At 38.9% G+C, this 261,011-nt stretch overlaps 2 protein-coding genes across 4 annotated transcripts; both read right to left on the bottom strand.

Annotated features, from left to right (window-relative positions):
- Window positions 1-13,197: 13,197 nt before the first annotated feature.
- Window positions 13,198-22,003, bottom strand: ARL14 (ARF like GTPase 14). Of its 3 annotated transcripts, none has more exons than XM_014067949.2 (3): window positions 21,854-22,003; window positions 19,108-19,626; window positions 13,198-14,201 (listed from the first exon to the last, which is right to left on the bottom strand). In XM_014067949.2, exons 2-3 carry the CDS (start codon window positions 19,557-19,559, stop codon window positions 14,123-14,125), a joined length of 531 nt encoding a protein of 176 aa, XP_013923424.2. In that variant the 5' UTR covers window positions 19,560-19,626; window positions 21,854-22,003; the 3' UTR covers window positions 13,198-14,122. The 3 variants fall into 3 exon arrangements, with proteins under 3 accessions (XP_013923424.2, XP_087581431.1, XP_013923422.2); XM_087725305.1 differs by lacking the exon at window positions 13,198-14,201 and adding an exon at window positions 16,801-17,952 and having other exon boundaries at window positions 21,854-22,002; XM_014067947.2 differs by lacking the exon at window positions 13,198-14,201 and having other exon boundaries at window positions 18,733-19,626; window positions 21,854-22,002.
- A 25,965-nt stretch (window positions 22,004-47,968) lies between these two features.
- Window positions 47,969-230,217, bottom strand: PPM1L (protein phosphatase, Mg2+/Mn2+ dependent 1L). Its single transcript, XM_087725315.1, has 5 exons — window positions 230,084-230,217; window positions 228,275-229,018; window positions 97,503-97,673; window positions 57,319-57,480; window positions 47,969-49,910 (listed from the first exon to the last, which is right to left on the bottom strand). The coding sequence occupies exons 2-5, from the start codon at window positions 228,675-228,677 to the stop codon at window positions 49,564-49,566; spliced, it is 1,083 nt and encodes a 360-aa protein (XP_087581441.1). The 5' UTR covers window positions 228,678-229,018; window positions 230,084-230,217; the 3' UTR covers window positions 47,969-49,563.
- Between the last annotated feature and the right edge of the window lie 30,794 nt (window positions 230,218-261,011).

Below are 261,011 nucleotides of genomic sequence, written 5' to 3'. Positions count from 1 at the left end.
GCGCTTCCCTGATGGATTCCTGCCTCCCCTTCATAGGGAAAGCAAATGAAGTGGGCGGAGTCGGGAGTGCCTGCGACTGTTGCCTCTCCTCCCCTGCTTGGGGGAGGGGGGAGAAGGGGGAAAGGCCGTTCAGAAAACTCTAGTGGCGCTTTAGTAAAGGCGGCGGGCTTTCCTCTCACGGACGGAAAGTTGATATTTATTGATACCAGATTTTGCACTTATTTATAAATGCATCGATTTTATTCCGCCTATTTTATTCCCAAAATGACTTCGGTGGCTTGCACTAAAAAGTGCGCCGTCGGATGCAACTCAAGAGGGAGTTAGGACTTCATGTATAAGTCTTCTTAACACATTTTAATTAAAAAAAAAATAGTTTTGAACATTTCCCTCATCTCTTCTACCGTGGTAATTTCTTAAAACAGTTACTCATTTTTGTATTTAGGAAGCCAGAAGATTAGCACAAGTGGCAATTGTACTGGTAATACCGGGGTTTTAATACTATTGTTACAACAGTAGTATTTTCTGGTATTTTGAAAACATTTTAATAGGCCTGTGTGGCTTTAGGTGTAGTATTCTGAAAACTCAAATTTGGGCCCATTGGGATGCTCAGAACCTGTTTCTCTTACTAGAGGTCAGAAATTTAAACTGTTCAGAATAAATGCCTTTTTGTCATCTAAAAGACAAACTCATACTTTTTAACTTGAAGCAAAAACTTTTATCTTTAATATTAATGTTTAGTATATCCATGTAATCTACACTTGTTTTGAGGTGAAATGAACATGTGCCACAGATAACTAGGTTCCTTTGCATTGTCCCAACCAAAGTTTGAGGAACACCCAGAAACAAAGCGTGAAGAATACAACCTGTAATTAAACATTGTCGTTTTGCCATTTGATTGCACAAATGAGACCTTGATTCTCAAGTTTGCTCTTGCCATCTTTTTTCATTGTTAGTTACCTTGGCAGCATAGTTGCTCCTAAAAAAAATTATAAAAATTGATGACAGATAAAAGCCACATTCTTCTTCCCTTTCCCCAATGAGTGTAGATTTCCATTTTCTAGCATCTCTACAGTCTTGTGCAGCCAATAAATGGGATAAGCAGTGTTGAAATGGAAGCAAATGGCTGAATGCCTGCAATAATTTTTACCCTTTAATCTCTTGTGGGATTTATTCAAGTCTTTGTAGAAAAATACCATTCTAGACAATTAAACAAATTTAGCCTGTTTTAGTTCTAGGATAGAAATATATTGGGGCATTTCCAATATAACATTATTAAATAAAGTATATACTTTTTTTCTGTTTGAAAAGTGTGTTTTCTATTAGTTTTCTAAACAAATTCTTAGACTAGTTTTGTGTGTCAGCCATGTATTCGTCACATAGAAATAATGTAATAATATAAATCAGTCCAATCCAATCTATAGGACGTCTTTCTTTGTAAAACGTCCATCCATAGCCTCCTTGGTAGAAAGCTTTTTTCAGAGAGCCAATAGCAAGCATCAGCTAGAAGCCATGCAAGAGAAAAAGTACTTTGACTTCAGCCTACTCAGCCATAACAAACAGAACTTTGTTTTCCTCTACTTAGCCATACATTATTTATAATGTGTCTGAATTAAGGATTATTTTACAACTCACTGTTAATATATACATTCTAATTAAACATGTTTACATCTCTGGAATTAATAATTAATTGCTGTGTTACTATTTGTGTAATTTTATCGTTGACTTAATTTTGGATGTACAGTAACATCTATTAAAATCTGGAAATTCCAATGCAAGGTGGAAGAGACTTCTATGCAAGATTTTTAATCTCACATTTTTCCAGTTTTGAGGGAGGGAGGGAGAAACTTGTATCATTGTATCCAAAGAGAAGCCAATTGAAAAAAACTTGTACTGTTATATTTAGAAACAATCTAGAATTCAGTTTTAGCAACAATAGCAACACTATTTAAATAATAAATATATAAAATATATGTATTTAATAAATAATATGTATTAATATAAATTTAAATGCTAATTAATGTGTGTATGTGTGTATATTTTTTTAATTTTTTTATACATACATACATATATATATATATACACACACATGTATGTATGTGTGTGTGTGTATGTGTGTGTATGTATATATATATATGTATGTATGTGAAAATATATATATATATATATATATATATATATATATATATATATATATATATATATATATATATATATATATATATATATATATATATATATATATATATATATATATATATATATATATGTTGTATTTGTGCTGATAAATAAAGGGACACTAGTATAGATCTATTTCAAGCTATTTAGCTCTCATCAGCTAGCCATACCCTTACTGGGATTTGAACCTGGGCTATATTACATATTAGGCAGACGTCTTTAGCCATTAGGCCACAGGCTCTGATCCGTTATCAGCCAAGCCAGGGTGAAAGGTATCTATTAGATTTTACAACCCCCGGTATGCCCAAATATGGGAGGAAGATCACTACTTCCATTCTCTGTCCTTCGGCTCGTCACAAGAGACCATCCAGGCAGAAACCCAATATTTTTACTGTTGCCTTTTTGTTACATTTGTTGTATTTGTGCTGATAAATAAATAAAGGGACGAGCCGAAGGACAGAGAATGGAAGTAGTGATCTTCCTCCCCTATTTGGGCATACCGGGGGTTGTAAAATCTAATATATATATATTAGATATACACACACACACACACACACACACACACACACACACACACACACACACAATCTTGTATTCTTGTCATTTCAGAACTGTATAATTGGTAAATTGTGATTGCAAAAGAGTTAAAAACAACACCTCAATTCAAACAATGCAGAACAGAGGTAGGATCACATGACAATGCCCACTATCTAGCCTTTTTTATTCCTCTATGGACACTCTTGATGCAGAAAATAATGTAATTGAATTTCACAGTATTAAGCAGAATGTATAATAAATCCGAACTATTTTATTATTTTGTAGCCTGTGCTATTATACCATGAATGCAAAACAACCAAGCATATCACATCTTTACCAGTTCAGTACAAAACATTTACCATTTTAACTGTGTAAATGATTTTTAGAGCCAAGAAGTTTAATAATTTTGGGTAATATTGCAGCTGTCACATACCTAGCTGCCAGTGAAATAGAAAATTTTCCTGTGAAAGAAATTAAAGCTATTGAAATATATTTATGGCCACTTCTTTCTAGTTCTACTGAGAGTTCTTTTGAATTGAGTACTCAAGACAATAAAATTAAAAATCCAAAAATATTTGTCTCACCTGGAAGTCATTTCACCAATAAACAGCAACCACTAAAACCAATGTTCTAAGAAGAAAATAAAAAAGAAATTAAACTTAATACTGAAATTAACAATTAAAAGATATATGACTTTACAAATTTTCTAAACACCAGAAGAGTCAGCCAAAGACGATTCCTGAGGAAATGTATTCATTAGCTCAGCAGCAACACAAAAGAACAGTGTGAGGGGGTGAATCTCTTAACAAAGCGGGATCTTCAAAAGGGGCTCTTGCAAACCAAAATGACCAGGGAGATGTCTAACCAGTTTATTGGGCTTATACTGGTAGTCCTCCAATTACAAACGGAACTAGGGAAAACTTCAATCACTAAGTGATATGGTCTGTATATCCAATCATACCCAATTTTAAGACTGTTTTACCATAGTCATTAAGTAAATCACTGGTTGTTGAACAAATCAGGCAATTAAGTGAATCCAGATTCCCCCACCCCCCTTGATTTTGTGGTTGGAAAGCCTCTGGGAAAATTGCAAATGGTGATCACATGATCACAGAAGGCTGCAATTGTAAATATATGCTAGTTTCCAGGCACCCAAATATCAATCACAGGATTTGTGATGGCAATAATTGTGAAGACCAGTCATAAGTCACATAGAATAACTTTATTGTCACTTTGAATGTACACTAATCAGCATACATTAAAATGAACTTTTGTTGCATACAGCTCTCAAAGGTCATCACCTCCAATATACACTACATAAACATGACAAAAATAAATAAATACATAATTCTTCATATATCCAAATACCATTTTTTTCAGACTATAAGATGCACTGGAATATAAGAAGCATCAAGATTTCGAAGAGGAAAACAAGAAAAAAATGTTTTTTCCCTCCCCGGCTGCCCGGAGCACTCTGCAGATCTCCCAAACCCTCTGTCCATTCTACTTTTGCAAAAAATAGGCCTGTTTTTGGCTTCCCAACACCCCCCCCCCCCACGTATACCATCTTTGTCCTCCCCGGCCCCCAGGAACACTCTGCAGGCCTCTCAAACCCTCTGCGTGCCCCATTTTTGGCAAAAACGGGATGCATGGGGCGGGGTTTTGGGAGGACAAACATGGCTGTATTTGGTATATAAGATGCACTGACATTTCCACCCTCTTTTGGGGGTGGGGGGAAGTGAGTCTTATACTCAGAAAAGTATGCTATGTTATATGATACAGAGGAACAACACAGTCTAGTTTGGATATATACTTGTACATGACGAGAAAAACAAATCTTACGAGTTTACCAGACAGATGGCATAGGGAACAAAGCTGTTACAGAATCTTGTAGTCCTGCTAGAAATACTCTGAAACCTTGTCCCAGAGGGGAGCAACAGCAACAGAAACAGACTGTAAAGTGGGTGGCATCTCTAACAATGCTTTGAGCTCTAAACACATAGTGCTTATAAGCAGTATCCTAAATAACAGGAAGCTATTATCTCGGCTGTCCTTACCACTCTCTGTATGGACTTTCTATCTGAGACTGCTGCCACCAAATCAAACAGTAATGCAGTTTGTTAAAACACTCTCAATTGTGCCTCTAAAAAGTGGCCAGGACACAAGGAAAAAGATGTGCTCTCTTCATCTGACTTAGGAAATGCAGACACTGGTTTGCACGCTTCACTAAAAATAAAGTGTGGAGAGACCAATTCAGATTGGAAGGAAGTTTGTTTAGGGAACTTTTTAGGCATAAAGAAGTATCTGACCCTCCTCTGGTTTATGTGCCATTGGCCCCACTGATCATTTTTGGGAGTTGGTACTAGGCAATAATACCCAGGCTTGATATCAATCAAGAACTTTTTAATTTTTTCCTGCCGGCTTAACAGTTGAACTACAAGGCCAGATTCTGACAACAGCGCTGGGTATATGAATCCTTCAGTATCCAAGAAAGAAAAACCTCAACTCCATTCGAATAGAGATAAAGTACTTTTATTAGATATGAATTGAAAGCAGCAAAAGGGAAAGCAAAATCTGAGCCAGAAAGGCGTGAACACATACATATCAAATGAATGGGAATGGAAATTTCCATTCATTTGATATGTATCTGGGAATGGAAACCAGAGCTACATTTAGCATATATTTTACGCAAATGTTTAATACTTATTTGTATTTTCCTACAGTCTTGAAGAAAAGTTTCCTTAACCGTGGTCTGTTGAATCATTCTGAATCAACAACAAGCAAGCCACATTGTGGTGTAGGACAAAACATTAGCCTACTCTTAGCTTCTTAAGTATGCATTTATTTTAAATAAATTTATTTTATTATTAAAAGAAATTGCCAAATTGCCAAAATGTACTATGTTTGGTAAACATAGCAAGTATGCCATGATGAGTAAAAGAAGTTTTGAAGTGGACTTTCATTTATTTCTCAAGTCATGGGTCACAAGCTATCATGGCACTGATAAAATTATGTTGCTGCAAATGTGAATTGAGACAGAAAAATGATCAGGGAGCAAGTGATGGCTGTGAATTTACTATTCGGCAGCAAGAGCAACTCCAGGCAAATTTCAGGAAAATAATGTCTCCTTTCTGTTTGAATTATTTATAAAGGTTTGAGGAGTGCTTTAGTTATCATGATCATCAGCATCAACAGTTGCTATCACTATACAGGACAGGACAGGACAGGACACAAGGCAATGCAATGCAATGCAATGCAATGCAATACAATACAATACAATACAATACAATACAATACAATACAATACAATACAATACAATACAATACAATACAATACAATACAATACAATACAATACAATACAATACAATCAGGGGTGGTCTGCCCAGGTTTGGGAGAACCCATAGCTAATGTTATGGCCGATTCTGAGAACCTCCAAATCCCACCACTGGCTGACCCCTCCCACCCTGCTCTGCCCCTTTTACCCCTCCACTCCCAGGAGTCTCCACGCGGCCCATTTTGGATGTGAGGTAAGTGTAGGGCCCACACGGAGGCTTGGGGAGGAGGAGAAATGTGTCTCCGGGAAGTTCTGAAAGTCTAGGAATGGGCCTGTTTCCAGCCTCCGAAGGGCCTCCAAAGCCTGAGGGAGGAAGTTTTCGCCCTCCCAGAGGCTAGAGGAAAGCCTCCGGAACCTGGGAAACACCACCACCACCATGGTGCAGGAGGCCAACAGCCAAGCCCACCATGGCCATGCCTACCCAGTAACCAGGCAGAGAACCTGTTGCTGAAATTTTTGAAGCCCACCCCGATTAGAATACAATAGAATACAATATAATTCTTTATTAGTCAAGTGTGATTGGGCACACAAGGAATTTGTCTTTGGTGCATAAGCTTTCGGCGTACATAAAAGATATAGGTGGTAAATATCTTTACACAGAAAAAGCTGTACAGGTTGCTTTGAGTTTTGTTCCTTCCCCTCCCTCCAATATTACAGGAGTGGATTATTCAGCTTGGTGAGTCACATTGGTAAAGACTGTAATGATTATTTGCTACACTTCAGCTTTGATGAGTACTTCTAATATTTATCAATCTCCTTTCATTTTTACATTCTAAATTCTGTGGCATGCTGACTGTAGCCCTACATGAGGCAGTTTCTCAGCCTGATTCTCCCCGTTCTTTCTGCTTACCTTGGTGCTACACTGCAGTTAATTCTTGAAATTCTGTGACTCTTGTTTTCTTAAGAAAAGCATTCTATGCAAAGGTGCTGCAGAGAAAGGGGAAAAAAACTTTTCTTTAGTATTCTGCACTTACAAGTAGATTTCATGTACTTGGAAATTCTTACTGTTTTTGGTACCATTGTTTTTTATTTAATCAATTCATTTGTCTGTCCTGTTGTAGGGTACTACTCTCTCCAGAAAACAATCTGAGCTATCACACTATCATTTCAGCAATATAACCAGCAAGCATGAAAATCCAATAAAATATTTTAAAAGTAAATTAATAAAAAAACCAGTACATTTCTACGTTCTATCATATCTCAAGACCTAAAGTGGACACCTAACATCAAAAACATCATTAAAAAAGCACAACAAAGAATTTCTGGGCCAACTCAAGGATCTCAAATTGCCCAAGGAGCTGCTGATACAGTTCTACAGAGGAATTATTGAGTCTGTCATCTGCACCTCTATAACTGTCTGGTTTGGTTCTGCAACCTACCAAGACAGACACAGGCTTCAGAGGATAATCAGAACTGCAGAAAAAATAGTTACTGCCAACCTGCCTTCCATTGAGGACTGTACACTGCACAAGTCAAAAAGAGGGTTGTGAAAATATTTACAGACCCCTCACATCCTGGAAATAAATTGTTTCAATTCCTACCCTCAAACAACTAGATGTTGGATAGCCATTTGTCTGAAATGGTATAGGGTTTCCTGCCTAGGCAGGGGATTGGACTAGAAGACCTCCAAGGTCCCTTCCAACTCTGGTATTGTATTGTATTGTATTGTATTGTATTGTATTGTATTGTATTGTATTGTATTGTATTGTATTGTATTGTTTTTCAGAAACAGCAGATGGTAATATAGTTAGTCCTTAACTTACGACCACAATTGAGGCCAACATTTCTACTGCTAAGTGAAATAGTTGTTAAGTGAGGTTTGCCCTATTTTACAACCTTTTTGACCCAGTTGTTAAGTGAATCACTGCAGTTGTTAAATTAGTAATCCAATTGTTAAATGAGTTTGACTGCCCACATTGCCTTTGCTTGTCAGAAGGTTGCAAAAGGGGATCACTTAACCCTGGGACACTACAACCGTCATAAATATGAACCAGTTGCTAATATTTGAATTTTGATCACATGACCATGGGTTTGCTGCAAAGGTTGTAAGTGTGAAAACCAGTCATAAGTGACTTTTTTCAGTGCTGTTGTAACTTCAAATGGTTGTAAGTCAAGAACTACCTGCATCTAGCAAAATTTGATCTTGGAAAATAGTGGGGTTGGACATAGAAAGTGGTTGGGGTAAAAAACCACCAGATAGAATAACAGAGTTGGAAGGGACCTTGGAAGTCTTCTAGTCCAACCCTCTGCTCAGAAGGAAGCCCTATATCATTTTAGACAAATGATTGTCCAATCTCTTCTTTAAAATGTCCAGTGTTGAAGCATTTACAACTTCTGGAGGCAAATTGTTCCATTAATTAATTGTTCTAACCATCAGGAAATTTCTCCATAGTTCTAGGTTGCTTCCCTCCTTGGTTAGTTCCCTTCTTATGCTTTGGAGAATAGAATTGACTCCATCTTTATGACAATTCCTTATATATTGGAACACTGGTATCATGTCACTCCTAGTCTTCTTTTCATTAAATTAATATAGTTCTAAAATGTTTCTGGAAGAAGATGGTAACAAAGCACTTTTTCTATTTTTGCCACAAAAACAAGATCATTTGGACATTAGGTTTATGCCTGATCAGAGGAAACCTAAATATACCTATTATTTTTCTAAATAACCACTGAAATTCAAATTAATTTTGAAACAAGCAGCAGACATTTCATTTGTCTGATGTATGCATTAATAGACATAATTTCTCAGTGTATCTTGTAGAGTATATTTTCAGTAATCACTAAAATTATATATATTTTTAAAAAATACTAATTTAAATTCCATCTTTTAAAACCTACTGGGGTTTTTTTGCTTTTCATTTCATTTGTCTGATGTATGAATTAATAGACATAATTTCTCAGTGTATCTTGTAGAGTATATTTTCAGTAATCACTAAAATTATATATATTTTTTAAAAATACTAATTTAAATTCCATCTTTTAAAACCTACTGGGTTTTTTTTGCTTGTTTCTAACAGTTAATTTAATGGACCACCAGATGGTGCACTTTTGAAAGGCTTTGACTGACTTAAATTAACAGTCAAGTATCTTTGTATTCTAAATTGTAATATTGTAGTGAATGTGTTTCCTGGACATAGAACTTTACGTGGACAAAGTAGAATTGATGATGCCCTAGACTAGAGGAAGCCATTGGAAGATATTTGAATGTGTAATTTTGTTATTCTTGTTATTAAAGGGATTTTAAGCACCCCACTGAGGCTATCAAATGATGTTTGAAGAGATGGAATGGTACATGTTAGAAAAAAACACAGTTGGCTGGAACCCAAAACAGGAATGAATATTGTGCTGGAATTGAAGTCTCCCCCAGACTTTCTAAATCCTTTCTCTGTATTCCAAATATCTCTTATGTTCCATCAGAGTCTTCATAATATGCTTTGGTTCCAACTGTATTAATATAATTTTCTTTCAGTTTTGAGCCAGGCTGTAGTTCTCACTTCCCAAGATTGCCACTGGATGCTTTTTAAAATTGAGGTCCAGTTTGGTCTAGTGATTTAAGACTCCCAGGCTTGGTCTAGTGATTAAGACTCCCAGGCTAGAAACTGGGAGTCCAGAAGTTTTAATCTGTCTTCAGACATGAGAGCTAGCTGGATGACTTTGGGCCAATCACTCTCTCAGCCTAACTCATCACACAGAGTTTTTGTCGGGAAAATAGGAGGAAAGTATATTAGTATGTTTGCCATCTTGAGTTACATATCATAATAATAAAGGCATGATAAAAATAAATAAATAAAACCATCTATGCAGTCACAATTGCAAAGTGGTGCGGTGGCCTAGAGGTGGAGCTCTTGCCTCACAATCAGGAGGCTGTGAGTTCGATCCCAGGCAGAGGCAGATATTTCTCTCGCGTGGCACAATGAGAATATATCTGCTGAATAAAACTCCGCATTGGTGACGGGAAGGGCATCCGGCCTGTAAACACTCTGCTAGTTCCATTCAGTTGCCCAGACTCCATCCCGCAAGGGATTATGGGGTTGTTAAAAGAAGAAGAAGATGATGATCTATGCATTCAAAATTGGCTGCTTGATTTAAAACACCAGAGATATGATGACACCAAGCTTCCGCTACTGAGAATGGGAAGAGTCAGAAGCCATGATGAGGTAAGATTTCCTACGGTCAAAAAGCTTCCTTGCTCTCATGTTTTGTAGAGCTCCAACCCTTCTAAGGGAAACTGGATGCAGAGTGCTTCTTGGTAAACCATGGCCAAGTCCCAATGAAATTAACCCAATTAATTGGCAAAGAGAATCAAGACCATGAAACCAGTTCTGGGACTTGCTCTCTTCCTCGCTCAAAGCAGTGACACAAAACGTGGCATTTTATCTTCTAAGTGATAGAACAATTCAGGCTTGCTTCAAATTGAAAACTATTCATATTTGGAAGTTCATAGGTTTTAGTGCAGTATTTTTAATGGTCACTTGAGAGATGGAGATGGTATCACTAAAGAGATGCCTATTTATACAGTCCATGTAGTCTCAATCAGTCCAAAAGCCTTGGTGGTCTCCTAGGTTGGGTATCATGGCCAGAGTGTGACTGGTCCAAAAAACTGGTTTGGTTTCTAATTGTCACTTTCCTGAAGACATTTTCTGCAGGAGCTCCTCTTTATGGAAAATCCCCTCCCAACAGATAGAAGATTTGTGCTCCTGCTCCGTGTGGAAGCTTTTGAAAATGTGGCTTCAGGAACTTAGAAGTGAATAGTCAGAAGATGCCAGGATGTAGCCATAGATTCTGATGCTAAACTTTGCTAGGATGACAAATTGTTATGGCTTACAATTATTATGTTGGATTTTGATTATCTGAGTATTATATTATTAATATACTATTTTATTGCTTGTGAATTGCTAAGAGTTGAAATAATTGAAACAACATAAAAGCATTTATAATAAATAATGAATAACATCTCCCGAGAATATTTTCAAAATCAGTAGATCAACATTTGTCTTAAGCAATAAAGCCGTAAATGTCAAAGCTCTTATTTTAATCATACCGCATATTATAATGTTGACGTTATAAAATGTCTATCAGATGATATCAGACATTTTCTGCAAAAAGCAAAAACCCATTTATTATGGCAAAAAAGCTTTTATGAATTGCAGTCCTCTTCACTGGATACATGGATTCCTATCTGGAGAGTTGATAAAGGCCTAGATGACATACTGTACGTATATGTTAATATGTTGGGTGATTACAGCCACTGTAATTTGAAAACCATGTTTCATGGCTTATATCGTTTAGTAATGGTTTATGTAATAAAGCAGGACTTTAAATGCACGGGCCCAGGGGTGCAAATGTGAGCATATGCACACACACAGAACTTTCGATTTCTGACTATCAGCTATGATGCACAATTTAAATTAGCTAGAAAGCAGGAAATCCGGAATTCTAACTCATATAAATCATGCGTCACAGCTGATCGTTAGAAATAATGGTTCTTCTGAACTGGTAGCATTTTTTACTACTGGTTTGGGCAAACTGGTAGCATTTTTACTGCCGGTTTGGGCAAACTGGTCTGAACCAGTAGCATTTCACCCCTGCACGGGCCTATTCTAGGTTGGCACGAGGTATTATAAGAGAGCAAAATTGAATGTTGGAACCACTGACTGGTATAACTACCTATATAATGGTTAGTCCGACTTGATAAAAAGTGTCCATGAAAGAGACCTAAAACAAGATGGATTGACAACATCAGCAAGTCTTGCATGCCTAATCAGCAAGGACCGTGTAGGTTGGAAACATGCGGAAAAAGCCTTCATCCTGCAATGGATAGACAACTGCTAAAATTATGATGATGGTGGTTAGTCACACAATAAAATCATGGCACAGACATTCTCATATGAACAGCCTAATTAACAAAGCCCATGTGACCACAGTACAGGGCCACATATATGTCAATCATATTTTAATATGCAAGTTGTAAGATTGAAGAATCTTGAGGAAATATAGGAGTGTGGGATTTTTAAAAAAATAACTGAAGAGTGCAGCCATGAAAGCTTGATTAATTCTTGTTCCAGCTTTTGCTCTAAGACTTCTTCCTTTCTGAAACCAGATTTGATTTGGAGACGAAGAGAATTCTGTCTTTGTACAACCAATAGTGGGAATGGTGGGAAATAAAGCGAGAGTTTGGTGTTATGTGTGGGGTTGTTCTTTTGTTATTAAAATACTTTATTCATCTAAAAGGAAGATGATCTTGGATTCATGAAACAAACAGGAGAGAGAAGGGGAGGGAACTGAGGCAAGAGAAGCACAGCAGAAAAAAAAATGCCCAAAGTTACATTGAAAAATGAAGAGACGAGATCAGAGCAATGTCCATTAAATTATTGTTCAATTGTAGAAATGTATTAAACCCAGTGAAGGATGAAATCACAACTGTTTTATGTATTTAAGATTTCTACGGATATACACTTAACATCATACTAGTCTGTAATGGATTTTTATTTATTTATTTTGCAGGTGCTCCTTGGATTTATATATGACATTTTCACCTTTTTGAATTCCTTTTTCTTGCCAGTTCTGATGGGACTTATCTCCACTTAACCAATATTGATTGATCCGTTCAGAACATTTTTTCCCTTTCTTCTTCCAGAATTGTGGAATCACATACAGTTTATTATACAGGATACCCCCAAAATCTCAGTTAGTTTATGTGGTCTAATGTGAGTACACAGATGTATAGAAGGAAACAACACTGAGGTTATATATTTTGAGCTCAGTTTTAATAATATAGCATAGATACATTCATGTCACTTTGAAATTTGGAACCCAAAGCTGGCATGTAAATCAGATGCAGTGAAATCCTTAAGCCATTTTTTATTATACTGTTTTTTTCTATAGATATACCCTGTTTTCCCAAAAATAAGACCTCCCCAGATAATAAGCCCAATTGGACTTCTGAGCACACACACTAAAATAAGCCCTCCCCAAAAATAAGCCCTTCCCAAAAATATTGTAATACAGCAGCAGCCATGAGGTGACCATGCTCACCATCTCCTGCACCTCACAAATAATAAGACCTCCCCGAAAATAAGGCCAAATGCTTATTTTGGGGTCAAAAGAAAATAAGACCCTATTTTCGGGAAAACATGGTATTAATACATTGCTGAATTTTAGTGGATTTTCCAGGACATATGGAGTTTTTATATACAAATATGTATGTATGTGTGTGTGTGTGTATGTATGTATGTGTATGTGTATGTATGTATATTCAACTCTTGCTGGCTGGTCAGTACAATCTTACATCTATGGCACTGGCCAAATTCTGCTTTGTTGCTAAGAACTAAAGTCAAATTTTGATTCAGGAACAGTCCCTGGGTAAAATATTTAATTGCTTCCTATCTTTTCTTTTAAACAATAATGCAAAACCATGTTGTTGTTTCATTTTGTGTCTCTTTCTGTATTTTATTTATTCATTAATTCTTTTATTCATTGATTCAACATATCTCACATGTGTTACTCTGTGGTCTATGTATATAATGTAAAGGTTTTTTTTAAAAATTCAGAAAGATGTTGCTTTGTAATAGACAGTTGTGAAAGGCCCAAGATCTCTGATAATATTATCACACTCAGAGTTGGGGCCGAGAAGGGTGACAGAGTCAGAGAGATTGTTGTGAAGTTCCTTTTAATATATTTTGGGAAAGGAGAAGTGATATTTATTCCCTGGAAGTTGTTAGATGACCTTTCTTAAATCTTGAAAATGGGTCAAAACTAGTTCTGCTTGCCTTTCTTCCAAGATGCTTTGATCTGGGGATCTGAATACGAGAAGGATGAAAAGATGCCTCTTTTAACCTAGTCGGTGGGGCAGAAGGAACTGACTTTCAACTCAGTATGTTAGAAAAGGTTTCAGGTGCCTTTCTCAGGAGATAGGATGAAAACAGTAGTCTCTTTGATTTGATTCTTTTGATCTGTGACCCTCCAAATGTTATATTTCAATGACCAGTGCCACTGGCTGTTTACGGTGGCAACAGCATTTGTAGTGTTATAACATCATGCCATAAGCTTCCCGTGCATGTGACATCACAATGCACTAGAAAAGGATGGGGCTTATGTTGCTGGCCAGTGGTGTTGAAGGTCTACAAGCTTTGGAGATCCATTGTTTTCCACTCCTGGGGTGGGGGAAGAAAAAAAAGATTCATCACCCTTGTCAAAGCTTATACAATGAGTTAAGGCTTCTATCATGAGTACGGATCCACTGACATTTCTCTTTTTAATGTTGCCATAGTATTGCTTCATCACCATAGCAATCGCTTTTTGGGTATCGTACATGTCCTTTAATCATACTTAATTCTTCCCCATCGTAACGTCCTCTGATCTAATTTCCTTGGCTTTAACTATGGTTGAGCATATTGGCATGATGTTTAGCATTGTTAGTCAGAATTTTGAAATCTTTTTCAAAACTGATTTAATATTACACCACAATTATAATACAACACGTTAAAGCTCAGAAAATGTTATTTGTGCAGTAATCTTATGGGGCAGAATAACCTGTAAGTGATATACATGCACCAAACAATTCTTACTCTGCAGAACTTTAAATGCACAGTTACTTTCAGTAATATATGCAGGCCTCAACCTATCACTAGTCCAGCCTACTCATTTCAGCTGTAAGTTGTGTGTTGGTTGAACAGTGGATCATCATACGAACAACCAAAATTTATGTCCTTTTTGCAGTGGTGGTTACGTGAATCACCATTGTCATTAAGTAAATCTGAATTGTTAAGCAAAACTATTGTTTGCTATGGGGAACTCTTGCTGAAACTGAAAAGTAGATACCAGTTTATAGAAAGAATGTCTCAAATTGTAACTACATGACTGTGGGATTCTGTAAATGGTTGTAAATGGGAGCTTGCAGTCGAACACCCAAAATGAGGTCCCACGACCACAGAAGGTGGCAGCGGTCAGAACTTTAGAACCAAACAGGTCATAAGGGGGTCCATTGTAACTTTGAATGGTTGCTAAGCAATCAGTGGTAAGTCAAGAGCTACTTGTATATTATCTGATTTAGTGCATGTTGAAATTGCTATCAAAGACGTCTTTCTCCCAAGTCCTGCTGTTCTCAAGTGTCCAAATCCCCAGGCCTGGCAAACACAGAAGCAAACAGGCTTTGGAACCATTGGATAAAGGTCAGCTGGTTCCCTCCAGTTCGGGCGAACCGGTAGGGAGGGTCTGCCCACCCGCCCCAACATAATGTGCGAGCTATGTGCATATGCAGAAGGTGGTGTGCATGTGCAGACTGGTGCATGTGAGTGAAGCGAGCACGCATGCACAAATGCTCACATTTGCGAACTGGTAGGGAAGGCAAGTGAATTCCACCACTGCGCCTTTGCCTCCCTTGCTGGAGCTTCATGCTGCACCCGGAGTCGACACGTCCCAGCTGGACACCTTGTTGATGCCCGGGCTGCTGCATGGCATGCCACCGCACAACTGTTCCTGCCACTGCACCAGTGGCGTCCACATGGACGTATGCAGTGCACGCATGCATATTAGCGCCTCCGTGAGCCTCCAGCTGCTCAGCAGAGAATCGCACAGGCACTGTATGCGCCACGTGCATGTGCAGAAGTGCCAAAGACTTAAGCACCATACCAGAATGGTATCCAGTGGTCCAGGCAGGCTCCGGTACGCCCGTATCAGGGCGGGTTCCACCACAAAACCGCGGAGGACAAAATCGCGCTCGACGAAAGCGCGCATTTGACGTCATCACAGCGCGACGAAAACATTGCGCTGTGATTGAAAAATGTAAAAATAAAGCGAAAACCTTACCCTAACCCCCCCAAACCTAACCCTAAACCTAACCCTTAACCTAATCCTAAATCTAACCCTAAACCTAACTGTTAACGTAACGCTAAACCTAACGCTAACCCTTAACCTAACGCTAAACGTAAACCTAACGCTCTAAACCTAACCCTAACCCTTAACCTAACCCTAACCCTAACCCTAAACCTAAACCTAACCCTTACCTTTATGTGAATCAGCTTGCTTTAATTTTAATTTTATTTCAATTTTTAATTTTTTTCGTCGATCGCGATTTTGTCCTCCGCGGTTTTGACGGGTCACGTCAGGGCGTACCACCTACAAACCACCACTGCACTGCACTCTTCAATTCCCCCCTCTCTCCAGGAATGGAAAGCCAGTCAGGGTTTGACAGCTGTGTCGTGTCATTATGGCAGGGGGTGTTCCTGGGAAAGATGAATGAAAAACATTGGTATTGTATAGCAAAAGTATATATTCTCAGCAGAGTTACCCAAGATGTGATGGTCATCCAGTTGCCCAGCTAAATAATCAGGCCCTTTAGATACTGGAGATAGAAGATCATTTTAGTGACAATGGCAAAGGCATCTGTTCATGCCATGTGGGAGAAGACCGTGGTAAACCTACTTGCACCATGAAAACCCCATGGATAGAAAATATAATAATATAAAATGATATAGTGTCGGATAATGGGGTTCTTAGTCTGATGACACAACCTACTATTGAAGAAGACCTGAGAATCTTTCAGACTCTAATGGCGCTTATGATATGGCTAGATTAAAGCCTTCAGGATGTCTAGTTGCTGATACTGCCGTTCAGAAAAAGAAAATTTGAAGTTATACAAATTATAGTGGGAACATGGAGTGTAAGAAGCATGAAATGGGCAAGTTCATGACAATAAAATGAAATGACTATGCACTGACATCTTAGGCATCAAAGAATTGAGATAGGCAGATCACACTGTTATTACTCAGGGGTGATAAACAAAGAAGACATGAAGTTGCTTTTATATTTAGGAAAGACATGGCAAGAATATTAATTGGTTACCATGTAATCATTGCAGTCCTTCAACTGGAATGAGAAAAATTCAACCAAGGCAGACTTTTTACATGTGAACACATTAAAAATATGCAGACATAGCAGATGTCTCTATAAGATACCTGTTCGTTTCTCTTTATAGGTGTAAATGCTTTATTACCATGATGTTCTATGACAGTTAGAAACCAAGCGAAAGTGGGAATTTTATATTACTAATGCAAATGATTTATTATAATTATTGTGGCATATCTGAAGCATCATGAAGCATTTTCCAACAAAGCAATGCATCAAACACTCACTGCATTCTTCCAGTATAAAAGATGTTTCAAAATTACCAATGTATTTTCCTGGCTAAGGAAGACCCAGGTTCTGATTCTGTGCATTTTATACACATATGACAAAAAATGAAATAAATGGAATGTATATCTGTGTCCTCTAGTGAAGACTTTAATCTGTTTTAAAAGGCTCCTTTTAACTACTGCTATGGTTTGTGATCTTACTTTGTAGGAGAATTTCTTGTCCATGGGAACAAACAGTTTAGGCAAAATATCTCTGGTATCAATTAGTATTAAATGTTTTATACTAGATGAATTCTTAAAGGGAATTTAGATTCCATTGAAATGAAAATTAAAGAAATAGTATATTAAAGATTTTCTATGAGAAGTCTTTTCTGTTTTGTTTTGGGAGAGGATATAATTATTTTAAAGGTAAAGATTCCCCTCGCACATGCATGCTAGTTGTTTCCAGCTCTAGGGGGCGATGCTCATCTCTGTTTCTAAGCCGAAGAGCCAGCTCTGTCCAAAGACGTCTCCGTGGTCATGTGGGTGGCATGATTAAACACTGAAAGCGCACAGAGCACTGCTACCTTTCCACCAAAGTAGTCCTTAATTTTCTACTTGCATTTTTTACGTGCTTTTGAACTGCTAAGTTGGCAGAAGCTGGTACAAGTAATAGGAGCTCACTCCATTATGTGGCACTAGGGATTCAAACCGCTGAACTGCCGACCTTCTGATCAACAATCTCAGCATCTTAGCCACTGAGCCACCTTATAAAAGCCCTTATAATAGGCAGCTGTAAAACAAATAAGTAAATATAAAAGTAAATAACCTTTTGTGCACTTTACCTTGTTTAATTAAAATAAAATATATTTACCATTTACATATTATATTGAACATTTTATCTTTGTGTGGAAGATATGCTATCATAAACTGGTATTGGACCTGGGTACTTGAGAGACCGCCTCCTGCCGATTACCTCCCAAAGACCCATTAGATCCCACAGACTAGGCCTCCTTCGAATCCCATCTGCCGGCCAATGCCGGCTGTCAACTACCCAGAGGAGGGCCTTCTCTGTGGCTGCTCCGGCCCTCTGGAACGATCTCCCTGTGGAGATTCGGACCCTCACCACCCTTCAGGCTTTCCGTAAAGCCGTTAAGACCTGGCTGTTCCAGCAGGCTTGGGGCTGCTGAGTTTCATCCCCACTCGAACTGGTGTGCTTGTTGAGACCTTTTAAATTGTTTTGTATTGTTGTTTGTTTTTGTTGCCTTCCCTTTTGTATTGTCCCCCCTTCCCTTTAGTTTTGTTAGCCGCCCTGAGTCCCTCGGGAATAGGGCGGCATACAAGTTGAATAAAACCTCAAAAACCTCAAACCTCAACTTTAGGATAGAACTGCAAATCTATATTTTATCTGATTTTATATAAAATAGCGTACTTATGACAAGTCAGGTTTTGTCTAATCATTTCCAATTACTTATTGCAGAAGCTTCAAAACTGTTACATTAATTATTGCACAATTGATGGATACAAAACAGATGACATGTACAGAAACACACACACACACACTCTTCCATAATCATTTATACTGTGGCTGATTTTATTCTTTTTGCAGTTTCATACTTCAGGGTTTAATTATATTTCTTTCCTTAGAGCAACATAATATTATTGAAGGCCAATAGACATGAGAGATTGGCCCAAACTCTGTCACAAATATTTTACTTTCATGAAAAATAAGGAAAACATATTACACAATCTGATGGTTAATGAACAGGCTAATGTTCTTCCTCAGCAATGAATTAATCATCCAGATTATGAAATGATCTTTTAAAGTTGTTTGAAAATTGCAAAGCCCTCTTGTTTAGATCTTATGCTAGATTTTGCAAATTTTGTCACTTTTTGAAATGCTTCTGAGAGTCCGACTCCTGTAAGTGCACAACAAGGCTGTACGTACCAGTTTCGGTTTTGGCATTGCTTCTTCATGTTGAGTTTCTCAGTTACTTCTTCAGCACTCAGAGCTCCAGGAAGATCCTGCTTGTTTGCTAGTACAACCACAGGTACATTTTTAATACTGTCATGTCTTAAAATAAGCTCCAGCTCTTTCTTTGATTCTTCCAAGTGCCGCTTGTCAGAGCTATCAACAACATAGACCAAGCAATCTGTGTCTTCCAAATAGTTGTCCCAAGCAGTCCTCATTTTCTGCTGACCTCCAACATCCCATATTGTTAAGGTCATATCTTTTGATGTTTTAATCATCTCCACATTAAAACCAACCGTTGGCTCCGTTAGGAAGACTTCATTACATTTTAGCTTGTATAGAAGGGTGGATTTCCCAGATGAATCTAGTCCAAGCATTATAATCTGGGCTTCTTTGATTTTCAGTTGTGTAGAATTTATAAGCCCCATTTGTTAAGCTGTTCGTTTTGTTTTCTGTTCTCCTTATGGGTTTGGTGTCTGTCTCAGAGCAGAATGGCTGGTAAAAGAGGAAGCAACAGAATATCAGGTTTCTGTTCTGCAATAAGAATAAGGTTGGGCATGTATTTGTTTTATGACTTTACTTGCAAACAGAACTTTATAAGCTAAAGGTGGACTTATATTGACATAAAAAACAGAAGTTGATTAATGCCAAAGTAAAATGCATACAAAGGTTTTATTGTTTTGCTCTTGTGACATTTCTCTTTAGACATAATACTCTTAATATAAGGGTAAGTATAGTTTTTCACAATATTATAGTACAGGAAGTCCTCAACCTATAACCACAATTAGGACCAAAATTTCTGTTGCTAAGAGAAACAGTTGTTAAGTAAACTTTGTCCTATTTAGCAAAGTTTCTTATCATGGTTGTTAAGCGAATCACTGCAGTTGAAACACAGTCGTTAAGTGAGTCTGGCTTCTCCATTGACTTTACTTACTAGGTTGGATAAGGTGACCCCAGAACATTGCAACCATCATAAATGTGAGTCAGTTGCCAAGCATGTGAATTTTTATCATGTGACCACAAGGATGCCACAACGTTTGTAAGTGTGAAAAATGGCCACTTTTTTCAGTGTCATTGTAACTAACAGTCACTAGCAATAGCAATAGCACTTAGACTTATATACTGCTTCGCAGTGCTTTACAGCCCTCTCTAAGTAGTTTACAGAGTCAGCCTATTGCCCCCAACAATCTAGGTCCTCATTTTACCCACCTCGGAAGGATGGAAGGCTGAGTCAACCTTGAGCCGGTGAGTCCCAAACAGCCAAACTGCTGGCAGCCGGTGATCAGCAGAAGTAGCCTGCAGTACTGCATTCTAACTATTGCATCACATGCTCTGTTATAAGCCAAGGACTATCTGTACAATATTCTTATTAAAGCACCCATTCTGTGACATCCTCTGTCTAGACTCCCATCATTGACAGTTTAAAGGCATGCAAATGCAAGTAGATAAATAGGTACCACTGCTGGGTGACTTTCAGTAGGAAGCTAAAAGCACTCTGCAATGTCATGCTGGCTATATGATCGTGGAAATGTCTTTGGACAACACTGGCCCAATGACCTTGAAACAGAGATGAGCACCGCCCACTATAGTCGGCAACGACTAGCCAGTGTAACAAAATCTACAGGGACTCTTTTACCATTTTTTAAAATTATGTAAAGACAGTGAAGACAGCCTCACCTTAATAGTTCAGAGAGTATATTTTAGATACAGATAGTAGAGTCCTCAATCTGGCAAGATTTTGTCTGGGAGTCATGTGATCGCCATTTGTGAGTTTCCCAGTCAGCTTCTCACAAGCAAAGTCTGGGGGAAGCCAGATTGGCTAACTGGCCACGTGATTCTCTAAACCAGTGGTCTCCAACCTTGGCAACTTTAAGACTTGTGGACTTCAACTCCCAGAGTTCCTCAGCCAGCAAAGCTGGCTGAGGAACTCTGGGAGTTGAAGTCCACAGGTCTTAAAATTGCCAAGGTTGGAGACCACTGCTCTAAACAACTTTCCGTAAGTGATTTGCTAAACAACTATGGCAAAAAATGATTGTAAAATCAGGTGTTACTCACTTAACAACCGTCTTGCTTAGCACAATTTTTCCCAACTGTGATCATAACATGAGGACTACCTGTAATGCTCTTTTCCCAACTAAGATAGGATCCTGCTTTTAAAAAAAATGTTGGGGAGGGCATGGTTAGTAACTGGGAATCATAATACATTGAATTGATTGCTTTTGAATAGAATAACAGAGTTGGAAGGGACCTAGGAAGTCTTCTAGTACAACCCCCTACACCACTTCAGACAAATGTTATCCAATATTTTCTTAAAAACTTCAAGTGTTGGAGCATTTACAACTTCTGGAGGCAAGTTGTTCCACTGATTAATTGTTCTAATTGTCAGGAAATTTCTCCTTAGTTCTAGATTGCTTCTCTTCTTGATTAGTTTCCACCCATTGCTTCTTGTCTTGCCCTCAAGTGCTTTGGAGACTAGCTTGACTCCCTCTTCTTTGTGGCAGGCCCTGAGATATTGGAACACTGCTTTCATTTCATTTCATTTCATTTATTGAATTTCTAGGCCGCCCAATCCCGAAGGACTCCCCAGCTTTCTCCCCAGCTTACCTTGTCTGACCATTTTCACCATTCATGTTTGTTTGAATAGTCAAATAATAGACAGGAATAGTATTAAGAAGATGAATAAGAAAGGTAATTCTAAAAAGGTAGAAGAATTAAAGCTTACGTGGATGAATCAGGTGAAGAGCACCTCACTCTAGTTAAGAAGAAGATAGGGCAAAGGAGGACCAGATTCCAGTGGAGACTTTAGACATCAAGCACCATTGAGACAAAGCTTTAAAACTGACGGAATAGAAAATCAAGGAAAGCAATGCAAACCAGAAGTACAGGCAAAATGGGATAAGTCAACTAATATAGTCCAAAAGGTGTGGGGAGGAAAAGTTGAACAAGTTAATAAACAACTAACAGAATTCTATTCTCAGGTTTCAAGGTTCGAGTTTCGAGTTTTATTTCATTTGTATGCCGCCCTTTTCCCTAAGGTTGCTTTGACTACTGGCATATTTCTGATACTGTGATGCATAATGAGCATGCTTTTGATGATAAAATATGTTGCAGACTTTGGACCTGAGCTGGCTGATGTATAGGATCAGAACAGAAGAAATAATTAGCTGATTAGAGGAATCTGACACAATGTAGAAAAGTCGTCTTCTGTTCGATAGCTTGTCTCAAAACTTAATGACAAGCTGTCTGATTTAAAGCTTTTAGATTGAAGATGTGGAACATGGCCATAGGTTCAATCAGATCTAGGTTTAATCAGATGCAAACATCAAGGGATATAATAAAGAAAATGCTTGGGTAAGAGACAGAATTTTGCAAGATGTTGGTTTCCGCGAACAAATAAGTTAGAAAGGAGATAAAGTAAATTTCCCCCAAAATTTTAGTCTAGCCATGCTTCAAAAAGGAAACGTGTTTAAGCCTTTAAACCAGGGGTGTCAAACTCTATTTTACTGTGGGCCACATCAAAGTTGTGTCTGACTTCAGGGGTCTGGGTTGGCATGGCCAGGCCTGGTGTGGCCAGCTCGACATCACTTGTGTCAGGGGTGCCTGTGGTGGTCAGAGCACTCTGCCAGAGAAAATGGGCTCCTGAGCTCTGTTTTCGGCTGCAACAACCTCCTGCAGCCCTCTGCCAATGAAAATGGAGTTCTGTTTTCGCTAACAGAGGGCTGCAGGAGGCTGTTGCAGCCAAAAAGAGGACCTGGTAGGACTGTGCATGGCCCTCCCGAGCTCTATTTTCATTGGGAGAGGTACAGCTGGCCAGTCCTTTGCTGTTTCCAGGGCAGCCCCACAGACCAAATCTAAACATCCCATTGGGGAAAACCAGCCTGCAGGCCTTGAGTTTGACACCTTTGCTTTAAAGGAAGAATTACTTCAAAGCAAAATATGTTCTGAAATGAGTATTTGTTTTTCAAGCCATATTATTTTCATATGGAAGAGGAACTATTTAATAAGGAAGAGGAACTATTTCTATGTATCAAAACAAGAATATGAACTAACAAAGTACAAAAAAATAGTAGAACATTATACAGAAGTACAAAATGATCTGAGAAGGGAGAAGCCAGAGCTCAAAGAAGCACTTCCTTAAACTAAACCAATTAGAGGATTTTCATTAATCCTCTGTTAATTATGGTTTATTTGTGCTTAAATTGGATCGGGGATATGAATGAAGAGAGAATCTGGTTGCAGAAAGGATATGGGGAAGAAAGATAAGTTTAAAAGGGGGGGGGTAAAGTTTTAATGAGAAGAAAAAAATATCTTTTAAAGAGTTTGCAAATTTGATTTTGACATTTTCCCAATTATTTCTTCTCTGGCCACTTTAGAAATCTCAGCTGCAGAAATGTGCAGATGTGATGAAAGCTTACTGTATAATTCTGTTCAATGCAAGTGAATGGTAAATTTGCCTTTTCTTTTGAAGAAGGACAACTGGAAGTTGAGAGGTTAGGTTAGGTTAGGTTAGGTTTATTGGTTTTGTATGCCGCCCACTCCCGAAGGACTCCGGGCGGCTCACAATAAACAGGGGAGGGAATAAATAAGACAATACAAACAATTTTAAAATCCACAACAGTCACAATTAAGACGTGGCTGGGTGCTTTAACAGCCCCCAGCCTGCTGGAACAGCCAGGACTTAGTAGCTTTACAGAAGGCCGAGAGGATAGTAAGGGTCCGGATCTCCATGGGGAGCTCGTTCCAGAGGGCCGGAGTAGCAACAGAGAAGGCTCTCCCCCGGGGGGTCGCCAGCCGGCATTGGCTGGCAGATGGAACCCGGAGAAGGCCAAGCCTGTGCGATCGAATTGGTCTTTGGGAGGTAATTGGCAGGAGGCGGTCTCTCAGAGGAGAGGAGAGGATTTGGGGAGTAACAGATGAAGTTACCAGATGGCCGAAAGAGATAGCTGGTCTTGTAGTGAAGTGAAGGAATTCAGCCAAGAAGAGTCAAATTTGGTAAGAACTTGGATGTTCAATCACCGGAAAAATCCCAGGGTTTTACCTTAAACTGAGAAATGCTGGAAGAAGACATTGGCAACCCCTCCCCCCTTTTTAAAAAAATTGTTTCTGTGAACATTAAATGTACATGTACTAGAAACTGAGCTCATGTGTGTCTTTAACTTTACTTTTAGAGAGAAGAGAAAGGATTGACAGTTGGCTAGAGGAAAAAATAAAGAAAAAGGAGATTCAAAAAAAGATTCTATTGGACTGCCAAAATTCATGAGACATTAAATTTTCTGTATCTCTATGCTGCTATTTAGTGCTCTCTGTGAGGGCACAGTGGCCTAGCAGTTAAGGCACTGAGCTTGTCAACTAAAAGATTATCAGTTCAAGACCCAAGTACTGTGTGATGGGGTGAGCTCCCGCTACCTGCCTCAGCTCCTGCCAATCTAGCATTTCGAAAGCATGCAAATGCAAGTAGATAAATAGGTACTACTTTGATGGGAAGTTAATAACATTCTGTGCATCTTCTTTGTATAGTCATATTGGCCACATGACCACGGTATCTTCTTCAGACAATGCTGGCTCCTTCAAGTAGGAAATGGAGATAAGGATCATCCCTAGAGTCTGACAAAACTGGACAGGGGAAACCTTTACCCTTTTTTTAGCTATATTTAGCTATATTTTTGAAGCCCAGTTCTTGTAGTCCTCTGCACCTATATAAAGAAAGGTGGGCTGCTACAGGTTTGCCTGGGTTCGGGAGAACCCATAACTAATGTTATGGCCAGTTTAGAGAACCACCAAATCCCACCCCTGGCTGGCCCCACCCACCCCACCCCTCCACTCCTTTCCCCTCCCAGGAGTCTTCACGTGGCCCATTTTGGATGCGAGGTAAGTGCAGGGCCCATGCAGAGGCGCGGGGAGGGGGAAAATGGGCCTCCTGAAAGTTATGGAAGGCGGAAGACCTCCATAGCCCAGGGGAGGAGGTTTTTGCCCTCCCAGAGGCTTGAGGAAAGCCTCTGGAGCCTGGGTAAAGTGAAAACTCCCTCCCCCATGGTGGTGCAGGAAACCAACTAGGCCACGCCCACCCAGCAACTGGACAGAGAACCCACTGGTGAAATTTTTGAAATCTAGCCCATGATGGAGGTTGGCAAACACCAAAAAGAAAAATTTGGCTTCCAGTGTCCCCAAAGGGTTGCAGGCGGTATGCCCCAGTACGGTTCTGGTACGGTGCTCCAGAGGGCCCGCCCGCCCGCCCACTCTCCTTACCTGTATTTGAGCTCTTTGGCGCTTCCATGCACAGAGCGTACGGCACCTGCATGATGCTTCGCCGAGCAGCTGGAGCATCACAGAGTGTCACAGGAAGTAAGGATGCATGCACGCGCTGCGCACATGTGTGCACGCACTGCACGCATTCATGTGGTGGACGCCAGGCCCCATTGCACCATACCAGTTGCATCGGGATCCGGAACCCACCATTGCCCCAAAGGCAGGATCTACCTCTTCCCGTGTGTGATGATGATGATGATGATGATGATGATGATGATGATGATGATGATAATAATAATAATAATAATAATAATAATAATAATAATAATAATAATAATAAAAACTGCTGTCTCTTTCTCTATCAATAGTGTTATACATATAGCTTCCTACTTCCTTTTTCTAATGGACACATTGCCCTGGGTTGTTTTTTTTCCTTGATCATTATGACTGATTTTATTTGGCATCTCTCTTAGATCTCCAGCAGATATTTTAAAGTTCAGTGAATTGAAATTGGGGCATTTGACTGCCTGCAGGTTGAGATTTGTTACATGGATCAATTTGCTTTCCAAAGAACAATTTAATAGTTATTTAAGGGCATATGAGTCATATGTTATACCCAGGTAGTTCTCTTAAGCTGCAAGGTTTGAATATTAAGGCAACAATGAATGGTTAAGGAACAGTGTGCATGTTTAATAATTGTTCTATTTTCATTGCTAAGAGAGTGCCAAAATAACTTGGCCAAGTTTTAGTTCGGTGATTGGATCTCTGCCTCAGGCAGCAAAATGTCTTGGGCACATCTTATTTATATTCTGGCACAGTCTTTCTTTGTTATCAACCACGTTTCTTTTTATATTCTCAGATATTTCAATTAATTTTAATCCTCAATGGAATTAGTTTTATGCTACTTTTCCTTGATGGTTACGCAGACTTGGCAGTTTTATGTAATGTTTTTATTGCCAGCTTCCCTTTCATTCTATTTTCCTTTTAACGTGTGTAACACGACACCACAAAGAATAAGTTATGTATATAGTAACAACACAAATGTTTTTAGAATAAAGTTGTTGCAACAGCACACAAAAAAATTGTCTTTTTCTGTGTTAAATTTGTTCGCCAGTGACTGAGGCTGCATCTGTATTTCTTGCCCAACTGCTGGAATTAGCTGGCAACCATTTCTGGAAGACAGAAATAGATGACATCACCCTCCACTGAGTATGCTTTGATGGTGGGATGAGAATCTGTGGAGGTGACCTCATCCACGCAGTCAATTCTAATAACAAGTCAAGAGCTAAGCATGGATGTAACCCTTTGATTTTTAAAATTTAACTAGATAATTTAGACCTAGCACCAAATTGGCATTATACTCTAAGCCTGGTTTATGTTAAGTCTGATTAGGTTTTAGTGGTTTAGTTTAGCACAAAAACCCATCTCTGGACACTACATTTTGGAATGTAGAATTAGGGAGGGGAGGAGTTAAGTGGGGAATTAGTTTAGAATCTCTATGTAGTCACAAGATGACAAAATTCAGCCCCCCATTGAATGTTGTTGAAATTTATCTAGTTTTACCTAGATGCAAATTGAGAAGTTTCCTATATATATATATATAGACTTCAGCAATAAAACAATAAACAGTACCCTTTATGGATGGACCTGTTGTTTGTGCTTGACATCTATTGTGTTACATAATGTGTATGAATATGACAAAGCCATTAACTCATTTTTATGTGACCATTAAATGCTCAGGTATAGGCTGAGGATTATTGTGAGGACATTTAGCTGTAGCAATTTAAATCTGATCAAATAAATGTAGTATAAAATAAAATCCAATTAAATGAATTTTTAATCATTTATTTCTGTAGATTTTTTTTAACAAAATCCATTTAAAATTCTACTTTGATTTCTCTTCTGAAAGAGACACATACCATCCCCTTCATCCAGGGAATTTTCCATTCAATTTTTTGAATATCACCTTCTGGTTTAATCAAACTGCATTTTGTTCCTTAGTCTTAGTTCTGTTCTTAGTCAAGTTGATCTCTAGAGTTGTATCACTGTGTGTAGTACAGTTTTGGGGCAGCTTTTCAAAGGCTGCCCACATGGACAGTTCACCCTTTTTGGCAAGGATATTTCTGTAGTAGAGGAAAAGAAAGGTGGAAGCTCACTGTGGATTTAGCTCTCTCCATTGCTTTTCAGTGAATTGTCAGAGATATTAAATAGAGATTTACTGTTTCTGACTATACAAAGCAAAACTGCATCCCATGATTTCTGTAGATCAAAGTGCTATTAAAGCCACAGAAGCAAGCATTTATTTAAGCAATTGGCAGTTCTTTTCAGTCCAGCTGGTCAGTTTGCTTCCATCTATTCAGGTGGGAACTGTATGTCCTTTTGCCACTGATCCGCTCGATGCCTGCATGTTACAACTAGAAGCCATGTTCCGGTGGAGTCCCACATCAATGTATATTTGATTCACAATTCGCTGTTAATTGAAGGCGTTCCATTACATCCATACCATTGTGGTTCATAGATTTTGCTCGTTAGTTAATCATGTTTCAGCTCCACGTTTAACACAGAAATCTCGCTGTAGCTGAATGTTCTTGGCATTCAACACAACTGTTGGCGCTTCCTGAAGAATTGAAGAATTGAAATACATTTCAGCTCTGAAAGAGCTAATATAAATTTTGACAGATTTCCATTTCTGAATGCCTGCTGATAATTGCGTTCAATTGTAAAAAAAAAAATCTAATTGAAGGAATATTAAAATTAAAGAGTTCGCTGAATGGGAAAATGTGTGTGTATATATGTGTGCACATGCATGCCTTGAGGGGAAATATGAGAATTTATTAGGTTTCTTTTCGTTCTTTCCCCTCCCTCCCTCTCTATTCACACTGTATGTATGTATGTATGTATGTATGTATGTATGTATGTATGTATGTATGTATAAGATACATTGGAGTATAAGACGCACCAAAGTTTTGAAGAGGCAAATTTTTAAAAAAGTAGGTAGGTAGATAGAGGGATAGAGAGAAAGAGAGAGAAATACAGTAGGTAGGTAGGAAGAGAGAGAGAGTAGTTAGGTAGGTAGAGGAGGGAGAGAGAGAGAAATACAGTAGATAGATAGGGAGAGAGAGAGTAGGTAGGTAGGTAGATAGAGGGAGAGAGTGAGTGAGTGAGAGTGAGAGAGAGAGAGAAAAACACAGTAGGTACGTAGAGAGAGAGAGAGTAGGTAGGTAGGTAGATGTTTCCAGCTGTATTTATCCATGTGCTGGAGAAGGAAATTGTTGACAATCTGCAGCACCTAAGACTTTGTTTCTGCTGGCACAGTACTTGATCAATGTAATTCTCATCAATCAGTTAAAGAGCTTTCCAAAAGAAAAAAAAGTTTAGGCACTCTGCAAACCTCGCAAAAATGGCCTATTTTTCATGAAAACAGGCCTGTTTTTTTTAAAAAGACATAAATAACCTTGGGGGGGGGGGGCTTGCAGAGTGCTCCTGGGGGCGAGGAGTGCCAAAAACGAGCAAAAAATTGCCCGCTTTTCACAAAAACAGGCCCATTTTTTGTCATAAAAATTGCATGCCTAGCCTTATGGAGGCTTATAGAGTGCTGCTGGGGGCTGGGCGGGGGGAAACAGCCTTTTTTTGCTCATTTCTGCCCTCCCCAGCCCCCAGGAGCTCTCTGAAAGCCTTCATAGGGATATGCACGGCCATTTTGGTGTAGGGGCGGGGCTTCAGGAGGCCAAAAATGCTGTATTCGGTGTATAAGACACACACAGATTTTTAGCCTCTTTTTTGAGGAAAAAAGGTGCATCTTATACTCCGAAAAATACGATATGTATGTATGTATATATACATACATACCAGGGGTGGGTTTCTCGTCCCGTTCCAACCGCATGCGTACTAGCGTCTGTGCGATGCTCCAGCTGCTCCTGGAGGATCGCACAGGCGCTGTATGCGTCCTGCGCATGTGTGGAAGCGCAGAACTCGTCAAAACCAGGTAAGGAACGCGGGCGGGTGGGTGGGCCCTTCGCCGTTACTGGAAGTTACTTACTTCTGGGTTCGCCGACCAACCGGTTCACGGGGACGGCCGCGAACCGGTTGAAACCCACCCCTGATACATACCATATTTTGTATAGGTATAAGATGCACCTTAGTTTTTGAGAAGGAAAATAAGAAAAAAAATCTGTCTCTGTCTACCAGCATCCATTGATATTCATCTGGCAAACAACCTGGTCAGCTTCAGCATATTAGTTCACTGGTTGTGAGCGTGTGCGCATGCGGCTGATTGGGGCTGATAGGCAGCTTCAAAAACACAGCTGATCATCGCAGGGCTCTCCAGTGAGTGCAGGCAGCAGCTGTTCCAGGTTGCCATTTTGGCCTCTGCACCTGGCGTTTTCAGCCTCCAAATACTCCGTTTCAGACCGGTTCAAGGCTCCGGGGAAAGCACATAGCCACCGAAACACAAAAACACAACGCAGAAGCAGAGGCCAAAAATGGGGCGTGCAGAGACATAAAACGCGATGCATGGAAATTGAAAACATGATTCGTGGAGCCAGCGATTGCCGGCGATGTGCTCTGGTGAATCTCACAGCCTTGAACGGGTCTCAAACAGAGCACTCAGAGGCTGAAAACGTGAGGCGCAGAGGCCAAAAATGCGAGACACGGAGGTGGTGATGGTCTGTGGCAATCCCTGCAGCCTGGAACAGGTCTAAAATGTGACGCACAGAGGCCAAAGGGTGGGGGCTGGTGGGTTGCCGGGGCTACATTTGGTGTATAAGATGCACCCAAATTTTCACCCTATTTTAGGAGGCAGGGAAGTGTGTCTTATACTCTGAAAAATACAGTACATATCGGTCAATTTTATCTTATCCTGTTCTGTTATGCCTTGCTTTCTAATAGTGAACAGCAGGAGAGGGTGAAATTGTACCAGGCAACATACAACAGCTTCTTCTCACACACGGAAGAGCTTGAATGAAACCAAGTCATTTATCAAAGGAAATGTTCACCTCATGGAAGACCCATATTTTGACTTTCACGAGGCTGATAGTCGCCTGACTGCAGAAGGGTGGCCAATTAGAACCCTGTAATCACTGCCCTCTGAAGGTTGTTCCTCTTCCATATGACTTCTTAGAATGACTTGAAAGGGCGATTTGCTTCCATTTTCTTAAAGAAAGCCTTTCTTTTCAGGTGGTACACCTTCAACCAATTTCAGTTTGTCTTCAGCAGCAGACTAGCAATGAGACAATAGCTGTGGGAAAAGGTAATTGCAGCACTACCAAGCATGTGTGATTCTGGGCAGCTGACCACATAGAGTTGACAGAGAGGAGTTTTTATACCTTCTCTTGGGCTTTGAACTTGAGCTTCCTGTTCCTGTGCAAGAACATGTATTCTATTGGTTGTTATCAGATTCCGATGACGCCATGTAGGGGTCATATTTGTCTGAGTTAAGTTCGGTTGAACTTTGCTGCGGGTGGTGCAACTGAGATGATGCAACGAAGGGGCTTGTGTTCTGAAAAAGGGTGTTGAGCAATTCCTAATATGGCTTAATGGCTTTGTCCGGGTTTGGATCTTGAGGGAGGGCTAGTCCTACCATTCTACCTATTTCTGCCTTTGTTCAAAATATCCTGTCTTGAACGGATTACCAAATCTGAATTTCTAAAAAGCTGGCCTAGCTCAGTATCTGCATGGGGACAGGGAGCTGGGGTCTGAGTTTCTGTCTCCCTGAGATATTTTATTTGTCTTTTAGGGGAAATATTTTATCCTGTTTTAATATTCCTCAAAATATTTCATTCTTCAGGGGGGAGGTTTCCACTCTGCTAAGAAAGCTTTTCTAGTTGCTCTACGTTGTTATTCAGGAATATTGGATCAACATTCCCAGTAGCTCAGTAGCTAAGCCTATTAGCTCAGTAGCCATTGGAATTTGCAATCCAGTGCATCCTGTTGGAAGAAGCCCATTGAAGAATTACTGAGTGACGGAACTATAGATGCATAGATAAGGTGGCTAGCTAGCATTATCATTACAACTCTACTTGCAGAGATAATAGTTATTCCTCCTTTGCTGCAGTCCCTAAATAGTCTCTTCCAGATTGAAGACATATTCTTGCAGAAGCAGGATGTAGTGTAGCCCTAGTCTTGGATTTAGAAAGGGAAAAAAGTGGGATGCAATAAACTATTCTTTCTTAAAGAGACAGAGGCAAAGGCTGTGGGATTGCTTGAGCAAATAGAACAACATACTGCATGCCTCTGTGTGTTTGGATAGAGTAGAGAATCAGCTGGCAAGAACGCTTCCCCAATGCCTCAAAGGACTTTTGCCACCAGGGATTCTTGTTCTTGTAGTGCCAAATCATCTGGGACAGATGTGAAGGAGCTGGAATGTAAACCATCACTTCAACCCCCTTTCTAGCTGAGACTGGGTCATTAAGAAGCAGTAAAATAAGATCCAGAGAAGATCAGGATAAAAAAAGGATTGGCTATTTGCTTCTGAGGAAGTCGTAAGTAAACATTGCTATTTCAATAATTTGCAACAATCTGAAATAAAATACTGCTGTGAATTTAACAGTGTTTATTAATGTATTGCTGATTTCTCTTTAAAATATAACTAGTGTTTTATTGGCCTGGGGTGCCCTCTAGTGGCCATAAAATATTCTTCCTATTTCACAACTCCAAACAAAATTCTCTAGAGTGAAAACTACTTTTAAATTTCAGTGACAATAACGACAAACTCTTCTTGGAAATGATTTATGTTTATCTACCTTCAAATAAACAAATGTATTTTAAATGCTTTCATTTTTTTGAATGCATACATTAGAGTACAAAGTCAATCCCAAAATTGTATTGAGTAAAATGAGCTTATTGGGAACTTTTTGTCTCTGTAAAATTGTCACAGCAGTGCTGGCACTTAGTCAACTTTGGCTGCTCTTGAAAAGTTCAGCAGAGGCAAGCTCAGAGGTGGGTTCCTACCAGTTCACACCTATTTGGTAGAACTGATTCGTCAAATCTACCGAACTGGTTAGAAGAGGTTCCACCAGTGGACCCAGAAAGCAGGCCACACCTACAGAAGAGGTTCCAATTTTTTTTGAAACCCACCACTGGTCCTTGGATATGATTATTCTACACTATCATGCTCATATTTATAAAACTCAGTGCCTCTGTGAAAGGTAAGGATGACTTCTGCGTTTGTGGTGCAATCAGAACATTGCGTGTGTTGAAGCTGTTTTAACGCAAACCAAAGATGCCTTTTAAAAAACAAGTTTACATCATATTCTTATGCATGCCAGTGCTGTGTGTGAGGTAATTTAAGGTGGTTCTGACAAGTGTCGTCGGCATCTTCATATCCGGTCACATGGGGGGGCAAGCCACTCCCATCCAGTCACATGGGTGGCAAGCCACTCCCACAAAAGAGGCCACACCCACAGAGTAGGTTCGAACAATTTTTGAAACCCACCACTGGGCAAGCTGATTAACACTTGGGTAGGAAATATGGTAACTGACAAAAAATATTGTAACCTTGAGCAGCGGTGGACAACTATGACAACTTTAAAACCCGTGGACTTCACCTTCCAGAATTCTTGAGCCAATCAGGAACACGGGGAAGAATTGCAACCGAGGCACAACAGTCAGATAAAAGTAATCGAAGTCTGGACTCGAAATGTAATTTTAAAAACGCATTTCATATTGTGGGAAGTTATCATCCAGTCCTCTTCCAGAAAAATGAAATATCCTAGGAAATATTGAAAAGGCAGAATATTTATCTGGCTATGAAAAGAAAGAAACATATTTTAAAAGACAGAATAGTTGCCTGTAGCTTCCTGCCCATCCCCACTGTTAATGGGCCATTAAGAAGGCCAAGCTAGTCCCTTTTACATAATAAAGACTTCTCCACTGCAGCGCCAGGGGGGATGGGAGTAAAGGCATGATAATATTGGCCCTTTACTCAACTGACCACATGGCATCTGAGAACTCAACTAAACCTGGATTCAAAACACGCCCAGAGAGTTGCTCCGGCATGGCCCTATGGGAGTATGACAACCAATCAGAATACATTTCTTACACAGGAACAGTAAACAGAGAGGTGGGACTGAATAGGTTATAAAAAGCCTAGCAAGCCCCTCCCTCAGCCCCTTCTCTTCTTCTCCACCAACATTGAAGCATGTGATCACCTTTTCTGTTCAGGGCTCAAGCCATGTGGCCCTGTCCAACAATAAACCATCTTTCCAAGCAGCCTCCATGTTTCCAGTGTCTTTTTCCCCACTTGGAGCTGAACCCAGAAGGACATTTCTTTCATCAATATGTGACCTTCCCAGGTTTTCATGAAGATAAAGAAATGAGGGACGCAAAAATGCATTCAGACTTGCAAGATTCTGTCATTATAAATTTATAATAAAAATAGTAGTGCCAGATTTTCAACTTTGTCTACCTTGGTGCCACCCCCAAAATGTTCAGTTTACTTTTGAAATGATTCCCGATCTCCCTTTGAAAGTGCTGAATATAAGTGACGTATGAATTATTAAATAAATGGAACATAGTTTTCTGAGGAAAAAAACAGAGAAAGATGAGTTGGTAGAGCCTTTGAACATCGGATTTCTAGAAGATTGGAAAAAACAATTTAATATAATTTAGAAGTTATTTTTTAAAAGGAAACATGTACACTTTTAAAAGAAGGAAAAAAGAAGCAGTGAAAACCCTTTATTTATTACAGTACAACATTTTTTAAAACATGTGTACAATAAAGTAGAATATGGAATATGAATTTTATTGATTTGCTTTTAATCAATAAAATTTAAAGGAAAATGGCATTTTTTTCTTGAAAGTAGCACATGCCAAGTGGCCTGTTAAAATCAATATCATTCCCATAAAAGAAATTTTACATAATTTATTTTGTTACATAACAAGAATTTCTTATGTTTCTAACCATTGACTGATGGTAAATGGAGACTATTCCAAAAGAGGAGAATATTTGTAGCTTAAAGTTGGACTGTGAAGTCCTTGGTGCTCTCTGAACTTTGATGTTTTCTTGCAGATATTTCATTACCTATCTAGATAACGTGTTCAGTGCTGAGGAAGAAACAGCTGCAAGAAAACAACCAAAGTAACTAAACCCAGGGAGTTCATAGAGGTGGTTCCATTTACATGCTAACTTTTCTTGGTGTAAGGAATCATTCTATCACTTCTTTTATTCATGATTTAACTTTCTATACTACCGTAGAAAGGAATATTGTCCTCAGTTGCATGGGAATTTGAACTGTTTTCCAATTCCCAGAAATTTAGGTTTTATGGATCTCCCTCTTTTCTATAAAAAAGGCTGTATGTATGTATGTTCCAGCATAACTCTGGAGCAATTTCAATCAAACTTGGTACACAGATGACTTACCCTCTAGAAACAAGTATTTTTTTTGGGGGGGGGGGTTTAAGACACCCCTGGTGTGTGTGTGTATATCAGTGATGTGCGGTGAGGGATACCGTTGGTGAGGCAAGAGCGCGGCAGCAGCGAGAAGCAACGTCCCCGCCGCTGTGTCCAACAGGCGTCTCTCGTTTATGATGGACATAAATGCGAGATGCCTGTTGGACACAGCGGCGGGGGTATTGCTTCTTGCCGCTGCCGCGCTCTGCCGCCTCGCCACCCACCTCCTCCGTCCCCGCTGACATTCTTGGGAGCAGGTCGGGTGGCTGGCTGGCTGGGAGGAGAAGAGCGGTTTGTCTTTGTGCCGGCTGGCCAGCCAGGCAGGGAGCAGGTCGGGTGGGGGTGGGTGGGTGGCTGGCTGGCTGGGAGGAGAAGAGCGGTGAGTCTTTGTGCCGGCTGGCTGGCCAAGCAGGGAGCAGGTCGGGTGGGGGTGAGTGGCTGGCTGGCTGGGAGAAGAGCGGTGAGTCCCTCCCCAGCCAGCCACAAGGGCTCACCGCTCTTCTCCTCCTCCTCCTCCTCCCCGCTCGGTGCTGGGCTGGCTACAGAAGAAATGGCGGCTGGTGAAAGAAAAACCTCTCCAGAATCACCCTTGCACTTGCGCAGTCGCTCAAATGCAAGACATGATTCGCTGCTCCCAGATCAGGAGGCAGGAGAATCAGTGCCTCTTTTGCATATTAAATCTTTTGCTTTTTAACTCCACCTTAACTTTTAAAAGGCGAAAAATTCCTTAAGCAAAAGAGGCCCCGAGTTCTCTCACCTCCTCCTAGTTAACACTGAGAGCAGACACCAAGCCACTGTGACTTGAAATCTGGTAGCAACTATCCTGGCTTTAATTCATTAAAAAAATATTTAAAACTCTTTCCTTTCTCTCAGGAGACTGGGGAGGCTCTGCCTCCTTTGCCTCTAGTGACTGCACGTCCCTGGTGTATATGTGTGTTCCAGCATAACTCTGGAGCCCCTGGACCGTTAAGGAGAGTGAGTGTGGCATCCTAGAGTGGCAGTTGTTTGTGATGTCAGTTCCTTCAGTTTCCTCTGGAAAGTCAGCCGTGACATTCACCCTCCAGTGGACCAATGGGGAAGTGCCTGATGGATTTGGAGCAGAGTGCCTGGATTGTAGACAGGTGGGAAAGAGGAGTGCATGGAAGGGGGAAGGGAGGGGGAAGGGATGATGGGCAAGGGAGTAGGAGGAAGAAAGGCCCCTTTCAATGGCTCCCTGTCAGACAAACGCTTTAGGGAAAAGTGCCAGGATTGTAGACAGGGTGGGAAAGAGGAGCACATGGGAGGGGGGAAGGAAGAGGGCAGGGATGATGGGCATGGGAGTAAGGCGAAGAAAACGGAGGTGAGTTGCTCCCGGTTTGGCCTGGATCAGGTGATCTGGTAGTGGCGGTGGCGGGAAGCTCCGCCCACCTGCCCGGATGCTTCTGCACATGCGCTCAAGTGAACCTGTAGTAAAAAAAAATGGAAACCCACCACTGGAAGAAAGGCCCCTCTCAATGGTTCCCTATCAGACAAACACTTCAACATCTATAAATACCCGGGCAACGCCAGGTTATCAGCTAGTGTTATATGTATGAGCAATCGGAAATCTGCTTATTCTGCTCTTTCTACTTTTCTATTAATGCAATTTCCTGTGATAAGGGTGGCTACGTATATTTGACAAAATGTATATATTTAAGCTCTATAATATTGTGACATTTGGTGTAAAACACGTTATATTTAATTGTAAATAGGAAATAGAATTGGAAACCATTATCACTGGAACTGCGTTGGTTGAAAGTTCATTTCCTGTATGTAATTAAAATATTTCATATTTTAGAAATCAACAAGCATCATTCGGAGAGATATTTAAATATGCATCATGGTCCTGAAGGTGGGTAAACTGCTTTACTAATTAGCAAACTGCTTTACTAATGTTTAAGTCAATGTTTCTGCATTTTGAGGGGAAACTGTTCTAAGCTTATTATGTCTTTGAAGTCAACTTGCTATATTGTTTAATATCATTATTTGTCTTGGTCCTTCATGTCAGTGTGGACTCCCAGTGACTGTCTAGATAAGGCCCTCCAGTTTTTTGATAGGATTTCCAAAGTGGCTTGCCATTGTTTTCTTTCTAGGTCTGAGAGTGAGTGAGTGAGGCAGTGATGCAATTCGGGCGAACCAGTAGCGGTGGTGGCAGGAGGCTCCACCCACCCACCCCATCATCACATCCTGTTTTTGACGCTCTGCGCATGTGCGGAAGGTCCTGCGCGTGCACAGAGGCAGCAAGTGCGCTCACATTTGCGAACCGGTAGTAAAGGTAAGTTGATTTCACCCCTGCACACAGATGACTTTCTGCCTAAGGTAGGCCTAGAACTCATGGTCTTTTGGGTTCTAGCCTGGTGCCTTAACTACAATACTAAACTGACACGCACTCACATTAACAATTGGTATTGTAATGTAGTAAATAATACTTTTACTTGAAAGCTACGGTAGTTACATGTGATTTATCAGCTTACTTCTGATTTTACCAAAATGGAAAAATGGCAATGTTGCAATTCAATTTTTTTAACTACCGGTTCTGTTGGCATGACTTGGTGAGGATGGTGTGGCTTGATGGGCGTGGGAGGGGAAGGATACCATTTCCCTGCCATGCAAAATCTCCATTCCCTCCCCACTCCAGGGGAAGGATACTGCAAAATCTCCATTCCCACCCCACTCTGGGGCCAGCCAGAGGTGGAATTTGCCGGTTCTCCGAACTACTCAAAATTTCTGCTATTGGTTCTCCAGAACCTGTCAGAACCCGCTGGATTTCACCCCTAAAAAGTGGGACTCTAGTATCTATTTGAATATGGAATATAAAATGGGACCGTTGCATGAAGACATCTGAGGAAATAAATGCAGGCTTTAAAATAAGAGGAAAAATGTGGGTTCTCAACACTTTGCATTCATTTACTCCAGGTTAGATCCTTTTACATTTAACTTCATCAAGCATTTAATTACACTGATTTCAGATGTTTTGATTGTATTGTGGTTTACAGTTTGTGCTTTGGTTTGAATGCTTGAATATACATGTGGAAGATAAATGTGAATAGTGATATAAATATATGTAACAACGATGATGCTATGATGGAAGAGGAAGAGGGGACTTAAAAATACATTTACTCTTTTTATTTGCCCTAGCATACTCACGGCTCTTGGAAGCCTCAAAGAAATACATAATTTGCTCTCTCCAAATTCTTCCTTATCTTCCTCCAGGCGGTTATTGTTAGAAATTATATACTTCAGCATTATGTAAGGCTGTGTTCATATAATACACTAATCCAAAAAGCTTGATTAATGAACACAAGCACTGAGCCGTCTTATACTTCCCTTTATTGCTGCTGTTTAACCAAGGTTTGCAATGGCATCCTGAAATCTGACTTGGACGACGTCATCCTGGCCTTACGATTTGGGAGCTGAACAAACCAAACCTTTTAAACTTCATTATAAAGTTTGGCTTTGTGTGCCCTAAAATGGCAGCTGCTCAAAGTCTGCCTGGAATCTTTATTAAAACACAGATAGGTTGATAGGATATAAACCCTAATTAAGTGGGCTTTCTATGCTCCATTTCACTTCCAAAATCGACAGAATAATCGAATTTTGCCAACACAAGGAGGAACTGTCTCTTTTTCAACCTGTTCTTCAGCTAAACACAGAATACAAAAAAGGAGGGAAATATTTGATATATGCAAGACAAAACATGTTAATTTTTTTTTGGGGGGGGGGGGAAAGTCAGCTATTATACTGGTTTAAAATGACTCCAACAGACAAAATAAAAATTAGACTTGTTTATTTAAATATGCTTCTTTTGAAGCGTTTATTTTTTATTTTATTTTAACCATACAGTCAAGGCTTTTATTTATTTTTTCCTTTTTTTCTCAGTAGTTTACATTTCCTGTAGACATTAAGACAGAATCTCAATTGCATGAAACATATATTCTTCACACATCTAAAAAAAGGAAAACCTATATTGTCTAATGCACACACCAAAGATACCATAACTGCCTACATCTAGAAGTGACTGTGTATGGTCACCTTTAGGTTACACTAACGGCGAATGTTAACGTATTTACATTTCATTTGACTGTGTTTCAAATTGTCTCTTAGAGACAGATGTAGAATACGTACAAAAGAAACCTTCTACAAATATCAAGAATTTTTGAGGTTTCACAAGCCCCTCCTTTTGTTCTTCATTATGACCAAAACATGGGATTTGGGTAGGTTGAAGTCATTATTTCAAATTAGGGTTTTAGTGAACACTTGGAGATTCCCACTAAACATTAAAATAACATTCTGAATTCCTAGCATACATGTTCATATATTAAGGTTGGTGCAAATGTAACATAATACACCATACGTGCACCAAGCATTGGCTTGTATGGAACACTGATGGGTGGATTAACCATTCTATGCGTTGCATACCCTTTGCAACTCAACTGTGTACACACATTTTAAAAAGTGGATCCTTGAAAGTGATCTAAACAGAAAGCATCTTGAAGTTTTCGCAAACTCACCTCCATGATTAAAAGGCCAAAGGTGTTTCAGATTTGACCTTGAGTTCAATAGCCTTGCTGTCTTTCACTTAGTTCACAAATGGACAAAAAAAAAGTCTTCCAATAAAGACCACTTTATTGGAAGACAACAACTGCTCTGGGCAAACAGACACACTGCAATTCTGAAAACATGACTTTAAATGGAAAGTGCTGTGTATTCAGAAATGAGTACTGAAATAGATCTAGGCAATCACAAACACTGGTAAACTTTCTCCTGCTACACATCTGAGGGTGCTCTTTACTATTTCAACTTACTTTTTACTTTTCTGAGGAAAAGAGGCATACGAATGAATTGGGACTGTGGTTATAATCCCAGAAGCAATAATTAAACAGTATTTGAGTTTTTATTTGAGTATAACAGTATTTGAGTTTTAAAAAAAATGGCAGAGCAAAATGTCTTGTTTAGGCCTGAACTATTAATTGTTCCGACTGTGGAGAAAAGCCAGAATTCCCCTTAGAAATAACCTTCACTTTGCATTAATAGCAATAGCAATAGCAGTTAGACTTATATACCGCTTCATAGGGCTTTCAGCCCTCTCTAAGCGGTTTACAGAGTCAGCATCTCGCCCCCAACAACAATCTGGGTCCTCTGTATTTAAGATTTAAGTTATTCCTATGAAAACAACTGGATAATATGGAATACCAGTGCTTCAGGGAAACCTGGCATGAGCTAAAGTTGCTTTTGAACAATTCTGGTCAGTAGCTTTCCTAACAAGTTACTGCAGACAGATTTATTGGTAGCTGGGAAAATTAAATGGCTGCAAAAAACAGATCTGAGAAATGTAAAACTGGACACTTTTTAATCAAATGTTGGGCTAATGAACATGAGCCTAGTCAGGTCTATCAAGCTTAAATTAAAGTAACAACAGTACTTTTTGGCATGCCAAACCAACCATATTAAAGTAGTCAACTGCAGAAAATCAATTAATTGGATAATTTTGGTTTCATTTTTTTACATTTGCATTAATCCTAAATTCTTTTATATGATGCATACACATCCTATCTGAAAAATGTGGAACTCCACATTTCATTCCACACCCACAGACCCCATTTACTGCACAAATCAATTCCTTTGAAGCGGAAGGTTCTGTGGTTGAAGAATTGATAACTCGCCAAGGTGGAATACATATACAGCTGCATGAAGAATTTTAGGCACTTCTGGTCAGATTTTATGTTTTCATTGAGGCTGAAAAAAGCTTAGAGATTTAATAAGGTAAAGATCCAAACCAGGTCTCAAATCAATATGAGGTTCTTCAAGAAAATAGATGTTGCGGAATGGCTTTTGCCACTCTAAGGTTTGAATATTATCCGACATTTCTGGGCAGATCTGATACAAATAGTGCCTACAAGAGAATCTAGAACGAGATGCCTTCTGCAAAGAACAGAACAGAACAGAATAGCAAGAAGAGAAATATGTCTATTGTCTTAGCAACAGAAAATGTTTGGGAACTGCTGTTTCTGCTAGAGAAGAAACTATAAAGTATATAGAGAAAGGGGGATCCAACTTTTCTCCCTGCCATGCTCATTGTTTTGTTACTGAATCTATACAAGTTGTGTATAAATAGTAGCATGTGTTCAAATCAGTGGTGGGTTGCCAATTTTGTTACTATCAGTTTGGGTGCACTTGTGACGCTTCTGCACATGTGCAGAAGCATCTGGGCGGGTGGGCGGAGCCTCCCGCTGCCACTACTACCGGTTCATCTAATCCAGGCCGAACCGGGAGCAATCCATCTGTGGTTCAAATTTGAAAAGGAAGTGTTGTGCTTAACTTTGCATCGTGGAAAGGTTTTGTCAGCCTCTGTACAGTTCAGGATTCACTGAAATATACAATTTAACCAGAGTTGCCTCAACTTTTGCATGCACTTTTATAGGTTTTTCCCCCCATTTCTTAAAAAAAAATCTTCAAGCTAGCCTTAACGGTTAAGGGTACTGTTTCCTCCAAACATTTTTGGTCTTGGCTTGAACAAGACCAGTCAAGATCTAAGATTGTTTACTGCAAGAAACTACAGGTTGAGTTAACTCTTTCCCTAAAAGAGCTGTGATCCCAGCATCTTTCTGTAAGCTTAAAAACACTGGCCAAGTTAAGAGGTAGTTACTAACCCACTCCATCCCTGCTTCCTGTTCTCTCTAAACTTCAATAGCCTGTAACCTTTTTTGACTCCTTAGCCTCCAGCATAACTGGGAAACTGCAGAGGTCATGGGAGTATTATCTTCTAAAGCTGAGCCAACTTTTAATGTACTTTCAACTCAAGCCAAGACCGCACAAGAGTGGGATGGCTTCCTCTGAACTGACGTGACCTGGGGAATATCCTATTCAGTCCTCTTCAGAGCTGAACTGAACTTCTGACCCTGGGGATCTGACATAAATTGCAAGTAACAACAAATTCAAGACCGATGTTCACAAAAATGCCGCAGGATCATGAATTCTTTGCTAGCTTTTGCGAGAGCAAAACCAAGATACAAAACTCAACTTTCTTTTCAGAATTACAATCCAGATAAGCGGCTTCACAGAGGAAGCTGCAGAACCATGTATTTTTGTCTTAGATTCTATTACGATAACATGGGGCAAAGCAGAAAGTACATGGTAGATACACTGGTATGTGCATCCGTGAACCATCATCAAGGAAGACAAATAAATAATGACAGCCGTATGCATCACTGTATATTCATCTTAAAGTATGCACTTTTTATATGACCTAGCTTGCATGAGACTACAGTAGAATGGTTCTTCAACCACTATGAACATATTTCTATTCTACGCTTATAAATGATTATACACGAAACCTGAATACTTTAATGTTCAATTAATTTTCACCCCATTGTCTTTAAGAGGATGGATTAACATTATGCATGACTCACTTACTGCAATCCTATATTCCTTACTTAGGAGTAAACTCCAGAGATCTGAACTTTAGGAATATGTGCCTAGCAGAGTGATCTACAAGTACTTCACTTTACTTCATGATTGAGTGACAACATGCAGCAATTAAACACTGTGCACTACCCTGTCACCTGAGCTTGAAGACAAGGAAGCTATTCATCTATAACAAAGCAGTTTGGGAGAAGAGCAGAGAATAAACTTTTCTTGCAGGCAAAACTTTTTTAGGCAGGGTGGGTTGATATGGTCAACTCCTCAACCCTGTGTTGGGTGTGTGTGCATGAAGGGAGGCTCAGCCAATCTCATTGTACACATGTTGTACTCAACAATACAGGTTTGAATTTGAATACGAAAAGTAAGAGAGTGAAAGTTGAGGAGAGTTTGGGGGAAGAAGAAAAAAAACGATGATTGGACACTGAAATGGATTTTAGGCAGTTTCCATTGCTGAAGGAATGCTGGTTCCAGAAGAGTTTGGGCTTCATTGGCTTCTGAAGTGTCCTGGGTAGAGCCCCGGGAAGACCACTGAAGAAGAGAAGCAGCCACAAAGAGATGTATCTTCTCAAGGAAGACGGCTTCAGTTAGAATAAATCCTGCCAGTTTGAGAGACCAAGCCAGCCAATGGAATGAGCACTCTCTTATTCCTAACTGGGAAGGAGCTTGCTGTACATCTGAACCAGCCTCAAGATTAAGCCAACTCCCATTACTCTTAGAAAAAAACCAGTTAACCGAGGATACGCTAGCACAAGCAGTAATAAATCACCACCACATTCCTATTCCTTTATTAGCTGAAGCAGAGAAAAGAGGAAGGTGTGAGGGGGAAGAATTCATGCTTGTTTAACTGTCTTAATTGGATTCTGTGCAAATATCTTTATGTGCCTGGAAATGAAGGTAAGAAATCACGTGGAGGTTTTGTGGGGCCTGTGCTGAATCATTTCCCATGGACCCAAAGCTCTTGTGGCAGACTGGATTGTGCCTTTGGAGATCAATTAAACTGAAAATATAGTTGTGCCATAAATCTATAATTAGTTTGTCCACACTGCTTGCAGTGTTGCTGTTCCTAACCTGTTTGGCTTAGAAGCTTTTGAAGTCCCGATAAATATTGATAGTTAATTTCTACAATATAGAGAAGCTTTTGTTCGGAGAATAGCATACATATTATATTCTCTACAAAAATATGCATCTTTGTTAGCACGGATTAAAACATTGAACAATGGCAAACTTTTCCCTAAACCACACATTGTCAAAATAATATATTTCCTGTATGATATTCAAAAATACTGCACAAATCTATTGTTTTAATTTACCACTTTCACAACTAAAAGTTTTCCTTTTTCCTTCCCATCAACTACAAATTGACATTTCCCATTGTCCCGGTAAAAAAATAAAAGCAAAGTTACAGTAAATCAGCCATCTTAAGAGTCTTTCTATTAATTTTCACGTAGGTGCTCTTACATTTTGCAAGATGTAAATTTTTAAGTAAAAACCACTCTGACTTTATTTCACACACTTTATTAGGCTCTATGCAGCCATAAATCTAAAGCAAGAGGGTTTTTCCCCCCTCCTAATTAAGAACTGGTCATAAGTTAGGGTAGAAAAAGTTTAGTGTGCACTGCTTTAAAATAAATGTAGATCTAAGATAAATTTCAATAAATTATAATACTGATTGCCTGCTATGTTATTTTAAGGATAAGCAACATAGTATACATCAGCTGTTCTGGATTATAATTCCTATGTTTTCTTGCTGTAGGCCATAATAAGAGTTGGAATCCAGAACCTAAGAGTGGAAGGACACTAGATAACCAATATTTGCTGTATAGGCTCCTTAAAAGAAGAGGAACGTGTAACTCAGGGGTGTCAAACTCATGTCATCACGGTGGCATCACATGACATATCGCCACCATGACATATCGGGACTTTCCTCCCTTTCACTAAACACGGCCAGCATGTGGCCGGGAGTTTGACAGCCCTGATTTAACACTTTGGATATTGCTGAGGTACAAATCTCAGCTACATTTGGCCACTGGTCAAAGATTCTGGGAGTTAAACTGATAGTCACAGGTTCCCATCCCTTGGACTGCAGGGCAACCATGTTTCATTAAACAATCATTTAGTTGTTTAATGATGTATATTATTTATACATTATAATATTATAATGTTGAATAATCATTTAATGGTATTTAGCAGGTCAAATTCAGTGAATATTCTGCAGTATTAGCCAGTAGAAGCTTCCTGGTTCCTCCTCCTCCAATCCTCTGTACCTACTCTTTCTACAAAAACATTCCTATGGGTCAACATAGCCTTTGGCATTATGCCATGGCACCAATGGGAAATTCAAAGAATTTGCTGATGAACTTTTTTCATTTGTGCAATCAAAATCAATAGCATTAAGCGTATTTCTTTTTTTTTTTTTTTACCATGCCTGATTTAATATTCTGAGTTTGTAAACAAGTGGGGTTTTGAAATATTGTCTACATATGATATAGGTATGACCAATTTGTTTCAACAGAGATACTACATCCTAGGTCAATCTATTAACTCAGCCTGTTTTCTTGTTAAGCAAGACCTTTTTCTCCAAGGGGAAGACTATAAATGTTTATACTGTAAATATTTGAAAGGATGCCACTAATTCTGAGTAGCCTTTTGCACAGCATATATATTTTTGCCCTTCATTGAGTAGGTGACTAGCCAAATGTGGCCTTTTTAAACACTTGAATGAATATAATTTGTACACTGTAATTGTTTACAGCTATTTTCCTGTTAACAATGAATGTTCTCTTCCTCAGACATTAAAAACAGCTTTCAACAGAATGCAAATGAATACATTTGCCGGTTCCATTTACATGTGTTTTTACCATGATTATTTTTCACAGCAATGCTGTATCTCCATAACACAATTAAACCATTTATTCCAGTCTATAAAAAAATTGGAACGCTTCTCATATGCTTCAGTGTTCTGAACAAGAAACAACACTAGAATAGGAAGTATGTTTCAGTCATTCCTCTTTCTAATACTGATATTAGTGTGCTGGCAGTGCAATCCTAAGCGTATGTCCTAAAGGTTAGGTCTACTGAATTCAGTGGGGTTTATTCTCAAGTAAGTAGGCTTCACAGATGAGTGGCAACACTCCATTGTTGCTTGACACTACTCATTTTGACTCAGGTTTCTATAGTTTTGATTCTCAATTACAGCCTTAGACATGACCAATACTCCAAATATTAACAGGTCTAACATATTTCCAAGATGTCTAGTTATGGGCAATGTCCCCCAATCCTTCTAGTCCTACTTCAATTTAACACAGTGGTTCTCAACCTTCCCAATGTCGCGACCCTTTAATATAGTTCTTCATGTTGTGGTGTCCCCATGGGTGGGTTCCTGCCAGTTCTAACCTCTTCTATAGAAGAGGTTCCACAAATCTACCGTGCCGTTTAGAACTGGTTCCAGTTCCCTCCCCCCGCCCGACCACTCATCATCAAGATGAAGAGCGAGAGGAGGAATTCTGGGAGTTGAAGTCCACAAGTCTTAAAGCTATCAAGTTTGAACACCCCTGGGTTTTTTTCTAAAGAGTTAGGGGTGCAAGGGTCTTGTAACGTGACAGCTTTAAAACTTGCATGCTTCAATGTCAGAGTTCCTGAGCCAAAATGACTGGAGGAGGAATTCTGGGAGTTGAAGTCCACACGTCTTAAAGCTGTCAAGTTTGAACACCCCTGAGGATTTTTTTCTAAAGGGTTAGGGGTGCAAGGGTCTTGTAACTTGACAGCTTTAAGACTTGCGTGCTTCAAATGCCAGAGTTTCTGAGCCAACATTTTGGTTGCTAAGCAAGAGCGTTGTCAAGTGAGTTTCACCACATTTTACAAGTTGGCCATGCCCACCCAGTCACATGGCTGGCAAGCCACTTCCACCCAGTCACATGGCCGGCAAGCCACTCTTACAAAGCAGGCTACACCTACAGAAGAGGTTCTAAAATTTTTGAAACCCACCACTGGGTGACCCCCAACCATAAAATTGGTTGGGGGTTGAAAATATGTGTTTTCCGATGGTCTTAGGTGACCCCTGTGAAAGGGTCGTTTGACCCCCAAAGGGATCCCGACCCACAGGTTGAGAACCACTGATTTAATACTTATAAAAAGTGATGGATCTTATGAAGAGTCAACATTGTTTGATAGTTTTCAATAGTGATGGATGGGGGTGTGCAGATAAAGAATATCAATAGGTATTGGGAATAGGGTTATTTATTTCTAAAAGACTTTCAGTTTTAATTGGGTTAATCTCATGCCCAAATCAGCTATTAAATAATGACAACTTGTATGCACAAATGCATCAGCAAGAACTTTCCAAATGGTTGAAACTAATTGATTTTTACATTTTAATGATTCAGAAGAGCTCTGGTTTTATTTTTGAAGTTGCCTCTATTGCAAAATTGCTTCATGTGATATTTGTTCTAGCCCTGGCATATACAACAGAAACTTCAGGATGGCTGACATTGATATTCCTTCAAGAAATTAAAAATAAATCACAAAAAGATGCTATTGCTAATAGTTTAAAAATATTGCGGCTGTGACAGAAAGATTGTTCTGTTATTCCAAAAAATCCTGATGGAAAATCAGAACTTAATCAACAAAAGGAGTGAAAAAATACAATAGGTTTTCAATAATCTCATTTCGGGCTCTAGGGCTCAGTTATAACGGCAAAGAGGTAGGAGAAACTATTTAGTTAAGGTCCTCAAAAGAGCTGCAGCCAATACTATGCTTAAATTAACTGTTCCCAGCTACAGCATATAAGAGTTTGGATATGCATCTCCTACTCACCAGGTAAAACAAATTATTTTTTTATTTTTCAATTCTTATTCCGCATATCTCAAAATTTAAGTACTACCATATACAGAGCATTAGAAAGATAAAAAATTAAAGTGGAAGCTTTTTGATTTAGTATTTCAATTTTGCAGTATAACCATATTTAATGACTCTGGTGCATTCGTTTATAGTTTTGTTTTTGATTTTTTTAAAGATGCCTCTTCATTTTTGTATAAAAATGTAACAAAATAAAGATTGGGGAAGCATCTTATTTTTTTTTTCATCACCCAAGTAATTTGAAGCTAAACCCATCCTGTTTTAGACATTATACAAAGGCCTAGCTCTCTGAAAAGGTTTTAATGCTCGAAAGGGGAAAGGAAAAAGAAGAGGATAAACAGTAACTAGCAATGAGTGCATTGGTAGAAGACCTGAAGGACCAGTTAGGGACAGATATCATGGAGGAAATCTATGTGATCTGCAAGAGTCAATATCAACTTGATGGCAAGTAATCATTCAATCAAAACTAGTAAAACTAGTAATATTTTGAGAATCTAAGTAATATCTCTAAGAAGACATAACAAAGGCAAGAAATAAAGATTTTGGAAGTAACTAATGCACACTTGGTATATCTTAATCCAAAGGTGGACAATTATGGCCCCATTATGACCTGTGGACTTCAACTCCCAGAATTCTTGAAGCAGCCATGTTTACAAGGCGTAAAAGGACCATGGTTGCCCACCTCTGTCTTAATCCATTGTATGAACTTCAAATTACTTAACTACTTCAGGGACGGACTAAGACACCTTCCCTGTTGCCTCTTGAGTTAATTGTTCAGGAGAACCTCTATATACCAATGGAAAATGAAATATGATGATTAAATAGCACTTCACAAATTATTAATCCTGGCAATGTCCAATTAATTAGAGCACCTTAATTAGAACAGAGAAGCTATATTCTAAAATCCAATGGGGCCTTTTGACTCACGTTTCTATAGTTTTGATTCTAAATTACAACCTGTAGACATGAGCTATATTCCACGTATAAACAGGTCTAATTTTGTTTTCTTTTGGGAATAATGCTATTTGAGTTCCTCTGTGATAGCATCCATTGATCCCTCTTCTGCTTGCAGAAAAATTCTACTGGATCCACTGTAAATCAGAATGCCTGATCGTGCCCCCTAATTTGCAGGATAGAAAGAGGTTACAATTAGCATAGCTCAAGGTCAGATACCGTCACTGATTACAACAAAGTCTATCTGGTTACCCAAAGCTTTCTCAACTTTTCACTTGCCCCAGAGGTTGGAATTATGGGAACTCCAGCCCAACACATCTGGAACTATCAATCTGCATAAAATTGGTCATGAGATACGCAGATGATAGGCACACTGGAATTAAGCAGCCAGCTCATAATAAACCCCATAGATTTCAAATAGCAGCTACATGCAGGGAACACTTGCTACTAGGGCTGGCTTTTGATAACTGACATCATTAAATATTTACATCGTAAAACTTCCTTGCTTGTTTTGGAACAAAGCTTCACCACTAATGAAAAAAGAAAAGAAAAATGCTCTACCTGTATCTTCCATGAGTTTGGCACCAAGTTCCTATTTCAGTTTACTTGCTTCATTAATATGCTAGCCTGATCGCCTAAATACAAATTTAGAAATGCTGAAGTCTTATATCAGAATCTTCTAAGCTACAAATACATTTTATACCGTGGTTTTTGATGTCTGAACTACACAGAATTATGGCCCAAAACTAGAAACAAGAATTAATTCAGCTCATCGAGAAACAAGAATTAATAAGGGGGACATTTTTCAGTGAGCATGGAAAAGCTATCTGCTGCTAGTTTTTTTTTTTTAAGAAATAAAGATTATTTTGCAGCATGCACACAAACCTTATAAGCACAGCAATGGAAAAGCTTAATTGTTTAATGCTAATGATATAGTAGGAAGTATACCAATGGAAAGAGACAGTACCTATCTGTTATGGACTCATTGGTACCTCCTTGTTATGAAACTGTTAGCTACCCATTTTTTGTTCTTTCTGCACTTTAACTAAGCAGATGTTGCGGTATGAAGGAGAGGATGCTAGAATGGATAGTCACACTGGTGGCAAACCCCATGTCAGTTTTACCAACTGCTTCCAAGCAATCAGCTGTTCCTATTGTGTCTCAGCTGCCCAAGTCCAAACGCAATTCTAAGCTGTTATGTGAAGACAAAGGGAATTGCAGACCTTTGGAATCTCTGAAGCAGGAGTCACAGGCCTTTATAATTGAAGGATTTTTCATTAGAGATCTAGAGAATAAAGGTACGGGATCCTTTTCATTTAAAAAAATAATAAATTGAATTGTCAATTTTGTTTGCTGTGTTTACCAAAAAGACTGTTGTTTTTTTTCTACTCTCATTTTTGGATGTACAATTTTAATACTAATATACTTGCTACCACTGTCTACTGTGTTGAAGTGTAAAGGTTAAATGAAGAAGTTCGCCAAGTGAGAGGCAGAGCGTGGTATTTCTTTTATTTCTCTTTCTCCCCCCTCCCCCTTTCTTTCTTTTTTTTTTACTGGTCTTCCGCTCTGTTGCTGCTTTTGAACTTAACCACCATGACTGTAATGTTGTCAGGACACCCCCTATAAAAAGATTGGAGCACTATGCTCTTGGCTCCAAAATGTGGCTCATCTAAACGTTCTTTGATGAATCGCACCGCTTCCTCATTACTGAACGCATCCCAGAGCCCATCAGAAGCCAAGATCATGAACTCTGGCTGGAGTTTGTCCAGGTCAAAGGTCAAGATATCTGGATCCGGGATGACAACATTCAGATTCTTCAATGGGTAATCCCCAAGAGAACGAGACATGGCCAGGATCCCCTGAACACGCCAGGAACCATTGAAACTGATGAAGCCACCTGGAGGAGAGAAGGAAACGGGAAAAAAATTATTAAATAGCCTCTATGGGAAATTGTTCTCAGAAGCGTCTACGCCACTAGGTTATTAAATCTCTTAGGAAAACTGAGTAACTTCACAATTTTTTTTTCTTAAGTAAATCCTTTCTTATAATGTACCTGTATATCTGTTGCCAAGACGTAAGAAGGAAATCTTGCTCATCAATCTTTGTCTTTTTCAACACAAGGAAAGGATTCCACGGTTCACTGACAAATGCACGCTTGACAAAAGCGCGCCGAGAAAACAGCGAGGTTGAAATCGCGCCGACGAATGAGTACAGAAGCGCGCCAACAAAAGCGTGCCTTCAACAAACAAGTAATAACAACCTAATAACCCTAACCCTAATCCTAACCCTAATCCTGAACCTAACCTTGAACCTAACCATAAACCTAATCCTGACCCTAACCCTGACCCTAACCCTAACCCTGAACCTAACCCTAACCCTAACCCTTACTTTAACCTAAATCACGCTTTTGTGGGTGCGGTTTTGTCGGCGCATTTATGATGTTGCGGTTTTTGCGCCGGGGTTTCATCGGCGCGCTTTTGTTGTGCGTGCATTTGTCGGGTCACGGGATTCCACTACTTAAGGCAAACATAGCTAGAAAGCTATAACTATATGTCCCCTGCCTATCTGAAAATCACCCAGTATTTTGAACCAAAAGGCACATCTGAAATTTTGAGAGCATACCATGATCACAAAGGACTTTTCTACCATACAATTAGAAGTGGTATTCTGCCAGTTCGCTCCCATTCGGGAGGCTCTACCCACCCGCCCAGACGTCATCACGGATGCTCTGCGTATGAGCAGAAGGTTCTGCACTTGCACCGAAGTGCCGTGTGTGAGCGCTCCCGGTTCCAAACCGGTAGCAGAAATAAGAGAATTTCATGCCTGCATACAATACAGTAACTGCTGTCTGCATGGCAAAACTGTTAGGATCATAAAGAGACCTACCCTATGAGAAATGGAGATTTACCCTATGAGGAATGAAGACCTACCCCATGAGGAATGGTTAAAGGAACTGACCAGGTTTAGGTTACAAAACAGAAGATGGAGAGATGAAAACTGTGTGCGTGTGAGAGTGCATATGTATGTATTAAATTCAGTCAACTTTGACTCTTGGTAACTACATGGATACGTCCCTGGTATTATCTAGGCAACATTTTGATAAATGGCTTGCCATTATTGTCTCGGTAGGGCTAAAATCTAATGATTGGCACAACATCACTATCCAAGGCTGGTCCCTATAAATATATAAAAAAGGAAAAGCAGGAAGAGGAACTTTGTTTTCTGCTTAAAGTAAAGGAAGAACAAGGACCAAGGGTTGAAATTAAAGGAGATGCAGGGTGAATATTATGAGGAATTTTTCCACATTAAGAACTTCATTGCAAAGGAACCGTCCTTCTAAAGTTAAACTCTTTCTCACAGGTGATTTTCAAAAGGGGGTTAAGTTTTGAAACTAAAACTAAGTTGGGATGGTTTAATGGATTTGTGCACTGAGCAGAGGCTTACATCTCACTTCTGAAAAACTCTTACAATAGATATATTTTGCAATTTTAAATTTTAACAAATGGAACACAATAAATGAGGCAGCACAAAAAGCTGACAGATGCTATTGGACTCACTTGTGCTTATGTGACTCAGTTTACAATCCAGTGCTCAAGTATTTGGCTGAAAAGATGGACTCTGTAGTGGGACTTCCACTTTCCATAGCTCTGGATCCTGACTGATATGTTTTCAGGAAGTTTGGAGACCACTCTGGCCTTTGAATTATATTTGGCTCACAATCCCTGGTGCAGGTGTTCCTTCCTATACTAATTTTGTCTCTGGGTTTTACATGCATGCAGAGTAAAAAGAAAATGGCACTATTAGAAAAACAAAAGCATATTCAGTAACATCTGGGACTAATGAGACCAGAGTTAATAGACTGTGAGCATATCCTTTCCTATCAGGGTAGATTTTATGTTATGCATCTTATATCTGATGCAGAAAGTACAGAAAATATCCAAATGTTGCCACAAGGAGTTAAGATTAAATCAATATCCTTGCTGTTGCTATTGAAATGGTAGACACATGGCTTTCCGTAGGCAAGTTCATCCATATATAAGACAAACTGCTGAACAGGTGGAAAATTCAACCTTCATCTCTGTTGTTTGCAACATAAAGGACATTTTCTTGCCTGTGCTCAGGCAATCTCCCCCTCATTTTAATCATGTACTGCATATCCCTCTGGGATAACTCAGGAAGAGGTTCATACTCATTTGCAAAGATTTATAATGGTACTGGGATATCAGACCAGTCTTATAAAAGTCAAAATCCCACTCCAGGGCACACACACACACAAAAGAGAAAAGCACATACAAGCAAACACTTGTCTTTCTCATCAAGAAATTCTGGTTGAACAGGAACAGTAATAATCCAGAAAAAAAAATTCTTGTGAAAATAATCATCCTTCACTTTTGGGTTCATAGGGGAAAACAGAGAAACAGGCAAGGAAGAGCCCCATTTCAAAGCAACGGGACACAGTATTTGGGCTAGGTACAACTGAAATCCTGTAAGAATAGAACCTGAGGTGAGAGGATTGTTAGAAATGCAGTCATCAATAATATTCTCATCATCCTGTCTATGGAGATTCTCAGTCATCCAGATCCTGGTTGTCCCAAAGGTGCTTTTTCAAGAGGCAACTGGATTTTCTTGGTTTTCTTTACAGACATTTTGCTTCTCATCCAAGAAGTGAAATGTCTGCGAAGAAAAACAAGAAAGCTCCGTTGCCTCTTGAAAAAGCTTTAGGGCATCCTGATCAGTGGTGGGTTCCTACCGGTTCAGACCACTGCACATGCATGTGCAGTGCGCATCAAGTGCACGCGTGCAGCACGCACCCGAGTGAATTGGCAGTAGTGCCTGCCAGAACCCACTCCTGATTCTGATCATCAGCTACTCAAGGAAGTTCCATCTAGCTCTACCCACAGCAATAAAAGAGAAAAACTTTAGTCTATAAATTACAGAGAGTCACAAAGAGAAGGTAGAAGAAGAAAACTTAATCCATCCATTTCGAAAGGTTTGCATAGATTCGATCCATGTAAATAACATTTAAAAAGTAAGATAACCACTGTCCAAAATCATTCCAAATTCAATTCCGCCGCTTGATTCTTCTATTCTTTAATTTAAATTGGTTTTTGAGTTTTTATAGGCAGTCTCTTTTTTAAAACAATAAAAATTCCTCACCAGCTGGAAAAACTTTCTCTGTCCATATCCTTCCATTTTGGAGCCGCCCTGACTTTGTCAGCCTTGGCTGGATTTTTTGTCACCGGCCTGAAGAACTTCTCTTGCTTCTTTCTAGGATTTTGCGATATCCCGAGATCAGCAAGACGTATTCTTCCTTTTCACCGTCTCTTCGGGACGGCTTAGATCCGTTTGGACCACCCAGTGGCAAAAGTGTTGGCTGTGGTCTCAGAGCATTGAGACCACACAACCATCTCGTCGCGACATTGGCTCCTCCCTCTCAATTCATTTTACAACTCTGTCTTAATTACAAAAAATCCCAAACTTGTACGAACATTCCTGAAAACTTTCCCGGAAATCCAGTTCAAGTTTTGAATTGGGCCCTGGGAGCTCAATTGGAGCCTCTGAGATTATCTATTAATGCTCACACAGGTAATCCTCATTTTAGCAACTGCCTCGTTCCATGACTGTTCACAGTTATGATGAAACAATAATGGCGAATCTATGTCACGCAGAGCCATTTGTCAGGGCACTCAAGGCTTGCCCTGTCAGCGGGCCAATGCGCATGCACGCACTGGCCAGCTCACTTCGGCCTTCTTTTGAGGCCATTTTTCGCCCTCCGGAGGCTTCAGGATCTTCCCTAAAGCCTCCGGAGCATGAAAAACCAGCCCTAAGGACAAACTGGAAGTTTGGGAACGGACTTCCGGTTTGTTCGTATGGCTGGTTTTAGCCCTCCGGAGTGTTCAGGAACCCTCAGGAGGCTTCCCTGAAGGCTCTTGAGGGCAAAAAATGACATTACAAGCAGACAGGAAGTCACTTCTGGGTTGCTCATAGGGCCGGTTTTAGCCCTCCGGAGCCTTCAGGGAAGCTCCTGAAGCCTCCAGAGGGCCTGTGGGGGGGGGGCTGTTTTTACCTTTCCCAGGCTCCTATAACGCCTCTGAAGCCTGGGGAGGGTGAAAAAAACACGCCAAAAATGGGGGGGGAGTGCTGGTCATGCGCATAGCATTATGAGTGTGGCACACCCGCATACGACCCCCCTGCATTCCCCCCACTTTTGGCATGCGAGCCAAAAAAAGTTCGCCATTACTGACCTATACTTTTGGTCCTGTCCCCTGATTTATATTACCTAAAATAATGTTATATAAGGAGAAAAAAGAAGAAGAAAAAAGAAAGGGACCCCCCCCCTCATTGGCCCAGTATGTGAAAATAAAGATATTTTGGGCAGGTTTTTTTCTTCTTCTATCTCAGCTGGCCATTTCCACATGCCTGCTGCCTTCATTGGAAGATAAAAGAACTGAAGGAAAAAAGCCTTAACAGAGATAGAATCTCTCTTGTTCTATAGTGAGAAAAGGCTTTATTGTTATCCTAAAAAAAAACACCTTTCAATTTTTTATTTCTCTTTTTCTCTTGGACACTCATCCCTCCCTCACATGTTGCTTATTTTCTGGTTTTTTTAGTATCATCTTTTATTACAACAGTCAATCTTTTTTTCCCTTTTCCTATACAGTGTTTCCATGATAATAAGGCAGGGTCTTTTGACCCCTGAAATAAGCGCTTGGCCTTATTTTTGGGGAGGTCTTATTCTTTTTGAGGTGCAGGAGGAGGCGAGTGTGGTCACCTCATGGCTGCTGCTGTTTTGCAATATTTTCAGGAGGGCTTATTTTCGGAGTATAGCTTTTTTTTAAGCACATGTGCTCAAAAGCCCGAATGGGCTTATTATCCGGGGAGGTCTTATTTTCAGGGAAACAAGATAGATTAAAATGCACTTTTTAAAAAAAAAGTGGAAGGATTTACTGTCTCTGAGTAAAGGAAAATTTTCACCTCCTTTATTGCATGGCAACAGAAAGGAACTAATGTTCATTTGTGAAGCGCAAATTAGTCTTCCCCAATTATAACTTCTCAGAATTGTGTTTGACAGTTTCTCCCAGAACTTCTCACCAACACCACCCAAGAAACTCGGAAACTGAAGCAAGAACAAATTAGGAAAATGGAACAAGGTTGTTTCTTATGCCAAACTTTTATTTATTATTTACTCATTTTAAACATGACTACATTGCTTGCCATTAATAGAATTCTCATAGCAATTTACAATTAAACCATTTTTAACTGATAATTGCTTAAAGAAAACTGAATTTACTTTTTTACTTTTGATTTTAATTGCACTAATTTTATTGTCATTTTTATTTTGTATTCTAAAACTGTTAAAAGCTACCATGAATGTTTATAGAAATGGAAAAGGACAAAACCAAGGATAAATAAAAATAAAAATAAACTGAGTGTAATCTGCATTTCTATTTTTACAACTATGTAAGCTCACATTATCCTTACACTCTCAACTACCATCCAAACCCACATAAAATATAAGTTTTATTGAGCTTAGTTTATGCTGTTTTACATTAGTAAAATGCCACAATGCCTACAGCCACAGAGTAAAGAACAATGGATAATGACTGGATGACTTATTCTCAATAATGATAATAAAACCACAGACAAGTGTAAGACGAATGGCATATATTTCCTTGTTCAAATTTTGCAGTTGCAAAAATACATTTGAATACATTTTCAAGCCTCATAGTATAATTTTTATATTCCCCTTTCTCTCCTTGTCTCGTTTTTACATAAAAGAGATGGATGATGGAATCATCTCTAGTATTCTAATCTTTGAGGGCAACAGATATTTCTAAGATGTTTTTCTGAAATCTTATAACTTTTAACAGTGGTTCTCAACCTGTGGTCCGCAGATCCCTGGGAGGCTATGATTACCCGCATCACAGAGGGTCAATGAAGATTTGAAGAAATGTTATGATTTAAATCTTGAGTTAAGTCTTGGTGGTCCATGGCCACAAAAGGTATTTAAAGGGGGTTGAGAACCACTGGCCTAGAAAATTTTGTGCTGCTTAGTATTGGATAAGAATAATTTTCTAAGATTAAAATAAACTTTCACCAACCAGTTTTAGAAAACACCCTACATATCTCAAAAATTTCATTATAAACCCAAATATTGTGTATGTCAAGATGCTGTTGAAGAAGGAATAATTTCTAACTTAGGCACAGCTGCATATTATAAAAGAGCTCAAGCTGAAAGTAACTGAAAGTTCTCCCTGAGTAAACTCAATTTATATAAGGAACAAACATTTTACAGCTTTAGAGCCTAGCAAGTTCTCAGTAAAATTTTCACATGGCCGCAATATACTGTCAGAACTGAATAAAAAACCCCTGTCCTGATTGAGTGTCTAAAAAAGCATCACTAGAATATTGTAATTTTCTCTTTGGAGAAAACCAAAAATAACATGTCCTTCAATGTCCAGTACAACTTAATATTGGCAATATTCCCTCCTGGCTAATGTATTCAATCTAGCATTTCCATCTTATGATTGACTTTCTGGCTGAAACAAGTGGAACAGTTCTGGATTTTCCTACTTTATTCATATCTCATTTTTTGTAACTTTTTGCCTTGATAAAGAGTTATGGAGAATTCAAAAACTTTTACATTTGTGCCATTTTGGGTGACTTCAACCAAAGAATGGATCGATTTTGCAAAAATAAAAAATCATAAACCTATCTTCCTTCCTGGGTGAGAAATTGGTATTGCTTTTTTGGGCCAGGTAACAATTCACACAAGAAGACCTGAATTACCATGCACCAGATGAACTCTTCAGTGTTTTAACATCTTGTTGCCTTCACTTTAAGTCTACTATTCAGATCCTTTGATTGCATTTGTATGACTTGTAAGACTTTATATGACTTGTTAAGGAATCATTAGTAAATACTGATATTAGGGCTACCATGAAAGTGAAGCTGCTGTCTGAAGCTGGAAACAATAAACATCAGGAATAACATACAGTGGGTCTGTTCTGTTTTCTTACAGTTACACCTGAAGGAAACTCATCAACTTGACTTTGGGACATCAAAAGATAAGGGCAGATATTATTTCCACCTTTGTTCACAACAATTTGTCTAATACTTCTATTTCTCCTCTCTTCTTCTATATTGTTCCTCCTTTATTTTGCTACAATTGTCCAGAAAATTCATTACCATCACATTGCAATACATAAAATGGTGAAAGAATGGGAAAAAATAATAAACAAATACGATGTTCTGTCATGATGTAAAACAAAGAAACAAACCAAACACCCGTTTTAGAAACTTACCAGCTCTTTTAATCCTCTTTCTTTCTTTCAGCTGGTAGGGCTTGTGATCATGAGACAAAGGAATAGCATTTCCATCCTTATCGCACAAGACCCCCCTTGAATCGCCAACGTTGGCCACTGTGAGCTCTTTATCGGACAGTAAAGCAATCAAACATGTTGTTCCTGAAAAGAAAAAAGGAAGACCATTAAGACAACAGAGTAAAAAATCAGTACTGTTTCTTTCATATTCTTTTCCTGTCCACCTTATTTGCATTCAGGAGCCGTCAAGAATGGCAGCTGCATTTGTATCTGTACAAAACATCTAGTACTAGGATGACAGACTGTTTCATGGTACTGATCAAACCTGACAGGCAATTTCTTCTTTCCACAATATTTTTTTCTGTATCTGATATTTGGTTGGCATTTCAGGGCTGGTTCTCACCTAGCTTGTCATTCAGGAAACCTACAAGAAAAAAAATGGCGCCGTGCCCCAATGGTGTGTGTATACATACATACATACATACATACATACATACATACATACATACATACGTTGCATTTGTGCTGATAAATAAGGAAGGAAGAGAGCCTGTGGCTTAGGGGCTAATATAACTGCCTGATATGTAATACAGCCCAGATTCGATTCCCAGTAAGGGTATGGCTAGCTGATGAGAGCTAAATAGCTTGAAATAGATCTATACTAGTCTCCCTTTATTTATTTATCAGCACAAATGCAACACAAATGTAACAAAGGCAACAGTAAAAATAATGGCTTTCTGTCGTGATGGTCTCTTGTGATGAGCTGATAGACAGAGAAAGGAAGCAGTATGGTTCCTCCCATATTTGGGCATACCAGGGGTTGTGACACAATACGTACGTACGTACGGACCGACGTACATACATACATACATATATACACACACACACATTCATCCTTATTCCATTTGTTTTCTTCCCAATACAAACTACATGACAAGTGCAAAAACACTTGGTAAAATACATACAAAGGGGAATTCTTATCGTGCACAGTTAATGTCACTGAAAAGTAATTCTACATTGTATGTGATTGACAAAAGCTTTGGCTTTACCAGGTGTAGGAATACTGTTTAGCTGGGACAGCTGTAACCCTCTTGAGCCCTGTTGAAAGGAATGACATAAAAAAAATGATGTTACCTAATAAAGGATCCTAAAGGAAACTTCTGGTCATGAGTCCTAGCTAAACTAGCCCCCCACCTGCCTGCATAGTCACTCTCTTTCAGTAACCATGTCATATCTCTATTGGTTTCCATTCCATACTATACTATTATTTCTTTATTTGCATAATTCAATCATTTGCTCTGAAGCAAACTGCAAATCCAGTTTTTAAAATTCAGATGAAAGTTTTCTATCATTATTATGAGTTGTTAAATTTTCACTGATAATTTTTTTGCATGTGTTATACCCTGTCTTGAAAACTTTCATTTATGGGCAGTTCTCATGTATGATGTATTACAATATTTGTAGACGACTAGCTTTGCAAACAACACCAAGGTAGCAGGAATAGCCAACACTCCGGAAGATAGGCTTAAGATACAGAAGGATCTTAACAGACTTGAACATTGGGTGCTATCTAACAAAATGAAGTTCAATGGTGAAAAGAGTAAGGTTCTACATTTAAGCAAGAAAAACAAAATACACAGGTACAGCATATGTGGCACCTTGCTCAATTGTAGTAACTGTGAGAGGGATCTTAGAGTCCTAGTGGACAGTCATCTAAGTATGAGGGGCAGTGTGCCAAAAAAAGCCAACACAGTTCTAGGCTGCATAAAATCAAGATCACGTGAAGTGTTAATACCACTTCATGATGCCTTGATAAGGCCACACTTGGAATACTGCATTCAGTTTTGGTTGCCATGAAGTATGTCTAGTCTGATGAAAAGAATAACTAGGGGTGAATTGATAACAGTGTTCCAATAGCTCAGGGACTGCCACAAAGAAGAGGGAGTCAAAATATTCTCCAAAGCACCTGAGGGTAGGCAAGAAGCAATGGGTGGAAACTAATCAAGGAGAGAAGCAACTTAAAACTAAGGAATTTTTTTTCTGACAGTTGGACCCAATTAATCAGTGGAACAACTTGCCTCCAGAAGTTGTGAATGCTCCAACACTGGAAGTTTTTAAGAAGAAACTGGATAACCATTTGTCTGAAGTGGCATAGCGTATCCTGCCTAAGGAGGGGGTTGGACTAGAAGACTTCCAAGGTCCCTTCCAACTCTGTTATTCTATTCTATTTTATTCTATTTATTGAACATGAGTAAAGATTTGTGGAGTTTTGACATTTGTTCAACAATGTATACAGATAGATAGATATATACAAACAGGGGAACTGTTAACATGCGTGAAAGACCAAAGAAAACATTACACAGGCTGGAACAACTTTTCTCTGAGTAAACATTTCAAAAAATGATGGCTTTATGATTCTTTGGAACGGTAGATACTGAAGCTGAAGCTCAAATAGTTTGGCCAACAAATGAGAAGAGAGGACTCATTGGAAAAGACTCTGTTGTTGGGAAAGACTGAAGGCAAAAGGAGAAAGGGACAGCAGTGCATGAGATGGTTGCATAGTGTCATCTACACAGAGGATATGAGTTTGGGCATACTCTGGAATAGGAGTCTTCAATCTTGGCAACTTTAAGACTTCAACTCCCAGAAGTTGAAGTCCACAAGACTTAAAGTTGCCAAGGTTGGAGACCCCTGCTCTGGGAGACAGTGGAGGATTTGGGGTTTGTGTGTGTGTGCGTGCTATGGTTGATATTGTTCCTCCAGAGGCCATTATCCAGATGCCCTTAGGTTGTTCACAAGTAGAATATGGAGATAGACCCTTTTCTCACCATTGTTTCCCTGCATCTAATATTTGAAGTCAGGCTAACCCTCAACTTGAGGTATGAATTTATCTGATCCTATTTAAGTCCGTCTTAATTACTGATCATTACTGTACCTTGGGCTAATGAATTTCACAGGCTTATGCCTTGCATTTGAGGGCCCCTGGCTGGCCTTTGAGGGAACTAAAAACAATTAATGGGTCTGCAAGTCTCATCCAGTCTATTATTACTGCAAATGCAAGCATATTCAAACACAAAGTATGTACAGAACAACTCAGTTGTACAGAACCAAAAAGAAGACCTGTACTTCTATCAACTGAGATCTATACTGACAGAAATCATGAAGTCTCCCCCCTCCAAATTGTTTAAGGGTTTCTTTTATGAAGTAGCAACATAATGTTTTAAAAAGATTTTCTAAGGAACAGAGCTGACATTTAACTTAGCCTATATGAGAACTGCTAAAATTAATTTATTTTTACATGACTGCAATTCATGTTCCAGTTTATCATTTAATGGTAAATAAAATTAATTTCATGCTTGCATTCTTTTCATTTTAAGTGAGCCAGAGGAGTGCAAGGTAAATTTTCACCTCAGTTAGTTAATTTACATCTGATTATTCATAAGGTTCAGACATCTGCCTTTGCATATAATGGAGTTCGGGAGGATTATAAGTTAAATTAAAGGGTATTAAAGCCCTTATTAATGTATCATAGTGGAAGAGCTGGTTCTAAAATTCTGATGATGTTCCAGGTTGTAACATGAAAAGGATGCCATTACAAGTTTATTTATTTGTCCAACAAGTTCAAGGTAACAGGTATAAGTATGAACCTAAACAAGAACAAAGGAAGTAGATGCAGATAAATGGTGACAGTAAGACAGGGACGGTAGGCATGCTGGTGCGCTGATGTATGCCCCATTTAAGGACCTCTTAGGAGTGTTGTGAGGTCCCATGGTAGATCTTAATATTGCCAAAACTGAGATACACCTTCAACAACCAGCTTCAAGGCAGAAATTGTCATCCATAAGTTAAAAAAAAAGTAGGACGGCTTCAGTTTACCTCATCTACAGACTGTTGTTTCCCTCAAGAAGGTCTTGAGGGGAAATGTTTGTGTTGTTGGCTAAATTGCTATGGATTCTCCTGAACAATCACACCTTACAGGTGGTTTTTGACTTACACCATTCATTCAATGACCATTTGAAGTTACAACAATCCATAGAAGAAAATGTTTATGACTGGTCCTCACACTTACAATTACTGCAGCGTCCCAAGTTATGTGATCACTATTTGCAACCTTCCAAGGGGGCTTCCAACAAGGGAAGTCAATGAAGAAGCTAGACTAGGAGTGGGTTGTGGCTGGCTTTATTGTTGGTTTGCTTGTGCGTGTGCTTTGCACATGCACTGAATGAGTGCTGTGCAGAATTTAAAAACAAGATGGCGCCGCCGATGGCGCCAACCAGGGAACCGATTCAGGGGCGTGGCAGGCCTGGGTTGCTGCCGGTTCCAGCGACCCAGGCCTTCCTACCACTACCGGTTCAGCCAAACACTGTCCAGCTAAACAGTTATAGTTCAACATGTTTGGCTTACATCTATTGTCCTAGGCCAAGTTAGGTCCTTCTAACTACATCTAAATATTTACATATCTGTCAACATTCTATGAATCTGTTGCAATTGCATTTTTTAGAATTCCTGGCCAGCAAGAAGGTGGCATGCTGGTGAATGTTGACATAGATCATAGTAACATTTTTTTTAAAAAATTAACAAATCTAAAATTTTGCTCCAGATCACAAGGCATTTGAGTGCTGGCAGTTGTATTACTTTACTTTATTGTCACATATTGCCCCAGAGATGGAAGATTTCAATTAGCCTAGCAGCAAAGGAAAAGGTTATATACCCCTTGCCCAGAACTACAATTTTGCCAAAATTAAAGTACTTCCCTTTGCTTCTAGATTGTTCAATCGCAATAGGAAATCTGACCTTAAATGTTGTCTATAACAGTGTTTTTCAACCACTGTGCCGTGGCACACTAGTGTGCCGTGACATACTGTAAGGTGTGCCGTGGGAAAATTACTTTATATATAGTCAATATAGGCACAGAGTTAAAAAATTTTAACATTTTCTAATGGTGGTGTGCCTCGTGATTTTTTTCATGAAAAAAGTGTGCCTTTGCACAAAAAGGTTGAAAAACACTGGTCTATAACAATTGCTTGGCCATGGATATTGGTTTAGCTGATACCAAGTGTATGACTGCACTTTTTCATATTTCAGTCCCTATTAGGGCCACTAAATCTAGCCTGCAAAAATCTGGATGGGTACTAAATATTATTGTTTTCTGATATCTTTTGTTCCATCTATTAGTCATGGACCCACAGCTGAGTCTCGACCATCACTTGTCAGCTGTGACCAGGGGGGCATTTGCCCAGGTTCGCCTGGTGCGCCAGTTGCGGCCCTACCTGAACCGGGAGGCCCTCACAACAGTCACTCGAGCCCTTGTGATCTCTAGGCTGGAATACTGCAATGTGCTCTACATGGGGCTGCCCTTGAAGAGCATCCGGCGACTTCAGCTAGTCCAGAACGCAGCCGCGCGAGTGATTGTGGGCGCACCACGGTTCGCCCACATAACACCGATCCTCCGTGAGCTGCGCTGGCTACCTGTTGATCTCCGGGTGCACTTCAAGGTCCTACTTACCATTCACAAAGCGCTCCATGGTAGTGGATCTGGCTATTTGAGAGACCGCCTTCTGCCAATTACCTCCCTCCGTCCCATCAGATCGCATAGAGTAGGCCTCCTCCGAATTCCATCCGCCAGTCAGTGCCGACTGGCGACTACGCGGAGGAGAGCCTTCTCAGTTGCAGCTCCGACGCTATGGAACAATCTCCCCGTGGAGATCCACACCCTCACCACCGTCCAGGTCTTCCGCACAGCCCTCAAGATCTGGCTATCCCGTCAGGCCTGGGGATAAGACTCTACTCTCGCCCCTCCCGAATGTTGAATGAATGTTGTGTTTTTACCGCTAATTATTTTTACTCACATTTTCTTTTTGTGTTTTGTCCTGCACTCCCCTTCCCTATTATTGTAAGCCGCCCTGAGTCCCCTCAGGGAAAAGGGCGGCCTATAAATGTTTAATAAAAGTATAAAAACTATAAAACTAAAACTAAAAAAACTATCTGGAATTTTGCATCCAAGACCTAAAAACCTTGGTGTTTATTTGAAAAGCTGAGGCGTGTCAAACTTGTTGCACCTAGACAATGGATTACTCAAGTAAGTTTGATGAGATACTCAAATTTTTTTTGGTTAAATATATTTGCCACCTATATCACCATGGGGCTGCTTTAGATGGCTTACAACTATAAAAAGGAAGAAATGAAAAGAGTGTAAACAGAACAGAGGTAAGATATTGAAACAATAAAATAAACAATGAAAAAGAACACAATGAGAGTAAAACAATATGATTATGAAAAAGAAGGATGAATAGGTAAAGTACCCACAAATGGCAATAATGAAAAGTATCATTGCCAAAAAAACAATACAGAGGTGGCTAGGAATCAACCTTGAGTTTTTATATCAGTGTATACAGTCTTGCAGCCTAATGTGATCTTCTTAATCTGCATTCTGTCATTACTTTCAGTTCTTTTTTAAAGTATCCAGAAAAAGCTTATCAAAACATAGAGAAATCCCATCTCAGATGATATTACAGAACAATATGCAGGCTAATTAACTCTGGTATTTATGGGAGCTTTTTTTCTTATTTATCTTAATTGCCTTCCCAAAAATATTTAATTTTGATAGTGGACCCATTTTTTTTCATTTGTGCAATGCCCTATTTCATAAGATATAGGATCTACCTTCTGAACTTGCTAAGGCACAAACCCAACCAACAAAAATCAACACTAACCAAACACACGGTATATCATTTTTTTCATAGCTACAACCTGACCTATTTATGTATAAAGCTCTTTACTTTTTAATGCAAGATAAGTTTATTTTTATTTCTTTTCTCCTATGTACAAAAGGAAAAAAAATACAACACTGGGATAACAATATCCACTTTGATTTATGAAAATGTTGAAGCCACTGACCGCATCCGGCAGCCTGCCAACATGTGAGGAAGCAAACCTATTTCGCTTTGTCTTCACTGCTGTCTACTGTGATTTAATCCACTTAACCTTGTATAGGGGGAAAAAAGGTTACTCTTCTCAGTTGTCTCCACATTTGATGTAAATGTCCAAGAGATAATTCCAAAGATACAATGTGCCGAAATTGAGAATACAACCCCAAATAAGTATATAGCAAATGGCCGTAGAAACTGATGGAAAAGAAGCCATTAGAAATTTCAATCAAATCGCAGGCTAGTTAGCTAGCAAAGGAAAGGAACATTAAAAGAACAGCACTCTAGATCAGTGTTTCTTAACCTTAGCAATTTTAAGTATGGACTTCAACTCCCAGAATTCCTCAGCCAGTCAAACTGGCTGGGGAATTCTGGGAACTGAAATCCATACTTAAAGTTGCCAAGATTGAGAAACACTGCTCTAGATCAAGAAAATGCCATGTAGGTTTAGAATGCACTCCCCCCCCCCCAAACTCACTGTATACATGTGATTGTATATGAATATATGTGAATATATAAATGTGTATATCTATACATCTTTATATTTACATTTACAACGGTTGTAAATGTAACCTTTGGGACCACCATTACATGAAATTACAATTACAGTAGGGTTCAGAATTAGGAACTACAGCCTCTTACATAGAATGAAGTTATAAACAGAAAGATAAAGACAATAGAACTGAGTGGCAGCATCTGTACCCAGGACCAGACACCTGAAATTTTATTAATTTAATTATCAATAAATTAATTGCATTATATTTATTTTTTATTTATTTCAGATTTTTTAAAATCACATCTTCATTATTTTTGGAAATAACTCAAGGTAGCAAGCATGCATAATACTCCTCTCTTCTCCTATTTTACCCAAAAACAACCTTGTGTGGTGGGTTGACCTAAGAGAGAGGGACTGGCCTAAAGTCACCCAGCCAGCCGTCATGCCTTCATGTGGCACTAGAACTCCCAATTTCTCACTTTTGAACCTGGTGCCCTTACCACATCACCAAATTGGTATATCATTATTATTTAAAATATCCATTTGCAGTAATTATATTCTTGTATGTTAATCTATATCCCGCTCTGCCCAAATCCTCAATTTACCTGGTAAAGAAAAATACTGAACTGACTTTCTAAAAGCTGGATGTTTTGTTGTTATGGCAACAAAGACTCCATAAATTACTATGATCAATTGAATGCCAACCGCCTGAAATTACAAAGAGGGCTTTTCCAGTTGAAGTCTTTCTTTTTTGAGCTGTTGCTCAGAAATTGTCTTTTTAATTAGCAAGAATGTACAACGAGGAGGAAGAGATGGGGAAGGAAAATATATCACTCAGGCTTGGGAAGGGGAAGAAAAACAACTAAGCTAAGGGTATTGCCAAGTTGTGCCATGTAAAGAGTGAAGTCACCTGCTACCAAATTAAGGTATTCTCTTTTCAATTTAAATTCAGCATTTTTCTACAGTCAGGTCTCATAAATATAATGGGACTTGGCCCTGATTTTGTGCTAGTCTCCATACTTTACACAGAGACAAAAGGAGCCTAATTAGTTGAGCTTTTGAACTGGTAAATTCCAACTTGAAATTCAAACTAAGCCGTGAATATCACATAAATTTTTTCCCCATCTATATGAATGAGAATGGATCTTTATTTTTCCACTAGTACTTAGAGTTCCTTGTTACATCAAAATCTGAGGGACTCCAATTAAATTAAACCAGATATGGAGAACTTGTGGTCTCTACAAGGTAATGACTTACTTCTTGTGGAAGTACAACTCTGATCAATTCCCATACTTAGTGATACCAGCTAGGACAAAAATACTTCAGCAACACGAGTAGAGGACATTGGTTCTTCATCCTGGGTTGGGATCTTTTAAGTTTATCTTTTAAACTACCATCAACATGTATTCTAAGAAGACAATACTCTCTCTCCTAATAGGCTGGTCTGGCTGACAGATTGCTGGTTCACCAAGGATGCTCTGATCACCATCATTCATGACTTCTTCCTCTTCAGGACAAAGGAAGTACAGGGAAAGAAAGAAAATAATTCTTCATTTTGTAGAACATCTATAGTCCTTTTCTTCAGCCCTAGACACTTCACATCCAGAAAAATCTTTCAAGGGAGGATTTACAGCCACAGACCTTATCTGGCTCGGAGAGCTGACAGGCCGATATCTGCAAAACTTGGCAAGGAGTCTCAGAGAGTCAGAAACCAATTAAGCGAACTAATTGTCTCCTGCAAACTCCACTTCCCTTTCGTTCCTCTTTTATTACCTCTGGGAGGTTATTTCCTCTGGGAGGGGATATTCATCGTGGCCTGTGGCCTTACTCCCAAGTCGACCCCTGTTCTTTAGCTGTTCTCTTCGTCTGGCAACTCTGCGCATGCACACACTGGAAACAGGCTCCAGCTCTTCATCTGCCTTACTGACTCTGAAGGCAGCTGATAACTGGCATATGGCTCTGGCCCCCTCTCTGCCTCCGACACAGAGCCCTCATCAAAGCCTTCCCTAGACTCCAAGACTGATCCATGTTCCTCCCCAATCTCCTCACTGTCCGAATCTGCTGCCAGCTCTGCAGGCCGCTGGCGGGCCACAACAGATTATAGCCTCTGGTCTCCTTACCTTGTGTTGTAGGCAAAGATGGGTTGCTGTTGGTTCATCCCGGATCGGGCAAACCGGTAGTAGCGGTGGTGGGAGGCTCCACCCACTCGCCCAGACGCTTCTGCGCATAAGCTTCTGTGCATGCGTAAAAGTGTCACGCACGTGCGAGCATTCACAAACCAGTAGTAGAAAAATTAGCAACCCACCTCTGGTTGTAGGGAGCCAACTGGCTTTTACTTTTAATGTATATTGTTTCTTGTTGGCTTCAGGTATGAAACATGCTCTATCTCCTGCATGTATGACAAGAGTGTCTTCTGTCTCCATGTTCCTCTGATGAACAGAAGAAACTCTTCCCATGTTTGCTTTCCCTGTTAATCCACATAATTAGCATCTTTTCTGGAGAAAATATGCCTCCTGAAACTAGCTCAAACAAGGTCATCAGCAGGCAGAATTCCAATCATACACACTGAAGAATCAATGGTAATCAGCAATACAATAGGTAATCAGCTGCAACAGAGGAATATCCAGCAACAGAATTTGCAGTTTTCACCTTTGTGTCACTTTTACTCTCTTCTTCTTCCTCCTCCTTCTCCTCAATTGAACCCTGTTGTCAATTTACTCTCCTGTTCACTTGTTTAATGGACTGCAAATGTGGCAGAATGGAAAAACAGAATGCAAGAATTGGGAGGATTTGGAGAACCTGTGACTGGACTAGATAAAACGCAACAGCGCAGAAATAGAAGCATTCTTTATTGTCTCAGACTGTTTCAAGTAATGTAAATGGAAACTCTGCACCTGGATACCATGTGAAGGACAATATCTGAATGAAATAGATTACATAATAGGAAATACAAAACAGAGAAGTGCTATCTTGTCAGACAGGACATCTGCAAGGCTTATGGAACAGAAGGTGAGTTACTAACAAAAAAAGCACAGGTTAAATTTAGAAAATTAAAGAATAAGTGTGCCAGCAAGATTATATTCTGGAAAACGTAATCAGAATATAAAGCCAATGTATGGAACAGGTTTATAGTACACTTAATTTAGGAAAAAGTAAAAAGAAATAAGAAACATCAAGACCCCACACCTGAAAGTATTCCAAAAATTTTAAAGAGGAAAAGATCAAAAGGCTTTCAGAATAAGCTAATGTGATAGCCGGAGAAGCGTAAGTACCAAGAAGAATATATGAATCAATAGAGCATTTCAACATCAGACAAAAAAGGACAAAAGAATATATTTATATAGCCATCAAGAAAAACAACGTGGATAAACATAGCAAGGAAAAGAAAAGGAAAATCAGAAAAAAACAGAGAATGTTATAGATCAGGGGTGTCAAACTTGATTTCATTGAGGGCAGGATCAGGGTTGTTTTTGACCTCAGGAGGGCTGAGGTGGGCGTGGCCAGGGTGGATGTGGCCATCTTGATGTCACTCATGTTGGGGGTACCTGTGGTGGCCCGAACGCTCTGCCAGCAAAAATGTGCTCCTGAGCTCCGTTTTCAGCTGCGACGGCCTCCTGCAACTCTCTGTCAGCCCCTCCCTAACTCTGTTTTTGCTGGCAGAGGCACCATTGGCCGGTCCTTTGCTGTTTACAGGGTGGCCCCATGGGCAAGATCTAAGCACCCCTCTTATAGATAAACTAGGACTAGGACTATAAATGGAATAGTTTTCTTATAAGTACAATAAATGAAAACACTATACCGAAACTCTTTACAAATGGAATTGCATTTATGGAAAAAGAATATATTAAGGAACTGACTCCATTAGAAAGTGTAATATGACAGGCAATAGGACAACTGTCAAAAAGAAAAATATGAGGTGCAAATGAAGTGCTTTGTTGAAAGGTAAAGGAACAGAGCCTGTTAAAGTGCTAACAGTTCAAACTGAAAGAAGACTATGCAACCTAAAGTCAGGAACATTTAAATTTATTTCAGTGACAGCATAACTATGAAAGCTGGGAATGGAGAAAGGGCCAAGAAGATGCCTTTACATGAGATAATTCAATACGACAAATGTTATCCGCCATTGTTTCTTCAATGGAAATAATGTCAAAGAAACATGGATAGATAATATTTATCGCATTGAGTTATCCCATGTAAAATTGTCCCCCAGTGAGTTGCCTATGGTGAGTTGGCCGCAGAAAGATGGCCATGGTGAGATGGCTGCAGTGAGATGTCCCATTCTGTTGAAAGTGCCTAGCATGTACTACTCCATTACAATTTTCATAAGAGATTCTTGCGAATTTTATTTAGTGTCTTACAACTCTTTCACAGTTGGGACACATGGCTTATAGTTCCCATAAGGTAGTCAGTCATTGGCTATGTTGATTGGATTGGGTGACATTTGCAGCTGATAACTTCTGGCTAACAACATGCTGGAGATGTCTATGGAGATTCTCAGTCATCCAGGTCATAGTTGAGAGAGAGTGCATAATAAATAATAAAAGCAGGATATAAATAAATAAATGAAATTATATGTATGTATGAGAAAGTGAGTGCATCTTTCTCCAGCATGTTGTCCCAAAGGTGCTTTTTCAAGAGGCAACTGAAATTTCTGTTTTTTCTTTGAAGACGTTTTGCTTCTCATCCAAGGAGCTTCCTCAGCTCTGACTGGATTCAGACTCTGCTCTCCACTATCTTAGTCAGAGCTGAAGAAGCTTCTTAGATGAGAAGCAAAAGGTCTTCAAAGAAAAAACAGAAAGTCCAGTTGCCTCTTGAAAAAGCACCTTTGTACAAACATGCTGGAGAAAGATATACTCACTCATACATCCATATAATTTCCTTTATTTACTTATATCCTGCTTTTATTATTTTTATAAATATCTCAAGGTGGTGAGCATAGCCAACATACCTTTCTCCTCTTATTTTCTCCACAATAGCAACCCTGTGAGGTGAATTGGGCTGAGGGAAAGAAAGATGGGCCCTAGGTTATCCAGCTGGCCCTCATGGCCAAGGCAGGATTTGAACTTACAGGCTCTTGATTTTTAGCCTGGGGCCTTAACCACTAGGCCAAATTGGCTTTCCCGGAATATATACCAGAAGGTATATATTGGCTCTTCTGGTTGTGGGTACTCTTTCCTTTGCAATCACTCTTTAAAAAAAGATGTAAACGTGATGTCAGCTTTGGAAGCCATATTAACACCGGAAGCTTCCATGCTGCCACATTCTTGTGCTTGGCAAATTAGGACGGGGGGATTTAGTAGAGGGAATATAGTTAGCCATAATAGCATTCTTCTTTTTGATCAAGTTCATGGTATTCCTGCACCTGGAAGAGGATTGGTTGAAGTGTTGTCTCGAGTTGGGATGGATTGTGATTGGACCACGGGATGGACTGATAGGTGCAGGGGATGGGTTTGGGCTTTTGATTTACTGAGGAAAAACCCGGAACACTCAGATTCAGATTTTCCAAGTTGTGCCAGTATAACTACTCTAATAAAAGGGAACTTTGAGAAAATGCCAGTCTCAGAGTTTTTAATCGGAGTTGGGTTTTTCTGGAACGCTGATACGTGATTGTGTAGATGATTTAAAAATCTTGCCAAAAGAGAGAGAGAGATCAATGCACCCAAATCCAAATGTGTTTAAAGGAAGAATACGGTAATCCTCCTTTGGAACTAAAAAAATATCTGAAATCATCCATTCTGAGAACCACATAAAACAAAAACATACATTTGTTTTTCTGCCTACCTGCCTTTTATTGCTTCTTTCACTCTTCAAAGGCTTGCAGACTGGGAAAGATACCATGATAATGATTTTTCTTCCCCCCGGTTGGCAAAAGCTGAATATTAATTACCACTGCTAACTGTGTAAGCAATACTTCCAGCTACATTGCCGTCTTTTGCTATCATTACAGCGTTTCAAAAACGCCTGTGGTGATTCTGCATAATTCATTTCCCTCTTCTGGTCTGACTTCTGAGCACTGCAAATGAGAAGCTAATAAAAAATGAGAGTTAATCTGTACAGCGCTACAAGAGGAAGAACTGCTTGACTTTTTAATTCTGCTTCTTTGAAGATAGCATCATGGACATTGAATATTTGCAATGAAAATCGTGCAAGAAGTTTAATCATGCCTTCATTCTTAGCTCACTGATGATCAAAAGGGACAGGCTGGACGATGCCGGCAGAGCCTTGGATCTGTTGGATCTCCCAGTAAATTCCTCCCCTTCCAGACAAGAAAGTGGGAGTCAAAGTCTATTAAAATGAAAGGGAGGCCAAGGGGTCAGCTTGCATGTTGAACGAAAGAATAAAAGCCCCATGAAATATCAGAAGGATAAGGAAGGAATGTGGATACATGTGGACTTCTAGTTGCCAGATTAGAATGAAAAGCAAAAATGTACTGGGAAGGGGTACTAATTTATGGCCAAGGACACATTCTGAGGGGATTGGGAAGAAATGCCTATCATAGGGCAATAAGAAACACAGAGATATTTCAGCAACAGACAAGAGTTTTCCACAGCGACTGCTGTGACAAACTAACTGAGTATAAAGACAGTAATTCTTCCTTTCCCCATTTCTGGTATTTAGAAGAATAATACACCTGGATTGGAATGTTTTAGCTAGAAATCAGTGCCAGATGCCAGTGACAGGTTTATTTATGAGGGAGGCCTGAGTTCACTTAGACGCAAAGTAAGTTAATATGCATTCTCTGCATTAATATGCGGCAGTTGTCCAAATCTGTGAAATGTTTTTTTTTTGGTTTTAAATCACACACACACACCAAATGCATACACGTTTTCTTTAAAAAAAAAACCACAAATAAATCTTGATGAGATATTTTTATGGGAGAAGAAACAAAATTATCATGGACCGTAAGTCCTTCCAAGATTTAGCATAACAACAAATGAACTAGAAGAGGGCAAATGAACTATTAAGGAGGGGAAGGCCAGTTATTTGTGTACCTTTCTCAGTGTACCAGCCTATTCTCACTTGCACACTTATTTCAAGTGTATACACACTGATGTGTGAAAGGTGGCTTGGAGCAGATGTTGATGCTTCCCTGATACTGTGCTTCTTCTACATCAGAGGTGTCAAACTCGTGGCCGTGGGCTGGATGCGTCATGTGCTGGCCACGCCCACCCCCATTTTAGTGAGTTGGGGAAAAGTCACAATACATCACGTGACGACAATGTGAGGACACGGGTTTGACACCCCTGTTCTACATTATATGGGTGGATGGTGTCTATGGATTAGGCCAGATATCTTGTATTGATATATTTAGGTATTACGTACCTAAAATGGTGCTTGAATTCATATAACACAATAAGTCATAATGTAGTTCTCTGTTCTTGGCTTAGCATATTTTGTGAATTAAGATACTGGAGCGGACTATCTTTTGACAGCCAGGTTCACACTAATGCTTCTAGGAAGTTTGCAATGGTCTGATGACAATTTGTTCTGGTTCTCCAGGTCTGGAGATTCAGGTACTTTTTTTATAAAAAAAACCTCATCTTAATCCATTTTAGGACTCAAATAAGCTTTTTCTAGTGATTCCTGTGGAGAAATAGCTTTTGTATTTTTAGCAACTGGGTTGGAAAGAGTCCAGGAACTGTAAAAAGATTTGAAGACTACACATTACCTTGGGATCTCAAATTGTTCATTTTGTTTTACATTTTACTATGAAAAATTAATCCATGTGTCTTAAACACAAAACTATGATGAATCAAACTGTGGCCAGATATTTATTTATTTACAATATTTGTTGGCCACCCCAATTGGTTTAAAACTCTGTATGGTGAACAAGAAAGCACGTGTGTAAAGTTAATCAGGTCACATTAGTCAAAACATGGCCAAAGATTTCAGATAGGAATGGCTTCAAAGGAAATGGTATATTATTAGACTAAACAATATGTAGAAACTAGTTGAAAAGGCAGTAAAAGAGAAACAAAAACAGATCTTTAGCTGAAATGGATTATTACAAGAAACACAACATCTTCCCAAGCCACAAATTATTAGAGATCAGCTTGCCACAGATGGGCATAATAGGAAGTTATTTGTTCACCTTCTATTATTTCATAATTACACAATCTAATAACTTAAGTTAGCACATTAGCTTATAAACTGATATTATGAAGAGGGAATTAGTACTGGCTCAAGTGATTCATAACTCTGGAAAGAATGTAGTTTGCTTTCCTAGGAACTTGACTGGCCATCTGGTTTTGAAAGAAGGGAAGAAAATAAAACATATACATATTTCCAGAAACTAAATATATGCACATCTCATGATTGCTTCCTGATTATTACATAGCTGCTAAGTAGCAGAAGTGCAAAAATATCCCTCTTCAAACTATTGACCGTATCTCCTCAAAAAATAATGGAGGATTGATTAAACAACAGATGTGCATCCGACTGGACTGTAGATATATATAATTTGGAATAGCATGATACAATATAGGAAATTCTATTCCAACCAGTTAGCCATGCCTTCCATGAAGCTAGTCTATTCCATTTCTCTCACCTGCCTCTTTCCCTCTTACAGATTAAAATACTCCCTTTTCTGGCAAAGGCAAGTACATCTTACAGACATTTCAATTATTGGTACCATTCTGAAGCTACAAGAGAAAAACAGCTTCATCTGCAAATATGAAGTGCAGTTAGAAATGAGTTTTTACTTTTAGATGTGGAGGCAATCAATGGTTTGAAAAAGATATGGGTTTCTCCATTTTGGCAAGCTATAGTTTGTCTGAACTCCAGGAAATTATGAAAAGGCAAAAAGGAACATGTAAACTGGCTTGGATTCCTGAATTTAGGGCCTCGTTATCTGTGGGACCAATTATTTCAATATGAACTTTTGTGGACATTGAGAGCTATCCCATCCCTTGAAATAAGTCATTATTTCTCAAAATCTACTTTCAGGGCACATGGGAGAAGACCTTCTCTTGTTATACTTAAGCAAGGGAGCGTGCTCTCTCCGAGAAGTGTATTCATCACTTCCTCTTTCCATTTTTAGAAAAGAGCCCAAACTCTTCCAACAATGCCAACAGTGACTTTTAAGAGATTCTTGTTAGCTGCTTGGGACAAAGGGGCTATATAAAAAGCATATAAATGACTCACCTGAACTATATTCAGGCATTAGCATCAATATATGAGAGTTTGAACTTGAGTAGAAGACTGAATATTGCATGCTGGTCATGCCCTTGCATCTGTTTATCACAACTGTTGCCTTTGAGCAAAATTGTGAAGTAAAACAGTACTTAACTACTGCTTTCCATAATGTCTGGAGACTGATTTGCCCTGAGCAGTGTTATATTTGGATTTAAGCAAGTATAGCTACAGTCCCCGTTCAGATTTCCCAACAAAATGCAAGAACGTCAGGAAGAGAAAGTTGGAGGACGAGTGGAACAAGAGAAGTACAGTAAAAGATCAACATGTGAAGGGCCATTTCCTATTGAATTCTGAGTCCTCTTGTGTTTAAGAAAACACTCAAAAAGATCAAAAGCGCTTAGCTAAATTGGACCAGAGAACTAGAGTTAGATCACAGTGTCCAAGTTCAGATCTATGCCGTGAACCTTAATGAGAACAAGTGGGTAGTCCAAGCCATTTGACAGATTTGGCTGAAGGAGGAATAGATAAATATTTATATGTTGCCTGAAGTAAGAATAGGGCATGTGATACCCAATTAAAAGAGACCAAGGGAAGAATGTCAATAGTATTACCAAATACATATTTCATTAATATGTAAAATATATCTAATAAAACAGAATATTAGTAGCTTAGGGTTGAACTGTGGAGTTCTTGGTTCCAGACATTTCAGTACCCAAGTAGGTAAAAACAAGAAGCATTGATGATGTTACATAGTTAAGTAATGAAACCTCTGCAAGCAAACAATCAAGATTAGAGAGCACAATATAATATCTAACGAATTCATTCAAGCTAAATGAAAATGTGTAGCTCAGATGTATTTGAATTGTTGTTATACAGACTAATAAATACAAATACCCCTATCTCACTTACGTTTAACTGATTAATAGAGTTGGAAGGGACCTAGTAGGTCATCAAGTCCAACCTCCCGTCCAAGCAGGAGACCATACAGTAAGTAGGAACTAAATTTAACATTACCTCTGATAAAAGGGAATGTGAACTGTGTTTTATATTAAATGTACGAATAAAATAGCTGAAATTAGCAACCTTTTTTGGATGACATTAAGTATTAAAGCAGAGAAAATTAATCATTGATTTTTTACTAATGTTTTCATCTCCTGTATTGTTCAGCATACTGCCTTCTGGTAGAATGCCAAATATATAACAAAAGGCCATTGTACAGTATCAAAGGAGAAGTCAAAAGGAGGATAATTAATTATACTTTAATTTCTTTTTAATAAATATAATTCAAGATGGAGGAACTTAAGTACAATGATATTCCTTTTTGTAGTTTTTCTACTAGCCCAGATCTGCTTAAATTCTATACAAATTTATGTATTTTCTTATATGTATTGGGATTGTAATTCCTAGAATGTGCAGTCAATGTGATATGTATTGGTTGAGAATTCTGGAAACTGGAACTTCAAATCTTTGAAATCTGGCAGGCTGAGGAAAACTAACAAAAAAAATATTGAGGAATAAAGGAGAATATTGTGTTAATATCCCTGTTTCATTCGTAAAGTTCTCCCAAAATGCTCCAAAGGGAAACATTTGCTTAGTTAATTGGTATGGGATTTTTTAAAAGTTTCTTACGGTTACGCAAAATATTATTTCTCCTTCCCTTAACACTTCTGTGGCAATCATCATGTTGTTTGTAATTATTTTAATTATCAGATGTGCGGGTTAGAAGAACGGCTGCAAGCAAGAAGACAAGGTTATGAAGGCTTCATGTGCCATCCATTCCCATATGGAAGTTGATGTATGTGATGATCTGCAGTGCTACCAGCACATCTGACAATTTGAATAATTACCAAATATGCTGATTGTCACAAAAATATTAAGGAAAGGCACAAAATAAAATTTTGCAGAAGCTTAAGCCTGGAGATATCCTTCCACTTAAAAAACAAACACAAACTAAAATAATATTCTATAAATGATGTGGCCGAGCAGACTTTCCAGCAATGGGTGAGGAAGGAAGATTCTCTCTTGAAGGCATAGTTCTTAACATAAATTAATTTAGTTGACTAGAGAACAATTCAACACCTCCTTGCCATTGCAGTTTATTATTATTATTTCATTTTCTTCCTACAAAATTTGGCTTTCTACAGATGTTGGGACAGATTGGAACAAGAATGTAAAATAAATTCCAGCTGGAAAAAAAAACAACAGAAATACAAGGTAAAAATACCATGAAAGTAGCAATAAAGCTTTTCTAATAACAGCTTAGTAGCAAAATGAGGATACTGAAAATAAACACTTAAATGCACAAGGTTTGGTGGGGAAATAGAGGAAAATAGAGTTTGGGGCAGGGGTGGGTTACTGCTGACATTACTGTCATTTCGGTGTGCAAAAAATTTTCAGCTCCGTATGCATGCTCATTTGTACCTAAAAGGTCTGTGCATGTGCACAACGTTAGAAAAGAGAAAAAAAATTACATTTCTGCAAGAAGATTGTTCTGCACATGCGCAGAACTGAAAATCAAGGTGCCGCCGCTGCTGCTAGTACTGGTTCGGGGGCATGGCAGGCCGAGTTACTACCTACTCGTCCGAACTGGTCTGAACTGGTAGGAACCAATCTCTGGTTTGGGGGGCTTTTTCTGCAGGGAGGGGAAGAAGAGAGAAGCTCCTAAAATCATTTTCCCCTCTCAGCCATAATTACATGCCTCAACAAGTTGATAAAACCTTTCTTTTAATAAATCAAACTATAAGTTCATAGTTTAATTTTTTTTAAAGCACATACGAATTATTGCATTCACTTTCCAACAAAGACATCGTCATCCAAACCAGAAAATAGAGATTAGGATCTTATACAGCTTCCTAACATACCTATTTCCCTGTTTCATGTCAGCACCTCCATCTGTTATGGAACATGATGCATTATTATGTCTTTGTCTTTATGCTAAGCCTATTAGACAAGAGGGAGGGGAAAAAAACCTCAACAAAGTTTTAGTAGGCAGGTGTTCCTATTTAATTCCTATTGGGGATAGGTTTTATGAGATTCCATGGGAGTAATTTTTGTATTAGCATTTTCTATTTTGTAAACTCCCCCCACATCCCCAATTATGTCGGTTCCACCACAAAAGCGCGTAGGACAAAAGCGCGCTCGACAAAAGCGCGCTGTGACGTCATCACAGCGCGACGAAAAAGATCGAAAAAATGTAAAAATAAAGCTAAAACCTTCCCCTAACCCCCCCAAACCTAACCCTAAACCTAACCCTAACCCTAACTCTTAACCTAACCCTAAACCTAACCCTAAACCTAACCGTTAAAGTAACGAAAAACGTAACGCTAACCCTTATCCTAACCCTAACGCTAACGCTCTAAAGCTAACCCTAACCCTTACCCTTACCCTAACCCTAACCCTAACCCTAACCCTAACCCTAACCCTTACCTTTATGTGAATCGGCTTGCTTTAATTTAATTTTTATTAATTTTTATTTGAATTTTTCGATCTTTTTCGTCGCGCTGTGATGACGTCAAAGGCGCGATTTTGTCGATCGCGCTTTTGTCGTCCGCGCTTTTGACGGGTCACGATTATGTCAGTATGTTACTATTATACCGATGCTGATTCTTTTTAATCTGACAGCAAATGTTTGATATAATTGATCATCAGGTACAGCTATAATGATAGAAGAGAATATTTGCTGCTCAGAGTTGACTTGTAGGGTCCTTGGTGCTGTCCGAGTTTGATTGTTTTCTCACAGACATTTCATTACCAAACTAGGTTACATCATCAGTGCTTGCTAGATGATGCAATTACCAATTCGGTAATGAAATGTCTGCAAGAAAACCACCATGTTCATAGGGCACCAAGGGCTCTATAGGTACAGCTACCCAAGTTATGCTCTTGGTTATCCCCAAGCACCTGGTTAGTTCAGTTCGTTTTATCTTTCCATACTTTTGCATTATTGCTTGGCAGATTAAAGTCCCAAACATTTCTCTTTATAGAAGTAAAAAAATCAGGAATCTAGTAGCACCTTTTCCAACTAAAACATTTTATTAACAGGAATCAGATCATTGGCTTTTTCTTTTGATCTATACTGCCCCGTGGCAGTGAAAATGATGGTGATTTTTATCTTTTCATCCTGACATACAGTATATAGTTATTTGCCAACCTTAAATGAAATGGCTTGGTGCTATATTTCTAGTCTGACATATGAAAAGTCCTATCAGAAAACTGCTGGGCAACTGTATTTGGGACAGTGGCTTTTCTCAAAGATCTGGGGCTTTTAGAAAGCTAAACCTAAAATACCTTCTGGACAATGCAAAATTTTATATGTTGTTTAACATATAATTTAGCATCATCTAGTGCAGGGGTGAAATTCAGCAGGTTCTGACAGGTTCTGGAGAGCCGGTAGTGGAAATTTTCAGTAGTTCGGAGAACCGGCAAATACCACCTCTGGCTGGCCCCAGAGTGGGATGAGAATGGAGATTTTCCTTCACCCAGGAGTTGGGAGGGAATGTGGATTTTGCAGTATCTTTCCTCTGCCACACCCACCAAGCCACGCCCATAGAACCAGTAGTACATTTTTTTGAATTTCACCACTGATCTAGTGACAATAAAAGATTCAGGTCAAGGACTACTTGTACTTGTTTTAGAGACTTTAGTTGATTTGTGGGCTGCAGTAATGCCATGTATTGTAATAATTGGTTGGCTGTTTCTAATATATTTTTGACTTATGGTCATATTATCCTTTTCATAGCTTATGTTGGTTGTGGTATAGTGGGGTGAGTGATCAGGCACTTTTGATAAAGTTGTATGTGTATCCATTTTACTGTAATAGGTTGTATAGGCAGTCTGTTTCAGATTGTTGATTGTTGTAATGGATAAGTAAACAAATAAATAATATACGTGTTACTACAAAATTTCAGTACTATTTAGGAAGTGATTGCTACTAGTTGTTTCTGTGGAGAAATGAGGAATTCTTCTGTTTGCCCTTTTCAGAGCACTTCTGATCAATATTTAAAGGTCATAGGACAAAGTCTAAAGATTTGTTAAATAAATAATAGCAAATAAATAGCATATAGTCAACATCACAGCAATAAAATTTTTAACAGAACAGTTCTAGATTTGGGATATTCTCAAAAAAAGACTTCAGAGTCTGTTAAGTCCATCCCTCATCCCCCTAAAAATCCAGAGTCAGCCTGTTATGGGGCTTTTCCAAACTACAAAGGGAATATTGCAAACATTATCACTTATCCTAATGTTTGCACACAAATAGAACTTTAACCACAATTGCAAAAATATTCAAAATTTTGGTCTATGCTAATACTTAGCTTTGGATTAATTGCATAAAAATGATGTCCAAGATCCTGAAAGGACTGGTAACACATAATAACATATAGGATTATATTAGTTATTGGGAGTATGGCTATAGAAGGCTATAAATTCTATGACAGAAAATATTAAGGCTACAGATCCTACACTGGGATATTTTAGGGTATGATAGTATATTGTACGTGTGTATCTATATATCATGTCTGCCAGTAAAATTAGAAATCTGTAACTAATACTGCTAAGTCGTAAAGTCCATATTGGGTGAGAAATATATATCTATAATGTTCTTAGTCATATAAACTCATTTACGGAAGAAATATTCTTTCTTTACAGATTTTATAGAGTTGTTTCCAAATTATTTTATTACAAAATAAATTGTTCTCCACTTTTCAATTTCTAGAGGAAACACAATTTTTGTTTTTAGAAAACATACATAAAAATCTTATTACGAAGATATATAAATAACTATAGACTGCCATATGTTGTAATTTCTTGATAGAAGGTGATTTAGTGTTGAGACATGGAGAAGGAAGCAATCAAGATTAAGAAATCACATATCCCTTCTCAATCAACAGATTCCCACTTCTATATGACCCTCACAAATTATTATTTTCTGTATGAAGTTCCATTCACACATTGGAAATCCCTCCATGAGGAGAGAATCTAGAGCAGCATATTTACAAGCTGTAAATGAATTATGGTAACCATCACTTTTTCCTCATTTTAATTGGAATAGTAATTTCCCATACTGAAAAGGAACCAATGTTCCACAATGATCTTTGTGTGTAACACGTAGCCTGTTCCTTAAAAAAAATAAAATAAGGATGATCCTGGGATCTATATGTCTTCAAAAGGTCTTTTTCATGAATAGCTGACCTCCATCAGTCTATGATGTAAAGGGAACCGAGCCCTAGAGTTCAACATTCAAAAATCCCAAAGGATTTGCCAAAGCCTAATAATAGGAGGTCCCTACACACTCAAAGAATGTTAATGTCAGATATACAGAAAAGGAAAACTCAATTAACCCAACAGCCCAGAAAACATTGTTCCAAAGAATGAGTTTTACCCTCTCCATTCTGAAGGTTGTTATAGAATATAGATAGTGTGCAACAATGTGTTATGAAACAATCACAGTGAAATTAATGCCTCCTTGACATGGTTTATGTCAACATCATTTCTGCCACAATTTTATTAATTTTGAAAATTATAGAATACATAACCATCAGTGTATGGCACGATCTGCAGTCATACTAAGTACTTTCCTACTGTCTAAAAATCTGTAATCTAGGCAGCTTAACAAACAAAGTAGAGATTCATTTTGTAATATAAAATGCATAGAACCACAAATCAAAGAATGAAAAGAGAAATACAAACTGTGAAACTCTTACAGCTTAAAACAATGATATTCTGCATTTTATTTTTTTGCTTAGATTTTTTGCTTAGATACATTCTCAACGATTTCAATAAACTGAAGTTGCATCTCTTCCATAATTTCAGATAAAATGCGTCCTATCCAAAGTTTTTGATGTTTGCCCCCAAATTCCTTATTGAATTACAATATACATAAGGCACTTTGGCAAACTATTACACACACACCAGATTAATATGAAATGCATTTAATTAATTTAATTTTAAAGAAATATAAAGTACATAAAATGTTTTTGCCCTATTGCCTTCTTTTTTGCCCCACCCACTTTCCAGAAAACAACTGTACTCCTCTTGTTAACCATTCAAGGGCCAATTTAATTTTTTTAAAAACTGGAATCCTAGATTCAGGACCATAGAAAATGATACAGAAATAAGTTTAGGTTTGTTCAAATCAAGCCTCTGTGGATGGTTGCAAACCTTGGTTTATGATTTAGATGAACTTGTGAACACATTTAATGCAGTGGAGCAATTTCGAGATTGCAGCTCCTAGTAGGTTTTTCTTTGGATTTTAAAACACAGTAGCCATTGGAACTGGACGGTTGAATGTTTTCTAGCCACATAATACAAATGAAAGCACTGAGGACATGAAACAGGGTTATGGTGGGACGAGTAGTGATAATTCTCATCCCGGTTATTTCTCTTTCCCTTGGTATCTCCTTTTCACCCTCCCCCATCCAAATCTTAAATCATGAAAGCCCTATCAACAATCACATAATTTTATTTAAATAGAAATCTTCAGAAAGAAGTTATTACACAAGTATTTGTCTCGCTGGAAAACTTGACTCATTCCCTATGTATATAGAAAGAGAAGGGAACGTGGTGGCTGAGTGGCTAAAGCGCTAAGCTTGTCAATGAGAAAGTTTTGCAGTTCGGCGGTTCAAATCCCTAGCGCCGTGTAACTGAGTGAGCTCCAATTACTTGTCCCAGCTTCTGCCAACCTAGCAGTTTGAAAGCATGCAAAAATGCAAGTAGAAAAATAGAGACCACCTTTGGTGGGAAGGTAACAGCGTTCCTTGTGCCTTCAGAGTTTAGTCATGCCATTTAATCGTGCCTGAAACATCGTGTCGTTATACAATAGGTCTTAAAATAAAAATGAGCTACCTCTCTTTTACATACTTTGTTCTTCCTAAACTGAGTATCAGCCCTGAAAAATATGACTCAGACTGAAACTGTCTTGAAACACAGGGATATAACTATAGAGTGAGGAACAGGTTGGTAGAACAGTGACTGGGGGCTCCAATTTTTTTGCTATGAGAACCAAAATTGCTCTAATATAATTCCCTTAGTCCTCTTTCTGCCTCATAGGTAGCCAACCAGTCATCCCTTCTTTCTTATCTTAAGATAGTTCTAACCGAGTAGAATTCTTTCCTACTACTTTCCTACTCTACTTCTGATTCAGCTTGATTAAAAGAGCATTTTGAAATTCTATGGAATGAATAAAAAGGCAAAGAAAAAAAGGCTGAGATGAAAGTAGAATACATTTGTAGCGCATGAGTGCATATGGTGTGTGTGCATATACGTGCATTTGGTTACCTGGATATATGAAGAAAAAAAATCCCTATATTTTTAGAAATTCCCCTTATTATTATTATTTTTTAATATCACCCTCTCAATCTTGATCCATTTTGTAGAACCAGATATTTAATTTTACCTTGTAGGAAGTTAGCACCCACCCCTCTCCTAGAAGAATGAAATATCCTAGGAAATATTAAAAGGGAAGAATATTTCCCCTAAAAAAAGAAGTAGAAACTCAGAGAGGCAGAAACTCACTCCTCCACCTTTGACAATGGACCATTAAGGCCTGAGCCAGAGAAACATGTTTTTAGGCAGGAAACATACTTACTCTTCATAGCTCTATCCACCTTTGTCAATGGGTGATTAAGGCCTGAACCAGCCTATTCTACATAACCAAGATTTACCCCATCTCATTGCCCTTCATTGCATCACCCACCAAGTTTCAACCAAACTTAGCACACAACCTAAAAAGCTAGCTATGACCTCTGACAGAAACCAATCAGGATATTTTTCCTGTGCTCCAGGAAGTTCAAAGGCCATGAGAGAGCATAAAACCCAGGGACTCTCAGCATCTCTGCCTTTTCTGCTCAGGAACTCAAGCCATGTGATCCTGTTCAGGAACTCAAGCCATGTGATCCTGTCCACCATTAAACCATCTTTCCAATCAGCCTCCATGTTTCCAGTGTCTTTTTCCCCACTTGGAACTGAACTCAGAAAGACATTTTTTCCAACAATTTATATCACTAAATATCACCAAATATCAGTATCATCTGAAATGGAGTTGGGGAAAAAGCTTGGAGGGCCGAGGCTTTGATCCTGCTCCAAATAATTGATATTTTTATCAGAACATTTAGAGTTACGGAAGTTGTAAAACTGAAGACTAACGATGATCGCAATGTTTGAAGAGAAAGTTAAATGTTAAAGTGGTCAAGAGGACTGTGGTGCTGACGCATTTGCTCTCCAGGCTCTCAATAAGCATCTGAAGCACGGTCTCAGCTGGTAAGTCCTTGAGTCAACTCAAGGGATTTAATTAGCAGTTTTATTTCAAACAGTATAAATAAAGCCTCGTTTGTAGTCCTTGCAGACATCTCTTGATTATTCAGTCAGCTACAGGGTGAACAGGACCCATCTGCTGGAAAAATCCCCTTCCGTTTGGGATATCACATCTGACAAATTGTTTCAGCTACGGACATGCTATCCCTGGGCTCTAACTATCAGGCTTTATGAAGGACTAGGAGACATCAAGCAACAAAGCTACCTATCAGATAAGCAGCTAATTTCATCAGGGCAGACATAAATAACTGTCCATTCTCCTACTGGCTTCAGGGCATTTCAATACAAAGGCTGCTTACATTAAGTACTTAACAACTGGAGAAAAGCCGCCTATTAGCGTGTGAAATTGTTATAAAAGTTTCTAAACCAGAGCTCTTTGAAAAGCAGCAGAAAACAATTTGGACTGTGTAATCTAATTCAGAAATGTGACCAAGTGAGTCAAAGTCATAATAAAAGCAACGTTATTGCCATAATTGGCATCTGGGTTTGGGGTAACTAAGGAGCTGCCCAAGGGTGTCTGTATCAAAAGGGCCCATTTGCTCTGAAGCTGCAGAGTGAAATCTGTCTGAAAAGAACTGAGGTTTTTGAAGGAGCCCATCCATTTCATTCCATGCCATATTAAATTACCCAAAGTGTAATATCTGACTTTACGTCATGCTGTTGTCAAATTTGGAATAACATCTGGTATAGCTTGAGAAGACTGAAGCTGAGAAGCTGGAGAAGACTCCTGCGAGTCCGGTCAGTCCTAGAGGAAATCCACCCTGACTGCTCTTTAGAAGGCCAGATCCTGAAGATGAAACTCAAATACTTTGGCCACCTAATGAGAAGGAAGGACTCCCTGGAGAAGAGCCTAATGCTGGGAACGATTGAGGGCAAAAGAAGAAGGGGACGACAGAGGATGAGGTGGCTAGATGGAGCCACTGAAGCAGTCGGCGTGAGCTTAAATGGACTCAAGAGGATGGTAGAGGATAGGAAGGCATGGAGGAACATTGTCCATGGGGTCGCGACACAACTTTGCAACTAACAACAACAAAACAGCTGAAATGAGAGTGTGGCACCACAAAGAGTGGATTAAATGCTGAGTGGGGACATAGTGGTTGTTGTTCACTAATCCAAGGATAAGGGGACATTTGGTGTAAAGGAGACAATTAGGCATGTATGTCAGGCACAAAGAATTATGACCATTCATTAAATTGCAGTACAGAAGATTTAATCAAGTCTATACACCAGAATCTAGTCAACTAAAGTTCAGTATTAAATTGGTGCCAGAGAAGGATCAATGGAATTCAAGAGGGAGTGGACTTGGCTTATTTGTGGCAATGTAAGGACTCTAAGATTATGACATATTTAACTCTGCTATCTCAGCTCTGCCTGCTTTTCTCCCACAATGCCCTAGCAATCCTGGTCACTGTTCCAATATGGTCCCCCAAAATAAGACCTCCCCAGATAATAAGCCCAATCGGAATTTTGAGCGCATATGCTGAAATATTGCAAGCATTGCAACTCATCAGCAGCCATGAGGTGACCATGCTTGCTGCCTCCTGCACCTCAAAAATAATAAGACCTTCCCAAAAATAAGCCAAGTACTTACTTTGGTGGTCAAAAGAAATATTTTCGGGGAAATACAGTACCATGGAAACTTTGCCGAATGGGGCTAAAAGAATATTGTTTGTAAACTTGTCTTATCTGTTCTGCCTATTTGCCCAGCCCATTTGCAAAGGAAATGTAATGATATATCATATTAGGATCATTGTATGATGTCAATTGTGAAGCACTGTTTCATAGCAAAACAGAATTTTTGTGAGGGAGATTTTGCCTAGCTTTAGAAGGAAGGAGATGGTAATCAATATTTCATTATTTTAATTTATCTTCTTCAACCAATTTGACCCCACCTTTTCAACAAACAAGCTAGAATGTTATATAGTTCAATGTTTTATATCTTAAGGAAATGATATTAATAACTATTTTCTAAGACAAGACTCAGGAAAATTATGTTTCTCTGAATTTGTATGCGAAAGAAATAATAAACATAAATATTACATTAATAATAAAGTTAACAATTCCCTTGTTTTATTGAAAAAACCATACTTTTATATTAGGGAGAGAGCAAAATTGTCTCATGCGAACTATTTGTGCTTATGTTTCACAATTTCCTACCCGATCCAAAACAGATAATACCCAGGATATTAATATATTCTACCTCTAACCAACATAACGACTATTGACAGAAGATTAAATAGGAGAAGATATCTGATTTCCTCCCCTCTCCCTCAAACAAGATAGTTGAATCTTTGCCTTCTATTTTTTCTGATCAGGATAAATACTAATTTGCACAAAGATCCAGTGACATCTTGTGTTTGATAGACCTTCAAGAATATCCAATGCTCACTGTCTGTTGGAGTCCCACTATAGAACATCACTATCTAATATTAGATATGTCAAGATGTGCTGACATAACTGGTACTCTGGCAAACAAAATATCATGTAGGTGATTCATATCCTCCCTTGAGTCATTACCAAGCTTTACTAAATGCCAACCTGGGTCACTTCATAACACAACAAAATTCCATAGGTCATTACATTGCAGTTAATAATATTCCTTTGCCAAAGCAGAATCTTTCTAGATTGGGTCACAATCTATAATATCGTATTTTGGACATCAAAATGAACTTTCCTGGAAAAAAAGAAGTGTAATGCCCTCAGCTGTTTTTCTTGCAGCTGCTTTAATCTTGAAGAAAGAAGTAGAATTTTATAATGTGGAAGATGGCTAGATTGTTTATTTATTAGCCACGAAAGTACAAATTGAAGATCTCATTATTTACTGCTTGATCAAAACTGTCATACTCAATAAAAATGTCCCTTTTAATTTTGTTCTGTGTGAAAACCTCTCCTTTGCAATCTTACCTGTAATTATTTATTCAACATCATTTTTGATATCCATCCTAAAATGCATCTAAACTAGTTCTACTTTTTAATTCTAGCATTAATACAAAAGTATATATGTATATATGACTCATTAAGGTTATTTGATAAGTCATAAGTGGAAAAAAACCTACTAGACATATCTAAAAACTTTTCTATCAGTGATTTTCATGTTATACTAGAAAGATTTTAAAATTTAAATTGCATGCAATTCCAGGTAAGGCTGAAGGGTTAGAATGATACAGTAATTTGTGTATATTTTACAAAAGATAGTTTATAATTTGCAGCTATAGGGTCATAGATAGCTTAGATAGCTACTAAGACATTTTTCTCATGGTTTCTGGAGGTTCCTCTGACAATAAATTGGTAGGCATTTTTCTTCTACAGATAGGGAACATACATAAACTGTCTTGTAATATAGTCTAAGAACGTATCTCCCTCTTGAAAAAAAGAGAGAAATTCCAGATGCACATAATGTGACCTCTCTACTTTACAATGTACTTTACTTTGTATGCCCTTGGCATGGTGGCTCTTACTTACCTCCTAATTCTAAATATAATCTTTGGCCACCCACATTTTTTTACTCAAAGAGTTCTCAGTGAGCAAACAGCAGTGGTAACTACACACATAAATAATCTTGGCAAAATATTATGAGAGAAAAAATGAAACCGGAAGAGATAATGACTATTAGAAGGACAATGTCTGAGAATTGATCTAGTCCAGAAAAAAAAGTGTTTCGAATGGATGATCAGGATTCAACTCTCAAGTCACACACATAGTATTCAGCAGAGTTATTAACTAATGGTTCGTGTGGATATGATTTATGTGCAAGTTACAAACACCCAACAGATTTATAAACCACATAAATTAATTTCAAGTGCACGGATTAAAGAATCACTGAATGCTGCAGATATAAATACACATTTAATTATAGTAGGAACAAAAGCATCGTTAAGTGCTGTACAAACAAATCAGAAGACATCCATGTCCAGGCTGACATAAAATAGACCTCACCAAAGGTTATTTTTCAGGTGTGGGCGTACATGCTGTCTTACAAACAGTCTGTAAGATCTAAATAAAGCCCACCCAAGTGTTTTTGGACCGGAGTCTGAAGGAGTCTGAAGGAACAGCTAAATAGAAACCTTTCCCTGTATGTTCCAAAGTTATAGATCTGCAATTCTAAAAAAAGCTTTTAAGAAATTCTGAAGTAGTAGATCCTACTTACCAGAAGTTGATGAGAACTTCACTACTTAAGCTACCTTCTCTAAAAGAAGAACTACAGCTTTCCTTGGTGCTGTCACTCATCATGCATTCTCATCTGCACAGACTTTATTCAGTGTTATGGTAGAATCACCACTATAAGCTACCAATTAAATACCATCAATTTCCCCTATATTTGCTCCAGTAGCTGGTTGGGTAGGAAATCTGTCTGCCAATCTCAGTGTACTCCATGATTCCAGTTCCTATAGGTGCCTGGTGGTATAGTTAGCACTCTGGACAGTCAGGTATTTTAGACATAATAAAACAGATATTATGAGCAACAGATTAGCAGGACTGTAATTGGGAAATGGCAGAGTTGGCCCTCTATCATAGTCTATCACCAGAGGTTTAATCTGCTTGATGAGGGTGGTCTTGTTCTTATTTTAGAATTCTTCCATTTGGGGTTATTTATTTTTGAAGTGATGTCTCATTAAGCTAGCCTGAACAAACTATGTGCAAAAAGAAAAGAAAAGCCAGATGTATCAGCTCCCATGTTTTCTGATTCATTTTCCTCTCCATTTTTAAGTTTGGAGCTTATTTTTGCTGAAAACCGCTAATATCCATTGAGGTAGTGGGAATTGGGAGATGAATTTGCTGATCTACAAGGCTGACATCTGACCTTAACGTGTTTTCCACTCTCATTATTTCAACAGTAATCTTAAAGTGCTTCATAAAGATTGAAAGAAATTGATCTCCTTTGTGTATTTATAAAGCCACTGTAAGGGGTTATGAGCATAATCTTTGCATCAGTCACAAAGGCATAAAAATCATTCTAAATCCTGATTTGAATCTTTCAATGGCTGGAGGTAAAGATAAAAGGCAGAATGAATCTTTTGGAATACAGATTTTAGGTAAACTACTGATATTCGCGGTGGCTCAGTGGCTGAGCTTGTTGATCAGAAAGGCCGTCAGTTTGACGGCTCGAATCCCTAGCGCCGAGTAACGGAGTGAGCTCCCGCCACTTGTCCCAGCTTCTGCCAACCTAGCAGTTCAAAAGCATGTAAAATGCAAGTTAAAAATAGGAACCACCTTTGGTGGGAAGGTAAGAGTGTTCCATGCACCTCCGGTGTTCAGTCTTGCCGGTCTCATGACAATGAAGATGTCTTCGGATAGCGCTGGCTCTTTGGCTTTGAAATGGAGATGGGCACCTCCCCTCAGAGTCGGGAACGACTAGCACGTATGTGCAAAGGGAACCTTTACGTCTACCTTACTGATATTCCTGAGCAGCATTGTTGAATGTGCATCCAAAATGGATTGACTCTACAGTAAATCCATCTTTGTTTACAGAAGGCAGATGCTGAGCAACAAGCCAGATGAAGAATTAGCATTAGGGGAAAAAAAACCCTATATAGTTATTCCTAAAACTGGTAATTGCTAATGACAGATTTGATGCATGCATGTTATTTCTAACTCATAAATAAAAACATACAACCTGAACATATTTTAATACAATAAAAAGGACTGACTAAATTGGGCAACACTTTTTAAAACAAGTTCCTTTTACAGAAACTGTTAACTGGCAGATCCTGTGTTGCAAGAGGCATCCTTGTCCATTCCCACGGAGATTAGACTGAATCTTCCATCATGAGTTTTGCAAAAATATGCATCCAATTGGTTGAAACATTCCAATCCTTGTCGAACTCCACTTCTTCAGAGCAGCAGAAGATGCAGGAATGGTGTTTTATGGAAGAGCATTAAGGAAAGGGAATTTTCTTGTTAGACGGATTTTGTTCCAAAATGCACAACAGCAACTGTGTGAACACATTTTTGGTATAGTTCCATAATCTAAAGATGCTATGTGTATTCAGCTTTCCTCTTATGTTTCTGCATACTGTGGTATGCCTGTGAATTAAGAGACAGGATGGACGTACAGACAGATGGACAAACGGAAGAAAGGGAGGACTCTGCAGATCCTATAGAACTTCTATTAGAGATGAGAAAAATTCAAGCCTGTTGAATTCATGAAAGAAGATATTCCATGTGCAGCCGCCTCATTACCTCTACCTCTAAACTTGCTCATGCGTATCTCCTTTTGGCTATGTGAATTTTGAAAATACCAATGAGACAAAGTTCCCTAATGCAGCCATTGATTTAATGTTTAGCAACATCCAAAAGTTGCAAGCCTCTTTTCTTTCATATGTGACTGTAAATTATAGTTTAGAATTATGCACACAACTTGCGTACACTCATGAACCTTCCAGGGCAACCACAAAGTGGAAGAAAACATCCATTTCCATTTTTTAAGTAGGAATGGAGTGAACAAAAGATTCATTCACATACAATAATAGTATCCTGAGGATGAACTCTATTTTACTGTTTATGCATGAATCCATGGATACTTGACATTGATTGCTTCACTTGATTGCTATTCTTCCCTCCTAGGTCAAATTATCTTGAGAATGCCACTTGCAAATTGACAGGATTTAAGCATTATGTGATGATTTGAATCCATCTGTTATTCTTGGCCTGGAAAGCTTACTTACTTATAAATCTTGTCAACACACATGCCTATTTTTAGTGGAGCTCATTTTGCTGGATGGCTTTGATGTATTTTTTTTTTATTAATGGAAAAGATTTTCAAGGAGAATTGTCAAGAATGTGGAGAGTATTAAAAATACAGCCAAATTAATAAACATAAATGCTTTTTATATAAAATGAAATATAGAAATGCTAGAAGAGCAATCTAACTGAAATAAAATTATTCTATCATGAGCTTGAAATTTTAGTGAGCTAGGACTAACCTATATTATTTATATAATATACTATAGCCGCGCTGTTGTCTACAAAAGTGATCAAAATATCTGAAATTCAACTCTATTGGCATTTCCTTAAAAAAAAGCCTTATCCTTTAGATTATTTGTAATACAACTATGGGTATTAATACAATAATCTTCTACAATTGATGCACCTTTTTCTTATGGACTTAAAACTGTATTTCCAAAAGTAACCAGTCATAAAATGAGTCCAAACCAAAAGTAATCTCTCTCTCTCCCCTCCACCCCTTTCAAAATCAATTAATTCCACTCAAGTAATCTTCTCCTTTTAAAATCATGTATTTCTTACTCAACCAAGGAAAAAGGACACTAGTAGGTGAGCAGATTCTTAAGTGGCTTAGTGGGAACTGCTTGGCAGAATAAACATAAGAGTTTTCTGACTGTGAAAGTTAGGTAAATATTTGGTTGTGTAACTTTCTCTTTTCAGTAAAAAAAGCAGAGGCAAGGACATGCAATGGAGAAAACAGCAAATGAATATGAAGTCTTAAAAGTCAGGACATACTGAAAAAGGTAGCACGGTTCTTAAGATCTCTTTATTGTTGTCATTTGTTTACCTTTATTGTTACCATTTATATTATCACATTCATATTTCAATGAAATAGTGTTCAGTCAATGATTGATTCTAAGGACCTAGATGATTTCTGGCACATATGGAGATGTGCAGGCTGAGACAGTGAACCAACTCCTTGAACACAGGAAGGCTGTGGTGGACCCCGTGACAGAATCCACACTTTAAAGAACCTTGTGGTGGGAAATTAAATTTGTTTTTCTATGAACAGCAAATTCACATGCCTTATCACGCCAGGAAATCCCTTGGGTTCCAAAATACTTTACTTTAAGATACATGCTGGTCAGTGGTGAGATTCAATTTTTTTTATTGCCGGTTCGGTGGTCGTGGCTTGATGGGCATGGCATGGCTTGGTGGGTGCGGCAGGGGAAGGATACTGTAAAATCGCCATTTCCTCCCAATCAGCTGGGACTCGGGAGGCAGAGAATAGATGGGGTCAGGACCAGTCAGAGGTGGTGACCAGTACTGGTCCTCCAAACTACTCAAAATTTCTGCTACTGGTTTTCCAGAACTGGTCAGGACCTGCTGAATACCACCTCTGATGCTGGTGGCTGCAATCATAATTGGGAAAATGATATTTAAAGGCAACGTGATTAAAATGTAATCTATGATTTGGTCTTTATTAAAGTCTGAAATTTACACAATGTGTGAAATGACGCTATTATAAGAAAATTAGAAGATTAAAATGCCACTGAGTAAGTTGTCTAATCCTACTGACTTCTATAACACAGTTACCCCAAAAGTTCAGAGAGCAAAGCAGGGGAAGTTCAGGTTTGTTGGGGAAAATTGTACCCAATGCAACCAGTTGGGGAGAACAAAAAGGAAAGGAACATCCCACAATTTCTCATGGAACACCACCAATTTCTTCCACAATTCTATGATTCCATGGAACACAATCTTAAAAAACCTAGATTAGAAACTCTCTCTGAGTAGTCTATTCTAATATTTAACTATTTTAGGGAGCATATGCTTTGGACAAAAAGTAATGGCTCCTAGTTATTTTCCTCTATAGAAAGCCAAGGTTGTGTTTACTGCTTAGCCTCCTAAATTTGTCAGCTGCATCAAGGACACTAGAAAAGGCCATCCGACCACATACACTGTTAGATTCATGTCCCAGTCCAGTTGGATTTTATATATGGCACAAGTAATATGTAGCAAAATAGTTCGGATTGCCTTGTTTTTCTACTTTCCTCTGGCAAAACAAAACTTGATCTCTGGGAATCAGAGGTGGTATTCAGCAGATTCTGACCAGTTCTGTAGAACCTGTAGTGGAAATTTGAGTACTTCGGAGAACTGGTAAATACCACCTCTGACTGGCCCTGCCCTTATTTATTCTCTGCCTCCCGAGTCCCAGCTGATCAGGAAGAAATGGGGATTTTGCAGCAACCTTCCCCTGGAGTGGGGAAGGAATGGAGATTTTACAGTATCCTTCCCCTGCCACACCCACCATGCCTACCAAGCCATGCCCACAGAACCAGTAGTAAAAAAATTTGAATCCCGCCACTGCTGGGAATCATTTGTTAACCTTGACACTTTATTCTAGAACATGAGAATCAAATCTGCAGTGTCTGCATCTGGAATCAAATCTAACTATTTACCAGCTTGGATTTTTGGTCATATATAGCTATTTCCTACAATATCAATTTTGCATCCATATATTGTCATGGGAAGTACATGGCAACACTGTAAGTTTCTAAAGTTTTTGAAGCAAAAACCCCGACCAGTTTGCAAGACTTTAACGCTATCAGAAGTGAGCTACCATGGCAGACCATGTACATGGTGCTCTGCAAAGCATAACAGAGCCCTCACAGATGATATTTTTGACTGGGACTTAATAGAACTCCAGCTGCTTGTGATTATAAATGTTAAGTATTTCAGAGGCAGCCAAAAGATGTGTGCTTTTACCATCCTGCTGATGCAAATGGAAAGAGTTATGCTGTCACCTGAAAGAGCTATAATTTACTCTATTTTAAAACAATGGCATCTTCTGCCCATCCTCAGTCGTCTATCTATTCACAACCCAGGTAGATCTGAAACCAGTTTTGACCTTCTCATCAAAATGAAAGGTGTTGATAAGCACTGAAATCTATCATGACAGGAGTAAATGTTACCTTTGGAATTGCTGTGAAGCTGAACGATAGGGGGATTTCAAATCACGAACATCTGCTGCAATTATTATTATTATCATTATTATTTTAAAAACACACACTTCTTTGCACAGCAGTCGCAATCAAGCCGTGCTTCAGAACAGGTAGCACCATTAAAGCTAAACAAGAGATTTGATTAGAATGCCAAGTCTGTCACTCAGCCTCATTATAGATATAAATACAGGACTTCCATTCATAGTATATATATCCACCGTTCTAATGATATTTTTTTTTAAGTGTACCGCACAAATATATTTTTGTGTTTATCTTATAGTTCGTCTTCACTCATATTTGATTGCTTTACTTCAGCATTAAAATCTACTTTTGTTGGGGGAAAAAATCTTTGACAAGTTTTCTGTTGCACAAACATTTTTGAGTGAAGGCAAAAACATTCTTTCCCATTTTTAAATGTCATTCTTCATAGTATAACAAATCTATAATTTTCCTTCTTCAGTCTAACATTCAAAACAGAGGAGAAGGCAAATAAAAAAAGGGGAGTTTCTTGTTATTATCCAAATGAATAGACTAGATGGTTTTTTTGTATCAAAACTTGAAAAACCTGTGGATATAGCTGGTCCTAGTTGAATGACCATTTGTTTAGTGACAATTTGAGGTTGCAATGGTGCTGAATGAATAGTAACTATGAATAATCCTCACACCTATGGCTCTAGCGGCATTCCATGATCATCTGATCACCATTTGTGACCTTCACTTCCAGCTTCTGATAAGTAAAGTCAATGGAAAGCTGGCAGTAAGTGTGAGGCCCCTCACTTAATAACCTATGTGATCCCCGCTTAATGATAGCAATTGGCACTGATGTTGCTATGTGGTGCAGTCACATGGTTATAATTGTATCACAAACAATGGAGTTTCCAGTCCCAATTAGAGGTGTTAAATGATCGCTACTGTGTCGCTACTGAGCTGCCATAAGAATTTGAGATTCAAGGATGTTATTGTAAGACATAGCATACTTGAGTGGTACTAAATATTACATAAGGAAAATACGAGATGGAAATTAAGAATGCTAGTTTTCCTTTACATTTTTATCTCCCTCATCATGCCTAGAATGAACTCCTCCCATGGAAGGAATTATATAGAAGATACTGTAGATTATAATGAAGAGAATCCAGTTTCCCCAGATGGAAAAAGCAAAGATGGTTTGCAAGATTAGAAAGGTATAAAGCAGGGGTGAAATTCAGCAGGTTCTGACAGGTCCTGGAGAACCGGTAGCAGAAATTTTGAGTAGTTCAGAGAACTGGCAAATAACACCTCTGGCTGGCCACAGAGTGGGGTGGGAATGGAATTTTGTAATATCCTTCCCCAAGGAGTGGGGTGGGAATGGGGATTTTGCAGTATCCTTCCCCTGCTACGCCCACCAAGAAATGCCCACAGAACCAGTAGTAAAAAAAAATTGAAATTTCACCACTGGTATAAAGAAATGTTGTGAATAATGTGTAAACAAGATTTCCTATTTTATCCCCTTATACTCTGGTTTCTCTTCAGATCAGTGGTTCTCAACCTTCCTAATACCACAACCCTTTAATACAGTTCCTCATGTTGTAGTGACCCCAACCATAAAATGATTTTTGTTGCTACTATGTAACACTGGGAGCCACAAAACCTGGGTGGGTGTGGCCAACTCAACATCACTCCCACCCAGTCACATGACACCCCCCCCCAGATATGCCTACCAAGGTTTCATGGCTCAGTGTTTTCTGTGGGAATAAGGTCTCTCTTTCTCTCTCTGCTCTCCCTCTCCCTCTCATTTATGATTTTCTCTATTTTTCCTCTCCCTTTCTCTTCTCCCTTTCTTTCTTTCTTTGCTTCCCTTTCCTTCTTTCTTTCTTTTTAGAGCCGAGGTGGCGCAGTGGTTAAATGCAGCACTGCAGGCTACTTCAGCTGACTGTAGTTCTGCAGTTCGGCTGTTCAAATCTCACCGGCTCAGGGTTGACTCAGCCTTCCATCCTTCCGAGGTGGGTAAAATGAGAACCCGGATTGTTGTTGGGGGCAATATGCTGACTCTGTAAACCGCTTAGAGAGGGCTGAAAGCTCTATGAAGCTGTATATAAGTCTAACTGCTATTGCTATTGCTATTGCTATTTTTCTTTCTTTCTCATTGAATACGATAGCAAATCCAAAATAAAGTTATTAATTGTAGGAAATTGCTTCTCTGTAATCATTTTATAGTGAACTCTAAGTTGATAGAAACTGGCAAGATTGTACTAACAGCAATAGGAGATATATATGTATGTATGTATGTATGTATGTATGTATGTATGTATGTATGTATGTATATATGTATGTATGTATGATATATATATCTTTTGAGTTGACGATATAATACATTATCCAAAATTATAAATAATCTTATTTTCAGGTGCATTTTTTTTGCCATCTCTGTTATTTTCTTTTTAAAAAATCAGACTTGCTTCCAATTTGTGCATTCTGGAAAACTGCAGTTTTCTTGGCAAGAGATCTTGCTTGCCATTTGTTTCGTCATAGGTCTGAGAAAGTTAGTTAGTTTGTTTGTTTGTTTGTTTGTTTCTTTTCTTTCTTTCTTTTCTCTTCCTTTCTTTCCACCTGATTTGTTTCCCTCTATTTCCCCTCTATCTCATTCTCTCCTTCCAGATCTCTTTCATTTCTCTCTCTCTCCCCTTTTCTCTTTCATCTCTTTCTTGTGCATGCAAGCAAAATACCCTCTTAGGCTGGGATCACGGCGGCAGGAACAGCGACTCCTTCCGCTGCCGCCACTGAGAAGTGAGTAGCTGGCTGTGCTGCGCAGGAGACTCCTCAGCGCCAGACTCAGGTCAGTCCCCTTCGTGTTGACTCGGGAAAGAGCCGGAGCAGCCGTTGCTGGATGCAGAGAGGGAAGAGTTCCAGAACCCTGCGCAAGGAGAGCCCTGTGCAGTGCAGGAGAATTGGAACTCTTCCCACCCTACACCCAACCAGCTGCTGCTGCTGCTCCCCATTCTCCTCCTTCCTGAGCCAACACAAAGGGGACCGCGGCTCGTGCTGACCTGAGTCTAGCGCTGAGGACTCTCCTGCATTGCGTACCCAGTTACTCACCTCATTGCGCAGTGCGACAGCGGGAGGAGAGTCATTGTCCCCTCCGCCTTGATCCTGGCCCAGGAGGGTATTTTGCTTGCACGCACACACACAAGAGATGAGCGCGAGAAAAGGGCTGGAGCTCTTCCCGACATTGAGTTGCCTGCGAAGGACGCGGTGAGAGGCTCGTGCCTTCTCAGGGCGGAGCAGAGTCCATGATGGGGTCAGCAGGGAGCCGCAGGAGAGGGGCCAAAACCTATTAAGACTGTTACCCATGCTAAGCATCCCACGTTCCTTTATTTTATTTTATTTTCCCCGCCTTGTTTTATGCCTCAGATATGGTACCTCTTGGCTTCTGTAGCTCTGCCCATCAACCTCCATCACCTGAAGCGAGCTGCTTTCCCAGCATCCTCTGTGCTGCGCGAGTCTCTTTTCCCCCTCCTCACCTCCATTCCAGCTCCTACTCCCCCCCCACCCCTCTCCCTCTGCCACGCGGGGAACCCGAGCTGCTCCTTCCCTGCGGGCTGGCTTCTTGCCAGCCTCTCCGAGGCTCCTCGGCGACCCCTGTGAAAAGGTTGTTCGACCCCAAAAGGGGTTGCGACCCACAGGTTGAGAATCGCTGCTTCAGATCGTATAAATCTTTCACCTTTTTTAGCCCATTTGTGTTCCCTATACAATTTGCAATCTTTTTTAGGACTGGAAAAAAATGGGATGACGAGCATGTAATTATGTCAGTATACCTGAAATTTTGAAACATGTTATGAGTATTCACACAAAATGTCTGTCACAAATTGTGTGAACAATTACCTCAAATACAAATATTGAGAAGCAAAACAAGGTGGCTGCTTCCTGCCATCCCCTCAAACTTCTCAGAATGTTACCTGCCATCTTACATTATGCTTCTCTTTTTTTCTGGGTGAGGCACAAAATATTTCAGTATGGCATTACCAGGAAAATAGACTATTTTGTGGATGGTACTTTGCGGCATGCAATATTCTCATTTTCTTTTAATTTAAACAAATCCAAAAATTCAAGTGTGCAAATAATCTCACTATCATCCACAGAGAATATTGTTGTGACTAATGAGGCAAAATCTCTTCAGAGTAAACTAATGTGAATTCTGAATATGCAGCACATATTGGACTAAATTAGCATTTCCTTTTCAGTGTTGACTGAAGGAATTGTCATTATAAGAAATGAACAAGATTTGGTTAAATGAAACAAGCAAAAAAAGATTGAAAATTCTACTGAAATCGCTATTTTTCTACAGCATGAAAACAATGATTGTGCTAATAATGTGAAGAGTCAATCACCTTTTTAAAAGGAAGTATACTTTTAGTTTAGCATTTTATCTGCTTGGCTGACTATACCAACCAAAGCTTGCCCTGGAGAATGTCAAAGTAAAATAAAATATAGAGACATTAATGTAATAATGCTTCTGTTATATGAGAGTAATACAGAAAGGAACGTGTCGTGATGCATCATTAAATAGCTGGTTTCAAAGAATACCTAGGTAAAAATATCTGCTATGTGGAATTGAGCCACAAAAAACTGCGGCCACACTTAAGTGATCAACCAACATACCTGCCTCATCATAGGATACAGTCAATTTTTCCAGCATTTCTCGGTCGATTGAGAGAATTTGTTGTTCCAGGATGGTTTGATAGGATAATACACTGTTCTCCTTATCTTTCTCATAATCCTGAAGGTGCTGCTTTAGGACTTCTGGTAAGCGGGACTTCACATATTCTGCTGCTGACTACAGAGGAGAAAGAGGAGAGAAAGAAACCAAAGTTGACTTTTATGTGCAATATTACCTTTTGTGCCGTATATACATATACATAAAATAAGAGGTAGTTTTGGGATTTTAGCAGACATAAAATACAAGAATTTAAAAACTTGCCACAGCCCATATTAGAAGTACTTCTAGGCATTTTCTTTAGGTTATTCTTCATTTCTTTCACTGGTCAGTTTGAGAAACCAGGTCTCCACAAAGTCTAAAACGTACTGAAGCAACTCCCAATATTGAAACTTTTTATCAACACAAAAGAGTTTGAGGTTAAAAAAAAAAGGGCTACAGAAAATGAAAGCCTTTATGGAAGATAAGATATTATTTGAATGTAACAAAAGATGCCACGGTACATCAGGAGTGGTGGACACAAGGAAATTTTTCTCACAGACTTTTCAAATGAAAATGGACACGCAAAAGAGAAAAGCATTCACTAAAACTACATCTCCTCAGTGGAAAAAAGGACTTGCAAATATCACAAAGGAAAACTGTATAAAAAAAATAGGAATAATGTCATGTATCTTTTCCACACAGTTTATTAATTATGCAACCTAATTATTTACAACTTTTAAAAACAGGGAAAGGGAAACATATAATCTGTCATTAGCACTGAGACTTGTATATCGCTTCACAGTGGTTTTACAGCCCTCTCTAAGCGGTTTACAGAGTCAGCATATTGCCCGCAATGATCTGGCTCCACATTTTACCCACTTTGGAAGGATGGAAGGCTGAGTCAACCTTGAGCCGGTGAGATAGAGCCTGTAGTATTGCACTCTAACCATTGCGCGACCTCAGCCATTCCTAGCAGATTCTGACAATTGGCCAACTGAGAGACATCCACAGCACCGAATCACTCCTGCTACTCAAAGGAGTCCTGCCAATTTAAACAAAGGTCTTTGATCTTGGTGACCATGCCATTTAGGAAGAATTTAAATAAAGTTGTCAGAATGAATGACATCTGTAAGGTTTCTTCTTTTCTTCTCTACGGGATAAATACTGAAGAGGATCTAACTGCACTATTCTCAATGTACTGCTGGTGTTTTAGCAATGCTGATTGGTTTTTGAACTAATTAAGCATGTCATATCACTCTGCTTTCTGACCTTTAAAAGCTCAGCTCTGAGGACTAATACTTGCAATGCTGTGCTGCAGCTTGCAAGACCATGGGGTGACAACGTTTAATTTTCAGAAAAAAACTCCGGAAGAGGTAATTCAGGCTCAGGACAACTGTGCTGCTTATACTATTAGTCTAAATTCTCTGAGACGACATGCTGCTATGGCAGATGGAAAGGGAAATAAAACACTGTAGGCCACCAAGGCAACCTTTGCTATATATTTTTATTATATATTTTAGTATTATAATATAAATATTACTATGTTTACTAAATATTTTGCTGAATTATTCCTAGCAATAGAAGACATTAGTTTAGTTAGTTTGCATTATAATTTGTTGGCCCCTGAAACAGCATTATGCCACGTTACTCTATTTTTACATTTATAACAATTTTTACATCTTCTGATCTGTTGTGAAGAATGAAAAATGGGCGTGTGTTTCCTGGTTAAGTCAGGTAAGTTACTTGCCTACTTGTGATGAAGGCAATGAATTGGTACCCTGTTTTCCCCAAAATAAGACCTCCATGGATAATAAGCCCAAATGCGCTTTGGAGCGCATGCGCTAATATAAGCCCTCCTCCAAAAAGAAGACCTTCCCAAAAATATTGCAATACAGCAGCAGCCATGAAGTGACCACACTAGCTGCCTCCTGCACTTCAAAAATAATAAGACTTCCCCAAAAATAAGGTCAAAAACTTATTTTGGGGGGGGTCAAAAGAAAATAAGACCCTGTCTTATTTTCAGGGAAACACAGTATGCTTCTAAAGCATTTACTTGGTAAGACAGTACTCTACCTCATGGCATACATGCTGCTGTCATACCTCTTGGCTGAAGTAATGGACCAGTAGAGACGGTAGCCAGTGAGAAATAATTCAATATAGCATTTAGATTAATTTCTCAATGTACAAAATGAAAAGTTATATATGAGATCTCATAAAAAAAATGTTTCCTGTAATCCAAAGATAGTTAACTGAGTTAGCCCAAGCTATCACTAAAGTGCATTCAATTTGTCTAGAGCCAAGCTAGGTTATACATAACAAAATTGTTTCCAGAAATACAATAGCCTGTAACATAACACAACAAAATTTAATACTAGATTTTTAAAATGTCATTTATTTCTGGCAGTGGAAGAAAGAAGATAGACTACATAGCTCATTTTATACCTACAATTTTCTAAAATACAGAGCCAATTGGGTCTAATGGTTAAGACAGTGAGTTAGAAAGCAAAAGATTGTAAGTTTAGTTCTGCCTTAGCCACTACAGCCAACTGGATGACCTTTGGGTCATTCACTCCCCTCAGCCCAAACCACAACCACAACTACACTGTCATAGGGTTGTGGGGAAAATAGGAGGGGGAAAAGTATTGCATGTGTTTGCTGCCTTGAGTTATTTGTAAAAATAATAAAGGTGGGATACAAATACCGTATTTTTCAGAGTATAGGATGCATCTTCCCCCCCAAAGAGTGTAGAAATGTTGGTACGTCTTATACACCGAATACAACCATTTTTGACTTCCCGAAGCCCCGCCCCCGCATTCCACTTTTGTGAAAAATGAGCAAAAAATGGTCCGTTTTTCACAAAAACTGAGGTACCCCCTCAGTTGAAGCCCGCAGAGTCCTGCTGTGGGCTGAGGGAAGGCAAAAACTTTTTTTCTTACTTATCTCTTCAAAATCTTGGTTCGTCTTATACACTGGTATGTCTTATAGTCCGAAAAATAGTGTTAAGTAAGTAAGTAATAACAATCTTTACCAAACTGGTCTTCTCCATAGGTGTGAACTAAATCCTAAAGCCACATAATTTCCTACATCTTCTAGGAAGCCACAAGATAATTTCTGGGTCTGTAACTTCTAAATTGTGGTCTATAGCCTATAAAATTCAGAGTTATGGAGAAAGCCAGTTTGGTCAGGTGGCTAAGACAGCGCACTAGAAAAGAGAAGTCTATAAGTTCTATTCTCACCTGAGGCATCAGCTGGGTAACTTTGTGCCAGTCACTTTCTCTTAGGGATTTAGGGACCTTAGGGAGCAAAGCAGTGGTGGGTTTCGGATCCCGTTGCAACCGGTATGGTTGCAACGGGGCCCGGTGTCCACTACATGAATGTGGGCAATGCGCGCGCATGCATCCTTACTTCTTGTGATGCCTCCGTGAGCCTGTGCGATGCTCCAGCTGCTCAGTGGAGCGTTACGCAGGTGCTGTGCGCTGCATGCATGGAAGCACCGAAGAGCTCAAATACAGGTAAGGAGCTCGAGTGGGCAGGTGGGAACTCCAGAGAACCATACCAGAATGGTACACGGTGCTCCGGGAAGGCACCAGTATGCAGGGCATATCACCTGCAACCCACCACTGGAGCAGAGTATTAGGTATGTTCACCACCCTGAGTTTTTAGAATAATAATAAATGTGTATAGAAATAAACAAACAAACAAATAACATTTGCAAAATGCTTAAGACTATGATATGTTATTATATGCTAGAGCTGATAACAGAGCGTTACTCAGGTATTTATTTATAGGTGGAAAATGTCCGGACGAAACATAATTTCTAATGTTGGATTTTACCCCCTACTATAGGGAGCCCCTTTGTGGAGTACTGTGAAGCTGTTACCATGGCAACTCTACTGCTCTGTACAGTAGAAGCCAGTATGCCAGTACGACACAACAGGCTGCATCTTTCAGAATAACCACTGAGCAGTGTTAGGGGTGTCTTACCCCCAGAGTATTTTTTTCCAGAGAGTAGGTTATCTGTGTACCAATTTTGGTTGAAATTGCTCAAGGCGTTTCAGAGTTATGTTGGAACACACACACACATGTGTGCGTGTTTGTATGTATGTATGTATATGCATATGTATATATGTATATATATATATAAAGTCTGGATCCAGGAGAGATTCCTTCAATGGAAGAAATGCTGAACGATCTCTAACCTCTATAAAGTTTAAACATTTAAGCAATGAAAAAGGTTATTCTTTAATGGAACTAAGATTGTGCTGGATTGATGAAACATTGTCCCAACAATATATCAAGACCTCAATCTATCAAAATAGAGACATCATCTGTTCAAACCAAAAGTATGTCATTTACATAATTTATGCTATTAGTGTAATTATGTCTAGACTGGTTCGAATATTCTTGATTCTGTCTACTATTTGGAAAAGAGGGATTGGCACAAATCTTGTTCGCTGCATTTGAAGTCCATTTCATTAAGATTTATTGAAGCAAGTCATTACTGTAATAATAATAATATTCTTACTACTACCATATGACTATGTTAGTATAACACAGTATTAAAGAGAGCGTTCTCCCCAAAACCAATCAGCAGAGAATTAATCAGGGCTAGTTTTAACCCTAAACACCTAGGCTAACACCTATTAGTTTAAACTAATCTTCCTCAATCAGTTTAGAAAATTAAAAGTTTATTTCTCTTTCTGCTGCTGGAAATGATGGAGTGTTGTGAACAACTCTGCAAAAACAGAAGAAAAAAAGAGGGAATTATATATTTCCCTGACCTGTTCATTCAAGCCATGACTTGACCATGGTAGCATCTCAGTCACTTTGCTCATGGTTGGATTTTCTAGTAAGATTTCTAGTAGGAGAACCAGTCTGGTCTACTGGTTAAGGTACCAGACTAGAAACCAGGAAACCTGAGTTCTAGTCCTGCATTTGCCATGAAAGCAAGTTGGATGACCTTGGGCCAATCACTCTCAGCCTAACCCCCTCTGAGGATGCTAGTTGTGGGGAAAATTGGATGAAGGAGTATTAGTTATATTTGCCACTTGGAAATTGGAATTTGTATCTTTCTGGAAACATTTAAAAGAGAAACATTGGGAACTTGATGAATAACAATGAAGACATATTGACAGAAAGAAAATAGCACATATACCGTACTCATTTTTAACATAGCAGCATAGCAGCAATAGGTAAAAAGTCAACAGTAGTATTTAAACATTAATACTTGATCATTTTAATGGAAGGAAATCACATAAATTAATTTCAGATAAGATGTGTAAAGTTATCACTAGTTACAAATAAAACTAATTACAATTGAAAATATTTTTTTAGTAAAAAGGGGAATATGGGATTTGTAAGATGTATGTATCAGTTTCTAAATCTAATGGAACTGAGATGGCAACTTTTATTTGAAAAAGAAAACGGAAATGTTTCCAATTCCCTCTCATATATAGTTCTAAGTTGGCAGAGTACATCATAGGGATGAATATCTGTTAACTTAATGGAAAGCTATATAAAGACCCAACAGCCAATGTCTGCAACTCTATAAAGGTTGAAGCAAATCTATACTTAGACAACTTTATATGCTGAAGAAAGTTGTAAATGTATTCTGTATATATTTCTTAGTTCACAATATTTAGAGTTCTCTGGAATTTGCTAATATCCTAAATTAAGCAAAAAAATTCATTTTTTTCTTATTCCTAATAAATGGCTTTTACTATCTCTTGGCACCTCTAAATCACCAGTACCAGGATTACAAGACTTTAAATTCTTGGAGACTGTTTCACATTCCAGAGAAGTTTGGCAAGGAGTTTCTACTGTAAGCAGAATTTGCTAATAATTTATACTGTTTTTTAGAGCAAGTAAAATATTAAGATTCAACTCCCAAATTATTCTTAGAAGTGGAGACACTTGGCTGCAAGGCAAAATGTTCTTGGTAATTTAAATTCATAGTTAAATAGGATTACTATACCATATATTGAATAATTTCTCCTGTTATATTACGGATTAAAATTTGGTAAGCTTTTTGAAAGGGGATTCTATGCAAAGCATATTTTAAACTCCTCTGGTCTAAATTATCATCATTTTATCAGACACCCAGGGTGTTGCGTATGCATGTTTTTATCTCTCTGGCTCTTTTACCAAGTTAATTGTTTTATTGCATAAGAAGGCACAAATAATGTGTAACACAACACTGGTAATAGTTGAGAATAAATCCCATCTAGTATATATCTATTAGGACTGATGTTGATATTCATTGATGAACAATGACCCCATAGGGATTTAATCTAAATTTATTTTTTTCCTAGCCTCCAAGCATTATTCAAGATTTCTACTGAGCCTCCGGCATTGGCCTATTGATGAAATCTCATTTGAAACCTCTAGATCAGGGCTGTCAAACTCCTGGCCCACAGGCTGCATGTGTCACGTGCTGGCCACCGCCACACCCGGTTTACCAAAGGAGAAGAAATACATCACATGATGCTGCAAATTTGACACCCCTGTTCTAGATGGCCTTTCCCTGTGGTTTCATATACACATCAAATAGCAGGCGACAATCCTAAGTCTTAAGGGACTCCACATGGAGAATCCAGGGACTTAAAAACTTTTCCCACCGAAATTGCTTATTGGAACTACCTGTCAGAGTTTGTTGCAGAAATCAAATCCAGAAAGTAGACACAGTTAACTGATGCAGCAAGATTCATGAACTTCTCTTTATATATATAATATAACACGTGAGACATATATACAATACGAAGAGTGGTTCTTCTAACTTGGTAAAGAGTACAAGCAAAACAGGGAGAGGAGAGAACAGTTTCCAATTTCAGTTCAGAGCTCAGACTAATTTTTCAGCTTTAGCACAGACTCAGAGCTCCAGAGCTAAGCCACGCCCAGGCTCCAAAGTGTTTCATCTCCCATTGGCTGACCTTGTTACTAAGCCCTATTCCAGTTCATGAATATACTCTGACATTACTTAGAGTTTAGGTAAACTATAAACTCTTTCGGGGGAAAGTTGTATATCCAATAGCATGTGGCATTTCAGAAGTACACAAGCATTCCCTGTGTCTTTCAATGGTTATCAGGAAGAAATGACAAAAAATACAAGGGAAATGAAATGCAGAATTTAGACGGTGTTAATTATCCGAGTACAGCATACTTAATTTGGCAGGGATAAATTGATTAACAGCTGTAGTGTCCTTATTCAAACGGTAGGAGATAGAGTTGTAATGAATTTCAGTTCATCTTTTTAGCATAAAAATCTAGTTTCTTAAGGTCCCTGTTCACAAATTGCAAACTGAAAGATTGGGCCAAACTTCTATTTATCCAATAAAATTGAATAGAGTTTTTGTAAATATTCTCTTCCAGAAATATTTGACATTCATTCTGGAATTAATTTTCCATTTTTTAAAAAAAAATTACATACTTTCATTTAATAAGACCATATGCTAGATTTGGCCTAATTTTTCATCACTAATTAAATGAGATACTATAATGCTACTAAATGCATACACACAACTGAATTATGTTGGGGATAGTTTCTGTAATCTGATATTTTCAAGGTTTATTAAAATGTATTAATTTATCATTAATTTATTGCAGGCTGCATTTGATTTAAGTCAACTCGATTTAAATCATAATTTTTAAAGAGCAACTGTCATATCTGCTATTCCTCTGACCCTCTGTTGACTTACTGATAGTCCCAATGTTGCAGAATATGCAGCCTTATGCTACATACGTAGCTAAGCTCCATTTCATGCTGAATAAACTAAATTATTTACATATCTTAAATAGAAAACTATCTTTAGATAGATTTTTACTTCAAAGGTATTTTATTAAAATAATTTTGATTTTTAAAAAAATCGAATTTAAATTTTAAAAAATCTGATTTTAAAAAAAATCCACCCTGATTTATTAAGAATAACATTGGCTGGGAAGTTTCGAGCAAACATGAACATCATGAGATATTTTGCATAAACATGAACTCAAATCTATAGACACATAGAAATTCTAATTGTTTTTTTTTAAGAAGCAAACACACATCAAACTGAACAAATAAGAAAGTTTCTAAAAGAGATACTTTTTTTATTATCTGACTTCCACTTGGCTAGGAAAATGTTTTCACTGAAAAGAAACATATCTCCTTAGGAAGTTTCCATTTTCATTGTCGGATTTTGTAAAATGTAACAAGTAAAAGGATTGACAACAGTTGGAAGTGTAGATGGATAAAAGAGGCAACAAATTTACTCAGTGTCATGGAACTGTCTGGCTTGCAAAGAAGTCTTGATTAGAATGACCTTTGGTTTGAGACAGAAATCTTAGGCTCATCTGACAACAATTTTAACATCCCTTTTTTATTATTCACTCCCAACTCCCAATTCATACAGCCGTAGAACTGGGTATGTGCAGGATGCAAGCTATATTTTTGAGATGCAGATTTTGGACATAATCATCTAACTGTATTATTTGACCCAACCATAAAAGGAATGAAAATTTACTCCTTGTAAAAGATTATGCTTCGGAAAAAATGCACATTGTGGCATATTATTTAGGGTGTTCTATTTTTTCAATGCTATTTATAACACAACAAACTATTAAATTTAATTCGGAAACCCCAGATTCTTTTTTAAAAAAAACACCCTGTAAAGAATGATTTTGTTGTTGTTGTTGTTGCCGTCCATTTCAACTCTAATTCTACAAAAACCTATGAGGAGCTCAATATAGTCTGAGATCAAATCTGAGGCTTGGACTGGTGGATTAAATGACATAACCATATTGATTAAATATTTAGAAAGCAAGCACTCAAATATCTCAGAACTGCAGAGGTTCTGTAGAGGATGTGTATGATGATGACAAAGCTTACAATCTGTAATTCAGTTCAGATAAATTTGTTATAAATTTGTTAATTTGTAGTTCAACATATTCAAACCATATACAGTATTGGATGTACCTTGCAAAAGAATTGCTAACAAAATCATTACTAATTTTCAAAAAGCAGTAATTGTTCTTAAGCTCATAAAAGAATCATTTTGGTCATCAAGTCCACATCAGGTTGGAGACTGGCCAATACTTATTTAAAGCCATTAGAACGGATCCAGGATTTGGATCATCAGCTTTCTTCAAGTTTGGGGACAACTCCCTCTCCCACAATGAAGTGTTTACAATTTCCCCAATGCAAGTGGTCACACCTACTCAGGCTGGGACAGGTAGGATTCCAATTTACAGGTAGAGTGCCAATCTACAACCCCCCCTCTCCACATATAATCCTGTCAAAGCTGAAGAAACTTATTGGATGAGAAGTGAAATGTCTTGAAAAAGCACCTTTGGGACAACCATGACCTGGATGGCTAAGAATCTCCATAAACCTATCTACTCCCATGGCAGTGGACAGTCTAGAACCCCCCCTTCTTTGAAGTTCATAGACCAAAGGAAATTCCAGATAAAAGATTCAGGTGGGAGATTTGACTAAAGAAGGCAGCTGGACCATTATAACACAGGACACATAAAAAGAACCTTGCATCCCCAATTGCTATGGAATAAGTCTGAACATAAGCATATAGCCATACTTGGTTGGATTTGTTTTCTGTCTTCTTCTGCTAGGCAATATCTCTGGAGCTTTAGTTTTTGAAATGAACAATGAGCCATGGCACAAATGGGATTAGCCTCCAGAAAAAGACTTCTTGGGGGCAATCACATCCCCAAAGTAGTGGGTTTGTCTCCTGTTGTCAGTGGCTCACCAAGCACCAAGATGAACTGTCCACTATTAAGCTGTGGAAATCCTCAAGTTCTGCCTGGAAACCAATTGCTGAACTATTATTCTACAGCATTGCTATAATCAACTAAGAAAAATCCCCAATTTTAAAAAAAAGATATGATTAGTTTGGGAAGATTCGCTCTTGAAAAATCCAAACTGACTTTTGTTCTGCCAACGCTGTTCAAAGTGGTTAGAAATTCAGATCTATGATTGCGCTAGAATAATTTCGAGTGTGGAAATACTTTGAATTATGATGTAAGAATCTTCCTTTTGTTCCATTTTTGAAGATAGGGACAACACTTGTACTGTTCAGTACCTCAATAGAGCTCTCATATTTCTCCTAGATAATACATAAAGTATCAGTCAGAGCTGTGCCTGAAATAGTCTAGGATACAGTTCATCTGCTTGTTGAAACTGATACTCATCTGAAGTGAATCTCTGAATGTGTTTCTATTATTTTTAGACTTAAGTTCTGACTCTCTCCTGAATAATTTCCTGTTGAAGTGGTGGAACATATACATTTTTGTTGAAGACTGACATTCTGCTATCTCCGCAGAGCTACTGGTTCCCCCTCCCTCAAGCATAATTTAAGAAACTCTTTTCTCTATTCTTAGCACTGCTCACTAAGCTTAATATACTTGGAGCTTTTTCTTTAATTGTACAATTCTGGATGATCTGTCCGTACCCTCCTTTGACCTGGTTCTCAGTCCATTTCTTATAAGTGCCATATTTAGTTAATCGGCTAGAAAATGTAGCAGCTATCCCTACTCCCAGATTTAAGAGCATAATCCCTGCCTAATACACATGTAAATGAAAGAAAGAAATCACAATACAAATGTTTCAGAAGTCTTTTTGTCCACAGTCTATAATTAGACAATGGGCAAGAATGTAATCAATCACTGCAAGGATAAATAACATGAATGCCCATTGGCACCAATGAGCAGTTGCAGTGGAACATCTTCCCATGTGCCTGTTAGCTTTTTCCCCCTTTTGATATGAGGAATATCCATTGCTGTGATATTATGCCACCCAAAGTCATTTGTTGACATTGAGTAGCTATAGAAAATTAAATAACTGAATGAATAAATATTGAACATGTATTTCCTTAGTTAACTTGCACTATATGGCTTCCCACCTGCAGCAACGGAGGCCTGTCTACAAATAACACATGTGTGTGCGTGCACACCCACCCACCCACCCACCCAGCGGTGGGTTTCAACCAGTTTGCGGCGGTCCCTGTGAACCGGTTGGTCGCCGAACCCGGAAGTAAGTAACTTCCGGGAATGGCGAAGGGTGCGCCTGCCCGCCCGCGGTCCTTACCCGGTTTTGATGAGTTCTGCGCTTCCACGCATGTGCAGGATGCATACAGCGCCTGCGTGATCGTCCAGGAGCAGCTGGAGCGTTGCGCAGACACTAGTACGCATGCGTGCACTGCACGCGTGCACGAGGACGCCGCCGGCCCCGTTCCAACCGAACTGGTTGGAACGGGGTGAAAAACCCACCCCTGCACCCACCCAACCACATTTCATTAATCAAAGCAAAACTTCAACTGGTGATTACAAAAAAAACAAAACATTGCAGACCACAAGAACCAGGAGCACTACTCAGTTGACCCTGAGGACACAGATAAACCTTCAAGTGCTTCAACGACCCTCTAAAGGATGCAGATTACCAGCTGTCTGCAAGGAATATAAATCCTTCCATTCCTCACTATCCTGTCAGAGCGGAAGAAGCTTCCTGATAAAGTAAAATGTCTTTAAAAAATCCCAGAAAGTCCAGTTGCTTCTTGAAAAAAGCACCTTTGGGACAATCATGACCTGGATTGTTGAGAATCTTCTATAGACTTTTAGGTGATTATTAACTCACCACAATACCTTGTCCCCGATGAAGATACTTCACATCCAGGACACAGCACTGTGGGAAAGAATCAGATATTTATGACTTTCTAAAGACTAATAGGTCTGGGGCATGGAGGTGAAGGAAAATTGTTTAACAGAGCAGATGCTGCAACAGAAAAGAAACATCTCCTGGGTCCAATCAGGTGGCATTGTTTCAGAGAAGGAAAATTCTTTCATAGAAAGATTAATCTTCTTAGCTTTTATTAAGTTTTTTTTTTTTAAAAAAAAAGAAATTTGCACGTTGGAAAGTTTGTCTCATAGACATCTTTAGAAAATGAAAATGTGGATGACTGGAATCCATTATTTTGTTTGTCCAGAAAGAAACATAATGGGAAGCGAGGGTGTATCGGGCTTTTGTGATTGACATAACCATGGTGGCAACCACTTGCTGACTAGGGAAGTGCTCCAATGGCAATCATTTTGCAAAAAGACCACTATGCAACAATCCTACATATGGAAGTGTCTACAACATGTCTACAAAATTCCCAATACACCAGTGGTTCAATTCAGTCCGTTCTATCTGGTTTAGGCAAACCAGTATAGGTGGCGGCGGGAGGTTCCGCATGCCCACCCAGACTTCATCATATTCCATTTTTGATGCTCCTGCACATCCGTGGAGGTGGCGCCAGTGGTGGGTTCCTACCGGTTGCAGGCCCTCTACTCAGAGAGGGCTCGCAATCTGGGAGTCCTCCTGGATACGTAGCTTAGTTTAGAAGAACACCTGACAGCCATGACAGGGGGGGGGGGCTTTTACCAGGTTTGTCTGGTACGCCAGTTGCGCCCCTTCCTGGATCGGGATGCCTGTGCACAGTCACTTACGCCCTCATCCTTTCTCGCCTGGACTACTGTAATGCTCTCTACATGGGGCTGCCCTTGAAGAGCACCCGGAGGCTTCAGCTGATCCAGAATGCAGCCGCGCGGGTTGTCACAGGGGTACCTAGGTGCTCCCATGTTACACCCCTGCACTGGTTGCTAGTTGTTTTCCGGGTGCGATTCAAGGTGTTATTATGATTTTTAAAGTGCTCCATGGCTTAGGCTCAGGGTACCTGCGAGACCATCTACTGTCACCGGTAGCCTTCCACTGTCCAGTACGATCCCACAGAGTTGGCCTCCTCAGGGTGCCTTTGGCCAGGCAGTGTCGGCTGGCGATGCCCAGGGGGAGCATCTTCCCTTTGGAATGAGTTGCCCCTGGAACTTCGCATAATTCCCGACCTCCGGTCTTTCCGGCACACCCTAAAAAGTTGGCTTTTCCAGCAAGCTGGCCTGGCCTGAATAAAATTAATTATTAATTTTAATTGTTAATTTTAATTTAATTTCTAAATCTCATTGTAAATGTCTATTGTGTTTTTTTGGATATTCTATTTAATCTTCCTTTTAACTTTTGTAATATGTGTTTTTATGTTGTACGCTGCCCTAAGTCCTTTGGGAGAAGGGTGGCATATAAGTCCAATAAACCTGAAACCTGAACCTGAAACCTAACAGTTCAGCTGAACTGGTAGTGGTATGCTGGTATGGGTTGCAGAACTGGCAGCGACCCAGGCTGGCCATGCACCCGAACCAATTCCCTAGTCGCTGCTGCCGCCATCTTTTTTTATATCTGCGCATGCGCAGAACAATTTGCATTGAACTGTGCATGCGCACACAGCGCACATCCAACGCGTGCACAGAGCAAAGTGTATGCACGAGTGAACCGGCAGTAACACTGGCTGAAGCCCACCCCTAGGTGGTGCGTGTGCTCACATTTGCGAACTGATAATGAAGGTAAGTTGATTTCACCCCTGCAATACACCCACTCGATCCAGGAGTCTGAGATAGTCATGCTATATGAACTCTTGAGCTACTTACTTGGGAACATTTTTGAGGAAAGAAGCAGATGCTGATGTTATTCCCAAAGCTTGGCACATAACTTGCATAATGCTTGCAACCAACTGTAACGTGTCAGTTGCTTCTTTGCAGTGCAAAGGAGTTAAAAACAACATTTTGGTTAGAAAATTATGTGTTTCCTTCCATTCATTTCAAATGAACCTATTATAAAAAGCTCAAAGGAGCATTCCATACTAGTTGCACAAGATAATTGCCCCAGCCTGAAAGATAATTAAATGTCCTTCAGCTACAGTCTATTTCCCACATCATACGTTTTTATTTAACAACAAAAAACCTAAAGGAGCTTAAAAATTATTTTGAATCATTGCTGCAGTCTAGTGGGCTTTTGTGCAGCAAATCAACTGTGCAACTAAAAGCACAGTTCCTTTTTTTCTCAATATATTTTTTATTATTTTTACATTTAAAACAATGCAGTACCGCGAAGTCGAAGTGACCATACATTCACATTATATACAGCTAGTCTCAATCATTAACAATTAGCTGTATATATTGTGATTGGACAGAAGGATAGACAATGTATTAAGTAGGCTAATTGTTAAAAGAACAGTTCCTTCATAAATCTATTGAAGGAGAAGAAATAGATAAATTATCTACATAGAGAAGTTGGAAATAGTACATTTTTACTCATAGTAATACCTATTTTGGACTTTTCACCATTGGTAATATGGACTTAAATAGCATCTTTAATATAAATAATAATACAAAGTGCTTTAAGATCTTCTTGGTCACAATTATTTTCAATTTACACTTTGGAAACTGAGATGGAAAGTTCAACTTAGAAAAATATCCAGGACCATTAGAGGGATACATGGAGAATATTCATGATCAAAATTTTGAAGTTATGAAACCCTTGAATGCAGACATTGAAAAACGCTGAAGCCTGACAATTCTAGGGACAATTCTAAATATATATATTCTTTGGGAGGGAGAATACCAGATTTCCAATATTAACATTTGTAATGTGTATTTGCACGTGTATATGTGTGGATGTGTTTCGATGCAAGACTTAGCATAGAAGAGCTGGCACATGATGCTTTAGAAAGTCCTAAAAGTATCAATGCACACACAGGTGGTTTAGTTCATATACAGTATATAGCAGGATTTCACCAAAAGGTTTTAATCATATAAGAAAGGCAATTTAGAGATGTGCTTTCAGGCATTAATTTACAATATATGGAGACAAAGGAAAAACTCCCACCTCTTAGTCATTCTATTCATGCACACTTTTTTGGCTACTGGGCACCAACAACTCAAATGCTCAATCAACATTTAAAATGATTGAAGATCTCATGTAAGTACATAGATATCTTTCAAAAGACTTTTAAAAATATCTAAAGCAGTGTTTATCAACTCCAGTAGATTTAGATGTGTGGACTTCCACTCAGAATTCCCCAGCCAGTGGAAGGAAGGAAGGAAGTGAAGAAAGCTTGTTTGTACTTGCAATCTCATTGTCCCAGTTTTTTGCCTGGCCATTGAGCATGTCTAAGCTGACCTTAAAGAACAACGTATAAAAACGGAGATGAACCTCAGAATCTGTTAGTTTAAAAATAGCTCTGGAACTCCTGATCAAGCGTCAAAGCATTATGCAATGTCATTGCACAAACACCTTCATCCTTTCCATCTCATGAATTGAGATGAAAGGGCTTAGTACATCCTGGAACCCCAACAAATCCTCAAGAAGTTCTAGGAGTCTACAAAACACAGTCTGAAAAATCCTGAAATAGAGACTTATAGTATATTTTATTTACTCCATTTATATTCTGCTTTTGGATCAGCTGCACATGATGTACATGTTATTATCTATTTATTTGTATTTTATTCTCCTTAGGTTTTTTTGATCGGTAGACTAGATCTGAAAATTGCATCAACCAATTAGAAAATAAGTAAGTAAGTAAATGAGTAAATCAGTAAGTATATTTTAATATCATCTATAAAAATATTCTATGCAAGGGTAAGGATGATAAAAATATCACTATGAGGAGAAAAAACATTGTGGTTTCCTGCAGCAATACATGAGAGAAAAACCAAACATGATCTCAAGTTCATACTTGTAAACAGGCCATTGTTCTTAATCACACAAACATACTGAAGTCACCCAGAAATAAACAGATCTACAAAGCCCCGAAATTTTTGTACATTTTTAAGCTTCACATAAAACCTTTAATGTAAGATAAGCAAGTCTTATATAATGCAACTAAAGAAAATAATTAAACAGAGGAAGGGCATTCTTTCAAAAGAAGACTTTTCTGCTCCAAAAATTTATGACATTTGCTGTTATTGGGTTTAGCAACTTGTCCTGCAACACAGGCTTCTACCAAGTGAATTAATTATAGCACACATTGCTAATCCCACTGCTAAAAATAACCCAGGTTTTTCTTAGGTTCTAACCATTTTCCTGAGCCTTACAATACAATTTCTGGCATTCTATTTAATCTATTTCAGAAGGATATAATCAGTCATCTAGCTTGGTAATACAGCACCTCTTACTCATTCTGACCATTACCCAGTTCAATGATCAAATAGCCACTAAGACTGGAATTGCAGCGTACAATGCATCTTATACAATACAATAGCAGAGTTGGAAGGGACCTTGGAGGTCTTCTAGTCCAATCTTCAAGAAGAACTAGAAAAATTTCTTCTTGAAATCCTAGCAAGCCTCTGCAGGTCAGTGTCAACTATACTGGGCTGGGCAGGCCAATGTGTTCACTCAATAAAAGACACTATCACACCTTCCTGTCAGTCATAAGAAGTAAATATTAGACTAGATGGGTCTCTTGCTCTTTGCATTTTCCCACAAGAACCAGGTCATATTTTTTTTCCCTGATCAATCAAGTGTTGATCCATTGGTTGTGACAGGAATCGACTGACCAGCCAGCTTGGCACTCAAGTCTCATGTCATGGGTTGATAGAGGGTAACTGACCCAAGGTCAACCAGTTCATGCCTAAGGTGGGACTGGAACTCACAGTCATCTGGTTTCTAGCCTAGTGCCCTAACACTAGATCAAACTGGCTGTAACTAGTTCAAATTAGACCAAACTGGCCAAACTGTTTGATGGGCTAACAATGTTCTTCTCTGTTTACCTCCGGTAAATCTCCATGGTTATAACTTGAAATTATTTTTGACAACCCATTTTCCCCTTTTGCAGTCCTGAGTTTGCTGCCTTTTAAAGTCATAGGTTTATCAAAACCACTTTGGTAGCAACTAGATTAAATCCAGCATAGTCAGAGAATCATAAATTGCACATATCTATCAGGGTGGATTAGGTTTCCCTTTAAATGCATGAAAGAGGTTGCAATTTTTGCTCAATGGAGCCCGTTCCTTTGCCTTAAAAATTGTCTGGCAATATCATATCGTATAGGAGAGGAACATGCAGTGTTCAAAAGACTCAGCCGGCATGGATTATAATGAGAGATGCAGTAATTTAGCTACTTTTGTATGGTAACAAATCAATGTTAGTAAACCTGTTTTAGTGAACAAAGGTACAGTATCACATTACTTTTTTTGGTCAAATTTCACAATTATAGTAAAAAGACAATGCAAACAGTAGAAAGCAAAGTGATCTTTAGGTTAGCTATATTAGGAAAGATTCAGTAAAATCTAATATTTTTCTGCCATGTTGCAATGTGTTAGGTTTCAGCTCTCATAATCATGTGTTCTACACTTATAATAGCTAGGATAATAGGATAGCTGTAAGTCGTATTTCATAGGGGACAGTCTTTGAATGGAAAAGCTGATAGATAGAAGATGTGTCTCTGAAAAGACTCTCCATTTAAAGACCTTCAAGTTTGGCTTAAAGATAAATCAGAAAAGAGACTTTAGGGAAAGGAAACTCCAAATGAATCAGAAAGAAAGCATGAGGCTAGTAGCTGGCCAAATATCTATTTTAGCTAAGATGCTTTCTTTTTAGCTTATGCTTTCTGCATAAGATGTATGCAGATTTTATACAAACCTCAGTCAATTTGTCGTCCTCTTTAGGAATGCTTAAATGACTACTCTATGATATAATATAAAATCTAGGTAAGAATGAGAGGTACAGGAGAAGATTTCTATATAAAACAGGAGTCCCCACTTCCTGCCCAAGATCCAAATTGGATTTTCTGTGGAACCTAAATATAGGTGGGTCCTGTTTTCAATTCTTAAAGTTTACTTTATATTCCCCTATTAATATTTTATTTTGCTTATTAATTAAAGTTATGTTTATTCTATGGTTTGTGTTTCATGCTACTATTGGTGGGAATTATATTAGCAGGGTTTTTTTTATCCTCACTTCAAAAGAGCAGGCAATTTTAATGCTAATCCCTGTAATATTAAAAAAAAAGTACATAGCTGTTGGAACATTCACAAGGGGAAGTATTGAAGGGCAGAACATTTACTTTTTACTTTTTAAAAATAATTTTGCAGGAAAACCACTCATAATAAAAATGGTCTTGTTATACATCAAGAATTTTTGAGTTTTTTAAATACAAAATTAACTTCTGCAGAAATAAAGTAGGATTTTCACATGGGTATATAAGCTGCCCAGAATTATTTGAAGAGTGAAGATGGGTAGTATATAAATTAAATAAATATATTCTTCAGCTATAGATTTCCCTGGAAATATAATTCACCTGATTATTCCAGGAGTACTAGAATTCCCTGTTCTATTTGGCTGGGAATCCTGCAAGGAATCCTCAGCCAACATAAAACACTAGTTGTGGGACAGAGGTGGCAAACTCAAGGCCCACAGGCTGGATCTGTCCCACAGGGTGCTTATATCTGGCTCATAGGGCCACTCTGGAAACAGGAAGGATCGGGCTGTGGTGCCTCTGCCAGCGAAAAAAGAGCTTGTGAAGGCCCATGCGGCTCTCCCAAACCCCATTTTCCCTGACAAAGAGTTGCAGGATGCCATCACAGCCAAAAACAGAGCTCAGAAGCCTGTTTTTGCTGGCATGGCGCTCGGGCCACTACAGGCACCCCCCAACACGAGTGACATTGAGCTGGCCACGCTCCCCTGGCCCTTCATCCTCGAGGTCAAACACATCCCTGATGCAGCCCTCAATGAAATCGAGTTTGATACCCTGTTCTTGATGAATACTAAACTCCAGCTTTGCCAAAAAAATGCAGTCTAGTAATATCTAGTATTATATTTGCTGATCAAGGTTCCTCCCTTATAGTCTTCAGAGTATTAAAAAGCTCAAGCCCAGGAATCAACAGCTAGCAATTATTTCTTAACGTTTCCTAAAAATGAATGCTAAACACGAACCTGTAACAACTTCTACAGAAGCCAAAATATGGCATTTCTAGCGTTTTTATTCAAATAAAGTATCATACCCTCATGAGAAAATTAATTGGTTTTTTTAGAGATGTGAACTCTGAATTAGTATTCAAATTGAAGTGTCAAGGATATATTAAATCCATAATTACAGTAATCCACAGCTGCTTCAGTTGTACAAAATAATGAGCTGGCCGGTGAGAGCTGGTGTCCATGAAACGGAAAGGAAATGCCATCTGGTCCAAACTATGCTCTAGTTTAATACTCTAAGTACAAGAGGGCTCGATCTTCCTTGACAGGATCCATTTATGGATTTATGGTTATTATTTTTCCAAGATAGGAGCACTACAAATTAAAGGGAAAAAAGGAGTACAGTAAACGCTTATCATACATATATTCGAAATGTATTGTCATTTCTTTCTTCAAGAAGAGTTTGATTCAAATAAAAAAAATGTGATCTATAAATGTTAAAAGTAAAGCTTCCCCTCGCACATATGTACTAGTTGTTCCCGACTCTAGGGGGATGGTGCTCATCTCCGTTTTAAAGTGGAAGAGCCAGAGCTGTCCGAAGACGCCTCCGTGGTCATGTGGCCAGCATGACTAAACACCAAAGGTGCACGAACGCTGTTACCTTCCCACCAAAATGGTCGCCATTTTTCTATTTGCATTTTTACATGCTTTCGAACTGCTAGGTTGGCAGAAGCTGGGACAAGTAACGGGAGCTCACCCTGTTATATGGCGCTAGGAATTTGAACCACCAAACTGTCAACCTTCTGATTGACAAGCTCAGCGTCTTAGCCACTGAGCTCCCGTGTCTTTGTCTATAAATGTTAGCTCGTGTATTTTTTAATGTGCACTAGTAACAGAGAAACCAGTTTAGATCATCAAAGTAAGAACACAGAGTGCACATGTTTATGCACCTGTTCATTTTTTTCAGGAAAATTAACCAGATGTGGCATACCCAATCTAACAAAGAAGTCATGTTTTGAACTACAATGGCATCTTTCATCAAAGATTGTAAGATACTAATCCTACCTGATGTAGTTAATATTATAAAATAACATAAAACTTAACAAAAGGCAAGATGAAAATACAGCTACATGCCAAGGTCCATGCAAATTAGTGGCACAATTAGGCCCCAAAATATTTTGAGTTACATTTTTGTAGAAACATGTATTTGACTTAAGCCAATTTTGTTTTTCAAATTAAAAGTATTTTATTCTGTGTCTTTCTCTTTAACAAAGGTTTAAGATAGCTGTTACTAACTGTATTTAAAAGTATGTTAATTTTAAAAAATAGGAATGAATAAGAAATTATAATAGAAAAGATGGTGCCTTAAAAAGATTTCAGCAGTTAAGAGAATATAAAAAGCAATCAACCATGCTTGTCTCAATCCTTTTAAAAGATTTCTATGAAAGGTTTGAGGTTATAATTGATCCTGGTGTCCAGTCAAAAGCAAATTATATTATTTCGCTGGTTTGAATGAAAGCATGTTTTTCTAATAAGAAAGGGAACATAGAAGTGCAGAAAATCAGCATTATATCAGGGGTGAAATTCAGCAGGTTCTGGAGAACTGGTAGTGAAAATTTTGAGTAGTTTGAGAACTGGAAAATACCACCTCTGGCTGACCCCAGAATGGGGTGGGAATGGAGATTTTGCAATATCCTTCCCCCAGGAGTGGGGAAGGAATGGGGATTTTTGCAACATCCTTTCCCTGGAGTGGGGTGGGAATGGAGATTTTGTAGTATCTTTCCCCTGCCATGCCCACCAAGCCACGCCCACAGAACCAGTAGTAAAAAAAATGAATTTCACCACTGCATTATATACAATGCTGCCTTAATTGTTTGTACAACTTACAACTTTTGAACAAACATTCTGTTTAACAGATACCAGCTCAGAAATTATGAAAACAGCAGAAACTGTATTGGAATATGGCTTCCATAATTTCAATGAAAGCTTTGAAGTCCACAGATATTGACAAAGCTGAATACATCAGTGAATCTTATTTGCACTGCAGACATACATTAATAATGTAATAGCACTAAGGTGAAAGTACCAAGTGTGTAATAAAATGTGACGTTGCTTGAAATGAATCGGTCCCTAATGAAAACAACAGATTTGCTCTTAAAAATTATGCTGAATTATTACAATTACAATAGCTGTGGTTGTAATCTTAATAATGCAAACAGGCTCCACATTTTTCAGCTTAAAATTAACTGAAAGATAGCTGAATACCACTGTCACTGAATAAGGTAAAGTCATATCGCTATTCAAGCGATGAATACATGTGCTTCATTTTTTATTCAATGCATCAACGTGTTTTCCCCCTTCTGTAAACCAATCTAACTGAAATACTTCCATTAATATCTACAGAAACTCACAAAGTTAATGATGCACTTCTTTTTATAACACAATACCTCAGGATATTTTGATGGTTGTCAATAAAGGCACTTCAAAATGGACTATATACATTCATAATAGATAGGCCTATTAGTGCCTATTATCTAGTAACATGGTGATTGCAATGTCCATCTTCATAATGATCAGATGCTGAGGCATACATTAGCAAGGGTAGTTATTATCTTTCTCGGTTTGCTGGGTCATTTGGCTGGACCATGCCTAGCTGGTGAAAGAGATATATTGTGGGTTTCAACCAACTAAGTGATTAGTGCAGTCTCATGACAACAACAAATTTCATAATGGCCGAGTATTTCTTCCTGGACACCTGAGGTCTCTTTTGTGGATGTCCGGGTGTAAGGATACAAAAGGCATCTTTATTTTAATTTTTGTTCAGGACATAAGACAGAAAAAAGGAGAGACTGAAGACTATAAGTGAAAAGAAACCACTTCTAAGATATGATTTTTGTATTTTGTAACCTTTTCAAAAATGCTTTGCAGTAATCTGGTATTTTACTAATACTACAGTATATAACTGCAAGAGTGTTCATCAAGCAGCAGGTGTTGACAGCAATTACGACTCATTAGGAATTACCTAATATATGGAAATTTGTGAATTTCAGACATGGTTGCCTATTGAGTTAAATGAAAGAAAAAAAATAAATTGCTTAGAAGAATAAAATAGAATGAGGATTTTTCATTCTGCTTATTCAGTCGAGTTAGCTCAAATTTAATTTAGTCCTCTTTGAGTGGTTTGTTACACTAATGTAACTTAATTATACATCAAAGTCTTTAAAATGTCTTCAACATTTTTATTAATGACCTGGATTAGGAGCTGCAGGGAATGCATATCAAATTTGCAAAAGGAACAAAATTAGATGGGATAGCTAATATCCTAGAATATTTTGTATCTAAAATTCAAAACTGTATTGGATAAAAAATGAATTGAAAATATCAGAATAAAATAGAGCAAAATTCTTCCTTTAAGGAAGCAAATTGAAAGGATGGGGTATGGTGCTTAGTAATATTATTTGTGAAATAGAAGTTGGCCGAAATATGAATCAACAGCACGATATCGCTGCCAAGAAAGCAAATGAAAATTTAGGTTGCATTCACAAGAAGCATGGTTCCAAGAAACAAAAGGTGGAGAATTTGGGTGTCAATCATAATTCTCGAATTTGATGGAATTTTATTTGTTCTGCACAGGGTCAGGGACCTGCCAATGTTGTCCCTTTCCTTACTATGTTTGATCTGGTTTCTATTATTGTTTCGTATTAGTTACCTCCCAAAGAGTTTACTCTAATGCAGGGCTGTCAAACTCCCAGTCCGCGGGCCGGATACGTCAAGTACTGGCCATGGCCACGCCCAGTTTAGCAAAGAGAAAAAAAGTCCCGATACGTCACGTGACACCACCATGAGTACGTGAGTTTGATGTCAGGCCTGCAGTCATCTTTTCTTTTGGATCTTTGGTCTGCCACACTTTCTATTATTCTACTATGAATTTTCTATTGTGGAAAATGGGAGGGAGGATTATAGGAATGAGATGTGATGTAGTCATAACCAAAAATTTTCTAGAAAGCCAAGGTCATCCTTTGTCTTTGCACTTCTATAGCTGACTGGAACTGGATGGGTGGAACTGCTAGCGTGGCAGTGGAAGATTGGACCATGTGATGGACTTGTGGGTGTGGGGACAAGATCTTGAACTTTCAACTAGGTGGGAAAAACCGGGAAGCTTTTAGATTCAGGTTTTCCCAGATGGGCCAACATGGCTCTCTTAATAAATTGGAACTTTGAGTAATACTTTGCCTTGGAGTCTGATTTACTTTTGGATGGTATTTGGAATTCTGATATTTGATACCCCTGCTCTAATGCAATTTTTGTAGAAACCTTTTCTACAGAATCTACAAAGTTCAAGATGTCCAAGCTGATATGGGCAGGGTTTTTTTAGGGGGGGGTCATCAAGAGCATGAGATAATTGTCCTGGATCAACTGTTATGGCTTCCTCCTGCTTACTGAATCATATTTAAAGTGCTTATTTTAACATATGGCTTGAGCCTTGCTTACCCCATTTTATCACCAAAGGTGATCAAAGCAAAGTCTTGGGCTGGAGCAAGTTCTGAAGTGATTTCAACTTTAGGCATGCAAGAGGAATTTGCAGAGTTACATTGTCTCCAGGCTGTGCTCGATTGTGCCTAGACAAGTCAACAGACGCCTGTCCAGAAAGTGTGGCCGTTCTACCCGGGTGTAGTCTGATGGTTCTATTTCATAGGTGCAGATGCCACATACATTCATTCATTACTTTAATTGTGATCTCAGCACCAGAAATCCCTGTTTTAATTTGGATCCCGTACTGAGTAAGAGACTGGACTCAACCTAAATGATTTTCTTCCCATAATGAATGAATAATGAATAAATGTAGTGTAATTTCCATGATATCTTTTAAATGGATTGTATTTGATCTTATTAATATTGTTGCCTCCTCTGAAGTTATTCAATCTTCAGTCGGTTCTCTAATTCCAGACCCAATAAGAGGAAAGACTTACATATGAATCTGACATGTTATAAAGAAAGACAGACATAAAAGAAAATAGATAAGAAACTTAATAAATATGTCAGAATCTTAACCCATGTGCCATTTAAGACCTGAATACTATAGTCACAGGATAAAAGAAACTATGCAGTATGTTAATTAAATGTATCCATTGCATGCTGTGCAGAAGGAAGGAAGGAAGGAAGGAAGGAAGGAAGGAAGGAAGGAAGGAAGGAAGGAAGATTGTATTGTATAGGTTGTATCACAAAGGCTTTTGATTCGCTATATGCTTTTGATTTGTCTGTATTACAAGTTATTTCATGACACTCATTTCAGACTTACATTTTGAGGGGGGGAAAAATCAAGAAATAAAGTCAAAATCAAGAAATGTACTCTCTGCTTTTCCAGGAAGAGAAATTCTGTTAAGGATTAAGTTAATTGTGCCCACTATCATCCTGACCGGAGGACTGAAAATATCTACTTTGGAAGCTCATCAGAATCTCTCTCCACATCACCTCATCAATTTCAAGTTTAAACTTAAAAATAAACCATCTTGATGTTTTTAAAAATAGGTGGAGGAAAATTGAAGGTGAATTCACCCACCATTAATGACAGTTCGGTAATCAAAGCAGCCAGCATAAGTGTGGCTGGTTAGTAGCATAGCATTCAACTTAATATCTGGTAGTTGTCACAAATGCTTCCACAAAGTGCTAAGGGGAGAATAGATCAGACAACTGTGCTCTGTCTCTATCAAATTTCTCCAAAGGTCCAGAGGCATTTCCTTTTAGTGGTGCACATGTGGATTAAATCTGTATGGGTAATGACATTTCAGATTCAGTGTGTTCTGCATAAATATCATTATAGTTTCTGCTCTGATACTCATTCTTCATTTCAGGGTTTGTTTTTTCTTTTCTTTTTAGAAAATGTAGTTTCTGATTTCTGCTACCAAAGCTGGTACCCTTGTTTTATTCCATTTACCCCAAAGCAGTGGGAAACAGCTTGTGAAGAAAATCTAAGCAAAGCTTTTCATAGTTTTCTACTTCTTTTCATTTATTCATGTAATTACTACTTTTGCAATTCCAAAACAAACCCAGCAGAGGAAGGAATATTTAATTTCAGCTTATACATGAATGACATGTCTCCCCTTTTTATTCCTTTTCCTGCAGCCAATATTAAAGCAGAACAATGCTCAGGACTGAATATATACTTGTTTTAGTGTATCCAGCATCTGAAATGGAAATCTGAGTTTTTCATCAGAAAATCAATCCAACTATTCATATGAATTTTTCTGGTACTGAACTGTAATTACAATAAACGCAGAAGATTTCCATCAAACAAATCCTAACAAATAATTGAAATACCGCACTGAAATTTATATGGGAAGAGCAAGAGAGAATGGGCATTGGTTCTTACCTGATACGCCCAGTCTCCGGGAGGTGGAAGCAGCAGTCAGAATAGGTTGTCTCTGTCCATTGACCAATCAGACTGAGACTACAGTTGTGACATCATTGGTACCACTGGTTTTCCTCCCAGCTTTAACGAAGATAGATCTGTAGACTGCCCCATGGTGTTAGGACAAAAATTGAAAACACACTCAAGTTCTCCTCCAGTAAGCCCTGAGCCAACGATAAGTCCACATCCGATAAAAATAAGTCCCAGAAAAAAAGAGATAAAGGGCGGGGCTAACTGCTGTTTCCACCTTCTGGAGAATGCGTGTATGCCCATTCTCCCCAGTTGGTGGAAACAGCAGTCAGGATGGGACATACCAAAGTTTGTCCCCGGTATTAAGGGTGGGAAGAAGATTGTCCTGAGGACGACTGTTCAGAGCTGACCTGTTGAAGCACGCTCCTGCCGAACGCGGCATCCGCTGACGCATACCGGTCTAGTCTATAATATTGTACAAAAAGAGATGGTGAAGACCACGTAGTTTCCCTGCAGATCTCCTCGATGAAAGCTTTGGTAGACCATGCTGCCAAGGTAGCTGTGCTGCGTGTCGAATGTGCCGTCACCTGTTGAGGAGAGGGAGTCCAAGAGCTCCGTATGCTTTTAAGATGCAGGACCTGATCCAACGTCCGACAGACCTGGAAGAGACTTTGGCACCCATGTTAGTTTGATGAAAGGAGACAAACAAGGCTTCCAAGTGACAGAAGGAAGCAGTCCTAGAGATGTATATGTGGAGTGCGGGGCACACGTTCAACTTGTGCCACTTGAAGTCTATGTGTAGATGGACAAAAGTTAGTGAGGGCGATCTCCTGAGCCCTATGAAAGCGACTGTTGACCTTTGGGATGAAAGCTGGGTCAAGATGGAGCACCACCCTGTCCTCATGGAAAATGCAGAGGTCTTGCCTGGTGGACAGGGCTGCGAGCTGAGAGATGCGTCGAGCAGATGAAATTGCCACCTTGAGAGATAGATACTTCATACACACTGTGCGGAGAAGCTCAAAGGGAGATTAAGTGAGAGCGTCCAGAACCCTGCCCAAGTCCCATGTGGGGAATCTGTGTATGGTAGAGGGCTTACATTGGCCACCCCCCCGAAGAAATCGAGTCAGTAGTGGATGGTGGGAAAGGTTCTTAAGGGCAGGTGATATGAGAGCTGATGCCAGGGCCGCCACTTGCCTCTTTAAAGTGTTGACAGACAATCCAGAATCCAGTCCCTACTGCAAGAAATCCAGGATGGCTGGAACCGGCGCAGATGATGGGACAATATTGTGAGTGACGCACTAAGAGTGGAAAGCTCTCCAGGTGGTATCATAGATGTGATTAGTAGAGTCATGTCTGGGGGCTTGAATGGTCTGGATGACCCTTGGAGAAAGGTGCACTGCAGCTAGGGCAATCCAAACGGTCAATTGTATCCAGAGAGGATCCGGGTGGATGAGCGAGCCCCGGGTCAGGGTGGCCTTGTGCAGAGGGATTCGCCACAGAGGAGCCACTGAGAGGTTGACCAAGTCCGCTAAGTCCAGCGAGGCCAATGAGGAGCTAGCAGGATGAGCTTGGCCCTCTCTTTGAGCATCTTCCTGATGACCTTTTGGATCATTGGGAGGAATGTGTATAACAGGCCCTCCCGGCCACTTGCAATGGAAAGCATCCACCCCTGCCATCTCTGGGCCCATGTACCTGGTGAAGAAGGTGGGCAGTTTGTTGTTGAGGTGAGTCAAGAACAGGTCTATCACAGGAACACCGAACCTGTTGGTCAGTTCGTGGAAGAGTTCTGGTGATATGCTCCATTCCTCATGATCTATTTGAGATCGACTTAGCCAGTCTGCCTGGACATTCTCCAACCCGCCGATGTGCTCCGTTCGGAGAGACAATAGATGATGTTCCGCCCAGGTGCCCAGGCGATTTGACTCATCCATCAGAGTGCAGGATCGTGCCCCCTTGCTGGTTCACATGTGCCTTCGCTGTTATATTGTCCATGAGGACTAGCACAGGAGTGTTTGTCACAAAATCTCGGAACTGCCTGAGGGCCAATTGATATTGTGTCTTTTCTCATGAAGAGACCAGGTGCCCTGCACCATCTCAGATTGAAGGTTTCCCCCCCAACCCTCCAAACTGACATCCGTGGTTACAGTGATTCAGGGAGGATCCCAAAAGGAGGACCCCTGAGCTACCTTGGGAGAGGTTCACCACCCCAGGGACCTGGTTACCTCTGCTGCCAAGGAGACCAGTTTTGTTGAGCAGCTTGTGTTGGTCTTCTGGAACAGTAGCAGGAACCACTGCAACTGCCGACTGTGTAGTCTAGACCAGGGGACAATGTCAAAGCAGAACACCATCTTCCCCAGCAGCTGAGAGAGGCGTAGAAGGGACGTTCTGCGGCTGCGTTTCACTCGTTGAGCCATCTGCTGCAAGCTGGAAAAACGTCTGGAGTGAGAAAGACTGTGCCCTGCACCGTGTCGATTACTGTGCCCAGGTGAAGGATTCTTGTTGTGGGTATGAGATGGCTTTTCTCCATATTTATGAAGAAGCTGTGTTCCCTGAGAACTGACAGAGTGGTGTGGAGGTTCCTGTGTGCCTGGCATGCTGACCTCGATAGGATGACTACATCGTCGAGATAGCAAAGAAGTATGATGGGCCCGGCCCGTAAATAGGCTGCTAATGTTGCCAGTAATTTGTTAAATACCCTCAGTGCAGAAGAAAGACCAAATGGGAGTGCCCTATACTGATAGTCTCGTGAGGCAAAGCAGAACCTTAGGTATTGCCTGTGGGCCAGCAGGATGGGGATATGGAGGTACGCCTCCATCAAGTCCACTGATGTGAGGTAGTCGCCTTCCCTGATCCCTTCCAGAATAGTCTGAAGTGATTGCATTTTGAACCTGTGGTACTTGATATACAGGTTCAGAATTTTTAGGTCGAGGATTGCTCTCCCCCCCCCCCAATGCTTTTGGCACGACAAAGAGTCGGGAATAAAAGCCTTGACCTACCTGATCCGGAGGGGCCAGTTGAATTGCCTGAATCTCTGTCAGGTGATGGATTGCCTGTTCCATCAGGAGCCTGAGAGACGGATCCCAAGGCGCAGGATAAGGGAGAAAAAACATTAGAGGAGGAAGGAAGGAAATTCCAATGACAGGCCGAATTGAATCATGTTTAGAACCCACTGGTCCGATGTTGTGGACGTCCACCAATCGGCAAAGGCTGACAGTCGACCCCCTATCAGGAGGCTGTTCAGTCAGTCACTTCTGACATCTGAACGGTCGGGTGGAAGAACCCTTGAAGGGCTTCTTGGGAGGGAATCGTTGACTGCCTTTCCCAAATCTGTCCTGAGGTTGGTATGACTGCCTGAAGTTGGACTGGCATTGGGGACAAGAGGCACAGAACCCTTGTCCTCCCTCGAAAGGGAGACCCCCGGTACAAATGAGAGGATTTGTTGTCAGCTTTCTTAAAAAGGGAGGGCAGAATCTTGAGATTCCACCAAGAGTGGTTCCAGGGGGACCCCAAAGAGTCCCCCCCCCAAATGGAGCTGAAGCCAGCTTCCAATTGGCTCTTGCATCGGCCTGCCATTGTTTCAACCAGAGCAATCATCTGGTAGACACAGATGAAGCCATGGTATTTGCAGAAAGCCTAACCGAATTAAGGTAAGCATCTGCTGCAAATTCCATGGCAGTTTTAATCTTATTCAAATCCTTATGGGTCCTAGCATCAGAGGGGGGAAGCCATTCCTGGATTTGTTTGATCAAAAGAATAGCCACTCTGCTGAAAAAGGAAGAGGAAGATCTGATGGCCACGCCAAAGCCTGGTGACCCTTGACCAGCGTCTGTTCAAAACGCTTGTCCTCAGGTTTCAATACATCCTCAGGGGACCCTGTCAGAACTGATGGGGAGGTGAGACAAGCCACAGGCAGGTCTAGAGCTGGTGTCTCCAGAAGCTTAACAAGCTCTGGACCCATGTTGTATAGCCTTTTATCTAAGGAATTGGGGAGGGGACCTGAGCCCAGGGAGCCCCACTGTCTTTTTACCAGATCCAGAAACAATTTGGTGGTGGGAATGACCTCCTCTTTCACTGTGTGTTCCAGAAAGAGAGAATCCACTGCTTCCTCCATTCCTGAAGTTGCCACATGGGGAGGAGCTAATCCTAGCTTGGCCACTTTTTTCACTTTGAGAAGAAAGGACTTAAAGACTTCTGGTTTGAATAATCCTACAAAGGAAGGAGGATCTGATACTTCCTCTTCATCTTCAGACAAGTCAGAATCTCTGACTGCCTGATCGTCCTCCACCCCCCACTGGATTCTGGTCTGAAGATGGAATAGACTGGGTGGAGGGACTTTTGCCTTGAGAGATCCTAGGGGATGAAGCAGTAGAGAAAGGCAAGGGGACCTGAGAGGCAGCAGCTTGTTGTTGTTGTTGCTGTTGCTGTAGACCAGCTGCTATTCCCTGCTTGATGGCCTCAGAGATGATAGCGGCCATATGGAGCCCAGTTGCAGGCAAGGGTAATAGAAGAGAAGATTGTACCTCAGGAGAAGGAGCCGGGGATGGATCTGAAGGACCTGAAGCAGCCTGATGAGAAGACTTCTGTGATTCCCCCTCACTGTCTAAGGACACATCAGCAGGCCTTGGACTCTCCAAGGGCAATGGGCTGTTTGAATGGATGAGGGCTGACAGAGCCCTTGGGGGGGGGGCTTCGGATGTTGCTGGGAACCCATGCACTGTGCCTTCTCAAACTCCTTGTCCACCCAGCATTGGCGGCCATCTTCTGCCTTTTGGGCAGCCTTGGAGACCTTGGGGGGCTTGTCTTTAGGCCTGGGCTCTGGGGCTGGTCTCTTCCTGATGGGTATTGCCCCTGAAGGCCCTGCCACCAGGTTATCTTGTGGTGAATTGTCTGGGCTGGACTGGCTTAGATCCCCCTGCTGTGAGGCCATAAGAATTGGTGGTTCAGGGACTCACCCCAGAAGATCGCAGCTGCAGACAAACTGTTCCAATGTCTCTGGTACTCTAGAGGCTCTGTGCTGAGAAGAGGTTTGGTGCCAAATAAATGGACCTCCAAAATGGCCACTGGAACTTTAGAGCTCCTCAAAATGGCCGCCGGAGCTCCGAAAAGAGAAAAAAACCTTTCCGGAGTTTTTTGCGCCAAACTTAAGCTGCAGTAGTGGCCGCACTGTCCAGATGAAGCGATGCCCCCCCAATAGGCAGTGACCCTGGGGTTACCACCCTCAGGCTTGCCTGATGGTACAGATGTTGCAGAGAGCTCCGGAATGACCTTGTGGCCCCTGCGATGGTAAGCAGCAGCATAATGACAAGTAGTAGCAGCAATGGCAAGTAGCAGTAGAGATCGCAATTTGGAGAGAAAAAAACCTAACTTTTAGACTAAGCCAAATAGAGTCAAATCACAAAACGTTTTTTTGGGGGGGGGGGGAAGGCCTAATTAGGAAAATTTTTGGAGGAGAACAAATTTGTGCGCCCAGTCCTGATCGGACTGAGTCTAAAGCTGGGAGGAATACCAGTGGCACCAGTGATGTCACAACTGTAGACTCAGTCCAATTGGTCAATGGACAGAGACAACCCATCCTGACTGCTGTTTCCACCAACTGGGGAGAACAGGTTATACCACAACTGTTGCAGCTTGCCTTATTTTCTCCAATTCTGTTGAAATATCTACACCAATCAGGGGTGGGTTGTTGCTGTTGTAACTGCTGCTACGCAACCCATGTGCAATGTGCGTGTGTGTACTGTTCAGTGTAAATTGTTCTGCGCACATGTGCAAAACAATTTAGAGTGAACTGTGCACGCGCAGTTACTGAAATTCAAAATGGCAGCGCCCAAGCGGCAGCGAGGGGACATGTCAGATCTGGGTTGCTGCCAATTCTGCAACCCAGGCCTGAATTCCACTACTGGTTTGGCCGAACCAGGCCGAACCGGCAGCAACCCACCTCTGGCACCAATAGTGTTTCCTAAGAGCGGAATAAAAATGTTTCTACCACTAAAAATACTGTTCTTTTAGTATACCTTTACCATTGCAGATAAAACTGACACTTTCTAACTTTTTTTTTTTTTTTGGAATCTTGTATTATTCTATTACTTTTTTACTCCTTATTAGCTGATAACCCAGCATTGCCTGGGTATTTATTTATAGGGGGAAACTGTCTGGACCAAACATAATTTCTAAGGTTGGATTTTCCCCCTTACCAGAGGGAGACCCCCTGCGGAGTACTGTGAAGCCGTTACCATGGCAACCCCACTGCACTGTACAGTAGAAGCCATTTTATGGCACAACAGGCTGTATCTTAACAGAACAAAGCACCCCAAGGGGTATTAGGGGTGTCTTACGCCCACAGTATTTTTTTCCAGAGGGTAAGTTATCTGTGTACCAAGTTTGGTTGAAATTGCTCGAGGTGTTCCAGAGTTATGCTGGAACATACACACACACACACACACAGTCGTTTTTAATATAGATTTTAATCTATATACCGTTTCATCTTCTTTCTGTCCTATTTTCTTAGTCAGGTGTAACTGAACTACAGCTCCTTTTCTCAACCCAGTTTCCTTTCAAACTGGTAGCAGAGCCAATTACTATAATAAGTAGAGAAAGAATAGAGTGCTACCTTTCACTCTAGACGAGTTAGATATGTCTTCCTTATACTTGACTAATACTTCAAAAACTACCCCAGATCAATCAATCTTTGGGGACTTTATGACCCCAATCTAATGAAATAATGAACATTGCATTCTCTTTATTAGATGTAATGATACAATGATATGTAGGTCAGTTCATGCAACTCAAGGCATCCAAACGTGTTGGGACTACAACTCCTAAAATTCTGAGCTAAATCAGGAATAAAGGAAGCAGTAGCCTCAAAACATCAGAAATGTACCAGGCTGGAAAAATATGACCTAGATTATCAGCCTCATAGGGACCATTATCTCTATTATCTGGACCTTTTCAAATAAACTATGCCTGAGTGCCCTGAAAAGAATCAATAGCCATCATGTTACTTAGCTTCTAGTTACTTAATTTACATAATTCACCTAAATACCATTGACTCTTGAAATGTAAATAATAGAGTTTTTATATGTTTACAATTCTCATTTACCAACACCCAACAACATCCTTCTAAGAACCATGTTTCTTCTCCATCATCAATGTTGGTTTTCTCTGCTAAATGTTTCCCATATTGGTACTGATGAAAACTCAATCATACCTATACATTGACCTTCTTTTTTCCAGTGGAAAGGAAAGTTAGTGCAAATAATGGAATCAATTAAATTCATAAATAAATCTGTGTTGAATTCTCTGTTCATATAATATTATAATATATAATAATATTGCCAAGCTAAAGCTAAAACCTTATGCATATATTTAGGAATAAGTTGCAATAAATTCAAAATATGCATTGCTGTATTTACATATATACTGAACAGTTCTACAAAATTAACAATTAATGTGAATTGAAATTCAAAGAACATAAGTAGACATTTTTTTAAAAAAATAAATGAAAGGATTTTGCTAGTTTTGGGACAGCAAACACTTTAATGAATAAAAAAGAAACAATTACTGTTTTCTTCCTAACAGAGATTGCAAAATGTTCAGCGTAAGAAATGAAGCTTATGTTTTATTTTCAATTATAATTAACATTACAATTGATTTTAGAAAATAAATATTGCAAATTAAGAAACAATGCTGCAATAAAAAAATAATTTCTGCATTATGCCAATTATGTATAACATAGCTAAGACCCACACTAAAGCTGATTTTCTTATTCCAGGAAACAGATTACTGAATATATATCTTTAGCAAAACAGGGCATGATGGGGGTAAAAACTGAATGTGTGATTAATGAATGTGAATTATAAAAGTGAGTGACCACTATAAAAGAAGATCACTGAGACAATTTAGTCATACTGAAAGAATGAACCAGGACTGAATCAGAAAACAAAGATAAGGAAAGAAAAAGTTGTTAGCTAGAAAAACACTGTTTTACAAAATAATTTCTAGTAATAACCAGATTTTCACAGGAGTTCCAGTTGTTCTTTCTGAATTATAGTTAAACCAAAGACCAACATTGGACTCCATTTTAAAACTATACCGTTGAAGAACTACGTCCAATTCTGGACACTAAAATTCAAATGTTTCTGAGAAATTAGAATTGATTAAAAGAAATTAATGAGAAAGGCTGAGGAACTGTAAGCTAAATTTCATAAGAACTGTTGCCTAAATGAGATAAAATGGTACCTCAGCCTTTGACTGCTTTGAAAACTTGTCAAATTTGGTATACGATGCATTTTGATATGAAAATGTTGTCCTGGTACTTGTTGTTTGTTTGGTACTCGACGTAAGATAGAACTTGTAGGTGTTGGTTGTATTGTGACGAATACATTATTCCTTATGGGAAAATTTTGTTTGGTACTCGTCATTTTTGCTATTCGTTGGACCAATTAATGACAATTACCAAAGTACCACTGTATTTGAGAAAAAGAAGACATTGAGAAAAGATCTTTCAGAGAGGATATGATAGTACCTGAAAAGATGATACAAAAAAGATGGTCAGGATTTGTTATTCCCTGTTGCCGAATATAGAAAATAAAGAAGTACTTTGGCACTTGTCAGTTTATATTAAGAAAAAGTCCCTAACAATAACAAATTAGCATATTTTTCAGAGTATAAGATGCACCGGAGTATAAGACGCACCAAGGTTTTGAAGAGGCAAATTAAAAAAAAAAGTAGGTAGGTAGATAGAGGGATAGAGAGGAAGAGAGAGAGAAATACAGTAGGTAGGTAGGGAGAGAGAGAGAGTAGGTAGATGTTTCCAAGTGTATTTATCCATGTGCTGGAGAAGAAAATCGCTGACAACTTGCAGCACCTAAGACTTGTTTCTGCTGGCACAGCACTTGATCAATGTAATTCTCATTAATCATTCTAACCAAAGAGCTTTCTGAAAGGGGGAAAAAAGTTTTTGCACTCTGCAAACTTCCCCAAAACAGCCCGTTTTTCACAAAAATGGGCCCATTTATTTTTCAAATAAAAGGCATGAATAGCCTTGGGGGGGGGGCTTGTAGAGTGCTCCTGAGGAGGGGGCAAAAACAAGCAAAAAAAAGGCCAGTTTTTCACGAAAATGGGCCCATTTTTTGTCAAGAAAATTGCATGAATAGCCTTATGGAGGCTTACAGAGTGCTGCTGGAAGCTGGGGGGGGGGGGCGAACAGCCCATTTTTTGCTCATTTCTGCCCTCCCCAGCCTCCAGGAGCTCTCTGAAAACCTCCATAACGGTATGCACGGCCATTTTTGTGAAGATTTTCAGCTTCTTTTTTGAGGAAAAAAGGTGCGTCTTATGCTCCAAAAAATACAGTAATTATTGAAAAGGGGGTTGGCTGCTTTCTGTGCTGGAGAAATCTAACAAATGAACTGATAATCTGTTGGGGCTGCTTTAACTGAATTGTTCCAATGAACATAGAATGGAAATTATTGATCTAATGACCCCTTTCAACCTCTATGACTTCAGATTTTCCAAGGACTAACATGATCCTGCTATAACACTGGAATGAAACAAAACTACACACCAAGAGTCTTTACACCCACCATTTTTCCTAATTCAGATGCCATTGTAAATTTTAACACAATATGCTACATACCGTTTTCTTGATTCTCTGTCTGACTAGCAGATATGAAAAAAAAGCTCTGTTTATTTCATACCAGTACCAAAACCAGCTTCTAGAAATTGTGAAAAGTGCTGAAGTATTGCAATAATAATCCTGTTTTGTTTATTTACTTCAATAATTTTTAGCTGTTTCTGGGAGCAATTATTAATGCACATTTAATGCCTGTCATATTGCAGAGAACTTCAAAGATACAACTGGGAGGTTTTTTTTTTTAACCTGCTCCATTAGTAAAGCCTTGAACGAGCTCCTGGCCTGATGAGATAATACCACTTTGATTTTCCTATGTTTGTTCATTTCAAAACTGACACAGCCTGACGTTTTCAAACTGCACAGTACCTTTTGAGATTACAGAACTTCTGTATCTATATTGACAACACATCACAAAGCAACTGCTGACAAACTTAATGGTTTGGAATATTCCCAGAGATAATTTACATTTTCCTCCTATGAAAAATTTAAATCAGATTGAAACAGCATTCATAAACAGGGAATGGATGACAAGAAAACATATGTTTTATGTAAGAAAACATAAAGTTCACTTAGTTAGGTCTTAAGCACCGTAGTTGCTAAACCAGGATGGCTACAACTTTGGAACGTTTTAGGTATATGGAATTCAGGCTTTGCCACTAAAACAATTTAAAAAGTTAAGTTCTAATTATTTTGAGCATTTTATGTACAATGAGAACCTAAATCTTGTTCAGAAGATCAAATTGTTAACATAATGTATACATATATTATGTATTATGACTATATTTTTGACTTACAACAGTTCATTTAGTGTCCGTTCAAAGTTACAACGGCACTGAAAAAAATTACTTATGACCATTTTCCACACTCACAACTGCTGCAGTTTCTCCAGTCATGTGATCAAAATTCAAATGGTTGGCAACTGACTCATATTTATGATAGTGGCAGGGTCTCAGGTCATGTGATCCCACTTTGTGACCTTCTGACAAGCAGAGTCAATGAGGAAGCCAGATTCACTTAACAACCGTGTTGCTAACTTAACAAGTGCAATGATTCACTTAACAACTGTAGCAGGAAAGGTTACAAAATGGGGCAAAACTCCTTTAACAAAGGTCTCACTTAGCAACATAAATTTTGAGCTAAATTATGGTTGTAAGCCAAGGACTACCTGTACTCCAAGGGCCCGGCCCATTCATTTTTTCCAGTGAAAAATGTTTTCAGAACACTTGAATTTAATACCAGATCATCACTTCCACGTGAATAAACATCCATTAGACCAGTGTTTCTCAACCTTGGCAACTTGAAGATGTCCATTCGCTGGCTGGGGAATTCTGGGAGTTGAAGTCCGGACATCTTCAAGTTGCCAAGGTTGAGAAACACTGCATTAGATAGTCAATTAAAAAAAAAAGAACTTGCATAGTAAGTGAAACTGCTTTCTACTGGAATTGCCCAGCTAAACTAGCTAATTTTCTCCCAAGATTTTAAAATGTAACAGTGCATCTTGAAATCCATTTCTTTGCGTTGATAAACTTGCTCTGGGTTGAATCCATGACTTTGCATCTGCAAAACATGAAGGATGGTGAGTCCCCCCCCCCCATCTTTACGAGTCAGATTTACCCTACTGTTTCTGTCTTCTAATTAAAACAATAGCTTGTTAATTCATTAGTCCTACTCCCAGTGGATCCTGTCAGCATGACTGGGACATTTTAAAATATTGCTATTTTTAAAATGGTAAGAAAGACAAATGAAGGATAAATCAAAACAGACCCTTATTTAGAACAGAGTAAACAAAAGCCACATTTCCTTAAGACTGTTGTGGAGAAGGGAAAACACCATTCTCCCTGTGAATACAACCAGCATGGGACTATGATTGCCTGCTCACCAGAAAGCTGCTCTGAAGAAAGGGCAGGTGTGGGGGTTGGAAAAGAAGGCTGGGAGACAGCAGATCCCAAAGAGAGGCCTACAGAGAAAGCATTTGTTGAATAATTATCTCTATCAGGCATATACACACACACAAACTCTCCAGCTTTCTATGTTGCTCATTGGCCAGGGGACATGCTAGCTAGTTCTGCACATTGAAAAGTCTTATTCAGAGGAAAGGAGGAGCAAGAAACTACTCAATAAATAGTTGTTTATGTGGTCACCATTTATACTGCTAGTGCAAAACCAGAAAAAAATCTCAACCTGTTGATTCATTTACTAGTTAGATATTTTATTTTGAGCATTACACCGAGCTCTCTTTCGACTGTTGAGGCTCCAAAGAGTCTGTTTTGGTTTTCAACTCCTATCCCTGAATACTGGGAAGAATATATTTCAGCAGATTCTCTATAACTTGGAGAGTCCAGTGTTTGCTTTCTGTTAAGTGCTATTCAGGTTTCCACTTCTCTGTCTACAAGGGGCGCTAACATAATAGTTATAGTTATAGAGCTAGTTAGAATGCAGTACTGCAGGCTACTTTTGCTGACTGCCGGCTGCCTGCAATTTGGTTGAACCTGATGAGGCTCATCAGGCTCAAGGTTGACTCAACCTTCCATCCTTCTGAGGTTGGTAAAATGAAGGCCCAGATTGTTGTGGGCAATATACTGACTGTAAACTGCATAGAGAAATCTGTAAAGTCTAAGTGCTGTTATTGCTATACACCAATAGCAGTGACCCAAGATGGGAAGACTACCTCAACTGCCCAGCTAAAGCAAGACGCCATCTACATTGGGAGAAGCAATATAATTATGATTATATATAAACAACAAAATAAATATAATACTATATTTATATATAGGAAGATGCTGCAGGCAAACTATCACTCTGGTAATAATGGCAAACATTTCCATTGAAACTGTGTGTGAGAAAACCACTTTTGAATTTTATCAAAAAAAAAAAAATCACATAGATAGAAAATACAACAAAAATATAACATACACAGCCAGATAGATGATGGGCCTCACAATTTAGATGACACTAACAGATATCTGAGAATTTTTTAAAAAGGAACTAATAGTGTTAGTTAAGTCATAAAACTAATAGTGTTTATAATGTGGCTAGATTAAAAATGGCAGTATGCCTGGTTAGCAATGTTGCCTTTTAGAAAAATAATTGCAAAGCTGCAAAGACAGTTCCAAGTTTGAAGATGGATTATAAGAAGCCTGGCCATGGGAGAGCTCAACATAATGAAAGAGGAATGCTCAGCAAATTTATATTGCCTGTAAATGTGACGTTAGGTTGAGAAGACTATTAATTGATTGATTAGATTTATTTTGCTGCCCAATTTGCAAAAGTGTAAAACCTTAAGATCAGCTAGATCCTCATAGCTGGAAGGCCAACAAAGATTGGAGCCCCTTAAATCTCATGGGGGAGATAATTCCAAGAATAGGTGTTACAAAAGAAAATCTTGTCTCTTGGACATGCTATTTCAAGGAAAGGATCCTATAGGAAGGGCAAAAATGTTTTAGCTATAAGCTTCACTGTACTGGAGAAAGTCAGAAGGAAAGTCAATCTGGAAATGTGATGTGAACTCAGCACGTTTCCTGATTGTTCTAAAAATACATTTGTTTTTATAAGTATGTTCTTTGCAGGATACTTAGGGGAGGGGGAATTTGCAAAGCAATTCTTTTGCTCTGGCTGTGCTTTTAAAAGAAATCAAACTCCCATCTAATCCAGCCCATGGACCTTTGACCACTGGAGAACAACTAATTCATTCTGCCCAACTCCAGTGAGTCTGAAGCTCATGGATTAGTGAGTAATATGCCTACAACCATCATTAACTTTCCAAGTGATTTTCTGTGTGCAAAACCATAGCTCTGAAGTGGGTCTGATATCCATTAAGGCATGATATACGCCTAAGAGCATATTGATTTCTTTACAGCACCAATTTACCCAACTTTTGGGCAACTGATTTTTTGGGAGTTTATGGGCAATACTAAAATTTAAAAGTAAGAATCAATTCAGTACTTTTTAAATATGGTAATTAAACACTCTACCGGCTCTCATATCTGCTTAACATGGATTTCTGTGTTGCTAGCACATTGCTTAATACATGCAACAGTTTGTATACAGGAAATCTGCATTAATTTTTATTTTTATCCTTTTCATCTGATTTTTTAAAAAAACATTTCTAATCTAGATGCTTTCAAAACTCACTTAGAAGTCAGTGTACCAAATCAACAGTAAGCATGGTTTATTTTCCTCAAACAAAACACATCACTCATGAAAAAATGAAATAAATTGTTATTAACCAAGAACCAATCGGCACAACAAAATTAATTGAATTCAAGAATCTTTTTCCCTTTCAAAACGTGTTCTTTAAAGTCACATTTAATTTTACAGTTAACATGCTGGGTAAAATGTCACAGCACGAACATAATAAGAAAATATTTATAAACTGTAATAAGTTTTTACAGGTTTCAGTGTATGTTGGAATACAGCTCATTTTTTCAGTCATCAAAGAGATGAGACAATAGACAAAATAATTTTCTGCAGCTAAAAATAAATCAAATTTATCTAGTCATGATTTTTATGTTCATTGACAGTGGGCATAAAACACAAATATTCATGGAACAAGCTCTTGTGTTTTTTTTACAGGAATTTGTATTAGGTTGAAACTGTCTGGGCGTATGCCATAAATCACAGAATAACTAAAGTGATAGAGATTTCAGGAAATAAAAGTACAATGACAAAAGTGAATATATAATATCTATGGTAATTTCATTCTATAAGAAAAATAATCACCTTTATTATTCTTAAAGTAACCCAATCCCAAAAAATGTTCCCCATAGTTGGATTTGTTTCTGTACCAGAAACATATATATTATAACTATTCAAATCTTCCTTTTCATTTGGAGCTATAGAATAATATTAATTTTCTCACTATCAGAATTTTTCTGCTTCTACTGTATTTTTTAAAGTCTTCATGCAGCGTTCCTCCTCTACTTCAGAAATATAGTTTAAAGCAATCCTGGAGTATAGAAGAGATTAGTCATCTGCATAAAATAACCACACAGTAATTTGTATGTACAGAGTAAATTTAATCAGAATGAAATAGAATTTAAATATAATATGCCACCCCATAGTGAAACAGACAATGATGCTTGGCAAATCAACTTCTATAACATCAATTTACCTTTGTTGTTAATATAAAAGTGAACATGTCTTCTTTAAAGGAAATTGGATAAAAATTGAGGATAATAACATTTTTATTCTATCTTTCCTCATGCAACCTCTATATAATATTATTCAAAATACCGTACTATTTATTTGTGAATGAGGTTGTCTTGAAGAGTATGGTATTAACATCCCTGTGGATGGGAGGGTGGGGTATAACAATCAATATTTTTGTATGTTACTTAGGTGCTATGATAGCTCTCTCTTTCACTGAAGCAACCAATCCATTCTGAAGAATATGATGTTTCGAGCATAAAAAGTATACTCTGCAATACAAAGAATTACTCAACTTCTTTGAAACTCATTGAATTTAGTATGCAATGCATTTTGATGTGAAAATTGTGTCCTGGTACTCGTCATTTGTTTGGTACTCAACGCACAAAGTAGAACTTGTTGGTGTCAGTTGCCTTACGACTCAATGCATTATTCCTTATGGGAAAAAACTGTTTGCTATTCCTTGTTTTTGGAATTCATCACTCCCCCCCAAACCATTTAATGATGAATACCAAGATGCCACTGTAGTAACAAACTATATTAGTAATATATCTTATGTGTCTTCCTTCCTCGTATAGTAATATTGGGGTGAGATGGCTTTTAAAGAGAGTCAAATTTTTACAACAATCAATACTGTTGTTAAGGAGGAAGAAAAAGAAACCCTACTGCAATAATAATGTTGTTTAATAATCTCGAATGCCAAAGAAACTTATCAGCAGCAGTACTTCAATCAACTTTGTTTGGATTGAATATTCTGAGTTAATATATGCAGATGTTGTTCTAGGCTACCAGCCAAGTTAAAGATTCTCTGTTATAATGAACAATAATAGATGGGTGAAGAAAAAGAATGCATCAGCTCTTAAAAACTCTAATGAGATGCTTTCCTACTGAGTTTATCAGCAAGAGTTAAACAAACCTATTTTTATTAGATAGATACGTAGATTGTGTGTGTGTGTGTGTGTGTGAGTGAGTGAGTGAGTGGGTGAAAGGGAAAATAGATAGATAGATAGATGAAGAAAAGGGGAGAAAGAAGGAGAGAGAAAGAGATAGATAGATGGATGGATGAAGGGGAGAGAGAGGGAGGGAGGGAGGGAGAGAACGAGATATATGAAAATGACTTTATAGAGTCAAGATATATAACAAGTATGTGATTTATCTGCAACATTAAATTAAACTTTAATTTTAAAAAAATGAAGCTGCTTGGTTTTTTTTTAAATTATTTTTTTTGTGTGTTTTCTGTTAAAAGGCAAGCAAGGGGCTACCTACCCAAAGTCTTTTCTCTTCTATTCATTGAACTGACTTTAGTCGCTTCCTCATAAATAAAAGCTGGAAAGCCTTTTCCACTTGAAGAATATGAAGAATATCAAGCCTAATATCTTTGGGCTTGTGCTAGCAAGAATTTTAAATTTTTCTGTCTCAAAATTGAACACTAAAGATTTGTTGAGAGTCTAACATCTCAATGGAAATACCTTGTGTCACAGATAAAAGGGGAAAAAGCTTAAGAAATAAATTTCAATTTCTTTTGCAGCAAAACAAGCTGCATTAAAATGAGCATTTATGCCCTCTGGAAAAACAATAGAGAGTCATAGCTATTAAATACAATGATGATCTGATCAGGTCAATTCTATCCTAATTTTACACTAACGTGACTGCTGTATCAAGAACAACAAAAACCACAAACAAACTGAACCTGATCAAAGTAAAAAAAAAGTATCTGAAACAAAGTTGGAATTCTCTTATTCAATAAATACCGTATTTTTCAGAGTATAGGATGCACCGGAGTATAAGACGCACCAAGGTTTTGAAGAGGCAAATAAAAAAAAAAGTAGGTAGAGGGATAGAGACAGAAATAGAAAGAGATGGAGAAATACAATAGATGGGTAGGGTGAGAGAGAGTAGGTTGGTTGGTCGGTAGAGGGATAGAGAGAGAGAAATATAGAGAGAGAGAAAGAAAGAGAGAGAAATACAGTAAGTAGATAGGGAGAGAGAGAGAAATAAAAAGAGAGAAATACAGTAGCTAGGTAGGGAGAGGGATAGAGAGGTATATTGCTTCCAGGTGTATTTATCCATGTGCTGGAGAAGGAAATCGCTGGAGCACCTAAGACTTTGTTTCTGCTGGCACAGCACTTGATCAATGTAATTTTCATCAATCAGTTAAAGAGCTTTCCAAAAGAGGGGGGGGAACCTTTTTGCACTCTGCAAACTTCCCCAAAAGTTTTTTGAAAAATAAAAGGCATGAATAGCCTTGGGGTATTCAGAGCTTACAGAGTGCTCCGGCGGGCGGGGGGGGGGGCAAAAACTAGCAAAAAATGGCTTGTTTTTTGTCAAAAAAATCACATGCATAGCCTTATGGAGGCTTATAGAGTGCTGCTGGAGGCTGGGGGCACAAAAAATAGCCCATTTGTTGCTCATTTCTGCCCTCCCCAGCACCCAGGAACTCTCTGAAAGCTTTCATAAGGGTATGCATGGCCATTTTTGTGAAGGGGTGGGACAAAAAATGTTGTATTCAGTGTATAAGACGCACCCAGATTTTCAGCCTCTTTTTTGAGGAAAAAAGGTGCGTCTTATACTCTGAAAAATATGGTAGTTACCATGCCAATAGTATTAAAGTACACTACAGAACATGGAAATTGTGACTGAAAAGCTCATCCAAAAAGTACAAACAACTGGAGGAGATCCAACAACAGTCCTTTTATTTCAAACTCAGTAGGTTAGTGTGAGTCACTGATCTTTTGCTCTTATATGAGCCAAGAGAAAGAATCCCAAGGATACATAAATCTTAAATAGAATGTTGATTAGACTGTTTAAGCATGCACACATTTATGAAGAAAGTTATTGCAAGGGAAAATTACTTCACAAGTGATAAGGATGAAATAGAATAAGGAAGAAAAGAGTATCATTCAAAGTGTGAAATACTACTATTATGTTCTTTGAAGTATACCATAGCAACCTTGATATATTAGAGGTGTCAAGACCCTAATTGTAATTCTAACAAGCTGACTCTGTACTTAACTTCAGAAAGAATAGTGGTAAGAATTACACCAGTGAATCTATTGAATTTCACTATGGACTTACAGGGATGCGGTGGCTCAGTGGCTAAGACACTGAGTTTGTCGATCAGAAAGGTTGTGTTTGGTAGTTTGTACCCCTAGCGCTGCGTAATGGAGTGAGCTCCCGTTACTTGTCCCAGCATCTACCAACCTAGCAGTTCAAAAGCATGTAAAAACGCAAGTAGAAAAATAGGAACCACCTTTGGCGGGAAGGTAACAGCATCCTGTGCACCTTTGGCGTTTAGTCATGCCGGCCGCATGACCATACAGAACATCTCCAGATAGTGCTGGTTCTTCAGCTAAGAAATGGAGATAAGCATTGCTCCCTAGTCGGGAATGACTAGCACATATGTGCGAAGGGAACCTTTATAGGTAGAAGACCCTAAGAGCCACATTGTAGACCTCTAGAGAAGATTGATTTATGTCATCACTAAAATTGAAACAGATTTGATTGTGTATAACTAAGCGATCGATCGATCAATCAATCAATCAATCAAAACAATTGGTAATGAAAATTTCTGATTAAATTCAATTCAATGGATAAATCTGCATATTCTTCTTTTTCTTACTAGAATCATCATAAAAATCTTAATCATCAAACTTATGTAGCTTTTATCCAGATACAAGACCAAGTCAAATTTATATTGGAATATTAATCCAGTTAGGTCCATTAACTTGACCTTTAGCAGTATTTTCTCAAAGACATAAGTATTTGCAAAGAGCAGGAATTCCCCCCTCCCAAAAAAACCCCCTTCACTTAAGAGATGGTTAAATTCCAGAGTGGCTTAAGCCTGCTGTACGTGTAAAGTATGAAAAGCTAATAATTAGCCAAAGTGCACTTTGGAATTGAACTGTGATGGTAATTATTTTTCCTTTAATGATTCTGTAATCCCTTGCGTTGGGGTAACTGAATGGAGCTGAATGTTTACTGTCTGGATGCCCTTCCTGATGCCTACATGGAGCTCACAGCAGATATTTCCTCTTTGTGCCGAGAAAGAGAAATATCTACCACTTACTAGGACCGAACTCACTGCCTCCTTATTAACTAGGCCACCTCTAGGCTTCCACGCCACACTGAACTGTGATGGTAATTAAGATACTGAATTAGGACTGGGGGATCCTGGTTTCAATCAGTCACAGGAAGGTGTATGATTCTGGGCCAATCACCTTTTCTTAGGACAATCTGCTCCACAGGATTGTATTGTGAGGAAAAATGAAAAGGGATTGGGAAAGGGATTGGTATACACGTGACTTGAGTTCCAGGAGTAAATAAATCAATATTTGGCAACACATACTACTTACTTTAATATGATTTGATTTTGGATAGAAATACAAAGGATTGTGCTGTAAAAGGAAAGGAAAGATTAAAAAAAAAAGAACTCTGGTTTACAAGTTGAGAGAACTGGATCACTGCAGACAACAAAATGTTCCAAAGACTGGCCATCTAGTCATGAAAATAGATTAAGAGAAGAAATCAGCAACAACCAAGCATTTATAATTTATGAATAAACAACTTTGCCTCACCATTCATAAAACTAGAAAAAAACAGACACTTCCTGTGCTCTATTGAGCTAAAAATGCAGTGTACTCTAGCAGCTTGTATCCTTAAGAAATCTACAGGATAATAAGAATTCTTCAGAGACATTTCTGCGTTCCTTCCAAAACAAGGCACATTTAAATCTCCAATACTAAAATTATTGATCCTTTGCCAATTGTATTTATGCGGGTTTTTTTTTTTTAAAAAAATTGCTCTTTTGTATGCACTGCTCTTTTCTGGAAGAGAGGAGAAGAAATGGAAAAAAAGCTTTGAAATTGTTAATTTTTTCCACTGCTCTGAAGTTTGTATTTGTTCAAGCTACTTGCTTGCAGCTGATTTTCTCCCCCCCATGCCTACATCCCCAACCCTACACACACTGGAGAAACATATATTATCTTCCATGACTGTGACAACAGAACAAAGCAAAACTTCATTTTCCAAGTGTGATAGCAGACTTTTTCGTACTTTATCCCAATGGCTTTCATGTTGAAGCTGGGACAAGACACACATGGGGTGAGATCTGAAGCTGATGAAGATATTTCAAGTAATCAAAGCCTATAAGGTGATGCAATGAGCTTCTCTCTTTAATTTTGCATTCTTACTCTCTAATTTTAATCAAGACCTATTCTAGACATTGATGATTTTATCATTAATGTGCCTTCCATCAATTTACCCGAGACAGAAATTAAAGCTAACTATCCAACACTTTAAAAAAGAAAACCCCCAAACCTAGCATTATGTTGGCAACATTTCAATGAGCTACACCAGCAGCCATACAACCTTACCAATTTTTGCTGGAACTTAAAATCAAATCTATGCATAAAATGCAAATCTACTGGAACTTAAAAGCAAATCTACAAATCTACATTTGCCAAGAGTTCATTTTTAAATTGCCACTAAGACCTAAAACTTCTCTCTGCCATCGTTATTTGGTCAAAGCACATTATTCTTGTGACATATTTTCTGGGGGGAAAAAAAAATCAGTTCAGGAACAGGTATCTACCCAGACACAAAAAAAAATTACATTCAGCTGTTCTGTAATTGTCTGACCTTCCACAAGGTACTCCCATTAATCAACTTGTCATTCAACGATCCAGTAGCTTCCCTAGCCATCCTCCTATTTCTAAGGCATTTACATTCAATGTATTGGGGATTTTATTATTATTGATTATATTCTCATCAAAGTTTTTTTTAGCATCCCTTACTGTAACTCTGTCTGGAAGGTCCTTTTTTTTTTTTGAGTGACCTCATTTGGACAAGACTTCCATCTTCTGAAAAAAGCTTTTCTCTGTTATTTTTCTAAGCATCATTTATTAACCAGGTTGGCGGTTCCCTTGGACTGTGCCATTCTTGATGAGCACTATTTTTTTTTTTTGCTGAGGACATGCAGTTGAGGTTTTTAAGAATTTATCAGTCCTTGGCTACATTTTCACTTTCATTTGTGTCAATCGATTATTTTATTTCCCTAGCCACCTTTCTCAACAAGTGACTCTGGGTGGTGTACATCATAAAAACGCTAAAAACAATATAAATGTACATGGTGGTCAAGTAAAATTATTACCATGGGTGTTACAGAGCCAATATATGGGGCCCTTATCATATTTAGGGCCCCTAAGTCTGGACAGCTAAGCAAGACTTCATGGTCTTATGAAGGCCAACAAGTTTGGGGTCATCCTGATCTCTAAAGAGAATGTTCTTAGAGGCAGGGGCTGTGGCAAGAAAGGCACATCTCCTGGCAGACTCATAACACCTCCAAGCCAACAATTTGGCACAGAAATTTCCTCTAAGACTAAGTCATCTTTCTTATGGATAATTGGTTTTAAGAAACAACCCTTAAGGTATCCAGAAAAACAACATTTTATGGTGGGCAGAATACTCTTATTTAGTTGATATGATTTGAACCAATATTTTACTGGTTAAGTGTCCCTCTAGATCCGTGATGGCGAACCTATGGCACATGTGCCAGGAATGGCATGCAGAGCCCTCTCTGTGGGCACTAATGCCGTCGCCAGTTGCTCTTCTGGTTTCCGGCATGTGCTGGTCTTTGGGTTTCTGATGCTCCAGTGCACGCAAAGACCAGCTGGCCAGCGCGCATGGGCGGGCCGGAAGCCCAAACACCAGGTGGCTGGCGAGTGCATGTGCACCAGCCAGCTGGTCTTTGGGTTTCCGGTGGTCCGGAGTGCGTGTCCGCACATGTTCTGGATTAGGCACGGTGCCAAAAAGGTTCACCATCACTGCTCTAGATATTTTTCTGATTTCATTTTCTGAAAACTTTTTCTCAGGTCACCATAGGAAAATGTGTATTGAGATAATTGGAACATAAGAACGGGATTCATATCTACTCTTATCACATGTAGAAAAGTTAATCCTGGAGAACATTTATCTAGGCAATCACTGGCTGATGGCACCTAAGCATCAGAGGTGTTAAAGACCCAGCAAGGCATGGAAATTTTGAATAATTACACAAGCCAGGTTTTAAATTTAATCTTAAATTACAGATGGACAAGTCAACCCACATGGATTCTCTGTGAGCTCCCAAAAGCTTTGGGTGTATCCCTTAAGCCTCTCCAGAATTTGACAGCATTTTTTTCTTTTTAAACATGTTAAAGGGGGATATTATTAAATGAACGTGAAGTAAGCAATTAAACTACAATGAATACATTTAATTAAATTAAAATGAAAGAATTTTTTATCTTTAAAAAAAACTTCTGGTGACTATTTGGACTAGTCCTTAGGGTTTTCTTCACAAAGTTCAGAAGTAGTTTGCCATTGCCTCCTTTTTACAGCTGAGTGAAAGCGATTGGCTTTGTGCCTAAGGTGGGACTGGATCTCAAGAGTCTCCTGGTTTCTAGCCTGATGCCTGAACCACTGCACCAAAGTGGCTCTTGATTATATCCCAGGTTCTGAGGGGGAGCATGAGGCCCAAATCATGCAGAGACTATAAACAAACCAGACTAATATAAGTAAAACCAGGGAACTGAAATTACAGGAAAAAAAATACTTACCAGCAGGGGTCCTCAAACTTTTTAAATGGAGGGCCAATCAGACTGTTGGGAGGGGCTGGACCGGCTGGGTGGGCGTGACTAGGTGGTCATGTGAATGGGTGGTCATGGCCAATTTAGCAGTCCAAGAAATACACACAAAATAAATGTTAATTTGTTATCCTCCTGGGGTGAAACACTGGCTAATGAAGGGGTGTGGCTGCCTTGGGGTGTGTATGAGGGACGTGTGTGTGTGTGTGTGTGTGTGTGTGTGTGTGTCCCTGTCCCCTCCTCCTCTCTCTGGAAGCCAAGGCCTCCACACATCTCGTTTTTGGCCTCCTCAACCTCCAGAAGGTGGGTGGGGGCTGGCGTGTATGTGGGGCGATGTGGGCAGGGCAGCCTCGTGGCCCCGTGTGGGTTGAATTAATGGCTTCAGCGGGCCATATCTGGCTCGCAGACCGCATTTGAGGACCTCTGCTTAAGAGCAAAGTAGAACTTGGTTTGGATGGTTAGTTACCGAAATTGTGAAAATATGGATAGGTGCATTTAAAACTAATGTTCATTCCTGATCTTGCAATTAAAGCCCTGGTGGCTTTTGAAACAGACAGTGTCTGTTTGAAAGATTAACCAACAATTTGAGAGGAGCTGCCATGTGCTGAAAACTTCATCTTGACAGACTGCCTAAGTGGTTGATAGAAATGCCCCAGTGTGCTAGGTTCAATACATTTAAAACTGCTACAAGTGTTACTAGCCACTGGGGATAAAGAAATCTGAAATAAACATTCAGGCTATACAATGATTAATTACCTCGTTATCTTTCCATTAGCAGGAAAGATGTGTGTGTGTGTGTGTGTGTGTGTGTGTGTGTGTGTGTATAAAACCATCATTTTAGCCATTGTCTATCCACTGCAGGATGAAGGCCTCTTCCACATGTTTCCAACCCATAAGGTCCTGAACTTTCTTTTGCCAATTGGGCCCATAATATTTTCTGTTGTCATCGATCCATCCTCGACTTACAACAGTTCATTTAGTGATCGTTCAATGATACAAAGGCATGGGGAAAAGTGACTTACGACCATTTTTCACACTTATGACCGTTGCAGCATCCCCATAATCATGTGAGTTACACTCAGATGCTTGACAACTAACTCACATTTATGACAGTTGCAGAATCCTGGAGTCATGCGATCTCCTTTTGCGACCTTCTGACAAGCAAAGTCAATGGGGAAATCAGACTCACTTAACAACCATGTTACTAATTTAAGAGCTGCTGTGATTCACTTAACAAATGTGGCGAGGAAAGTTGTAAAATGGGGCAAAACTCACTTTACAAATTTCTCACTTAGCAACCTACATTTTGGGCTAAATTATGGCCATAAATTGAGGACTACTTGTACACATGCATGCACTCGAATACAGTATATATCATCATGAAAACATCAGTCATGAACAATTGAATTTTGTTCAAAGTGACATTCCTGGATAGATCTTGAATGGGAATATAGCAAGCTGCTAGATCATAGTTTAGCCCAGGAACAGACAGTGTGTCCACAAGTGTTCAATTACAATTTCTATATCCCTTGGTATTCCCATGGCTGGGAACAGTGGAATTGATCTCCAGGATATTTAGAAGACTCCCTTATCTAACTCAATATTTACTATTCAGCAGTTGCCTTCTGTCTTTATTATCAACTTATTATGTAATCAAATCACAAAATTGGGAAGGTTCTTAGAGATCATTTAGTTCAATCTCTTGCTCAGAGCAGAGATCATCGGAATTTCTTTAACAAATAACTGCACAGTGTCTGTTTTGATACCTCTTTATAAGTCAGCATTTTCTAATGTTGAGTATGAACTTATTTCATTGTAGTTTTAACCTTACTCCCTCTTCTATATGACGACCTCTCAAATGTTTGAAGACTAATACCTCCCATAAGCCATATCTTTGATAGGCTAGGCTTACTCAGATGCCTACTATAATTCTATATGAGTGTTCTTCATGCGTCTGTCCTTGAAAACTACTTAGAAGCTTCAACAAATGTAATGCCATGAGTAGTGATGCCTTTGTATTCTCATGTAACACTTCTGCTTCAGGAGCTGCACTGGTTGCCAGTTAGCTTTCAAGTGTGCTTCAAAGTACTTATCATTATCTATAAGGCCCAGTTACCTGAGGGATCATCTGTCTCTTGAAATGTCCACCTGGCCAATTTGATCTTGCAGGGTTCCTTTGATTACACAGAATCATCTATTGGAAAGCCGACCCCTTGGAATGAAATTTCCCTGAGGTCCAGATGGCTCCACCTTGCTGTTGTTTAGACCAGGGCTCTCCAACCTTGCCAACTTTACGCCTGGAGGACTTCAACTCCCAGAATTCCCCAGCCAGCTTTGTTACCAAGCTTTGCTGGCTGGGGAATTCTGGGAATTGAAGTCCCCCAGGCTTAAAGTTGCCAAGATTGGAGAGCCCTGGTTTAGGCAACCTGTGAAGATATGGCTCTTTATGAAGGTCTTTGGTGAGGAAGACTGAGATTCCTTGTTTCATTCCACCTGGTCTGTCACATTTGTCATCTTGGATTATTTTTTCTTGTAATTTCTTGATTTAATTGTTGTGAGCTACCTAGAGTCATTGGGAGTTGTGCAGCCAAGTTTAACGAACTATTATCATTTTCTCATGGAATAGGATTTTGAGACCTCTCACTATCTTGGTAGCGACAATCTGGCAAAGCCCCTTTTTAACTATGATGGGGCCAGTATTCTACTAGGTGTCTGACAGAAGCATAGAATCATGTCACAATTACTTCTTTTGCTTTGGATTCTGTTATCCTACTAATGCACTCCAAGATGGCATTTGCTCTCTGAACAGCTGCGTCATGATTTACCTCTGGTCGACGAGGGCATGTGGATCCTTTTCACATGCCATACTACTAAGTCATTTAGCATGTGTGCCTTTTCCTACTCAGTTTGAACATTGTATATTTTTTTCCTTTTTATATTCAACTATGGTCATTGCAGTTTACTAGTGAAGGCTGTTTTTATCTTTTTAAATTCTCCCTTCCTTCCTCTCTCCTCTAAAAATATTAGCCACCTCTCTCTTAGTTTTGTATCATTTGGATTCTTGATCAGCATCTTCACACCTTCTTCATCCAAGTAATTGGTAAAACTGTTCAATAGTATATAGAGTTATTCTATAGGTCAGAGCCTGGTGGCATTCCACATGATAGTAGTACAGCCTTTATTGTCACATCACATATGCAACAAAATCGATATTTTCTTCAAAGATGAAATGACATCATTAATGAACTCTACATGTGGTCCTTCAGCCAATTGTGAATCTATTTAACAATAGTTACGTATAGACCATAATTTAAAATTTTATTAAATAGAAGTTATCAAAGGCTTTACCGAGATTTTGAGACACAATGACTAAGGAACTCTTCTGACATTAGGTTAGTAATTCTAGTAACGTAGAAATAAAGTTAATCTGACATGATTGATTTGTGACAAACCTGCCTCTCCTGTTAATTGTTTAATAATCTGTTTGAGGACTGTGCCTAGTCAAGATGACAGATGTCAAGCTGATGGATCTGTAAATTCTTCCTCCTTCCTTTCTTGAAGTTATGGACAGCCTTCTCTAGCCTTCTGATATCTCATTGGTTCTTGGAAGCTCTCAACATTACTAAAAGTACTTGCATAATCACTGCCATCAATTTGTTCAGTACCTTAAGGTGTAATCTATTTGGCACTGGAAAAGTATACTTGCTTAAATTAACTAAGGTCACTCTTATCATATACTTGTCTGTTCCACACTGCACTTCTTTCCTTTTCTCCTTGGCACAATCATGATAAGCCAAGACCTTATTTCCATTCTGAGAAATGAGCAGGAACAAAACATAACTGAAGAAGCTTCTTGGATGAATGCAAAATATTTTCAAAGGAAAAAAAAACCTAAGAAAAAATAGTTGCCTTTGAAAAAAAACACCCTACCTTCTGGTTAACCATGACTGGATCATTGAGAATGTCCATAGACATTTGAGCAAAACAAAAGTTAAGAGGTTCTACTTCAGAACCTTGTGCATCAGTCTGCAAAACTATAGATGAGAACTAGATGGCAGGGAAGAGTTAGCTAAGTCACCTCAATCTGATTCTTTAAATGGGAGGCACTGCAAATTGATCTTGCAACCTTATGCTTGGGAAGTATTTTTCAAAAAGTAAGTTGTCGTATCTTCCTGCTGAGACTTGCTATCAAAATGCCACTTGTAATCTCAACTAAAGTTAAGCAATCCCCTTATGGTTCACAGACCAGCAAGTAGCTCAGCTCAAGAAACTGAATGCAAACGATCTGCAAAAACACCATTGATAATCATCAGGGATACAGATTATAATGATTCTCTTTCTGTATGTCAAATTATAATTATTAGCACAATTACATGTTTTGGCACTGCATACATAAACATTGAACAAAGAAATACAAATTTAGCGTCAATAAGATCCTTCTGGGAACACCAAACATATAAGCAGCAGCCATGGCAGTTGGCATGTTAGACTATGAAAGGAAAGACTTGTTTTCAATTCCCCAGCAATACGCTAAATCTACTGAATGACCTTGGTTGAGTCACTCTTCTTGAACTTGATGTATCTCACATGCTTCATGGAAAAATAAATGAAAGAAGAGGAGAGGAATAAGGAGTAGTAGTAGGAAAAAGGGGGAGGGGGAAAACCACCCCGAGATTCTTATAAGACTAAGTTTAGATATTTCAAATGCATTATGTACACATTCTTGATATTCATTTATTCTATGAAAAAAGCAGGCAGGTCAAACTGGTATTAGACCTAAAAGAACAGTATTATACCCCAGACATTCCATTTCCCCCCTTTTATCTCAACATAAAAATAAAAATACAAACAACCCACAATGGGGAACAGAGAATGCACCAATGGCAATCTAACCAATAATTCAGTTCACTCAATCAGTTCCCAATTAACATTTGTTTATCATTTTGTAAGCAATTTTAGACATGGTGACGATGACCTCCTGGGATTTCTCTCTTAATTCAGGCCCTGTAACGTTTCTTTAAGGTGGCAATGTGTAAACTCTGAGATAAAATCTTTCAAGAATCAGCAAATGGCATTGTCCAAGAGCGAAGAAGCAAGAAGCAAATGTGATACATATACAAAAAGAAAAATCTGGACTATAAATACTTTGGTTCTCTGCAAGAAATCTGCTGAACTTTCCCAAATCTGTTGAAAGGATAGAGCTGTGGACCCTTATTCAATCTGTATATAAATAAAATGTGTCTATTAAAGACTTCACCAAACCCAGTGATGGTCTTTCAAGAGGATCAAATTCTGAGGAAATACTGATTTTTCTTTGGGATACATATCCATTTACAATATGTATCAAGGACCTGTTTTGACTTAAAGAACATAAGCTATTTTCTTCTATTCTTTTAAGCATGGGCATGAAGTGAATGCCCTTGTTTTAAACTCCATCTTACCATGAACTACATCACTATAGTAGTACAGTCTATTTGACTCTCTGAATTTAACAAATGGCTTGATTGTATCTTGAACTTGATAGAGAAGGCTATTTTATGTTGACATGCCACCATAAAAAGAACTATAGGAGAACGCTATTGTTCGGGCGACGACAATTCAGATCTTGGTTATGCTGTTATAATCATCATCTCTCCATTGTAACACCAGAATCAAGAACTGGAAGCTTTTGCGAGAAGAGGAGGAAACAATAATTTTAAGGAGTTTCTTCAAGGCCAGGAGTTGTTTTGAAGCTGATTGCTGAGTGATTCTACAGAAAAGACAACTGGAAAATAAAATAAATCCCAAAAGGTTTACGCCAAACAATCTTTAAAAAAAAAAAAACCTTCCAGAACAGACTCTGCTCGACTCATTAACTCACTCCTGTTTGTAGAACGGAAAGAAAAGGTGATCTCAGTTCACCTACCAGGGAACTTGACGTTGGTGGAACATCCTGCCTCCTCCGCTTCACCTCAACACAATGTCAGCATCCAAAAGACAGTGAGCCCTGAAGGCCTGAAGGGTTTTTAACCATTGTCTTTCATGACCCTACAATAGCTAAGTGTGTGCTGAGTTTCATTTTGCTTAACTTTATTTATAGGCAACACTTAAACCTAGCTATTTTTCTTACTAGCGTAGGCATTGATGCTGTTCCAACTTTTGCAATTACAAATGCAGGTTGTAACTCCAAGCCACTATAATTCTTTTCTATAATTCTCTGCTTCCAACAATACTGAATGGAGTTCCTCTTTAAAGAGTTTGGAACATATCATCTTTCCACAGGTCTTAAAAAGCAATTCTGGGATGGGCGCTCCGCCACAAGAGATCCTGAGTCAGTCTTACAGGCTGTTCTCCAAAGTTGCTGCTCCCAGATGCTCAGATCTATTTCTGCAATCTATACACACTCCTTGGGAAGGTCTTTATATAGCATTTGATGAAGATAAAAGACATGCTAGCCATTTTTTCCACCCAGCTGAAAATCCAGGTTAGGTACAAACTGTTATTTCTTGCTAAAGGTAAAGTTCCCCCCTCACACATATGTCCTAGTTGTTCCCAACTCTAGGGGGTGGTGTTCATCTCCATTTCGAAGCTGAAGAGCCAGCACTGTCCGAAGACATCTCCGTGGTCATGTGGCCAACATGACTAAACTCGAAGGCACATGGAACGCTGTTTACCTTCCCACCAAAGGTGGTTCCTATTTTTCTACTTGCATTCTTACATGCTTTTGAACTGCTAGGTTGGCAGAAGCTGGGACAAGTAACGGGAGCTCACTCCATTACATGGCGCTAGAGATTCGAACTGCCGAACTGCCGACCTTCTGATCAACAGCTTTCTGCTAGTGACCTACTATTTTGAAGTATTGATTTAAACAGTCCATTTATACAGCAAGCAGAATCAGAAGGCAAAGCCTTCCTTGGGTTGTAATACCTTAGGATGGGTAGAACGTTATAGGTTGCTATATGCCTCCGTTAGTCTACTAAGGTTGGTTTTGGAAATATAAGTCCAAAATCTGGAGAAATCAAGAGTTCAAAATGGTAGCATCAGGGAAGAAGCAGCACAGCATCAGCTTCTTTCATGAAGAGCCACAAACCAGCTCTCTTTATTTGAAAAGACTTGTTTCTATTAATTAACAAATGTATTAGCTTGCATAAATGGATTATTTTCCTCTATTAACAGTCATGAGTCCTGCAGCACACAAGAGATGCGTAAGATTTTTCAATTACTTTTTAAAAAATTGAGAACAATACAATTTCCTCCACAATTAAACATCCTGAACATTTGTTAGCTTTTTATTCAAGCTAACTCAGTAACCAGTTTTTCCCAATCTATTATTTTTTAAATGTGTTGGATTCAACTCCTAAATTCCTACATCCAAGGGCTAAGATTTCCAGGAATTGAAGTCCACAGTTGGAAAGGTAGCAGGTTGGAAAAATCTAATATAACCTGGCATTTTGTTTATATATCACATAGGTTTTGATTGTAACCATGCATTTACTGTATGTTGTGTGCCATGCCTTTATAAATTAATATGAGATATTGCTCTTAGCCTCTTGGGATGCCTTCTTGCTAACCCATGAAAGATATGGCCTAAGCTACCTCAGGAGAGGTATTGGAAAGAACTTTCCATAACAAAATACAATTGTGTATTTATTTATTTATTTAATATTTATTTATTTATTTATTTATTTATTTATTTATTATTCATTCATTCATTCATTCATTCAATTTCTACAGTGATTTTCTGCATCTTATAATTGAAGAAAAATATACTACAATTACAAGGGAAGTGGTGACTCAGTGGCTAAGATGCTGAGCTTGCCAATCAGAATGGTCGGCAGTTTGCCAGTTCGAGTCCCTAGCACTGCGTAATGGACTGAGCTTTAGTTACTTGTCCCAGCTTCTGCCAACCCAGCAGTTCAAAAGCATATAAAAATGCAAGTAGAAAAATAGGAACCATCTTTGATGGGAGATAACAGTGTTTCGTTCACTTTCGGCATTGAGTCATGCTAGTCACATGACCACGGCGACGTCTTCTCTTCGGCTTTGAAATGGAGATGAGCACCTCCCCCTAGAGTTAGGAACAACTAGCACATATGTGTTAGGGGAACCTATACCTTTACCTATACTACAATTAAAATAATAAAAACATCCACAATAAATATACACAGCAGCTGAGATTTTTTGAGAGTTTAACAATAAAGCCAGGCCGTTAGCATATTCAGTATCCTAGGGCGTGGAACTCAAGACAAATTTCTAGAACTTTATAAGGTAAAAGTAAAGAGGGTTGGGGCTAATCTCATCTCCAAGTGAAGGATATTCCACAAAACAGGAGCTACTGCAGAAAAGGCCTGTCTTCTAGTTTGCCAGCTGACACACTTTGACTGATGGGATCTGCAGCATATTCTATCCGCTAAATTCAATGGAGAGAGATTCTTGGAGAAAGTGGTCCCTGATTTACATGTGATCTAAAAACCGTCTGCATGTTAAATATCATGTCATAAGTTTACTGATTTCTACTCAATTCCATTAGATACTGTTAGCAGGAATTGGAAATTCTACAGGACTATGGCTTTATGCTATAGAAAGCTGAGTAATCGGGTTTCCCAAATTCAGTATTTCTAAATGTGTTGGACTTCAACTCCTAAATTCCTACATCCCAGGGTCATGTCTATGGATCAGAGGTGATATTCAGCCAGTTCTGACAGGTTCTGGAGAACCAGTAGCGGAAATTTTGAATAGAACTGACAAAGTGGCTGCCCCCACCCCACTGCCTCCCAGCTTCTTTTGTTACCCTGAACAGGAAAATGGAGCTGCAAAGCAGGTTAGTAGGGTGGGGAGGGAATGGGGATTTGGCAGTATCCTTCCCCTGCCACGCCCACAAAGCCATGACATGCCCACAAAGCCACACCCACAGAACTGGTAGTAAACATTTTTGAATCCCACCACTGGTAGAGAATCTGAATCATCCAGGTCATGATTGTCCCAAAGGTGTTTTTTCCACTTTTGTACTTTCTTGGGGGTTTTTCCCCTTGAAAATATTTTACTTCTCATTCAAGAAGTTTCTTCAGGTCTCTCAGAATTCCTGGCTAAGAATTCCAGGAACTGAAGTCCACAGCTGGAAGGTAGCAAGTTGGAAAAATGTCACAGAAAGTGGTGTTTTGTTTATATATATATGTCAGCATTGACTTATGATATCATTGACTTATGATATAGGCTTTCATTCAGACCATAAATGTGTGCCTGTGTCTTTATAATTTAATATGAGAAGTTGCTCTAGCCTCCTGGGATATCTTCTTGCTAGTCCGGGAAAGAGATGACCTATGTTACCATGGGAGAGTTACTGAAAGAAACTTTCCATAACAAAGTATACTTCCTACTTACATGTGACCAAGAAACACATTGCATGTGAATCACCAAGTTATGAGTTTACTCCCTTCTGCTCAGTGCCATTAGAGGCTGCAAGCAGAAACTGGAAACCCCACAAGACTATGGCTTTGTGCTTTATAAAGATTTGCGCCTGGAAGGAAGAGGATTTGTCAATTTCAGGCATCTACACATGGACAAAAAGCCTTAAAATCATTCTGAAACTATAATATTTTATTAACTTGATTGGCAGGAATTGACAGTTCCGTTAATAGTTGGCATTTTCTTTTCCATAAATGTTTTCAGAAATAATATTTGCCTTCGTTCTTTCCCAATGTGTCTTAACAAATCTTGTCCAGTATCACTCAGAGGTGCAGGCAATAGGTGCTAGGATACAACTTCTACAATGAAAAAGGAATGTTTGTTTAAACTGAAAGGGTGCAAAGACAGTATTTCATGCCTCGAGATGGGTCTCCACATATGAAATGTGGCTAAACACCAGCTGTGTGATGTGTACTTTGGGATCCTTTGTCTATTATAGAGACCAGCAAGATTTCTGAGAAGAATGGAAAAAAAATGTTCTAATATGGGTTTATCTGTGTTCTTGGGAATGCTCAATTTGTCAAGTTACTATATATTTTAGCTTAGATCTCCTTCGTCCTAGTTTGTATCCTTTCAAAAGCTGTGTTATTTTGCACTGAATGTCAGGAGACAGGCCGTTTTATAAGACATAAATGGCTCCAGCAACGACACAACAATACAGACACAAAACTTACTATACTTACTGAAGAACATGTGCTTTATTGAGGATTTGCAGGCAAAGTGGTATCTACATTAGATTATTCAGTACAGGGAACAGAAAAAGAGGTAAAGATAAAAGTAAAGGTTCCTCTTGCATATATGTGCTAGTCATTCCCGAGTCTAGGGGGCGGTGCTCATCTCCGTTTCAAAGCCGAAGAGTCAGCGCTGTCCGAAGACGTCTTCATGGTCATCTGTCCGGCATGACTAAATGCCAAAGGCACACAGAACCCTGTTACCTTCCCACCAAAGGTGGTTCCTATTTTTCTACTTGCATTTTTACATGCTTTTGAACTGCTAGGTTGGCAGAAGCTGGGAAAAGTAAAGGGAGCTCACTCCATTACGCAGCACTAGGAATTTGAACCGACTGTCAACCTTTCTGATCAACAAGCTCAGCGTCTTAGCCACTGAGCCACCGTGTCACTCCAGAACAGAAAAATATGGTATGACTAATAAGAATAATCAAATATGTCCTCACCAAGTTCTTTATAAATAAATAAAGTGGGATTCAAATTTTAGTTTTTGAAAATGTTTTGGGATTTTTTTTGCTTTCGTTTGGAAGGAGAAGGAAATCTTTATTCGCAATTCGCAATTTAATGAGCTTATATGCCGCCCAATCCCGGAGGACTCCAGGAGGCTTACAAATACGAAATAAGATAAAATAACACATAGGGAGAGATCAAAAAACAGTTTAAAAACACAACATACATTTGGCTTAGCTGGGGGTTGGACCTGATTTAAAAATCAGCAACCCCAGGCCTGTTGGAACAGCCAGGTTTTGGTGGCTTTTTGGAAGGCCACAAGAGGGGGAAGGGTCCGGATCTCTGCTGGTAGCTCGTTCCACAGAGCCGGACCAGCTACAGAAAAGGCTCTCCCCCGAGTGGTCGCCAGCCAGCATTGTCTGGTTGACGGCACCCGGAGGGGGCCTAGCCTGTGGGTTCTTATCGGACGTTGGGAGGTGTGTAGCAGGAGACGGCCTCTCAGATATCCAGGTCCAATGCCATGTAGGGCTTTAAAGGTAATCACCAGCACTTTGTAGCGCGTCAGGAGACCAATAGGGAGCCAGTGCAGCTTGCGGAGGATAGGTGTAACATGGGTGTACCGAGGTACACCCGATATCGCTCACGCGGATGCATTCTGGACCAACTGTAGTCTCCGAACACTCTTCAAGGGCAGCCCCATGTAGAGTGCGTTGCAGTAATCGAGCCTAGAGGTGACGAGGGCATGAGTGACCATTTGAAGTGCCTCTGGTGCAACTGGTGCACCAGGCGAACCTAGGCAAAAGCCCCCCCTGGTCACAGCCAACAAATGGTGTTCTAATGTCAGCTGCGGATTCAGGAGGACACCCAAGTTGTGGGCCCTCTCTGAGGGGTGCAAATTTTCACCCCACAGGCTAATAGATGGAGAATCTGGACTGTCCTTGGGAGGAAACATCAATAGTCACTCGGTCTTGTCTGGATTGAGTGCCAGCTTATTTACTCCCATTCAGACCCTAACAGCCTCCAGGCACTGGCACATCACTTCCACTGCTTTGCTGAGTTGGCACAGGGCGGACAGATACAGTTGCGTATCGTCCGCGTATTGGTGGTGCTTAATCCCGTGCCGGCGAATGATCTCGCCCAGCAGCTTCATGTAGATGTTAAATAGGAGGGAGGACAGGACCGAGCCCTGCGGCACCCCATATTTGAGGGGCCTAGGGGTCGACCTCTGTCCTCCAACCAACACCGACTGCGACCTGTCAGAGCGGTAAGAGGAGAACCACTGTAAAACGGTGCCTCCCACTCCCACCTCCCCCAGTCGTCGCAGAAGGATACCATGGTCGATGGTATCGAAGGCCACTGAGAGGTCAAGAAGCACCAGGATAGAGGAATATCCTCTATTCCTGGCCTGCCAGAGATCATCGGTCAGCGCGACCAAAGCAGTTTCAGTGGAGTAACCAGGCCTGAAACCCGACTGGAAGGGATCAAGATAATCAGCTTCATCCAAGGACCGTCGGAGTTGAAAGGCCATATCATAGATTGAAGCCCTAAGATCTTTTATCATAGATTGAAGCCCTAAGATCTTTTAGCTTTGAAGAGAAACAATTTTCTTATATGGATTTTGAATGAAGATGCTCAATGATTTGTTTTAACCATTATAAAGGGGTAGACTGTTAAACAGCAATAGGAAATTAAAAAGCTTCCCCAGATTGGCAGAAGATTCTTGGGGCATAGCAAGCAGTTTTTTAAAAGTCTCCTTTATATAGTACAGTCCTCAGTTAATAACCACTTGTTCAGTGACTGTGTGAAGTTACAAAAGCGCTGAATGCATGGTGGTTATGACTGATCCTTGTCCTTGCATTGTCCTGTGTCCATGGAGAATCCTAGGCATGATTATGAATCATGTTCCTAGGGGCTGGGGGGGGGGGGCGGGAAACAAGCAAAAAACAGCCATTTTTCATGAAAATGGGCCTGTTTTTGTCCCCAAAAAGGACATGCATAGCCTTTAGGAGGCTTTTGGAGTGCTCCTGGGGGCAGGGGCGAGGCAAAAATGAACAAATAATGGCCCATTGTTTTGCGAAAACAGGCCCTTTTTGCCAAAAAGGGCATGCAGGAGGATTATAGAGTGCTCCTGGGGGCTGGGGGGGGGGGGAGAAACAAGCAGCCTGTTCTTCGCTTGCTTTTGCCCTCCCCAGCACCCAAGAGCACTTTGCAGGCCTCCCAAACCCTCTGCACGCCCATTTTTATGAAGGGGGTGGGATTTCAAGAGGCAAAAAATGCTGTGTTCAGTGTATAAGACGCACCCAGATTTTCACCCCCCCTTTGGGGGGGAGGGAAAGGTACATTTTATAATCTGAAAAATATGGTACTTCACTCCAGAAATGCATTTGGTTTTAACTTTAAGGGCTATGGAAACCCTGTTGCTGTTTCTTAATCATCTGTAAGTTTTACACTGGAGTGTACATGTTTAGAAAAATTAGAAATAGAAAAAATATGGTGAGATTCTGAATTATGCGCATTAGGTTCCATTAATCTAAATTAAGCCATGAAGGAAAATATTACAGAATTCAAAATCAGCCATGAAGAGAACTTGTGACATTTATTTCAGCTTCCTTTGCATATTCTTTCATATCACTTTTGCAATAACCAACTCACCTCAAAGATTAGATTTGACTATCTCTCAGGGATTTTGGAATAAAACTTTGGGCCTACTGCTGAGAGGCTTTGGCCTACTACTGAGAGGCTTCGGGCCTACTGCTGAGAGGCTAACCTAAACTACACTATCTAAATTAAGAAACCTATTCCCAAGGAATAAACGAAAATAAAAATAAAAATAAAGGGAGCTACAATCTCTCACAAGAAGGGTCTGAGTCCAGGTTGATGCCCAAGAACTGGAGCTCAGCAAAAGACATCCTATAGGGCGACTGAGTTTTTTGAAACTGAGCCCCTGAGGTAACCAGGGGGCGGAGCTACAGTCAAAATTAAACTCAGTTCCTTGGGCAGCAAGCTGAAGTTAACCCAAGCTTGGACACTCCAAGCAGCGCCTAGGAGAACTTTGGGCTTCTTTGGATACTGTCAAAACAAAAGTAGCAACAAAAGAGGCACCTTCAGGAATAAAAGGGCAGCTACATCAGTAAACATAAATGAGAGAAAAGTACTCAGATTTAGCATTGTAATTTCCTATCACAAAAGGCTGCCTTGTGTACACACACACATCAAATATTATTCCCTTTCACTAAAAAGGATTTAGAAAAACAATTACAGAAAATGAAAAACAGAAGAAGTTATATCCGAAGCACACCCAATAAGTTTCACATTATTCTTCAAAACAACCAGTTAGACGTTAATCCAATAACATCACAAGACTGTGTTATTAACTGTAGAAACCGCGTAACATTTCCCTTAAACAAACCACAACCCCCTCACAACAGAGAAATGTAATTTATAACAACAAAGGAAGAAACATGCCAAAAGCTTTTCTGGAGATTTTTTTGATGCTGATTGTAATTATCTGAAACCATAAAGAAGGTTTGGGGGATATTAATGAATCAGGGTGTTTAAATACAACTGCTTTTTAATTGCATCAATCGCTTGGAATCATACAGAAGATTTAAATTTTAAAATCCTACATGCAGCTTGTTTTAGCCACATGATGCAAATGGCGCTTGAGAAAAAACCGCACTACCCCTCGATGGAGCTGGACTTGAATTTACTTTCATTTCATGTTCCTTTCAGTCCTACATGTGAAATTCATTCATTTTTTAGTGGTATCATTCAAGCTCCTTCATTTAGAGATGAGCTTTTAGAATATAGCTTTTGACATGCCACTCAAACACTCGTCTTGCCGTTGCACTGATGTGTACTGATGTGAATATTTCTGATTTTAAGAGACCAATGGAGCATTTCAGGCTGGTTTCATTTTATCTGTCTTTGAACAATAAAAAATATTTATATGACCACCATGAGAAGCCTGAAATAAAATAAAACGAACACTTTGATGAGCCAAATAATCCGAAATTAAGAAAGATGCATTAAACAAATTGGGGGTCAAGTGTTGGGAAAATCAGAAAAATCAGGCAGTAAAAAATGAGTATAAGAATTTATTACAAGCTTCAGCTCTCTACAAGAATCTAAGCTACTAATGGTCAAGGAAAATTAGCGGGAGATAAGGAAGGCATTCAATGTGCGGTATTTAGATCTCTTGTGGGTATGCAGGGACTCATGATTGATGATGTGTTTGAGCCCCTCCCTCGGGTTCTGTCTGGTTATCTCCTACATTTGGTATCTGATTTATTGAGTACAGCACTGTCAATATGGGCCAAGTTTCCACAGTAATTAGTTCATTCATTCATTTTTATGAAATCATGTATTTTAAGAGGAAATAGGTTCAAAGTCATATACATCCCAGCAAATTCTAACTTGTTTGAAATCACACAGTATATATTTTGATATTTGTTTTCCTGAAACCAAGAATTATAATGGAACAAAAAGTATAATAACAGCTTTCTAGGGTCACCTTATAGGGGAGATGGGCAATATAAATATTAAACAAACAAACAAAATATTGGTTTGCAAAAGTGGCTGGTTAGCTAATTATAATACACATATTAATCCAACAAATCAGTCTAGACCAGAACGGCAAATATACAAACTTCTATTATTTATCTGATGCCTTCCACTATTCTTTAATCTCCTCTGATCACACAAACTATGTTGAGTTTAACATAGTTTTCCCCAAAGGTATCTTGACAGGTTGTTGCATGTTCATCTGACATACTCAGAAGTTTCTACGGAGCTTACTTCTTGCTGTATCTGTAATTGCATGAACCCTGCAAGATGATGGGCAACGATGCATTTAAATGTGAAATTCCATGGCAACTTTTCTTAAAGCATAAACTGACCGGTGTGCAAACATTTGTAAGAATACAGAGACAGATTTGTCTATCCTCCAATGTGTCATTTTTTCTCCTTCTCTAAGATGAAATTAAAAATAGCAGCAAATATCTTAATGTGTACATTTTAAAAACCATACATGATTTAGAGAAAAAAAAACAGTCAATTTTTCTCCAACAGAATGATCCAGCATAGCAGTGATAAGTAAATAAATACTGACTTCCAAGCAATCTAAAACTAAAATCCATTAATTTCCTGTCCATCCTTTTTTATGACAAAATACACTTCAATGACATTTACACAGTGTTATAGTAATAAATGTGAAGTTCGCTACACACTTTCCTGTTTTGATATTTTCCCCACAAGCATTCACTATTTAAAATCCCCCACATGTATCCTAGGGACAACTTAAGCCATTATCCTGCCTAGAATATTTTCAGAGGCAGAAAATCAGATAACGTGCCCTTAAAAGCTCTGTTCTAAAAGATGATAGAAAAACACTTGTAGATTTTAAAAAAAAAGCATTTGCACCTTTGCTTTGAGGGTTTGCATTGAATTTGGAGCACCCTCCAAGCCTTGCTGATAATTTGGACGTTTTTGTCAGAAAGAGTTTAAATCGAATCTAGGTTTATGGGCAAACAACAAACAAAATATTTAGCTTTCAAACATTACATGCCAAGGTTTTTTTTTTTTTTAAATCAGAATGATTTCGCTTCCACTTTAAAACTTCTTCATGCCCATAAATTGCAATTACTTCACAATCGCAAGGTCACCTTTTGTTAGTTCCACTTAATCTGATTCTGACATCGGAGCAAAGTGTAAAATTGTGTGAGCTTTTAGTAGAAGACGACCAGAAAAGTACAATAGATCTGGAAATAAAAGAGAAGTGTGGGAGTTATATAGAGATTAAGAGAGAAAGCGTAGTTTGGAAGTCGCAAAGTTGAACATTGCTTTCAACAGACTATAGAGATAAGTGGTGGAAAATTAAATGTTACAAGCTAGCAGATGTATTAATTCTGGGAAGTCCACTTTAAGGACAATTCAGAAAACAACAACAAAGATTATCACGGCACTAGAAACTAAGACCTTTGAAGAGAGATTAAAGGAGATGTAGTCTTAAAATAATAAAAACACTGAGCTGGAATGTAAACTTCACAATCTGAAAGGATGTCAACACATGTCCTCTCTCATTCCAGACTTCAGGGCACAATTGGTTGTACAGGAAGAACAGGGGGAAAAAAACATTGCAAGAATAAGAGAAGTTCAACAAGGGAACCAATTATGGATGGGCTGCTGAGGGTTCGCAGAGGTTCAGGAGAACCTCTAGCTAAAATCCTGTGCAGGGCCTCCGGAGCCTGGGGAGGCCATTTTTGCCCTCCTGGAGGCTCAAGTAAAGCAAAAATGCCCCCCTCCTGCCGTGGTGCAGGGGGCTGACTAGGCCATGCCCACCATGGCTTCACCCACCCAGCAACCGGTCAGAGAACCCCTTGCTAAAATTTTTGAAGTCCATCCCTGCAACCAATTACATAGAGAGATAGGTGATTCCCTTACAGTTACTTTCTTAGCTTGGTTGTTTTCTTGCAGATGTTTCAAACTAGGATGTTAAAACAATCAAGCTTAGAGAGTATCAAGAGTACCAAGATTCCCTCATTTCAACCCTGAGCTATAAATATTCTCCTTTTCGTTTCAAATGGAGGCTAGAAAATTGTCTGAATGTTTTAAGATAGATCCCTGCATTGTGCAGAGTTAGATTTGAAGACTGGAACGGCCCTGTGATAGGCCTGCAATTGCCATGGCTTTGGAGATCACTTGTCATATATAATCATATCCACGCAGATTCTTGTGGAAACACTGGGAAAAAAATGAATGCAAAATAGCTTCAAAAACACTTTTGACCCTGTATTTTCCTTTGTTGATAATATACTAGGAACCTTAACCTAACCCACTCCTATGTTTTCTCAAGCATATTATTGTTGAATTTAGGCATTTTGGTATACATTAAGGCATATATCTAACATTTACTTATGGATGTTATCTCTGTAACAATATTAGTTCTCCTGAAACAATTTTAGGTAAGATTTTTCTGCCTGATTGTTTCTCCCTGTTGTTCTATAAGAAATTATCTCTGATTAATATACATGTAATAATGGAATCTGGACACATTATACTTTTGGTGGCAATTAATTTCTATACTTCTAAAAAAAATTGATTTTTCAATGTTGCATCTGACATCTTTAAGCCTCTCCTGGAGCAGTTTCATTAATTTCAGAAATATAAAAAATAAAAATGTCTCTTAATTACTTTTAGGATTGCAGTACTTATTGCTTAACGCAGATCCTAGCTTTCACTTAGGGTCTCAAGTAGGATAGAGAACTGTTGTGGCCCGGCAGGAGCCGTTGGAGCTGCCACCAGACTCCCACAGCGAGGGGTCTTATGAGTCGGCCCTGGAGGATGTGGAGGACCCTGGACAGGGTTCCAACTCTGAGCAGGGCGCAGAGAGACTGGTTGGTCACCAGGTGGCGCCTGAGCATTGGATCAGTGGGGAGGAGACAAAAGAGAATGATCCAGAAACCACCTGTGGGATGCACGCCGTAAAAGGGCTACTCGGGGTCAAGAACAACTACGTAATTACAGGAGGTAATTACGCTCAGCTGATGCTCATTAAGATCCTCTCCTGATTATAAAAGAGACTGCTTGTGCCATGCCCTTCTTGCAGAAGTCAACATTAAGGACTAACGCGAAACAAACTTGGCAGGCTGGATTGCTGTCAGAGTTTGTTTGCATTGCTGCCAAGGTTTGTACGACTTGCTGCCAGGGTGCTTATCTCTTTGTTTATGTGGTTTGCAGCCAACGAGAGTCTGGACTGATTAAAAAACATTCTCATTTACGTTTGTTTCGGCTTTCGTTCCTGGACGGAGAAGGGGGTCAGAACAGAGAACTGAACTAGAGGAAAAGCAAAACTGCAGCTTTCAGATCAGAACAATGATAATTAGGAAACCAAACATACCCAATTAAAAGCCAATGAATATAAGCTGAAGTAAGATTCTAGAATGACTCCATTCTGCTTGGAGAAACCTATGGATTGTGGTTTCAGGTTTATGCAGATTTTTCTTGATGAAGATTCCATTAAACCAAATAGCAGTTGCTTTCATGAAAACAGCTATGTGATTTTATTTGAAAATTATTCAGAATGTGTTTCTTTAAGATTACTAATTTTGGATTTCAAAAATACAGAAACCACTAGATGGTGAGAAAGAGTTAAAAGCTTTCTGTTATCTTCTTTCCATGTAAGGGTTTAATGGAATCTTAAGAGTTCTGGTTCCTCTAGTTTTTTAAAAATGTTTTTGATATAAGACACCAAAGATTTGCAGCATAAAAAGAAAGTGTTGTTTTCCTTCTACCTTTTGAATTAGGAAATTAGGAAAAGGCCAAAAAAAACCACCAAAAAAACAACAACACCTGGAAGGAATTTAAGACAGGAAGCAATTATGAACTGTGGTTGTTATCTCAAAAGATGCCAACATCTACCAGGACTTGTCTGGGCTTGGAAGATGAGAAGGATCAAGCCTAGTAAGATGAGAAACCAATAGGTAATGTAAAGGTGGAAACAGAGGGCAAGGGCAAATTACTTCCATTGGAAATAAAACCCCACAATAGCTTTGAAAAATATTTTTCATAGCACAAAGCCAGCCAAAGAGCACAGGGCAAAGGGGAATTTTGGTATGCTGCAGCCTTTTTAAATTCCATTCTGTATTTTCCCCTCCTTTTTGTCACATGAAACCAGCCTCTCTCTCAGCAGGCAGAGCAAGAAGATGCTGGAGAAGGTCAGCTGGGGTGACAGAACACAGGGCAACAGAAGGCCAGAAGGGCTTACATGGGAGAGGAGATAGGTGAGCAGGCTACTAAGTGTCCAAATTTTGATTACATGACCGCAGGTGAGCTTCAACAGAGGTAACTGGCCAAGGGTTGTAAGTCCCTTTATTCAGGATTATTACAACTTCAGTTGTTGAACAAATATTTATTGAACGTATTTTTCGGAGTATAAGACGCACCTTTCCCCCTCCAAAAAAGAGGGTGAAAATCTGAGTGTGTCTTATACATTGAATACAGCATTTTTGGCCCACCGAAATCTCGCCCCCTTTGCAAAAATGGATGTGCAGAGGGTTTGGGAGGTCTGCAAAGTGCTTCTGGGAGCTGGGGAGGGCAACAATGAGCAAAAACTGGGGCAGTTTTTGCTCGTTTTTGCCCCCCCCCAAACCCCAGGATCACTCTACAAGCCTCCCAAAGCTCTGCATGCGCCCCCTTTTTTGCAAAAAAAAAAAGAAAAAAAAAGAGGCATGCAGAGGGTTTGGGAGGCCTGCAGAGTACAAAAACTTTTTTTAAAATTTACCTCTTTATAATCATGGTGTGTCTTATACTCCGGTGCATCTTATCATGTGAAAAATACGGTACATTATTCCTTATGGGAAAAATTTGTTTGGTCCTCGTCATTTGTCAGGTCTGCCATCTATGTTTTGCTGGCATCCTACTGTAAAATGCAGGAGCGGGAGGGAGAATGAGAATGAAGCAGGGGAGGGGGAGGATGATAGGAATACAGGAACCAGAGATGTCAATCCGGAACAGACCAGTGCATCCAAGGACATGAGTGTGAGAACAGAATATGAAACTTTGAGGCACCAAACCTCAAATCTGTTATCAAAACACCAAATTTGAATATTATTGGACACTCATGAACTGGTCAAGGGGGGGGAGAGCCCAGTAAATGAGGAAAAGGCAGGTTTTGAGCAGGAATATTAATATCCAGCTTTGCTTATACTGTAACCACTTGGCTTTAGAAAAAGTATACTTTTTGCTATAAATTGAATTAAGGGTCTTTCTTTCATAAATGCCCAAGCTGGGACAAGCCTGACATCATTTTTTGTATTCTTTGTGCCTCCTGGAACCAATTAATGAGTATCAAGGTACCACTGTATCTGTGAAATGATGACTCAACCTGGCATAGGTTGTATAGTATGTTCCAAATTGGCTTATTATTTATATTTTTATTTATCCCACCTTATTTTTATAAGTAACTCCAGTACTTATTTTTATAAGTAACTTGATGCATTGAACATAACTATGGCAATACTCCTTCCTCCACCTATTTTCCTCACAAGAACAGCTCTATGAGATGAGTTGGGCTGAGAGAGAGTGACTGGCCCAAAGTCATCCAGCTGGTTTTCATGGCTAAGGCAGGACTAGAACTTCTCAACTGCTTCCTCAAATACTGTGAATGGAACAATCTGCTCATAATATTTTACTGCAGAAAGGCAGATTCTAGTTGAATGTCAGGGGAATATCTTAACGGAAAAAGTTGTTCAATGGAAAAAGCTGTGGAAGGTTCCTATTGACTGCATCTATTCAAGTAGATGCTTTAATATGGATTACTGTACCAAGAAGAAGGCTGAATGCCATAATTTATGTATTTCTTTCTAACGCTACAATTTTTAGAAATTTCTACATGGTATCACTTCTATTCCATGCAAGCTCCTGAATGATAAAAGGTCCAAATTTTAAAATTAGATGTAGATGTTTCAGTGAGCAAATACAGATTTGTTTTCTCTCAACAATTTGGATAATAAATACTTTAAAAAAAACTGTATTATTGTCAGAAACAGACTACTGTAACTCATAGAGAGATAGATCTAAAAGAAACACAAGCAATCTAGTTTTAGTCCTTCCATTCTATATTATATAATAAATAGTTCAAAATATTATTGATAGTAGGAAATTTGTAATTATTATTTCAGTAATGGTTACAGTAAGAAAAGAAAACTTCTGTGGAAAAAAATAATTGTACTTATTTATAGTGTGATTATGATTAACTTATTCATTCATGGCAATAGAAATGGTGGCAATGTCAGTTCAGAATAATAAATTATACTTTTTAACCATGTAGTGATGGTGACTATTATTCACTGAATAATAGGTAAAGGTAATGGAGCAGAAACATTTTTCTTAAGAAACCTGTGGTTCTTTTTATTGTCAGCTGCATTTCCAAAAGCTGAGCACAATACACCAGTCTGAAAATGTTAAAGTCTGGAAAACATTGCAAATCACTCTACTTTCTTCCTTATCTTCAGGACTTTTCAATACTGGAAATCAGTTGGGGAAAAAATGGTTTCACAGAATGGACTATGGATGTGAGAGAAGAATATGACTGAAGGATTTAACCCACCATGCATACAGGTACTTGCAATCCAGATTCAAAGTTCCAACAGTCAGACACCTCCAAGTCATGTGACTACACTTTAGGCCCTCCCAACAGGGTCATACTTGCTGAATATTTACTTAATGGGTCACGAATTCCTTTATGGCAGGGCACAAAACAGGTCGTAAAATCAAGCCAGTCATGTGACCAACCCGCTTTATAACTGCCATGACTTATGACTTTTAATGGGCAAGCTCCATTATGGTCATAAGTCAATAACTAGTTGTATATGCCCAATTGCAGCTTTTACATTCAGGATAAACTTCTATTTTCAGACATGGGCTCATGGTCCAGCAAACTAATTTTTATGCCGAACACAACTTGTGTCAAAACCTGACTCTGACATTACCAAGGAAACCTTTGCACTTCTGAAGGATGTAATGCTCCATTGGCTCTCAGAAAGTTTAAGCCTTATGCGATCTCTGAAAGTATTGTTTGATCAAGGCTAACTGAAATGAGATCAGTAAAATGGAAGGCTGAATGGAAACACTGCAACCTGTTTCACAAAAATAGCCCAACACAAGGATCATAGTTGCATAGTTTACTAAAGAATGTATATAACTAACTCACATCATGTCAGTGTATTTATCATGTAGCCAAGAGTTGCTTACACTGGGCTGGCAAGAGTTCCCAGAAATAATATTTCTACATTAACTATTAACTGGCCCTTCACTAGAAAACTAAAACTTGGACTCTATGACCATTCTCAAGTTTAACAATGCTACCTTGATCCTCCTCTAAAAAAACCGAAGACACCTAAAAATACTTTTATGCAAATAGTACCAAGAGCAGATAAAGCCAAGATTTCCTCTTTGCTAAAAACAAACAAACAAAAAGCTGTCTTAACCCACCCAATCCCACTTCCTTTTTTATTATTTGAAGAAAACACAAGAAATGCTATTTCAAAAGCTGCCCATTCTATGCTTTGGAACTGAAGATTCCCCAATGACTCTCTTTCTCTCTCTCCCATCCATTCTTCTTCAAATAACCCATTATGTGATATAATCCAAAATCTTAAGAGGTTTCAGGCAGAAACACCAATATTTTAGGATATTTTGTACTCTGGTAAACCATTTCCAACACTTTCATTCTGGGCTTTTAAGTGGTTACTTCCAAAAAGTTGATGAGTGAACAATAATGATTCAGAGGTTGTACTGTGCTCAGATCTTATAGGAAATTTAATTAAAGAGTCCCAGATTCTGTTGGCAAGGTCAACTCAAACATTGATACTTTAGTTTGCCACCACAGGTTATCCTGCTAAGATGTGTCTACTGATATCTGTCAAAAGATATTTTGCCTAAAGATTCCTCAAATCTGAAACAAGATTGGACATGCACACTGCACAGTTCCCAAATATTATCCTAGCCCTTTGTAGAACTTGGAAATATTAACATTTTAGATTCATCAGTTTATTCCTGGATGAAAAAAACTACAAAAGATCAATGTACAGACTAATTCAAGAAAAAAAAATGGTTTGTTTTGGGCAATTATTAGTGTGATGGAGTAAGGGTCAGTATGGATTGGTGACAGAATTGGCTGCATTTAGATCAAAGCTCAGCAAATATTTTGAAGAGGAAAGCAGGTTCACATCATAATGGCAGAGAACACTAATTATGAGGCATAGTAATTCTGATTCTCTATGTGTATAACTTTGGCTGTAAAATGTAAGCATGAATACTTCCACATTAATTATTTCTGCACCATTACAGAAAAGGTGAACCTATAGCTAATGAGAGTTTTTCTCACCTTTCTTCAAAGCTCAATATTTCTGCCATTAAGCAAGAAACTGAAGGGTCAGCTCATGAGAGATTAAAGGAAGTGTTGGACGTTTATAAAAAAGATGCAGAGAGGAAAAAAGAGAAAAAAAACCCAGGACCATAACCATAATTTGGCATCTCGTCATTTTGAGTGTAATGACAGACTAGTAGCTACTTTCACTTTGTTCATTTCCAGTTCTTCAATGCCAGTCCCATACTAATTTGTCAACTTTTCTTAGGTAAATAATGCCTCATCAGCCAGAGTAAATTAAAACAAGATGATATTTCAGTTGTGTTTTTACACAACTATTTTCCAAAACATCAGAAGGTGAAACAAGAAACAATGAATGGAAACTAATCAAGAAGAGAAGCAGCTACCTAACAGTGACAACAATTAACCAGTGGAATGGCTTGCCTTTAGAGGTTGTGGGTGCTCCATCACTGGAGGTTTTTAAGAAGAGACTGGACAGCCACTTGTATGGAAAGACATAGGGTTTCCTTGAGCAGGGGGGGGGTTGGACTAGAAGACCGTCAAGGTCCCTCCCATCTCTGTTATTCTGTTAAAGCCCCTCTTTATTTTCACAGCTCTTTCCCCTTCATGTATTTCAATGCAAGTGCCATGTGTTCTGAAAAGACATAGTTATATGACTTATGTTCAGAGGTGGGTTGCTGCTGGTTCGGTCTGGTTTGGCTGAACTGGTAATGGAATTCAGACTTGAATTGCAGAACCGGGAATGACCCAGGCCTGACAGGCCCCGAACTGGTTCCCTTGCTTGTCGCCGTGATGTTGGATTAAATTTACATTGAACAGCGGACGTGCGTGGGTTGCAAATCGGTAGTAAAACCAGCAGCAAGCCACCCCTGTTTGTTGGCTTTTGTTGTTGTTGCAAACAATAACTAAATTATTGCTGCACATGGCTCAGGTATAATTAATCCCAATAAATTTGAAAATTAAGTCATTAAATTCATCAAGGGCATTTTAACTTCATACAGGTGGTCCTTGACATATAATCACAATTGGGACCCAAATTTCCATTGCTAAGCGAAGACGTTAAGTTGACCTCAATTTTGCGATCTTTTTTGCATAATGTCCTCACTGCATTTGTTGGAACCAGCTGGGAAGGTTGCAAATGGTGTTCAGATGACTCTGTTATGTTGTAGCCATCATAAATACATGCTGGTTGCTCCCAAATTTTGACCATCTGATTGTGGGGATGCTATGATGGCTATAATTGTGAGACCAGCTGTAAGTAACTTTTTTCAGTGCTTTATAGCAATAGCAATAGCAGTTAGACTTATATACCGCTTCATAGGGCTTTCAGCCCTCTCTAAGCAGTTTACAGAGTCAGCATATTGCCCCCACAGTCTGGGTCCTCATTTTACCCACCTCGGAAGGATGGAAGGCTGAGTCAACCTTGAGCCGGTGAGATATGAACCGCCGAACTGCAGCTAACAGTCAGTTGAAGTGGCTGCAGTACTGCACTCTAATCACTGTGCCACCTCGGCTATATCTTTGAATAGTTGCTAAACGAACTTTGTTATATTATTATTGTTTCCATTTCTCTATACAGCCAATCTATATAACTTCAGTCCTGCTGACCTTGAAATATTGAGTATACTCAAGGAACATCATACACCAATCAGACTTCCACATGGCTAATATGAGCTTCCAAAAAGATCACTCAATGTCCTTGTACTACAGTAATAGAAATGGCACTTAGACTTATATATAGATCCAGCTTTACAGCCCTCTCTGAGAGGTTTACAATGTCAGCATGCTGCTCCCAACAATCTGAGTCCTCATTTTACCAACCTCAGAAGGATGGAAGGCTGAGTCGACCTTGGGCCAGTCATGATCGAACTCCTAGTTGTGGGCAGAGTTAGCCTGCAATACTGCATTTCAACCACTGCACCACCAGGGCTAATCACAAACCTAGAGGCATCAAACTCTTCTCAATCCCATTCTCCCCAAACGTTCAACATAATAGATCAATAAAATAATACAGGAACAATAAAATATTACAACATAACAGAAATATGTGCTTTTTGGTGTTACTAGACACACAAACAAATTGAAAATAAAAATGGCTCAACTGCCGATTGATGGACTGAGATAGGTGGTTTTGGAGTTTTGGAGACCCTGAGCATTCTGAGATTTAATTAACATTCAATATTATAGGCTAAAATGCATTTCATCCCTTGCCAGTACCTGCAACTCTACAAGAACTAGTATGTTGAATGCTTGAAAAGCAGAGAGGAAAATATTCTTAGTTTTTGTCACAACTGAGATAGAACAGATGGCACTTTTCTCCTTGAAGTAGCAGAACTTTTAAGAGTCATCTCTTAGCTCTAATTTAGTTAGTTTGTACAGAAGAAGGTTATGCTACATTTGGTGCTAGCAATTGCAACAATTTTTCTCTTAGGACAGAAATTGTTCTAGCCTAGGGAAATGTCAATGCAGTGTTACCACATCGGCTGCTGTTTCTTATTTCTTAAATGCTATGAAGAAGAAACACAGTCTTCAGATGGACTTGCATATCACACAATAAGTCACAATGCCATTCATTGGGTTTTGACTTAGCAGAGATACCGTACGGCTGTTGTAGTTATCTTAGCGGTCACTATATTTCCCCTCCAACAAACTATTGTTAAACTCCAGACTTTAGCATAAGACGAGCATACCACACTAAGTATTTTATTTTATTATTTCTTTTCTTTCATTGTGTCCAATTCTTGGACAATGCCTGGACATGCCCCTGTAATATGCTTGGCAACTTTCTTCATAAGTGTTTAGCCATTGCTTCCTTCCTAGGGCTAAGAAAAAGTGACTGGTCCAAGATCACTCAGTTGACTTTGGGCCTAAGGTGGGACTAGAACTCATGGTCTCCTGGTTTCTAGCCTGATGCTTTAACCACCAAACTGGCCCTTAATCCTTTATTAGTAAATTACAATTGGTTGGTACTGCTTAATCCATTAAATCAACATTGAATGACAGCATGGCTTAACAGGATGTGCAGAGACAATGTTAAAATCTTGAAACCCATGTCTGAAATCAGAACTCGTCTAAAGAGTTGAAGGTTGAATAAATCAACTGCAGTCATTATCATCGCTATGCAATATATAGCAGTGATAAGAAAAAAAGAAAACTAAGAAAACCCAGGTTCTTAGCTATATAACTGATCTGTGGGCACTTCCTCGCAGCCTTATAAGGTTGTCCAGATAAGTAGTACACCCTGATGAACTAATCCTATTTTACTGTAAGGTTATTTAAACCGTAATGTTATTTTAATAGAATCTTGCAAGACTGAAAGTTCATTTTCCCCTTCTTTTCGGTTTCTGAAAAACTAGAGAGTCCGTTTTGAAACTTCCCAAGCTCCCCCACCCCAAATATGGCATGTAAGCCTCTTATCAGGCTGTTGCCTAGACTGCAGATCTTCCTCCCTGTCATGCTCACATACTATTACACTTCCACAGGTCAGTGGTTTAATTCAACAATTCCTCAAATTGTTTGAAGCCAACAACGTGGTCATCTTCCTTCTTTCAGGCTTCTAAATCCCAAAGAGACAGATAAATCCCCAAATGCCAGTCACTGCTCCCTCCAGCTGACTAATGAAAGAAAACTGCTATTCTGTGAGTGCCCCATCTCTATCTAGTATTCCCAATTTCATATCCAAAGTGAAAATATACAAAACGTTACCTTCCCTCCTAGCCTTGTTACTGTGATGGGAAGTTAAGCATTTACAGTGTTTGCAAAAACAAATGAAAACCAACTCCTGATGCCTTTTCTTTGTGGTAAGGCACCTTCCCCAATATTCTAATCATGGCAGGAAGCAGCTGGAGTGGGAGACAAGGGAAGTAAAATCAGTGTTTCCCACTCTAGAAAGAAGATGAAGAGTTGGGGAGAAAGAGGAAGAGTTAAGGCTTACTAGAACTCTAGATTGAAGAAACAGGTCAAACAAGAACACTTAGCACTGCAAGAAAAGGTTCTCCAGCTGTGCTCCAATTTCAAGTAAACCAGCACAATGCAACTTCCCTTCGTCCCCAATGTCATCTCTGAAAATGAGCCAGTGTTATGCAACTGGATCACTGCTTTGTCCTATGCTGTGTCCTGCTGAAATGGCTACTGAAGGGAGAGAGAAAACTATAGTAACAGCTGGCTCCAACCATCAGTATAAGGTGATTTTGACCTTTATTTCAGACAAAGCTGAGTCAGGACATATCATCCTTAGGTAATGATATATTCGATAAATCATGCTTCATTCATAGAGAGCCAGCTTGGTGTAGTGGTTAAGGCACCAGGCTAGAAATCAAGATGCTGTAAGTTGTAGTCTTGCCAGGCATGAAGCTAGCTGGGTGGCTTTCAATCAGTTAGCAATAGCAATAGCAGTTCGACTTATATACCGCTTCATAGGGCTTTCAGCCCTCTCTAAGCGGTTTACAGAGTCAGCATATTGCCCCCAACAACAATCCGGGTCCTCATTTTACCCACCTCGGAAGGATGGACGGCTGAGTCAACCCTGAGCCGGTGAGATTTGAACAGCCGAACTGCAGGTTAGTCACTCACTCTCTCAACCCCAAGAAGGTAATGGCAAACCACTTCCAAAAATCTTGCCAAAAAACCTGGATGGACTAGGCAACTGCCAAGAATTAACTTGCACTAAGACAATTCAATGATGCACTGTATGCATCAATGAGAATAATAGATATTTCCTTTAACAGTGTCCTTACACTGTGTCAGGAGTCCATGTATGGGGTATTATGTGACCCAGCCCCAACGTCACTGAGCTCCAGGATCTGGACAGCTCCTCAAACTAATGCACTATACACAGTCATTTAAAGCAGCGCTCCCCAACCTGCGCAGCTTGGCAGCCCAGGTGGAGGCAGGGAAGATGGGAACTGGGCTGTGAGCTGGTGGTACATATGCACACAACCCTTGTGTACCCGCTAGCCCGCCACTCATGTAAGTTGAGTTGTACATGCACTCCAACCAGCCAGTTGCACGGCCCAATTCCAAATAGGCCTTGACTTGGTAGTGGGCTTTGTCCCGGGAGTTGGGAACCCCTGATCTAAAGTGCAAAGGTCTAGGAATTCATTTCCTGTAGACTTAATTCCATTGAATAACATCTGTCTTCCTTTGTCTAAAGAATTCAAAACAGGATGAAACTGTTCATGTGGTGTTTCCTAAGAAGAAGAACGAAGTCGAATTAATATCCCAGCATATTTAGTGGAACGTGAACATTTAAAAAACAGGATATGGGAGTTGTTTAGAACAACATGAAAAATTACATTACAGAGAAGGGTGTAGAGTTATGCTACTAGGAAGAAAGAAAAGGGATGCTTGGTAGGATGATAAATTGAAAAAGGCTTTGGGGAAAATGCATATTGCTGAAAAAAAGATGAAGACAAAGGAAATATATTGCAAATGCGTAAGGATAAAAACACAGTTTAAAGAATAGAGTGAAATGGAGCAAGGAACGGTTAATATCCAGAGAGGCAAAGCAATCTGATGGAAATAAAACATTTTTTCTGAAAGTGGAAAGAGGTGTAAACAAGGATCATTAGCAGTTTATTGAATTAAAAACAAAAGTAATAAAATGATTGTAATAAAACTGAGGTGAGAGAATCCTGGAAGGCATATGTTAGAATTGTTATATGAAATAGACTTTCGACATGAAAACCAGAATCACTTAGAGCCGATGTTAGATTATTTTGTACAAAGAGGAATATAGATCTATCTGAAAATTAGTGCATTGAAGATCCAAGTTGTATCTGACAAGAAAAATAGTCTGTGCAATTGCAAGCTACATGTAAGCGGCAAAAAAAGTAGAGCAAACAGGTACATTTGTGTATCTTGATAGAATATTTACTAAAGACTGGTAAAGAGATATTTAAGTGCTGATAAAAAGAGCAGTAAAGAGTAGGTGGCGAGTTACAAGAAAAAAGTCTCTGCAGAAAACAAAACCAGTTGTGTTTTCCTCCAAATAAGGAAACCCAAATAAGAAAAATGAGTGAAAGGTGTACATATAGCAATGTTACAACAGTTAAAAAATTCTAATCTTACTTATTAATAAAAAATGTGGATGAGAACAAAACATTTTAGAGGAAAATACAAACCAAAATGCAATGTGTTGCATTCATCTTACAACAGCACAATTAGGATACCAAAACTAATTCATTACAGGAACAGGGAAAAAAAACTTTCAAATTTGTTTTTATTTCATTAATTGCATGATAAAGATTTTCAGCTCTCTTACAAGAAAAGCTGCTAAAAGATTAATTGAGACATACTGTATATTACTATTAACCATCCTGCTCTCTAATTTCTGGAAGTGTGTTCCCAATTGGGCTTCAGAAGGCTACCACAATTTAATTAGCCTTTCTATGTGTCAAATTGAAACATGCCTCTAAGATGATTAAACTGGTGATTTGTATAGCATCACTCCTTCCTGCACATAAACGTATATATAGTTAAAAAACATTCAAATATTTATTTCCCCAATGACTTTATTTAATATTTATGAATTCCAATTGGCTTCTTTTCCAGTTTACCTAAGATTTAGAGTTGGTTAATCTCATCACAGAACCATACCTGTATACCTTCAAGCAATTAACTGAGTCATGTTACTGGACTCCAATACATAATCCAGGGGAAAAAATGATATTAGTTCTACTGCAATCAGTCTAAACAAGAGACACAGTTTTGAGCAACCATTTAGGTACCAGGCTAAAAACTGAGAGACTGTGAGTTTAAATCCTAAAGGAAATCAACCCTGTTTTTGGAAAGACAGATTTTAATGCTAAAACTCAAATACTTTAGCTAATGAGAAGAGAGGACTCATGGGAAAAGACCCTGGTATTGGGAAGAATGAAGGCAAAAGAGAAGGGGACTAGGAGGATGAGATACTTAGACAGTGTGATCGACTCAATGAACATAAATTTGAGCAAACTTCAGGAGGCAATAGGGATGTGGTGGCTCAATGGCTAAGACACTGAGCTTGTCAATCAGAATAGTCAGCAATTTGAATCCCTAGTGCCACATAACAGAGCGAACTCCCGTTACTTGTCCCAGTTTCTGCCAACCTAGCAGTTTCAAAGCATGTAAAAATGCAAGTAGAAAAATAAGGACCACCTTTGGTGGGAAGGTAACAGTGTTCTGTGCGCCTTCAGCATTTAGTCATGCCGGTCACATGACCACGGAGATGTCTTTGGACAGCGCTGGCTCTTTGGTGTTGAAACGGAGATGAACACCGCCCCTTAGAATCGGGAATGACTAGCACAGGGGAACCTTTATTTATTTTATTAAATATATTTATATGCCACCCAATCCCGAAGGACTCCGGGCGGCTTACAAAAAATAAGAGAAAACCTTACCTTTACCTTACAAGAGGCAATGGAGGACAGGGGACCTGGCATGCTGAGATCTTTGGGGTTGTAAAGAGTTGGACACAAGTTAGCAACTGAACAACAACATGAGTTCAAAACCCACCTTAGGCATGACTGGATAACTTTGGAACAATCATTCTCTCTAAGGAAGGTACCAATGGCAAACCAAAAAGAATCTTGTTAAGAAAACTGCAAGAACTTGTCCAGGCAGTTGCTAAGAATGAACACTGACCGAAAGGCACCAATAATAAACAAGTTTACTCCAAGTATATAATTTCCAACAGTCCATAGGACTGTTTGTTTAAACTAATGACCAGGATTGTCAAGCTGACATCTTCTTTTGGACTACATTTTCATTTATACTCTTATTTAGAAAGCAACAAGAAGTTGTTTTTTTTCCTTCCTAGCATATTCCTGCAGGTGGCGGGTCCCCTTTTCGCCCGATCAACTGAGTGTTGATTCATTGGTTGCGACAGCAACAAGAGTCCCCATCAAATAACTACTCTTTTTGCATCCAAGTTGTTTTGCTAGTGGAATGACAGGTTCTCCCAGTGCTCCAAGGCAATATGTTAAGTCAATAAAGCAAGTTCCTGACTCTGCCCAGACACTGTAGATAACCTCAGAAAAAATGTATTTCACTGGAAATGCACATTTTAAGCTAATTTTTTATTTTATTTTAAATCAGAGATATGCATGATAGAGTAATACTCCAAGGAAATCTAGTTTTAAATCAAAGTCCAAAGTACGCTGTGAAATGTATTTCTCCCTCCTAAGCTAAAGAAACCCTTCAGATAATTATATCTTCTGCTTTTTTCTTTAACCCTCGCCACTACACTACCTCCTTGACTTACAACAGTTAGTTTAGTGACCACTCAAAGTTGCAATGGCACCGAACAAAGTGACTTATGACCGTTTGTCACCGTTATGACTTTTGCAGCAGCCCCAGGATCATGTGAACAAAATTCAGACGCTTGGCAACTGGTTCATATTTATGACTGTTGTTGTGTCCCAAGCTCACGTGATCACCTTTTCCAATCTTCTGACAAGCAAAATCAATGGGGAAGCCAGATTCACTTAACAACCGAGTTACTAACTTATCAACAGCAGTGATTCATTTAATAGCTGAGGCAAGAAAGGTCGTTAAATGGGGAAATCTCACTTAACAAATTCTCACTTAATAACAGAAATTTTGGGTTCAATTGTGGTTGTATGTTGAATACTACTAGTAACTAGTAGTATGTTACTGTAGTAACTTTTTCCTTCTGTAGATTTACAGTATATTTTAAAAAAATGACTGTGATTATCAATAGGACTTTCATGCCTTAAGATTTGGATGAGGGAGAGTGAAAAGCAGGCAACAAGGGAGAAAGGACTACCTGTATTGTAATCATTTGGTTGGATCTAGATAGAATTATATACTTAGCCTAGGGGTCAGCAACCCGTGGCTCTGGAGTCGCATGTGGCTCTTTCATCCTTCTGCTGCGGCTCCCTGTTGCAGGTCGACTCCACAATTGGCTTTTGGTTAGGACAGATAGAGGAAAAAGGACGCCGTGCTAAGAGGAGACTCTATGGTGGGGGAACCTGACTTCTGGTTGGCTCCAGAATCGAATGGGAGGCTTCCAGTTAGGACAGAGTTAAGGCCTGGACATCCTAATAGGAGCAAAGAGTTCAGAGTCCAAACAGCTTCAATTTTCTCTAAAGATGCCTAAATTATACACCGTCCATCTATCTCCAATAGTACTATGTCCTTATTGGTGCTAAATTTTATTTTCTATTTCTGTTTCTCTATTACGGAGTTTAATGAATCATTTTATATAACAGATATGATGGTTCTTAATACTTGATCTAATCTTTTGTCATTTCTTGCAAGTTAGGAAAATAAGATGATTAAAAAAAAATTCAGAAAAACGAATGTACTATCTAGATCAGTGGTTCTCAACCTGTGGGTCAGGACCCCTTTGGGGGTCGAACGACCCTTTCACAGGGGTCGCCTAAGACCATTGGAAAACACATATTTTCAATAGTCTTAGGAACTGAGACACCAATTTTATGGTTGGGGGTCACCACAACATGAGGAACTGTATTAAAGGGTCGCGGCATTGGGAAGATTGAGAACCACTGATCTAGATACTGTCCAAAGTTTAATATTCTTTAGTTTAGTGGAATTTCTGGTTGCATTATGAAACCAGAGTAAGTGCATTTATCCATTCTTTTGGTTTACATATTCATTAAGGAACATAAAACAATTGAAATCTTTCAGTCACAGAAACATCAAACCATATTAAATATGAATCAGTTGCAGGCAGAAATGGTATCCTAGAGAAATGAATTTACAAGGGTAAAGAGGTTGAGAGGGAATTGCAATATTTTGAAAAGATTATTAAGTTCTGCAACCTCTTGGGGAAGTACGAACAGCAGGACTTAAAATAACCATAACAACATAAAACATATATTATTGAGTTTCTTTTTTTCCTCCTGCTTGTAATCCCTTATTTTTGGAAGATGAAATATATTAAAAGTGAAAAGATCAGCAATGTTCCTTCTACCAATAATGAAGTCATCAAGAAAATGCCCAGAGGGAAAACACAGACTGTGGAAAGAAGAGATATTTAACTAGACTGCAACCAACCTTCCTTCCTTCCTTCCTTCCTTCCTTCCGACCTACCTACCTACCTACCTACCTACCTTCCTTCCTTCCTTCCTTCCTTCCTTCCTTCCTTCCTTCCTTCCTACCCCTCTCCTGCCTTCCTCATTCCTTTCCTTCCTTCTTTTGCAATACCTAGTGGATTTTTGTTTATAGAATTTCTGGCAAGAATGGCAAAAACAGGAGTTAAAAAGGCAATTATTCTATTTTATAGCATAACATCTGGATATTTCCTATTTTCGCACTAAAACTAACAAAAAGCATCAACTAGGAGTCACAGAAAATAATTATCTTAATGAAACACCATTGAAAATAGGTGGGGAGATGATGGAGAGAAGGCAGAAGCAAAATAAATAAGTATCTCACTTCATTGAGTGTTTTTCCCATAAGCTGGAGATTTGCAACAGCTGTTCCAATGGCATTTCTAAAAATTCTTGCTATGTGAACCATTTGTTCTTCAGACTAAAAAGTTACTGTGGGAGTAACACTCCACATGGAATCAGTAATATATTAAAAAGCTTCTATCCAGCAGCAAAATAAATGCAAATATATGCTCGAATCGGGGGGAAAAACCCAGAGCTGTTTTATTATTCTCTGTTCTTGAGAATGAATCCAATTTTGAAATACAAGTTATGATTGTCTTCCATGAAAACACATTTAGGGAAACCAAATCAAAACTGAATCTGTTCTAAACTAGACGTGATCAGGGAAAACCTCTATTAAGTTTAAAAATTAAAGAAAATTGATCCAGGGAACTGAAGAAACTTCAAAAGTTGAAACTTCAATTTTAGAGGGATGTCTCTCTGTGTGTGTGTACGTTAATCTATAAACCACAACCTCTCCTCCCTTATCAGCTGAGCCAGGGGAATGATTATGAGAGCTTGTGGCTTAGAGGTTAATATAACTGCCTAAAATATAAAAACAGCCCAAGTTTGAATCCCAGTAAGGGTATGGCTAGCTGATGAGAGCTAAATAGCTTGAAATAGATCTATACTAGACTCCCTTTATTTATTTATCAGCAAAAATGCAACACAAAAATGGTTTTTCTGCTTGGAAGGCTCCTGGAGTGGGGCTGAAAGGCAAAAGGGAAGCAGTATGCTCCCTCCCATATTTGGGCATACCAGGTGCTTTGACAAAACACTCTGTGTGTGTGTGTGTGTGTGTGTGTGTGTACACAACACACACACATGGATCATAAGACCCATTAGGTCTTATTTTGGGGGATGTCTTATTTTGCAGCCATCAGTCCTCTTACAAGGCTTCCCAGGGCAGACTCATTTTTCATCCGGATGGAGAAATGATGGAGACTTGAAGTTTCATCTGCTTGCAAATGGGATGCTTTGAAACCTCTATTAGCCCCCCCCCAAATCAAGCTAGACCTTATTTTCAGGGTGGGTCTTATTTTCAGGAATCATGTTATATATAAAATCTCACAGTTGCTTTCTTTAGGTAAATGATCTTGTTTCATGCATCTTCATATTCTCCTCTTTTGTTTTAAGTAAAACGCCATGAGACTATGGTCTTTCCTATAATAACAACGATCAATTCAATAATACAGAACGTGTAAGTTCATGCATATTCATGGCACGTTTGCCCCCATTTTTCTTGCTCTTCTCTCATTGTCTTAGCTTTCTTTCTTCTTACCTTTTCTTTCCTTCTAAGCTGTTGCAAAACTAAAATCAGTTCAGGCTAGTTTGCATAAGAAGTTCTTAAATTTAATTTTTGTAACTCACATTGCTTCTTTCCAGCCTCTATAGTACTACTCTCAAGGTCCCAGGACTACTTATGCTAAACTGTGATTGTTCCAAGTGAAAGAAGCATCCCCTGAACTACAAGGACAGTGGAACACATTAATTTCACTTGAACCTTGTATGTATTGCGCTGAGTTTGCAAAGGTACAAATCAATTTCTTTAAAGCAACAAAGTGGCTGTGCCTTTGGAATTGAATTACCATTTATTTTCATTATATTCTGGTTTCAGTATTAATTCTCATGCATGAAAAATGGAATGGAGGAGGGGAAAAGCATAATGAAGCACGAACTCTTTATCAAGCTGGTAAACAAGACAGTTTCATGCTCAGTGAAGGAAATATGAGAGGCTAAGGCAATAAAAGCGAATTAATCTTCTCTTTTCATACAAATTTATAGTAATACGAGTACAGTATATCCAAAGGGCTACTAAAACAATGGAGGCAAAGAGAAGTTCATTTCCTCCTTTTTATATGTGTACATGCCCAATTTATCTCACCATGATTATTTGTAGTAGCTTAGTGTAATTTAATAAGAATTTAATGCTTAGAAAAGTCATTCATTACTTGCAGGTTTCCTTATGGCAATGTTTGCTGCTAATTTTTATCCATCAAAATAGAAAGGGACTAACAGAAAACACTAATGGGCTTTTACAGTATAGAATGTGCAATATCTTTCCAAATCACCAGCAAATATATAAACCAGATTTTTCTCCATCAACTGCATCATGAAAACATGGGGATCTGAAAATAAGTATTAGGGAGCAGTTTGTTCATCTCCGCTTTCAACTACTGAAGTTTACTAGGTTTTGGGTCTGTCACTATCTCTCAGTCTACTTCCTTGTGGAGAAACTTGGAGGAAGGAATATAGATCTCCTGGAGAAAAATAAATGAAACAAGAACAAAGTTCACTAAAAGAGACCCTTATAAATTTTATGAATGAACAATGACTTTGCACACGGTCGTCATTTGGTCACTTCCAATTCTTCATGACCAAATGGACAGCAGATTGTCATAATTATCTCAGAAATTCCTTTTTTGAGTGTGAATTACCCCAAACTACCATCAAATTATACATCATCTCCATATTCATAGATAACTTCTGTAATTTGATGGTGGATTGATTAGCATACTATGTAGAATCCATGAAGACCCAAGTTTTATCCCCAAAGTTTAATACCCCACATGCTTGGCATAATTTTAATTGAGAGGTGATATGCAACACCCTGCCAACAAAAGTGCGTATAGTCAAGGCTATGGTTTTCCCAGTTGCAATGTATGGCTGTAAAGTTGAACCCATATGGAAGTCTGAGCGCCAAAGAATTGAGCTCTCTGAACTATGGTGCTGGAGAAGACTCCTGCGAATCCCTTGGACTGCAAACCGCTCAGTCTTAGAGGAGATCAACCCTGACTGCTCTTTAGAAGGCCAGATCCTGAAGATGAAACTCAAATACTTTGGCCACAAAATGAGAAGGAAGGAATCACTGGAGAAGAGCCTAATGCTGGGAAAGATTGAGGGCAAAAGAAGAAGGGGACGACAGAGAATGAGGTGGCGGAATGGAGTCCCTGAAACAGTAGGTGTGAGCTTAAATGGACTCCAGAGGATGGTAGAGGACTGGAAGGCCTGGAGGAACATTTTTTTCGCGACAACATGCAATTCTGTAAACCTTAATCTGGAGGTGGCTTTATGAGTTGTGTAAGGGAGAGAAATAGGAAATAAAGTGCAAATTCAGGATAATTCATTTCTCACTTACACAATCTGACATTTATCTTCATGCCAAATGTTATAAGTTCACCCATTTACAGCACTCTCTCAATTGGGCCCACAGGAATTGGGAGCTTAAAAAAGAATCCGTGTATGTAAAGTATTGTAACATTCTTTGATCACTAGGATTACATCACTACAAAACCTAGTTGCATTTGAGTGAAGGTTTTTAGGTTATTTGTTGCAGCTTTGTCTAACAAAATTCTATGAAATTCGTTCAGAATTTAATGTTTACCAACTATATAAGATAACTTTACAGATGACAAGAAAACAGGAAAAGCAAATTCATTTTAATCAGAGATACTGAATTATTTCTTAAAGCATTTCCAAATAACTAGATAAAATGTATGGACTGGTTTCATGCATATTTTGTATCCTCTTCTGTCTTTTAGAAAAATCCACTGCAGTCTTTCCTATGAGAACAATGGCCAATAGAGTAATAATACCACGCTTTAAACTGGCTCAATATTTCTTAAGAATGTGTTTTCCTCCCACGACCTTTTCATTCTCTCTTCCTACACTTTCTTTTAAATATAGACACATTGGAAGTTGATAAATCAAATTGTTGGGCTCAAGGCCCTTCCTGGGCCCCTTATAAATTTTAAATGTTTTGGATAGTGAGGCCTGGAAAATTCCATGTATTTCATTTTCAATTCATAAACATAATGGTCTGTTCAAATATAAATGAGTGTATTGCGTGTATACACACACACACACACACACACACACACACATATATATAGTTGTATTTGTGCTGTAATGTAACAAAAAGGAATAGAATGGAATAGAATAGAAGTGTGACCTTCCTCCCATATTTGGGCATACCAGGGGTTGTGACTTTAAATACACACACACACACACACACACACACACACACACACACAGAGTGTAAAATCTTGAAAAAATATGCAGAAAAACAGGAAATAAAGGAAATTCAAATCAAGGATTAATAAGGAAACAGAACAAAAAGGAACAACGTTAAAAAGTACAATTTGTTAACAATCTTTGTAGGTCTCTGGACAGTACATGGAATGTTTTGAGCATCACATTTAGCCTGCTCTCAAGCTGCAACACGTTGAATATATTGTGCTATTTACTGCTCCTTTTCATGATTTACTAATCAATTTATCAGTATTTCTAAGCCTAAATAAGAATGCGTGTTCATTTTTAATTAACATACAACCAGTTTGAATTGATCATTTTATGGCCATAAAAAAACCAAAAGCATTTTGCAAGGAGTATAGAACTCCAGCATTATTTAACAACATCTTAAACCTCAAGTTTATGAAAACATTTATTACAATAGAAGGACCTTCATCCTGGAAATAAATGAAGACAGGTATAGCTAAGATAATGGACAGTTCACTCAGTTCCTGCTTCTCCAAAATGTGATGGACGAAGGATGAGTTGGTGGATGACACAAATAAATGGAGGTGGCCAAACTTTATTAGTTGGGAGAATGTACTTTTAAAAAAATGCAATGTAAAGGGAAAAAATGCCATGAATATGCAGAAGAAATCTATAGAAAAGATCTCAAACTGACATCAAGAATTTGATTATTACTGAGTCAAACATTCTGAAAGAAAGGAAATGGCCCCTAACAACACTTCTGACAACAAATCTCTAGGAAATACCTGCAGAACTAATTAAAATCTCAAAAGATAATGCACTTAAAGTGCTGGATTGTAAGAAACTATGGAAAACAATGCAATGGCCAAGAAACTGGAAAAGGTTGGTTTATGTTTTGATTTCAAAAAAGAATAGAGTTAAAGAATTCTCAAATTATTATTTTTTCAATGCATACAAGATGTTGCAATCATTAGCAGTTTATGGAATGAAAATTGGCAGATATATAAGATGGATTTGTAAAAGGAGCATCTGAGATCACATTCCTAACATCTGATGGATAATGGAAAAGACAAGAAAGTTCCAAAAAGACATCTAGTTTTGTTCTGTTAGGCAAATGTTTTCGACTTAAAAAACCATTACAATTTAATCAGCTGGTCCTTAAAAACATGGATGCACCAGGCCATCTGATCTCGCTCTGAAATAATTCCTATGATGATCTGGAAGCAACAATTAGAATGGAATATGAATCAACTAAATATCCCAAAAGTGCTTTTTAAAAAAAGGCCACAGGACTTCTGATTTTTCTTTTGACATTTCTCTTCTCATCCAAGACGCTTCTCCAGTTCCAACTATGAGCAAGGAAAGGGATTTAATCAACTCAATGGTTCACAATTGGGAAAGGAGTACTGTATACCAAGATTGCATATTGTTCTCTTGTTTATAAATTATATGCAAAACATGTGGTGAAAAATGTTGACTAGGAAAAATAGAAATTGGAATTAAAATTGCAGAGATAATCATTAACAAGCTGATCTACTCTAATGCCAGGAAGCAAGGAAGATTTATACTTCTTGTTCAATGTACAAATAAGGACAATAATGCAAACAAGAAGATGTTGAAGTAGTTAGTTTCTAAGGTCAAAAATGTCCAAGGATGAAAAAGGAGGCAATGCCTGCTTGGTAGAAATATTATATCCACTTCCATATAACTATTTTCTCCTGTCCATGCCCCCACTCCTCCACCAACCTGGAACAAAAGGAAATTGTGTAACCCTAATCTTGCCACCAAAACTCATCCCGGCCACGTATCCAGAGTATCCAGAATAGGTTGTGCTTTGTTGCTCTTTTGCAGCTTCAACACACAACCTAAGTAATATGTTTGGTGGATCCCTTGGCTGAAATTCCAGCACCATTCAACCCCATCCACCATACAAACTTTTCATCAGTTGGCTTAGTTGCTTACTCCATTTTTTCCCCTCTCACTACATCAATCAATATAACTTTTTAATTCCTTGAAACTATAGGGAATCAGGCAACTGGCCAACTAATAGACAGAAGCAAAGAAAATCTGTATTTCATAGGTATCCGCCAATGATTATCTGGAACTTCCATTGCATAAGTGTTGTTGAAAAGCTGGCGTTTGAGAAAGAGGATTTAGTTGTGGAGATTGGGAAAGGAGCTAAACCTACATCATAATACTACAACTCAAGGAAAAGAACTAAGAAGAAGACTCTTGGAGCAGAGGCCACCGAGAAGGGACTTGCCAGCTAGGTAGGCTACAAAATAAAAAGAGATGACTCCTTTCAATTCCACTTCCACTTATATGCACAAATCCAGATACAAGTGAGTCAATTACAGACCTTTGTAACTGCTAATTCAACTGGTCAACCAATTAAAAAAAGAAAGAGATTATGGAAGTCAGAGTTCCTGTTTCTCTCATGGACAAAATGGAATGAAAAAAGAACGTGTAAGGATGAAAACCGGATGAAGAAAGTAAAAAACAATAATAAACCAAGAGAATTACTTGGGAACACAAATCTGCCTCTATGGATCAGAGCCTTTTGGGCTATTTAGTCCATACAGATTAATATGCCCCATACTGCCCACACACAGTGTTTGAGGACAGGATGACCACACCCTATTCAGACTGGAGTATCAAAAGTCATCTTCATGCTCCTTCACTGTGGATACAAACGTCGTGTGGTGTGGAAAAGTTCTCCGAAAATGGTTAGCAAGCAATCCCCACACCAGAAAAAGATGCTTTTTGAATTTGCCCAATACACATCCCTACAAAATATTTAAGTGAAAACTAATACAGGTTGTAAAATATGTCTGTGAAAATTAGACCACTGAATAAAGTAAAATGGATATACCATATTTTTCAGAGTATAAGGCATACCTTCCCCCCCCCCTTCAAAAGAGTGTGGAAATGGTGCCTCTTATACATTGAATACAACCATTTTGGGCCTCCTGAAGCCTCACCTCCGCATCCCATTTTTGCGAAAAATAGCCTAAAACAGGCTGGTTTTTTTGCAAGAATGGAGGCGTTTTTGCCTTCCCCCAGCCCCCAGAAGCACTGCAGACTTCAGGAGCACTGGGGAAAGGCAAAATGCTCCCGTTTATGCAAAAAAAGGGCAAAAAATGAGCAATTTTTCACAAAAACTGAGGTGTTTTTTTCTTCCCCCAGCAGCACTCTGTAAGAGGGATGAAAGAAGGCAAAAACACTTCCATTTTTACAAAAATTGCCCGTTATCCCCCCATTTTTTCCTTCCCCCAGCCGTGCTGAAGCCTGCAGCGTGATTCTGGGGACTGAGGAGGAGAAAACTTTTTTTTCTTACTTACTTCTTTGAAATCTTGGTGCGTATTATACACCAGTGCATCTTATAGTCCGAAAAATACGGTATTTGAATTGTGGTGCTAGAAAAAAAAATGGTTGAGAATTCAATGGACAGTGACCACAACTCTAAGTTTGATTGAATATACTAATAATGAAGTTAAAATCTTGAGTATTTTAAACTTATACTGTAATGCAAAGGCAAGAGTCACTCAAGAACACCCTGATGCCTGGAAAAATTGAAATCAGTTGAAAAGATCAACAGAAGACAAGGTGATTATCATCAATGACTCATACATGCGCTTACATGAACTCAAATAAGCTCTTAGTCATAGACAATCTTGATGAAATGATATGCAAAGAAGTCAGAAGTGACTGAATTGAACAACAATGCATGAATATCAATTTTACAAGTGAGTTCCTACATTGTCTTATACATATTCCAACCACCAGCCATTAATTAAAATAAAACAAAATTCAGCCATGATTTCCTCTATTAAATGATATAATTAAAAGTTATCCATTAACTTTTCTCTCTGTTCAATTTAAACATTTTCATTACCTCCACTTTCTTAAAGCCTTGACTTTCAGAAGGTTTGATTGAATATACCATTCTAAACCTCAACCGAGTAAGAATTAAACTGGAAATATTGTAAAAAGTATCTTATAAAGAGCTTTTCAAATTAAAATCAGAGTGGAAGCTGATGGAATAATGAATCCACTTTCCAAAGATATTATAGTGATGTCTCCCAGCAGCTTTAGATATTTCCCCAAAGAAGCATAAGAGTGTGTGGGTTCAAAGTCCTATTGCAGAGCCTTCTACTGTAAATATCTCTATTGGAAGCATTGTGCCTTTTACTATTTAAATCTAAGAGAATACAATGTTATTTGAACAAAGAACACCTGTGCAAAAGGAAGGATAATTGTTGGCCTAAACCTAGGTAGCGAGTGATGCCATTCAAAAAAGGTACAGCACAATGAAAACTCCTTAATTGAACATTTGCCTTCTGCAATGGAACCCTTGCTAAGTGGCTTAATTTACTTTTCACGAATAGATTGCTGAGAGGTACATAAAATCAATCTTTGTTGGTTAGGTTTCCTTTCTCTTCTTCCAACACAAGTCTTATTCCTGGTGCATAAAAAAGAGAAGCAGCCTTTACATATATTTGAGAACAGTGATATATTTGTTCAATTATCTACGGACCTACAGCCTCTTCATCAAATTAACGGATGTCTATTTATAGCTGATTATACTGTAGGAATGATCTAATAAAAAACCCACAGAGTGACAAAGCACTGTGGGAATCTTTACTTTCTTCTTCCTCCTTTCTTTGGAACGCTTCTTTTTTTTTTTAATATGAAGCAGAATTATTCCAGGATTTAAACACTGCAAATATAAAATGTAAGTATTCAGGGCATAAAATAGACTTTTAGGAAGGAATGCAACCCGTCCAGCATTGCAAGCAAGAGAAATAGGTACAGTTTTTCTTCTCAACATCCTGGTCAAAATTTACATTGCTTAAGCAATAAAGTAATACAGTAGATTTAATTAGGAGCTGAGTATTATTCTAGTGATTTGGGAATAAATCAGGATTTGAAAAATAGATGTTCAAAAAGATGAAAGCACAGCAATGTATGAACAGTAACAATAATCATTATCATCATCAAATGGCTGGATATAGCTCGTTGGAATTCTTCTAATTCCTCGGAATCAATTTCAGCCACTCTGATTTATAACTGATTAAGGATTCAGAATTTTCAAATTCTGTCTCTGGCTTTTTAACATTCCTCATATTTGCAATGCCAGAATCTATATTTTTTCTCCAATGAGCTACTTTAACAAATCTTTTCCTTTCAATGCAAAAACATACAAAATTGTAAATCTTTAAAGTGCCCAAGCAGGTGGAAGCCTTCAAATAACCTTGGCGATGCTCCAAAAACAAACAAACAAATAAACAAAGCAAGGTCACACCTGGTGTGTACTTGGATAGGATTTCATCAGGAAATCTCTGGACCACAGACTTGATTGGAAATCAAAAGACTTTCTGGAAAACAGCAGTGCTGCTAGAAAAAACTACATGGATGTGTGTCTACATGATCTCCAGTTAGAAATAAATATTCTTTGAGTTGTAATTATTACCCAATAGATTTTTTACTTTCTACAACAACAATTTCCTTCTGGCCTTTAAGGCCCTTAATTTCAAACAACCTCTGTTAGAATCTGAGCAGAGTTTCCCAGATAAAATTAAATGCATGTATATTTTTATTACTCCTCTTCTTGTTAATTCATATGTTAAATGAAGACAGCAACAAGCCAAATAAAGAGATTTTCATGCAAAACTGTATTTTTTTTATAAAATATGGAACACCTTCTCTGGATTAGAAAATGCAGATATAAAATAAACACACCTCCAAACACTGCTCTTCATCCACACAATGCTACTTGGTAAACAAGATACAAACCTTAGGGACAGTAATAGAACAAAATCTTATGCAGTCTGCTATACTCCCCCCCTCCTCCATGTTTTTCTGGAATAAGAATGTAGTACAAAGAAATAATCTGGAGATGTAATTATGTATTTTTGCCAATATATTATTTCCCAGTTCACTTTTTCCAATGGCTTAAATTTCTTTATGAAGAATTTTGTGGGTAATATACATTTTATTTAAGGCCCCATTATGAAGCCAATGGAGCAAAAGGACAGAAATCATTTTTTATTAATCACAGTTAATATGGAAACCAGTAATTTTGCAACTGAGAAGGGAAAAATGGCATTTATATCAAATTGTTGTGACCTAACAAATGAATTTTTTATTACCTAATTGATTTTTCAAGGAACAATAGGCCCCATGGGAGGGGTAGAAGTGAGAACATTTATAGAATGAGTGTGTTATCATCTCAACATTTAGATAATATGTATAAAAATGGTATGGGCATATTTGGAAAACAGCTCACCTATCTGAAGCTGTAAGAAAATATTCACCTGCAAATTTACGACCACTATTAAGTCCCAAATTTCTGCTATTAAGTGAGATATTTGTTAATATTTGAGTTTTGCCCATTTTACAACTTTTCTTGCCACAGTTGTTAAGTGAATCACTGCAGTTGATAAGTTAGTAAACCGGTTGTTAAATGTACCCGGCTTCCCCATTGACTTTACTTTTGAGGAGGTTGCAAAAGATCATGTGATCATGATCACATGACCTTCGGACACAGCAACGACCATAAAGATGAATCAGTTTCCAAACATCTTAATTTTTATCACACGATCATGGGGATGCTGAAAAGGTTGTAACTGTGAAAAATGGCCATAGGTCACATATTTCTGTGCCGCTGTAACTTTGAACAGTCACTAAATGAACTGCTATAAGTCAAGGATGATCTATATTATAAGGTGCTATGTCCATGCAAAACATTGAATGCCTTTGAAAATCATATTATATCAATTTTACAACATGACCATGAACTGGGATTGTCTGAAAAATCAACTGCAATTGGGCATTAGAAAATACTTCACAAAGTCAGGAGTTCATGGATTCTCTTGTATTGGAAATAATTAATTAAAGAGTAAATAGCCATTTCTCCAGAATGCTGTACAATATATGTTAATTCCATATTTTGAACTAGGAATGATTAATTACACTCTATGATTACAACATAACTTCTAGCTGATTCTATGGTACAGTATGTACATCTTCAAATCTTCTACCAATGTTATTTAGCTTTGGCAACTTTAAGATATATGGACTTCAACTTCCAGAATTCTCCAACTAACTTAGGGGATTCTGAGAAGTGAAGTCTACACATTTTAAAGTTGCCAAAATTGAAAAACACTTTTATATAACCAAAGATTCTTTGCGATAATTATAGTTAACTGACTTAAGCATACTATGTTTTTTTTCATGACTGAAGATAAAAATGTTTATTTTCCCTAGCTTAAAATTATGTGTTTTCTGGGGGGGAAATTAGCCTAATTTAATCTGCAAAACTGCTGCTTGACCTTAACAACGTAAAACTATTTTACAACATTTATTTTTAAGGTGTTTTCTTTTTAAGTAACTCAGAGTTACAAAATTAAAATGATTCTCTCAGAATATCTGATCCGAGAAAGTGTAGGCAGTTGAGTGAAGCACATTAACCATGCCATCTGTTCATACCTTTCCTGTGATATCTTACACAATACATGCCAACTCAGAAATAAGCCTAAATGAGCTGAATATGACTTAATCCTATGTGTAGAACAGAATCAAATGTTCAGGTGGAAATGGTTTTCTCATGAATGAAAATCAAATTGACAATTTTTATTTATTTTCTTATATGGCCATCCGCTCATCGTGTCCAGTTATGAAACATTACTTTTTCTAATATCCTCATAGCACTGTTTTAACAGTAGAACAAGACTGAAATTCCCTTTCCATTTAACATAGGGATCGGTAATCTTTGTAGGATAAGTGTTACTGGGGCTAGCCTGCAAAGGTGGAAACAATTTCTTGAGCAGAGGAAACGTGAGCAAACTGATTGCTAACGGAGAGAAACCTTATCACCTCACACCTAGCAATTTTCCTCCAAATTGCTGCTTCACTACCATCACAATCTACTTTAGGACCACAGAGAGGACATGAAGGATTCCTGCTACAAGTGACTTCACTGCCCCTGGGAACATCACATCTGACAGCCTGTCGTAGAAGACACTAATGAGCTGCCAGAAAGGAGATAGGTAGCAAGAATTGCCATACTGGCAGAGGTGGTATTCAGCAGATTAGGACCTGTTCTGGAGAACAGGTAGTGGAAATTTTGAGTAGTTTGGAGAACTGGTAAATACCACCTCTGACTGGCCCTGCCCACATCTATTCTCTGCGTCACGAGTCCCAACTGATCGGGGGGGGGGGGGGAATGGGAATTTTTCAGTAACCTTCCCCTGGAGTGGGGCGGGAATAGAGATTTTATAGTATCCTTCCCCCGCCATGCCCACCAAGCCACGCCTCACCCATCAAGCCCCCGCCCACAGAACTGGTAATAAAAATTTTTGAATCCCACCACTGCATACAGAGCAGACATTACAGGAAGCTGCCTGGGATTAGGAGATGTTTGTCCATGATTTATCAATTCCATTTTAACCTAAGACAGGGTTTCTACACCCTTGACAATTTTAAGATGTGTGGACTTTAAACAACAGAAATTCTGGGAATTGAAGTCCACACATGTTAAAGTTGTCAAGGGTGAGGAAACAGTGACTTAAAAATTCTTATTTTTTTAATTTTTAGACGTACAAATACCAATACATAGACGTAGAATATAATGATTCAACACACTGGAACTTCACATTCCTTCTTATAGAATAAAAATTCTGTTGGACCTATACATGACATTTAATCCAAAGTCCTACTTTCCATAATCACCATCCAGATGCCTCCATTGATCAGGCAAGAGTTTTTAATTGTCACTTAGGAATAATGACTGCAGTTAAAGCACATTATCATCAATTCATGAAGTCTATTTTTCTCTCTTCAGATGTTCCAATAGCAAATGAGGAAGAATTGACCATAGAGGTTCCTAGAGTGGGCTCCCAGAGTGTTCTATAAAGAATACAGTCTTGACCATTTTGTACATAAAACACTGCAATAAAACACTCTATTTCCTCCTATTATGGCTTTCTGCTTGATCATAGTACAATGTATATATTGTACTATGTACAATATTTTACTATATACATAAAGGATCCAATAGAAACTTGCTTGCAGAGAGCACACGGTTAAACTATAGAATTCACAAAAAGCTGGCAGCTTAGACAGCTTTAGAGAGTCAAGATTAGACATACACAAAGAGGATATAAATGATTACAAGCATTTACTGCAGGTTAGCCAAGATTTGTTCAGCTCGGTTATAAAGCAGCTCATTTTATAAGGTTGTACCACAATACCAATCCATCATGCCCCTCTGCACAGAACAGCAAAGCAATGCAGACAAAGCACTTGGGGAAGCCATTTTCTATTCATGAGAAGGTTAGAGATGCTCTTGCAATTTGCTCTCTGTCAGTGACTTCCTCTATATGAAACTTTGAAAGGTCTACCACGGAAAGCCATATCCCACCAACATGTTTCTTCTCCAATCAGAGATGTGGAGTAAATCTGAGAAATATCTATCACTTGTGTTTCTCTCTCTCTCTCTCTCTCTCTCTCTCTCTCTCTCTCTCTCTCTCTCTCCCTCCCTCTCTCTCTCTCTCTCCCTCTCCCCCCCTCTCTCTCTCTCCCTCTCCCTCTCTCTCTTTCCCTCTCTCCCTCTCTCTCTCTCCCTCTCCCTCCCTCTCTCCCTCCCTCAACTGAAGAGAGATGGGTATGAAAAACCAACCACAGGGAAGGGGATACAAACCAATAAAACAATTAACCAATAATAGAACATTGATCAGTCGTTACAGGATTGAATAGACAAGGGAAAAATCATAGAGTATGCACTTTTACTAAAGAGGTTCATCTTTACTAATTGACATTAATATTAATATTGATCAATTTTTACAAATAGGATATACAATTAGGCTTTTAGCAGACTTTTTCCACATTTCCAGCTTCATCAAGCATTTCAAATGCTGAATAGCCACTGTCAATCAGAGAAGCGTACAAGTAAAAATGGAAAATCCTAGCACACTTGGTGATATAAGATATATTGCAGATATATTATCCAGTTCTTGCTGGGAATTCTGTGAACTGGAAAAAGGGAAGTTGGCCTATGCATCTTTGTGTATGCCAGAATGGTGTCAAATCTCCTCTGCACAAAATCAACTATTCTCTGCTTGACCTTTCTCCAGGTTTTATCTAAACCCAATGTAGATAATTATCAAACTGTCAAACAAAAAAAAATAATGATATGTAAGTCATTAACAATAGGAACATGGGAAATTAAGAATTTTAACTAGTATACAAGTAAAGTTTAAATTAACATTACTTTTTGGTAATTTCATGGACCTTTGTCTTCTATCAGAACTTCAAGGTCAGCCTGAAAACTGACACCAAAAGGATTAGGCTACAATCACTATTTTATTATTGCAGAGTGTACATAGAAACAGAATGCTGGATCTTGAAAATCTCTTTAATTCCCCTCCCCTCTTTCTTATAACAAAGAGAATAAAGTCAGGGTATCCTTGAATTTCTTTCTCACCCCTTGCTCTATTTTAGGGATAAGCTGGTGTTTATGTAACTGCCTTTGCATCCTTTACTTAACATGTTTGTACTTCACTGTATTTTCTTGGAAACCTAAGTGGCTTATCATTGCCATTTTGCAAGGTGTTTTTGGACTTTCTAGTCTAACCTCACAAACGTAATATTCCCTGGTTATTTACCATCCAAGTACTCATCCTTTGCAACTTCTGAGTCTATATGAATTCAGCCAAGGGGTGTCACTGAACCCAAATTAAACAATTGCCTTGCCTGTACTAAGCAGATGAGTTTCTAAGAATTGAAAGTGTGGCAATGTTGCTTAGCAAGCTAGTTGCATGCATTTTATTCTTTCCATGATTAGAAAGATAAAGCTGAGTTCATCATTAACAGTTGATGAAAATAATGGAGACGTAGGCCCATTGCCAGAAATGTGGTGGAAGAACCGAAGCATGTAGAATAGAAGCAGAGAAAAATTGTGCAGTGACTCAGTGCGAAACAACTTCTTCTAAATATAAAGGCACAGATGTGTCTTAAGCAGTTAACAATTCAATAAAATTGCAGACTGCTAAGTTACTTTGCATTGTGCAGGAGCCCAGTACCATGGAGCTGTTTCTTTGTTTTTTTAAAAAAATATGTAGATTTAAACAATGTCAGCAAATATTTGGTTTACTACCATAATGAAGAGTTATGAAAAAAAGTAAAAAGGCACCCAAGAGTATTTCTGAGAGTGAAAGACAATCTCTTTGCTGTGACTTACTCCAACTCATATTTGCATGTTAGAGACAAATATAGCAACTTACCGATAATACATTTTCCTCTGTCTGAAAATACTATACTATGCAAATTACTATATTTTGCCATGTTTCTCCGCTGGTTGATGTTGCTTTTTGGCTGCAGTATCGAAAATTATATAATGCTTGAAAATACTGAGAATAATCCTTATGTTACAAATAGGAGGCCAAATAACGCCCTAAATGATGCTGATAATAGTTCAATACTTATATCTTAATAGAACAACACACACAGCTTGCAATCCAACCAGATTCCCAGCGTCTTGTTTGTGTTCTTGCATGAGATGTTGTAAGATTTCAAAACTGACTTTGCTGGAAAAAAACCCATTGTATAATTTGTATGGTTTATTTATTTGTTAGTTAGTTAGTTTGTTTATTGTTTATTTATTTATGGTAAAATTTATTGGCCATCTTTCTTATCACAAGGTAACTCTGGGAAGCTTATGCTTACAATCTAAACAAAACCCCAAGACTTTCAGCCCAGGAGATACATAAACCTCCCAGCACCAATGAGAATAGCAGCCACTTCTAGCTAATGTTTCCAAATGATGGAATGATAATACCATTCCAAATGATGATGTTTCCACATTTGAGATCCAATAATTTATATTTGCAAAATGGGGGGGTGGGAGTTGATGCTGTACGTTAAAATACAAGCAAGCTTTTCACTTCTTAACAAGAACAAGTGTATTTATATTTAGGAAAATGGTGGATATTTTGTTTTTGATCAAAGCCTAAATTCTACTTTGTTTTCAAAGGATTTTTCTTTTTCCCATCAGCAGCATTATAAATTATAGCAATTTTAATTTTCATTTATTCCTTATTATGATTCTCCATTTTCCAGTTCAGCAAATTTGTTTTGATCGCACTCTTTTTCTTTAATTCACCATCCTATGTCATACAGGGGCTCCCTGTATGACATTTCTTTCTATAACATTTTTTCTGTATCATTCTTAAGAAATTAATTATTCCAGGTAGCATTATCGGTGTTGGCATAGCCTGTCTGAATTTCAGATATGTTTTCAATATTAACCTACCATAGTACTGCTAGAGATGGCATTAAAAATGATAAAATAAATGTAAACGATTTTATTTATTTTTTTCCTCTGAGAAAGGGACAGAAGCATAAGTTGGTCCTTGGCTGTACCAGATTATTGATGTGGCTGAAAATTAATCAGGCACAAAATTTATTGGTAAACATCTTGCCAAAGTGATTTCTTTGAATTTGTCAGACATTTAATCAGTGCATCTGGTTAGAACCTCTCTACTCTGTTTAGTTGTAACTTACAGGGCTAGTGTTCAGAATAAAAATAGGATAGCTCCTGGCACATTTAATTTACAGGAAAATGAGTTAGGATGGAAGCCGAGTTCCTGTTAATAGTGAAAGAATTGGGTATGTTCAAGGTGAAAAGAGAGAGGTGGGAGGACGGGAAGCAGTAACTAACTTGGCAGATTGAAAGTCTTAAAATAAGATTGTTTTCCCTACAGGTTATGCATGTTAGATGTGTATGCACATACACATACCACTTGTGACAGATCTCCCCCACATAAGGTTAGAGTCTTACAGAACAGCCTTTTTTCCCTCTGGCCTGATTAACTCTAGGAGTTATATTTTAAAGACTCAGCTGTATCAACAATAAAATCAGAAGTGTATTTGAAAAGTCCTAAGATCTCTCAGTAGGTTGCATCAATTGTTTACATTTCTACATATGGGATCAAGAGACAGAAAGATGCACTTGAAATAGAAGCAAAATAAGGTGTCCCTTAATAAGGAAAAGAGATGCTTTATTATATTCCCATGTTTTCTGATTTTTAGAAAACCCTGGGAAGCAGAAAATCAAGCGTCTCCAGGAGATAGGAATGTCTGTAACATGGCTGGTTTCCCATTTGATCTGGTGACACAAGGCAATATAGCAAGATGCTCATACGTAAGTGAGCACGTAAGGCAGACTTCTCAACCCTGGAGACAGAGCTAATTTGGTGTAGTAGTTAAAGCTACTGAGGCAGAAACTAGGAGTCTGTGGGTTCTTGTCCTGCCTTAGGCACAAAGCCAGCTGGGTGACCTTGCGCCAGTCACTGTCTTTTAGCTCTAAGAAGGCAATGAAACAAAAAACATTTGAAAATGCTACCTAGAAAAGTACAAATACTTGTCCATGTAGTTGCCAAAAGCCAAGACTGATCTAAAGGCACAGATAGTAATACTTTAAAAAAAATGGCAGCAGCAGATGAGAACCTCCTATAATCCTGCAGTTGAAACTCCTATTTGCCATCCTGCTAAAACATTCTTAATGCTTTTTCCATGTTCATGGAAACAGATGTGACCATGAATATCCATATTACCCATCCATATTAAATTTCAGGAAAATTCATTAAGACATTTCCATCATGTCCTGTGGTCTGTGTAGTTATTCACTTCAGAAATCTTAAAATAAAGAAGAAATATGTAAATAGTACTATGAAGATGAGTTGACCATTATTCTTATGCTGAAAATGGAAGTTTACATAAAAACAATTATTTTTTTCAGATACTGTAATGGGCAGGGAGAAATCAAAGGGCTGGAAGCCTAACACTGAAGATTGAACATATGTTCTTATCCCCTTAATGTATTTGTATAAACAGAGAATTTGTTTAAGGTTTCAGAAGTTAAAAAGAAAAACCTATGTAATAATTGTCTTATCATCCTATCCCATCTTCATCATCAGAATACTGATTTTTCTTCTCTGTGTACTTTCTCAATATGCAACATTTTTTTTAAAAAAAAAATGCAACAATCTGGCACTCTTTTCTTCAATTACTACAGCACCAGAGGGGGAAAAATGAACTACTCTGAGAATGATCACACTGGTTTTAAAATAATACTGTAGATCATTGCAGACTTTTACTTTTGGTGGCTCTAGTAAGTACACATTGCTGATAATTCGACCATAAGCATGCTGGTTAAAAAGGAAAACAGGAAGGGAATTTGATATTTTTATGGCTTTCAGATTCTTCAGAGACAAAACCCTCAATTATACCTGCAGATAGGTTTAAAAAAAACACCAATTGGATAAGAAGCTGGCATTTAAGGCGAACCTCAACTCTTCCAGTCTGTCCAAACTTGCCTGCTTGGAGGCTGAGATTTCAGTTAAGATAATCAGATTTATAGTACTCGGTTTATAGTACTAGATGAATTGTAAAGATATGGACCTCATTCACAGAGACGGTAGCTGTTGAATAGCTAGGAATCAAATCCTTCAGGAAGTCTCAAGAAAGATGCAAAAGTATACTATTCTGAAATATGGGATATAAAGAAAAATAAAATGTAAAATATGTATTGATTGCATTTTCAAATTGCCCATCTCCTTCACAGAGGGACATGGGGGGAGGAAGCAATAAACATTGTGCAATTAGAGGAAGCTTTCCAGCTACATTAGGCAAGGCATACAACCACCAGAAGCTGGCGATGGGCTGAAGTGATTGCTGGGAATCTAAAAACTTATCTGTCAACATAATAATTTTAAAAAACCTATATCCTTGAGTGTATGCAAACTTTAGCCCAAAATCCTCTATGGCAGGGATCCCCAACTCCCGGGCTGTGGCCCTGTACGGCTTTATTGGGAACTGGGCTGCACAAGTGGCAGGCATGCACACTCACCTAGCTCCATTTGCACAAACGGCAAACATTTGCACGTGCATGCGAAGCTCCATTTGTGCAAGCACAGAACCATTTCGTCCCCCCACCCCACAGAAAGGTTGGAGTCTACTGCTCTAGTGCCAAGATCATGAATAACTCCAATAGGTTGGAACCTCAAAATTTCTTAGTCTGGGTTTTCCCTCTGATGCTTGTGTTGGGAAAAACTTCTGTCCTCCACTTTGATGACTGGAAACATCATTCTGTAATAAAATTTGGGATGAAAAAGGAATTTAACAATGTTGTCAAAGCAGAAATCGAAATCTTTTCCGTGTCAGAACGCTTGCTTGATTCAACAGGCAATTTCAGTGACATGTTGAGCAACGGGAGTTACGTAGTGGAAAAAGTGGCTGCACGATCAATATAATCCATAGGGTGTTTTTCTTCTTCTCCAAAACGGCAATGCAGGATTTGATTTTTGTATCGGGAGAAATTACTTAGCTCAGACGTGCTTCTGTATCTGATTTCTGTCATGGTTATCACTAGTTTAAATGAATTTAAATTCAATTTAGGTTTTCATTTTTGCAGTTTGCATACATATTAGTTGATTATTCAAACAGAAAAAAAGATTGAATCATTCTAGTGAATCATTTCACACTTTATAATTACAGTGAGAGGAAATACTAGAAGCTATAATCTTACATGTTCTCTAACTAAACACTGTCTATTTGATTCATATTTTATACTATCCCATGAGTTTTAATTATGGGTTTATTAAGCCTTTATTGGCTGAAATCATATATTCCAAAGAATACTATGTGGTCACTCTTCTAGCACATATCACATTTTCCCCCAGAACAATGCTAAAATTATACAGGTTACTCTATGCTAAAAATCTGAATCTCATCTATATGAAGACATGTTTTCTATTTTCCTTTATTTTACATATATAGGATGAAAGGATTCATAACTACAATTAATAGCAATTTTCAAGTATTAATCTCTATGGGATTTCAATTGGAGACTCTAAATCCACATTGACACAATATGATTAACCAGGCAAGTAAACAGCATTGACACTTGTTTACCCTTAACCTACTGTAACCTAGGCTCAGGGAGTTGTGTAAACCAGATCATAGGTTTAGTTTAATATGTTGATGTACTGTGTAAACTAGAAATTAACTTATTTCAGTAACTTGGTTATGCAATATTTGGAAATGCAGCCTAACAGTGGGGAACCAAGTACTTTGCCACAATGCATGAAAAGATGATGGTAGATGGTTTTCTTCTTCATAACACAGTGGGTATGTTATGGAGGAGATCAATTAAGACTCCATCTGCTTCTATAAAGCGGTTGATTCCCAGTTTACTCTCTCTGACAAAGCCTCACCCAATTGAAGGCCATCTCTACAGTATATGTTGACATTACAGTTCTGAGAATTTCTACCAGCATGTTACCTAGGAATTTTGGAAACTGTAGCCCTAGTACCTCTGAAGGACATCATGATAGGGAAGGCTAGAGTTAAGGGGGAAAATATAGTTTTAACACCTCTGCCTCAATAATAGATGTTTTCTGATGATCTTCTGGGCAGATAACAACAAAAAGCAGACATTGTGAGGAAAACACTAGGTAGAAAAATCATATTTTGTATTCAGCTCTTTATGTGGGGGAGATTAGAAATAGAGATAAAGATAGAGAGAAACAGAGATAGATAGATAGATAGATAGATGGATGGATGGATGGATGGATGGATGGATGGATGGATGGATGGACGGACGGACGGACGGACGGAGAGAAAGAGGGAGAGGGATATTGGAAGTCTCCACAAGGAAACATTGTGGTTTTTACAACCGACTCAACTTCTGATAAGGTTGCTTGTTCCTTTATTTATTAGATTTATATTCTGCCTTGTACAAGAATTCAAGCTTATATATAAAACACTCCCACTTCCTATTTTTCTCCCAGCAACAATCCTGTGAGGTAACTGGTTCAAACTGGCTCCCTGTTCCTCCTCAAATACCTTTACCACTAGAGAGCCTGGGCCAGCAGAGCAAGTGGAGAATTGCTCTTGTTCTTTGAGATTCTAATCTAAAAGGTTTCCACAATCTTTAAGACCAAAGATTACCATTTCTGCAATAATGCACACAACAACATGGCTAGCCCAGTGCTAGAAACATTCTCATCGTGTTTCGGGGGCTTCTGGTTGGCTATCTGGATTTCTGATTTGTTCTCTTGGACTTTCCACTTGGACCTAATTGTCTGGGTGAACTTTTAAAATCAGTAGTCTTGCTTCATTTTTTCGCTGCTTGTGCAGAGATTCTGGGGCAGGATATTTCCAAATGGCTGGAGTGCAAAATAAGATGTAAACTGCAACTGGGAGCTTGGAGCCCATTCAATTTCAGCCCTGGTTCAACGCAGAATCTGTGATGCATACTGCAACTATAGCATCTTTGACAGATGGCTTTCCAGCCATTGCCAAACAGCTCTTATCTGTAGAAGCTTTTTTTTCCTCCTATGTTTAGCCAAAAGCAGCCTCCCTCTAAATTTCCAAAATCTACTGGTTCCAACATTGATGATAAATTTCTCTAGAAGAAGATGTAACTTACAGCAGGAATTGTTAAAAAATGTACACAAATATAATTGACCAAATGTTCCAAGAATGGTGAAAAGGTAACGATTTCTTTTGATTTGTCCTCATTCACTTTCATTCTCACCTACACACAGACTATTTAAATCTGCTTTATTTGTAGTCCCACTGCACTTCAGTCCAAACAAAACAAAACAAACAGATAGAACTTAAAATACAGTTTCCATAATGCAAAAAGCTGGTCGCCACAATAAAGCCAAGAGCATTTTAGAGACTGAAGAGAGTGATATAATATGTTTTAATTGGTGTTACATTCTCTTCCAAATCATAACCTGCTCTGGCACATCCAAGGTTTTTGAGGAAACGTCAAGGCGTTTCCATCTGTTGTCATTCCTACAAGTGGTTTCCTCAGTAGTTCTAGCACAGAGGGGAATGAAATGTGACTATCCTATGAATTCATGATTTTATATTTGGAAGGGCGTACATTGCATTGCTTGATGATGTTACAATAAACCAAAATAGCCTTTTCTCTTGGAAAAGATTGTTTTATGTCAGAGGTCAGTCATAAAACCATGCAATAAAGAAAGGCTGCCAACTCTGCATAGAGGGAGCATGCTTTTTCATTCCTCCAATAGTTGATAGCATTTCCAAGCCAAATGGTGAGAAAGTCCCTCCTGTTCTTTATTTCACTACAAGGAAGAGAAAGATTAAACATATGAAAAGTCTGTTGTAAGAGCTACACTTACCTGATTATACTCTTTTTATAATCTACGGATTATATACTCTGATCTTGGGTTTAGATGAACCTGCAATTATAGGCTCAAATGATCACACTTCAGGCACATTAGTTCTCCGGAGAAGTCTGTAATGCTGGGAAAGATGGAAAGAAAAAGAAGACAAGGGCAAGCAGAAGTAAAGTGGACAGACTTCTGGAAGATGGGAAGGTTAGGTCCTAGGAGTTGACCTTACCTTGATGGAACATAATCTATCAATTTAGGTTGTCAATACAACATTTCTCTCTGAAGACCACAGCTCCTTTCCACATTTTATGACTTCGTAATTCGGTAACAACAAATGTAAACTAGAAGTCAATATATCAGAGGTGTCAAAATGGCAGCCCACGGGCCAGGTGCTTCACACACAGGCAATGCCCACCCAGCGCTGCAAAGGGGGGGAAAATGTTGCAATACCTCATGTGACAGCAACGTGACACAGTGCGTTTGACACCAGTACAAAATATTAACAAAAGATGAACAATTTGTTGAACCAGGATCATAAGCATTGCTGTTTGGGGAAAGAAAGAAACAGAGATGAAACTAATGAACAAATTATAATGAACAAATTCTAGGAAAGCCCTAGAAACCTCATTCAGTCTTTTCAACAAAACATATTTATATTTGAGCAGACTACAATATCAAAAAAAGTGCTGAACTGTAATACTGTTATCTGCAAAATGTTTTTAACAGCACTCAGCATGCCTTCCCCCATTTGTTCCTCCCTCCCATGCGTTGGAGAATGGATGGAAAGACTAGAATCAATTTCACTGTTAAATCGCCTATGCAATGCCTTTTAATCTCTTCTGCTGGACCCATCTAAGAAAGCCATAACATTAATTCTTTTGGGGAAGATACCAGCTTCAAAAACAACAAATATCTAAGTACAACCCACACAAATAGATGTAGATGGAACCTGAAATTCTTAACATAAATTCCTGAAATACCTCATCATACACTCCCTCCTTCTCAGGTTATATAAGTAAAGGACATAAATATGAGGAATCTGAATAATCAGGTTTGGGAGAAAGCTGGTATACAATGAAAACCACTGTCTGGAAGAAAAGCTAAACCTGATCAGATGCTAAAACAGATAAGAAAGAGTTAACAGAATTGCGAACTGTGTTAAGTACAAATGCAGCTTGTAAACTAGGCAAACAGCCAAGATCTGACTGATAAATAAACAGAATGACTTACTGAAGTTCAGATTGTGCTTAACCAGCCGATGAGATGCAAGCAGTTACCAGGGTCAAAAAAGGCCATGTAATCTTGCAAACCAAGGCATAACCATCTCTTCCAGATTGTTTTTTCCTATGCTTCCTATAGCTGAAGCACATATTTCAGCTATTACCCTAAAGTATCATCCTCAAGACCTGATAAATTAGGAATATGTGAAAAATAGCTATTACAAATTCATTCTAGAACTATTTCTTAGCTCTGCTAAAATGACATTGGGTTTTTTTTTATTGGAAAAAAGCATGAGACCTTTGGACAACTTTGTAAATGAAGTAAATGAAACTCTAAAGGACAAATGCTAGCAATAGCAATAGCACTTAGACTTATATACCACTTCATAGTGCGTTACAGCCCTCTCTAAGGTTTACAGAGTCAGCATATTGCCCCCAACAATCTGGGTCCTCATTTTACCCACCTTGGAAGGATGGAAGGCTGAGTCAACCTTGAGCCTGGTGAGATTCGATCTGCCAAACTGCTGACAGCCAGTGATCAGCAGAAGTAGCCTGCAGTACTACACTCTAACCACTGTACCACTGAGGCTCTAATGCTATCTGGAATGCAGTTCAGCTTTTATTCCAGCTAGCATTTATTCTGCCATGATTGTACTGGAAGCAAAATAACTAAATTTACTTGCAGCATATTTGCAGATGACATCAAGATGGCAGGAATAGTCAGCACTCCAGAAGACAGGCTTAAGAAACAGAAGAATCTTGACAAACTTGAACATTGGGCACTATCTAACAAAATGAAACTCAATGGTGAAAAAGTAAGGTTCTACATTTAGGCAAGAAAAACAAAATGCACAGGTACTATATAGGTGGTACCATGCTCAATAGTAGTAACTGTGACAGAGATCTTGGAGTCCTAGTGGACAACCATTTAAATATGAGCCAGCAATGTGCAGCAGCTGCCAAAAAAGCCAAGACAGTTCTAGGCTGCATAAACAGAGGGATAGAATCAAGATCACGGGAAGTGTTAATACCACTGCCTTGGTATAATGCCTTGGTAAGGCCACACTTGGAATACTGCATTCAGTTTAGGTCGCCACGATGTAAACAAGATGTGGAGACTCCAGAAGGAGTGCAGAGAAGAGCAACAAAGATGATTAGGGGACTGGAGGCTAAAACATATAAAGAACGGTTGCAGGAACTTGGTATGTCTAGTTTAATGAAAAGAAGGACTAGGGGAGACATGATAGCAGTGTTCCAATATCTCAGGGGTTGCCACAAAGAAGAGGGAGTCAAACTATTCTCCAAAGCACCTGAGGGCAGAACAAGAAGCAATGGGTGGAAATTAATCAAGGAGAGAAGCAACTTAGAACTGAGGAGAAATTTCCTGACAGTTAAAACAGTTAATCAGTGGGAACAGCTTGCTTCCAGAAGTTGTGAATGCCCCAACACTGGAAGTTTTAAAGAAAATGTTGGATAGTCATTTGTCTGAAATGGTATAGGGTTTCCTGCCTAGGCAGGGGGTTGAACTAGAAGACCTCCAAGGACCCTTCCAACTCTGCTATTGTATTATATTGTATTGATATTTTCAATCTTTTTTAAAAAAATCACTATTCTTGGGAAAAATATTGGATCTTATACATATTTTTCCACTGACCAGGATTCCTCTTCCTTTCATTAGATGAAACTGAATTTTATTATAGTTAATCATTAGTATATCTAGCCCAGGATACTTAGTCTGGGGTAATCTTAGACAAAAGGCTATACTGGAGCTAGGCCTGATTGATGCAAACAGTATTCCTACAGCAGAATTATGGGTCTGTCCACAAACTGAAAGTGAATGATTCTTCTTTAACAATAGCAATAGCAGTAGCACTTAAATTTATATACTGCTTCATAGTGCTTTACAGCACTCGAGTGGTTTACAGAGACAACTTTTTGCCTCCAACAATCTGGGTCCTCATTTTACTGACCTCGGAAAGATGGAAGGCTGAGTCAATCTTGAGCCAGTCAGCATCGAACTACTGGTAATGGGCAGAGTCAGCCTGCAATACTGCACCATAGCTCCTCCTTCTTTACCCTTATAATTGAAACAATTATATTTTAGTGAGTAAAAATGTTTAGCTCAACGCTGAATCCACTGTGTGTTTCTCCATAAAAATGAATTAGTGAGATTTTATTTTATTGCTTCTAATACTTCAAAAATGGCACTTCAAAAATGTCAATTCTTTTATGCTGCTTGAATAATTTTGGTTTCACAAGAAGGAAAGTAATTGAGCCATAACTGATGCTTGCAATAGGTCTTCTGGATCTTCTGCATCAAGTAGGAATGATTAAAGCATGCGCAGGAATTCTTTTAAAGTTTGATTTTTATAACCAAACAAAATCCACACATCACCACAAGGTTCTCTCTGGATTAGCTGAACTTGATAATAACTTGCCTTGACCAATTGAGCAAATTGTCAGTTGATGCTAGAAAGAGACAGCTTGATGGGAAGGCTTCTCCACTGGGAACAGAAACATTTTTCCCTAGCAAAACAGAGAAGCTTTTAAGCAAGCCGTCTTCCAATTTCACACTGGTACATTCTTTTACTCCAATGTTGGGAAATCAGGGCCTGCATGCTATCACCAGCTCTTTCTGAAGGATTTAAATTCTTCTACATCTCACTATTGAAATCTGGCAGAAAGCACCTATTTTCAATTTCATAGTTGTCCCCATTTTTTGTTAAAGTAACTGCAGGAAGAAACACATTAAATTTCTGTAGACGTATTCTGCATTAACCCCCAAGCCCATTCCAATCCCAAGATTGGAAATTTCAACGCTGCTTGCTCCAAAGGAAAGCACTGTGTTTATTATTAAATAAGTTTGTTTGCCCCTGCAACTTTTTTTTTATCATCTGCAATGTCTTTTTAGAGCTCCTGGGTATAAAACAGTAGCTCACTCCTCTTGTGCTCACTGCATGAAGTGAGCTTTTTACTTTTAAATCCTGGCTGAATATCTTATGGACACATTTTGGCTTTTGTGTTGTGCTTATATCACGCTTTGTAACGATTGTAGCATCTCCATCATTTTTTTAAAAATGGAGTGTCCACTTATATTCTGAAAACATCCTCATCGCGTTACAACAATTATTCAGTTATATAAGGGTGCTGAGAGGTTCAGAGGAAAGGTGGCATGCTTTTAATAAAAATAATAACTCCATTACTTGATTAGGTTCCCTCTGAAGGAATACACTTGTAGTAATTTATAAATTGTAATAAAAAGATCAGAAAACTGGAAAGTAAAAAGGCATTTTATTACTATGAAAAGGAGAACAGAGACTGCTCAGCCTAGTGACATACGTATAAGCAACTTTATATTGATAATGATTATTTAAAAATGGGACTTTGGAGGGAAAGTATGGCGGAGTAGCGCATTTCCAAATGACTGTGATAAGGGCCAAAGAACTGGTGAGTGGACCAGTTCTACAGAACGCCACCAGATAAGGAGAGGACGGGATGTTACCCATTCAGGATGGTTGCTCCTCGTGAGGAGACCATAGGACAGCAGCCTCCCATGGGTTTGAACACTGGAGACAAAGAGAAGCCATAATGCTCTCAACAGTGGTGGAGCCTTTTAAAGTATTCTGGGTTTGCCCCACTCACTTTCTAATCCCTTTCAGAAATTATCTATTTAACTACATTAAAACTATTAGAGATCTTCAAAATGGCAAGTTTGAAAAGCGACCTGGTGAGTTTACTTTCATTCTTGAATAAAATAAAATAAGATTGAACTAGAAAGGTAAATAAGACGTTGATCCAAGAAAATGATGAACAGATTAAGAGACCAGACATATTTTGAATATTAAGACTTTTACTGTAATATTTTGGAAATAATTATATAAATAAATAGCCTTCAAGAGAACTAAATTGTTGTGTCTTGTTTTGAACCATAACAGGAATTAGAGACTTTTATGTTTTCAGAAATTGGATACTTATCAGTCTTCCGAAGTAAACCAGACAGGAAACACAACCAGATGAACTAATTCTATATTATTGTAAGGCTGTATTAAAGACATTTTACTACCCCAAATAGGTAACAACATCAGTGGTAGTAAAAAGTGCATTTATTCTGGTGCCTTGCCTGTCAGTGTCAATGGGAGTAGTCTTAGAGATTCTTTGATTGGGCTGTTTGCTGTTACTTCTTTGGCAGTTTCTTGATAGGGCACTGTCGAAGAATCCAACAGCAAAAAGCCCAATTAAAGAATTTCTAAGATCACTCCCACCAACATTGACAGGCAAGCAACCAAAATATAAAGCTGACCGCAAACTGCACTCCTTACTAACACTGATGATGTTATAGCTTGGATAATGAAACATCTGCAAGAAAATAATGACCACTGCAAATATAAGATGATATTGGGTCCAGTCAGATAGGTAACTCAACTTACGACTATCATGACTTGCAATGGAAATTCCAGGCTCCATTACAGTTGTAAGTCAAAGACAGTAGACTGAAATTTCGAAATTGGTTAATATTAGAATTTACAAATTTACAAATGTTATATTTGATATTTCCAGGAAAGGTTTTGAAGAATGGAGTCAGAAATTAGTACAATATCAGCATTGACATCTGCTTCTATGGATAGACAAAAAAAATAGTACTGGTAATCAAGGAACAACAGAAGTGGGAAAAATATTTTAAGAAATCGAGAGGATAAGGAGGTGAAACATATTCTGCTGATGTAGAAATATTACCACCAGAAATATTAAAAGGTGTGGGTTATAAAACAAAGAAAACAACTAAAGTAGAAACATAAATGACAAGCCAAGAGAATGACCTGGATAAGGGCTTTCTACTGGATACAGAAAACTTGGTTAAAACCTTAAAAATTAAAGTGGAAAAACAAATGACACAAAAAGGGCTTGCTAAAGTGTTGAAGAGGCCTTTGGGAGTAGAAAAAAGAAAAAAAATGAACAAAGATCAAATCCTTTGACAACAGATGAATTAAAATCAAGACTGTTACAAGTAAAAGGAAGGAATATAAAATTTGTTTGTCTGAAAAAGAATGTTTCTAAAATCTCTATTAATCCTGCTGACCCCAGAACTAAACAATTTATGATATATGTGTTTGTATGTAGATAAGGAACAGATTATAGGAAGAAGGTATTTGTTTGTAACCTTATATGGTGTTTAGAGTTAGAAGTTTGTTTATATATTGTGATGAAGATCAGAAGTCACTTTTCTAAATATTAAAACTTATTTTGCAATGTAGAAAATCAAGAGTCATAGCACCCAATAAAAATAAATACACGATTCTAATTATTAAATGTATATTCTGTTGTGTTACATATAGCGCTTAGGGTAGCTAACAGTAAAGCACCAGTTTTATAATTCAATCAGGTTTTATAATCGTACCCGAGTTTAAAATGTGTACCTGCAAACATTTCAAAGTCCAAAGACCATCCTCCATATTAAAAAAAATGTTTTGCTTGTTGTTGAAAAGACAACTTGGCAGAGAGTTTGGGAAATGAATTTGAGAAGTCCATGCCTCACTCTAAATACTCAGTGTTCCTCTAATGATGGCAAGAGAGCCTTTCCAGAGGATCTTTAAAACCCAGTTAAGTGCATCTGAGAGAATATCAAATACCTTGAACACAAATCATGTTGTCTGTTATATTGCAAAAAGCATTTTAAATGTGGCCTGAAAAGGACTACGGTAGTAGGATTTTTTTTTGTTCCATTCAATTGTGTCTGATTCTTAAAGACTGTCTAGACAAGTCTCTGCAGTTTTCTTGGGAAGGTTTTCAGAAATGGTTTGACACTGTCTTCCTAGGGCTGAGAGAAAGTGACTGGCCCAAGGTCACCCACTGGCTTTGTGCCTAAGGTGGGACTAGAACTCCCAGCTTCTAGCCTGGTGCCTTAACCACTACACCAAGGTGGCTTTAGGGCCGGGGTGAAATTCAGCAGGTTCTGATACATTCTGGAGAACCAGTAGTGGAAATTTTAATAGTTCGGAGAATCAGCAAATACCACCTCTGGCTGGCCCTAGAGTGGGATAGGAATGGAGATTTTGCAATAGCCTTCCCCAGGAGTGGGGAGGGAATACAGATTTTGCAGTATCCTTTCCCTGCCACGCCTACCACCAAGCCACTCCCACAGAACTGGTAGTAAAAAAAAATTGAATTTCACCACTGCTTTAGGGATTATTTAATAACAACTCTCTGTCTATAGAGCATAGAATCTGGGTTCTATGCTCTGCAGTTGACAGAAAGAACTGAAGATTGCAGACATTTTTCAGAACATAATTGTGTGACATCCATGGGAGCAAACATATGAAAATATGATTATTGCATTTTTATTTACATGTGGGAAAATGGTAAACAAACAGTGTGTGTAAGAAGCATTCACAAATTCCTTTATTTGTCAAAGTGTATGCCCTTTGTTGTGTTGTGCTGTTGTGTGATCAGCTTTGTCTTTAAACCTAACTGGGAAAATTGGCTGTCCCCTCTGATAGATCCTCCCGTCACATACTTTGGGTTTTTATACTCAGCAGTGGAAAAGCAATACCAACTCCACTTTATTTCACATAAGGGCTCTGCTGCTAGTTTTGTTTGCGGTTATACAAAATGTCTGATATCCTTGTCAAGCTACAACTTGTAGCAGTACTGGAACCGAATGACTGATTTGAGTTTTCAAATTTAAAGTTACCAGGCTTAGCATAAGCAACACAAAATTTATAATTTGCATTTAATTCAAGTCTATCTTATCCTGGACTACTACTTATCTTTCTTTTGTTTTTTTGTTAGAATAAGAACACAGAAATTTTTCTATAGGCGGATTTTGTCCACAGTGCTCACAGATCTGGCGTAAGCTTCACCTACCCTAAACAAAACGAATTCCACTTAGAAGTCAGCTTCTATCTAAAATGCATGACTCTGCTAAAGAGTCATGCATGTTATATAAAACCATTTTTGATAGTTATTCAGTTTCTGATATAACTTTCATAATACTGAATTTGCCTGAAATTACACATGTAAAGAGGTAATGGGGATTATGTTTAGGAAAAGCCTAATTTCTGAAGTGCACAGAACACAGAATCCTATTGCACACAAAAATCCTATTCTTGTTATTTAAAGGAATGATAGCCAATCTCCACTTAAGCACCAAAGTTCCTACAAAATATTTTTTTCATGATTAAGTATTTATATAGCAAGAGGTTGGGCGCTCCACCAACATTAAATGCATTATCAACTTCAAGGTCAATTGCAAAAAAGCATAGCAACCAATTCCATGCTGTTAAAACTTCTGCATTACAAAAATTACACTACAGGAGAACTATCATTGAAGCTTTCAAGCTCCAATTTTGTATTTTTCATGCATCTGAATCTGGCAGTCTTGTCTACCCGGTCCCCCAAAAACACTAAAGGGTATGAGTCGTCCGTGCCAGCCCTAGGCACACAGCAATAGTATGGCAATTACAGCTTACAATATTACTGTAGCCTCTCTTTTATCAGCAGGCAGCAAATAACTAACCACTCAAAATGTGGATGACATTTGTTTTCCACAGCCAGCCAATAAAGACATCTTGAAAAGAATATCAAGCTGGGCATGGAAATTATTTTCTTTAGTAATTTATTTGTTAGATAGGAAAAATATGTATATACCCAATGTCTGGAAGTAGTAAGGGACTGGATAAATTGAAAAAAAAATGAAAATGAAATCCTAGCAAGGTAGAGGTTTTTTTTTCTGTTAAGGAGCCATCATATTTGTTGATGCCCCCTATAAAGTCTTGGGGCAGAGTTCCACTCCCATGAAGGAACAGGTCTACAACTTGGGTGTTTTCCTAGAGTCGTGGTTTCCCTCTGATCAGTAAGAAGAGACCATGACTAGGGCATCCTTTCTGCAGCTTCATCTGGTACAACCGATTGTGGCCAATTTTAGACTGGGAAGCTATGGCAACACCCACTCGTGCCCTTATTTCTGCAATCATTACAGCTGGGAATGACTGTGAAGAATACTTGAGGACTTCAACTGGTGCAGATTGCAACATCCCACATGATGACAAATGAGAGTCATTAGAGCAGTGCCAAACCTAGACAGTGACTATTACAATGATTGCTAGCATGTTTCTGAGTACAATTGTCCTCACAGCATGTGGATTCAAGGAACCAAGAATTGCAAGACTTCAGCAAGGTGATTTAATACAAGGATTAGGGATTAAGTACAAAGTCTTTCCCCCCTCTGTGAATTATTTATGTCTAATTTCTTTCTCAACCACCTTAGACTCTCTCACAGAAATTTAGAGTGGTGTATTTGATTCTCAGAGTTCCATACTTGGTTCCTTGTTATCTATGGGACCATCTTCTCCAAACAGAGCCTGCTCATCACATGCAATAATCCTGGGAAATGATGTATTGGAGTCTTTCCCTTTGGGATGTAAGAGATGTTAGATACAGAGTCTTACTCTGGTAGTCCATCACTCTGAAATACTATATCTCCTAACATCCAATCACCTCCTTCCTCAAATTCATCTCATATCTACATTCTCCATGCTGCAAATTTTGAGTTATAAAAACCAAATTCAGTTTACAAACTACATGTGGTAACTCTCAGAATCTAATAAAACTCCTACCTAGACATGTTGGAAAGGGGGAGAATATGAAGTAGGAAGAATGATAACATGAACTACATTAATTAATAAAAGAGTTAACACCCAGCCTGCTGGCCTTTTCCACCACCACCCCACGCGCCAAATCAAGTTCCTGGTGCAGTGAAACCTGTTGAAAGTTCTCTATGGAAATTTTCTATTTAAGCTTTTGGGAGGTCAGTATTTTGGACTAGTTATGGGTTTTATCAAGGTGATTCTAGTCATCACTAATAAACAGCTTCAAATAAAAAAAAAATCGCAACTCAAATGAGGAAAAGCCTGGAATCTGATGTAGATCCACCCCATATCTTCATGTTATATCCTTCCATTTCTTTTCCTGCCCAATAATTTATGCCAACTGTTGTTCTGACTGATCATGAAGTTTATTCTTATCATAGTAACAGAAAAACGTACAGCTAAAAGTTAACAGAAAAACATACATTAAATAAAACTTAGGGCAAAAAGCATATAAAAATGAATCTAAGACTTATAACATTACTTCTTCTCTTCTCTAGAACTGGACAACTCTTATCTGGGGCCATATATCCAAAATGTTTGCCGCCAAACATTTACAAATGTCTTTCTACTGTCCTGTTTTCATCTTTAGCTGGAGTTTAATACAACTAGGTCGAGTAATACATAATCCAAAGTGATGTGGTTGCTCAGTGGTTAAGACACTTGTAACTTGTTGATCAGAAAGATCGGCAGTTCGCTGGTTCGAATCCCTAGCACGGCATAACGGAGTGAGCTCCCATTACTTGTCCCAGCTTCTGCCAAACTAGCAATTCAAAAGCACATTAAAAATGCAAGTAGAAAAAATAGGAACCACCTTTGGTAGGAAGGTAACGGCGTTTCATGCCCCTTCGGTATTTAGTCATGCCGGCCACATAACCATTGATATGTCTTCGGACAGTGCTGGCTCTTCGGCTTTGAAACGGATATGAGCACCGCCCCTAGAGTCGGGACCAACTAGCACATATGTGTGAGGGCAACCTTTACCTTTAATACATGATCCAATACGGATTAGTCTTTCCCAGTACGTCCAATGATAAAGAGAGTCCAACAGTGTCTGGAGGGCCACACATGGCCATCCGTGTTTTTAGGAATTAGGCCACCAAAGTAGACAAGTTGCCTTTCAGTTCTGCTTCTCTTGATATGATCTCTTTTTTCATTGGGTTACACAATGGCCACATTCATGGGCTGTTTGTTCGCTATTCTTGATTAAATTAAAATGGGATTCTGTAATTTATGTTCAATATCCCTCTGGAACTCAACCATTTAATTCAGTTAATTTAAAAGCAAACAAATCAAACTATGATTGGAATGGATTTTTTTTCCAAATAACACTATCAGAATATGGGTAACTATAGTCTAAATAAATCTAGGGGTGGCACATTGGGACAACCATGAATAATTATGGAATGAACAAATGAACAGAACTTTATATAAAATTCCAGAAAATGTTTACGATGTTCACCTATATAAAACTAAATAACAGAACATATACAAGCAGCTGGCAAGCTGCAATTATAGGCTTGCAAAGCTCATAAAGGAGTCTACTCAAAATATTGGAAACTTCCTTGTCGGTTCAAGCTAAAACAGGGAAATCTTCAGATTTCTGCATGGCTGTTCCTTTAGCTTGGAACAAAGATAAAACCATTTATAAAACAATTTGCACAGACATGTTCATTCATGAGTGGCAGAGTGTGCACGCATGTGTGTTTCTGCAGGTAAAAACTTGCACTGGTTGAGTCAAAGTGCCTCCCAAATTGGGAAATGTTCACTTCTATCCAGGCAAAGAAAGACGACAGCAAGGGAGCGGGGCTGTCTGACCATTACATCATCAGTTATTTGGAGGAAACTGTAATTAAATGTACTGTAGATTCTGATTTATTGCCAGCATATGTGACTATTTCTTTTACCAGGTCAATTGGGAAATTACTATAAAATTAAATTGGTGGCAAAACGTCTTTTCTATAAAATGACTAAAGTAATAGACCTAAAGGATGTTAGGACTTCCCAACATGAATGTCGACGTGAGAGGGTCAAATGGCAAAACATGTGTCATAAGACAAACTCTACCTCTTATCCATTTGTGCATGATATCATGACACAAATGCAAAGAATGAAGTTTGCAATGTACAGTTCATATTTATGGTTTTCCACTCCGGCTACACTTGAGCAAACAATCACTTTCTTTATCTGGCACTTTTTGTGTGCTTCTAATGCAATTACAATCAGAACAGAGCTGGAAGGAACCTTGGAGGGTCTTCTGCTGGAGCAGGCAACCCCCTGCTCCAGCAGAAGATCCTATATCGTTTCAGATAGGTGGCTGTCTGGTCTTTTCTTAAAAATCTCCAGTGATGATGCACCTACAACTTCTGAAGGCAAACTGTTCCACTAGTTAATTATCCTCACTGTTAGGAAGTTTCTCCTTAATTCCAGATTGCTTCTCTCCTTGATTAGTTTCCAACCAGTTTCCATCCATTCCATCCAACTCTATGGCTTTGACTTACTGGCTCACTCCAAGAACTGTCTCAGCCAGGAGTGTCAAACTCGATTTCATTGAGGGCTGCACCAGGGTTGTGTTTGACCTTGGGGGCCCGGAGAGACATGCCCTGCTGGATGTCACATATTGAGGCTCTGTTTTCAGCCATGATGGCCTCCTGCAGCCCTCTGCCAGTGAAAACAGAGCTTGGGGAGGATGTGCATGGCCTGCCAGGGCTGTTTTCACTGGCAGCGGCATTGCGAGACGATCCTTTGCTGTTTTCAGGGTGGACCTGTGGGCCAGACCTAGCACCCCATGGGCCAGATCTGGCCCACGGGCCTTGAGTTTGATACCCCTGGCCTAAATCTTTCCTTGACAAACTGCTAGAAGAAAATGCAGTGGACTAGACAGACCCCAAACTGATTTCATGTAAATCATTATAACCTTCAATGATCCCAGTTTTTTTTTTACAAACTCCAAAGCAATATTTCTCAACAACCTGGCTCTGCATCACCAGCAGATGGTGAACAAAAGATTAAAGCTCAGTCCCAACTCAAATTGAACAGAGGTCCATGCCAGCAGTAGGCAGGAATAACTGTGAAAACCTTCAAATCCTCCAGCTTTAAAAAAGCTAGAAAAGGTACATCCTGGGTCCAATATGGGAAAAGCTGTGAAAAGATCTTGCCATTTGGCACAGCATGACTATGAATGAGGAGGCAGCCTCTTAATGCATCTGTTATGCAAATCTAATTCTCTGTACCTCCACCATAATATTATTCTGCTTTTTTTTTACAAGGAAGAATCCATGTACATTTTATAATATGTTTTGGGGAACCAAAAAGGCACCAAGAAACAAAACATTTATTTTTAAACATGTATTTTAAAGAAAGGACCAGAGCACAATGGTACAGCACAAGGTTTGCATATCAAATGTCTGGAGTTTAATCCTCGGCCTCTCCAGCTACAATTGGAGAATGCTGGCCTAAAATTCTGAAGAACCACTTGAATATCAACAGTATTAGGTATGACAATTTCAGGGAGTTCCTGGGCTTGTTCAACATATTTACCTAGGTCACTGAAAAACCTAGCAACTAGAACAGGGGTGTCAAACTCAAGGTCCAGGGGCCGGATGCTCAGATCTGGTCCACGTGGCTACCCTGGAAACAGCGAAGGACCAGCCCATAGTGCCTCTGCCAACAGAAATGGCGCTTGGGAGGACTGCATGCGGCCCTCTCAAGCTCAGTTTTTGCTAGCAGAGGGTTACAGGAGGCCTGCAGCCCTCTGCTAGGTCATAGATGAAAACGGAGCTCGGGAGCCTGTTTTCTCTGCTTGAGCTCTTGGGCAGCCAAAGGTGCCCGCGACATGAATGATGTCGAACTGGCCTTGCCCACCTGGCCTTGCCCACCCCAGAACCCCAAGGTCAACTCAATCATGATGTGGCCCTCAATGAAATCGAGTTTGACACCCCTGAGCTATATCATACATAATTGTTTAATTTTGTTAATTTTGTTGATGGTGCTTAAGATGTTGGGAAAACTCAATCCTTTAGCCTAATTAAATATACTGTGAAAACCTAAAAAAAAAATGGGTTATTTTAAGTGTGTTGTCAAAATCTAGCTATTACATTACAGCTTCCTATCTGCCTATTTTAGAATATGGGTTAAGGTTGTTTAAATCTTGACTTCATACAGGATAAAACTCAACTTAACTGAACAGCTTAACCAATTAATGCTTCAAAGAGAACTGATTCATAGACTCATTTCCCCAAACACTAGAAACTAGAAACACGAGATTAGACATCTCGTGGAGGGCTGTCATGCATGATGCCTTGAATATCAAACCAAAGCCATCTAATGACTCCTTCCTGGAGAGAGAGGAGAAAGATAACAGAAATTAGACCTTTCCTTTTGGGGAAATGATACATGGACACAAATACCAATATTAATGGTACTCAGTGTTAGTACAGGGCGGGGCATAACCTTTTCCTAGGGGGTCACAGCAACACTTGTAATAACAACACAAATAATTCATACACCATTCGAAAGCCCATCAAAAACTGAGTTTATTGACACGATTTAATAGTCAGTATGACCACCATTAGCCCTTCGAACAGCATTCAAACGAGGTGGATAAGAACACAACAAATCTTCAAACAGTTCCGTTCGATTTTCCAGATTTTTCAACACAGTTTCCAAATTCATTCTCAAAGTTTCAACCGAAACAAATTTAACATTTAATAGCTCATTCAATTCAGTTTTTTATGGGCTTTAAAATGAGGTGTCGCGGAAGTTGTAAACTGCTGTCGATCTTGCTGTGACCCCCTAGGAAAAGGTTATGCCCCGCCCTCTGGAAAATCTGGAAAATCGAACGGAACTGTTTGAAGATTTGTTGTGTTCTTATCCACCTCGTTTGAATGCTGTTCGAAGGGCTAATGGTGGTCATACTGACTATTAAATCGTGTCAATAAACTCAGTTTTTGATGGGCTTTCGAATGGTGTATGAATTATTTGTGTTGTTATTACAAGTGTTGCTGTGACCCCCTAGGAAAAGGTTATGCCCCGCCCTGTATTTGTAATTAGGGTGGATTCGAGTCTGTTAGTAGAAAGGAATTTGGAGATGCTGGGCACCAAACACTATCCATGAGTCACGGTGGCGCAGTGGTTAGAGTGCAGTACTGCAGGCTACTTCTGCTGATCACTGGCTGCCTGTAGTTTGGCAGATCAAACCTCAACCAGGCTCAAGGTTGACTCAGCCTTCCATCCTTCCAAGGTTGCTAAAATGAGGACACAGATTGTTGGGGGCAATATGCTGACTCTGTAAACTGCTTAGAGAGGGCTGTAAAGCACTATGAAGCAGTATATAAGTCTAAGTGCTATTGCTATCAGGTATTATATTCCAGCTGTAAAAATAAGTGTGGCTTTTACTTGTTTTATCATTTCCATGTAACATTTCTGAGGGGGATATAACCTATAACCATCTTAGAGAAAAGCTTTTTTGCATTATTTTGGCCCAGAGCCCAGCCATAAGTGTACTTGTGCATGCCAATAAAATACATTATCTCCCAACATTTTGTTTCCTTATTTTTAAGTAGGCATCTTTTACACAACAATCTACTGTGATAGATACAGATAATGTAAACTGCAGGAAATCAGGAGCCCAGGCAGTTCAAATGGATATAGATTTATTGTATGCTAATGCTCTCTACAAGAATCTGAACTAGTAACAACCAAAGCAAATTCGTGGTAGATAAGAGACAACAGAATTCAAGGTGGGCTGAAGTTAGATCCTAGTGGGCATGAAGGGACTGCTCAGCCTGGTCATTTCTTACAGATAACACAGGAATCCACTTTAAAGGTTTGCTAAAACAAAGACCATTTTGAATAACCTCATCTTGTGTTAACTGATAATCTATAAGAAAATATCTCAGCTAAGACTGAGCTTGTCAATCAGAAATGTTGGCAGTTCAAATCCCTAGCGCCGCATAACAGAGTGAGCGAGCTCCTGTTACTTGTCCCAGCTTCTGCCAACGTAGCATTTCGAAAGCATGTAAAAATGCAAATAGAAAAATAGGAACCACCTTTGGTGAGAAGGTAACAGCATTCCCGTGCGCCTTCAGCATTTAGTCATGCTGGCCACATGACCATGGAGGGGGTCTTCAGGCAGCGCTGATTCTTCGGCTTTGAAGCAGAGATGAGCACCGCCCCCTAGAGTCAGGAACGACTAGCATATATGTGCGAGGGGAACCTTTATCTTTAGGAAGCAGAGATGGGGAACATACTGGTTTTACAGACATTGTCACTCTCATAACAAGAGTGAAGGACAGAAGCTTTTCGCCCATAATGCAAAGCAAGGTAAGATTTCACAACAGAGGATTAGAAGACAAGAATTCCAGGCCCTTCTAGCAAAAGTTATAAATTCTAAGAGATACAGTCCCAACTTGTTTGGAGACCCCAATTTTAGAAGTCTCATTCTTGGAATTTAAATCTTCAGTATCAGGGTTATGTGCACCCAGCCAAATACTCGTTTAAATGCAAGGTATTTTCCCCTTCCTTTAATGAGAGTGCTGCTGTAGATCAAAGAAATACATTATAGGGCATGTACCTCTCCTTATCTGAAAAAAATTCTGAGTACCCTCCAGCAGTTTTATAACTACTAGAAATGGAAAAGCTTTGCTGGACAAAATATTATTGGTAGAAAGAATCCAGCTTTGCACAAGAGTCTCTGCTATTAAAAATGGATGCATAATATAATTAATGTTTCTTCCTAAGGCAATTACAAAAGAGAGAGAGAAGGGAGAAAGTATTTGGCCATGTTATAACTATTTGGAAATGTGCAAAGCATAGCAAGAAACATAGACATAAATGGCCCTTGAAATTTCCCTCTAGGATGAGATAGTACAATGGAGTGGCTAAAACACATCCTTGTATTGTCTCACTGAAGACAATCAGCTGTTTACCCAACTGTGAATCAGACAGGTTCAGGGATGATGAAGACCAGTCATGCTTCAGCGCTGTAATCAATTTGTATCATCAACGGCATGATGGGTGCTCCATGCTGCCTCCACTTTTCTATCTCCTCTATTGTATTCTATTTAAAAATAATCTTGAGACTTTCCACTCCAGGTTAGTAGTTTTGCCCCATCTGGCTCTATTTTCTATTCTTGAAATGCCTTCTTCAAATGCCTATGAAACAATGCATTCTAAATCAACAGTTCACGGCTTATACAGAATGCCAAAACCTACAGTCCTATAACTAAATCTACTGTCCAATCCCAGACATGCAAAAATAATGAAATACAGCAACAAGGCATCATCCAAGTATATGAACCTTAAATATCAGGTCTAGATTAACCCATCTAGAAATAGAAATCAGGAATCTGTGGCTTGCCAGATGCTGTTGAAAAATAACTCCCAGCCTTTTCAAGAAGCAGAGCTAATATTGCAAGCTATGTCTCAGCAACATCTGGAATATTCTGTGTAAGGAAATCAGTGATTTGAGGAAGAAAGCACTCCAGTTCTCTGTGGAAGTAGAATATTCCACTCTTTCAAAGTGAAGGGAGAGATGGCAAAAGAACAACGAGTGTTACCTCTAGAATGCGGGTGTCAAACTCACGGCATCACGTTGCGGTCACATGACATTTTGCGTTTTTCCCCTTTGCGGAGCTGGGGTAGATGTGGCCTGCACATGACGCATCTGGTCTGCGGGCCGCCAGTTTGACACCCCTGGTCTAGAAGATCCCTAGTCAAGAGTCAAATACTTATTAAGGCTACCCTTCTATTTCTGCTAATTGTCAACAATAATACCTATAAGCAGAGCATGATAAAAATGACAGTCTTCTGTAGTTGCTGCTCAGCAATTAGAACCTCTTCCAAATCCTACCTATGAGATGACAGCAAGCAAAAACAATTCCTGATAAGACTGTTTAATTTCCTTTAATTGTTTAAAGGAAATTTAAGACCTTTCCTGACTGCAGTGCTGAAATGCAACCTAACTATATTTCAGGTGGCAGAAAACTGCATTGACCTGAAATAATGAAATCTTTTATCTCCATTGCTAATCTCTATCCTACTTTTATTGCTTCTGTTTCAAGTCACTGCAGTCACCTGATTTTCTCCCAAGGGAATACATGGCAAAACCTAACAGATTGGATATAACTTACAGCCACTCTTGGCTGCTGCTAGAATAAGAACTTTAACACTGGAACAGCTAAAGACACTTCAAGCTATCTCATTGGTAAGATAGAGTAGAGCTTAGGTGAGATGAAGGCAACAGTATGAGGACATGTGAAGAAAAAGAGGCAATGAAGGCAACTTATGTCTTGCTGAGGCAGAAGTGAGGAAAGCCCTGCATTAAAGTAAATGTGATGTAAATTCCCTAATTGAACCGTACTTACAAATTTCCCTTGTATAATCCTTCCTTTAACGTTCGCTGCATTTTCAGCCATTTCATTTCCAAAAAATGTAATCATTTTTTTTAAAGTGCATGCATCTGTCTTAAATCTTAGAATAAAATGTGGCCCAGTTTGAACTACTAAAGAAAATAATTATGGTATTTTGAGCCTACCTTATAATGCAGCATCTAATTATTTGATTTCACTGATTCATGTGATAGCTTGGTGGTCATCGGTTTAACCACCGGTGACTGGGGTTTATATATAAGCAGGATATCACCATTGTAAATATTTATGTTAGTCTAATGCAAATGTATTTCATTATCAACAACTGGAGAAACATTTCTATAAATGGGAAAAGAACACTAGCACTCATGAAATCCTGTATGCATATTTGAGATTTTATGAAGGGTTTATTACTCAAAGGAACAAAATTCAAAGCCAATTTGACACTTTTTCAGCACATGAACCACATGGCCTCCAAACAGTACACTCCCTCATTAAAAAATAAGGAGCACAATACAAAAGTAAGAAATTCAAGTGGTGCCGTCTTCAATAAGACTACGTACATTAATCTACTTTAGTCTGCATCAATTTCATGACTTCAGTTAGCATTCTGTGAAATATTTTCATCATTCCGCATTTTTTAAAAAGTAAGATTTACATCTTTCTCTAGTATACACATTTGTGCTTGTCTCTTTTACCCACAATAATCACTCATTTTGGAGAAGTGCATTTTGCAAAAGATAATCATGTCCCAATCTGGATATTATTCTGAAAAGTATGAGTTTGATCGCCTCACTTAAAATGATTAATTGCTCAATATTGGACTCAGTGCTGGATTGTGGGTACATTTGCCTACATGGCTTTAACAGAGATGAAAAAATACCTGAACAGGTACCATATCTTTCTCTAAAGGTATATCAGGTACCAGAATTCTTATATGTCCAAGCTAAGATTTGTTAAATAAGAGAGCAATAGCGGTAAACCTTTCCCAGCTGGGATTATCAGAAGTTTAAGTACCCATTTTTGATCACTGGTGAGAAATTTCACTGACTTTTTCTGCTGAAAATGTTTTTATACATTTTTCGTCATAATGAATGGAAACAAACTGCACATTCAATTTGAGGAAAAGCTGGTAGCATCAAAGCTTCATTAATGTTTTTGAAATGATTATCCTTAGTAATTAGGTAAGAGAAATATGAATGTGTGTTTCAGTGGTGGGTTCCAGATCCCCCGGTGTCGCCCACATGGACGCATACAGCATATGCACATATGCACATGGCACATGTATGCATCATACCGGCCTACAATGCCTCCACGACGCTCTAGCTGCTCGGCGGAACATCGCGCAGGTGCCATACGTGCGCAAGGAAGCGTCAAAGGCTTAAAACACAGGTAAGGAGCTTGGGCAGGCGGGTGGGCCCTCCAGAGTACCGTACCAAAACAGTATCCAGTGCTTCGGGCAGGCTCTGGTACACCTGTACCGGGGCGAACCGCTTGCAACCCATCACTGGTGTGGTTGTATGTACCGGTATCCACAGAGTTACATAGAAAATGTTCTAATAACATGTAGAAATTTTCCAGTAAAAGCTGAACATAATCTACTTTTAGTGTTCTGGAGGACACTATTTTTCTAGAAATGAAAATTACAGTCAATGTAGGCCAAGCATAATCTTGATAACAACTTTCATGGAAAGTAATTAGCCTTTTTGTGTTACATAACAGTTAAAAGATATTGTAAGCTTTTCTCAGTTGCTTTCTACTGGCTTGTAGAGAACAAAGAGGAACATTCTCCATTCTTACATATATCCCATGAAGTTTGAGATTTCCATTTATGATAGAAGGATCCAAGATGGAGAAAGCTGAGAAAAACATGTTTTGAAAAATAGGAAGACTGATACAATTACAAAACCTGCATCTGAAATTTACATGGGAGAACATCTAACACTTTTGATTTGCACCCATTTTTCTTCTGATATTCTCCAATAGCTGAAGGCCCCAGAAGTCTTACTGGTGATAATCCCAGAAGTTGGGACTGTAATTTCAAACTCTTTTTTCATTGCTTTAGTACCTAAACACTAAAGCTGTAATTCCCAAAGGTGTAATTCTACAGCTTGTATTCTCAACACGCAAAAAAATAAATAAATCATACTGTGATAATATGACAGCTTGCTGCCAAATCTGTCACAGCAACAATGGGGCAGGGCACTTAAGTTCTGATAGGCCATATGTTCAGCATCTTATCAAAGTGGAGGAAAAAGACCTCAACAGATACAACTTTGTTTTGCTACTGTGCAACTCACTGTAACCTGTATGTACATAAAAATACCTTTGCCTTGCCAATTATATCTTTAAAACTCAGCATTTCCAAGTGTTCATGACATTTTTTTGATCTTTGGACTTAAAAACTGAATAAACAAAGTCAAACACCAAAAGAACCACCCCAGCCTACAACAACTCTCTACCAATAACAAGGTATTTCTAGCTTTAAAATATTTCTGCCCAAAAGCAAGTTTCTCTTCCAAATAAATCTTTATGTAAAACATAGTGTAGAATACTTATTCAATTGCTCTTTGAAGTCAATAAAAGCTAGAAAGGAATAACCACTTAAATAACAAGCATTCATCCAAATCTTGCAATACATTCTTCCACCTAATACTTAGCCCTCATTTTTAAAATATTTCTTCCTGTGAAAACATTCAAAAGATATATAGAAATTCACTGAATGCTGGCCAAGTAAAAATATTTTTATTTATACAGAAGAATTTGCAGTGTTGTTTCTCCCGTGGATAGTTAAAAAACAGAAACTAATCATATTCAAATTGAAGGGCATAAAGTAATAAACATCATACCAAATATTTTAATCTCTGATCACTTATCTATGTAAGCCTGCTTTATTTGTAAGTAGGAACCCAAATCAAGAATTTACTATTTACATACCCAGTTTGCTGACAATCAAGCAAGCACTTTATATTTATAGACAAGAAAAATCAACTACAGTTAGTCCTTGACTACAGTTTAGTGACCATACAAAGTTAAAACGGCATTGAAAAAAGTGATTTACGACCATTGCAGCATTCCCCCAGTCATGTGATCAAAATTCAGACACCTGGCAACTATATTTATGACGATTGCAGTGTCCTTTTGCAAATATCTTCTCACAAGCAAATACAATAGGAAAGTCATATTCACTTAACAACTGTGTTACTAACTTAATGACTGCAATTTTACTTAACAACTGTGACAAGAAAGGTCATAAAATGGGGCAAAACTCACTTAACAACTGTTTCACTTAACAATAGAAATTTTGGGCTCAATAGTAGTCATAAGTCAAAGACAATATGTATTAAGTCTTTTTTATTTGAAAAGTAGAAAAATCATATTCCGATTACATATAAATTTATGAAAGACCTTCACAGATTTCTTTACTGACTTATTGACCATACAAATAGGCCATCTAGCTTCACTGAAACAAAGTAAACCTAGAGAATCTGGACCAGAAACTAAATGCAAAATCATATACCTACATTCCCAAGAGTGTACTAGACTTCAACACCCCTAATTCCTGGAAAGTAGAGGCACTGATAAAGGATTATAGGGTAATTAAATCCCAACACCAATTCAACAATGAAAATTGCTGTGGTTAAGAGGAAGTGTCATATTTAATTTCAATTCTTAGCAACAGCAATTGGTGTTGTTTTGTTTCCCGAAAAACGCCACTGATCTTACATTCCTACAACGTAAAGTACATTAATTGCAATGATGGGTGGACTCAGACAAGGTCATGTTACATATTAAACCGAGTAAGGGTCTCGCTAGAACCAACCCCTTTTGCACTTCCCCCTCCTCCCCAAGCTATCAGATTATTCTGGCTCATTAACTCTTTTTTTCCACTGAATTCTGCACGGTTACAGCAGGTAAGCAGTCCAGACAACCGACTGGAAAAGCCCAACAGTCTTGAATGTTACTGAATAAAATGAATTAAGCACCATCACATCCCTCAGGGTGACAGTTGAAGGATGTTCTTGTTCAAAGCACTCATCAACATGGAATAAATTGCAGAGGTACACTGAGCCTTTTTGCAAGCGCTTTTAAGTACATCACAAAACATCTAAAGCTTTTCCATGACAGGTTGGAAGTGATAACCTCCTCAGTTGAAAGAGACCACCAAAACAAAAAATGGGGGGGGGAATCAATTTCTTTGTGGTGATGTCTTGTAGAACAGTTACCCGTGTAAGTCAAGAAAAGAACGAGAAGAAAATCACCTTTCTGACTTATACATAAAAATAACAAGCATACAAAAATAAAATCCTTGCATAGTCAACTATGGCTATTTATAACAAACAAGAAACAGCAGCAGGCAGCAGCAATAATAAATGTATACAATGTCCAACTCCCAGCAACTGTGAATATAATTGTAAAAAATTACAATGTACGTTTCAGCTAAAGAGAAACTTTTTCAGCTCAGTGTGAAACAGGTTCAGTTTCTTGCAAGAAAAACAAAATGCCCAGGTACAGTATTTGTGGTACCTTGCCCAATAGTTGTAACTGTGAGAAGGATCTTGGAGACCTAGTGGACAACCATATAAATATGAGCCAGAAGTGTGTAGCAGCTGCCAAAAAAGCCAACAAACTTCTAGGCTGAATAAACAGAGGGATAGAATCAAGATCACATGAAGTTAGTCACTTTATAATGGCTTGGAAAAGCCACCCTTGGAATGCTACATCCAGTTTTGGTCGCCACGATGTAAAAAAGATGTTGAGTCTCTAGACACAGTGCAGAGAAGAGCAACAAAGATGATTAGGGGACTGGAGACTAAAACATATGAAGAACGGTTGCAAGAACTAGGTGTGTCTAGTTTAATAAAAAGAAGGACTAGGGGTGACAAGATAGCAGTGTTCCAATATCTCAGGAACTGCCACAAAGAAGAGGGAGTCAAACTATTCTCCAACGCACCTGACGGTAGGACAAGAAGCAATGAGTGGAAACTAATCAAGGGGGTGGAAACTAATCAAGGAGGGAAGCAACTTAGAACTAAGGAGAAATTTCCTGACAGTTAGAACAATTAATCAATGGAACAACTTGCCTCCAGAAGTTGTGAATGCTCCAACACTGGACATTTTTAAGATGTTGGATATCTATTTGTCTGATGTAGGGGTTCTTACCTAAGCAGGGAATTGGACTAGAAGACCTTCAAGGTCCCTTCCAACTCCGTTATTCTATTCTTTATGGGTAATAACCTCAATTTAAGGGGGGTGGGGAAATCCCCATTTCTACAAATAACTCCATTTCCCATTTTAGGCTAACTGCTAGGCTGAAATTTGCAATTTTAAGAAGGAAGTACATAAAGAGGGTTGAACTCCTTCTTCCCAAAGAATCAGCTTTGGCACAATAATTAAAACTAAATAGGATCTTTTAAAAAAACCAAAAAACTAGAAGTTCCAAGACCGTGGGAGAAGATTTTAGGCTAGATCCAAAAGGTCAATATGACATCAAAACCCTAAGCATTTCAATGTCAATTGTTTGCTTAGAATGATTTATAAATCCCAAATACAAACTAATATTGAGTAATGCAGCACATATGACCTGACCATATGACCTGCACTGATATGCACTGTTTATGAGGACAACACAATCTTCTACTACAGAATCAATCCGTATTGTCTATTTTCTATGAATTTCAGCTTAATATTAGAGTGTCTTTTAGCAGAGGCAGTTACCCAAGCTGCTTGTAAAATTGATGCCAGACATCTTTCCATGTAGGAGGCAGGTTACTTCAATAAAAGCTGATCTAGACCCCCAAACCTTTGGGCACCAGGGACTGGTTCCATGGACCAGAGGGGATGTGGTTTTATATATTGCTTGTTTCCCACAGATGGGGCTTTACTTGTTTGCATAGCCTGGTTTCTAACAAGTCCTGGACCTGGGGATGGAGACCCCTGATCTATGCGACTGCCTTTCTATCCGCCACTACCTACTTTAGTGCTATAGCCTTTTCAAAATACACTTAGATTAACAAGCAAGTCAAAAGTTGAATTGTAAAGAAGCAGAACAGAAAGAATATTGACGCTTTTGAATTTTAGTGTTGGAGAAGACTTTTGAAATAACCATGGATAGCCAAGAAAACAAGCAATGAATTGGACAACAAATTAATCTAGACTTTTCACACAAGGTACAAATGATCAGGCTCAAATTATAGCATTCTGCACACGTCATGTAAACACAATGCAAGCTCCCTTGAAAAATCCAAAATGCTAGTAAAGATGGAAGGGAAGACAACAACCTGCAGCAATAGGGATGGGTTTGATTGTAGTGGTAATGGATGCTCTATTGGGAAACCTGAAGAGTAAAGCTGGAAAATGATCGTCCTGGCTAAGGTTTAAATATATGGTCAGTAAGAGTTGACACCAACTTGATGGAACATACAGGTCGCCCTTGACGTACAACAGCTCATTTAGCGACCGTTCAAGTTACAACAGCATTGAAAAAGGGGACTTAGGACCATTTTGCACAGATACAACCATTGCAGCATCCCCATGGTCACGTGATTTACATTTGGATGCTTGAAAACTGGTTCACATTTATAACGATTGCAGTGTCCCGGGGTCACGTGACTACCTTTTGTGACCTTCTGACAAGCAAAGTCATTGAAGAAGCCAGATTCACTGAACAACCCTGTTGCTAATTTAACAACTGCAATGATTCACTTAACAAATGTGGCAGGAAGTGTCATAAAATGGGACAAAACTCACAACAAATTTCTCACTTAGCAACATAAATTCTGGGCTCAATTGTGTTCATATGGTGAAGACTACCTGTATTCAAACAAATGCATTAAACATATAAGCAGCCCTATACCTTTAATTTACATAGGGGCACAATGTGCTGGTTTAAGATTATTCAATTTAAATAGAAAGATTTTGTTCAGTATTAATAAGTATCCACTAAAACAAAGAAATGCATATTACACTATGCCTGCAAATGTATGCTCTATATGTATTGTCGAATCTTTCATAGATTTTTCTAAAAATAATGGCTTAATAGTTAAAAATTTGCTTATTAACCTATGAAATTCTGCAAAGCATCATTCAGGTAATGAAACAAAAGGTGCTGTTAAACACAGGCTAAAAGATAAACGCTACATTTAAACTTCTAAATTCCATAGACATTCTAGAATGTTTTAAGACACTGTTTTAGATGTGGCTAAGCTAACGATTTGGAAAGATGGGAGGATGGCTGTAGCACATGGGGAACAACAAAACAGCTTGCCAAGTTATCAAATCTATTTTAATCATAGTTCAAGCTGCTGACAGCAGACACAGAGTATCTAATATGATGAAGGAGCAGGAAAGGGACAGGGGTAAAAAGCAGTGTTTCTTTGCACCTGCTAGGACAATGTTATCTTCAAGAATTTCTCTCAAGCAAAGGAGGAACGCTGCTTAGACATTAATTTCAAATGATGGCACACCATCTCTTCCATACTTTCATCAACCTCAAATCCTTATTCCCAAAGGTCAACTAACAAAAGAAAGTACATCTTATCTCAACCACAGATTAGATAGCCTAATCAAAGCTTTCAACAATAACATGAATTCAGTATAATATTAGGCACTCTCTCATATCGGTTAGCAGCATGAAAACAAAGATTTCAAACGATAATAAGCCAAGAACTGCTCATTTTGAAGAAGGAGCAACTGCTCATCCTATTCTACTCAGTTTTCATCCCCAACATCCTATACACTTCCAGTGCCCATAATTGCGATCAGGATGCCAATTTCCGCATTTTGTGACTTTGAAGAGCCATGCAGAATCTGGAGAGTGATTCCGACTACACCCCAATCAAACTGCTTCTCATTAAGCCCACACACAGAGAAAAGGCCACTAACCATCCAATCTCCTTATCTGACAAACAAACAGAAGATTATCAAGAGCCACAACATATCCCATTATAAGAACAGCTGCTCTCCCCAGGAGGCTCAATTTCTTTCTGATCACCATCAGAGCTTTTCCAGCAAGTTTGATTTATCAGAACAGCTGTAGGAAATGCAGACTCTTGATAAATAAATAAATAAATAAAACCACAGAAGCAAATAAAAACAAATCGGCCAATTACTTCAGCGGGTGTGAATGTTTAACTTGGGCATGAAACCACCTCCTTATCCATTCAGAACCACCCTCTGAATTCAAGTGAAATAGAATGAAGCCTCTTTCTAATGTGTGCCTAATGAACAGACATGCAGTTAGTTATTATCCAAATAAACCTGCCTTCTCCCACACAACTGCAAAAAAGCTACAGCCATTCTTCTGCGCATATGCTGCAGGGAGGCACATGGCATTTATTTTCACTTCTATTCTAGGCAAGCAGCTCATCTCAGTGAGTCAAAAAAGGATACGGAAAATCCCATAAATAAAGTCATAATGAAGAGAGGCTGATGCAAAACGGAGAGTGGTAAAGTTTGCCGGCACATCCCTCAGTCAGCATTCTCCTGATAGTTTTTACTTTACAGTTGTACATTTGTGCTTTATTAAAACAAAGGTAGCTTTTAACTAACTGCAGATATCATAATTGAAGGCCAGACAGTTTGATTCTAAGAGCTTATTCCAAATATATGAAAAAGCACAATCATTGCTCTTAAGGTTCTGGGTCTCCATTTTCAATTCACTGAAGATTCAGCTGTACCCCTATTTTTCCAATGAGACTCGTGGAATTGATTTTGAGCAAATCAAAGAGTGTTACAACAGCACAAATCAACTTTGCAGCTAACTTACAAAGCCCCGTAGGATCACTGCCCAAATTCCCAAACATCTGAATACACAATAATAGCAAATCCCCATCACCCAAACCAGCCTGAAACTTGCCTCTCCACCGTGTCCATCAAATATCCCAAATATGGATGGATGAGTCTTGTTCACCAGATCCGTGATCACTTCAAACCGGTCTTCCATGTGGTCTCTCCGGCCTTGGATGGAATAAACAGCCACATTGTGGTTCTTAAACTCCCAGGTCTTGGAAAACTCTGCATCCAGCACGTCTAGACCCCCAAGTTGATCATTTTGCATAATTTCTGCTACTTTGCCCTTCACCATCTTCACTGCATCCCTGCTGGACTTGACAATGGTTTTCACTTCATCCGTATGGAAGAAGTAGCTCCATAGGGCCAGGCTGATGCATAGCAGGAACAGCGTCTCTGGTCTCAGTAAGAAGTAACGCATGATCCGACCCAGCAAAGAGAGCAAAGTCATTGTATCCTCTATCATTTATTACAGAGACAGTAGATCTCCCCCTCCCACACACACCATATACCACACACCCTGATGGTTGGGATGGGTCTAAAGGCAAAGCAGCAAATCACTGCATGTTCCTGTAATGCAAACCCACGGAGGGCAGGGTTAGTGCTGCTAACAGTGCCTCCTCTTTCTCTCCTCCGTTCTTCTGCGCGGAGTCCCAGATGGCAAAAGAGAAGCTATGATGTGAAGTTGCAGAGATCGGCACGCACGCTTGGGGAGTCGGAAGACACTCTTATCCTTCTCCACTTCTCGCTCCTGCCGTTGCCGAAGAGCACGTAGTAGCTCCTGGAGAAACGGCTGCGGGAGACCAGCTGCAAGACAGCAAAGGATCAGTGCTAGAGGCACCAGCGGCAGCACAAAACCTATCTGGGTCTGCCGTAAATCAATTGTTTCTGTGCTCCTTGTGCCCTTTTTCAGCTAGGACAGAGGCAACAAAAAAAGAACATATGGCACAAGGGGACCCTCTCCCTCCCTCCCTTCACTGTTTCCCTAGGCATTCACTCCCCCCCCCCCCACAAAGGATGAGACTGAAGCAGTCAATTCATATTGCCCAACGCACAATTCCTACTCCCCCACAATTCCTACTCCCCCATACAGAGTCCAGCAATAGCCCAGGGGCAGTTGCTAGCCCAAAGAAGAGGGAAGGAGGACCCAAAGTCAAAAAGCACACTGTGCCGCAACTCTAGGGGGAGAAATGGGGAACAATAGCAGCACAACAATCAGTGTGGCTTCTTAGAGGCAGGCAAGTTGGTCCCGCTAGATACAAGCAGAAGGAACAGGAACCCAAGGGGGGAGACTGAGCTGGCCAATGGATATATTGTACAAAGGGATTGGTGGGTAGAGGTGGACTGACCATTATAGGGAGAAAGTGGAATAGAACCAAAAACAAATTCCCTGATTCTACCATAAGGAATGTCCACCATGTCCGTGTTTCTAAAAAAAGGACTCTAAAACCAGGGCAAGCTTGGTTGAAAATATCCACCCTTGATTCTTTCAACCGTTGTCACTCAGACTTTTCCTTCTAACATTCTATCCCCTGGACATTATTATTATTATTATTGTTGCTAGACTATTATTTCTGACCGACTCTGCCACTCTGATCTTAAAGGTTCTCCTCCAACTTTTAGGAAAGGCAACTCACTTTGGGAAAGAGCTCTGCACCGCGGGCGCAGGCTGGGAACGTGGGTGGGTCGGGGGGGAACGAGGGAGCACAAAGGGGATGTATGTAAGCGGCGTGGGTTTCCTCCACCAGACCTCCCCCCCCCAACCCACACCTGCTCCTCCGTTGCTGCCGCTGTTCCTAACCGAGGAGTGCAGACGTGAGCGCCAAAAAGCCACGTCGGGCTCCCCCCGCCGGGAAAAGAAATGCAGCCCACCTCGTGCTCCTTCCCCGTTGCTGCAAAAGGCTGATGATCACACAATTGCCCCAGCGGCAATCCGGGGGCTGGCCAATCGGCGACTCGCTTCTCCACCTTGTGGCTTGCAATGCACCCGCCGCCCTTCCCCCGGGCCTCCTCTTTCTTCGACGCCGAGACTTCCCTCCCCCTCGCATGCCCTCCCCCGCCCCCTTCCCTCGGCTCCTGTCACCTGCAGGGCCGATCGCAAGGTACCTGTCTCCCCTTTCTTCCTGAGCCCGTCCCTCCCACTGGGCTGGGCTCCCGGGCTCCCGAGCCGCCTCTCCGGGACAGCGACGCCTACAATTCCCAGCAACCTCAGCGCCAAGGCGCTTTTCCATGATTGGCAAGGAACCCCGCCAACGGCATTTTGGATTCTCAGTCCACCAGTACTCACAGCCAGCCTGGCTCTCTCGCGCCCTCTGCCAATAGATATATAATGATGCACCCGTAAACACACACATACAGACACACAAACACGCAAACACGCAAACACGCAGTCCCCCCCCCTTTTTTTGTAAGCAGCGTTAGCAAAGCACAGAAGAGGAGCAGGAAAAATGGTTAAGCGTAAGTCAGCGACGTGTAATAAAAAAAACGAATGCACTATGGAGAAAACTTAGTTTTAACTTTTTTATTTTAAAAATGGGTTTCTATTTTTTTTAAAAACAGCTTAAAGAACTCAACGTTGCCGTTTGTTCCCCATGTTCTAGTTTGAAGACCTCTCCAACTCCATCCAAAGACGACCGTCTCAAGTCTTTTCTGTTAAATTTGTTTCTTTCATTATTTTTTTATTTAGTAAATTTGTGGACTAGCCATCTCGCTATCAAGGGAACTTAGTTGTTTTCTTGCAGATGTTTCGTTACACACAGTAACACAAGTACACAAATATCAGTACTAGTCTGAAAATAACCAAGCTCAGAGAGCACAAGGACCACTCATTTTAACGCTGAGCTACAAATATTCTTCTCTAACATTATAATTTGCAATCATCCACATCATCTTCTCAAAACAAAAAAAAACTACCCGGGCTTCTGGTATGTTACTTAATCTGGATCTATTCTCTTCTTGTATCATATCTATTTAATATTCACCAAAGTTGTGTACTAGGGCATCTTGAAACAGTGCTTTGGCAGAGGTTCAATTGCATAGATTCCATTGCCTCCAGGCTCTAATTAAACTTTTGTTTGCCTATTGTATTGTGTTTTCCTTTTGCCATGGGGCTTTAGATTGGCAATCTGAAGTATAATATTATTCTTACAAATTTAGTGATAGCATCTATTAGATGTGCCTTATTCTTATAGTGGCATATATACCCTATGGTGAAAAAGAAGTGAGTGAGCTGACATTAAAGGTTAATGTCTTCCAACTCAAGCTTGATTTCTGATGTTTTCATGGACAATCTTTGTAGTTTTCTTCTTCTTGTTGTTGTTAGTTGCAAAATCGTGTCCGACCCATTGTGACCCCATGGACAACATTTCTCCAGGCATTCCTTTCCTCTACCATCCTCTGGAGTCCATTTAAGCTCACGCCTCCTGCTTCTGTGACTCCATCCAGCTACCTCATTCTCCGCCGTCCCCTTCTTCTTTTGCCCTCAATCTTTCCCAGCATTAGGCTCACCTTCAGCGAGTCCTTCCTTTTCATTAGGTAGCCAAAGTATTTGAGTGTCATCTTCAGGATCTGGCCTTTGAAAGAGCATTCAGGGTTGATCTCCTCTGGGACTGACCAATTTGATTACCTTGCAGTCCAAGGGACTCACAGGAGTCTTTTCCAGCACCATAGTTCAAAGGCCTCAATTCTTTGGCACGCTATGGTCCAACCTTGACAGCCATACATTGCAACTGGGAAAACCATAGCCTTGACTATACACACTTTGATGGCAGGGTGATGTCTCTGCTTTTTGGTATGCTATCTAGATTTGCTATAGCTTTCCTCCCCAGGAGCAAGCGTCTTTTAATTTCTTGGCTGCAGTCCCCATCTGTGGTGATCTTGGAGCTCAGTTTTCTTATTAACAGTTCAAAAATGGTTTGCCACTGCCTCCTTCTGGAATGTCAGTCCAATTTCTAACTGTAGTTACATCAGTAGAGATGATTATGCTTAATTGCCTGGAGAAGATTGTTTGACATCTAGATTATACATGGCAGGATTTATAGATATGGTGGATAGGCTCAGGACTGATTTGAACAGAAATGAACTATAGTGAGGGGCTCTAGTTATAGATCTGACTTGGACGTGATCAAATCGGGCAGATTATTCCTCTTTGGGTGCAAATCATTATAGGCATCTGATGGTTTCTTAGAACCACTCTTGAGTTGGACTCTAGCTGAATAGAGGGCTAAGAGAGAGAGATTCTGTTCTGTTATTTCTGTGTGTCCAAGCTTTGCACAAGCTTTCAAAGGGTGAATGAAGCCCTTTTAGATTGTTGGATGGTTTTTTTTACCCTGGTTTTGTCATTTGCTTCTGCCTTTCCTCCTCTTCCTCCTCCTCTTTCTTCCTCCTGAAGAAACTGTCCAGGGTTATTATAAGATGGGCAATTATATAAATATTGATCATTAAGTAATTAAGTGAAATCAATGCTAGATCCAAAGGTATTGGGTCATTTCCAACTCTTTACGGGTCATTTCCAACTCTTTACTAACCTCCCCTTTGGGGGAAAGTTGTGGAGAAAGTGTTGCCTTGGTTCTCTCTCATTCTCTACAATCAGGGGTGAGCCTAACTAAGGTAGACCAAACCAAAGATTAACTCCACAGGAAGATTAGAATGTTATTGACATAGGCTGCAATAAAATAATCTGACAAGTCTGGTTGTACTTTATCTCCCTTCTTTCTTATATCTAAGTGAGTCGTCTGAACTGTTTTCAAATATTATCTTGTTCCTAGCACTTTCAGCTCTCTGTTCCTAGGTAATATTTGTTGCATAATTCTGACACAATCACCTTCTTCACTCTCTGCATGCAGTGATGGGAATAGTGAAGGGAGAGATTGAGCCAAAGCCTTGATACATTCCGCATTCCTATTTAGCATCTCTACAATGCCAAATTTTCTGACACAGGCTTCCTTAGAAAGCAAGAAGCAAAGTCCTGGTCCCGACAAAACCTCTTTTATTTACACGACTGTGAATTACTTTCATTCACAATCAGCATGACTTTAACAGTCTTTCAGAGGAATGTTTATCCACATGTACCTTATTTTGTTTAGAGCGCTGCCAGATAACTAGCTTCCAAACACAAGGCAAAGCAAAACTTGGCACAGAGTCTCTTATAATCCCAAACAGAACTTTCCAAACCGAAATGAATGAATTGTTTCCTGCAAAAGTCCACTCTCCGTTCGTTCCTCTTTTGTGTCCTCTGGAGCCAATCACCTCCAAGGTGTGGCTTTACTTTTAAGTCAACCCTGCTTTCTTAGTTGTTCTTGTCTTCTGGCAGCTCTGCACATGCGTACACTGGGAACAGGCTCCAGCTGTTCTTCTGCCTCACTGCTGTCTAACTCCCTCTCTGCCTCAAATGCAGAGTCCTCATCTGAGCTTTCCTCAACCTCCAGGACTGGCCCATGTTCCTCCCCAACCTCCTCACTTTCTGACTCTGCTTCCAGCTCTGCTGGCTGGCGGCAGGCCACAATACCAATGGCAAAGTAATGTTCATCTGCCAGAAAAATACAGCTGGAAAAAAATGTCCAGAGGTACATTGTCATGCCCACAGCAGTCTCTAAGGGCCAAGAGAAGGTGGGCAGAATCCTGCCTCTGACTGCATCATCACCAGCACAATCATGGAGGTGTCATAGAACATTTGTATGGCCAGATGTGTATCTAAAGAAAAGGCAAAATTCTATTTCAAGACTGCAACAGTTAAATTCAACCCTATTCTGCCTTTGCCACATCTGTTCCTCTCTTCAAGATTATCTCTCTGGTTCTCTGCACTGCAGCAACTCAGGTAGCTAATAGATAATCTTACCTTGATCAAAGGTGGCACAGATGAACTGCATTGCACAGCTAATGCTGAAACATAAAGCAAAATATTGAACTGAGCAGGCAAACAGAGGATGACTTGACAGTGATGTAATCCATTTAGTCCCCCAACTACAATGATGAATTATCCCTGATCTATGGCTAATGGCCCATGTGAGTCTAATTCCTAGCCCTCTTCTGCAATGCTAGATAGGAAACTATTGTAAAGGTGCTATAGAAGTCTAATGTAATACAGGTGGTCCTCGAGTTATGACCACAGTTCACACCACAATTTATGTAACTCAATGAAATATTTGTTAAATGAAGTTTTGCTCTATTTTATGGCCTTTCTTGCTGTGGTTGTTAAATGAATCCCTGCAATTGATCAGTTATTGACACGGCTTTGCTTGTAAGAAGGTCACAAAAGTTGATCACATGAACCCAATGTTCTGACCTAGGCTTCCCAAAAGCCTGAAGCTAACTCCTTGTCCCGATAAAATCCCTTTTATTCAGTTTAAAGTGAATTCCTCTCCAGCAAAGTCCCAACCAACAGTCTTTCAAGAGATTTCACAACTGCAGACTTTTATCAGGCTTGGAGAACTGCCAGACTGATATCTTCCAAATGTCACTCTGTAGCAGACAATGCTTGGCAAGAAGTCAGGAACAGATCTTCACCTTAATGAATTGAAATAATTGTCTCCTGCAAACTCCACTTCTCTTTCACTCCTCTTTATTCCCTATGGGAGGGGGCATTCACCATCCACCTGTGGCTTTACTCCTGAGTCAACCCTTGTTCCTTAGCTGTTCCCTTCTCTTGGCAGCTCTGTGCATGCGCACGCTGGGAATAGGCTTCAGCTGTTCTTCTGCCCCACTGATGTCTAACTCAAAAGGCAGCTGATAACTGTCAGATGGCCCTGACCCCATATCTGCCTCTGATGCAGAGCACTCGTCAGAAACCTGTCCCAGACTCCAGGACTGGCCCATGTTCCTCTTTAACCTCCTCACTGTCTAAGTCTGCCACCAGCTCCGCTGGCCATTGGCAGACCACAACATCTAAGACAATAAAACCATTATAAACATGAACCCAGTTGCCAAGTGTCTGCATGGTGATCACGTGATCTCAAGATGCTGCAAGAGTCATAAGTGTGAAAAACAGTCATACATTACTTTTTTCAGTGCTGTAACTTTGAACAGTCACAGTGAACTGTTGTAAGTTGAGGAATACCTGTGGTCCTTAAATAAGCTCATTCAGTGCTTCCCAAGGACCTGCTGGTGGTCTACAAAGAACAGATAATTCTTGGTTTACAACCATTCAGTTAACAATCAAAGTTACAATGACCTTAGCAAAAGTGACTTACAACCTATATTCACCGTTATGACCAGTGGTGTGTTTCAAATCTTTTTAGAACCTCTTCTGTAGGTGTGGCCTGCTTTGTGGGAGTGGCTTGCCAGCCATGTGAATGGGTGGGAGTGGCTTGCCAGCCATGTGACTGGGTGGGCGTAGCCAACTTGTAAAATGTGGTGAAACTCACGTAACAACGCTCTTGCTTAGCAACCAAAATGTTGGTTCAGGAACTCTGGCATTTGAAGCACACAAGTCTTAAAGCTGTCAAGTTACAAGACCCTTGCACCCCTAACCCTTTAGAAAAAAACCCCAGGGGTGTTCAAACTTGACAGCTTTAAGACTTGTGGACTTCAACTCCCAGAATTCCTCCTCCAGTCATGCTGGCTCAGGAACTCTGGCATTGAAGTATGCAAGTCTTAAAGCTGTCAAGTTACAAGAACCTTGCACCCCCAACTCTTTACCAAAAAAACCCCCAGGGGTGTTTAAACTTGACAGCTTTAAGACTTGTGGACTTCCCAGAAATCCTCCTCTCGCTCTTCATCTTGATGATGTGTGGATGGATGGGAGGAGGGAGCTGGAACTGGTTCTAAACGGCACTGTAGATTTGTGGAACCTCTTCTATAGAAGAGGTTAGAACTGGCAGGAACCCACCCCTGGTTATGACTATTGCACCACTCCCATTTGGATACTTGACAACTGGCTCATTTTTATAACCCACTGCAACATTCTATTGTCATACGGTTGTAATTTGTGACCTTTTTTTGTTGATTTCCAGTGAAAAACATGCATCGGGGAAGTTGGATTTGCTTAATGACATATGATTTGCTTAATGTCCATCATAAAAAAAATCTCAAAATGGGGCCAATTTATGATGGCTTACAATTAAAATTCTGATCCCAGTTGTGATTCCTAAGTTGAGGACTACCCGCACTGCAATACACATAAATCAAAATTTCCACAATGCTGATGTTCCTCAAACAACGAAATTTATTGAGTCATCCAAGTCTTGCAAGATATTAGCCTTTTTTTAAAAAATGCCCTTTAATTTGGGGCTCTGTGAATTCAATGGAGGTGCACATTCCATGTTGCCTACAGGCACCACTTTGCTGAGTGTTGGCCTATGTGGCAATCCACATTAAGAAAACAACCGCTAATGTGTTTACACACCTATACTTGACTTTGGCATGAAGAAAACCAGCATTAACTTTCTAAATACATAAAAGTATACAGCAAACCACAGTCATCCAAATGAAAGGCAAATCATCAACATGTTCTACAGCATTTGGTTTTTAAAGAGCAGTCTTGGATATTTCCTATTTACAAAGAAACAGTTTATTTCCATATTTTGGATTGATCCTGGATATTGTGCAGATAAATTTCATTTGAACTGTTTATTTTATTACTATTCTGTTTAGTCATATATAAAGTGCCTGCATCTCTTACAGCAAGATTTATTCCAGAATGATTGTATATGTTTGCTTATATTTTTAAAAATAGCTACTTCCTTTGTGGCTTACTCTTGGCAATATATAATTGAGTTAAGATCTATATTCAACAGAACCATTAATCAAATCCATTCTAAACATGGAGAGCAATGTCTAGAACTGCTAAGCAATTCATTACTTGCTCATTTTCTATTGCAGCAAAATATCTACTCGTGTATATTGTGAGGCTGCCTCTGAAGGGAAGGAAGAAATCAAGGAGGAAGTTATATGAATCATGTTTTCTGTGGAGAATTTTGTCAGTCTGTGTAGTTTACATTTCTGATCATTGTGGATAAAGTGACTAAAATTCAAGGCAATATTTTCATATAAGTTTCAGAGCTGGTCAGGATGTTCTAGCCCTGTGATAGTGAACCTATCACGGGGCCAAAACAACCACAGGTGGCACGCAGGGCCATATCTGAAGGCACGCAAGGGCATGCATGCGCTGGCCAGCTGATTTTTGGCCTTCCGGAGGGCGAGGGAGGCCATTTTCATGCTCCTCAGGCATCAGAAAAGCCTCTGGAGCCTGTGGATGGTGAGAAATAGCCCAACGGGCCTACCAGAAGTCGGGAAGCTTTAGTGAGGCCTGCGCCCATGTACAAGGGGGAGCGTGGGGTGGGGTGTTGCGCACACATGCACGGAGAGGGGGCATTGCATTATGGGTGTGGGCATGCACGCATGTGCTATCACGCATGCAACACCCTTTTGGCACCCGAACAGAAAAACGTTTGCGATCACTGTTCTAGCCTTATCAGAGTATCCATTCAAATTGTGGAATTTTTCAATTCAAGATTTTTTATTTTTAATCCAGTTACTGTTAAGCAATATCTGTTAAATGCTGAAAAACCAAAACAGATTATAACTGGTGATATGTTTTAGTATGTTTAGCATAGCCCAAAAGGGCATAGATGTTGACTGAAGAAGACTAATTAATCTATCAGAAATAAAGGGAAGATGAAGGAAGATAATAACAAGGATTGTGTGTATATCAGGAAAATAGGCTAGGCAGGGACTGGCTTAAGGAAACAAGCAAACAGCTAACTCTATACTGTGCAAGAAACCTTATGGCCCCATTGGTTCTCATAGAAATGTAATGGACACAAGAATTTATTAGATTCTTTATGCTTAGTTCTTAAAACTGAAGTTTATTTAATATTTAGTTCTAGCTACACATTACGGAAAGGGAGGGAGATGGGTGGTTAAGAAATATGAGGGAGGGAAGGAGGGAGGAAGAGAGAGAGAGAGGGAGGAAGGGAGGGAGGGAGGATGGATAGATAATAAAGGATTTACACATAGGTCTCACCATGCAAAGCACATGGGTGCATTCATGCATGCATGTGCCATCTAATGAATTCCTTTTGCTGCTGCTATTTTATTTATTTGTTTCTTTATGTATTCTTTATGTAGGCATGAATGTATTCTATTCTAGGGCCACACAAACCCATAACTGCTACACCACCACATTTTGTACAGTTGAAGCTTCTGGAAGCTTCAAGGGCAGACTCATATAGAGTCTGTTATAAAAGTCCAGAGGTCTATGCAAAGCCTTATATATTATTTATACATTACAGGACAGTCATAGATTGTTTTACAAATTTGAGAAATGACAGCATTTCAAAATATTGAATTTTCTCTGTAAACATAGTATAGCACAGACCAATGAAAAACAGTGAATTCTTGAAAGATTCAATATTTCCTTATCACACCTGATTCAAAATCATTGACGTTTTTTAATCGTCTTCCTTCGCAAAACTCATGTATTAATTTTACCGATAATCTCATCTTATTTGCGGGAAGGAGGTTATTTACTAAATTAAGTTTTCACAGCTTAAAATAGAAAAGTTAAAAGGCTGAAGTTCAGGTTTCTTTTTTACTACAGAAAAGGAGTTAAGTGAGATGGAAAATTGCTAAGTATATGATTACTAGAGCATAGCAAAATTTGGATTATACAATATATTCAAAATGGCCACTGTTATGCAAGACAACTGATACTTATTTAAAATGCTTTATATCCTGAGCTTCACTGCAAAATAAAATCCCTTTCCCCCCGCTCTGCTGTCTCTCTCTCTCTCACACACACACACTTATATATCCCCCAAGGAGAGAGAAAATGCAATCTTGAGTACAATTGCATTAAAATGTAATACAACTCACATATAGAAATCTACCAAAACAGAAACCTAGTGAAAAGGAAAGAAGGAAAATTAAATTATTATTATAGTTCATTGCAGAATCAGTCAGATGTTCAGACTGGGTTTGGCATTTTTAACCACCTATCGATTCATTTCTAAGGACTTTGGATAGGTAATAGTTGACATTTATATGATATTAGCTATATCCTCGCAGGATGTAAGTAAAGCTGCTTTTTGCAATTGACTGATGGTGAATTTTTCAATGATGATTTTTTAAAGAGGTACTCCAGTTATTATTATTATTATTAAATATATTTGCCACGTGTCTCGCCATGGAGCTATTCTAGGCATCCTACAGCAATGAAAAACAAAGAAATTAAAAGGAAGTTTAAACAAAGCGAAAGAAAAATAGAAAAATAGAACAATAAAATAAAAAATAAAATAAAGAAAATGCATCCATATGACTAGTGAAAAAGATAGGTGAGTGGAGCCCACTCACCCACCCCAGCATCCGCCCGGTGCTATGCTGTCCTATTTAGCCACATTTTCTAAGCTGGGAGCATGTGTTCAAGCTGCGTGCACGAGCAAAGCGCATGCGCGGAAGGCACACGCTCACATTTTCAGTGCATGGCAAACCGGTGGTAAAATTATGTGAAACCCACCTCTGCCCTCAGACAAATAAAATTGACCCAACAAAGGAAGAAAATAGAAGAGGGGTGTGCAGTCTCTTTCAGAATGTGCATTTGAAAGATGCATGCACTCTGCTCAGAATACAAGTATCACATTCTAGAAACAAATGTGTGGGAACCATTTGTAGTAGAGGTTTCAAAGTTTTATGGAAATGACAGCCTGAAGCCCTTATTTCATCTCTTGCCTTCAAAAATTCTTTTTTTAAAAAAGTGCCCACAAAGAAGCTGGAAATACTGCTCCACCTACATTTTTACAGCATTGTTAAGTATCTCCTATTAGAAAACAATGCTAAGATTCTGTAACAGTAGAGAAGTACGGCAATTTGAGATTGTGGCTGAAATCTGTCCAGGAAATTTCAACCAGTAGTGATTTCATTTCACCCAATAGTGCAGTGTTTCTCAACCTTGTCAACTTGAAGATGTCTGGACTTCAACTCCCAGAATTCCCCAGCTAGCATTCACTGGCTGGGGAATTCTGGGAGTTGAAGTCCAGACATCTTCAAGTTGACAAGGTTGAGAAACACTGCAATAGTGATTTCATAAAAAATTAATATTAATTTGATTTCTTATGGTACTGGTTTTTTTTTTACTAATTAATATGGTACAGTCCAGGTATGTAAAGGGAGGCAGTAAAAGACTTTCAATCACTGAGTGTGCAAGAATACAACCAATCTTTAAGGCAGAGTAAAACTGAAGGAAATAATAACAACCTTCCCCAAAATTACATATTTTTAGTGGACACTGAATAGGGGTAAAATTGCAAAGATATAAATCATGACAATAAAAACACTGTACTGTACACTGCAAAATGTTCTTGCCACCGTATTTGCTTACATTGCAGCATTTAGAGAATAGCTTCAAAGCATTTTTTTAAAATTAGAAGAGCCAAGGGTTTTTTTTAGGGGGGGGGGGAGTTATTTTGTGAATAACATGCATGGCAGAAAATTGATTTTAGATATATATTTTTAAATGTGCTGTTATAAGTATAGAGCAGTACCTTGGTATTCAGTTAATTGTTTCCGGGAGGTGTGATGAGTACCAAAAATAATGAGTACCAAACCATTTTTTCCCCATAAGAAATAATGTAGTGAGTCACAAGGCAGATGACACTGACAGGTTGTAGCTTGTACATCAAGTACCAAACAAACGAGGAGTACCAGGATAAAATTTTCATGTCAAAATGTTGAGTATCAAACTCAATGAGTTTCAAAGCAGTTGAACAACAACAAGATACCACTGTAGTTTATAGTTTTGTTATTTTTGTTATGACAAGCAAATCCCATTTTCTGTGATTAGTAGAGCAGGAGGCAGTTGTATCTAAAAGAACATTTGCATAACTTCTTGTCAGTCAGTTGCACCTTTTCCCACATTGTGAGGCACTCAGTCATTCATGCATTGATGGTTTCTCACTTGGATTACTGCTACGGCAGTAATAGCCTTTATTTAATTGTTAATTTTAATGTTTTTCTGGTTGTATTTTTATGTACATGTAAGCTACCGTGAGTCCAGGGGTGGGTTGCTGCTGGTTTTACTACCGGTTCACAACCCGCGTGCACACCAGACACAGACTGCGCGTGTGCGCTGTTGAATGTAAATTGTTTTTCACGTGTGTGCAGAAAAATTGACAGTGAACTGCACATGCGCGCAGTCACTAAAAACCAAAATGGTGGCAGCCCAGCAGCGGCGACGGAATTGGTTCGGGGGCGTGGCAGGCCTGGGTCACTGCTGGTTCTGTGACCCAGGCCTGAATTCCACTACCGGTTCGACTGAACCGAGCTGAACCAGGAGCAACCCACCTCAGCGTGAGTCACTTTGGCTATAAGATAGACAGTACATAAATTTAATAAATAAATAAAGTTAAAGATTACAGGAGTTATCAAGAATACTGAGGAAATGAACTATTATTGAAAGAGCAATTGAATTCAGTATTTCTAATGTGCTGGTATACTTATTACTTTTGTTAAATCCTCTCTGCATAGAAGCCTCAAACTAAATATGTCATATATATAAATAAAGAAGCAAGAATAATAGAAGGTATCTTATTTATATCTTTTATTTACTATGATTTCTTAACACAAGGACCCATAGACTATGTTCACAACTCATGCTAAACCATAGACTTGCCTAATTAGGACTAGCTCAGTAAGGTTGTTGTGAGATCCTGTTAATCAAGTTGAGCTCTAGGGATCAGGTGGGACTATTGTATCAACCTCACTGCTGCATAGCAACCTCTCTATCTGATCTCCTTGACTACATCTCCAGATTGGCCATTGAGTTCCCCATGTGATCACTCCCCTCTTAGGGATCCCAGTACTGCCCATGGTTTACTTAGCAGTACCCAGTGCTCTGTATTGGTAGCCCATTTGCTTCCAGGTCCAATTCAGAGTGCTGGTTATCACCTTTAAAGCCCTTCATGCCATGGAATTGGGTTCTCTGAGGGAACAGATTTCCACCACACGAAATCTGGCAGAATAGGCATGGTACAGATATGATCGCCCCAGGACTTTTATCTGATGGGTCCCAAGAGATGGGCCTTCTCTGCACCCACCTCATGGAAAATTCTTCTCTCCCAAATTAGACTCTGTCATTTTTGGTATTCCAAAAAGCCCACAAGTTTTGGATATCTTGTTAGGCTTGAGGCTCTCAGGCAAAGATAGACTTCCTCAGATGGCTCCATTGTTGAGGTAGCCATTTTTATCATCCCTCGCCTAAGGCTTGTATTTTTGCTTTTTGATATTTATTAAGCAAATTTTCCATATTGTACATTTTTTGTTTTTATTTTTGGTTCTTATTAATTGTTTGCTAATCAGTGTCACCTTCAATGAGATGGGTGGCTGTATAAAGTTGATTAATTAATAAACATGAATCCTTCCTTGTTCCTATCTCATAATGGAGCATATACAGAGGCATATATACCGGTCTTGTATTCATAAAAGTGGGAACTGCTTTAATCCAGAAGAGACCGTTTTAAAAATGGCCACGTTTTCTTCTGCTTCAAAGCATGGTCCATACTCCCACTGAAGGAAATTGTGACTTTTCTATATGTCAGCTCCTTGGTTTTATTACACAGCAGCTGTGTAAAACTGTAGTTTTCTGAGAATCATAGAGCATAGTATTAAACCTCATAAACTTCAAATATTACCTGTCTCTGATGAACAGTTTTCTATTGAAGGGCTCCATATCTTTTAATTGTGTATGAATCTCAGCATTTAAAGTTGTGTGCTGTGTCTTACTTACCAGCAAATTACTGGGTTACTCGCCTGCAACAAGAAAATTATGGAAAATCAATGGAAATCAGAGGAAATATGCTAAAGACATAGAGCTGTGGGAGTTGCAATCTCAATACATCTGGATGGTGCCACATTAAAGGAAATTTGTCAAGAAAGAAACATGTTTTTATTCATCCAGAGTGATTCACAATTATCCCGTTGTACATAGTTTCTTTGTATGGCTGTTCTAGCTGTGAAAACTAATGAAACATGACAATAAGAAAAATTCTACTACTGCCCAGAGGTAATGGTCACTTATGTGTTGAAGAAGAAAATTCCACACACCACTATCAAAACTAATAGTCTTTCTCTAATCAGTCTTCATTAAGATTCAAAATTGGATTATTGAAAACTTCCTTTTGTCAAGTTACTTATGAAATAGCATAAGTACAGTAATGGGAATTCCTTGCATTTATTAATAAAAACTTTGAAAATCTTCTAAAAATAGATCTTCTCATTAGAAAGAAACTTCAACTGTGTGGAGATTGGTAACCACATATATAGGAATCAAGACATTTCTTAATTTTGAAATATTATGATTCCAATCTTGAGGCTATTATTATTTGGAAACTTCAAAGTGTAAAGAGCACAAGTTCTAACTTATTGTAATCAGACTCTTCAAGCTGTTTTTCATAAATTCCTTTATCCACAAAAACCACCATGCCACCTGATTTTTTAAAATACTTTTTTAGTATATCACCATCTAGGCCATAGGTATGTAGGCTGATAGCTACTAAAAAGGTGCCCTCTTCAACTCTGAAACTATGATATATTTTTTCTGCACAGATGTAAGGTATATTCAGAAATTTCACCAAATCATTACTTGTTTAACTATAGTTAGCTGAACAATCCACAATTTATTTGGTTCGCAAAATACATCACCAAATCAGAACTAGCAGAGCTAGGGCTAGTTTTGTGTAGTTTTGAATAGTGCATCATCTCTGTTACCTTTTATGCAATAGGCAAAACTGGTTTTGTCCTTTAAAAGGAATCAATCTCATTTTCAACTACTTTCAACATTTTTAATCTATATCAATTGCTGTTTTTAATCCATGTCTTTGATTGATTTGGATGCAGAGCCAAGGTGGCGCAGTGGTTAAATGCAGCACTGCAGGCTACTGCTAGATCAGCAGGTCAGCGGTTCAAATCTCACCGGCTCAGGGTTGACTCAGCCTTCCATCCTTCCGAGGTGGGTAAAATGAGGACCCAGATTGTTGGGGGCAATATGCTGACTCTCTGTAAACCGCTTAGAGAGGCCTGAAAGGCCTATGAAGCGGTATATAAATCTACTGCTATTGCTATTGCTATTGCTATTGCATTGTATTATCATGGTAAACTGCTTGTTGGTGTTTGTGCCAAGGGATAGGAACAAATGTCATAAATTAAAAGAAATAGATGTATTATATCTATTCTGGTTCACTGCTAATCCAGCTATAAAAATACCCGCAACCAATAGAAATGTAATGCTTGCTCCTTTGTGTTGCTTCTTTTTGCTCACAGTAGTGAGCAATATTTATTCAAATATTAGTTATTGCTACAATTGATCCTGAATGTGCATTCAGCAGAAATCTTTTTATGAACACCAGATGGAAAATATCATTTCTTGCATCACAAACATTCAATCACTTAGCCATCCCAATACTACACAGGTGGATAGATATATATAATATGTCACAACATAGCTTTTTTTCCTACTTAGTATAAATACACAGTAATGAACATCATTATGATTTGTAACATATGGTATATACTTGTACATACACAGTCAAGTGTGGTTTATTCAGTAAACTTGGAATAGTCAAATTAGGTTATATGAATTCAGTCAGAGCGTTTAATTCTCTTATGTATTGTTCTGTTTATTTTTCTTGATTTCAGAATTATTCCTCTCACTTGGATAGAATCACACAGTAAACTATGACCTTGGAGAGTTAGTTTAAAGTTTATTACATCCAGGAATGCCAACTAAATGATTTGTGGTCAATCAGTTTAAGACCAATTTACATGTACACCTAATATGAAGATGTGGGTTTCCCCCCAAATAATTGCATACAAATTGTAGAAGTCATCTAACATTTCTAAGTATAGACAAAGTTGAAAGCAAATGAGCAATAGATGTGGGGCTTTGAAATTTAACCTTAACTGTGACCTGCTAAGAGCTCAATTCATTTTTGCTCCTAATGAATTTTATCTGTTTTTCTAATGCCTTTCCTCCATGGGTCTACTTTCTTACTTTTTAATGAGGTAGGTATATAGTATAGAACTTTATAGGGAAGTAGCAAGAATCTGATGGCGAATTGAAATCAACTGCTATTCTTGCTCTTTCTCATCATTGCTGCCAATTAATTGACTTGGACGAAGGGTTAGAAAATACAATTAGCAAATCTGCAGACAACGTTATGATGATAGCAAATGAACTCTAAAGGCTGCAGCATAATCTTGACAAGATGTAACAAAAACCAGAAAGATGAATTTCAGCAGGACAAATTATCTGCAAGACTGACAAAGTTCTTAAACTAGGAAGAAGAAAAAATAGTGTAAGGTGGCAATGGGGACCATGTGGAAAAGTTCTGTCTTGGTGGATCACATTGCATCAACAGGGTAATGCCCTGCAATCCTAGGCTGAATTTCGTCTGACTGGTTCAAGGTTGACTCAGCCTTCCATCCTTCTGAGCAGAGGTGGTATTCAGCAAGTTCTGACCAGATCTGGAGAACCGGTAGTGGAAATTTTGAGTAGCTCGGAGAACTGGTAAATATCACCTCTGACTGGCCCCACCCCCATCTATTCTCTGCCTCCTGAGTCCCAGCTGATCTGGAGGAAATGGAGATTTTGCAGTAACCTTTCCCTGGAGTTGGATGGGAATTGAGATTTTACAGTATCCTTCCCCTGCCATGCCCACCAAGCCATGCCATGCCCACCAAGCCATGCCCACAGAACTGGTAGTAAAACTTTTTAAATCCCATCATTGCTTCCAAGGTTGATAAAATGAGTACGCAGATGGCTGGGGGCAATAGCTAATAGCCCAGCTAATAAGTGGCCCAGGAAGAAAAAAAAACATGAACAATGGCTGGAATTGCTAGATTAGTTTAGTTTGGAGAAGAGAAGATTGTGGGGGGATATGATAGCTCTTGCCAAACTCCTCAAGAGGTGTCAGACATGTTCAAAATTGTTACAGAAAAAAGCAAAGAATTTAATTTAATTTTTAAGGATGCAGATTTCACTTGGACATCAGAAAAAAAATCTAGACCAGTGATGGCGAACCTATGTCATGCGTGCCACAGGTGGCACGCAGAGCCTTCTCTGCCGGCACCCTAGCCGGCACCTCAGCCCAGCTCCACCGCAAATGCACCTCCCGCTGGCCAGATGGTCTTCAGGTCTCTGCAGCACAGGGGGAGGAGTGCGCAGGGGGAGCAGTGCATGAGTGCATGTGCCGGGAGGCATAGTGCATGTGCCGGGGTCGCTCACATTATATTTTGGGGGGTTGCGTGCAAGCATGCCACCCCGTGCCCCAATTGGGCCCAGAAGGCCTCCTGCACCAACATGGAAGCCAAAAGGGATGCGGGATGGGGTGGGGCTCATGTGCAGGGAATGCGCACATGCATAGGGGATGCACATGCATGAGTGGGGGGGGCTCACATTGCATTTTGGGGTTTCACACATACACACATGCATTCACAATGGGTGGAAACTAATCAAGGAGAGAAGCAACTTAGAACTGAGGAGAAATTTCCTGACAGTTAGAACAATTAATCAGTGGAACAGATTGCCTCCAGAAGTTGTGAATGCCCCAACACTGGAAGTCTTTAAGAAGATGTTGGATAGCCATTTGTCTGAAACGGTATAGTGTTTCCTACCTAGGCAGGAGGTTGGACTAGAACATCTCCAAGTTCTCTTCCAACTCTGCTGTTGTATTGTTGTAAGAACTGTTCAATACTCGTTCACAAAAGCTGGACTCCTTATGAATTTATGAACCATTATTCATTTAACTTTGAAAACCCTTTTCCTTCATTTGGCACTCCCATCATTTGTCAATTTACCAAATGATCATAAAAATGTTCCATGCACTGACACTCCAAAGGGACCGATTGATTCAGGTGTAGGGCAGACTCATATTGTAGCTCATTTCACGTTTCATAAATTTTTATATCAAATGCTTGTCCCTGACATGCCTTTCAATTTGATTGACAAACTAGACTTCCCTTTAAAGCCAAACGAAAATTCCTTCTGGAACCACACATTATGATTCACGTTTCCTTCATGCCTTGCTCCTGAAGGTGAATGGAGATGAACTCACATCCACTTTTTTCTAACGACATTTATTTTTCCCCACGTTAAAAAAAATGTACTTTGCACTTGCAGGAAAATAATAGGAAGGAAACATTTTTAACAATTGTTCCACTTTACCACCATTTGCACAACTACCGAGATGAGCATAGACAAGTCTTTGTTTGCTTCTGCATGGAGTTAGACTAGGGAGAAAAACAGAACAAAGCAAAAGCTATTCAATATTCCCACGTGTTGAAAAGAAAGCATAAAACATACTTCATATTAGGTTCCTATTTTTAAAAAAATGTATATGGATTTTTAAAATATTTACAGCTCGCTCAGTAAAACAAGTGAATATGGCAAGTAGGGAACAGGTAATTCTTGACTTACAACCACAACTGAACCCAAAATTTCTGTTGCCAAGCAAGACAATTGTTAAGTGAGTATTGCCCCATTTTATGATATTTTTTGCTACATTGTTAAGTGAATCACTGCAGTTGTTAAGTTAGCAACATGATTGTTAAGTGAATCTGGCTTTGCTTGTCAGAAGGTCCCAAAAAGGGATAACATGACCCAGGGACACTGCAACTGTCCTAAATACATGCCAGTTGCCAAGCGTCCAAATTTTTATGACCTGACTATGGGAATACTGCAAAACGGTCGCAAGTGTGAAAAATGAAAATAAGTCACTTTTTTTTCCAGTTCCATTGTAACTTTGAACTGTCATTGAATCAACTGTGGTAAACTGTGGACTGTCTCTAATGTAATTCTAAAGGAGGAAAAAATAGTAAAAGTTTGTTTGTAACTGCTGTAAAGACCGGAAGCCACATTTTAAATATTTTTCCCCCTCACAGGATAGAGAAATGATGTGACATAGGGCATGCTAAGCAGATAGCCAACAAGGCATTGTTTTCTATATGTATCCCTATTGTATGCTTGTTTATTCTCCTGTTCTCTTTCTTTATTTCTATAGAAAAATCAGTCTTTGTCCGAAGTAAACATATTTCATAAGGAAATTTGGATGGCAATAACAATATTTTCTTGCTGCCCTGTTCACAGAGCTCCCATCTGCCTAGGGCAGATCAGAGAATCTTTTCCACACTGGATGTATCAATTCACTTCAAGCTCATGGAAGCTTCCCTCATGAGGATACATGTAGTTTCCATGACAACTAAAAGTTTATGAAATTAAGAGTTCTTTTGCTTCACACAATGGGGGAATTGTGGGAAGAATAGAATAGAATAACAGAGTTGGAAGGGACCTTGGAGGTCTTCTAGTCCAACCCCCTGCTTAGGCAGGCAACCCTATACCATTTCAGACAAATGATTATCCAACATCTTCTTAAAAACTTCCAGTGTTCACAACTTTACAACTTCTGGAAGCACTGATTAATTGTTCTAACTATCGGGAAATTTCTCCTCGGTTCTAGGCTTCTATAGAAGAGGTTAGAACTGGCAGGAACCCACCCCTGATGCATGCGTGTCCCCCCTGGGTTCCCCTGCCTCCTGAGTCTGCATGCATGATCTCCCCTGCATGCACGCATGACCACCCATACATGTGCCCCACCCCAGCGCATGCGTGCACATCCCCTGAGTGTGCCCCACCCCCATACATGTGTGGCCAAGTCCTGAAAACCAGCTGGTCAGCAGGAGGCATGTGTGCATGTATGGTGGAGCTGAGCTGGGGCAACAGCTTGTGTGGCAAACGTGCCATAGGTTCACCATCATGGCTCTAAGGATAAGATGACCAGACGTCCCATTTTTGGCGGGACAGTCATGATTTTCCACAATTTGTCCCGCGTCCCGTGTCGTTATTAAAAAGTCCTGATTTTTCATTTTAATTTTGACGCGTTGCAGCTCGCTCGCTTGCTCCCCCATTTTTGGCGCATTGCAGCTCGCTCACTCACTCCCCCGCATATCCGTACTAAGCCAGCCCAGCCTGCTGCTCACTGATTGGCTGCAGTCCAGCCAATCAGTGAGCGGGCTGAGGGCGGAAAAGTTTAAGTTTAAAAGCTTTGCGCTGCTGGAGTCTGACCTCCATTTCGCCTTCGCCTTCTTGCTGCTTCAGGTAAGCAACTCTGGCGGCAGGATTCGGGAGGCTTCGGGTGGGCGGTGGCGGCCTAGCTTTCGCAAGGTTACAGTGTAAATTATTGCTGGTGTAATACTTAACAATGGTTTAATTTTTTTTTAATTTTTTAAAAAAGAATTTGTTGCTCCATATAAAATTTTTAATCAAGACACTGCCCCCCCCCCACTGCGGTCAATGGTGTCTCTCTTTACCAATCTGAAAATCTGGTCACCTTATTAAGGAGCAGCTGAAATAGAAGGCTAATTAATATAAATAAAAATGTATGCTCTGTAGATTATAGTTATTATCTCTAAGTGGGGAGAAAAAATAGCAAAGGAAGCAAAAAGCAAGAAGAACTCTGAATAAATTGTCGTGAACAAAATGGAAAATAGCAGAACTAGCTAGCTAGCTTTATTGGTAGGATGAATGTGGTTGATAGTGCCCCATGACTGGTCAATACAGTACATATAGGGACACTTGAACAATTTTTTGAGACAAATGAGCACAGCTGATAACAGTTGTTCCTGAGTGGTATAGGAATGATATAGGAAGCAACCCTGTCTTACAATGAGACTCACAATTTAGCTTTGTGCCTGATTATTATTGCTTGTATTCATTTCGGAATTTGTAAGCACAAGCTGAAATGGGGAGTTCATAGAAGTACAAGGAGCTGAACTTGAAAAAGCTATCTGATGAGGGCTCGATAATACAAGGAAAGACCGGATTGCTTCTGGAATTTGGGAGAAAAAATTAACAGTGGCTCATTTAGTAATTAAGAGAGTTCATAAAATTGCTGCCTTCATGGAAACTACTGCTAGAGGCACTGCAGAGCTGCTATCAGGAAGAAAAGCAATGTGAAAAAGCTTTCAGTAGCACACAGAGAGCAACAGGTCAAAACAAATAGTGCTATTATTGTGGCAGACCTCTGCAACATTTCGATGCAAATGCAAAGACAAAAGCTACAGAAAATGCAATGAAGTGGGATACATTGAGAAGAAAGTTACACTCAGGGAAGTCATTTACTACAAATAAATAATCAAGCCATTACATTAAAATAGTTCCTGCCCGAGGTGAAGAATTTGATGATGGAAGTGAAACAGGTATAGCTTACCTGGAAATGTGTAGCATAAAAGGTAAAATACCTTCATCAATATGACCCCTACTAGTAGTGAATGGTAAAACAATGTCAATGAAACTGCTGAACAAGTAGTCATTAAACAAGGATTATTTTGTAAGTTCAAGCACACACACATCCTGATCATAAAATCCGTTTTTCTGTAGAAGAGGATATTAAAACATGTGTGGAAAAGCAATAATTTGCTCATATTGCAAGATTTAATTGTTGACATAATGCAGATAAAATATTATGAGATTCTTACTTCATAGTAATCTTGTTCAGAGGTCCCCAACCCCAGTCCATGGACCGGCACCAGACCACAGCAGGCCAGAAACTGGGCTGTGCAAACAAGTGAAGCCCCATGCACAGGATACAGGGTGCACACAAAACCGCACCCCCTCCGTTCCACGGAAAAACCTCTCTTCACAGAACCGGTTCCCAGTGCCCAAAAGGTTGGGGACCAGTGGTCTAGTCTACTTAAATGTTTTCTGGTATAAAATGTACCATGAACAGAATTGTAGAAACAAAGGAAAATACTGAGAGATTTGACATAATTTTTTGAAGTGCTGTTTAGTTATTTAAATGTCACCTTTATTATTTTATGAATAACTCAAGATGGTGAACACATACAATACTTTTTTCTCCTACTACTTTACCCACAACAACCACACTGGGATGTAAATTGGGCTGGCAGAAAGTGACTGTTTCAAGGTCACCCAACTGGTTTTCGTGCCTAAGGCAGGACTAGAACTCAAAATCTCCTGGTTTCCAGCCTAGTGTCTTCACCGCTAAACTAAACTGACTGTAAGATACTGCTATAAACAATTATTAATTTAATTTAAAAACTATTTCTCAAAAGTTATAATTTATATACTTATAATTATATATTTTACAAAAATGGAATGATATAAGCCAGCGATGGTTAACCTTTTTGTCCTCATGTCTCAAAATTGTGGGTGCATGCACGACAGCGCACTTGTGTGTGCCCCCACCCATAATGCAATGAACCCTACCTTGCGCATGAGCGCACGACCTCCTCCACCCTCCACGCATGTGTGCCTGACCCTCTCTAACCCCACATATGCATGGCAGTGACCCAAAAATCACCTGGTCGGCAGGAGGCACGCATGCATGCGTGATAGAGCTGAGCTGGGTAACAGCTCGCGTGCCTGCAGAGAGGGTTCCATGTGCCACCTGTGGCACGCGTGCCATAGGTTTGCCATCACGGATGTAAGCTTTCTATAACACACAACGATCAACAAGTATTTATAAAGTATTAGTGAAATACTAATCATGGAACAAGCCATGACTAGATGCTTGCATCTTTTGGATAATATAATAAAAGTGCAACAATGGAAATTTCAATAGAAGAGTGTGAAATTCATTCCAAATATTATACTCCAGATAAAATTGATATGAGCACTTGATTACTAAAATGATTAAGTCATTTTCTAAAAGTTGTTGGAAGTGCAATGAGAAAAGTTGGTTTTTTTTTTCATATTTGGTGGCTATACAATAAAGTCCAATGGTTTTGGTAAATTAGAAATAAATTTTGAAAACTTAATTCCCTCTGCAACCAGAGATATTTCTATTAAATAGTACTGAAGCACATGTTCTTTGAAAGCATATTGAATTAGCTTAATATATACTAACTGCAGCAAAGACATTTTATGCTTCCGATTAGGAAAGACATTCAAGCCCTTCCTTGGAGGAATGACTAATTGAATGATGGAACTAGGCTTTGATGTCCACAATAACCTCATATTTAAAAAGTAAATTTGATGTATAATTCAGTGACACCTGGAAATGATTCTTGTATTGTTAATGACTGCATGGATTTTTACTACATTCTAAATTTCTTTTTCTTTAGAGTTTTTACTTCAATTTTATAAGAAATTAAATTCCTAGCATTGACCTAATTTTTTATAGCCTATAGTTCTTGTTTGTGATCTGGGCAGTGTTAAACAAGATATTTTAGTCTGCAACAAAACTTCTCTTTAATAATGATGTAACATGTGTCACAACTTTTTAAATAATAAACGATGTATCAAAAATGGCAAGTTCCATCACATTGAACCCAGTGGTGGGATTCAATTTTTTTTACTAACAGTTCTTTGGGCGTGGCTTGGTGGGCGTGGCACTCCAGGGGAAGTTTACTGCAAAATCCTCATTTCCTCCCAATTAACTGGGAGTCAGGAGGCAGAGAATAGATGGGGGCAGGGCCAGTCAGAGGTGGTATTTACTAGTTCTCTGAACTACTCAAAATTTCCGGTTCTCCAGGACTGGTCAGAACCTGCTGAATACCACCTCTAATTTAACCCCAAATATTGATTAAACATATTATATAAATATATAATGTGTAATATTATGAAACTTTTAGACTAGTATTTCCCTAATATCATATTGCTAATAATTTATTTCTGTTTTTAATGACTTATTTTTAAATTTCCATATATTGCTTTGAGTTACTTGCAGCTAGGTATCTTATACATTAAATGAAACAAATGCATAAATTAAATACCCAGCCTCTAGCATAGGAATATCAAAGCATTTTTAATGATCAGTTTAGCCATGTCCCCCTTTTCCACTTTGCCGTGTAATTTTGAAGCTCTTTTTGCTGACAGCAAGAGTTGCCTTCCATCTAGCAAAACAGGAGTTGTGAAATCCAGATCCATTTCCGTAGATTAAATTACTAGTTGCATCAATTAGAACTTTTTCATAGTCAGCTTCCCAGTTTTTTTTCTGCGTCAACACATTTCTCCCTGGCAGTTTTACCCTTTTGTTGCCTTGGATGTACTGATTCTATTGTCTCTCCTTTAGTCATCAACTCTGGAATGTGGTTTAGCTTGTTTTGCACCAGCAACAAGAGTGGGGGTGAGTGGGTTTAAATCTGAATAGATTTTGGACTACTTTGGAGGTAACATCATATCTCTCTGCTTCGTTTTAAATGCAACTTTTCTATTCTCTGCTAATTTCTTCTCAATACCTGTGAATTGAATTGAATTGAATTTGAATTTATTATATTTCTATGCCGCCCTATTCCCAGAAGGCACTCAGGGCAGTTCACAACCCAAGTCGGGGGGGGAGGGGGGAGGGATACAAATGAAAAAAAAAGACATGGACAAAACAATACCACAATTTAAAAACACTCAACAGCCACACCATTCGAGCGGGGACAGGAACTCATCAGCCCCAGGCCTGTCGGAACAGCCAGGTTTTAAGGGCTTTGCGGAAAGCCTGGAGGGTGGTGAGGGTCCGAATCTCTACAGGGAGCTCGTTCCAGAGGGCCGGAGCAGCCACAGAGAAGGCCCTCCTCCAGGTGGTCGCCAGTCGGCATTGGCCAGTGGATGGAATTCGGAGGAGGCCTAATCTGTGGGATCTAATCGGTCTGTTGGAGGTAATTGGCAGCAGGCGGTCTCTCAAGTACCCAGGTCCAATACCATGAAGGGCTTTATAAGTGATGACTAGCGCCTTGAAGCGTATCCGAAGACCTATAGGCAGCCAGTGCAACTCGCGGAGGATAGGTGTAACGTGGGTGTACCGGGGTGCACCCACAATTGCTTGCGCGGCTGCATTCTGGACAAGCTGAAGTCTCCGAATGCTCTTCAAGGGCTGCCCCATGTAGCCCTTGTGCATGTGTTAAAAGCTTCATCACTAACTACATGTTTTAATATTGCCGATTTCTAGACCAGGGGTGTCCAACCTTGGCAACTTTATAGACTGGTGGACTTCAACTCCCAGAATTTCCCTGCCAGCCAAAGTTGTAGAACAGGGGTGTCAAACTCAAGGCCGAGGGGCAGGATCCGGCGTGCAGAATATTTAGATCTGGTCCTCAGAGCCATTCTGGAAACAGCAAAGGACTAGCCTGTGGTGTCTCTGCCAGCAAAAATGGAGCTTGGGAGGGCTGTGGGTGATGCTCCCAAGCTATGATTTTGCTGGCAGGGGATTGCAGGAGGCCATTGCAGCCAAAAAGGGAACTCGGGAGCCTGCTTTCACTGGCAGAGCACTTGGGCCACCGCAGGCACCCCCTGACACAAATGACATTGAGCTTCCCATGCCCCTCCCCACCGAGGTCAAACACAACGCTGATGTAGCCCTCAATGAAATCAAGTTTTACACCTCTGTTCAAGGAAGTTTCATAGGTTGTTTAACATTAATCCAATTAAGACTATTTCATGTTCTCATGGGGTTATCGACTGGGCATAATAACTCTAGCATTTCATTATCATATATAGATAGCCTCAGTTTTTCATTCATCCTCTTTGTATAAGACACTATTATAAAATGTCATCAGCATTTATTCATGTCCTTTGCATTTCTATTTATTCCTTAAATGACTCAAAACCAAATTGCTTACTACTAGGAAAATCATTCCAGTTGTTTTTCCATCAGGTATTATCCCAAGTGTTCTATTTGTAACAAAGGGCATAAACTGCTGTGGATTTCTTGGCTTCTCAAAAACATGTCCATTTTGAAGGACCACTGTTCAGATTCAGGTCCTTCCAGTTTCTCAGTAAACTGAAATTTCAATCCCATTTCTTTGCCAAATTCTCTCTCTTTTTATTTTTCTATCAAATTTTTGTCCCCGTGTCACAAAAAGTGACTCTGGGTGGTATACAACAATTAATTAAAACAACAGTTAAATAAAAAGTCATTAAAATGTAAAAAAATTAAAATCTCACTAGGAACAAGTGAGAATGAATGATAACCAACAAAATGGATCAAGATCTCACTGGTTCCCTAGTTCCCTGGCCATAAGATCTGGATGGACTTCTGGAACATTAACAATGGACCTAAACTTTATTAACCACCTTTAAATTATTTAAATTGAATTCTTCCATGGAACCATCTTTCCTAGAAAAAACTTTAGGTTATAACTGTTGTGGTAAAAACTACCAAGAAAACCAACAAACTGGAGGTATAAATCATCATTTAATTAGTCCAAAGATAGATTATGCTGAGTCTCTTGCACCAATGCATGTCAATAGTAAAACCCACAAGACTACAGAAATCTAATACAGCCAGTTGCTCAGAGACAGACTTAGCATGTGTTTGAAGCAGGGGTGGGTTTCAACCGGTTCGCGGCGGTCCCCGCGGACCGGTTGGTCGGTGAACCCGGAAGTAAGTACGGGAACGCAGAAGGGCCCACCTGCCCGCCCGTGCTCCTTACCGGTCTTTGAAGGCTTCTGCGCTTCCACGCAGACGCATGGTACATACAGCCCCTGCGCGATTCTCCGCAAGCAGCTGGAGCATCATGCAGGTGCCAAGACTCATGCGTGAACTGCGCGCGTGCACAAGGACGCCGCCGGCCCCGTTCCAACAGTACCGGTTGGAACGGGTTGAGCAACCCACCACTGGTTTGAAGTAGCAGAAGATTCCATGAAATGAATTGCTTTATAACCAAGAAGGAAACATGACAACCATAATCATAGGCTGATGAAACAGGATTTCATGGCATGAAAACATTACAGAAACATTGCTAGAAATGCAATCAAGCAGTTTTGATATGTAAGTTGTGTCAAGGCCTTAATTGTTATTCTAACAAGCAGGAAGCGATAGCTAGCATATATCCTTGATTTTTGCCTGCTCTTCAGATGTGACTAACAGTCAGAGATTAGCCTAGTAATAAACATTCCATTCTTAAGAATGTTACCTGAAAGGTATAGAGAAAATACCAAGAATTTAAAGAGACATACAATAGCATCATATAAATAAATGTACACATTGATTTAATTTGAGCTTTTTATCGTCGAGTTGATCTGTGGGGTTTTGGAATGAAACCTCATTAAGACTCTATTTAAACAGCTTATCACCTCACAAGGTAGCGTGTTTCAGCTTTTACTCTTAGGATTTTTTTTTCCTGATATCCAGTTGAAAATTACTTCTGTTGTAAGGTAAAACCTTCTTCGCTGGGTTTGAATTTCCCGGCTGGGATGGTGTTGCTGACGCGGCAGAAGCATTTTGAGCGGTATAAGCTGCATGTAAGCTGGATCTTTTTATTTTTCAGGAAGGCCATACAAGCGAAGCAAGGATCAGTATTCTCAGGCTAGTCAGAGTTTAAACTGTAAGTACATGTTTTTTAAGGGACGCGGTGGCTCAGTGGCTAAGATGCCACTGAGATGAGCTTGTTGATCAGAAAAGTCAATAGTTTGGCAGTTTGAATCCCTAGTGCCGAGTAATGGAGTGAGCTTCCGTTACTTATCCCAGCTTCTGCCAACCTAGCAGTTTGAAAACATGTAAAAATGCAAGTAGAAAAATAGGAACAACTTTTGGTGGGAAGGTTACAGTGTTCTGTGTGCTTTCGGCATTTAGTCATGCCGGCCACATGACCACGGAGATATCTTTGGATAGCTCTGGCTCTTCGACTTTCAAATGGAGATGAGCACCGCTTCCTAGAATCAGGAAGGACTAGCACATATGTGCAAGGGGAAGCTTTACCTTACATGTTTTTAATACCCCTTTTCCCTTTGAAGTTGATTTCTAGGAAGTCCTATGGCTTTTGTGTGTGGTTCTTTTGTGTTTTTGATTAATCTAATGGTTTTAATCATGTTTCACTTTTGTGTTTCTCCGTCCTGAAGGCAAACTCTGCGGGGAGGAAGGGGAGTGAATGCTAGGATGTTTGAGTGAGTAAATGTGCTTAAGTATTTACAAATTGTTTTTATAATACAATTTTTGTGTTAACCCTTAGCTAAGTTTGTTTTTACAATTACTCTTTTGTGTTCGTCTTTTGCAATATCCCAGACCTTCTGTTTGTTTCCCTTCCTACTACAAAACTATGTGATGGAGCTTGATAAATCAACACTTATAGCTTGAAAATTAATGAGTAGTTATGATCAACCTCTCCTCTCCCCTTTTCTCACTCAGGCTTGTCCCACAGAATCCTCTCCTATTCTATTCTGTTGTCTCTCAGGCTTGCCCCACATAAACCTCTCCTATCCGATCTCCCTTTCTCCTTCAGGCTTGCCCCACAGAAGCCTCTCCTCTCTTATCCTGTTCTCTCCTCAGGCTTGCCCCACAGAAGCTTCTCCTGCCCTAGCCTCTTTTCTTCCTCAGGCTTGCCGCACAGAAACCTCTCCTATCTTATCCCCTTCTCTCCCTCAGGCTCCTCTCCAAACTCCCAGCCTGCAGACCAGATGAGTTACATGCTGGCCACGCCCAAGTGGCACTTGGAACAGAGTTATTTTCAGGTTGGGAGGGGGAGTAGAATGTCTAACTCCTTAGCATCAGAGCTTGTTAATAATAATATAAGAAATACTAATGATCTGATGGTCATTTCAAAAAATCCTTTCTTAGCAAGCACCTGGAAGCCAAGAGGAACATACATGCTGAATTTCAAGTGTGTAGGCTTTACAGTTCGGGAGATTTTGGGTTGTGTGAGTGGCATTTCATTTTTATATACCGTATTTTTTGGAGTATGAGATGCACCTTTTTACCTCAGAAAAGAGGGTGAAAATCTGGGTGTGTCTTATACTCTAAATGTAACCCCACCCACCCAATCCATGTGTTGCATTTTTGAGTGGTTCAAGCTACATTAGTTTATTCTTGCTCTGTACTAGTGAAAATAAAATGAGAGGCATTGGTATGTGTTAATAAATTGTACTTTTGCCTCCTATGTGAATCTTTATCTTATTTTTAAAAAGACATTATCTATGTTTAGCAAACAAAGTGCTGTTATAAAATGCATACTTGTTTTTATATAATTTAGGTTTTTTCTGTAAAGTATCTTGATTGTTAAGGGGGCAAGCATTATCTTTTGATGATATCGTTACAGTCTATTAGAAGGAAGTTTTGTTATTGAAAAAACCGGGAGGTACTAAAGAATTGCAGATTATAAATTGATGCCGATTCATTCAAGGCATTACAGTATTCATATAATTACATAACATTATTATACAATAATGTACACAGTTTTCATGTCAATATTCATGAGAGCTGTGCAATTTTTTATATAAAACATTTCCGGTATCACATTGAGATTGGAAAGGCTCAAGATAAATCATACTGCCACAAGTGAATGCAGAAGCACAATATTTTTAAATTAAAAAAGCATTTTATTCAAATATAAACCAGATAGTTAAGAAAGTGAATATTTCATTTAGGAGTAAAGATTTGATGTCTTTTTCTTAGGAACATTTATGTTTCATTTTGTTTTCATTAAGAAAAGGTTATTTTTATGTTAAGCCTTGATTTGTTTAGTATTAAGATTTATATCATGTATTGCTTTTACAACTCAAAGTGGTGTTTGTAATGGTCCCACATATTTTCCCTACAACAACCACACTTTGAGGTGGCTTGGTCTGAGAATAAGTAACCAGCCAACCTAGAGGTTATGCAACTTGCATTCTAGGCCTAAGGGAGGACTGGAGTTCATAATCTATCAATATCTAATCCCTTCAATTTATTTGGTCTTCTTTTTAATAAACCGCAGTTGATGTTTGGGTTCATATCACATGTCAAGTTGGAGATGTACAACTTGGATGTTCACAGTTACAAATGGAGGCTCTATAGACTTTCTGTAACAGTTATTAGTAACAGCAATAGCACTTAGACTTACATATCACTTCACAGTGTTTTAGAGCCCTCTCTAAGTGGTTTACAGAGTCAGCATATTGCCCCAACAATCTGGGTTTTCATTTTACTGACCTAGCAAGGATGGACAGCTGAGTCAACCTTTTTTTAATTTTTTTTAAATTTAAAACAAACACAACATCCTTTTTTACATGCTGAAGAAAGTGTATCAATTGTTACAAAAAGACTTTTGTGCATCTCTTCTACAGTCAACAAACATAATTCATATTAACTCAAGCATTTTAACTGAAATATTTATACATGTCACTGTCATCGTATCTCCATTTTCATTTGACTATAATTGTTTAAGCGTCCTTCATCATAAAATATACCAAAATTTAATACATAACCACAAACTGGCCTTTCAATTACTATTTCTAAAATCCTCCACTAACACTAAATCCTTATGTCCTATTCTAGCTAAACATCCATACTATTTAATAACAAAGTTTTCTAATCCTCCTTTCCAAATCACTGCTTAAAATTTACATCCAGTTTCCTTATGTTATACCCATATCTATATGTATGCTGTTATTCTTATCCCTCCTTTATTTGACTATATCCTGTACCATAACATTTCCCCCTAATAATTAAAACTTTAACCTGTATCTCTTTTTTTAATTAACCTTTATGTATAATGCAAAGGGATTTCTAATCTTCCTTACATGGGTACCATTCAATATTCATATCCAATTATACTCATCATAACACTACACATTGTATACATTAGTAACATTATCAATTATTTATTTAAACTATATCTATTGTCAATAAATTTCACTAAGTTTAACTAGTTTTAAATTATATTCTTTCATCTATCAACCTGTATCTTTCCAATAGCAAAACAGTCTCATATCTTCTGCCATTTGTGGTGCCAGTCCTCTAATCATCTCCTTGATCAACTTTGTATGGACTCCTCTTAGCAACTCCTTGCTTATAAGATCTCTCATGTAATCTTGATGCCCTTCCAATGTTCCCTCTAATTTTTTTTCAGTGTGTGCGGAAAAATATAGTGTTTGAGCAGCACATTTTCATGCCTGAGCACCTGAATTTGTTTTTAGCCATAATTGCCATCAGAGCAGATGTTGGGGAGGGGGGCAAGGAGGAAAAGGGTCCCCTCCCTTTCCTCAGACCTTCAGGAAGGAAGGAAAGAAAGGAAAGGAGTGAGAAAGGAAAGGAAATGAGAAAGAAGGGAAGGAAAAAGGAAAGGAAATGGGAAAGAAGAAAGGAAAGGAAAAGAGAAAGGAAAGGAAAAGAAATGGAAAAGAAGGAAAGGAAATGGGAAAGAAGAAAGGAAAGGATGAAGAAGGGAGGGAAAGGGAAGGAAATGGAAAAGAAGGAAAGGGAAAGGAAAAGAGAAAGAGAAAGGAAAAGAAAAGGGAAAGGAAATGGGAAAGAAGAAAGGAAAGGAAAAGAGAAAGGAAGGGAAATGGAACAGAAGGAAAGGAAATGGGAAAGAAGAAAGGAAAGGATGAAGAAGGGAGGGAAAGGGAAGGGAAAAGAAAAAGGGAAAATGAAATAAGGAAAGGAAAAGAGAAAGGAAAGGAGAAAGGAAAAGAGAAAGGAAAGGAAATGGAAAAAAGGAAAGGAAAAGAGAAAGGAAAGGAAATGGAAAAGAAGTAAAGGAAAAGGAAAGGAAAAGAGAAAGGAAATGGAAAAGATGGAAAGGAAAAAGGAAAGGAAAAGAGAAAGGAAAGGAGAAAGGAAAGGAAATGGAAAAGATGGAAAGGAAAAGGAGAGGAAAGGAAAAGAGAAAGGAAGAGAAATGGAAAAGAAGGAAAGGAAAGGAGAAATGAAAGGAAAAGAGAAAGGAAAGGAAAAAGAAAGGGAAAAGGAAAGGAAGATAGAAGAAGAATAGAAAAGGAAAGAGTGGAAAGGATTGATACTGCTCAAAAATCAAGTCTCCCCTTTGGCTCAAGCAGTCCAATTCCACATTGGTTCCCTCTCTCCCCAAAGTGAAGGGATTGCAGAAAAACTGCCAAGCCCAGAACGGGGCTTCAGACGATGCAATGCCTGAGGAACCTCGGATGTGCAGA

Source organism: Thamnophis sirtalis, unplaced genomic scaffold, assembly GCF_051295495.1.
Source record: "Thamnophis sirtalis isolate CommonGarterSnake01/CBP01778 unplaced genomic scaffold, rThaSir2_p1.2 scaffold_11, whole genome shotgun sequence".
Lineage (NCBI taxonomy): Eukaryota > Metazoa > Chordata > Lepidosauria > Squamata > Natricidae > Thamnophis > Thamnophis sirtalis.
The sequence above is the reverse complement of the archived record's forward strand: the minus strand, read 5'-3'. Positions and strand labels throughout refer to the sequence as shown.

Excerpts from the sequence above, each read along its gene's own strand:
- ARL14 (XM_014067947.2), bottom strand. The coding sequence starts at position 19,559 with ATGGGGCTTATAAATTCTACACAACTGAAAATCAAAGAAGCCCAGATT.
- PPM1L (XM_087725315.1), bottom strand. The coding sequence starts at position 228,677 with ATGATAGAGGATACAATGACTTTGCTCTCTTTGCTGGGTCGGATCATG. Across the intron at positions 97,674-228,274 it reads TGGACACGGTGGAGAGGCAA|CAGCAGAATATGTGAAGTCC; the intron begins GTTTCAGGCTGG and ends CTCTGTAGTCAG. Across the intron at positions 57,481-97,502 it reads TGTATCCTATGATGAGGCAG|GAACAACATGTTTGATTGCT; the intron begins GTATGTTGGTTG and ends TTTTCTTTTCAG.